The sequence below is a fragment of the Ursus americanus genome, chromosome 26 (genome assembly GCF_024610735.1).
Source record: "Ursus americanus isolate L20-20 chromosome 26, mUrsAme1.1.p, whole genome shotgun sequence".
Lineage (NCBI taxonomy): Eukaryota > Metazoa > Chordata > Mammalia > Carnivora > Ursidae > Ursus > Ursus americanus.
In genome coordinates, this window is record NC_142152.1 from 19,123,255 (window position 1) to 19,369,064 (window position 245,810).

General features: G+C 41.3%; 4 protein-coding genes and 1 pseudogene across 16 annotated transcripts; 2 read left to right on the plus strand and 3 right to left on the minus strand.

The window, feature by feature from the left end:
* Window positions 1–2,809: 2,809 nt before the first annotated feature.
* On the minus strand, window positions 2,810–41,330 carry ENTPD5 (ectonucleoside triphosphate diphosphohydrolase 5). 6 transcript variants are annotated; one of them, XM_087856131.1, is made up of 17 exons: window positions 41,123–41,301; window positions 37,133–37,212; window positions 35,635–35,700; window positions 26,920–26,992; window positions 24,710–24,995; window positions 23,985–24,064; window positions 21,348–21,491; window positions 17,033–17,108; window positions 16,731–16,766; window positions 16,321–16,409; window positions 15,930–16,009; window positions 15,003–15,064; window positions 13,658–13,759; window positions 12,785–12,925; window positions 12,033–12,089; window positions 8,860–8,975; window positions 2,810–6,322 (listed from the first exon to the last, which is right to left on the minus strand). In XM_087856131.1, exons 5-17 carry the CDS (start codon window positions 24,924–24,926, stop codon window positions 6,236–6,238), a joined length of 1,287 nt encoding a protein of 428 aa, XP_087712257.1. In that variant the 5' UTR covers window positions 24,927–24,995; window positions 26,920–26,992; window positions 35,635–35,700; window positions 37,133–37,212; window positions 41,123–41,301; the 3' UTR covers window positions 2,810–6,235. The 6 variants fall into 6 exon arrangements, with proteins under 6 accessions (XP_087712257.1, XP_045663798.1, XP_045663796.1 ...); XM_045807842.2 differs by lacking the exon at window positions 37,133–37,212 and having other exon boundaries at window positions 24,710–24,986; window positions 41,123–41,330; XM_045807840.2 differs by lacking the exon at window positions 37,133–37,212.
* Window positions 41,331–50,765: 9,435 nt separating this feature from the next.
* On the plus strand, window positions 50,766–102,500 carry BBOF1 (basal body orientation factor 1). Of its 6 annotated transcripts, none has more exons than XM_045807831.2 (12): window positions 50,768–50,993; window positions 54,287–54,515; window positions 59,208–59,273; window positions 62,284–62,427; window positions 71,752–71,832; window positions 74,494–74,564; window positions 75,564–75,708; window positions 76,793–77,286; window positions 79,336–79,437; window positions 83,098–83,172; window positions 83,342–83,492; window positions 88,448–88,583. In XM_045807831.2, the coding sequence occupies exons 1-11, from the start codon at window positions 50,914–50,916 to the stop codon at window positions 83,469–83,471; spliced, it is 1,617 nt and encodes a 538-aa protein (XP_045663787.2). In that variant the 5' UTR covers window positions 50,768–50,913; the 3' UTR covers window positions 83,472–83,492; window positions 88,448–88,583. The 6 variants fall into 6 exon arrangements, with proteins under 6 accessions (XP_087712251.1, XP_045663787.2, XP_087712253.1 ...); XM_087856127.1 differs by lacking the exon at window positions 88,448–88,583 and adding an exon at window positions 102,414–102,500 and having other exon boundaries at window positions 50,774–50,993; window positions 83,342–83,456; XM_045807832.2 differs by having other exon boundaries at window positions 50,774–50,993; window positions 83,342–83,456.
* Window positions 59,685–61,398, minus strand: LOC123798999 (protein SGT1 homolog; annotated as a pseudogene).
* On the minus strand, window positions 83,872–104,534 carry ALDH6A1 (aldehyde dehydrogenase 6 family member A1). The gene is made up of 12 exons (XM_045807834.2): window positions 104,380–104,534; window positions 97,155–97,211; window positions 95,856–95,930; window positions 95,518–95,679; window positions 95,212–95,290; window positions 94,495–94,797; window positions 92,843–92,964; window positions 90,928–91,117; window positions 90,535–90,716; window positions 88,948–89,127; window positions 88,583–88,681; window positions 83,872–85,898 (listed from the first exon to the last, which is right to left on the minus strand). Exons 1-12 carry the CDS (start codon window positions 104,428–104,430, stop codon window positions 85,794–85,796), a joined length of 1,605 nt encoding a protein of 534 aa, XP_045663790.1. The 5' UTR covers window positions 104,431–104,534; the 3' UTR covers window positions 83,872–85,793.
* Window positions 104,535–104,726: 192 nt separating this feature from the next.
* LIN52 (lin-52 DREAM MuvB core complex component) lies at window positions 104,727–213,312 on the plus strand. 3 transcript variants are annotated; one of them, XM_087856132.1, is made up of 6 exons: window positions 104,727–105,040; window positions 110,519–110,593; window positions 112,018–112,055; window positions 117,183–117,249; window positions 118,550–118,633; window positions 120,771–122,259. In XM_087856132.1, exons 1-6 carry the CDS (start codon window positions 105,010–105,012, stop codon window positions 120,875–120,877), a joined length of 402 nt encoding a protein of 133 aa, XP_087712258.1. In that variant the 5' UTR covers window positions 104,727–105,009; the 3' UTR covers window positions 120,878–122,259. The 3 variants fall into 3 exon arrangements, with proteins under 3 accessions (XP_087712258.1, XP_045663803.1, XP_045663804.1); XM_045807847.2 differs by lacking the exon at window positions 120,771–122,259 and adding an exon at window positions 211,269–213,312 and having other exon boundaries at window positions 104,735–105,040; XM_045807848.2 differs by lacking the exon at window positions 120,771–122,259 and adding an exon at window positions 122,266–123,953 and having other exon boundaries at window positions 104,736–105,040.
* Window positions 213,313–245,810: the final 32,498 nt, after the last annotated feature.

Consider the following 245,810-nt stretch of genomic DNA (forward strand, 5'->3'; position numbering starts at 1 on the left):
ACGGCCAGAAAACAATGAACAAAATGTCAATAAGTATATACCTATTAATAAGTAAATGGACTAAGTTTGCCAATCAGAAGACACAGAGTGGTTGCGTGGGTAAAAAAAACAACACACATCTACGTACTGCCCACAAGAGACACTTAAGGACACACCCAGACTGAAAGTGGAAGGGACAGAAAAAGATACTCCATGGAAATCCATGGACAGATTAGCCACACTCCAATCAGACTTTAAAATAAACACTGTAATAAGAAACAAGGACATTAATAAAGGGGTCAAGCTAGTAAGAAGGTGTAAGATTTATAAATACACATGCACCCAACGTAGGAACACCAAAATATATAGAGCAGATACTCAGAGACCTGAAGGGAGATACTGAAAGCAATATGGTAACTGTAGGAGACTTTAATATCCCCCGCTCATCAGTGGATAATTCAGACGAATCAATACAGAAACACTGGCCTTAACACATTAGACCACATGGACTTAACAGACATACTCAGAACATTCTATCTAAAAGCAGCAGAATACAAATTCTTCTCAAGTGTACAGAACATTCTCCAGATAAATCATGTTAGGCCAAAAACCAAGTCTCAATAAATTAAAGAAAATGGAAATCCTATCAAGCATCGCTGGTATGAAACTAGACCACGATGGTATGAAATTAGAAATTAATTACAAGAAAATGAGAAACAGCACAAATGAGATTAAATAATATGCTACTGAACCAATGTGTCATCAAAGAAATCAAAGGAGAAATAAAAAATACCCAGAGACAAAACCGAAATATGACATCAAAATACATGGGATGTAGCAAAAGCAGTTCTAAGAGGGAAGGTCACAGCAATACGTGCCTACCTCAAGAAACAAGGAAAATCTCGGAGTGACAACATAACTTTACACCTAAAGAAACTTTCTAGAAAAAGAACAAAGCCCCAGATTAGTAGAAAGTAGCTAAGAGCAGAAACAGAGACAAAAGACAATAAAAGAGATCAATGAAACTAAGAGCTGGTTTTTTGAGAAGATAAAATCTACAAACCTTTAGCAGACTAACCAACAAGAAGTAAGAGCAGACTCAAACTCAGACATGAAAGAGAAGTAGTGATAACTGATACCACAGAAATCTAAGAGACCATCGTGAACAATTACATGCCAGTGAGTTGGACAACCTAGAAGGAGTGAATAAATTCCTAGACACACACACTCTTCCAAAACAATCATGAAGAAACTAAATATTATGATTACTAATGAGATTTGAAGCAGCAAATTAAAAACCTCCCAATAAGCCCTAGTCCAGAACCAGACAGCTTCACTGGAAAATTCTATCAAACTTTCCAGGAAGATTAATACCTATCAAACTCTTCCAAAAGAGGAGGAATAGCTTCCAAATGCATTTTACGAGGCCAGCATTACTCTAATAACCAAAACCGGGCAAAGACACCACAAAAAAAATTATAGGCCAATATCCTGATGAACAGATGCGAAAGTCCTCCACAAAATATTAGCAAATCCAATTAATGATACATTAAAAAGGATCATACACCATAATCAAGTTATTCCAGGGATGCAAAGATAGTTCAACATATGGAAATCTGTCAATAAGATACGTTAACAGAAGGAAAGAGAAGTCATTTTATCATCTCAATAGATGTAGAAAAAGCATCTGACAAAATAATATCCATTTGTGCTGAAAATTCTCAACAAAGTGGGTACATTAGGGAATGGGGAACGTACCTTAACACAATAAAGGCCATACGTGACAATCCTATAGCTGACATACTCAACGGTGCAAAACTGAAAGCCTTTCGTTTAAGAACAGGAACAAAACAAGAATGCTCATTCTTGCCTCTTTCATTCAGTAGTACTGGAAATCCCAGTTACAGAAATTTGGCAAGAAAGAGAAATAAAAAGCAGCCAAATCAGGAAGAAGTAAAACTCACTATTTGCAGATAACATACTATATATAGAAAACCTTAAAGACCGCATTAAAAAGTGTTAGAACTAAAAAATTCAGTAAAGTTATAGGATATAAAATTAATACACAGAAATTGGTGGTGTTTCTAAACACTAAGAACAAAGCCTCAGAAGTTAAGAAAACAAACCCATTAAAAAAAAAAACAGTTCCAATTGCATCAAAAAGAATAAAATACCTATGAATAAATTTAATCAAGGAGGTGAGAGAGCTGGACATTTAAATTAAACTACAAGACACTGATGAAAGGGACCGAAGACACAAATCAATGGAAAGCTATTCTGTGCTTACGGACTGGAAGAATTAATATTATTAAAAACTCCACACTACCCAAAGCAATCTCCAGATTCAGTGCAGTAGTTCTTAAAATTCCAACAGCATCTTCACAGAACTAGAACACGTAATTCTAAAATTTGTATGGCTCCACAAAAGATCCCAAACCGCCGAAGCAGTCTTGAGAAAGAGCAAAGCGGGAGCTACCATGCCCCCTAATTTCAAACTAGACTACAAAGCTGTAGTCATCCAAACAGTGTGGTACGGGTACCAAAACCAACACAGATCAAACGGAACAGAACCGAGAGTCCAGGAATCAACCCACACATACCTGGGCAAGTCATCTACCACGAAGAAGCCGAAGAACACATGGAATGGAGAAAATCAGTTTCACTTATGTGGGGAACCTTAACAAAAGGACAAACAAAAGTAAAGAAACCTCACAGAAGACACACGAGCGGTTACCGGCGGCGGAGGTCAACCGTACGGCGACGAGATCCGTGGTGCACGATCCCTTTGTAGCGTAGACGCGTGTTGATTATAAAGCTGGACACCAGAAACTTAGATAATAAAAAAATTTATGTAATTCTTTTTAATGCTGGTCATAAATTTACACAATTGCTTTCTAATGAAGATAAAAATTAAAAATACCCAATTCATGCATTTTTGTTAGAACTGCTGTTTTAAAATTCCTAACAATGCGAGTGAAACATAAATTAACCCTTGTTAAAGGTGCACATGGACTTTCCGAAAAAAAAAAAAAAATCTCATTAATGTTATTTCCTTATCACAGCACCAGGTTTCAATTTTATTTATGGTTTCTCTCTGGGACACCATTGTCTGTTCAGTCATAAAACAATAAATAACTTAATTGCACAGGTCTGACAAAAGGAACCAGGGCAAAAAGGAAATTCAACTAGCAGCAGAATCTGTTCATGTTTGGTTGCAGACTGGTGGCTGACTTGTGGGGAAGGGGTGTCTTGCTTTGGGTTTTTGGAAAACCTCACTTCATAGTACCAGAGAATCCTTTTAAAGGGACCCATGCATCCACTGGATTTGTACACTGTGAAAAATATCTTGCCCAGAAGTCTGATTTGAAGATGAAATGAGAAGAAACAGTCTGCTGTAGAACCAAACTAAGCTATTCTTAGAATAATTTTTGAAGGAACGAGAAATTTGTTACCACAGGGGAAGCTTTACAGGCAATGCAGAAAATTTTTAAGATACTAAAAAAGTGACAGTCACGAACCTTCCTGGAATCTCAGGAAAAATGTGCCCAGAACAGAAAATGACAGTTACCATGACAAGCTGTGTGAATACTGGCAGAGTCCAGAAAGGGCACCGTAGGGAAAAAAGGTCATCTTTAACAAAAAATGGAAAGGTAGCCCACCCAGGTAAGGAGAACATGGACTCCAAAGGTATGCAAACCAAATCAGGCAAGACAGGAAGAATTTTAAGGCACACCTTGCAAGGACCTCCATGACCCACAGAGGGTGTTCTTCATACGATGGTGATGGTAACAGACACAGAACGTCCCTCTGTGCCAGGCCATGTCCTCAGTGTTAGAAACACATTTACAGAAAGGAAACAACCAGCAATATTAGATTCTGTAGGACCCCTTAATAAGAGGCCCAAAAGGTACCCTAAGGGGCAGTAAGGACAATTATAGAAAAATTGTTTTTTCTAAGAAATAAAACTTCCCACTCCAAATTGCTCCTAAAATGGATAAAATAATTCTCTAGATGTTCTCATCAAGATAATCAGACTATATGTGGATACGCTTCTGGAATTATACTGCATCTACCTAAGATTTCTGAAGGTAACCAGGATGATCAAAGGAATTGGCTGAACAATACCTGGCCCCTGTTTAGAAGCTTCAGAGACAAGCTGTGCTGGTAAAGACCATGGACTCTTAGCTCTCTGGGCCCATCAAGCTGGACGAGCCTAGTGAACACAGCTTACCTCTTGGGAAAACAACTTGGTTTCTACTAGAGGAAATGGTCTCTCTCCCTAATCATAGGGAACAACATTTAGTGTATGATGACTGGTTCTAATATCCTACTTTTCTGGACAAAGATGGGTCTCGAAGCCATATAGTATGTTAAGGAAGAGATCATAAAGGACTTCGGAGTTTTCTCAAAAGACTGAAAGGCTGTGGAAGGAGGGATTAGAGCAGAACCAAGACCACTGAGAAGATAGGTAATTTCAGCTCAAGATAAAGGGGATTTTTTTTTTTTTTTTAACATCAGTGCAGTCCCAAAATGGAGTGAGCTGTCTGAACACAGGCCTAAACAGAAGCTGAATGATAACCAGTTAGACATGTTAAGGGGATTCTGCAATGGGCAGAAGATTGGGTTTGATCTTTGGCTGTTTCTAATCTTAAAGATTCTATTATTTCATTAGGTAGCATTTTTTGAGAAAGACAACAGGTGTAAAGGTGACCTCAGTATAATAAGAGTCGGAATAATCTGAAGAAAGTCCACATTGTATTAAAAAACAACTAAAATTTGGGGGATGAGGATACAGAAATGAGCCTAGTTACTTGCACATCCCAGATGTCAAATACTGACTCAATGGAATGACTAAAAAATAAGGTTCCCCGGGAGACAGCGTGAGGGCCAGGTGTAGTAACATCTTTTTTGAAGGATCTGCAAGAGTCTATTGTGAAGGGTACAAGTTTGAGGAGATCTAAACTGTGCTGGAAAGAAGCTGGAGGCAAGGAGCCAAGGCAAAAGAGCCAGACTGTAGAAAGATCTTTCAAGTCCAAGAGCACTCGAGTGGGTAGACAAGCAGCAGAGAATGGTCATGTAAAAAAAAAATACAAGATAATGAATTTTAGGGGAAATAATTCACAAAATCAAGAGCTCTGAGCACTCAAACTCAGAGAATCCACTGTACTGATGTGGGCACAAATGCCCAACCAAATCGAATGTTAGGTACCGCCAAGAAGGATCTCCGAAATTGTGGAACTAGGCAAATAATTTATAGGAAATCAGCCAAAATGATCAGGGCCAGGGCAGGAAGAGACACTGCTATAAGAGAGTAAAAGAGCAAACCGAAAGGAGCTGTGACCAAAATCTAGAGGCCAGGGTAGATGTATTTCTTAGAAATACAAAGAAAACATGTTTAGGGTGAGAAATTAAACACATTAGCCTGCGAGGAGGTACGGGCACTGAATACACACATTCCCGTAACGTTGGATATGTTAATCCCAGGGTTGTCTGATTAGAAGTTGATTAAAGAAGGTGGTCCCTTCAAGGGAGCCGCACCCTCCCAAACCTCGTCCCTCCAGACTGGCTGGCCTCCAATTGTAAGCTGGGGTTGCTCTCCATCTCGCCAAGATGTCGGATGGCTCTCGGCTGGCTGACTGGAACTGGCACAAAGCAGGATCATATAATTTCAGACACGTTACCTCCCCCCCCCTGAGTTACACATGAAAAGCAAAACCAGGTATTTTTTCTTTCTCTTTTTTAGGGGAGGTGGGCGGAAATAAGGGTGGGACATATGTGTAGGGAGGAGAAAAATAATGGTGTTGACAGCTCATGGGATTGCAATCAGTGGGCTTAGTTTAACGTGTAAGAGGAGAATGAGTATGTTCCAAGGAATGAGGCACTCAAAGGGCTGAAATGAGATTTTTTCTTTGGTTCCCAGGGACCTGTCCCCAGGCTCTCCAAGGTTAAGTTCCAAAGCTATTCCTTTTGGCTCTGTGACACACGAAGAATCTCGAAGATGTAGATTCTGGTGCCAGCTATGCAAGCAGAGTGGTTAGGCCAACAGTTCACATTTGATGTATAAAATTAATTAGACCCAAACCTCTAGACTCAAGGGCAAGACCTGTGTCCAAAAGCCCCTTCTACCTGATGAATCCAGCTGCTGGGCTTCAGTCCAGGCTCTCCTTAGACTAGCTCAGAACATGACTGAGTCCTTTCTCCTTCTACTTTTAAAAAGGGTGTTGGAGAATGCGATCCTCTGGAGAAGGGCTTGGCCTCAGTGGGAGATGCCCAGAGACTGCAGCAGGTGAAAGGTGGCCCCCAAGGCCCAGCCTGTCTCTATGTTATTCACTTTCTTTGAGAGCTGTTGAGGAGAAAAAAAAAAAAGCTCACATTTTCATCAGTTTTCAACTCTAGCAAGCATGACACAGGCAGAGAGTATCTACAAAGATCCCCCACATAGCCAAACCTAGGTAAAATTTGGAGTAGCCAGTTTTGGGAGGCTTCCCACTACCCGCTCTGTGACAGTTTCCCTCCTGCCACGGCTTACACCTGCCAATCTGATCTCTCAACCTCCTGGCCCAGGCGGTGGTCTCACCGAGGCCTTCTAGACAGAGAGGCTTCTGAATTCTTTCCCTAATCCTGGAACTAAATACACGAGGAATTGGGAATAGATGCAGGGGTAGGAAGGGACATACTGAACTTCTCAATTCATACTTTGTAAACAACTGAAACTTCTTAAGCACTAATTAGTAACCAGTCAAGGCATTTAAGGCCTTCCAGCCAGGCTGTGCCTCAATTAGTTCAGAGACCGCGGGCAGGTGTTCAGACCTGATTTCCTCCACTACATAACAAGAGGATCAGATTAGTATGTATCAAATTATTTTCTTTAGAATCTTAGGAGTTCTTGGAAGTGCTTCAAAGGAGAAAGGGAGGCCAAATGCTAAAGGAGTTCCAGGCTCCCTTCCTCCGCTTCCACCAGACAGCTCCACTTCGATCAGCTTTACCGGCGTTCTGTGTAAGCTTCTGAGGAACACTGACAACACCACACACAGATGAGTTTGGAAACCAATGGGACTGGACTGTCTTTCTTTCTAGGACTAATTTCTTATGATACAATACTTCTGTGTTGAGCTGATGAAATCTACACTAGGCACTGTGCCCAAAACTGGGAAGAATGGCATGTGAACCCTCACTTTGAGATTCAGTCTGCGACACGTGAGTCAAATTGGGAGTGGCCTCCCCCAAAGGCTCCTCTGCCCTCAGGACCGGGCTGACAGCCCAAGGGCAAAGAAGCTGAAGTGAAGCGACCTCTGGGCCAGGGAACTGCCTGTCACTGAAGTTAATTCTGCTACCATTAAAATAATAAAGACTCAAAGGATGCCAGCACTGGAAAGGGCAGAAAACGGTTTTTAATGACGTGGTTATTGTCGATCCTTAAGTAGAGGAAGTTACCTTTGTATGTATTAAGGACTGAGGATGACCTTTCTCATCCACAATCTATCGCCAACTGGTGTGAAATGCCCACACTAATACCACCAATATTAACGACTGACTTTGTGCCAGGCATTGTCTCAATTTTCCTAACAGCCCTATGAAATAGGTACTCGAAAGATCCCTAAGTTTGGACCAGAAACTAAAAGCTAGAGAGGGGAAGTAAATCGTCTAAGGTTACGGAGCTGGTGAGCTTGCAGACTCAGGGTGCGAACCCAGGTTTGATGGACAGGGGAGCCGTTCTGTAAATACTGTGTGATACTGACTCTACGGGCAAGTAATTCTTTGTGAAGCACCTTAAATGCCGATGTTCTTGTCAGACACGAAGCGTTAAATCCAAATACCTTAGTGCAAAGTTTATAAGTTTATAAAATCTGTGCAACACAAGAAATGGGGCCATGTAATCTCATCTGGAACTGAGGAAACAGGAAGGGCAGTGGCACAAGCAAGAACACTTCGAAAGCAAAGTACAGTCTACCTACCTGGCCCCAGAGTTCAAAGCCGCCTGTGCCTGCCTGTATTTCTGTCACATCTCCTCTAATAGACTAACTGCTATCTGAGGACAAGATTTTATCTTACTCATCTTTGTAACCATAATGTACGGTTCTGGGATGGATGAAACATAAAAGCTGGGTTTAGGACAGATAAATAACTTCCTACAGATAAACTGGAGCCTGCACGTGCTGAAACAGATGGATGAACTGGAAGAAGAGGGACCCGAGATTCAGGAGACACTGATACGAGGCACATAGAAAATACGTAAGACGTACTACATATACGCAAGGCATTCAACACTAATGAGAACTTGAATAAGCCACTCGCTGGTGATGCCCTTTTGTCCTCTGCCAAATAAAACCATCTAATGGGCTGATGAGTGAGTGAGTGCCACCAGCCAGTGTACCTGCCCCGTGCCTCTCCAAACGGAGCAAATTTGTGTGATGGCCGCAGGCACCTTCTGTCCCTGCGCCCCCTTGATCAGCTCTAGTACTTACAACCATACTATCAGCGGCACAGGGAGAGAGAAGCAGGACATATGAACACAGGATTTAAGAACTATGGAGCTTCCCACCTGCCTGCACCCTATCCTGTGGGTTCACCTAGCCCATTTCTTGCCCTTTGCTTCTTGCCCTGAGTTTTGAACTTGCTTTAATAAACCATGTGACTTGGGCACCTTAATTTGGGATGCAAGCCTTTCTGCTCTGTGACCCCTGGGATAGCCTGCCTGGGAATTACTTAGAAGCTACCATTGCACCGAGCTCATTTCCCACATTCGTGGTGTCTTGCACAGTGCCTTGCCCACAGCCCTAATGAAAACCCCTCACAATTCCACCTGCAGCCACTCTGATTACCACACAAGTGCTTTTCCTAACTGCCAAAAAAGCGGACTGTTCTGTGATTCTCTCTTACCTGTAAGACAGTACTGTCTGCAAAGCCGAAGCCATCCTTCAACAGGGCTGTGATGTAACTGAGATCCATGCACAGGAAAGGGCTGCCTGAGGTGAACTTTTCCAAGTTATCGCACACTGAAAGGGAGAGTGAAGAGTGCAATTCAAGTTTGCAGCCAACTGGCAGGTGTACAATTTTTCTAAATATAGACTTAGGATAAGCAAAGCAGAATTCTCCATGTGGTTGATGCCTGAGAGTTGTGAAGACTAGAACTGTGTGCGCTGACAGCCCCCGCAAGACCACAGCCTCTTGCACATTTCGGATGTCCCATGTCACCCTCTCAAATGGACCTGGGATCCTAGTTTATTTGCTAAATTTCTATAACCTATTGTTGGGGCTTAATTCAACTAAGTCCCTATGTATTATTAATGCTGAGACCCGGAAGACAGGGAAATACCAGTTAGCCCCACTTTGGGGCCAATGGATAAGGTCATTTATCTGTATTTCCATGGACTCTCTCCAGCAAGCCTCTGTGGCTACTTCCCATATATTGTGGTGCTCAGTGTTTCATTAACACTGATAACACTATCTCAATCTTTTTTTTTTAAAAAGGAAGGACACCATACATAAAAATAAGCTCAAAACAGATTAAATACCTAAATGTGAGACCTGAAACTATAAAACTCCTAAAAGAAAACAGGCAGTAATCTCTTGGACATCGGCCTTAGCAACATATTTATGGACAGATCTCCCCAGGCAAGGGAAACAAAAGCAAAAATAAACTACTGGGACTACATCAAGATTAAAAGCTTTTGTACAACAAAGGAAACCACCAACAAAAACAAAAGGGCAACCTACTGAATGGGAAGAGATGTTTGCAAATGGTATGTCCGGTAAGGGGTTGATATCCAAAATACAGAAAGAACTTCTACAACTCAACACCAAAGAAAAAACAATTCTATTCAAAAAATGGGCGAAGGCACTACATTTATGGTAACTTATCACAGCAACAGAAAACTGACACAACTTATTTTTCTTTAGTGACGATCTAATATTTAGACATTAATTTTTTATATAAAATGTTAATCACTTTTAGGACCATTTTATATGCTAGTGTTAGCTTCACCTATTTTATATGCTGCAAATAATGTCTCCAAGTTTATTATTCCACCCGCAAACTTCACAGACAATGTCGTTTCCCATATACAAGTTTTATTTTTGTCAACCATCAACCTCTACCATCATTTTTAATGCATTCTCAATCTTGAAACTTGTCTAAAGAATAATCTAATTTTAGGGACGACTGGGTGGCTCAGTCAGTTAAGCATCTGCTTTCGGCTCAGGTCATGATCCCGGGGTCCTGGGATCGAGCCCCGCATCAGGCTCCTTGCTCAGTGGAGAGAGTCTGCTTCTGCCTCTGCCTGCAGCTTCCCCTGCTTGTGCTCTCCCCCCACCCCCCAAGTCTCTCTCTCAAATAAATCTTTTTTTTTGAAGTGAAGTGGAAGTTTATTAAGTGAAGGTGAGAACATAAAGGAAAGAAAAAAACTCTCTAGAGTGAAAGGAGTCCCGAAAGGGTTGCCCCAAATAAAACCTTAAAAAAAAAATCTAATTTTATACACATGTATTCATACTTCCATATATTAATTTTCAAATGCTGAAAATTTGTTTTAGAGGCACCTGGGTGGCTCAGTCAGTGAGGCATCCAACTCTTGATTTCGGCTCAGGTCATGATCTCAGGGTTGTGAGACAGGGCCCTACATTGGGCTCTGCACTGGGCATGGAGCCTCCTTAAGATCCTCTCTCTCCCTCTTCCTGTGCCCCTCCCTCCACTCTCCCTCCCTCCCTCCCTAAAAAATAATAAAAAAAATAAGATTTATGTTTTAATATTTCATGCAATATGTGAATTGTACAAAAAAGTATAATTTGCTTATATTATCCACTGCAGGAAATAAATCTTTACTAAAGTATTTGGGGAAAAAATGGGCAAAGGACCTTAAGAGACATTTTTCCAAGGAAAACATACAGTGGCCAACAGACACATGAAAAGATACTCAACATCATTCATCATCAGGGGAATGCGAATCAAAACCACAATAAGGTATCACCTCCCACCAGAGTGTCTAATATCAAAAAGAAAAGAAATAACAAGTGTTGGTAAGGATGTGGAGTAAAGGGAACCCCATGCAAATTGGTGCAGAAACTGTAGATAACAGTATAAAGATTCCTCAAAAAATTAAAAATAGAAATACGATATGATCCCATAATTCTACTACTGCCTATTTACCCCAAGAAAATGAAAACACTAATTGAAAAACATAGAAGCACCCCTGTGTTTATTTATAATAGCCAAATTATGGAAGCAGCCCAAGTGTCCACTGATAGATGAATGGATAAAGAAGACGTGATGTGCGTGGGTATATACCATGTATGCATACACACCCCCCACATCTTCTTCTATATATATGTGTATACATAATACACACACACACAGGAATACTACTTAGCCATAAAAAAGAATGGTATCTTGTCACTTGTTATGATGTGGATGGATCTAGAAGGTGTGAAGTTCAGTATATCAGAGAGGCAACTACCATGTGATTTCACGTATACGTGGAACCCCCCCCCCAAAAAAAACCAAAACAAATGAACAAAGAAAAAACCAGACTCTTAAATAGAACAACTGATGGTTGCCAGAGAGGAGACGGGTAGGGGGATGGGAAAAATAGGTGAAGGAGATTAAGATGTACGAACTCCCAGCTCTAAAATGAGTAAGTCACAGAGATGAAAAGTACACCATAGGGACTAGTCAGTGATACTGTAATAATGTTTATGGAGACAGACAGTGGCCATAGTATCTTGGTGAACACTGGGTATGTATAGAATAGTCGAATCTCTACGTTGTGCACCTGAAACTGATAGAACACTGTATGTCAATTATACTTCAATAATAGGAAAAAAAAAAAGGAAGAAAGAAAGAAATGTAGAAAGAAGAAAGGTTTTCACCATCTCCCCAAAGCCTTCTGTATCCCATGGATTTCTGTGTCACTTAATGCTTTTAATTCTGGGCAAACACAGAAAACCAGCCTTCTGAGCGGCTTTCCGCTGACTGCGGTGGTTTGCGCCACTTTCAGGTCACCGACGTCGGCAGGCACAGCCGCACGGACTCACCTTCACGGGCCTCCACTGGCACTTACCTTCCCTTGCTTTTCTTTCAAAATCTTCGACTTTTAAAACACCCCCCGTTTCATAATCTACAACGAAACAGTAGCTAATGTCAAAAAGCCTTCAAGGAAACAAGGAAATTCAACCTACTGATGGTTATTATAATGAAAAACCAGAAGTAAAACTTCTAACATTACAGAATGGGCTAAACAAACGTGATACAGCCATCAGATATAATCTAGGTAGTCTATTTTACTAATAATTATTCTATGTATATTTAACCACAATAAAAAAACTGACCAGTAAAAAAACAGAATATTAACTCATATCTCAGGCCATCACAGATCACATACATACATTCGCAGAGCTAACAAAAAGCATTACTACTGTGATAAGGAAGTAAAAGTTATCAATGGGGAGGAAGAAATTTCTTGGGGTAATGGACATATTATTTTGAATTCGGTGATGGCTTAATGGGTATACACCTATGTCAAAACTAAGTAAATTGTACACTTTATTCATATTTTATTTTATATTATACTTCAATAAAAATGTAAAAAATATAGACTTCATATGTATCTGTTTATGCCACTTTCTAGCAAAAGATTCTAAATCATGTTCACCCTTCCACTGCAGCAACTAATGTCATTCAGCAGCCAGCACAGGAGAAGAGTAGTGCGACCACTTATGACAAAGCATTTCAAATGCTCCTTTTCTCCCTTGCCCATCCCCAGGACAGCTCTGCCCAGTTTCCTCCCCGGGCTGATACCTGAAATAAACCTACCAATCATGTCCGTGTCAGCAGCACGATCATAATAGTAAGAGAAAGCATAGAAGGAACTCTTCCGGACCTCGTCGGGCTGGTGAAGTTTCCCTTGGACCACGCGCAGCACCTCAGCGTAGCAGGGCTCGAAGCCCACCTCCCCTGCCAGGGCACGGGTGAGAAAAATGTGAGCTCGCTGAGGTAAGCTGCCGATGCCAACAAAGAAACAGCAGGAGGGTCAAGGCAAGCAGAAAGCTGAGGCTCAGGCCAAAGGGCTGACGCAGATGAACAAACTTCCACAGCCCTGTCGCTCTGGAGGAAAGGCACCGGCTTCCCCATGGCAGCCTCCCTCCCTAACCTGTGTTCACCAAAAACAGTCATATCCAACCTCAAGCTGCTGCCTAGCCTATGTCCCATGGTATTTAAAAGAAGCACCCAGAAGTCTCACCACTTCCTTCACTGGAAACATTGAGATTTTTCCTTGATTTTAAGGTCTTTGCTTTTTATAATGCCTAAGATGAATTATTCTTTCTAATGTCTCAGTTTTAAATGTTACTATAATCTAAAAAGCTAAACATTAACTGAACCTAGAGTTTTTAGATAGAGTTGCTTCCTTGCGGAGGGCAGACACCCTTAAAGCATTAGACCCAGGTTAAGAACAGGTTTCTAATGGACCCATACACACCACACAACACTTAGGCAGGGAAAGAGCAGGACAGAGGAATAGTTGCCTTGTTCACTGTCATTTCACATTATTCCTTTACGCATACCAAGATCTACTTAGAATGAGTCCCTGCAAAAGACAAGCTTCTCTTGAGTTGGTGCTTTTCCCAGGGAACTTTTCCAGACTTCTATTGTAAAGGTAATTTCAACCCGTGAAAAAACATCACTTGCCTTCTTTGTTGCCACCATACTGGTACTTCACACCCCCAAAGATCCACTCCGCTTCCAACCATCTCGGTAGACAGGCACTTCGGAAAGTGTGTCCATCAATCCCTGAAAGAAGCCAAACCACAGAGTAAGAGGCAAGGATGTGAGAGAGGGCGTGCGAGAGAGTGAGAGACACACGCATGCATACACACACGCACGCACACACGCACGCAAGCAAGAAGCCAGTCAAGTTGAAAGGAATTACCAAAAAGTAGGTAGTTCCATGACTTCATCCTACAACAGGAATTCATTTTTTTTTTTTTTAGATCATTTATTTATTTATTTATTTGACAGAAAGAGAGAGAGACAGCCAGTGAGAGAGGGAACACAGCAGGGGGAGTGGGAGAGGAAGAAGCAGGCTCCCAGCGGAGGAGCCTGATGTGGGGGTCGATCCCAGAACCCCGGGATCACGCCCTGAGCCGAAGGCAGACGCCCAACGACTGAGCCACCCAGGCGCCCCATACAACAGGAATTCTTATCTCAGGGTTCACAGATGGGCTCTGTGGGGTTGGAGAACCTCTGAAACTACAGATAAATTTTTGTGCATCTGTGCATTTGGCAGAGGGGTCCGTGGCTTTCATCACATCTCAAAGAAACCCAAAACCTACAACGGAATAAGTTCTCTCCTGCCTAAAAAAAAGGGAAAAAATACTGTTCTACTTTTCTCACTGGCTGTTGCGAGGCTTAAATGAAATACATTACAGAACATTTAAAGATGTTCTGTAAACTCTTAAATGCTATACAATCATCATCACAAGAAGAGTTTACTGTGAGCCAGACACAAAGTGTATTAAATGCAAAATCTCATATAAGGTAAGGAAAGGGGTACAGAAAGGCTACCTAACTTGCCCCGAATCACAAAGCGGGACTGAACCCAGGCCTGACCCCAAAAGCTGAGCTCTGAACTGCTCTACCGCCTTTGAAGAGATGAATGAAGTTGCTCAGTCACTGCACCTTGCAAGCGGACTGATGCTGCTTCCTGCACCTCCCACGGACAACTAAGGGCTTCAGCAAACTTCTGCCCAATTCACTCTTGGAGCTTTGAATTTCTGCACAATGCAGCCTCCTGGTCACAGGTGTTCCCCCTATATATAGACTTCTTTCTAGAAATGGCTAATAATGTATACCGAAACAATGGAACCGACAGAGGAGAAAAAGAATTTGCTGTTATCGTATCCATTATACAACACATGCTTCCTAAATCAGCATAACCCTTTCTTCCACAGAATCACTGTCAAGGAAGGGAAAAGCAGCTGAGTATTGGTGTCACTCTCACCGTACCCCACCCAGCACAGGTACCCAGACGAACCTTCTGTTTCCAGGGCTCCCAGGGTTGCTAGTCTTGCAGCTTTCAATCCAAATCCCAAGTAACTGTAAAATACAGGATTGACTAATTTCATGCTGGTCCTGAAGTTCTCCAGCCTAAAACTATCTCTTTCAAATGCAGTAGGGTTTCTCTGTCTCCCTCTGGAGGGAGGAAAACCTTGTTCTCTGTGACCTCTTCATCTTGTGTGGACAAGTGGTAATTTCTGCACCGTTCAGATCAAGGCCATCCAGAACTTTCCATGCCTATGATTTAAAGGCCAGAGACAGTGACACTTCCTAGGGTCCCACCTTGGGAACCATACCCAGAAAAGCTCTCATTACTTTAGCTTCCAGCCCCACTGTGATCTAATCCAAGGACGGATTCTGAATATCTGAAAGCAAACTCAAAAGAGTTGGCAGAGATCTCTGGCTGAAGACTCTCCAAGTGTCCTCTCTCTAGAGAAAACTTTTTAAGTTTGTTTGTTTATTTATTTATTTATTTGGGGAAGAAAGAGAGATGGGGGGAGAGAGAGGGGGTGAGAGAGAGAGAGAGAACGAGTGGGCAGGAGCAATAGAGGGAGAGGAAGAACCAGACTTCCTGCTGAGCAGGGAGCCTGTTTGGGACTCGATCCCAGGACCCTGAGATCATGCGCTGAGCAAAGGCAGATGCTTAACCGACTGAGCCACCCAGGCACCCCACTCTAGAGAAAACTTTTGACTCTTTAAGTTCTATACTTTTGAGGCCAAGAATGGAAAAACTCTTGGGTCCTTAGGCTTCGGTAAATGGCTCTGGTTTCAGTTACCAGACCTCTGGGGGTTGGCAGAGACTTTTGTAAGGCTAGTAAGATACAATAACAGATGTGAAAATGCTTTGAAAAGTTAGGAGAATCATATAACATGAAATATTATTCCTCCCTGTCCCCCTCCTCACCTGTGCGTATAGAGCTTATAAGTGCTGTTAAACATCTCAAATGAAGTGAGGTAGCCCCTAGGGGTTTGTTCCAGGGTTTTCTGCAAATCAGAAAAAGCAAAAAGACTATTCAGGATCTGCAATGGTCTGAAGGTGTTACCACCACCATCCCTGTCCCTCCCCCAGAAATCAGAGATGAAAGAGACAGACTAAGCTGCTGATCTCACAAGGCTGGAGGGACCAAAGGGACTCTGCACAGTGAGGGGGCAAGGGGAGGCATACCCAGTCATTAATGACTCCACTCAACCTATCTGTGGTGGAGCTGCCGTCCGCAAATGGAGCACCACGTTCGTAGCACCATGATACGCCTGCCAAGTGGGCTGCTAACCAGGCCTTCGTGTAAATAACTCACCTCAAACTGGGGTAGGAACGTGATTTGGGTGGAGGCCCCCCCCAGGTCCAGGGTCCCCACAGTCTTCTGGCTGTGGCCATGCAGCTGACCTGTGAATGAGAGCCAGCTCTGAATATCTTCTGCTTCTGGGACAGCCCAACACTGCTGTCTGCAATCTCTCTCCTGCTCTGTTGTACACTGCAGGTGTTCCGGAAGCACTCCACAGCTCCCTGGCCCCGAAGCCTGTACGCCAGTGCTGACCTATAAGGACTCTTGTGGCAGCCGAGGCCTTGAAGACAGCTTATAAGCATTAACTTACCTTTTCCTTTTTTTTTTTTTTTTAAACACAATACAAGCAAAAAGGGATATTTACTCTTCGACCCCGTGTGAAACCCAGTTAACGCCTCAGAATAAACTTGAGGATATATTACCTGTCAGAAAATTCACAGTAACCCAAGCTAAGATGCCTGAAAGAGAGAAGAAGAGCGATCACATCTCAGAGCATTTCCCCCATCTTCCTTAACCTCATTTCTGTTCTCTAAATTTTGTGTCTAAAACACACATTTTCCTTCTCCTTGTCCTTCCATTTCCTCTTAGCGCATTTCTCTTTGCTTGTTTCTCCTTATTTAGTTCCTTCTACTTCAGCACCCCATCCCTGTTTCCAGTTCTTTGAATCAAATCTTTTATTAATCCTGGCCCTCTCCCCCAGAACATGTATTAACACTTCTCCCACCTTCATAGGATCCGTCCATGATGCCAACACTGTCATCTGGTACCAGGAAAGGTGACTTCTTGAAGATTTCTCTTACCTAGAGAAAAAGGGAAAAAGCCTGGATTCCTTAAGGCAATAAAGAAGATTTCCGTATTTCGGCTCTATTTTATTAAGGCTTAGAAAACTACACTCTCCATTTCCCTGATGAACTTCTGGCAAAACATTCCTTTTCTGTAAAAACTAGAGAAGGAACTACACAAGCCATTACTGGTTTCTTGTAAAAACAAAAAACACAGGGATTCCTCTGACTTTAAAATAAATCTCAACCTATCGAAATTTATAGGTGAACTGAACCTAGGAAAGGGCATACAACTGACCCCTTCCAGCTCAAATCAGGATCCTGTAAATTTTTTTTAAACACCTTATTAATCCTGCCTGGGCACGAAGCAAGCTTAGGAGGACCCTTTCCCACTTCATTTCTTAGATAACAAGATAAACGGATGGTAGAGAAGAGTTGGGTCTGGGCAGCTCCTGAGGCGACAGAAGCATTTCTTCTACTCTCGCACCAAATTCTTCAGGTCTTTGCCCCTGCTCATAAAGGGGGCTCATGTCCACAGGCTGGGGTACTCTGCTGTCAGCCCCTGTCAGATTCTGGCACATGGCTAAGTCCTCAAGAGTCCACAGAGACCCCAGATCTAGATTTATTTATCCTATTTCAGGAGATGGGAATGAACATCTCACACACACTTGACTCTCCATAAATATAGGTCAATGACATGGGTGTTATGTCTTATTTTTTTATATGATTATCACGAGGCAGGGGGAAGAACAAACAGGAATAGAAGGAACTCTGGTCTGCTGGCTGTTCTCATTCTTGATAGGATGAAATACTTCATGTGATGACCTCTGGACCCTGTTCATCTAGGAAAAGCTAGTTTAGTGATCTATAAATAAGCTTTTAAAGAGATAGATAAGAGAACAGGGAAGAACACAGAGAGTTTCTGCTCTTGCCCTCTCCACTCTTCTCCCCTGTCCACAGTTTATTCTTATTACAGTGGCCATAGTGGTGCTTCTTCTTTTTTTTTTTTTAAGATTTTTATTTATTTTAGAGAGAGAGTGTGACCATGTGTTGGAGGGGAGGGGGAGAGAGAGACAATCTCAAGCTGACTCCCCACCGAGCACAGAGCCCAAAGCCAGCTCAACCCCACGACCCTGAGATCATGACCTGAGCCGTGAGGTTGGATGCCTAACCGACTGAGCCATCCAGGCGCCTGCCCCTTTTCTTACTTAGTTAAGTAGGCTCCACACCCAGCGAGGAGCCCAACGCAGGTCTTGAACTCACAACCCTGAGATCAAGACCTAAGAGTTGGACACCTAACCAACTGAGCCACCCAGGCACCCCCAGAGTGGTGCTTTTATTATTTTTATTTTTTATTTTTTTAAAAAAGATTTTATTTATTTATGTGACAGAGAGACAACCAGAGAGAGAGGGAACACAGCAGGGGAGTTGGAGAGGAAGAAGCAGGCTCCCAGCGGAGGAGCCCGATGTGGGACTCGATCCCGGAACGCCGGGATCATGCCCTGAGCCGGAGGCAGACGCTTAACGTCTGCGCTACCCAGGCGCCCCGGGAGTGGTGCTTTGAAAACAGATGTCAGATCCTGCCTCTCAGCCCAAGCCCCTCCAGTGATTTCCTTCTTAGAGAAAAAGCCAAAGTCTTTACACTTGCCTTTAAGGCCCTACATGATAAACCCCTCTCCTCTCTCTGACCTCATCTACTCCTCTTCCATCACTCATCCAGCCCCACCGACCTCCTGGATGCTATTCTTTGAACATACCAAGCACACTCCATGCTTTAGGCCTTTGTACCTGCTATTTCTTTAGCGTGGAATATTCTTCCTAGAAATGTCTTATATAGCTTGCTTCTTCATTCCTCTCAGGTCTCTGATCAAATCCATCTCATCAATGAGGTCTTCCCTAGCCAACCTATTTAAAGCAGAACCCCACACACCACCACCTGCATTCCCCAGCTGACTTCCCCTGCTTTTCTTTCTCCATGTCATCTACAGGACCTGACATACTCTGTAGTGAGTTGTTTCCTTTCTGTTCACTTGCAGCCAGAATGCGAGCTCTACCAGGACACAGACTGACTGTCACTTTTTGCTCTGTGTAGCACGGCGCCGGGGAACGTCACCAGTGCCCAGTACACAGTAAACACTCATATGCTGAATAAATTAATGAATGAATGAGGAACCAGGATTCAGATTCTCATGCACACACGCGAGGCAGCTTGTCCTTGGACAGCCCTCTGTGCTGACAGTCCAAGGAAAATGGATTTTGAGCTCTGAATTAGCACACTTATATACAGAATCATTTTTTGCTGTGATTTTTTAAAAAGATTTTATTGATTTACTTGAGAAAGAACATGCACATGTGGGAAGGGGTTAAGGGGAGGGCAAAGGAGAGGCAAAGAATCTCAAGCAGCTGAGCACAGAGCCCACTCAGGGCTCGATCCTATGACCCCGAGATCATGACCTGAGCCAAAACCAAGAGTTGGACTCTCAACCCACTGAGCCACCCAGGCACTCCAACTGTGATTTTTGTTATAATGGGATCCCACCTATGAATATTCTTCACAATATGGAATTTAAATCTTACTAGTTTACATGTTTTTTGCAAAATAAGTGCTCAGTAATGTTAAAAATTTTGAGTTTAAAAAAGCTTTCTACTTAAATTTTTTTTTGAAGATTTTATTTATTCATTTGACAGAGACAGAGAGAGAGAGCACACAAGCAGAGGGAGAGGCAGAGGGAGAGGGAGAAGCAGGCTCCCTGGTGAGCAGGGAGCCCGATGTGGGGCCCAATCCCAGGACCCTGAGATCATGACCTGGGCCGAAAGCAGCCATTGAATTGACTGAGCCACCCAGGCACCCCGCTACTTAAATTTTTTATCTGAACAGGAAGTTGAAATGGACATACAAATGGCCAACAGACACATGACAAGATGCTCAACAACGCTTGTCATCGAGGAAATGCAAATCAAAACTACAATGAGACAGCATCTTGTACCTGTCAAAATAGCTAAAATCAAAAACACAAGAAACAGTAAGTGTTGGGGAGGATGTTAAAAAAAGGGGGGGAACCCTCATGCACTGTTGGTAGGAATGCAAACTGGTGCAGCCACTGTGGAGACAGTAGGGGGTTCCCCATAAAGTTAAAAATAGAACTACCCTACAATCCAGTAATTGCACTATTGGGTATTTACCCCCCAAATACAAAAAACACTGATTCAAAGGGATACATACACCCCTATGTTTATTGCAGCATTGTCTACAATAGCCAAACTATGGAAGTAGCCCAAGTGTCCTTCGACAGATGAATGGATAAGAAGATGTGGTACACATAAACGGGAACAAATGATGGAATATTACTCAGCCATAAAGAATGAAATCTTGCCATTTGCAACGTGGATGGAGTTGGAGAGTATAATGCTAAGCATAATAAGTCAGAGAAAGACATACCAAACGATCTCACTCCTATGTGGAATTTAAGAAATAAAACAAACCAACCAAGAGACAAACAAAAAAACAGACTCTTAACTACAGAGAACAAACTGATGGTTACCAGAGGGGAGGGGAGGGGGCATGGATGAAACAGGTGACGGGGATTAAGAGTGCACTTATCATGGATGAGCACTGAGTAATGTTCAGAATTGCTGAATCACTATCTTGTACACCTGAAACTAGTATAACTCTGTATGTTAACTATACTGGGATTAAAATAAAAAATTTAATTAAAAAAACTTTAGGCTGAGAGAAAAAAAGTCCGACATAAAGAAAAAGACCATAAACTGTGTAATTACATTTATATGAAACGTAAGAACAAGTAAAATTAATCTACAATGGTAGAGAGCAGATCAGTGGTTGCCTGACTTCAGGGGAGGGGGAAACTGGCTGCAAAGGGGTACCAGGAACCTTCTGTATTTGTCAAAATTCATTTAACCGTACACTTAAAATGTACACATTTTAACTTCTACCTCAGTAAAGTGAGCTCAACGGAATTTCTTTGCTTCTGCTTTAACAAGTTAGGAGAACCAAGAATATCACGGACAGAAAGTGCTTTAAACTTCTTCCGGAAAAGCCATATAAATTCAAGAGTAACGTTTACAAATGTAAATAAGTAGCTACAATAAGAGCCCAGTTACCCAGGGCTTTAGCAACGGTGGGGTGGAACGGAACGCTAAAGGGAGCAGTCACACACCAGAGAGCTAAAAACCCACAAAGAAAGTATTCACATAGGGGAAAGAATCACCCAAGATGCAAAGGACTTCAAAAATTACCTCGAAGAGCAGAGCCTCAGCTTTCTGTTCTGGCAGTAAGCGCAGTCCCGCTGTCGCCTTCAGGACCACTGGGGTTCTTTTCCAGTGACTTCGGGGGATTGAGTCTTTCGCCACCTCTAAGAGTTCTTGAACAGTCTCGGCACCCTTCAAAAGAGATGACCTACTCATCCAGGGAACAGTCATTCAGGGGCACTTGTCTCTTCTCTCAACATGCTCTGGGGGTTATTAAGAGTGAGGCAGCAGAGGGCTCCAACCACTCTCTGCTCTGTAGAAGAAACCCAGAGAAGTAGGCTTCTTTGAAGGAAAATCCATTTAATTTTGATTAATAACAAAAATGATTGTTACAGCATGGCCATTTTAATTGACTGTTATTTTGTGTCTCATAAATAAGGTTTTAGGCCAGGAAGTTGGGTATAGTGAAGAAAACACTGGATGTGGAATTAGAAGACTCGCTTGCTAGCCCTGTGGCTTAACATAGGGCTTGGTTTCCTCCCTACACATTTATGAGGGAGCTACGCCTCGTACCACTACAGAACTGCGGACTGCGTTAGAGGAGGCACGGCGTGTGGACTCACTGCACAAATGCTGGGGTAGCTGCTGTGCTATGGTTTTATGATCTCTGTAGGGACCGAACACGCCAGGTTCCTATTTGCATCCCCAGCACCTACATGCACCGTACACAGTACATACTCAATTTATGAAATTAAAAACCGTTATTTTAGATCCACTGTTTCCCTGAGTGAGCATCTAATCTGATAACACGCTGCCTCTAGATTATAATTACTAGCAACCGCAACACAATCTCCTCTAAATGTCCAATCAGTTTCTGATAATGTAGTTGCTTTCAGCAGCTCCTAAGTTTCTGATGCATTTACCATTTCGTAACAGTGAGCTGAGAAAATAAACATCTTCTCAGTTCTTCAAGGTCAAGCCATTTTTTCCTCAGATTATACTTTAATTATTAATTAAATTTAATTAATAATTAAATTTATTTATTAAATAAAATGAATTTATTTATTAAATAAAATGAATTTATTTATTATTTATTTATAATTAATTAAAATTAAATTAAATAATTTGTTAATTAAATTAAAGTTATTTATTAATTAAATTTATTTATTTAATTTATTGATTAAATTAATTATTAATATTTATTAATTAAATGACTTTTAATTATTTAATTAAATTAAAAATTATTTATTAATTAAAATTATCTTATTAATTAAAGATTTTATTTGACAGAGAGACAGCAAGAGAGGGGACACAAGCAGGGAGAGTGGGAGAGGGAGAAGCAGGCTTCCCGCCGAGCAGGGAGCCCAATGCGGGGCTCGATCCCAGGACCCTGGGATCATGACCTGAGCCGAAGACAGACGCTTAACGACTGAGCCACCCAGGCGCCCCTCAGATTATACTTTTTTTTTTTTTTAAAGATTTTATTTATTTATTTAACAGAGATAGAGACAGCCAGCGAGAGAGGGAACACAAGCAGGGGGAGTGGGAGAGGAAGAAGCAGGCTCATAGTGGAGGAGCCTGATGTGGGGCTCGATCCCATAACGCCGGGATCACGCCCTGAGCCGAAGGCAGACGCTTAACCGCTGTGCCACCCAGGCGCCCCCTCAGATTATACTTTTAGGTAATCTTTACACACAACGTGGGGCTTGAACCCACAACCCTGAGATCAAGAGTTGCATGTTCTACCGGCTGAGCCAGCCAGGCGCCCCAAGACATTTTTTCCCCCAAGCTATTTTTATTTTTTATTTATTTATTTTTTTTTTAAAAGATTTTATTTATTTATTCGACAGAGATAGAGACAGCCAGCGAGAGAGGGAACACAAGCAGGGGGAGTGGGAGAGGAAGAAGCAGGCTCATAGCAGAGGAGCCTGACGTGGGGCTCGATCCCAGGACGCCGGGATCACGCCCTGAGCTGAAGGCAGGCGCTTAACCGCTGTGCCACCCAGGCACCCCCCAAGCTATTTTTAATATAAGGTTTTCCTTTGGTTAATGATTATGCTTGTAACACGGAACAATACCTTTACATTTGCTACCAAAGTTCAATATTCTGCCTTATTCTATTTCAGTGTGGCCTCTGACACACTGGGTGTAGCACATTATGGGTGCTCAATTGTGAAATACAGTCACGACAAAATTCTCCATTTATCCTCTAATACCAAAGACTTTTGTTTTCATGAGTTCTCGCCTAATTTCTAGAGTATAAGCATGCACTGTCTGTCCTAGATCAGGGTACTTCGAAACGAAGTTCACTGGGTCGACGTTGACTCAACTGCCATGTTTATATCTCACACTCTATAGAACTCCATGTCTATTTTCTGCATCTACATCAATGCAGTTAATGGCTTCCACTCAAAATCTTAAACATTAAACACAAAGGGAGCAATCTCTTAAAAGATGGTGTCATCCCTGCATGTCCACAATCTATTCTAGCCTCCTTCTGCCCAAGCCCTAGAGAGCTTGGGGTGTATAATTCCTGCTATCCAGTATAGCCGAGGGCAGAAAACTGATCTTACACATGGCCGCAATGTCAGCGGTGAACAGCAGGAGACATTTAACAGCAGTGGTGTGGTCAAGTTCTCAAAACATTAAGAATCTAAATATCTAATTGTAAAAAAAAAACCTCACCTGCTTAGGTTCATCTACAAAAGCAGAAAGTCCTGGCTTCACAGATTCAAAAATTTCCCCTTCCAGAATTGGAAGCTGTCCTATTTTGTCCATGGAACAAAACAGAAGAGAGATGGTTGGTTACCAAAAATGGGGCTGCTTTTGATAGTGGGCCCTGTATCAAGGGCTCAATTAAGCTGCTGTTCCTCCAAGCCATCCCAAGTAATCCCACCTGTGAGGAGTAGCTTGCAGGAGTATTGGGTAGGGGGATAGAAGGTGACAGGCAATTCTTGAGAGCCCCTCTGGCATTTCTCAGCATGGACACCTAGCTCCTACTGCTGTCCCTAGTCTCTACAAGTAACTTGAGAACACCGGAAATGCAGAAAAAGTTCATCTTCTAGGTCCCCTTATCTCCTTCTCCAAAGATGGCAGTGATCCTCTCTCATGACCACTTCCAATATTCTCAATATTCTGGACCCTGGGGCATCAACCACCTTTAGAGAAAAGGACAAATTACAGCTGTACTTCTTGGACATATGGGTTTCAGGCTACAGGCAACCCAGATCTAATTTCACACTGAATTAAACCATATGTTCAATTATAGCCCCAAATCTTCTCTGAAGAAAGACACTCAGTAGCTGTAAGTTACCATAATTCATATCGCATACTCTCAGCACATTTGTTTCTGGAAGAAGAGGCTGAAGTGTGGATTAATAGGCACTGGTGAGGGTATCAGTTACACTTACCTGGTATTTTCTGCACAAAGGTGTAAACGTGAATTCGTGTTCCAGTGCTCCCTGCATCAAACATAATTCCATACAATGTGCTGGCACTGACGTTGATGGGGCACATGGAAGACAGGAAGACACCCTCAAACCAAGTCTGCTGGTCTCTGTGGAAGACAGTGCTGCAAACACAGGATGCCACCAGCATGAAAAAGGCTGCCCCCCAGGTAGTGGCCATTCTCTTCCCAAGATGTGGTGAGTCTAGGCTTTTGATGCAGCAGCAGCGCTGTTCATACACCTACAGCGGCTTATAGGACAAAGAAATGCGTGGTTAGACCAACTGGTCTTTTGTTTATACTTGTAAAGGAAGAAACACCCACTATAGAAATCCCACCCCTTCCCCCAAGGTGCTCCTTCTCTATTTTTCAAACCAGCATAACAAGCTAGACGAGGGTAACATAGGCTCCTTAGCACCTGTTTCTGAAGAGTATCTTGTTGCAAAAGGAAAATGGGATTTAAACTCTATTTCCCCATTCTCTGCTTTCAGGTGTAGGGTGGATCTCTCACACGCAAGGCTTTCTCTGCCACCCTGCTCTATTGTTGAGTCTAATTGTCTTCCTTTCCATTTTGGCAGTTTTGTCTTTAGATCATTCACTAACCGTCTCTCCCTCCTTCTTTCCCTCTCTTTTGTCTTTTTTGATTGATTTAAGATGTTTCAATCTCTGAATTAAAGTCATAAAGTTACAAAGTTATCAAGTCACTAGCATCGGGGTGTCTACAGCCTTCAAAACTCAGGCTACTGGACCACTACCTTAACGGGTGACCAAAGATACTGCCAGTGGCTTGTACATACAATCACGTTTTAGGGAAATCAGCTTAATTTAAAAACACTTAAATAGACCATTGTGGGCTGTTTTTTTGTTTGTTTATTTAAGTAATCTCTACACCCAACGTGGGGCTTGAACTCACAACCCACAGATCAAGAGTTGCATGCTCCTCCAACTGAGCCAGCTAGGCTCCCGGACCATTATGGTTTTAAAAAACATCCTTCACAGGTTTCAGGCCATGTTATCTTAGTAAGAACTTAAAGCAGACGGGGGCGTCTGGCTGGCTCAGTCGGTTAAGTGTCTGACTCTTGATTCAGGGTCAGGTCGTGATCTCAGGGTTGTGAGATTGGGCCTGGCATCAGGCCCCCCATCTGGCGTGGAGTCTGCTTGGAATTCTCTCTCCCTCTGTGCAATCCCTCTCTAAAAAAAAAAAAAAAAAAAAAACAAACATAACAAAACAACAATAACAACAAAAACCCCAAAAAACTCTTAAGGCAGATGGGCAAATTAAGCCAGAGAGGTTCAATGACTTGCTGGAAGTCATAAAGCAGGTCAATGATGAAATCTTGATTAGAAACCAGTCTTCACTCTTGCCAACCATTCTTTTTCTGATTCCAAAAGCCTCCCTTATGGCAAGTTACTGCCTATATTATTTAATATGCTCTTAGCAAAGACAAAAATCTTAGCATTAGTGCTCAGCTTTATTCTAGATCTGTGTATTATTATAGCAGGTTGGATACAAACGATGCTGAAAACCTAGAGTACGGTTACATGAAAAAATGTCTCCTGGATGAGCTATATTGTCTGTGTTCCAGGCTTCATTTTCTCCTGGTATTCATAAAGAATGCCATAACAGTCCCCTAACATTAAGGCTTCCTTAATTTCCCTTTATGTACTTTGATCAAAACAGGTTTGAGTGTCCTGTTCCAGCTTTCACCTCTGGACTTCTTATGTAAGCAGATGATTAAACACGATCTAATTCCAAAGTCCCACTGTCCAGTCCCTTTATTTCTAACAGAATAACTGAGTTTATCTGGAGTATAGACTGAGGATTCTCAGTCATTCTCAAGTCTCTTGACCTCCTAGGGTTCATTTTATCAAAATGTCTCTCTTCCCAAAGGTGACATACTATATAAAATAATGTAAATTGAAGTAAATTGCATTTGGAGTTTAAACTATTTAAAATAACTACAGTAGTTCTGAGGTACCAAAGGGCAGAGTTAGAATTATCAGTTTGAACACAATTCAGGGCTGGACTTCTTTACGATAGTTAAGATTACAGGTTTGGGCTAGGGGGAAAAAAAAAAAAAACAAACCCAAAAATCTTTTAGGGTCTCAAAGGAAACTTTATCCCAGGAAACCAACACTGGAATAGGGCAGCTGATTGGCCAGCTTCATACTCACATCTTAAATCACTCCCTTTCGCTGATTCTTCTTCTACAGCAAACAGGCTGGTCGTGTAGATCAATCTAAATAACTGAAAACAAAAACAACCCTTTCAGATTCTCTGAGTATTAATGGACCCTTGCCTAGTCCAGAACTCAAGCCATATCCAGTCCTTGGTCCCTTCTCTCCCTCGGGAAGAGCAGGTAGGGGCTTTCCGATCACCAGCCTCCTCTACCTCTGTGACTTAATTCCATAGAAGCTTCTCTATTATTGTGGTTTCTGAAAAACCTCTCCAGCTTTCATTTCCATTAAGCACACAGTTTGTTTTTCTTCCAAAAGAGATTTTAAGGGGGAAAAAATGCACGCTAGGTATCTGTTTTCAAGGAGTGAAAAAGTGCAGAGTCATACCAGGTGTTCAGGGTAAATAAACATTTCAGAGAAAGCGAAGGATGAAAACATCCAATACCCCTGCTGCTTTCAATCCCTACCTTCTAACACCATTTGCAAGCTCATTTTTCTTTAAGATTCGCTAAGAATGGTATTAGAAAGGGTTACAATCTAGAGTATGTAGAATGGCGTCCTTTTCCACGCGACCCCAGCCTGCAAAGCTTGCTCACTGTTAGTCTTTGCTCAAATGTCACCTTCTTGAGACTTTCCCTGTCTACCCGATCTAAAATTGCAACCCACCTGGCCACGTACACATCTTCCACCTCCCTTCCCTGTTTATTTTTTTCCATAGCACCTTCCATCTTCTGTATAATTTACTACTTCAGTGTTTTTGTGTTTTTGGTTCCCTGCTCCCCGCCATCCTCTTGTGAGCTACCTATGGGTGGGAATTTTTGCCTAATACACTGATGTGTTCCTGGCACTGGAACAGTGCTAGCACACAGTAGGTGTTGAATGAATACTCTGAAAGGATGAACAGTGATCCAAGAACTCAGGCACTGGATCCTATCCATTTAACAAGAATATAATAGCTGTCTTCTTTCCAACAGATTAATTACCTACCTATTGGAAGATTACGATTCCAAACTTCCAAGGCAGGACTGTTTCTCCAAATGCGTCAATTATGTTTTATATGCTACTCGAAATAATGCAGCTAGTCAAGTGTACTTTCTACGGCCTGGGGAGTATACACATCAGTGTACTGAAATTCACTCCTTTCAGAACTGGTCTTCTCAACATCTCTTGCCCACTTTCGCCTATTCACCCCAACAAAGCCCCCTCTTCAATTCTTTTGAGACCTTGGTGCCAGCTAGTGTTGGTCACTGTTCTCATTTCCTTCCAGGGTCTTTTCAGTATATCTTTGTCCTCAGAGTAAACAGGAATAGCTCCTAGGCAGCCTCCCTAGAGCTTCACACTCCGGATTCCCTTCTTCCATGTCACCCACCGACAGACCACAATCCCACAGAAGCTGGGCCCCATTTGGGTGCTCACCTGCTCATGTCTGCCTGTTCCCCACGAATCCTTGCTTCCACTGTCGATTGCCTCTTACTCTTTGCTCCTATTTCAGCCCTTCTGAATCCAACGAGCTTCATGAACCACATTCACCTTTGTGCCAGTTTGCAACTAACTAGGTGGCGTTTTGTTAACTCACTCCCTTCTTGATCCTTTGCCCCTCCCTTAGCCACTTTTTTTCCTGGGTACACATGATTGTCTGGTTCAGCTACTTTTATGATAGTTAAGTGCCAACGAGTAGCATTATTGCTTGTAGGGCTGAAGTTGCTCAGGAACTGAATTCTGTGTTTTTATACAGGACACTGATTACCCAGTAATGTTTTTATATTATTAAATAATGTTATATTTACAATTACAAAACATGTAGCTATGTAATAATGTTATGAATTCCCTACTATTTCACATTTTTACAACCTAAGCTCAAGAGTAGGAAAGTTAATATCCTTGTGATGAATTTAGAAAGCTGGGTATTGAATTGTCTAATTAACAAGCATTTACTGAATGTCTAATATACACCAGACACTGCGCTAGCTTCTCAATACAGAAGAGGAATCAGATATAGACCCATCTCCTGGGGCTTCAGCTTCCTAGAAGAAATAAACAAGTAAACCAACAGCTATCATGTACATACTTTGGTAAGTTCTCTTATGGGAACATGCAGAATATTGTAGGAATGGACTAAGACACAAGTAACTCATTTCAGAAGGGGAAGGATAGAAGTGGAAAGGGAGAGGCCTAAGCTGGGTCCCAAATCAGAGAGAGGAATTAACCTGGTAAAGTGACACAGGGAGAACCCTGAGAACTTTAAGTATTGAATGGATGGAATACAGAGGACCAGAATAGAGCATGAGTGTGAGAAAGGGCCTGGAGGCATTAAATCAGATTTCAAAAAGAATGGACTTGTTTTCGTCAAACAGTACCATGGTGACACCTGACTACTATTTAAATTTTTCTATGCCCTCCCAAAACAAATATTAGTATTGTCTGACCTGAATAAAATGACACAGTATTTCTCAACAGTTTAAAATAATGGAATGGGACAGGTGACTAGAAAGTTCCACCAGAAAGTCTTAGGGAAGCTCCCACTGCCAATTCTCTTGAGCTCCACAGAGAAGCTAGCTGTAACGAAGTTAAAAATTAAACATAATGCAAGTTTAAAATTTAACCAGAGTGAAAATTTTAAACAATAAGCTGAACTACGGAAATGGATTAGCTAAACCACCCAGAGCATAGGTTAGTCAAGCAAAGCAAAACCAAGACTGGTCTAGTTAGTTAAGTCTGAAACAGATTCAGCACAGTGAGCAATGCCTCATTCAGGAATGTAAGTTGGGACCTACATACCCAATACAGGGGCCAGAATCCTGGAACACTCTGCTATCTGAAGGGTGTCTAAGGTGAGGGTACATAGTATCTTCTGTATTCCCAAACTCACGTACTGAGCCTGGAACAGGCTGATGTTAGACATCAGCAACTTTCTCATGAATAGACTTGGTACAATTGAGCTAATAATATCTGGAGACAAAAGCATCAGGGAAGGGGGTACCACCTTTCCCAGAGTCTTACTATGGTGACGTATCACATACCCAGCTCCCCATCCCCCTCCAGACCAGCTCATGGATAGGAGTGCTACTCCAGGAATCCTATTATTCACATATGCATTCACTTAGCCATTCCAGAAATTATCAGTTGCCCAGTGCTACTTACAAAGTATGGCATGCAAAGATGAATCATCTTAGACCTGCCCTTTAAGAGACTACAGTAAATAGGAAAAAAAAACCACAAACATGTCCATTAACTACCTCTGTGAAGTTAAATGTGACAAGTAGCTCAGTTACCATGCTCTGAGACTTCAAAGCAGGAAGAGATTACGTCCAGCTGGAATAACTGAGAAGGCTTTGTGGGACAAGTGGCATTTGAAGAGGGTCCTGAGAAGGGGCATTGAGACAGGAGAGGAGTGCTTTTCAGGAAACAATGATTCGAGACCTGGAGGTAGAAAAGGGATGGAGGCGTCTGGGGAACAGTGAACACATTAGTTTGAGTAACTGTGATAGGAAAGCAAGTTGGAAAGGCAAAGTCAGGTCAGACAGTACAGCACACCAAATACTTAGCTGAGTTTAGACTAAATTCTGCAGGAAGGGAAAGCTACTGAAGATTTTGAGCAAGGGAGTGTCACAAATACGAATCTGGCCGTTAGATGTAAGAAAGGCTGAAGTGGGAGCCTTAGCAGGCTCCATTCCAGCGTCCAAGTCTACAAATGTTCACCGATGCCCACTCAGTGCTAGGCGCTCGAGAATTAGATGTGAATAAACAGAGGTTTTTATTAAAGATGCTCAGTCTGGCAGAGGTGACAGACACGGGCACAAATAACCACACCTTCTTAAGTTAATCATAAAAACATTAGAGGAGCCCAAAACCTTAAAGGACTAACTACCTACAGGATTAGGAAAGACATCATGAGATGACATTTGAACTGATCATGAAAAATGAACAGAACTACACAAATAATACAGACATGTGGATAAAGACCAGAGCAACTATTAAAAGATGAAAAGAGATAGGTATATTATGGATAGTTTGATTTCATTTTTTGATTTCCTCCAAAATTTTTATCAGACAGATTTCAGAAACAAAACAAAAAGTAGACATAGTGGAAGAGTATAGAAAAGAGGGTTAGCATTTAATGCAGAGAAAAGACTGTGGCCAAAGGAACAAAATTTGAGGTAACAGTAATAGCAGCTAAGACCTTAATACTTGCCAAGCACTTCGTTAAGTGTTTTACATGCATTATCTCATTTAATCTTACAAAACCACTCTGTGAGATAGGTTCTGTTTATTAACATCCCCGTTCTAGAAATGAGAAAACTGTGGCATAAGAAGCTAGGTAAGACCACACAGTAGTAAGCGAAAAGAGCCAGAAATCAAACCCAGGTGGTCCAATTCTAGAGCCCACAGTTTTGTCCAGTAGATCACCTAGGAAGGGTCATCTAGAACGACTCTAGAGAAAAATGGATATGGGGGTGGGAGGAGAAGGTAGAGCAGAGAAGAATGATCAGAGATGAAGCTGGAAAGTTAGACTGGCATCGACATGCAAAAGTCTTCCTATATACGACCAAGAACTTTTGATCTGTTTCTTGCTGGCTCTACCTTCATTACATTCCCAGAATCTGACCATTTCTGATCACTCAGAGCTACCACATTGGCCCAAGCCACCATCATCCCTGACGTGATTTACTCTAATATTGTCTTAACACATCTCTGCTTTTACTCTTACTCCCCCCAGAGTCTATTTTTAATGAGCAAACAAAGTCATCCTTTTAAAATACGTTACAGCATGTCTCTCCTCTGCAAAATCCAGCAATGGCTTCCTATTTCCCCCAGAGCAGCAAGATTCCAACAAAAGCTTTCCTGGATCCACTTGCTTGGCCTTCCTCCCCATTACCTCTGACCTTATCTAAGTTTTCACCTTACTCACTCCCCTAACACCAACGTCTGCGTGCATGTCAAACATGTTCCTGCCTTAGGGCCTTGCTCTAGCTGTCCCTGCTGCCTGAAACATACATCCACTTGACAAATTCCTGCAACTCCTTCAAATCATTATTCAAATGCTACTTTCTTATCAAGACCTATCTTTAATACTAACCTCCCTCCCTCATGTGTCCCTTACCTCTGCCTGCTCTCTCAATACTCCTTACTCTGATCTTTTCCTTTTTCTATTGCACCTTATCACATTCTAACATATTAGGTAGTTTATGTATTGTTTATTATTTGTGTTCCTCCGATAGAATTAAGTTCTTAGCAGGAATCTTTGTTTACTGATGTAGCCCATCAGCACCTAGAAGAGTGTCCAAAAAGATTCTCAATGGAAACTGACAATAGGAATAAACCGCAAAGTGACATAAAAAGGGAAAAATAGGGGCACCTGGGTGGTTCAATTGGTTGAACGTTTGCCTTCGGCTCAGGTCATGATCTCGGGGTCCTGGAATCAAGCCCCACATCAGGCTCCCTGCTCAGAGGGAGTGTGCTTCTCCCTCTCCCTCTGCTCCTCCCCCAACTCATACTCTCTCTCTCAAATAAATAAAATCTTTAAAAAGGGGGGGGATCATATATACTTGTATAAATAGATTTTAAGAGAATATAATTAATGAATACCTAATCTAGTCACATTGTTTTAGGAGAAACTATAATTTTATTTTTCTGAATCTATTAGTTCTGTAGCTATATTGAATTTCTTTAATCAAACACATTGTTAAAATTGTGATAAACTGAAGTAACTTCCCCCAATCTAAAGGATACTAAACATTAATTACATTGTCCAAGTTCTCTTCTATTTATCAAACCAATACATATTTGGGATGCTGCGCAGCAGTCTCCTATTGCTGCACAACAAATGATCCCAAAACGTAGTTGCTTAAAACAATAATATGCATTTATTCTCTCACAGTTTCTGTAAATCAGGCATTTGAGAGTGGCTTAATTGGCTAGTTCTGGCTCAAGGTCTCTCATGATACTGGAGTCAAGATGCAGGCTGGAGCTGCAGTCAACTGCGGGCTTGACCGAGGCTGAAAGCCCACCTCCAAGATGGCTCACTCGATGGCTGGCGAGCTGATGCTGGTTGTCGGAAGGAAGCCTCAGCTGCCTTCCACGTGGATTCTCCCAAGAACCTTGAATATCTTTACAACATCGTGGCTGACTCCTCCAGAGTGGGAAACCCAGGAGAGAACAATGTAGGAGTCGTGATTTTTTTTATGACTTAGCCCTGTAAGTCATACATTATTACTTCCCCTATATTCCACTGGTCCTACAGACCTCCCCTAACGAAATGTGTGACAATGGGCATGAACACCAGGTGAGGATCACGGGGGCCGTCTCAGAGACTACTACAAGTTATAACCAGTATTTGCATAATATTTTGTGTTTAGCTTTTTTTTTTAGTTTATACATATTTCTATTAACGGAGCTAACAAAAACACTTCTTGTTTTAGGAACTGCATGTTATTCCAATGATATTAACTCTTAAAAATTAAAAACAGTATAGACTTTTAATTTCTTTGAAAATATCATATCCCACCACTTGATGCTTTCCATTTTTCTGTTATAGTCCTGATTTTTTTTAAAAGATTTTATTTATTTATTTATTTATTTATTTATTTATTTATTTATTTATTTGACAGAGCGAGCAAACACGAGCATGGGGGGGGGAGGGGGAGAGAATCTCACGCCAACTCCGCTCTGAGTGTGAAGCCTGATAAGGGGCTCGATCTCATGACCCTGAAATCATGACCTGAGCCTAAACCAAGAGTCAGACATATAACCAACTGAGCCACCCAGGCACCCCTAGTCCCAATATTTTACTTAAGGAAAAGCATTAAAGTCAGAAAAACTACAGCTCATATAACACCCTGCTTGTTCCTAAGGGTGAAAGGAATGTAAATACTTCAAAAAAGTCAGATATATTTAGGAAAGAGTAGGGAGAAAATAAACGAGTCACTATATTTGTTAAGATTATAGGCATCCATTACTAACTGAATAATAAACCTAACAGTGGAATGAAATTCTAAATCAAATCAAAAAAATCAAATCTAAATCAAAATCAAAAAAAGGTATAGAGTGAAAATATTTATATTAGCAGAATAGCAACTTTCTTCATGCTATATATAGAAAGAAAATTTCCAATCAGACAATGATAGCATTAATACTTAGGTACTGAAGAGATATTTGGTAGAAAGGGATAAGACTGACAACTGGCACAGATATGAAAACCACTGAAAAACTTTGTAACAAATTTTTTCAAGCATCAAAAAAATAAAAAAGGGTTATTAAATAATCAACTTGTTTTAGAATGCTGCCAAAGAGCTGTAATAAGACTTCTAAGCATGGAAACTACAAGGGGAGAGACTGAATGGGAAAAACTTCCTAAAAGTAGGAGCCGTTGTCCTGGTGGTGAGGAGAGGATTCTTGCCCCAAGGGCCCAGCTCAAGTCTGACCACATTGTCCCGGGTAGATTCACACATCAGAAGGCTGGTTGAATGAGATCTCTTTTAAGGTCTTGCCAACCCTAAGATCAAACACTCCCAATAAAGGAATTAGAATTGATACACTGGTAGTTACCAACAAATATAAAATTCTTTCCCATAAACAGATCACTTCTTTCTGTATTTTATTCCATTTTAATTAAAACATCATTAGACAAGTGTCAAAAAGGCGGATTCTATACAATGAAACCATTTGGGTGTTATACCAAAGTGAGATCAGGCAGTGCCTGACATCATTCTTCATTGTTTCGGGCTTGACTTAGCTACAATAATCACTGCATGGGGAAAGCCCTTGCTCTTGCTGCCTCTCTCTCTTCACAAGTCACAAGGCCTTTTCTTACCCATTCATTAAGAGTGAAAAACTTTTAGACAGGAAGATACTACCAGTCAGGAGAGGGTTAATATTGCCCCAGTGAGCAAATATAATAAAAACCTAAGGTGATAAGCTATTTCTGCCTTCAAACCCATGCATTTATGTGCGGAAGAGTAATTACAAGGATCAGTGCCTTTTGTCACTGTTTACACTGGAATTTGTGGGAAGAGAAGTGAAAACCTATTTTCCCTTTCTTGTTATCAAATGAAAAATACCTACCGCTTCAAATATGTTGAATCAAAATGACAAAATGAGAAAGAATGAAATATTACGATGATACCTGATACATAAAGCAAGGAATAGGGCAACCACATAAGTACATTTCTTCAAATGTGTCTAGGATGCTTTCCCTTTAAGTAACATACCATTTTTATTTTACCAATGTTGGCTACAAATATTTCTAAAGTGACTTACGATGCAGGGTCATGATTATGATCATCAGTTATATTTTTCTGCAAACCCGGGATGCCTCCAGGCGCCACAGTTCTAAAGGACCATTTGCCCATCTGCCATCAAATGGCCCGAGATTGCTATGCTTTTCGAGCTAGTTTTCCCTGACATCATGCTATGTTATCACTGATGAGTGTTGTCATATGCATGATTCCTTCAATAAACTGCCATCACATATTTTTTTTAAATCTTTAAAATCAATGGGATGTAATTCAGAAAGCCATAATTATTAGACTTTTATGTCAACTTATGCAAATGAGAGCCTCTCCAAAAGAATAAGGGTTGTAGACCTTGTGACAGGTCTTGTAGTGGCTCCGAGATCCCTTTCCACTGACTAAGAGCTCTCAGGAATAAGAAAGCAGAATGTGCAGAAATCTGACCTATCGAAAAGTGGGGTATTACTTTGTATTGGCTACTTACCAATATTTTCTTTTTCTTCTGGGCATTCCCCTTTGTTTCCTTCAACTAATGTGCCATTTTTTCAACCTATAGAAGATGGACATGGATAATCATAAGAGCAAAGTTCTCTCTTTTCCCTCTTATCAGTACACTTATTTTTGAGGTAGTAATCTCTTTTCACGTTCATTTCTAATCTGTTCAGTCTTTGGGAACCAGATCACCACACTCATCCCCTGACTTGTAGTCCAGTACTCTTGGGCTCTTCCTCCTCTTCCCTACTTTCTTCTCATTCAAACTACGACCACAGCCACTCTTATAAAATCGCTTGTTTATAAAATCAGCAACAGCAAAGGGAGGCAAGTCATACTCCTTCTAAAAGCTAGAGTGTATTTTTGTATAAATGTATGTGTATAAATGTATGGGGACAGTGACCAAGGAGCTAATCCATAAACAAAGTGGATAAAATCTAGTTTATGCACGTAGTGGGAACTCACGTAACAAGTTGTGTGTTCCACAGTGTGATCAAGAGGGGCCACTTACTATTACATGTGTGAGTTCATGGTTAAAAGGCACCAAGCCAATCCTAGTCCTAGGTACATATCCACAATAACTGAAGATAAGGACTCAACTCTTTCTACACTGATGTTCATTACAGCATTATTCACAACAACCAGAGGTGGAAACAACTGAAGTGTCCATCAGTAGATATGTAAACAAAATATGATACATATATTCAATAAATATTACTTAGCTATAAAAAGGAATGAAGTTCTGGGGCGCCTGGCTGGCTCAGTTAGAAGAGCACGACTCCTGATCTCAGGGTCGTGAGTTCAAGCCCCACAGCGGGTGTGGAGATTACTTAAATAAAGCACACAGACAAACAAATGAAGAAAGGAATGAGGTTCTAACACATGCCACAATATGGATGAACCTTGAAAACATTATGCTAAGTGAAAGAAGCTGGATACAAAAAGATATATATGATTCCACTTATATGAAATGTCAGGAATAGGTAAATTCATAGAGACAGAAAGTAGATTAGAGGTTACCAGGGGTTGACGGGGATGTAGAATGGGAGTTATTGCTTAACAGGTCCAGAGTTTCTGTTTGGGGTGATGACAGAGTTTTGGAAACAGATAGTAGTGATGGTTATAAAACACTGTGAATATAATTAAAACTACTGAACTGTACACTTAGAATAGTTAAAATGGCAATTTTCATGTTATATATTTTACCACAGTAAAAACTTTTTTTAAAAAAAAGGAAGATGCAGGGGGGTACTTGGGTGGCTCGGTTGGTTGAGCATAGGCCTCTTGATTTCAGCTCAGGTCATGATCTCAGGGTTGTGAGACTGAGCCCTGCATCAGGCTCTGTGCTCAGCAGGGAGTCTGCTTGAGATTCTCTTTCTCCCTCTTCCTCTGTGCCCTCCACCCTACTTGTGCATGAGTGCTCTCTTTCTCTCTCTCTCTCAAATAAATAAATCTTTAAAAAAAAAAAAAAGGCAAGCAGATGGGGGCACCTGGCTGGCTTTGTCAGTTGAGCATGCGACTCTTGATCTCGCGGTTGTGAGTTCAAATCCCACAATGGGCATAGAGCTTACTTTAAAAAAAAAAAAAGTGCAGATGGAACCAAACGTAAGATCATAAGAGGAAAATTGCTACCTGCAATTTCAATGAAACAACAGTTATGACAACACTTCATCCTTTGGATATCTCATAGGTACACAGCCAATTATGATTTAAATTCTGAAGGGTAGTACTGATACTCAGAAAATATCTTTAAGCATTTGAATTCATACAGTATCTTCCATTCTCCGAGAAAGTTAAACTTATGCAACATAAATCTGAAAATTATACATTCAAGAGAGGATTCGAACAAGGTTATAAATTCTAACTATACAGACCCCAAAGCAAACATTTTGTAAACTACACTTAAACACTTCTCCCAGTATGCCCCTGGAATCCAAGGATGGAATGGTGATATCTACCTCTAATCATGTAATCTTGACATTTCTATTTTCTTTTTAAAAAAATTTTTTTCTATTTTTTTATTATGTTCAATTAGCCGACATATAATACATCATTAGTTTTTGATGTAGAGTTCAATTAAGTTTTCCTTTTAAAAACACTTAATATGTGCATATGTCAATACACTGAACTCAAAACAAAAGACACTTCAAACTGGCATCTCCAAACTCCAAAGCTCCCTTTCCTTGGCACGCCCCCCCCCCTCCCCGGCACACACACACAGAGGCTAAATGGATTCTTTCTTATTTCCTGTTTCTGTTAGTGGCATCACAGATTTCCTAATTCACAGCTCAAAATCCTCATCATCTTTGAATTCTCCACTCTCATACCTTCTATATTCCAATCTGTTATCAAGAACTGGTGATTTTTCCTTTGTAATATCTTTCCCATCTCTTTTCTCTTTTTTTCCTCCCAAGTACCCCTGTTAATATCTAAATTCTGGCCTTTATTACTTCAGACTTGGACTTTACAGCTTCTTAACTGGTCTTCCGATTACCAATGTTTCCATTCTCAAATCTATACACCACAGTTTTCAACATTTTCCCACTAGATTTTAACCCACAGCACGTCAGGAATTCATTTATCTTTGAACACTGTACAACCCGGCATATATGTTTAATTAATCAATGTCTGCTGAATGAATAAATGAATGAATACATAATCACCTCACTCTCTTTAAAACTTTCATCAACTTGGGGCGCCTGGGTGGCTCAGTTGGTTAAGCATCTGACTCTTGATTTTGGTTTAGGTCATGATCTCAGGGTTGTGGGATCAAGCCTCATGTCCCGCTCCCCACTCAGCGGGGAGTCTGCTTGAGATTCTCTCCCTCTACCCCTTCCCCCTGCTCTTTCTCTCTCTCTCTCTAAAATAAATAAATAAATCTTTAAAAAATAAAATAAAGAGGTGCCTGGGTGGCTCAGTTGGTTGGGCATCTGCCTTCAGCTCGGGTCATGATCCCAGGGTCCTGGGATCGAGTAACGCATTGGGCTCCCTGCTCAGCAAGGAGTCTGCTTCTCCCTCTCACTGTGCCCCTACCCCCACTTGTGCGCTGTCTCTCTCATACGCTCTCTCAAATGAATAAATAAAATCTTTAAAAAATAATAAAATAAAATAAAACTTTCCTTAATTTCCCACTGTTCATAACAGAATATACAAACTCAAAGGCCTAAAAACTTACTGGGGCCAAGCAGGAAATATGAGTGAATAAAGGTGTAAACCAACAGGAAGTGGTGGGGACTGTGGTAAGCTAGAGAGGACATATCCCATCTAAAAGGGCAGTCGCCTGCAGCTGCCACAAACTGCTCCCATGATGAACTACAGGCCCAGTATTGCCAGGTCTTCTGATTTTTTCAAGATAAGCTGAAAGCACAGATTTCTGTGTGGAATCTGGTTTTTAAATAGTGACAATTAATTCCTAATTAATTCTTAAAAATTAAATTAAAAAAAAAACCCAAAAGCCACTGTGCAGGCCTGACAAAACACATCTATGGGTCAAATCCAGCCTTCAAGTTACAAGTTGGTGTCTCTGCTCTGTAGGATAAAAGACAAACTCCCTGCCTAACATCTGAAGTCCTTCACTGTGAATTCCCAGGCTACCTTAGTGAAGTTTTTTGCCCACTACTTTCATACAAGAACCCTGGCTCTAGTCTAACAACTCTCAAACTTTAGGATGGATCAGAACGACCTGGAGGACTTGTTAAAACATAGGTTGGTGATGGGGCGCCTGGGTGGCGCAGTCGTTAAGCGTCTGCCTTCGGCTCAGGGTGTGATCCCAGCGTTCTGGGATCGAGCCCCACATCAGGCTTCTCCGCTAGGAGCCTGCTTCTTCCTCTCCCACTCCCCCTGATTGTATTCCCTCTCTTACTGGCTGTCTCTCTCTGTCAAATAAATAAATAAAATCTTAAAAAAAAAAAAAAAAAGGTTGGTGGGCCTCACTGCCAGCATCCTGATTCAGCAGGTCTCCAGGGGGGCCTGAGAACTTCCATTTCTAATCCTTAACAAGTTCCCAGGTGATGCTGATGCTACTGGTCCATGGACCACACTTTGGGAACGACTGCTCTAAACTTCTCCTTGTCTCAAACACACGCTGAATTTTGCTCACATGATTCTACCTTTCCAGAAAGTCTTCCCTCTTCCTTTCAGCCCACCTTCTGTAAACTTTCTCTGTAAGAGCCTTTCATGTCCCCAAATTCCTGCAGCACTTATGCACTTATCCATCACTGCTTGGTATTTTTTATTGTTAACTGTTTGTATATCGGTGCCAATGAAGTTGTGTACCCTCACAGATCAATGCTCAGGTCAGCACCTTATACGCCTGCCTGGTACTCCTCAAGCTGTCAGGTAACATGGTATATGGTTGGTACTCACTAAACTTTTTTTAAGATGTATTTATTTATTTGAGAGAGAGAGAGAGAGTGAGCAAATGAGCAAGAGAAGGGGCAGAGGGAGAGGAAGAAAAGCAGACAGTGGGGAGCCAGATCTTATGACCCTGAGATCATAAGAGACCCATGAGACCCAGTCCTAATCTTATGACCCTAAGATCATAGCCTGAACCAAAATCAAGAGTCAGATGCTTGACTGACTGAGCCAGCCAGGCGCCCCCTCACTAAACATTTCGTAAATGAATATCTGATAGATACATGAAATCAAAATGCAGATAATTGGGACTGAAATATGTGTGTGTAATTTTTCTTAGGGAACTTTTAGTCCTGTGTAATGCCTTGTGTCAGAATGGACAACTAATAAAAATTGGATACTTTGCAAATAAATTGCCAGTGGTAATAATTATCTTATTTTGTATAAAAATAAAAGTCAATGTTAAAACAACAACAACAACAACACTAGTTTTAAAATTGATAACAGTAAATCCTTGATCTCCAGGATTCCTTATCCCTTGCAGAGATGTGAACTAGTCAATATCACAATATAATACCTATTTAATAGAATTCTGTATTTGAACCACCAGGAAAAAATAAAATAAAATGAAAGTAACTGACTCCCCATGATATTTGGAAACACCGATCAGTCCCTTCAGTTTGGATAACATATGTATGCATGATTCTAAACGTCGTATGAGAACAAAATCAAAAGCTGTCCACCTACTCTCTTCCACCTACAGAACTGCATCTGCTATCAGGTGATTTCAAGGATGATTTAGGAGTAGAAACTTGAGTCTCCAGGCGAAACAAGAATAAAGTCACAGATGAGTTTACAGAGTAAACCCAATTTGGGAATTACTAGAAGAGAAAATTAGAAAATACTATATATTTTGATATGTAGTCACAAGTTATTTGGCTTTTTGAACAACTCCACACTTGATATTACAATCAATAGGACAAGAGAAAAGTCTTCATTTGGTAAGGACAGAGAATCTAATTCAGAAAGAAAGCACCAATAAAACCCACCCAGAATCATATGAAGTACATTTAGAGCTTTAAGCTAGCACAGATGTTACCTTATATCAGGTTACTTGTCCTACCTACCAGGACCATAATGACCTTGTCTACATGAGGATTCAACGAAGACGAAGACGCTCCACATTTCTCTGTTGACCGGGAACTATGCAAACTGGGGAAAAAACAATTGTAAAGCCAAGTCAACAAAACACTAAGTGGCTTATTCCAAGTTTTAAAAGCATTAGCATTCTAAAAAATAAAACAAAGCGTATTTATTCAGCAAGATAATCCTGAAACTTCACAGTAAACCTACCCACCAGAAATTATGGAAGGAAATGTTACCAGATGAATTGCTAAATAGCAACTTCCTATTCTACTACCTGTATCATCAGATGTTTCTTACTAACAGATGACTAAACAATAATATCCACTTGTTTGGCAGAGAATGTGGAGGTTCAAAAGACTGCGAATTCTAGAACCACCTCTACTACAGTATAAATATGGGCATTTCTCTTAGCCATAGTTAGATCACAATAGTTTTAACAACAAACCAAACACATGTTCAATAAAAATGTATGATTAAAAAAAACTATCAAGTACATGCAATTTAAAGTATTATTTGTATATTAAGAAATAATATTGTTACAATCAAATTTTTATGTTTATAAATGAGTCTATGGGCCTGTGTTCAAACAAGGAAAGTCGTGGGTGACTTTCATATTATACAACCACCAATTTTTAGAATTCCAAATATACAGCCTGTAAAGAAGATGCCCTAACCTCTCTTTTCTGCAAGTTATCAATAGGATGCATTTTCAGAACCTCAGACAAAAACTAATTGTAACTTTATGGATTCCATATCAGAGGAAATTCCTTCAGTGTATGGCGATTCCACCATGAACCCACCAGACTGTGACATACAAATAGAAGGAAAATGCGCCAGAAATACAGTAAGCCACCAGAGGGGAGGAGGTGGAGGGCTGGGCAAAAGAGGTGAAGGGGAGTAGGAGATACAGGCTTCTAGCTGTGTAATTGATGTGGGAAACAAAGGCAAAAGAAAAAATTTAAATTTCCTTACTACTTACAGTCCATTGACAAGTCCTTGAAACACGCAGAGTGACATTCCTCTAGGCACACAACTGCCTCCGTGCCAGTACTTTGCTAAGCGCAAAAGGCAATCTTAGTCCACCCCCACCCCCCATCCTGTGAGTCTCTTGAATATATAAAAATTCCTTTGGAAACTTCCCTTATCTCTACTCCCCCACCAAGATAGTATTGGCAATTATCCCCTAAGGATATGGCCCACTGATCTACATCTGAAGGGTCTCATGACTAAAGGTTTACTAGACAGTAATAAATGGCCTTTTCCTAACAATAGCAAGCCCCCTCAAGCTCCTGGAAACCTTGCTTCCAAAATTCCTTAGAGACTTAAGCTATCCCTACCCCTCTCCCAACTTGAAAGTCTGTAACTAGCCACTACTCACAACCCCAGGGCAGCTTTTTCTGGCCACAGGTCCTGTCCCCGTGCTTTAAAATAAAACCACCTTTCTGCACCGAAGCTGTCTCAAGAACTATTTCTTGACCATCAGCACCGAACCCCAACATTTTCCTAGATCATTTTGTGTCCAACGTGAGGCTCAGTCTTCTCATCTGGACTCCGAGCCTCAGGGCAAACTTGCTGAGTACTTTCACTTCTCTTCCTCTACTTTCATTCCAGGGGCTTTTCAAGGACTACGGTCTTAGTGGAACACTTTTCATGTTGATTGCTCAGGCTGCCATCTTCTAGCCCATGGCTACTCTACGGGGAGGAGAAAGACTGCCTTTTGGCTGGAAGTTAGTACCCTGCCAGAATGGTAATAAGGCCCAGAAACTTGATGCCCTCTCTTTATTCCTGTTCTTATACAAAGTTGTCTGTCTTGGGCAAGGGACAGTCACCTAAGTGACCAGGACAGCTGCTGATCTTAAGACACCCCCATGAGGTTTCCTCCTCATTGGTCTGTGATCCCCTTCACATCTCTGGTCTAGCTGCTTCTGGCCAACAGACCTCCACTTGGAACTGGCCAAAACCAGACCCATTGAATTAAAACCCTACCAGGGATGTTTCCTAGAGAAGTTAGCAATAAAGACTATACATGTTGGAATGTTGTTTAGACCATGATAGATTTCTATCTTTACTGTTTTCTGTCAATGTTTTCTACTAACTACTTAAGCTACAATATTTGGTAACTTCGCCTTATAAAACTTCTCTAATGTTTCCCATGGTTGTTAAAAACAGCAGTTTCTTCAAGGCAAGATAAAATAAAGCATGGCCTTCCTGGCATGACCTTCAAGGCAAAGTAAAAGAAGGTATGGTCTTCATGGCATGACCTTCAAGGCATGGTATCTCAGTCCATACACTGTCACCCATTTTGCAGTCTACAATGTGATGGGGAAATGGGGGGGGGGGCACTCTACCATCCCTCCTCCCGGGCCTTTAACAGCAGGGCAGTGATCATATCGCCTTTGTTCAAGGGACATCTCAGGCCACTTTGACACCAGGAACCTCTGACGTGTCCTGAGTGGGATGCCACCCAGGAATTGGGGGGGAGGGGAAGATTTTCTTGGTACAGATCTTCTCTCTTCAGTTCCCAAGGTCTCTCCCTTAGGATTCCTCTTAACCCACTGGAAACAATTCAGACTGCAAAATTTAGCAAAGGACTGATCATGTATAAGGCTGCACAGCCTCCGTAGGATCTCAGTTAGATCTGTTCTATAGGCAACAGGGCAAATGCGCAGAGATACCCTGGGTCCAGGCCATCAAGGTTCTAAATCAGGACCCAGACCTAAGGGCCTCTTGCAGAACATGTTTGGTCAGTAACCAGGCTAGTGAACTCCCTCCTGATATGATAATGATAATGATATGATAATGATAATTATTTAAACAGACCTCCTCCTGATAGAACCCAGGTTGCTAGAGCAAACACAGGCCATTCCTAATGAATGGGACTGACTCTCACTGTTCCTCCTCCTAATAGATATGGGGGCTTCTCCCTCATTCCCCAGGTCAATGACTATAATTACAGCCAACTGTAGTCAGTCTACTTCAGGACGGGGACTTTAAGGAATATTCCCAAGCAGCTACCACTCCCTTTGTTTCGGGGAAATTCACTGTCTCTCTGGCCTGATGTGAACTGCATGTTTCCACTTTGGCGGGAAAAAACCATGGTGTCAGTTCATCTGTCCGAGCTGACGAGGTTTAGAACCACCTTCCCCTCCTCCTGTTTCTACACCATCTTGGGTGCTGCCTGCATAACTGGTTTCTATACCATCCTCAGGGCCTCCAGCACCACTGGCTCCTTTTCCACCCCTCACTGCCAAGGACAGAAGAGCACTCCCCTGGAGTTAACACTGCCCACTTCAGATTTCCCCACCAGTGCCCCAGGTAAAAACTGACAGTGGGGAACAAATGGACTTTTACAGTGGACCCAGGTGGAACATAATTCGGTATTTAATGAATTTAAGTTTGTTGGTTTAATTAAAAGACACGTCTTTAGTCATCAACATTAAATATGCAACTTTCATTCTACCAGGAATTACTGAAGGTCAAATAAGCTCATGTTATCTCTGCTGCAATTTGTTAGCAAAGAGAGGACTTAAAATGGTTAATTTTGTCATCTCAAAATTTTCAAGGGTAATTGTTTTTTTTTGTTTGTTTGTTTTTTTAAAGATTTTATTTATTCATTCGACAGAGAGAGAGACAGCCAGCGAGAGAGGGAACACAAGCAGGGGGAGTGGGAGAGGAAGAAGCAGGCTCATAGCGGAGGAGCCTGATGTGGGGCTCGATCCCACAACGCTGGGATCACGCCCTGAGCTGAAGGCAGACGCTTAACCGCTGTGCCACCCAGGCGCCCCATCAAGGGTAATTGTTAAGATTGCTTTCAAAGTCCTTCCGTAACCTGAAACTTTAAAGTTTTGCTTGGGTGATAAAGTGGGATCGAATTCATTGAACATCTAGGTCTTCTCCAAATAGGATAAAGTGTGAAAGCACTGATTACTGAACATAGGTTTGTGCTTTTGACTTCTTATGGCAGAGAAACTAAGGATATTTGGGTCTGTTGGAAAACATGCTTTATGCTTAACTGATTCATAAATTTACTATCTAAAGAATTTTGATGTAACAGTTCACAACTGGTTACTAAGTTTTCACTGGAGACTAAGTTTCTAAGAGTCAAAATTCTGCAAAATGTAATTAAGACTGATAGAAATAAGGCAAGCAACTCTGTATGTGTAAGAAAGATATAAGGAATAAAAATACACTTTTGTTGAAGGTAAAAGATGGTAATTTTTTCCTAAAATGACACTGGTTGTTTGGAGAGACATGGCTTGGGACAAAATCTGAATGCAAAGGAAAGCTGTAAAAGGTTTTGCAGGGAAATCTTTGAAAAGGAATTTTATGTGTGGTCAGGACAGACTAAAGTTGAAATGAATGGATTTTAAAAATACACTGGTATTAAGACTGAAATTCTGCTTTCTCTGTTCAAAAGACAAGTTTTCTTGGATTGTTGGTCTGCTCTTGATAAGAAAATATAAACAGGGGCATCTGGGTGGCACAGTCATTAAGCGTCTGCCTTTGGCTCAGGGCGTGATCCAGGCGTTCTCAGATCGAGCCCCACATCAGGCTTCTCCACTAGGAGCCTGCTTCTTCCTCTCCCACTCCCCCTGATTGTGTTCCCTCTCTCGCTGGCTGTCTCTGTCAAATAAATAAATAAAATATTAAAAAAAAGAAAAAATATATAAACAAAGTTGTTTTCTCTTTTGTCTGTCCAGACAAACCAGTTTCTATGTTTTGTCTTTATCAGGTCTTTAACGAACTGTAATCCTATTTAGGCCTGTACTTTAAAACTTTCTAAGGTTTTAACAAGTTTCCCCAAGATTTAAATCATAAACCGAAGTCTCTTTGACTAATTAGACTTCTTTATATGGTATGTTAGTTCTGGTAAAAGGTCATCACTCCATATTCTGATTATTCAAGTGTTCTGTGTCACAGAAATAACTGAATTTCCTTGCCAACTGCACCATAATGAACTCTCATCAGATCATTAACAATGTCCATTTCTGAATTTTTGTCATTTCTAATTTTTCTCATTCTCTTGCAAAATGAGTTTTGTCTTCAAGGAGATTCATATAAAGGACTTTTTTTTTTTGACAAATACAGGTATTCAATATCTTTACAATCATAAAACTGAAATGGATTAAGAATTTCCAAAGCTAACTGAAAGGCTGCATTCAAACTAAACAAGAATTAGTAACATGGGACAAAATGAACTGAAAAGGATGATTATAGTTTTGTGACTCTTGTTTGAAACCTTGCTGATTCTCTAATGTTTACTATTCCAGATTAAGGAAACTTTTTCTTAAGATATGTATGACTTATAGAAATATGATAAAGTATTCATTTGTGAACAAATTGAAGCATTTAACTTTTCTACCAGAACCCCCTGAAATTCAAAAGATCTCAGTAAGTATTCTTTCTTCCATGGCAATCATAGTCATTTGCATAAGTTCAGTAAGAATCTATTCTCCTTGTAACAGAACACCACTGGAAACACTGGTTATTTTACCAAGGCTTTGATTAGAATGTCATATTTGATAGAGACACGCATAGATTCAGATATGACCAAAGAGCTTTCAGGAATTGAGACTGACTATGAAACATGGAGTCATCAAGCCCCTTAAGAAATGCTGGCCTGATACCTTGCTTACAGAGTTCCCAGAAGTCTTACCAGATGAGAAAACAATGTCAATTCCTGGCAGGTGCAGGGACCTCAGGATACTTTGGGGACCTCATGAGGAGAAATTCACCCAAATACCCTACAGGTATTACAGGCACGTCTGATGGCAAGAACTTGGCTTGGCTTCTGGCCTAGAGGGTACTAAAAGTTCAATCTAGATTCCTTATGAAAAGTTCCAGCAGCAGATTTTAAAAGATCTACATGGCCAATCGCTAGTCTTGCTGAGCTTATAAAAATAGACCAAATTTGTTAAAATTGAACTTGTTTTACAAACAAATTAGCCATAATTTATCCATCTCTGGAAATAATGGTGATTTTAGAGAGAAAAAGTATGTTTCAATAACACACCTTTGCGGATGTTAAATTCTAGTTCTGATTGCCTTTGAATGTTTGTTGTTTGCCTAAGCTAGACAACTTGAGGTAACTTCAGAGAAATTGCCACAATAGATCATGTATAGACAATCTTCATGCTGGTTATTCTGTGGGAATAATAACAGGACCCCATGGGCATATGATTATTTGAACAGCTGGAAAATGGGATTGATTCGCAACAACTGTGTAACTCAACTATCACCTTGACCAATTCTGTGTGGCTGGGATGACAAAATCACTCCTTAAAAGCAGAGCACACCCCACCTTATGGGGTTAACTAGGGACTTGTGGAGATAAGGGATGACCCCACCTTTCCTATGATTGGATTAGGTGATGCACTTATCTCTCCTGAGACAAGTCTTCTCCCACTTGCCAGTGATTCCTCATAATTAGTATACGATTAAGGCTAGACCTCAAAGAGGGCTTCTTGATGGTTTTATTCCCCAGGAATTACCTCTATTGATATAAAATTGCAAATAGAGGCTTTAGCTGAGCATACAACAGCCACCTTGAACCAGACCCAACCTGTAGTCACCCACAAATTCAAAAGGTGGCCTTCCAAAACCAAATGGCCCTTGATATCCTGATTGCAGCTCAAGGAGGCCCAGAATTAGATGGCTAGCTCTTAACGGGACCCACAGGCATGAGGCTCTACCTCATGTCCATAGCTTCCCCCCCAGCTGGATAGACCACAGTACCTTGGGTTTTGCCTGGATGCATGGACACATTATTAAAACCATTACCAACCCAGTCAGCCTCCCAAATTTTAAACAACGGTGACTACATTCTGCGTTTCATTGGTATGACAACCTAGCCTCCATATCTGTTCCCTCTTTGGAACTGGAGAATGTTGTTTGGCACATGGAAACTCTTAGTAAATATACAAATCCCTAAATGACACTCAAAATGACATTTCTCTATTAAATACTTAAGTTATACAAATGCACAAAGCAGTTTTACAAAACAGAATGGCATTAGATGTTTTGGCTGCTGCACAAGGTGAAATTTGTTCTATTGTAAAAACAGAATGCCGTGTATACATTCCAGATTATCACAAAAATATTTCTGGGTTTCTAACTGATATGAATTCTCAAATTGGCGCTTTAAACGATCCCTCTTTCCTTTACTGACTGGTTAAACTCCTGGAATGGAGAAGGATTTTGTCAACTGTCAAAGGACTCTCACTTGGGCTTCTTTTTTTGTTATTCTAATCACATTTTGCTGTTTCCTCCCATGTCTCTCCACCTGGTACCGAGACTCCATCATGCCATAACTTCAAACCAACAGATGATCCTTTCTGTCATCAGAAAGAGACCCATACAATCCACCTCCCTTGGATTCAGCTGCCTCTGCCTTTTGTAACTTCCATATATGTGTAAGTCCCCAACTGACCCATGTTGACCCATAGGTAGGGACATCCCTACCCCTCTATTCAGCTGGAAGAAGTCATAGAAGATGAGACCTGCCACCCTCAGCAACCTTAAAGATTTAAGGATCAAAATTTTTCAGGGGGGAATGATGTGGGAAACAAAAGTGAAAGTTAAAAATTTATATTTCCCTACTACTTACAGCCCATTGACAAGTCCTTGAAACAGGCAGAGTGACATTCCTCTAGGCACACAACTGACTCCATGTTAGTACTTTGCTAAGGGCAAAAGGCAATCTTAGCCCAACCCCTGGGGGGTTCCTGTGAGTCTACTTGAATATATAAAAATTCCTTTGGAAACTTCCTTTATCTCTACTCCCCCACCAAGATACATGTTGGCAATCATCCCCTAAGGATATGGCCCACTGATACACATCTCAAAGGTCTCATGACTAAAGGTTTACCAGACAGTAATAAATGACCTTTTCCTAACAATAGCTAGCCCCCTCAAGCTCCTGGAAACATTGCTTCCAAAATTCCTTAGAGACTTAAGCTATCCCTACCCCTCTCCCAACTTGAAAGTATATAATTGGCCATTCCTCACAACCTCAGTGCAGCTTTTTCTGGCCACAGGTCTTGTCTCCGTGCTTTAATAAAACCACCTTTTTGCACCGAAGATGTCTCAAGAATTCTTTCTTGGCCATCAGCTCCGAACCCCAACATTTCCCTACATCAGAATGAATAATAAAAGGGACTTAGGGAATAAGTTACTGCATAGAAAATACAATGATACTGTAATAACATTTTACATTGATATATAGTAGCTACGCGTGTGGTGAGCATAGCAGAACCTACAGCGGTGAATCATTACGTTGTACACCTGAAACGAATATAACACTGTGCATCAACTACACTTGAAAAAAGCGGGGGATAAGCTAAGATCATACTAACACACGCTGTGTCTAAAAAGACTTTCAGCGCTCGTTAACAAATCAGCATGTTCCCTCTATCTGCAGAATTCAAAAACAGAAGCTACACAACTGGAGGGGAAAAAAAAAAGGAAGGGGACATCGGGACAAAGACCTCGAGAAATGGAGAGGGAAGATGTACAAAGAAGTTTTTAAAGAAACCTTAAATTCAATTTGAAATGTAGGATAACGCATAGCAGAGCTTCAGTCCCAAGTTTCCTAAGCATTGTCCTGGCACCCCGAATTCCCGATGGTCCTCAATGACTCATTAACTCTCACAGCATGAAGGCATAATCACAGACCTCCTCCTCTGAAAAAGAACAATACTTTTGAGTACGCCTTTTCACAGATGTGCTCAGGAAAAAAAAAAACAAAACAAAAAACCAACCAAACACCAAAAGGCCGAAGTTCCAACTGTATGCAACTTGCAGAAAAGGGGGCTGCAGACGAGTCAGGTATCAGCAAATGGGAATCTGGGGCCGTTCTGGGCGGGCAGCGTCGGACACACGGGACAGGAGGAGCCGAGGGCCTGAGCCCAGAGCTCTTCTCGTGGCCCCGCCGCCTTTCCCACCCCAGGTGACAACACTTTTCTCCTCGTCTGAGCCTCTCCGACCCCAGCTGACAGCACTTTCCTCGGACGCCGGCACGCGCTGCCCGGAGGAGGCTGCCAGCCTCACTCCCAACCACCGCCCTCGGAAAAGTCCTCCACGGCCTCCCCAAAAAAGGTTTGGCGTGGCAAGTCCGCTGAATGCGCCATCCCTTACAGAATTAGCCAGAGTTAGGAGCTAGGAGAGAGAGAAGGAAACCAAAAGAGTCAGGGCAGCTTCGGGAGAGGACGAGGCGGAGCAGGGCGGCCTCGGCCACGCTGGCTGCCGCGTGAGGCAAGGGGTGGCCCCCCCGGCAACGGGGGAAACGCTGCAAAGCCGGAGCGGGGTGGCGCTCAGACGCCCGCGGCGGGGCGGACGGACCCCCAGGGAAGCAAGCCTCCTGAGGCTAGGGTGCACCGACTGTCGCGCCGCCGGAAACGCCCGGCCTGCCGGACGCTGCCGCCCCTGGCGGGCCTGTTTCGAACCCCCGCCCGCCAGCCTGCCCAGCCGCGTCCCCGCTGCCCGCACACTCACCGCGCGCGCGCGCCTCCCCGGCGCGGCCGCCCGCCGCCCTCAGCCCTGCGCCCTGGGCGCGATCTCCGCCCCGCCCCCGTGCCAGGCCCGGGGACCGGGCCCCTTGCAGCGGCGGCGGCGTCGGGGCTACGTCACGGGCGCGTGCGCTCTCCGCGCGCGCCCGGGCAACGGCCGGGACAGAACGTTATCCGCTGGGCGTGCTGGTTTCCTTAGAAACGGAGCCGGGCCCGGGCGGCGGTGGAGAAACGTCGACTACAGTGGGGCCCCTGGTGAAGCCAGGATGCCTTCTAAGGGAAAGGACAAAAAGAAAGGCAAGAGTAAAGGCAAAGGCAAAGACAAAGGCAAAGACAAAGACAAGAAGTAAGGAGAAACCACTCTGGGGTCCCCTCTCTCTGGGCCTACCCTCCGGGGACTCGGGGCTGAGAACCCGCGGGACGCTGGGGCTGGCCTGCTGGCTAGCTGCCCTCCTTTTGCTCTCCTGGCTTCTGAAAAGGACAGCCTCATTGTTCAAAAATTTCCAAAATGCATGCGAAACCGTACTGCTCCGACCTAACCAATGGAGTGTGAGATTTGGGACCCTGAATAGTTTAGACACAGCCCCTGCCTATGTGTAATGCATTAACGATGGAGGCAGGTAAGTTCCCAAAGAATAAGATACAGGACTAAATGAAATAGGGGCTAGTGAAAAAACCACAGAATTGGTAATGAGGAGGAAGAGTTCTGACACTAGGAGTGAAGATCAGAAGGTCAGGATAACATTTCTTGGTATATTGAAGGTCCTCTAGACCAGCGCTGTCCAATACGGCAGTGACCAGCCATGTGTGGCTATTACATTAAAATTTGAAAATCGGATCTTCTGTTGTATTAGCCACATTTCATATGCTCAATAGGCATATGTGGCTACCGGTTACTGTATTGGACAGCCTAGATACTATAGTAACTTTCCATCACCACACAAAAAAAGTTCTGTTGGACAGTGCTGCTCTAGACCGATGGTTCTCAACTGGGGGCGATTTTGGCTCCCAGGGACATTTGGTACTATCTAGAGACATTTTTGTTTCTTATCAGGGGATGTGTACTACTGGCATGTAGTGGGTAGAGACCAAGGATACTGTTAAACATCTGCAATGCACAGGACCCCCCCCCCCCCAAACTCCAAACAATCATTTGGCTCAGGGTGTCAGTAGTGCCAGGGTTGGAAACCCCTGCTCAAGACTATAAGCTTCTCTAGAATAAGCACTAACATTATTCACCATATCTTCAGCATCTGGCAGAGCCTGGATGCTTATTATTTGTTAAATAAATTAAGGTGTCTGTGTCTGCTTCAAGTTGAATCTTCTCTTTTTTCCCTCAGGAAATATGCTCTGGGTTCTTTCCTTTTTTCCCCCTAGCCTGAGAGTTCTCTGTGTTGTAGTTGAGAATATCTTGAACATCTAGACAATCTCTGGGTGATTGAAGAAGTAGTTCCTTGGGCCTTTTGAAGGATTCCTTTTGGTTCAAAGGAAAACCTAAAAGATTTGAACAAATTGGGTAATTGTTTCCCCAAGCTGGTCAGAACCCCTAAAGTAGGGGCGCCTCAGTGGCTCAGTCGTTAAGCGTCTGCCTTCGGCTCAGGTCGTGATCCCAGGGTTCTGGGATCGAGCCCCGCATTGGGCTCCCTGCTCAGGGGGAAGCCTGCTTCTCCCTCTCCCACTCCCCCTGCTTGTGTTCCCTCTCTTGCTGTCTCTCTCTCTGACAAATAAATAAAATCTTAAAAAAAAAAAAACCAAAAACCAAAAGCCCTGAAGTAGGCGTTGCTCTAGCACTAACTGTTTGCAGGCTTGGAGTTGCTGTTAAATTACCACTAATCTGTTGGGTGACTCTAGTAGTTTGTTGGAATCATACATGGTGTCCAGCATCAATCACTATATATAAGACCAGAAGGGAATCCCCCAAACTTGTAGTTCATAAAGTAAACTTGTTTAAGAGAGTAATACATGCTCAGTACAGAAAGTTTAGGACACGTGGAAAGTCAAAGCAGAAAACAAAAATACCTGTAATCCCAACATCCAAAGGTAACCACTACTATCATTTGGGGATATTGTTTTTCTTCTTTATAAAATGATAGCCCAGTGTACATATTTATTTGTAGCTCTCCCCCATGTATTAATATAAGTATTCTTCAGCAGTGTAATTTTTCTTCCTTTTTTACATAATTGCATAGTTTAGCACTTTTTAAAAAATATTTATTTGAGAAGGAGAGAGCATGAGCAGGGTGAGGGGCAGAGGGAGAGAGAGAATCCTTGAGCAGACCCAAATGAGCACGGAGCCCGAGATCATGACCTCAGCCAAAGTGAGATCATGACCTGAGCTGAGGTTAGACGCTTACCCAACTGCCCCAGTCTTGCACTTTTTTAAAGTGCCAAGGGCTTATCACATTCTTGGAACTCACTAGCATATGTTTTCTATTTTTGACTGTGCGTCTACAGTACATTATCAACAATGAGGACCACTAAGGGTAACAGACCTTGTATTCCTTGGATTTTCCATGACTCATAGTTTGAGAAACCTTGCTTTGTTTTTACAGTGGTATTAGTGGTTATTTTATGAGAAATCCTAGCTGCATCAGCTGTTCTGAGCAGCTTAGACCTGATACCTTCAGGGAGTAATTGGATGATTATAGCAAGGCAGCCTATCACTACTGCCTAAATCGTGCTGGAAAGGAAGGTTAAAGCTGTAACAAGCTAGAGGGTTGGAGGTGAGGTTGGCCTTAATTTGAAGAGAACAGAGGGAAAGGGATGGAGAACCAGGAGTTGTTGGGGATGGAGGGTGATAATTTAGAAAGATCCATACATATCTATGTGTGAAAATATTTAGAGTTCAAATACAGATAAAGTCTTACTTATTATCTAAATATTTATGCATTCAGTGCCTACCATATTTAAAGGGCATTGTTTTGTTAATCCTCATACAATAAACCTTAATTTTGAAAAACTCTCTTCTTATCCCTTTAATCTTTGAAGCCATGCTTTATCATTATTATTTTTAAATTTTCTTTTTACCTCTGTATAAATGATTATGGTCAGCCATCCTTGAAGCCTGGTCCATTGTGGCACCAGCTGATAAACCATTTAACTTAACTTGTCCTAGTGACTTGATCTTTTGTCCAGGGTCTAGCCAGAAAATCCCCGCCAAAAACAACCTAAAACAAAACCAAAACTGGGGTTGGAATACATGGAAGATTACAGAACGATGGACTTACAGTTACACTATGAATGTGTTATCATGCAGAAGGGGAACCAAGGTAATGGATTTGCAAGAGTGAGAACCAAGGTCTAAAACTGAGTGAGTAGGAATAGAAATGACAGTTCAAATATGAGAAAAAGAAATAAATGAAAAGATGTGAAAGATTTATGAAATGAATTTGACTTACGCCTTTCCTCTTGTTTTTCCAGTCCTTTGGAGTTATGCTCCAAAGTTCCCCTCTTCCAAGAAGAGTCTCCCACTTAACTCCCTTATTATAAATACGTATTTCTTATTAACTCATTCATTCAACAATATTTGCTTATATGTGCCAAGCATGCCAACCAAAACAAATAGTAATAAAAAGAAAGGTATTATTCTAATATAGTAGAGAAATAGTTATATGCTGTCAATGTCCTCTTTCCATGCAGGAAGATAATAAAAGCTGATGAATCTGCAGTGGACAAAGCCAAGGCCAATGCCTCCCTTTGGGAGGCCAGGCTGGAAGTCACAGAACTCTCTAGGATTGAGTATCGGGATTCTTCCCGGAGACTGGCAAAAAGTAATGAGGACTTAAAGAAACAGCAGTATAAAATGGAGAAAGACACAATGTCTGTATTAAGTTACCTGAAGAAGCAGGATCAGGAGAAAGATAATATGGTAGGTAGGTAGAAACCTCCCGAGCCTCAATAACTGTCATACTTGAAGCAGGATGTTATTTCTGAATGGCTTTACTGTTAGAATTGGCTCTTTTGTTTTCAGCCCTTGTCCCATTGTTTTCTTGTCTGAAACAATGATTGATGGTCATAAGGGAACATTATGATCCGTTTTATTTTAAGAAGAGCATGGTATATGAACTATATATTTTTTTAAAGATTTATTTATTTGAGAGAGAGAGAGAGAAGGAGTACTCACACAGGCAGTGGGGAAGGGCAGATTGCGAAGGAGAGAGAATCTCAAGCAGACTCCCCGCTGAGTGCAGAGCCCAGACACAGGGCTCCATCTCACAACCCCAAGATCATGACCTGAGCTGAAATCAAGAGTCCTGACACTCCACCCAGGTGCTCCTGACCTGTTTTTTGATATTGATAAATACTTTTAATGATTTATAAAGCAATTACTGATAATCCATGATCACATGATCGTGAACCCAGCAAGTTGAATCTCCTTTTTTTGGCTAGTTGAGTCTTGAATTTATCTTTCTGTACCCTTTATTTAAGTGTGGAGAGTGAAACTATTATTTTAGATCTAGAAGAAAAAGGGAAGGGAACTAATATTTTGGAGACCATATTTTGTACCAAGCACTATGCTAGATACTTTATACCTCTCTTATCTCATTAAGGACTTTTAATAACCCCATGTAGTTACAGTATTGTCATTCCCATTTTATAGATAATTGACTTCCAGAAAGGACAGATATCAATTTATAGCTGTGTGACCCAAAGTCACACAGCTAGTGGGTGTTAAAGTGGAATTTAGGTACAACTCCAAATTCTTCTCTTTCCCATCTGCCTCTCTGAGCTGCATAAATATTACTTATATATTTGTTTGTTGTCGCTTTTCCTGATTCGAATGAAACCTCACAGAAGTAAAGAATTTTGGGGCTTTTTTTATTGTTGTTCAGTGCTACATTTCCAGCACCTAGCACAGGCATGGCACATAGTAGCCACTGATTAAAATATTTTTGCATGCATGAATGAATGGGTTGTGGAGTGTACTGATCCTTTGAAAGAGTTAATACCAATCAAAACTAAGTTCAAGATGATAACATAAAAATCAGACAACTGAACATTTGTCTTGATTTTGTGAATTTTATTAATTTTTTTGCATTACTGTTATTTTTTTTTTACCTTTTTTCCTAGGCAACTTCCATTTTAAAAAATTACTCTTTCAATAGTAGGCATTATTAAAATTGTCTTCTATAAAGTATTATTCTAAAGTAAGCTTTTAGGTCAACTAATTTTCCAAGTTCATCACATAGAAGCTTTGTGGCCCGCATTAGCTGATTGTGTTGACTTATCAGTGTCACTTGTATTTCCTGATTTTCATCTGCCTTTGGGTATCAGAGGTCAGCATCTGGCTATAGCAAATAACATAATTTTCTCACAATCGCAGATGCCTATTAAAAACAAAGACTATATTGGAAGGAAGAAGTAAAGTAGATTCAATATATCCTGTTTAACTAGCTTTCCTATAGTTTTGTCACTTATTCTGCTATATCCTAGAAATGTATCATTAAGCTCTATCTGAACTGTTTATAGTCTTATTTCATGTTAATTATAGAAATATTAGAAATGGAATATGTTTTGAAAACATATCTTGAACAAAATTAGATTTTCCTTAAGAGTGTATTTTTGTATTTAAGGCTTTGTTCAATCACAAAATCTCATATTTCACACCTGTCCTATATATTTCACACCTGTCCTATATGACTTAGAACTGTCACAATTTATATCTTAGAATTTTTAGGTTTTCCTTAAACTAGTCTAATTTTAACAATATTTCACTTATGTATGTTCTGATCCTATAACCATGTCAAAGAGTTGTTAGTTTAAAAAGCTACTCAGGTTTCCTACTAAAACATACTAGCATCCTCGGACAAATGATTGATTCCAAGACCAGATCAGGGAAAGTAAAAGATAAGCCTGGAATATCTGTGCAAGAAATTAAGTAAGAGGGGTGCCTGGATGGCTCAGCCGTTAAGCGTCTGCCTTTGGCTCAGGTCATGATCCCAGGGTCCTGGGATCGAGCCCTGCATCAGGCTCCCTGCTTGGCAGGAAGCCTGCTTCTCCCTCTCCCACTCCCCTTGCTTGTGTTCCCTCTCTTGCTGTCTCTCTCTGTCAAATAAATAAATAAAATCTTTAAAAAAAAAAAAAAAGGAAGAAAATAAGTAAGAGGGGTACCTGGGTGGCTCAGTGAGTTAAGTGTCTGCCTTTGGGTCAGGTCATGATCCCAGGGTCCTCGGATTGAGCCCCACATGGGGGGGGGGGCGTCCCTGCTCAGCAAGGAGCCTGCTTCTCCCTCTCCCTCTGCCTGCCACACCCCCCACTTGTGTTCTCTCCCCCTTTCTCTGTCAAATAAATAAAATCATTAAAAAAAAGTTAGAAAATTAAAAGTCAGGGTAACTGGCTGGCTTGACTCTTGATCTCAGGGTTGTGAGTTTGATCCCCCATGTTGGGTGTAGAGATTACTTAAAAATAAAATCTTTAAATATTTTATTTATTTATTTGTCAGAGAGAGAGGGAGAGAGAGAGAGCACAAGCAGTGAGAGCGGCAGGCAGAGGGAGAAGCAGACTCTCTCCGCTGAGCAAGGAGCCCAGTGTAGGGCTCAATCCCAGGACCCTGGGATCATGACCTGAGCCAAAGGCAGGCGCTTAACCAACTGAGCCACCCAGGTTTCCCCCCCAAAAAAAATAAAAAAAATCTAAAAAAAAGGGGGGGTGCACAGGTACTACTAGCTTGAAGGGGCTCCCACTGGCCAAATCTGAAACAATCAAAATAAATGATGACAGTAAAACATTATAATCCATTGAATAAAATAAGTCCATGAGTGCATATTGCTAATAAAACATACATTAATAAATAAGGGAGAAGGAAGAGCCTTTCCTTACAGTAGAATTTAGTAAATTATTAAATTTTCAAAGACTGGGGGAGTTAGATACTGGCACAAAAACAGACACATGGATTAATGGAACAGAATAGAGAACCCAGAAATGGACCCTCAACTCTATGGTCAACTAACTAGTCTTCAACAAAGCAGGAAAGAATATCCAATGGAAAAAAGACAGTCTCTTCAACAAATGGTGTTGGAAAAATTGGACAGCCATATGCAGAAGAATGAAACTGGACCATTTCCTTAAACCATACACAAAAATAGACTCAAAATGGATGAAAGACCTAAATGTGAGACAGGAATCCATCAAAATCCTAGAGGAGAACACAGGCAGCAACCTCTTCAACGTTGGCCACAGCAACTTCTTGCTAGACATGTCTCCAAAGGGAAGGGAAGCAAAGGCAAAAATGAACTATTGGGACTTAATCAAGATAAAAAGTTTTTGCACAGCAAAGGAAACAGTCGACAAAACCAAAAGACAACCAACATAATGGGAGAAGGTATTTGCAAATGGCATATCAGATAAAGGGCTAGTATCCAAAATCTATAAAGAACTTATGAAACTCAACACCCGAAGAACAAATAATCCAATCAAGAAATGGGCAGAAGACATGAACAGATATTTCTGCAAAGAAAACACCCAAATGGCCAACAGACACATGAAAAAGTGCTCCACATCACTCGCCGTCAGGGAAATACAAATCAAAGCCACAATGAGATACCACCTAACACTAGTCAGGATGGCTAAAATTAACAAGTCAGGAAACGACAGATGTTGGCAAGGATGCGGAGAAAGGGCAACCCTCCCACACTGTTGGTAAGAATGCAAGCTGGTGTAGCCGCTCTGGAAAACAGTATGGAGGTTCCTCAAAAAGTTGAAAATAGAGCTACCCTGCAACCCAGCAATTGCACTGTTGGGTGTTTAGCCCAAAGATACAAATGTAGTAATCCAAAGGGGCACCTGCACCCCAATGTTTATAGCAGCAATGTCCACAATAGCCAAACTATGGAAAGAGCTCAGATGTCCCATCGACATGAATGGATAAAGAATGGATGAATGGATAAAGAAGATGTGGTATGTGTATGTGTGTGTGTGTGTATACATATATATATATATATATACATATGTGTGTGTATATATATATACATATATATATACACACACATACATATATATGTATATATATAACGTGGATGGAACTAGAGGGTATTATGTTAAGTGAAATAAGTCAATCAGAGAAAGACAATTATATGATCTCACAGATATGTGGAATTTAAGAAACAAGGCAGAGGATCATAGGGGAAGGGAGGAAAAATGAAACAAGATGAACCCAGAGAGGGAGACAAACCATAGGGACTCTTAATCTCAGGAAACAAACTGAGGGTTGCTGGAGGAGAGGGGGGTGGGGGGATGGGGTAACTGGGTGAAAGACTTTGGAAAGGGCATGTGTTGAAATGAGCTGTATACTTAAAAAGTGGTTCAGATGGTAAATATAATGTGTTTTTTACCACAAAAAAAAAAAAAATAGTTACCCAGGAACTCTGATGATAGCCAGGTTTTAGAACTAGCAATAGCAGGTTAAGGGCATAGAATATGTCCCCTTTTCTCTTCTTTCCACCTTACTCTACCTCTCCAACTCTATAGGTTTCAATATCATGCAAAAACTAGGCTACTTAATAAAGGTAAGATACCGAGCAATTTCTTTACCTTCCTGACTCTGTTTTTCCAACTTCTACAGATTGAACAACTGAAACAACAATTGAATGAAACAAAGGAAAAAGCCCAAGAGGAGAAGGAAATGTTGGTGAGTATCTAGGTATACTAATACTTTTACTTGCTGGGTGGTCAGGTTTTTAAGTTCAGATATTTAAGACACAGTAAGAGTAAGTGAGTATGTCCTCTGAGTAGCTCAGCGACCTTAAAGCTCACACACTGGATTGTACAGCAGCTCAAAAATAACGTAAAATTATGTTTTTGTAGAAAATGGTCTGGTAGTAGTGGTGCTACTGAGTTTGTCATTCTTTCTATGGCCTTTCAGTGGACAGAGGCAGGAAATATATATTTTTAAAAGATTATGTAATGAGCCCATACCAATATTTTAAATTCAGATGCAGGAGTACAGGGTTTATTACTTGATCTGAGTCTCCTTTCTCCCTCACCAAAGGTCCCGTTTTTGGGGGGTTTTTTGCAATATAGTGATAGCAAATTAATTTATTTAGTACTTTTTCTATTCCATATCATCAGGAGGATGGATTTCAACTTTCCTTTTACCTACATCAGACCAGTTGGTATTCAAAACTGTACCACCAGACTCTGTAAATGATTTGATCATGGCACGTTTCATATCATCAGAACCATCTGAATAGATCTGCTGAAATAATTTATTTAAAGCTGCATCTCCCTCCAACTTCTCATTTTTTCTTCTTTGATCTCACTGACCAATTTATCCCAATTTCTTGCATAATGAGATGATGATGGATATAAATTCCTTATGTCTGCTGTGAACTGTTTTGGTTTAGGCACATCTCCTTGCCCCTTTACCTTTTCCCGTCTTACAGCCTCTGTCTTGATTTCATTTTAATTTCAATTTTTGTTGAAAGTACTCTAAATGTGCTCTGTTCTGGTATTATAGGATGAAGAAGTCTCAGTTTGAAATTGTAATCCTCTCCAGAGGGAAGTTTCACCAAAGCAGACAACTCTTTTTCTGAAAATTCCACATTTCCATTATTCTTCTGAACATTCTTGATTTGAACATTCTTTTTTTTTTTTAAAAGATTTTATTTATTTATTCGACAGAGATAGAGACAGCCAGCGAGAGAGGGAACACAAGCAGGGGGAGTGGGAGAGGAAGAAGCAGGCTCATAGTGGAGAGCCCGATGTGGGGCTCGATCCCATAACGCCGGGATCACGCCCTGAGCCGAAGGCAGACACTCAACCGCTGTGCCACCCAGGCGCCCCTGATTTGAACATTCTTGATCACAAGTTTAATGATTACTTGAGATTCTGTTTGATACAAGTCATACTTGATTTTTGACTGATGAGTCCTCTGGGATGCAGACACCTCGGTTTGTGATCCAGTCTGAGCTTCTTTTTTTTTTTTTTTTTTTAAAGATTTTTTATTTATTTATTCGACAGAGATAGAGACAGCCAGCGAGAGAGGGAACACAAGCAGGGGGAGTGGGAGAGGAAGAAGCAGGCTCATAGCGGAGGAGCCTGATGTGGGGCTCGATCCCATAACGCCGGGATCACGCCCTGAGCCGAAGGCAGACGCTTAACCGCTGTGCCACCCAGGCGCCCCCCAGTCTGAGCTTCTTGACATGTTTTAGTCCAGACGGTGAAAGCAGGATCTACACTATCTAATTCCTGTCCTCCTAGAAAAGTTCCTAGAACCGCAGCATAGTGTTTTTCATGGTATTCACATATCCCTTTCCTCAGCATAGCAGGGAAATTATTTGGATTAAGTTCAAGAGATTTCTTTGCATCAGCAACAGCGTCACAGTAATTCCCAAGAAGAACATGACAATAAGTTCTGTAACAATAATAATCTGGTTTCTGTTCCAAAATCTTAGTCAGCTTCTCTAATGCTGCCTGGGGGTTCTCATCGATCAGAAGGTCTGAGAAGCTCCGGAAAAACCTCTGGGCTGTTGCAGGTCCTGCTGCAGCTGCTGCCATCCCTAATAATCAATGTTGCTGTTAGAGCTGCTACCCCCAAGGTTATGAGCTACCCTGCCCCCCAAAGGGGGAAACTTCTCCAAAAATACTCTTCTTAATGATATTGGCATAATTGAGTAGTTGCTTCAAACCTCAATACATCAACAGTCACCAAATACTAATACCGATATTACCACTAACCTAGATTAGTGGAAACGGTTTTAAGATTTTAGGGGGTGCTTTTCCCCCTTGGGATATATCCCAATAGGGATCTGTGATCAAATTACATTACCATTTGAAATAATTCCTGTGAGGTTATGCCACCAACTCAAGAACACATTTTGGTTTTGATTTTTAGAATTTGCTTTTAAAAAAACTAAATAGTGCATCTAAAATTATGTAATTATATAATTATGTAAAATATTTATGTGGCTCCAAAGTTAAGTCTGTCAAATATGTTGTATTCTGAGAAATCTAACTCCTATCCATGTCTTCACAATATGCCAGAGTACATTTGTCAAAATTGATTTTTGTCAACATGATAGGTGAGAAAGTGTATTCCAGTGTATTTTAATTTGCATTACCCTTATTATGAGCTAGGTTGAGCATTTTTTCATGTTGGAGGGTCATTTGCATTTCTTTTTGATATTTCATTCATTTAAAAAATTGTGTCATTGGCCCTTTCTTCCTCCACGTCCTCCCTTCTTTTTTTCTCTTCTCTTCTTTTCTTCCTTTTCTACTCTTCCTCCTCATCCTCAGCCTTCTCTTCCTCCCTCTTCCCTTCCTTCCTCTTTTTTCCCAACTTCTCCTTCTTTCTTGATTTATTAACAATATTGGCCCTTCCTTTATTTCTTAGCTCACAAACTTTAATTTAGGGTTAGGGATTTTTTTTTCTCTCTTACAAATTAAAGATTTGTTTAGTCTTCTCATACCTCTTTTTAATAATTATCTGCATTTTCTTTATAAGATCAGCTCATTTTAGAATTTTTTTTCCCTATTCAAGGCACTTGGTATCTTCTAACAAAAAGTAAAACTTTATGCAAAAATAAAAAGGGAACAGTTCTTCAAAGAAGATAGACAAATGGCCTAAAGCTTCAAAGGGAACACAACTCTGTGGGGCTTCTGTTCTTTTCCTAACTCATTTACCTGCTTTTTGCATACAGGAACAGAAGTATACTGTGCAAATAAATGAGCTGGAGGGACAGTTCCATCAAAAAGCCAGAGAAATTGGCATGATGCAGACAGAGCTGAAAACAATAAAACAATTCCAGAAGAGAAAAATCCAAGTGGAGAAAGAATTAGATGATGTAAGTTTCTTTATTTCTTTAAATAAAGGTGATTAGAATTAACTACAAGCATACGTTGGAAATACTGCACGTTCAGTTCCAGTGCCAAAATAAAGTGAATATCACGGTACTGTACTTACGTGTGCAAAAGCTTTCATAGACATTTACTCCTGTGAGATGGTAAAGGACTGCCTTTGACATTTTAGAGATTATTTGAGAGAAAGTGGAAGACAAAATGAGTGTAGCACTGGGTGAAAGTCTTATTTCTAAGACTTTTCTAAGCATTGATTTTTTTTGTGACTTCACCAAATCTTAGCCAACACACCCTTCCACACTTATCAGCAATTAAACCTTTGGGGTGACTTCAATAAGAAACAAATTACAGGGGTGCCTGGGTGGCTCAGTCAGTTAAGCCTTTGCCTTCGGCTCAAGTCATGATCCCAGGATCTGGGATCAAACCCCAAGGCGGACTCTCTTCTCATTGGGGAGTCTGCTTCTCCTTCTCCCTGCTGCTCATGCTCTCTCTCTCTCTCAAGTAAATAAACAAAATATTGAAAGAAAGAAAGAAAGAAAGGGAAAGAGAAAGAAAAAAAAAGAAAGAAATTACAGTTCTTAGGAAACATTAGGGGCAAAGCGGCAAAGTCCTAAAGGAAAATAGGTTTAGACTGATGAAGGATGATTTTAGAACATTTTAGAAGGCTCTCTGGGTAAGGGTGGGCAGGGCGAGGAAAACTGAGTACTTTTTGAAAGTTTCTCTGACCTCGCTATGCTTTTTCTCTTACTTTCCATGTCCTCAGCTCAGAATATAGTTTTATTGCATTAATACTAATGTAATAAATGGCACATTTATGCTGGGGATAGTAGCTGAAATCAGCTTTGTGCCTTTGGGCAGTCTTGTGACTTGGTTGCCTAATCTGTAAAATGAGATAATAAGGGTTACTCGTGGGCTCATAGGGTTGTTGTAAGGACTGAACGAGTTCATATATTTAAAGTGCTTAAAATAGTGTATGTCATTATAAGTGGAAATTATATTTATAGTGGCATGTAGCTCTTTGTGGAGAAAAGTCCTGATTTGTAGCATTTGCTGATTTCCTTAGTATGAATACTTTTATTATGGCCAATTTCAGGCTACTAACACTAACAACATGCTAGCAAAATTCCTGGTATGAGCCTGCTCCAGTGTGCAGCTGAACATTGCTGCTATTACTAGTAATAGTAGTAGTACTACCGCCTAAGATAACCATATTTCATGTAGTGCAGGGGCTAAAAGTTGGTGCTCTGAAGTCAGACTGCTAGAGTATACTGTTTTTACTACTAGGGTATCTTGTTAAATTTCCTCATCTAACACATGGAGGTGCAAATAATGGTATCAACTTCAAAGGGTCATTGTGAAGACTAAATGAAATAATCTGTTTTAAATGCACAGCACTGTGTGGTAAATATTACCTGTTGCTGATCCTGCTGCTATTATTACTACTGCTAAAATTATAATTATAGCCATTAATATTATTTAAGGCCCTTCCACCATCCCCTTTAGTGCCTCTCAGTCTTGGGCATGGTGTTCTCCAAGCATGCAATGCCTCTCAAGCCCTCCTTGGGCTGCCCAGAGCCCTGTTTAACAAGAACAAGCTTTGATGGGAAACCAGAGTTCCTGCATTTTATTTCTGTTTATCTTTTAGCTATTCACCAAGTCAAAAGGGTATATGAGAAGTGAACAAGTCAGATAAGATAGTGCAGTGTTTGAAATTATGGACTTCATGTCCTGGTTCTGCAGCTGATAGCTGTATGGCTTTGGAGAGTCCATTTTCTTTCAAGTCTCAGATTCTTCACTTGTAAAATGTGGCTGTAATATCACCTGCCTCCTCTTAGAGAGGTTATGTGGATTAAATAATGTAATGTGTATAAAATACTTAGCACATTCATTCCTACTAATCCCAGGTGAGAGTAGTAGCATAGTAGTTATTGGCGTTTACTTTTTGTTTTAATTATATAGCTTTAAAAATCTTAGTAGAGGGATGCCTGGGTGGCTCAGTCGGTTAAGTGTCTGCCTTCTGCTCAGGTCATGATCCCAGGGTCCCACGCTCCTTGCTCAGCGGGGAGCCTGCTTCTCCCTCTGCCTGTTGCTCCCCCTGCTTTTGTGCTCTCTCTCTCTCTGACAAATAAATAAATAAAATCTTATAAAAATATAAATAAAAATCTTAGTAGAATACTCTTAAAAGCTCTAATTAAAGGGATGAGTTGGCACATTTTAGGCAAGGTAGGAAATGGGAAGACACTTTCTTAGACTGGAGGAATGTGTTTCAACTCAATCTTAATTGCAAAGTTATTCCGAAACCTTCCCGTTAGGCTTTGTTTATGAACTTGATAACTTGTTCCTTTACAACTGCTCTTATAACTGTTGCTTTAAAATTGTTCTTAATTTCTTTTTTTAGAGATTTTTTAAATTTATTTGAGAGAGAGAGAGATGAGTGGGGGGGGGAGTGGAGGGGCAGAGGTAGAGAGAGAGAGAAGCAGACTCCCTGCTTGCTGAGCAGGAAGCCTGACTCGAGCCTCAATCCCAGGACCTGCAAGATCATGACCTGAGCCAAAGGCAAGATACTTAACTGACTGAGGCACCCAGGTGCCCCTAACATTGTTCTTAATTTCTGTACCTCACCATTATACAAGCTCCTTTGAAGTATTTTCAGAGGAACTCTCTCCTCCTATGAGTTTCCAGACCCTTTTTTTTTTTTTTTTAAGATTTTATTTATTTATTTGACAGAGAGAGAGTACAAGCAGGGGGAGCAGCAGTGGGAGAGGGAGAAGCAGGCTCCCTCCTGAGCAGGGAGCTTGATTCGGAACTCAATCCCAGGATCCTGGGATCATGACCTGAGCCAAAGGCAGACATTTAACCGACTGAGCCACCCAGGCACCCCGAGTTTCCAGAACTTTAAAGTCCTTAAAATAGCAGTTGTATAACTGTCTTCTCTAGTTATTTTATATTTATGTTGTTCTTTAATTTTATAAACAGAGGAGAATAAAAGGAGCCAAATCATCTATTTGTGTATGTCCTTGTCACTCCTCACTAGTTTCTAGATTAGTACTTAATAATAAAACTTGCAGGGGGCGCCTGGATGGCACAGTCGTTAAGTGTCTGCCTTTGGCTCAGGGCGTGGTCCCAGCATTCTGGGATCGAGCCCCGCATCGGTCTTCTCTGCTGGGAGCCTACTTCTTCCTCTCCCACTCCCCCTGCTTGTGTTCCCTCTCTCGCTGGCTGTCTCTCTGTCAAATCAATAAATAAAATCTTTAAAAAAATAATAATAATAAAACTTGCAGAGTGCCTGGATGGCTCAGTAGTTAAGCATCTCATTCTTGATCTCTGCCAGGTCTTGATCTCAGGATTGTGAGTTCAAGCGCTTGGGCTCCAGGCTGGACAGGGGGCCTCTTAAATAACAACAACAACAACAACTTGCTAAATGAGTGATATAAGGCAACCATCTAAAACTAAATCCTTTCATGGAATTCATAGAATCATAGAACTGGAAGAAAATTTAGGGCCTATTTAAGCCATTCTACAGATAAGAAAATAGACAAAAAGATGTTAAGTGACTTTCATGGTAAGTTGTAGAGCTGGCAGCAGAAGCCTGGTGAACTGAATCCCAGTCCAGTACCACTAGTCCTGCTCCCTCTATTTCTACGCCTGCTTTAGTAACCTGTTACTGCAGAAAGAATGACTGCCAAATCTAGAGCTTAAAACCATAATAAACATTTGTTAAAAGCACAATTTCCATGGGTCAGAAATTTGGGAGCAGTTTAATCGGGAAGTTCTGGTTCAGGGCCCTTCATGAAGTTGCAATCAAGATATTAGCCAGGGCTTCAGTCATCTGGAGGCTTGATTAGAGCTTGAAGATGGGTTCCCAGGCGCCAACTCACATGCTGTCAGGTTGGGGCCAGTAATTACTAGGTGGCCTCAACATCTTCCCATGGGGGCCTACAAAGGGGCCCTGAGCATCCTCACAATTTGGTCAGTGAGTTTACCTAAAGCAAGTAATCCCAAAGAAAGCCAGACAGAAGCTATCCCTCTCTTGACCTAGCCTTGGAAATCATAGAAGTTGTGGATTTTTTTTTCTTTCAAGATTTTATTTATTCATTCGACAGAGATAGAGACAGCCAGCGAGAGAGAGAACACAAGCAGGGGGAGTGGGAGAGGAAGAAGCAGACTCATAGCGGAAGAGCCTGATGTGGGGCTCGATCCCATAACGCCGGGATCACGCCCTGAGCCAAAGGCAGATGCTTAACCGCTGTGCCACCCAGGCGCCCCTGTGGCTGTATTTTAAAACCACCACACCACCACAGTCCAAAGTATGTATTGATGCAGGAATGTTCTGATCACCTCCCTGAAGAATCTTCTTTAGTATTTCTCTATTGTAAAACCCAGTATTGTCCAGATGCGTTGTGTGAAAGTCACAACCTTACACCTCCTTTGCAACACCTATTTTCAACTTTTACTACACCTTCCCATGTGCACCCCCTTTAACCCACCTAAACTGGATATTTACTCATCTCTGAAGTCCTTTCTGCCATTTTTACTTAGTTCACACCGTTTCTTTTATCTGGAATATACTTCCAATAGATCTTTATCCATTAAAATCTTAACCTACCCTTCAAAGGCACAGCTCAAATGCATGTTCTCTATAAGGTGGTCCCCGAGAGTCATGTTTAAAAGTATTAACTTTCTTTAAAAAAAAAAAAGTAATAATTTTCTTCCTTCCATTTATGATCTCTTGGATGAAACTTGAGGGTGTTAAGTGAAATTAATCAGAAAGATAAATACTTTATGATATCACTTATATGTATAGCTGAACTCAGAGAAACAGAGTAGATTAGAGTTACCCGGCTGGTAGGGAGAGGGTTATAAGGAGATACTGGTCAAAGGATACAAACTTCCAATTCTAAGATTGACAAATTCTGGGGAATCTAATGTACAGCATGGTGATTATAGCTACTAATCCTGTATTATACACTTGGAAGTCGCTAAGAAAGTAGTTCTTTTTTTTTTTTTTAAGATTTTATTTATTTATTTGACAGAGATAGAGACAGCCAGTGAGAGAGGGAACACAAGCAGGGGGAGTGGGAGAGGAAGAAGCAGGCTCATAGCGAAAGAGCCTGATGTGGGGCTCGATCCCAGGACTCTGGGATCACGCCCTGAGCCAAAGGCAGACGCTTAACCGCTGTGCCACCCAGGCGCCCCAAGAAAGTAGTTCTTAAATGTTCCTACCACAAAAAAGAAATGGCAGTTAGGTGACAGTATGAAGGTGTTAGCTAATTCTATAGTGGTAATCATTTTGCAATATAGAAGTGTGTCAGATCAACACACTGGACATCTTAGATTTATACAATGTTATGTATCAATTTACCTCATAAAGCTGGAAAAAAGGGAAAACATAAAAAGATTATTAGCAAAAAAAGTAATTTTCTTTGTGGGTTTTCATAGCATTTTGTATCTCTTTTATACTCCGTAGCCCATTCTACCTTGACATATTTCTCATTTGTCTTATCTCTCCGAGATTACAGTCTTTGAGGCATGAACAGTATCGTTCCTTTGTATTCATTGAAATACAAGACACGCAGTAATGCTTAATAAATCTTTGTTAAATGCTGAGTAGGTCTTTTCATTAAAAATGTAATTGAAGGACTATCAAGTCTTCTACTAACTAGATGGGAGAAATCCTTTCATAATGCATATGTGTATCAAATCATCATAATATACTCTGGAACTACTTCACTGTCAATAATTCCTCAGAAAAGCTTAAAACTTTTCTAAAAGGAATATCAAAAAGAATTTTTTATGTGAAAATGCTGAAGACTGACTCAAGAACCGTAACTTTTTAGGAACTCTCAAAATAGCTCTTGGAAGTATAGGTATACATTCTGAATCGAAGTGCATTAACTAGCGCGTAGTCTAGTGGGCCGCGGTGTGATTTCTTTTTTAAGAACAATATTGCCACCTAATGGAGAAATCGATTGCAGACTTTTCAAAACGGACCATGGGCCGGGAAGATTAAAAATTCAAAGGCAAAAGATACTGGGCCACGGGGAAAAAATAAGGTGGTTCTCTGGAATCCCAAATATGGAAGAATTAAGGCAGATGTAGGGGCCCATGAACTAAAAATGGGAAGGGGGTGTATACATAAAAGAAGAAAATTAATTATACTGTATATATAGGATTCACTGTACAAATTAAAAGAGGCTAATTAAATTTAGATTATCACAAGGTATCCAAAGCATAACTTTTAAAGAAAAAATGATTTCTATCTATGTGATTAACAGAAGGAGTATACATTGGTAGGTTGCAGTTATTACTTTTAATAATTTGTTTTAGTTTTTCTTCTTTTGACAAAGTGATAATACCCATTTCAGCAAATCTACTTATAAAAAAGAAGAAAATTAAAAGCCCTCCCCTGACGATTATACTACCTAGAGATAACTGGTTAATAATTTGGTGTATTTTCTTTCCGTTTTTCTTCCTCTATGTAGAAACATTTAAAAATATATGGTATTTTTTTTTTAAATGAGGTCATTATGGGGCGCCTGGGTGGCTCAGTCAGTTAAGCAGCTGCCTTTGGCTCAGGTCATGATCCTGGAGTCCCACGATCAAGTCCCACATCAGCTCCCTGCTCAGTGGGGAGTCTGCTTCTCCATCTGTCCCACAACCTGCTCTCATGCTCTCTCTCACTCTGTTTCTCTCAAATAAATAAAAAAATAAAATCTTTAAAAAAAATAAATGAGGTCATTATGTACAAACTATTAGCCTGACTGTTTTTCTTTTGTTGTGAACATTTTTCAATGCCATTACATATTTTTCTACAAAATCTTTTGACTAGATGCATGGAATTCCACCGGGTAGATGGATCATGATTTATTTTTTTATTTTTATTTATTTTAAGATTTTATTTATTCATTTGACAGAGATAGAGACAGCCAGCGAGAGAGGGAACACAAGCAGGGGGAGTGGGAGAGGAAGAAGCAGGCTCCTAGCAGAGGAGCCTGATGTGGGGCTCGATCCCATAACGCCGGGATCACGCCCTGAGCTGAAGGCAGACGCTTAACCGTTGTGCCACCCAGGTGCCCCTATTTTTTTATTTTTAAAAAGATTTTATTTATTTATTGAACGAGAGAGGGAGATAGAGAGGTGGGGGAGGGGCTGAGGGAAACAGAAAAGAGAGAATCTCAAGTGAACTCCACGCTCAGCACAGAGCCCAACACAGGGCTCAATCCCATGACCCTGAGATCATGACCTGAGCCAAAATCAAGAGTCCAAAGCTCAACCAACTGAGCCACCCAGGGGCCCCAACATATCATGATTAATTGGTCCCTTGTTGGACATCTGGACTGTTTTCTTTTTGAAGAATATGTAAAAATCTTTTTTTAAAGATTATTTATTTGAGAGAGAATATGAGCAGTAGTGGGGTGGGGCAGAGGGAGAGGGAGAAGCAGACTCCCCGCTGAGCATGGAGCCCGATGTGGGACTCCGTCCCAGGACCCTGAGATCATGACCTGAGATGAAGGCAGACGCTTAACTGACTGAGCTGCCCAGGTGCCCCTGGACTTCTTTCTAATTTTCCATTATTATACACGGTGATGAACATCCAAGTAACAATGTTTTTCTACATCTGTAATTAGCATTTAGGATAACTTCTTAGAGGTGGAATTTTTTTTTTTTAAAGATTTTATTTATTTATTGTCAGAGAGAGAGTGAGAGAGAGAGGCAGGCAGAGGGAGATGCAGTTTCCCTGCTGAGCAAGGAGCTCACTGTGGGACTCGATCCGAGGACCCTGGATCATGACCTGAGTCAAAGGCAGATGCTTAACTGAGTGAGCCACCCAGGCATTCCAATCAGAGGTGGAATTTATAGGTTAAAGAACATAAACTTCTAAAGGTTTTTGATAGGCATTACCTAACTATCTTTTGAAAGATTTGTTAATTTATGGATTTTTGAGAGTCCAATGGCATATGAAAGGTCCATCCCTGCACACACGAAGATGATAGACTGTTTCCATAAACTTGTATATTGACGTTAATTTTCGGTCTTTAATGATGTAAGAGGCCATTTAAAAAAATTGTACAAGAAATACAGGGAGAAAGAACATCTGAAAGAGATCATATAAAACGGAGATTTAATACAATTAGGACAGAGATCACAGGAAAATTGTTAAGTATAAGGAAGGATGATAGTAGATATAATAATAACTAGCTTTCATATTAAACGGTTACTATTCTAGGTACTTTACACGTATTGTTTGTTATTTAATCCTTGCCACACCCTATGAGCTAGTTACTATTATTATTCTTTTTATTCCTGGAAACCTGAGAAGTTAAGTGATTTGCCCAGAGTAAAACAGCTGGCAAGTGAGAAAGATTTGTGTCTTGGGGAAACCCTTCTCTACTGCCTTTTCTATGGCATAAAGATTGGATTGAGTATGCCTATTTCAGCCTGATTGATTGCCAGGAAATGTAGACTATAGGATCGTTGCTTTAAATTAGTTTACCTTTCTTTGCCTAGAGAGTTTTATGTCCTTTTTTTCCCATGTATACATGTTTTGAGGACAGAAGGATCTGTCTGTGGGAATCATAGGGAGATGTGTTTTAGATTAATACTAGGAAGAATTTTCTAAAAATGGAAACTATGAAATGCTAGTCTAATGAATTAATGAGATTTGAATTAGTGCTACTTCTGTCTCTAGATATTTTTCTCATAGAAGGAATCCTGTACTAAGTGGGAAATTACATGTAGTGTGACTCTTAAGATCCCTTTCTATTTTAAAATAGTATTTTTTTAAAAGCTTATTTATTTAAATAATCTTTACACCCAACATGGGGCTTGAACTCATGCTCTCTCTCACTCTGTCTCTCTCAAATAAATAAATAAAATCTTAAAAAAAAAGCAAATGAGGTCATTATGTACAAACTGTTAACCTGACTTTTTTACTTTTATTGTGAACATTTTTCTAGAGTTGCACAGTCAAGAGTTGCATGAACACCCCGACTGAGGTGGCATATCAGGTGCCCCAATTCTAAAATATTATGATTCTGTGAGTCCACATGATATTTGAAAAATATGATTATGAGAACAACTTGTCCTGGGAACTATTGTTCATGAACAGCGTTTTAAAAACTCAATACTGATTTTGCAAGTCTGTAGAAGATTGGTCAGAAAGATGGTACTCACGGGCAGGGACATGGAATTTTCTGTGTTCAGGATTAAGAAATAATGTGTAACAGAAAATGTTTGTTTATTGAGAATTTTCCAGGAATGTGCCTCAATCACCACCATTTCCTATTGCTCTTTTATTGTTTTAATTACAGCTGAAGGAGAATTTGAGAAATACAGAACGGAAACATCAGGAGACTCTTAGAAGACTGGAAGGCAGGTTTTTTGAAGAAAAGGTATGACATTTTCGAGTTAGTTAAGAAATATTTTGTTAACAAAAAAGAAATATTTTGTTTACTAAAAGCATAAAAGTATCTATATGCATTCTGAGACATGTCAACTTTCCTTTGGATCTTATTAGAGAATTGTTTATGAGATCACAGCAGATTAAAAAAAGAAAAACAGGGAAAATGAAACCTGTTCAAGATATCTCAATGTTTAGTCTTTTTCCCCCTCCTAGTTAGAGATTCTTTTTTTTAAAAGATTTTATTTATTTATTTTTGAGAGAGAGAGGATGAGCATGAGTAGGGGGAGGGGGAGGGGAGGAAGAGGGGGGAAGGGGAAAGAGGGAGAGAGGGAGAGGGGGGACATGGGGAGAGGGGGAGAGAGAGAAGCACACTCCCTGCTGAGCAGGGAGCCTGATGCAGGACTTAATCTCAGGACTCTGGGATCATGACCAGAGCTGAAGGCAGATGCTTAACCAACTGAGCCACCCAGGTACCCCTAGTTAGAGATTCTTGAAATCCTCAAGAGGGATTATCATCTTACCAAGGTTTCAGGACACGCCCCCCTCAGCTTGGTGTTCCCCTGGTGGAAGGAGAGCCCCACGTACCACATTATGTAGGGGGGATACGATGGGAGAGGTCACTCTGGTACACATGAAGGTGTTTCCCTAGTCAAGCCAAGCTAAACTAAACTAAGGATGTTAATAAAAGGGGGCTCAAAAATGTTCCTTAGCTTATCACAAACTTCTGTGTCTCTCTGTGCCTCTGACGTTAATTCTCCAAATTGTGGGAAGTGCATTGGAACACTTCTCTTCTACAAAATCATTTCAGAGGAGCCATGGTTTTTCTTTAATTGTTGTAATTTTTCCTTTTTGGGAAGAACTGACAGATTTTCCTCAGAAATTGGTAGGGATGTAGCAAGGTGAGGGTGGGGCAAATAAGTACTCATATGAGGTTTAGATAAAGGATTTGCTTCAAAAAGTGGCTCTAGATTGCCAGTTTATGTAACCTAGGAGTGGGCCAGGAGCAGCATCTTGGTGCTTTCCCCCTGGGCACTTCCTGGCACTGTTAGGAATGCAAGTCCTCAGGAATGGGCTGCTCTCAACTGCCTTTTCCCTCTGTCCCACCCTAAGCTTGATCTCTTCTCTGCTAACTATAGCACTCTACAAACAAAGGTTAGGTGTGCTTGGTCAGTTTATAGAATACCTGACTGACAGTGCTTATGTAAATAGGATTTTTATGTCTGGAAGTAGGTGGCTGCTGGCCTTTTCCTTCATAGTTGCAAGATAGTTAATGCAGCTCTGAGATTTGTCTGTGTTTAAGGCAGGAAAAAGAGAGGCTCCAGCTGTGTCTGTCCTTTTTGATCTGCAAACCATGAAAGCTTTCCCAGAAACTCTTGGCAGATTTCTTCTTACATCTATCTCGTTGGCCAGAACCATGTTATATTGAATGCTGGGAAAGTGAGTGTGTTGTTTTTCTAGGCCCTAGTGGAAGCTGGGAAGGAAAAGGGAGGATGGGAATGAGTGTTGGGATGGCCAGCCGCAGCTGGAGCCGTCTCACCATGTCAGGTGTAAACCTCCTGGTTAGGTACGAACTCCTGCGCTGGTGTGAACCCCAGTGCTGCTGGTTGATGGCAGTGGGCTTTCCAGTCAGCCTGTTTATTCATCCATACTGTAGCACTCTCCACCCGACCACATGAAGGACTCCCCTCAGGTTATTGGTGTTTTGCCTCTCCATTTAATCCTTTCTGTTCCTTGAACAGCCAAGCTCTTTCCCAATGGTATACTTTTGTACTTTGCCGTTCCTTTCTGGAATGTTCTTCCTCCAGCTCTGGCTCTTCTCATTCTTCAGAACTTAAATGTCATTTCCTCAGAGACGGATTCCCTAAACCCCAACCTAAAAGAATCTCCCTCAATTACTGTCTGTGTCATTACCTCGCTTTCTACATTGACAGCATTTATCACAGTCTATTAATTCTCTTATGTGTTTACTTGTTAGGGAGGCGGTATAGCGTCACATTGCCTGCTCTAAATCTTTGCTCTGCCATTTACTACTTATCTGACTCTGGGCGGGTCACTAACCTCTCCTTCCCTCTCATTTCCTCAGTCCTTGTTTTTGGGGCTAATAGTAGTGTCTAATTCTTAGGGTTGTTGTGAGAAGTAATTAATAAAGTAAAGCTCTTAGAACCATGCCTGGCACATGGTAAATACTCAGTGCATTTTAATTATTATCGTTGCTTGGATCTCACCTAGAATATACGGTAAGATTTTATCTGGGATTTTATCTGTTTTTTCACCACAGAATTTCCAGCATCTAAAAAATCTGGTACAATATTAGTGCTCAATACGAGTGTTTTGCATAAGTAAATAGATGACTCTCACCACATTGTATTTAGCAGAAATTTTTCCCGGCTCTGCTTTTCAACACTGATGTAGAATTTTTTTGGTATTTTCATGTCATGTCGCTTCTTTAACGGGGAGACCCGGAGGTACCCTGAGGTTCCCGTGTTCACACTCTCCTCTTTGCTATCTCCTCCACAAGTATTTGGAGTTTTCACACCAGCTCATGTGACAGGAGTATTTTATTTGACATTATGAAATCAATATTTCATTTTTTGATGTGTAAATTTTTTAGAAATATAACTGTATTAAAATAGCCTATTTTCTTTTTTAGCACCGACTAGAACAAGAGGCTGAAAAGAAGATAATAATGCTGGCCGAGAGAGCTCACCATGAAGCTGTTGTGTAAGAGACTGCTGTCTCTTTTTCCTTTCTCATAGCCTCTCTGACCTCTTTGCTGGTCTGTTTTGTTATTATTATGTTGTCTTCCCCCTTCTCTGCTGGTTTGCTTTCTTCAAAAAAATTTTTTTTAAAGATTTTATTTATTTATTCGACAGAGTTAGAGACAGCCAGCGAGAGAGGGAACACAAGCAGGGGGAGTGGGAGAGGAAGAAGCAGGCTCATAGTGGAGGAGCCTGATGTGGGGCTCGATCCCATAACGCTAGGATCACGCCCTGAGCCGAAGGCAGACGCTTAACCGCTGTGCCACCCAGGCGCCCCTTCTTTCTTCAAATTTTGTTGTTTACTTTCCCTCACTGTTTCTTTCTCTTTGTGTCCCGGCCCCTTTCCCACCCACCCTTTCTGTACCAGGGTGGTGTGGAGGAAAGAACCCCGGCTTTGAAGTTAGACTTTGGTTCCCAACATGTATACTGACTGACTCACTCACTGTCAGAAGATTTCCTTAGTTTTTTGAAATTAAAAGTTCTTCATCTAAAAATGCGGATAATCATAGCAACTGTACAGAGTTGTCACGAGGTATGTTAGTGAAAGTAACACTTAATTGTGTTGTGTTAATAAATAAACTCCCAAGTCTCAATGGTTTAGTTCTTGCTCACTTAACAATCCAATGTGAGTCTGATCGCTTTCCTTGAGCGGTGATTCAGGTACTGGGGCTGCTTCCATCTTGGACTTCTTCACATGCAGTCATATGGACAGGAGAGAGCATGGGAAATTCCTGTCTGCTGCTCTTAACTGCCTTGGACTGGAAGTGACACGTAACTTTTCACTTTCCCGTTGGTGAGAACTTAGTCATAAGATCCCCACCTGACTGTCGAGTACCCACCATTAACTAAATAAGTGGTGGTCATTATTTTTAATATTGGGGGATAAGGCAATCACTGTTCTAGTTTGGTAATATCTAATACTTAGGCCTGTGTTTTGGGATCTTATATCTATCTATTTCAGGCAATTGAACAATGCTGGAAGAGCTGTTTTTAAAGAGAATGTTTATCTCCAGAAAGCTCTCGCATACCATCTGAAGGAAGCTGATGCTCTACAAAAAAACTCCCAGAAGTTGCAAGAGACTCAGACTTTCCTTCTGCATCAAAAGGTTCCCACTCCATTTAGACTTCATTTCCTATCTTTCTGCTTTTTGTTTGTTTAAGGATTGGGTTGGTAAGTATGAAAAATTGAGTATAATAAGGACAATGGGACCATTTTTCTTCTGTCTGAATGATGTACCTTTCTTATCTGAAGGGATTAATTACAAGAATGACATAAGAAGCATTTGACTTGGCTTTTTAAGGAATGTATCAGAAACATAACTCCTATCCTCTACTGCTGTAGAATACTCATTTTACTTTACTTAGCTTAGAGTTGGTCTCTGAATCACTTAGGAATAGGTTCGGCTGTAGCAGCCCTGACAACAAGGGCCTTACCATGTAAGGGTTTATTCTCTCCCCTAAAGGAAGTCTGGAGGTTAGCAATCCGGAGCTGGAATGGTAGTGACACAAAGTGGACAGAACTCAGTTTCCTTAACTGTGCTGTGCAGTGTGTGGCTGACATCCCCAAAGTCACTTCACGGCCCAAAGCAGCTGCTAGAACTCTAACCATTACTCAAACAGCAGGAAGAAAAAAGGACAAGGAGGAAAAAAGTATGCCCCTCCCTTTAGAGGTGTTCCTGGCAGTCCTGCACACACTTCTACATTTCATTGACCAGAACTTAGCTACATGGCTTTGCTGAACTGCAACGGAGACTGAGAATTTTCGGTTGGGCTTCCTGCCTTTCTGAATAAAATTAGAGTTTTATCACTAAGAAGGAAAGGGAAAATGAAAAAGAAATAGGCAACTAGCCTATGGCTGAGGATAGGAAACAATTTCCAGTATATAGTTGTTAATGTGTTACTGTATAGTCTTACTAATTTTGAAATTACCCTTTTCGATAATACAAAATATTTAAACTTTCAGAATTTTAGAGGAAGGACAGTTTCTTACTTAGCAAAAGTAGTGGCCTTCACAAGCTCAGAGAAGAACCCTTGGATGTTTTTTACTCTCCATACACAGAACACCAAATATCACCATCTCAACCTGGCGGCAGATTTAAATCTCATGAAGTAATGAAAATTAGTGAGGAACTTTTAAGTTCTGAAATTGACTAAAAAAAAATCTCTCGCCTCTCTCATCTTTGTTTTTAGGAGATCAATGATCTGTTGGTTAAGGAAAAGATTATGCAACTTACCCAACAAAGATTGCAAATCCAGACTCTTCAGAAGAAGGTGGTAAGCTTGGAGACTGCCCTGAGCTGTATGACCAGAGAGTTTGAGACTGAAGTTTGTAAAATGCAGCAACAGGCAACGATAGAGAACGAAGCAGGGCAGGTTGAAATTGACAAGCTGCAGCAGCTTCTCCAGATGAAGGACAGAGAAATGAACCGCGTAAAGAAGCTGGCCAAGAACATACTGGATGAGAGAACAGAAGTGGAAAGGTTCTTTTTAGATGCTCTACACCAAGTGAAGCAACAGATCCTATTTAACAGGAAGCATTATAAACAGGTAGCACAAGCTGCTTTCAATTCTAAAATGAGAGAGGCATGTGCAGGAAGAACAGAATATCCCAAAATCCGAACGTTTGATGGCAAAGAGCACAGCACCAATAGTGTGAATCAAGATCTTATGGAGGCTGAGAAGTGGTACTAATCATGCCTTTAATATTTTATCTTTTGTGCTATTTTTGTGCCCTTTAGAGAAATAGGAACCCTCAGAAGTACAGTTTGCTAATATCTAAATATTGAATACATTACTCCTTAAGTTATTTGAGGACAGGAACTATCTTACTCATCTTTATAATCCCTATGGTTAGGACAGTGTGTGGGGCTTAGTAGGTATTCTTAGTAGATTCCCTTTTTTTCATCACAGAGACGTCTTAAAGAGACTAGATCATTTGTTCCATAGAATGTCATTGTAATATCTTTTAACGTGTTCTTTTTTTTTACTTTCTGTAAATTCATTATAAAGGTTTGATCAGATTCCGTTTCAACATTTTTGATAAGCATACTGTCATGAATATTTTATAATGTTCCCTTTACTATTCTGAGATGAAATTCATAGGTAATAATATCTAACTAAACATATAATTTAAAAAACCAATATAACAGTTCTTTGTAATAATCCTTTATTGTACAGAACTGTCCCATGGATTGGAGGACATCCAGTAGTGTGCCCCCACCATTGTATTAACCAAAAGTCCCCACAAGTTTCCAAAATAAGCTTCAGAGATCTACTGCCACTCTGATAAAGGTAGCAGAATGCTTGACACAGTTGTAGACTGTGTACAATGTTTCCTGTTAGCATTTTTGTCTGTCAGTGCATTCTTAAACCATAAAGTATAGTGCATTTTAAAGATTATTCTGAAAAAAAAGTCTTGTATCCCAGTGCAACTAGGTTCTTCAAAGAACCTTAACCTTAATTCAAGAAACTTAAAAGGGCTCCCTACTACTCTGTACTAAATATCTTATTAACAGTGCTTCCAAATGAGTTTTCTGTTTTGTTTTATAATGGGCTGATTTGTAGGGTCTTTTAAATCATATAGATGTTGGGAAGGTTGGACATGGTCTGTGGCTTCTGAAAGATGAGACTCTTAAAAAATGTCTATACTATCATTTTAAAAACTTTTTGCCATATTCAGAAGTTTGTTACTTCTGTTACCAAGAGGTTCACTGTGATTTCCTTTTTTTTATTTAATATGTCAAGCAAGTTGAGTCTCTACCATACATAAGGCAGTTTCTTTTCTATTTTTGTCTCCACAGTGGTAAGTAAGTTTTCAGAGGGAGGTATATAAAATGATTCTCCACATTGTTATTGCAGCAACTGGACTCTTCCCCTTCTGCCCTCTGTGTGACATTTTTGCTACTGAACAACTTCTCATCTTAACCTCAGTGTTCTATTGCTTGTACCAGCAGGGCAGATATGGTGATTAAAATATTACATCATCTGCTTAAGAGGCAGATTGGGGAAGGAAAGTTGAAGTATACGGTGATCATAAGGCAAAACCTAAACTTTTAAAGAAAACTACCCCAATTGACCTATATGCGAAAACATTTCTTACATTGTCCAACATCAGTATTCTCTACAGTGTCAGCCAGCTTTCATAAATAGCAAATAGATTACAGATCATCTGGGAAAGTGGTAGTATAGATAAAGACCTGCCTGGAAAGCTTAGCTGCAGATTTATTTGGAGGTAAAAAAATAGGCTAGATAAGTTATGTGTTATTTTCTAAATGTACCTCTTGTCACTCTGTTTTCATAGCAAAATATCTGATACAAAAAGAAATGTTAAAAGGAATTTAGCCATAATCTCACCTTGTAAATAACTGTTTTTTGTTGTTGTGTGGTTCCTTTGGTCTTTGTATCTCAATGCACGTTATATTACAACTTTCTATTTTGCTTATTTGCTTAATGTTTGAGCACAAACCTTTTTCTTATTATAGCTTTTCTTATTTTTATCTTAATGATTACATAACAATTCAGAATGGCTAGCATATTGATATCCTTTTCAACTTTTCAACTATGATTTTGTAACAGACACAGTTTGCTTTGTAGTCATTACATTTGGAAGCCTCTTAATATTCAGTTATGGTTTGGAAATTTTCTCATGTTTACATATTTCATATTTTTTAAAAAGATGAGATGCTTACTTTGACTATATTTTTGTTTCATTTTTTTTCCTTGAAATTCTTCAGGACCAATATTCAAGGAAATGTGGATATTGGAGATTTGACCTGGGAGCAGAAGGAGAAAGTCTTGAGATTGCTTTTTGCGAAAATGAATGGTTTTGTTCCTAGGTAACACCCTATTTCTGTAGCGAAATACCAAATTGTCATCAAACCTAGATATCATATAAGAACAATGAACTTACTCTCACTTAGAATTAAAGGAATGGGAAAGGACCAGAAAATATAAAGCGGTCATACTGCTTAGCACCTGCCACTCCCAGAGATGAATGGGAGACGAATGAAAGAACACGAAAATGAAAGATGAGTTAGAATTAAAAGGGAGGGAGAAAAGAGCTTGGATGTTGAAGGTAATGCTTGCTGGGAAGGTACGATGTTGTTCAGCTGAGTTGAGTGGTCACTGAAGAGAAGCACAGTAATTGGTAAGATTTTATTGGTTTGCGAAGATAAGTAAATGATTTTTAAGCTGATTATGAATCAAGAGAACCTCTAATACCAAGAAAAAGACCTAGAAAAGAAAACAGAAGTCCACAGATATTCCAAGTAATTATTTTTGATGATTCATTTCACTCTCTTTCTCCGCTATGTTTTATTGGTGACTATAACCCTGGTAATGAACTACAAAGTGACGATAATAAATCAACACTTATTAATTGCTTACATGCTTGGTACTATGTTAGGTATTATGGGCATTCAAAGGAATTAAGAGACATTGCCCTTGATCTCAAAGAGTTTATAATCCAGTTGCCCAAACAAAACCAAAAGGCAAAGAAAAAAGTTAGGTGGCACAATAAACATCATTGGAGTTCAGACAATGTGCCAGTGGCCTACAGTAGTCAGGGAAGACTTCAGTCAGGAAGACTTAAAGAGTATGACTCTGCAGGGTGCTTTGTAGGAGAAAGTAGTAGAGTGGGAAGGGTACATCAGTCAAGGGGCTTAATACACAACTTAAGCAGAAGCCCAGAGGTAGCAATGCAGGTGGGGTGTTTGGGGGTCATCAAGGAAACACTTCCCAGCTTGAAGAAATTTGATGGTACTAAAGAGTAATTAATACTTAGAAATAAGGTTGGATCTATAGATTAAATTATGATGAGCCTTAAAAACCATGCCAGAAACCCAAATCTTACACCACTGTATATTCTGGAATAGTGTAACACACTTTCCTTTTCTGCCTTGAAGGAATAAAAGAGCAATAAGCCCTACTCTCATACTGTCTCACTGGAAGGGTTCACAGGCCACTGTTCTCAGAGCTGACCTGAACCTGATGCAGTGACACTTAGGGCGGACCACAGGACAGAAGTAGAGTTGGGAACCTGCAGAAGCCACCATGCTCCTCTGGAAGTGTGGCGGTGCTGGGGTAGGCGGGAATGGAAGCCATCAGAGAAAAGGGACAAACTGAGACACTAAGGAAGGAGAAATAGGACTTGGTGATAGAAGACAAAAGGAAGGGTGGGGGAATGGGATAGGCCGGTGATGGGTAGTAAGGAGGGCACATATTGCATGGCGCACTGGGTGTTATACACAACTAATGAATCATCGAGCCTTACATCGAAAACTGGGGATGTACTGTATGGTGACTAACATAATATAATAAAAAATCATTATAAAAAAAAAAAGACAAAAGGAAGAAAGAAAGCAAAGTGTAAAAGTTTAAGGTGTTTAGCTTAGAAATGCAAGAATGGTGGTAAGAAAGGCAAATGAAAAATCTGGAAAGCCAGCATGAGGGAAATGTTTATTTAGTCTGTCCATTAAGTCATTAGCAAATAAATACATATTGGGTACCTACTACTTATTGAGAATATACTGTTGAGCAAATAAAGACATCATTCCTAATCTCAGGGAGTTCATAGTCTACGTGGAAGAAAACATTATTCAAATCATCACACAAATATAAAAGTAGAACTATGACATTGGCTCAAAGGAGTGGTTTATAGTGGTAAGAGCCTAGATTAGGGGAATCTGACCTAACTAAAGAGTTCAGGTTAAGTTTCTAAGGAAGTAAAAGCTTGAGCTGACCTCTAAAAGGTAAATAGGAGCAGAGGGTGAAGGAAAAAACACTCTGGGCAGAAGAAATAGGAGTATTTTCAGTGTTGAATTGGAGATGATGGCAATATATTGAAGTGAAAAATACTCAAGGCATTTGTAAATAGGGACTGGAGTACATGTGAGTTTAGGGAGGGAGATTTGAGGATTTTTAGTGAAAACTGGTAGTTGAGTATAGGAGAGTGGCCGAAGGATGAAGAGTAAAGGGCTGAGGCTAGGAATAACCACTAAAATAAACAGGAGAACAAGGAAGAGGACAAGGAAGAGAGCAGAGTGTAAAGAATTATAGGTTAAATGGAAAATGGAGGACTTTGAAATGGACTTTGTGTCCCTGGTAGCCTTCCAAAGTTTTGTTTTTCATTTTTTATTAAGAGGTGGAGGCAGAATCCATCCAGACTACAGGTACAGAATGTCTGTCTCATTGTGAGTTGACTTTTCTGCACCCCAAGAAACAACCAGAGTTCTAGTTCCACACTGTGGTTTTCAACACTGGAAAAACAAAGGAATTTGAGTAGAAATATTTTACACCAAAGCAGTGAACTTAAATCTGACCACAACGGAACAAGTCTAAGCCTGTTGGAATCTCATGCCGGAGTTGGATGAAGGGCAAAGATGGGAATAGAGTAGTGAAATGTGAGGTGAAGAAGAGTTTAATGAGAAGGCTCAAGCCAGAGGGGGGAGGAATTAGATGATGAATGATCAAGGCAAGGACAGTAACTAGAAAGTTTACGAGTTCAGTTGACTGTATGATTGTGACCCTAACAGTAGGATATTTTTCTTTGTGCTTAAACAAAGTCAAGGAGTATAACCAATAAATTGTACTCTTTAGTGCATCGGCAATCACTGTGGCTATAACTCAGGTACTAGTAGTATCCAAAGGACATTTTTTAAATGCGTCATTATTAGACGATGTAATATGGCCATATTTTGAATGAGTTTATCCTGCTTTCATATACCTAATTGAAGACCAGTTTTAGGAGTAGAGTATGTGTCTTTATCTGCTGGCAAATCAACCTATTATACTTTGTATAATCCTGTTAAGCTCATTTTCCATTAAAATATTGAATCGGTGATATGATTATTTCCTGTTCTTAAACCGGACTTTCCAACGTAAAAGGAGAAATTTCATGCTGGGTCTATCTCCACTGGGTAATTTTTCTATGTTCTGAGGTTCTTTTTGTGGGAAGGGAATTTTTCTGGTCCTGTTTCTTTCTTTTTTTTTTTTTTTTTAAAGATTTTATTTATTTATTCGACAGAGATAGAGACAGCCAGCGAGTTAGGGAACACAAGCAGGGGGAGTGGGAGAGGAAGAAGCAGGCTCATAGCGGAGGAGCCTGATGTGGGGCTCGATCCCATAAAGCCGGGATCACGCCCTGAGCCGAAGGCAGACGCTTAACCGCTGTGCCACCCAGGCGCCCCTCTGGTCCTGTTTCTAAGCAGTACTCTGGTTTAGTCTTAGCCATCACCGTTAATAGCTGTTGTATGTGTATCATCATCATGATCATCTCCATAAATATTCCCATTTAAGTTCAACATGTCTCAACTTTAAGAGAAAACAAGTTTATATTAACTTGCCTAACATTATACTGCCTCTATGTATGTGTAAAGCTCAATTTTGAAAATAAAAAGTTCATCCAACTGAAGCATTTCATTTAGCACTTTAAAAGCGTAGTTGAAATATGGGGCATGAGGAGACACTAACTCATTGCTAACTTTTACCTACCACAGGAAATACAGTCGGCGTTCTAGGCCTCCAGTTCCAGACTATGTTGTTCCTGATGATGGAGAGACAAAGGAATTTGGGTAAGATCTCTCTTGACAAAGCAATGACTGTGGGCCTGAACACAACCGTCGTGGGAACATTTTAAATGTGCTAGAACTGAGTGGGAGTTACATGTCAAGTCAGTTGCTCTGAACCAAGTTCCATGTGTATGTGGTTGCTGACAGGTCTGTCATTTTGTTATTACTACAGGGATGACAGTAAGCTTCAAGATCAAACCTTCATCACTCAGCAAGTACCAGTCTCAGACTCTTCTGGTGAAGTGGTGATACCCAATATTCAGAAAGGATCACGAGAGTCTGACATAGTAAGCAGTCTATAGTCTAACCAAACAATACACATAGTAAGTGCTACTTTTCCCCGTGCAACTTCTTGCTAAGCCATAGTGCTTTTCTCTACTAGCCAAGAGCTCTCAGGGGTCAGTGAAATGAGTAATAACACTAGTATAAGATCGTGGACATTTTTATAACATCTACTCTATGGCAGGCATTTTATACTTAATGCAAACACACATTTGTGCCTCTTTTAGTAAATGTGGAAAACCTATAAATTGCCTTGTGAAATATACAGCCTAGCCAAAGTATGTACTATCTTTTATGTAAGAATAAACATAATGACCACGTAACTCTGGGCTTTGAACAGAGTTGGGAAGTCTGAGTCCCTACAAGCTAGGGACAAAGGCATTATTAGGAAAGGCATTATTAAAAAATAAAAAAGCCAGGTTTTCTTTTTAGGAGCTTTTTATTTATAATTTCTTATTTATAATCAATTAGTACAACATAGGATCTCAGAAATTTCAAATGAGGCCACATCAAGGCAAAAAGAAAATAAAATACTAAATTTTTAAGCTGCTACTAGCGTGAATATAACTGCAGATTTTTTTCCATCTAAGAAACAAGAAACTTCTAAGTAGCAAATAGCTAGCCAGATGAGTTGATTCCAATTAAAGCAACACAATTCTGATGAGTCAGTGTTTTTAAAAAAGTGATTTCCCTTAAATATAAGGAAAACTTAGGAATCTCTGGGATTATATTTAATTCCACTTGGAATTTAGACAATATGACCTTTCATTCAACCCAGCCTGTAGTTGTTGGATTGGATTAAATATCACTATCATTTGCCAGCTGTGATAAGTAGAGATAAAACAAGGGGTATTCTATTACCAAATTAAAAATTTCTATTGCCTCATGTTTAGGAAGGCAAATCCAAAAAAAAAAAAAAAAAAAAAGACCCAGTAGGGGTCATACATAAATGTATTTTATTAAAGTTCCAATCACCTTAAATGATTGAAGATTCTGATATTCTATCCAGTGCTGGTAGTAATAAGCTTAAAATCCACAGAATGCACAAATGTTTTCAAAGTTTTCACTATCCTGAATTCACCGAATCACTGCCACGGGGCAGATTAACATTATCCAAGTGACTAATGAGGAAGCAGAAAAATAAATGACCTGTGTCATCTGGCTGAGGACTGAGATGATTCTCTCAGAGCCAGCAGCCTTCTTGTAGTTCACTGGGTAAAAACTGTATCAGAAAAGATTGATTCAAACGGGATTCTATTTTTTTTTTTTAGCTCATCAATTTCTGTTCTGACTTAAAGTTTAGCTATATCCAAAGAAAAAAAAGCATTAAGATGCTTGAATTAATGGAAGCAAAAAAAATCTGTCAAAGCATTTCTTTTTTAATATGTCATGAAAAGCCTTGAAATTTCTTAGGCCCCAGTCAATTACTCTACATTAAGAGTTCTTTCATTAAAAATGATCACTAATGAGAAATGCAAGAAGGAAGAACAACATAAAAAATTCAGCAAGTAATATCTGGCTATACTTACTTAAGGCAAGAGTCTTCCACACTTTCATGGCTAGAATACCCCTTGATTTCTGGGCCTAAAAAACTTTTGAAACAGTTTTCTGAAAAAACCTGCATTTGCATCTGAATTAATGACTGAAACATTAATGACCGTTGAAGCCAAATCTGAAAGTTAACACTTGGTACACACAACAAAAAGTTGCTTTATCCAGTGCGTCCTGAGGGATCCTTGAGAAGTGATTTTAAGAAGCAGGAACGGTGACAATGATAGAATTAGTGGTCATGTATCACTAGGACAAAGTGGCATTCAGCAGAAAGGAAAGCAGTTGTCACAACTGTGGGATAAGTAGAAATGGATTATGTCCTGTCTAGTGTGGGATAAGTGAGAGGCTCAAGGCTTGGCAGCGGAGTCTCCCCCACTGCCATTTATGTAGGGCTGTGTCTGAGGATCAACCAAAGGGTGAATTGTTTCTGTCCTATTTCCCCATCCAAGAGGTCCTCTTCTAGTTATTGGAAGATCTTCTTTACATACACTAATCTTCCCTTCAAGTCATCAGAAAAGGGGAGAACTTCTAGAAAACAGGTCTCAGTTCTCATTCCATGTAAGCATATCACAGTTAAAACAGTCACCTCAAAAACTGAAGAAAGAAGAGCAAGTGAAAATCTGGTTTCAGAGTTACACTAGGAATCTCCCTAGAGCAACTCTGCAGGGGCTAATGGTCTTGAGAAAGATTTTAGTTACCAGGTATTCCAGTCCTAGGGGTCTGATTTGAGCAAAGTTGGCAAATGAGGTTGGTCAAGAATACAGGGAGATTACTCAGGAACAAACTTGTTTCTAACGGCCCATGGTAGGCATGACTACAGCAGGTGAGGAAAGAGTAGCATCTTCTTCTTTCCACTGAGAAGTGATGGTCTTTAGCTGTGTGTAGAATTGGATGCCCTAAAGAGAACAAAGGGGAAAAAAATAGAGTTAGCATATATTCCTGGGGGTTGCATGTTTCTCTTTCAATCGACTTTTGAAGGAGGTGGTATGAAGTGCCGCCGCTCACGTTCCCACTTGAGGAACTGGTGCAACCAAAATCCAACCTATTGCTCATAAGATAATCTATTTAAAACAATTAGCATAATATCTCCCACATAGTAAATAGTCAAACCTTAGCTATCATTATGTTGAAACTACTCAAGAGGATCTATCTAAATGGAAAAACTGAACAGTGTAATCTGTTAAATTTGCAGTTCATTCTGTTCCTAGGGCTGAATTTCATGTGCTTTGAGGTCTTGGGACATGGCTCAAATCCTGCCTCTCCTCCTTACTGACTGCCATGTAACTTTGGGCCTTATCTGTGACCTGTTGCCCAGCACGGCATTGCTGTGAGGGGAAAATGAAATGACCTACAAACATCGTAGCAAAGTAATTGCTATTCAATAATTGTTAGTTTTTCTCTCCTTCCTGAGAAGAAGAAAAAGGCATGAAGGGATGAGATACATATCAGGCCATTTCTGACAACTGTCAGTGATAAACAGCTCTATACTGATATAGTAAAATCCATAATATCGTACAAATCTAAAATAAAATGTCTGATATTATACACAATCACTTCTAAATCACCTATAATGTGAACCAAAAAAATTCAGCATATTTCAGACTTTATATATACAGTTTATTTTGTAAGAATAGGCTTGAGCAAAAGAGAATAGACTGTTAAGATCTAACACAAAAAATACTAGCAAGCTAGGGACGCCTGGGTAACTCAGTCAGTTAAGCGTCTGACTCTTTGTTTTGGCTCAGGTTGTGACATGCAGGGATCGAGCCCTGCGTGGGGCTCTGCACTTGGCACGGAGTCTGCTTGTCCCTCTCCCTAACCCTCTGCTCCTCCCCCACTCCTTTCAAAAAAAAAAAAAAGAATACTAGCAAGCTAGAAACATACCGTTAGAAAAAATACACTAGCTTGATTAAAATACTCTTTTAGAATTATTTGACAAAATCTGGGCCATGTTAACATACTGAAAAAACTTGAGAGATTATCTACTTTCAAGTCTTCTTTCCAGGATGCAAAATAGCAATTTGATTATCTAAGAATTTAAGACTTCAAACTGTGTATGGGGTCAGTCTTTTCCTTCAAGAAACCTCACTTACCAGGATGACTTACAGTAATTACAGCAAGACAGGGGAGAAAAAAAGAGTTTTACTCTGCTTCCCTCGAAAGAAATTTTTGTTAATAGTATCAAACTAGTCAGTTCTACAAAACCTATGACTAATGCACAAACTGAATAAGCTGCCTCTAAATAACCAAAATGTCTTCTCAACCAGTTGGTCATTCTTTTTTTTTTTTTTTTTTAAAGATTTTATTTATTTATGTGACAGAGAGACAGCCAGCGAGAGAGGGAACACAGCAGGGGGAGTGGGAGAGGAAGAAGCAGGCTCATAGCGGAAGAGCCTGATGTGGGACTCGATCCCGGATCGCCAGGATCACGCCCTGAGCCGAAGGCAGACGCCTTAACGACTGCGCCACCCAGGCGCCCCCCAGTTGGTCATTCTGTTATATTCTGCTACGCTATGTGCACTGTTAATTTTTTTTTATTGAAAAAGCGACCTGTATAGGAAACATGTAATTTAATTACTGAAGGTTCCAAAATGGCTGTTTATCACTATGGGGCTACAAAGAAGTTCCGCTAGCCAGTCTGTTCGACACATACTTGGGCACCTGCTCTGTGCCAGGTACTGTAGTTAAGAAGTAAGTAATACTGACGGTGTGATAAGGACTTCTTATTATGGCTTACACAGCCCGACAGGACTTCCCCTGCTTACCTCTTGAACCTCATCTCTTACCACTCTCCTCTCATTCACTCTCTCTGTGCCCCAGCCCATTTCTGCTACTATGTGAACCTGCTATGCCTCTTTCTGCCTTAGGAAATATGTATCTGCTGAAAGATGTGGTAATAGTGATGATTTAATCTTCCTAACCTTATGAAATATAGGTACTATTGTTAGTCTCATTTTATAGATAAGAAACTTGAGACATAGGGTATTGCCCAAAGTCACACAGTTAATAACTGGCTGAGCTGGAATTTGAAACCAGGCTATTCAGTTCCAGATCTGCTTTATTTTTCTTGTTCAGTGATGGATTTATAGTGCCTAGAATAGGGTTTGGTACAAAGAAGGTGCTCAGTAAAATTTTTGTAAATGAATAACTTACAGGAGTGTAGTGTTCAATGGGAACGCACGAGGGCATACCCAACCCAGCACTGAGGAAGGGGGGGGTCAAAGGTGATTTTCTGGAGGAGTCCATGCTTTAAACTTAGACAAGACAGATGATTTAAGAGTTAGATGAAAGAGGGGAGGCAGGAGGAGAGGATCTCAGGCACAGGAAAGGATATACATAAAGGCTTGGACCTTCTCATGCTCTTTCCCCCAAAACTTTGCTGCCTTGAGTTATTCAGGAAGGAGCGGCTTTGGCAAAATTTTGTTACCTTTTAAATCTTTTCTAGGGGACCTCCTGACAAGCGCTGCTGAACAACGTGTGACCCCACAAAAGCTACTGGCAGGCCCCTCCTTGCAGAATCCTTGCTCCTGAATATGTTCAAGAAACTTTCTTAGAGGAAAAGACGTTTTCTTACAATTACCTGTTTGCCATAGAAATTGGTGTCTCCCCTGAAGGAAGATCGAGAGCCAGTGAATGAGAACATTGGCAGAGGCACTGGAATAGGGACATTCACCCCCACCTAAAACAGAACAAATCCACATCAAATAAAAGGACTCCAACAAAGGAACTCTCCATCTAGAAGCACAAATGCCTGACATCACAGAGACCAATTTTAAATACCCCAACATCTACCCCATCCTGCATCCCATGCACAAACTTTGATTCCTGAGGAAGAAATGGAGCACTATGGGAAATCAGAGGGCAGCGACTGATCCCTTTACCATCTCCCTTAGATAGGAAACAGTACATGGCTACAAGAATCTCCTAAAAATTCTGTTCACCAACCTGTCCAACGTCCACCAGGTGGGAATATTTCCGAGCAGTGGCTCCATTGGTGGTGAAGATGGCAGTCCCGTTTCCATATGGATTGTCATTTACGATCTTGATGGCTTCATCCAAAGTGTCTGTCTCCAGAACCACAAGAACTGGACCAAAAATCTCCTCTTTGTAACAGGTCATAGTTGGCTGCCAGGAGTGATGCATCCAGAAAAGAAGTCAGTACTTGATGCTTATCTGGTACTTAGTTACCCACTGTTTACATGGACAGCTTTCATGTTAGGAACCTCTCTTCATTTTAAACCACTTAAAAAAAAAAAAAAAAAAGTCCTTTCTTGCTGTGTTCCATCTTCCAAGCTGCCAATCATATAAACAACCTGGAACTCCTATTAACTACAATTACACTCCTGTCCTTTAAGCACTGTAGTTTTAGGTCTCATGGCCCATCACTGGTTTCCTCTTTTACACCTGTATAACCTGTTTACACAGTTGTTATGTTACTGAAAAGTTACACGCACATTCATTTTTTATAAATCAAATATATATTGCAAACACCTCAGGAGTGTGTTTCTGTTTAAAGAAACCCTGTGCTAAGTTTTCCATAACACAAACAGTTCATTCTCCTTCACTCCTTTGCCTCCCAAGTGAGTCTGTACAATTATATTTTGATATCAGGTCACATTAAACATTCAAAACATCCTTCACCACTGCAGCTCGTCAGCGGTGTTTGTTCCTAATAAGTGGATTTGTCCCCTATGGTTCTGTGACAAGAGACTTCATAATTTCTACTACACTTACATTCAACTCTTAATTATTCAGGATTATGTAGGATTAGTGGGGACATATGAATTTCAAAAAAAGCCTCCTAACCTCAATTTAGTCATTAATTTTAGCTGAGAGACTTGCAGAGATTCGATAAATAAAAATTGAGAGAGCAATTTTTCTTTGGTATTTTTCTGGTGAAGACGCAGCACAGAGTAGGCACTCCATAAATACCGAGTGGTTCATATATTGATGGGGAGACCCTGCGATACCGATAAGCTAGACAACAGGAGTGGGAAGAGAAAACTAACATTAAGCAAGTAAGTAACGAATATAAGATAGGGCTGGCAAAATTTGGCTGACTGTGGCTTGCTGTTTGTTTTTGTACAGCTCACAAGCTAAGAATGGTCTCTGTATTTTTTAAATGGCGGCAAAAGAAATCAATCATGACGTGAAAAATTATTTGAAATTAAAATTCCATTGTCCATAAATAAAGGTTTATTGGAACACAGCCACACAATGTTAATGTGCTTTCACACTAAAACGTCAAGACTGAGTAGTTGTGACAGAGACTGTATATCCTTGCAAAGCCAAAAATATTTACTATCCAGACTTTTATGGAAAGTTTGCCAACCTCTGGTATAGTGGAAGGAGGTTGGGAATCAGGATAGGAGGCTCATTCAAACTCTAGATAAAATAACTGAGGAATCCTGGCAAGAGCCGAGGTCTCAGTTATTAAATGTCTTCATTTATAAATTGGAAGGATGAGATTCCACCGCCTCTAAGATGTTTTAGTGCTCGTATTTGTGAAATAAATAATCCAAAGTTGTTCACCTTGACATTTGAGATGATGGTTGGTCCAACAAAGTTGCCATTTTCATAGCCTTTGACTTTGATTTTTCGACCATCAAGAAGGATAGAAGCTCCCTCCTTTGTTCCACTATCAATCAGATTACAGACTCGCTCTTTGGCTTGGGGGGTGATCAGAGGGCCAAGATCAGCTCCAGGTTGGTCTCCTGTAAAACAACACAAAAGTATTTAAGGTCTTCATTATCCTAACTTATGACTGTTCACTAAAGATGAATCCAAATGGCAAATGCAGTATAAAGAGACGGTAGTGGTTAAAGAGCAGATGTGATTACTCCCATTGGTCAAGGCCAATGCTAAAACCAAGAGCTTAGTGCCACAGATGTAAAGTCTAAAGGAGCTAGGCAGATAACTGATTACCCGCATTGACTCTCAGGTTTTTGGCACGCTCCACCAGCTCTGGCAGCCACTTCTTAGCTTCTCCCACAAGGATTGCTGTGGAGAGAGCCATGCAGCGCTGACCAGCAGCTCCAAATGCTGCCCCAACCAGCTGGTTCAGGGTATTTTCCTTATTGGCATCTGGCATGACTACCCCATGGTTCTTGGCTCCCTAAGGAAATACAGAAAGTACATGAATCTTCCTTGGCAAAATATAATTAGGCTAAGAAATTAAGCAAAGAATCTGAGATTTCAAATGAGAATTTAAGAATAGGGAGAATTTACCCTTTGTTGCTTTGAGGCTAGATTTATTGTCATTTTGATACTGCTGAAGTCGTGGTAGCACAGAGCGAGTCTCCAGGTGACTTTTTCTCCTACTTTCTTAGCTGATAAGCTGATATATGTTTATTTAGATCAAGACCATTACCAAAAAACAAAACAAAACAAAGCCTCTAGCCACATAATCACATTCAGTCAAACTGACAGGCTAAATACTACATCTGGGAACCAAGAACTTCTTTCTCTTTCCTAAGTTAGACAGGAAACAATCTACTGTCTGCTGGGATTTCCAGTTATATGAATAGTCAACAAAGAGCTGCCAGTAATAATGCCAGTGGCTAGCTGAAAGGCAAACCAGGTGGACCTCTTAATACACCATTTCTGGAAAGACGTTCCCCAGATTAGCTTGCTTCTAGATACATAGCCTCATGATACACAGCTATGTAGGATAACATGGTCATTTCCATACGTGTTTCCAGATACAGTAGTCCCCCCTTATCCATGGTTTCACGTTCCACAGTTTCAGTCACTTGAGGTCACCTGAGGTCCAGAAGCAGATGATCCTCCTAAAGCTATGTCACAACGCCCACGTCATTCACCTCACTTCATCTCATAATGTAGGCATTTTATCATCTCACATCATCAGAAGGGTAAGTATAATTAGATATTTTGAAAGAGGCCATATTATTACAGTGTATTGTTAAAATTGTTCTATTTTATTATTATTCTCTGTGCCTAATTTATACATTAAAATTTATCATATGTATGTGTAAGAAAAAATATCGTATACATGGAGTTTAGTACTATCCACAGTTTCAAGGATCCACTGGGGGTCTTGAAAGGCATCCCCCACAGATGAAGAGGGACTACTGTACAACTATAATGGAGTACATGGATAGATACCATGTCTGCTAGTTAATTCTATCCCATTACACATAGTATATTGTTAGACACAGAATACACTCAATAAATATGGAGTGAAGTGGGCAAGTCAAATTGGCCAAAAGACAAGGAAGAAGGCATATCACAAAGAGTTTCCAAGCCTGTGCATAGGTAGCTATCCTTTCTGCAACATTTACCAAAGGGAGAGAAAGTGGCAACTGGACTAATAAAGAATTACTCTGTATTAGGAAAAGAGGTAGTGAGAGAACAGCAAAACTATGCAACCAAGTAAACCGCACTCACATTCAGAGATATTTGGCTCTTTCCAGTACTTCAAATAGCTTGGACTCTCAGGAAAAGCCTATCCTTGACGTTCTAGTAGTTAGGATATGCCTTGAAAGGATGGAAGGGTAAAGGGCTACAAAGCATGGTATGAAGAAAGATACATGGCCAGAACCAGAATCCAGCTGTTACTGTCAAAGCCCAAAGAATCTGAATAACATTGTTAGGGAGAAAGATACCCTTTGTTGCCAAGATTAGGGTATAAGATAAAAAGGTAATTAAAAATGTGACTTAGGATAAAACTCATCACAAGGTTCATGGCTAAAGGGAAGACATTCAGGATGAAATAGGAATAAAGACACACTGTGGGATAGTAGCCCCTCTGTTGAAGGGCTGTTTGTAAGTAATTTTAATACATATAACAGATTTAGGGGGAAAAGGAATAGGAAATCACCATATTGGCTTGAACTCTCTTGCCATGTCTTGACCCTCTCTCGAAGATGTACTCTCCTGCCTGGTTGGATCCCACAAAGCTGATTGCTTTGATATCCGGATGATCACAAATAAAGTTTACAGCTTTAAGAAGAAAAGAAATGATTACCACAAAGGAACAAATGGCTATGGGCTTCTCAACATGGCAAATTTCCCCTTTCCCATTGTTGTGAATGAGAAGTTTCCATAATGTATTTTTCTATCCTGGATTCCCATTTTGAAGTTCTTTCCATCTCTTATATTCTTTTTTTTAAGGTTTATTATTTATTTTATTAGAGAGAGAGAGAGAGTCTGTGCACATGTGCGTGCGTGCGCATGAGTGGGTGGGGGAGGGTAAAAGAAGGGGTGGGGGAAGAATCCCTAGCAGACTCCCTGCTGAGCACAGAGCCCAATACAGGACTCTATCTCTCCACCCTGAGATCACGACCTGAGCCAAAAAAATAGTCGGGGGGTCGGGGGCGGGGGCGCCTCGGTGGCACGATCAGTTAAGCCTCCAACTCTTGGTTTTGGCTCAGGTTGTGATCTCAGGGTTGTGAGATCAAGTCTGGCATCAGGCTCTGTGCCAGTGTGGAGTCTGCTTGAAATTCTCTCTCTCTCCCTCTGTCCCTCCTGCTCGTGCTTGCTCTCTCTCTCTCTCCTTCTCTCAAATAAATACATCTTTAAAAATAAAAACCCAACCGGGGATGTACTGTATGGTGACTAACATAATATAATAAAAAATCATTCTTAATAAAAAAAAAATAAATAAATAAAATAAAATAAAATAAAAACCCAACAGTCGGACGCTTAACTGACTGAGCCTCCCAGGCGCCTCCGTCTCTTGAATTCTTTAAACTACTAATTCTGTTTAGCCTCTTCCCTTTCATTATTTTTCCAATTTGCCATTTCTACCTCTAATTCCAAAGGCTACAACTCCTGTTTTCCTCCAAAATAGTAGCCTTTTAATACTCAACTCTTCCTTTTATCAAGAATGTTATATTTCCTTAACTGTCACTGTAGACTTTCATATACCATTGTTGCCCTCATGTGAGCAGCAATATAGCATAGGATTTAAAAGTAAAAACCAGAGTCAGCCTTCCTGGGTACTGACATTCTGGCTTTGATAGTTTCTAGCAGTGTGACTTTGGGCAAATTACTCAATTTCATTTCGCCTCAATTTTCTTATCTGTAAAATGGAAAAACAATAGTTCTTACCTCGAAGGATTGTTATAAAGATTAAATGAGATAATATTTGAGAGGCACTAGAAACAGTGTCTGAAACACAGAAGTGCTTTTTAAGTGTCAGCTATTACTATGTGAATTAGAATGTCTTCAGTCTCTCTGAGATCTATAAATTCTCTCAGTACCGAAGAGCAAACTTTCTCATTTATCTGTCTTACCCTAATCCACACTTCTTTGTCTCAGTGTATTCCGTAGGCAAGAAGCATCACTGCTCCCCAGGGAGTTACCTTAGCACACAGAGATGTATCAACATTACCTTCAAAGTGGAGGTTACTGTTAGTCAATCCCTCCCGCCCTAGGTTCCTCATCCGAAAACCACTCAACCTTCACCACTCAACACACCCTGATTTTTTTGGTAGCCAGACTAAGTGCCATGTACAGAAGGGCAGTTACCTTCATGCTGTCCATGGAGAATATTCAGTGTTCCATCCGGGGCACCAGAGTCCTGGAGCAACTTAGCCAGAAGCATGCTTGCTCCAGGAACTCGCTCTGATGGTTTCAGTAGGAAGGTATTTCCACACACCATGGCCATGGGAAACATCCAAAGGGGGATCATGGCAGGAAAGTTGAAGGGAGCAATGCCTGCACATACCCCCAGAGGCAGACGGTAGGAGTAAAGGTCCATATCTTTGGTGATGGATGGCATGGTCTCTCCCAGCATGAGGGACGTCACACTGCACGCATGCTCGACCACCTCTGGAACAGGAAAGTAGTCAGACCACCAGGCCTCCACTGTGAACTACTTAGCTGTGTCATGCTCTAGTCATTCCTGAGGACAGAGAATGGCTCAGGCCAATGACACAGGGAAGAAACAGTGACTTGCCCTTCCACGTGAAGGGGATGTGCAAAATGAGATTCTCCAAATGGGGGGGAAGAAAAGACAGTGACAAGCATATACCTCCTGGAAGATCAAGTAAAATAAATGAAGTGAACTGATCTCCTACGCACCTGGCAAGTATTCCCATTTTCCACAAGTATTAAAAAAGATCTCATGGGATAGCAAAATCTACACAGAAGAAGTAACCTCCCATACTGAGATCTTTGCCTGCCATCTTTCTTTGCTCTTTCCCAAAGCGCTCCTGAACTCCCCAAGAGGGACTCCCAGCTTACGAAGGCCTCGGAACACGTCTCCCTCAGCATCAGCAAGAGTCTTCCCTTGTTCCAGCGTGATTAACTTGGCAATTTCTTTCTAGAGAAAAAGCACACAAATAGAAACCAATGCAAAGGATATGCCTCCTTGTAGTTCTTAGGAAGCCAAGGAAGAACAAAACTCGGGGAGAGGTAGTACAAGGGAGAAAGCCATGATCTGTGTCTTTCTGGATTGTAGAGTTATGGAGGGCAGCTAAAAGGGCTTCTGTGGGCATGACAAGTAACCTAGGCAACAGTTTGGAAAATGATACCATTCTGATTTCTTACCAAGTTTTCTTTAATGAGTTGTTGATAGCGGAGCAGGACCTGTTGGCGGCTTAACACTGAAGTGTCTGCCCATGCAGGAAAAGCACGTTTGCAGGAAGCAACAGCTGCGTCCATTTCAGCCTTGGTGGCCTGAGGGACCCGACCAATGACCTCATTGGTCGCCTGATGGGAAAAAGCAACACATCATCTTTTGCCCCTGCTCCACCTTCTCCATTTTTCATCTAGTCACAGACGCAGTACTATGTACTTCACCTGACAGACATTCAGGTCCCCATTTCCCACCACACTCCCAGAATTCTAGGCTAGCCAGGTTTAAATCCCAAAGCAGCTTTGCTTACTGGGTTGTGGATGTCAATCCATTTGTCACTTTTGGATTCAACAAATTTCCCATCAATGAAGAGCTTTACAGTTGGCTGGAAAAGAAAAACACCACAAAACTTAGTTTATTGCTTCTCTCCCTTTCACAAACAGGAAGGAATTCAGGGTTGATAAAGTGATCTTCGGTTCTCTAGAAACGTTACCACTAGGAAAGAGATACACAGTGTACTTGTCTCTAGTGTTCAGTAAGATGTGGCGGAGCCTCTCAATACTGCGATCTCTCTGAGAAAGGAAAATTCCCTGCTAATCACAGTGTGGAACTTTATGTCACCGTGAAGCTTATACTAAAAAAGTTAGCAGTTTCTGTGTTAACAAAGATTAGCTAGTATGACTTGTTGGCCCAGCTGACTTTCTGTCATGTCACCATGAGCATGTATTACCTTTATGATCAAAAGATTTTTAAACATTTTTGTCTGTGTGTAGTTCTTCTGAGAAGTAGCTTGCTTACATTAAATCTTCAGAGGGGGCTGTGGACCAAGAAAGGTGAAGGACTACTGTGTTACACTGTGTGCTTCTAAATAGAAAGGATTTTGAGCACCTATCCTTATTTATTAGATTTTAGGTACTGCAAATGATTGCCAGTTCTATAAAAACAATTTCTAAAGACTGCAAAGAGGGCAACTATCTGGCAGGATCAATAAAACCTCTAGAAGCCATGAAAATGTCTGTATTTTTTGACATAGTAATCTTTCCTCAGAAGGGAGATACTCTAAAAGAAGGAAAAAACTATATAAGTAAATGTTTGTTTTATAATAGTGAAAAACTGAATCAATCTAGGTGTTATATGGGAAAATTTTTAATTCTGACCATATATATTTGGTAGAATATTATGCAGCTGTTAAAAATCATAACTATAAAGAGCATTTTGCAATACTGAAAATGTTTATGACATACAAAAAACCATAATATTAGGTAAGAAAACCAATATGGAAAACTTGACATATATTCTGATCACAATTATGTTAAGAAAGTAAATGGGGGGGGGCGCCTGGGTGGCACAGCGGTTAAGCGTCTGCCTTCGGCTCAGGGCGTGATCCCGGCGTTATGGGATCGAGCCCCATATCAGGCTCTTCCGCTATGAGCCTGCTTCTTCCTCTCCCACTCCCCCTGCTTGTGTTCCCTCTCTCGCTGGCTGTCTCTATCCCTGTCGAATAAATAAATAAAATCTTTAAAAAAAAAAAAAAAAAGTAAATGGGAATACTCCAAAATTGTACTGTATTCCTTCTCAGAAGTCCAAGTTTAGGGCCAAATAAACTTACCACTGAAGAAGAGAAAGATGATGCTGGATACCAAGTGGAGTTCACCTTAGAAGAGACCTGTGAGGTAGAAGAATTATTATTTTGATAAACGAGAGCAGAAAATTATTAAAAACTTAGAAAATGGCTACCATATACTTAATATTACACTAGTTACTGTGCGTATATGGAAAAGACTTGATGTTTGCTCTTAAGGGTCATATAGTCTTTAAAGAGAAAAGATATCAGACTATGAGGTACAGCAAACTAAGAGAAAATAAGAAACCATAATGATCACGTCCTCAATTTCCAGAACAGTCCTGATTTTAAACTATTTTTTTATTAGACCATATTTTCCTAATTTTTGGCCTGGAAAATGGTAGTCACCACAAATCTTAATGATATGAAAACTCTTCAAGGGTATCTAACATAATAGGAGTCAAATGTCACATAGTATATAACCAAGTGTCAAATGTAAGTATAATATGCCCATATAAATACTTGAACACAAATGCTCATAGCAGCCTTGTAATAGCCCCAAACTTAGCAACAACCCAAATGTCCACCATTGGATGGGTGAATAGGGAAACTAATGAGGTATAGCCATATGTTGGAATAGTACTCAGCAATGAAAAGGAACTCTTATACCAGCAATAACATGGATAACTACCAACAATTATACTGGGTGAAAGAAGTCAGACATAAAAACAGTACACAGTGTCTGAGTCCATTTATATAAAACTAGAAAATGCAAACAAATCCATAGTGTTAGAAAGCAGATCAGTGGTTACCTGGGGATGATGGTGGATGTGCAGAAGATGGGGTAAGAGGGAATATTTTGGGGTGATGGGTATGTCCCCTATCTTGATTGTGATGATATTTTCACAGGTGTATACAAATATAAAACTTATCAAATGGTACACTTTAAATACGTACAGTTTATGTCAATTTTATTTCAAGAAAGCTGTTTAAAAAATGCCACATGTAGGAAAAGAATGTGTTGTATAGGTAACATTTAATAGGATATAATCAGCACGTTGGAGAGGGGAGGGGTCAGTTACAATAAAATAATACTTTGTATATATGCTATGGAAGTTGATTTAAGAAATATTCATGTCAAAGTGAGAAAATGGAAACACTTGGAATGGGATATAAAGAAAAACTGCAATCTAATATTCTTTTATCTTGTCTGAAGACAGACATGTTAACCAAATGGTTTAGGGCTACCTGAATTGCAAGAATTTGTGTTCCTGTAGCACTGTCCAGGGGAAAGGATGCAGGTCCTTTGGGCCAGCAGACAGTGCTTCCAAATGCCTCGTCTACTTCCTCTCCCATTCCCCACAAAAACAATTTCAAACGGAACACTCTTCTGGAGTCCAACATTAAGTCTCATATATAGCCATATTCCCAACACCAACCTGCTACCTGGTACATAATATCTACAGGCCAAATGAAAGGTCCACTGGGTAGCTGACTGCCCCGACCCCATATTAGGTTAGCAGCCAGTACTTCCCCTATCAGGTTTATCTGTCTCTGCTGTAATTGCCTGGGTACTTGTCTGTTGCCCAAAAGATAGAAGTTCCATGAAGGTAGGCACTACATCTGTCTTGTTCACCTACTTTACGGTTATTGTGATCAAGATTGTCCAGATGTGGAAAACAGTAAAGTTGTGGGTGCTCACTCAGTGTTACTCTTATATTTTATGCTTTTTGCTCTCACTCCTTGCTAGTTCAAAACTTATCTCCTTGCTATGATTTCATATCTCCTTGCTATCTCTATCTCCCTGCTACTTATTTGCTCTTACTCCTTGCTATTTCAAAGCTTATCTCACTCCTTGCTATTTCAAAACTTACTCTCTTAAAACTTCCAACCCTGCTGCTTCTCCTCTCACTCTCCAGGAGCGTTGACCTTTGTTTTTCCTTCCTCAGAGGCAACAGCAACCATCAGATGAGAACTTCAACTTCTTGCTAGCAAATCTACAAGACTGACCTATACCCGTCATTTTTCCCTCCCTTCCTCTTATAAGGGAGCAGTTGGCTAAGCAAGCTCTGTGGGGACTAAGTGACCGGGAGACAGAAGTGCACAATGAGTATCTGTGGACTGACTGATGAGTTTCCTGTCCTCCAGCTGCAGGTTATCTCTGCACCTGTGCTCTAAAGCCCACCTTTCCTGCTACCCCAGACACTGCCAATTATCCTTTCGTTCCTGAAACTTAAACCTCTCTCCATCCAATAGCAAGGATTCTCTTTGCTAATTACCTTATTTCCTCATTTCCCACTAACCCTTCCATCTACTCCAACCTCCATGTCTAAACACCAGTGACTTCCTACATTCCATGGGTTCTTCCCAGTCCCCCTGTACTTGACTTTTTCACGCCCTTTTCACTTGGCTTTGGGGATGTCCTGATATCTCTTCCGCTACCTACCTGCCTTCTTTGCTGACTCATCCTGTGCTACCTTGCCGCTAACTAATTAAATTCCTCAAGGCTTGGTCCTAGGCCTTCTTCTCGATCTGCACATTCTCCTTGGATGACTTCATCAACTCCTCTGGCTTGATGATCTAGATTCTGTGATGCTCAAATCTGTAGTTCTTAACCAGCTCCTCCTCTTCAGATAATACCTGCCTAACTGTCTTCACCACACCTTTAGTGGATGTTATTTGGGTGCATACTGAAAACGCTGAACTCCTCATCTTTCTCTCACCAAGCTGCCCCGCTTTCTATATCCCACCTTTCAGTGAAGGGGGCCACTATTCACCTAGTTACCCAAGAAGAAACCTGAATGTCACCCCAACTCCTCCCTCTCTCTCCACAGTGAATCAAACCAACCCTAACGATCTGTCCTCCTGGAAGTCCCTAGAACACAGCCTGTTTTCTCTACTCCTCCTGCCATCAACACAGTCTCTATCATCGTTGTCTCTCACTTGGACTTCAATAACTGTTTCCTAACAGATCTCCCAGCCTCCAATCTTAAGCTTTCTGAATCAGGTTTCCTACGCCATAGCCAGAGGGGTTTTCTAAAACACAAATCTGGGCCGATTACTCCCTTGTTTAAAAAGCTCCAGTGGCTTTCCTCTGTTCTTTGATAAAGACTAATCTTGATGTTGCTTAGAAGACTTCACATAGCATCTTTACTTCTCTAGTTTCACAGCTGATCACTTTCCTCCTTGCTGTCTACGCTCTACGCACTTGGAACACGTTTTGTACTTTCTCGGCCTGTGCACGTGCTGCCCCTTCCTGCCTGGAATTGTTTCATCCCATTTTTTTGGCTCACTCCTATTCCTTAGCTCCCTATGTAGCCACCATTTTGGGTGTCAGTGAAGGTCAGTTTTGTATGTTTGCTAGCAGGAAGTTGAGGAAGTTCTCAACTGATGGTTTCTGTTGCCTCTGATGTAGGAAAAACAAGGTTAACTTCTGCGAGTGAGAGGGGAAGTAGCGGAGTCAGAAGCTTTTAAGTCACAATCTCAAGTCTAGGCCAAGCACCTGATGATAGCGCTCATACAACACCTAAATTCCTCTATTTCTTATACCACATTGTGGAATAATTGTTTAATTATTAAGTCTCTGTCCCCTTAGTTCACTAGATGGCTGTGTCCTCAGCCCCTGGCACCATTTCTGGAATACAGTAAGCATTCAGTAATATTTTTGCAGAATGAAAGAATGAGTACTCACCAAGCAATCATTTGGTATTAATTATGTTTCATGTATACTCTCTTACAGGGCAGAAAATGTACAGATCAGCGAACTTAAGCATTCTAGGCCACTTAGTTTTATTTTTTCACTTGCACACAGTCTCCCTGCCATCAAGAGGGCATAAAAGGCACTGCATCTGGCGTAATAAAACATTAGCATATACTTTTTGACAGGTTGGATCTCCTGTATTCATTTCCCAAGAAACACTCATTAGCACTGCTGCTGAAGAAGCTATCCTCCATCCAGTCACACCAAAATTCTTCCTCTCTAGATGTTTATTTCATACTTGCTACTTCCTTTATCAGGCACTTCCTTTTCCCTTTGGCTGTCGGTCTGCTAGTCTTGCAAAACTCAAGCCTGGTGCGACCTCCTTTTGGAATCTTTTCCCGAACTTTATAAGCTGAGTTTGGGATAGTTTCCCTACGGCCCTGCAGGACTCTCTGCACTCCTACTGTTAGCACTTACCCTTGCATTATAATAGAGGAGCTTTCAGTGAGTGTTGTACTTACCTCTCTCATCCTAAAGCCTGGGGACAGTACTTCACACAAAATGAGATACCAAGACTTAAGTCCCAAAGTCACTAGTTGGGAGACCTTGGATCACCTTAATTGTCAGGTCATTTACTTTATTATATTTGTGAATTCCAATCTTCACAAATATTCTTAAAACTAGAAAGTGGTGGAGCTGAGGGCGCCTAGGTGGCGCAGTTGGTTGAGCGACCTACTCTTGGTTTTGACTCAGGTCATGATCTCACAGTCATGAGATTGAGCCCTGTGTCAGGCTCCAAGCTCAGTGTGGAGTCTGCTTGAGATTCTCTCTCCCTCTCTGCCCCTTCCCCTGACTGTGCCCTCTCTCTCTCTGAAATAAATAAATCTTAAAAAAAAAAAGTCATGGAGCTGGGAAAGAATGCAAGTATGAGTGTAAACCCTGTACTCTTTAAACCACATCACTGAGGCAAGTCACCAAGTCTCTTTAAGACTGGTTTTCTTATCTCTGAATGTGAGTGATAAACCCATTGTTAGTTGAAAATGCATTTAATGTTCCTAACCTACCAAACATCATCGCTTAGCCTAGCCTACTTTAAATGTGTTCAGAACACTTACATTAGCCTAGAGTTGCGCAAAATCATTTAACACAAAGATTATTTTATAATGAAGTGTTGAATATCTAATGTAATTAACTGAATACTGTTCTGAAAGTGAAAAACAGAATGGTTGTAAGCGTATTGGTTGTTTAACCTCGTGATCGGCTGAGGGAGAGCTGTGACTCCCTGCTGCGTCCCGGCGTCCCTCAAGAGTATCATACTGCATTTCACTGGGAGACGGGGGGGGGGGCATAAAAACTCAAAATTCCAAATACAAATGCATATTGCTTTCACACCACTGTAAAGTCAAAAAGTTTTAAGATGAGTCATCAAACACCAAGGACTGAATGTACTTAAAATTACTGAAAACATGAACTCTTTCCTTTACAGATCCTTTTGATGATTCTCTGAAATTCATGACTGCCAGAATCTAGACTACTCTTCATCAAAGTTACATGTTACAATTACTCCTCCTTGGCTAAGGATTACTATTTCTGTTCTTTTCTAGGTCAACTCAGAAGTGTCTTCAAATGAATCAGAAAATAGTGTCTGTTTCCACAATAAAGTACATAGGAAGGAAGATTCCTCTCCCTGATTCGAAGCACAAAATACTTTCTTCCTTTTTTTCCCCTAAAAGATAGGGAGAAGTTGAGGGAGGGGTGGGGGAGTGGCAGAGAATGTTACACAGGCTCCACCCCCCCAGCACAGAGCCTCCATCCCACAACCCTTCGCCAAAATGATCTGGATGCTTAACAGACTGAGCCACTCAGGCATCCCAGGGCAAAATACCTTCTTAAGGCTATCAGGGACTCACTGTGATGGTGGCGAGGCAAAGAAAAAAAGTCAATTTTAGTAAAAGATTTCAAGGATAAGTTGGTAATGGAAATTATAGGGTAGAAACTTTGTATCCCTATTACTAAAAAAACAAGATACTAGAAAAATAGAACTAGGATCAGAGCAAGAAATAGATGAATGAAGCCAGATTATCTGACAAATTCTTCCAGCCCATTCTCAACGCTGTCCCATTAAATTGCATTTAATCATGAACCTTTGCTGACTTTGCTAAGAATCTTAAAAATGTGTAAGTTTCTGCAGTAGAACTCACTGCAACCTGGTATGTACTAATATCATCTAAAAGTCTAGCAATATAGAGGAAGAAGTTCCCAGGATGGATGTAACAACTAAGAAGGGCAGTGTTGTTACTTGTAGGTTGGAGAATGTTTCCGGCAGTAAACCTCGCCTCCTAAGTCCTTGCTAGGTTGTTAAAACTGGGGCAAGGCTATGACCAGAGTTAGAAACCACAGGCCTCGGGCATGCAGCTCCTGTACTCTACCACCTCTCCTTAGGCTGGCTTCAGAAAGGACCCAATCCCGACCATGGGCCAGTGTTGAGGGTGTGTTGATACACTAGGAGCTGACTTTGGGTTAGGAACTTGGAATTAACACTTCCTGTTTATTTTCTATCACCTGTTTTAGAGATGTTAATCACCTTTCTTTTTTTTTTTTTTTAAAGAATTATTTCTATGTATGAGGCAGCTTCTTTTTTTTTTTTTAAGATTTTATTTATTTGTCAGAGAGAGAGAGACTGAGCACAAGCAGGGGGAGCAGCATTTAGAGGGAGAAGCAGGCTCCCTGCTGAGCAAGGAGCCGGATGCAGACTCGATTCCCGGACCCTGGGATCAAGACTTGGGCCGAACGCAGATGCTTAACCGACTGAGCCACCCAGGTGTCCCTCACCTCATTTTCTATCATTTTTTAAAAAGATATGTTTAGTCCCTGGCATGTGTTTGGGACATACTGGTAGCATAACTATGTGTCCTTATCTACCACGAACGTGAATACTGTAACTTTGCTAAAAGTCCAACTGAAAGTCTTGGCAAGAAAAGGGACAGTCTATGGCCTTTGAAAAATACAAAGAGCCACAGCTAGGGAAAACAGCTCAGCAAATAGCTGCTTTGGGGGAAAACCTGGTGTAAGCTTTCTAGAAGGAGATTCAAAGTTCATTCACTGACCCTCCTCCTGGTGTGCTTCCCTCCTTTACCATGGATTATGGACAGTGAAGTAGGGTGGGGGGAAGGGAACAATCTGGTAGCTCTGGGCAGGAGAAAACTCTAACAAAGGTGACCAGAAAAGGGAATTTCTGGTGAGAGAGGTGACTGGCACAGAGGTGAAAGGGAATCACGGTGAGGAGACCATGAGGGGTTAGGGCAAGGGTGACTGATTGCAGGGACTGGCAGGGCTGGGGGAGGAGAGTGGGCCAGAGCCAGATAAGGAGAACCTCCAAGAGTAAAAGGGCAGCAGGCCAGGGTGACAGTCCAGCATCCAACGAGGGCGGATAGTAAGTGAGGGTTGGGACCGGGCCGCACAGGTCCGGTGGGACAGGAAGGTCGGCTACGAAGGGGTTTTTTTGGGCTCAGAGTGACAGAAAGGACGCAATTCCTAGCTTCGTGATCCCTCGGTACCACCCTCACTCGCCTGCAGGATCCGGGCCCGCACTGCCGCCGCTGCCACCACCGCCGCCGCCATGGTCCTCAGTCGCTTCTCGTCCTCCTCTACGCACCCCTACTGCGGGTGACTCCCCAGAAGTCTACCGCCTCCAGGCCTAACCCCCCTCGTCTTACCGCACCGCCTCATTGGTGGAGAAGACTATTTCCTCTAGCCAATCACTCGGCCTAACATCTGACTCCACCCCCTCAGTGCCAGTCTTGGAGATATGCGATTGGTCAGAAGTGGAAGAGCCCTAACCCCCTCCCACCTCAGCAAATTCTGTTGGCGGAGGTAGGGCAGTCGCCCCTGACTAAGATACTCGGTATTGAGCACTCGGAGGAGACGCCCCCTAAACGGGAACCCCGATTGGCTACAGGGACGACCGCGGCCCCACCCCCTCAACGAGGAAAGTAGATAAGACCCTTCAAGAATTTTGCAGTCGCTCCACCTCATCTACTGCGCGAGGGAGTGTGGCCAGGACTGGAGGCGGGGCTAGGCAAAGATTGCCCTATAGGGCGGGGGAATGAGACCGGGCTGCTAGGTGGGGATAGGGTTTCTTTGGGGGGCGTGGCTTATGGATCCTTGCTTTCCCGCCGACGGTTGGCCACGTCACGTGACATGGGTTGGAAGATGGCGTCTCCCACAGACGGTAAGGACCGGCTTAGGGATCTTTCAGCTGTAACTTCCTTATTTGCAGTCCTGGGGACTTCCACTGTCTGTCTCCCCTTAGACTTACGCTTTTTTCCTTGGGTTCCAACCCTTTCCTTTCCGCTTTTCCTTAGGATGCGAGTGCGTCCTCAAGCTCACCGGTTCTTCACTGCAGCTCCGGAGGTGCTCGGTTTCCCCTCTGTACCAAGAGGGTGGAGGAGGGCACCGTCGTGGGGCGCATTCTAGGCGAAAGGACGGGGGTCGCCCTGGCCATGCCTTAGCCCCATTTGGGTGAGGCAGGGCCGAGGAGGAGATACTGCTGTGGTAAATGCGGTACCTTAGTGTAGCTTTCTAGTTCTCAGGGTGCCCCATTGAAGGGTCGATTTTCTTCTTTTTGAGCATCAGGAACGATTCTCTCAAACCCTAGGTAGGGTGGGTGGCTGACCTCATCCTGGGATTAAGCCGCAAGCAAAACCTGATACTCTACTGTCTGGGTACAGTTGCCCTATCTTGACCCCTCCCAATGAGAGTCCGGAGGAAGATGAGAATTGAGCATTTCAGTGTAGTCATGCACTTATCTCATACTCTCTTGCTTCTAGTGTATGTGTTGTTTACTAAGGCTGAGTGAATGATTTTTGTTTATATGTTGTCTAAGATGCAAGGCATTTCAGATAGCAGTTAAGTGGTTTTGGTATAACCTCAAGTTTTTGCGCGCGATTCTGCCTTAGTTAGGGTTTTGCAGTCATTTCTGAACTCACTTAATTTTTGCTTCTACCCCACCATCTCCATGTCCATTTCATTGGTATGTAGTTTTTTCTCCTCAAACACATTTTGTGTTTGGAAGAAATTTTGGAAGTTTATTTCAGTAATAAGGAAATTGAGACCAGGAGACCTATTACTGAGTTCCCACTATATGAAAGGCATAATGCTAGGTGCTTTGGGAGAGGAAAAGATTAATCACTCATGTAAACGCTTTTGCACTTTCAGGTCTCATTTATTTATTATTTTTTACTTTATTTGTTTATTTTTTTTTAGAGCGCAAGTGGGGGAGGATGGGGAGGAGAAGAGGGGGAGGGAGAGGGAAAGAATCTCAAGCGGACTCTGCTCTGAGCTTGAGACCTACGCAGGGCTCGATCTCACGACCCTGAGATCATGTCAGGTCTCTGAGAAGATTTACCAGAAAGCAGTATCTGGAGTTGCCACTCTTCATTATTATTCACTATCTCATTACCTTCGTCGTCAGCATAGCTATTCTGTTAACTTTGCCCCTTCCATGCTGGTTTATAAATTCCAAGTCTGTCTTGTTCATAGTTGGATCCCAGAGTTTAGCACAGTGCCTGGCAAACAGCAGACCTTTTAGAATATCTACATAAATAATATATTAGTCTCAGGTTTCAAGTTTAACTTAGTCTTAAGTTTGTTTTTTTTTAAAGATTTTATGTATTTATTTGACAGAGATAGAGACAGCCAGCGAGAGAGGGAACACAAGCAGGGGGAGTGGGAGAGGAAGAAGCAGGCTCATAGCGGAGGAGCCTGATGTGGGGCTGGATCCCATAACGCCGGGATCATGCCCTGAGCCGAAGGCAGACGCTTAATGACTGCGCCACCCAGTCGCCCCAGTCTTAAGTTTTTTAAGCACAGGTGCATACCATATAAGAAATTATGGGTGTTGAGAGTCAAAAGAGATTCCCTGGGGTGCCTGTTGGCTCAGTCAATTAGGCAGCCAACTCTTGATTTCTGCTTAGGTCATGATCTCAGGTTCCTGGGATTGAGCCACACATGGGGTCCCATGCTCAGTGGGGAGTCGGCTTGAGAATTCTCTCTGTGCCCCTGCTCTCTCTCTCTCTCAAATAAATAAGTCTTTTTTAAAAGAGAGAGATCGATTCCTTCTCCTGCCTGGGTGCTCTCTTAAAATGTGTTTTTTTCTTGCCAGAAAAAAAAAAAGGACATTTAAAAAGTTGGCTAAGGGAATGGGGAGTTACTGTTTGATGAGTAGAGAATTTCAGTTTGGGATGGTGAAAATATTCAGGAGATGGATGGTAATGATGGTTACACAGCAGTGTGAATGCTTTTAATACCACTGAACCATACCCTTAAAAATGGTTGAAGTGGTAAATTTTGTTATGTATGTCTTACCAGAATTTTTTAAAAATCAGCCAAGTGATAGAAGTAATTGCTATTAAAATTTTTAGTTTATTACTAAGTTGTTTTTATATTTATAAGTTTTGCAGATTTTAGAGGTATGTTCCTTGTATTTGATTTTTTCCTGTCTTCTCTATTTCTTTTCCTTTTTGGGCTAGGAAAAATATTGGAAACATTTTTTTTTCCATTGGTCTTCTAGTCACCTCCGTACTCACTATATTGCACACTTGATTTTTTAAAAAGGTTTTATTCATTTATTTGAGAGAAAGAGTGAGAGAGAGCATGCACGAGCAGAGGAGGAGGGCAGAGAGAGAGGGAGAAGCAGACTCCCCGCTGAGCAGGGAGCCCAGCACCAGCTTGGGTCTTCATGCCAGGACCCTGGGATCATGACCTGAGCCAAAGACAGACGCTTAATCGACTGAGACACTCAAGCGCCCCTGCTTGGGATTTCTTTAAAAAGGAGAACATTGAAATTACTTAATGTATGAGAGTAATGCTCATAGCAGAGTCCTGAGTTATGCCCCCTACTGTGGTATCATAAGGCAACCGTTGTTTGTTATCAGATCCTATTCTTGATAAGTTCACTTTTGTTATGGTTGAACTTCCCATCAGTAACATTCCTTAGGAGTTTGAAAGTTGGCATTTTGTGTATTACACACAGCTTTTCTTTGTTATCATTTTTGGATGCTTTAGTTAAGGCAATTAATTGGGGTTGAGTTCTTTACCAATTAGAATGCTCCCTGCTCCCAGAAATTCCCTTCGAATATTTGGGGAAAAAATTGAGGTTAGAGAAAAACACATGTTGAAAAATTTTATGCATACATATATTTTCCAGGGAATGAGGTGATAGCTTTTTTTTTTTTTTTAGATTTCCGGAGATGTGATTCACCCAGAAAGTGTTAAGAACCGCTGTTTAGATCATTAATTTATGCAGCTAGTTAGGATACTGAGCATACAATATGTACTCAACAAATGTTAATTGTTACTAATTTTGAGCACCTACTGTGTGCGGAGGCAAGAGTGGCAAAGAAATGGTGTCAAAGAATTAAGCAAGGGCTGGATTATGCATGATTTTTTTAGGGCATGGCCGATATACATTCATGAAATTCGCTGGGAAGAAGTCCCTTACTCTGAAGAGTGACACAAACGGATTGACATTAAAAAAAAAAAAATCAGTTCTGGCGACTTTGTGAAGAATAGATTTGGGTAGAGAGGGGAAGAAATAAGGATAGAAGGAGGGTGAACTGTTCAGAGGCTTCTGAAGTAGCCTGGAAGAGAAGTGATGGTTCCTTGGTTAATTAATGTGGTTTCGTAGTGTATTTTAGAGATGGAAACTACTGGATTTACTAATGGATTGTAATGGAAGGTTGAAGGAAAGGGAGGCATGATGGATAGATGACCTCTGGGTTTTGATTTGAGAACTGGGGTTCATGGTGGTGCTATTTCCTGATATGGAGGTGGTTTTGAACGTAATTATTAGACTCAGAAAGGTTTTCACACATGTAAATGAAGAGAGATGTCAAGAGTTATCAGAGCTCTGGCAGAGAAGTTTGTTAAGTAGCCTCTTAATTATACCTCTGAAGTTCTGGGAAAGATTGAGACTGGAAATATAAATGTGAAATTATTGACATAAAAATGATGGTAAAGGCTGTGGGGCTAGATGAGATCTTAGGAGGCTTTAGGTAGACCTGGGGTGGGACCTGAGTGGGGGAAAGTAAGGAAGGAGTCGGGGAAGTAGGAGAAAAACCAGCATAGTGGTTTTACAGACGCTGGAAGTGGAGTTTTTCTTTTTTCTCTCTCTCTTTTTTTAAAGACTTATGTATATATTATGGGGCGCCTGGGTGGCACAGCAGTTAAGCGTCTGCCTTTGGCTCAGGGCGTGATCCTGGCGTTATGGGATCGAGCCCCACATCAGGCTCCTCCGCTATGAGCCTGCTTCTTCCTCTCCCACTCCCCCTGCTTGTGTTCCCTCTCTCACTGGCTGTCTCTATCTCTGTCGAATAAATAAATAAAATCTTAAAAAAAAAAAGATTTATGTATGTATTAGAGAGAGGGGGAGAGCATGTGCGAGTTGGGGGTGGGCAGAGGGAGAGGAAAGTGAGAAAATCTCAAGCAGACTCCCCGTTGAGCATGGAAACTGATGTAGGGCTTGATCTCACAACCCAAGATCATGACCTGAGCCGAAACCAAGAGTCAGACGCTTAACTGACTGAGCCACCCAGGTGCCCTGGAAGTGGAGTTTTTCAAGGAGATTGGTCAGTGTGTAAATGCTGCAAAGAAGTCACAGACAACAGAGAAGTGGCCACTGGATTTAGCAACATAGGTCATAGATGACCTTGATCACAGCACTTTCCATGTATGCGGGAACAGAAGCCTGATTGTCTTGGGTTAAGGAGAGAATGTAAGGTGAGGAAGTGAAGACATCAGGATAGACAACTCAAGAATTTTGTAATGAAGGAGGAATATGGAGGTAATGGGGTCATGGAAGAGTTTTTTTTTTTTTTCAAAGAAGGGGAATTCTAGAGCAGACTTATTTGCTGTTGAGTATGAGGCAGTGGAGAAGGTAGAAATTGATTGTGCAAGAGGGATTATTCAAGATAATGTCTTTGACAAAGCAAGAGAATGACCTCCAGAGCTCTGCAGAGGAGTTCGTCTTAATTGGGGAAAAGTCTAAGAGTATGAGTGAAGATGCGGGTGGGTTTGTTGATATTTATTTTTCCTAACATCCCACTAAAACATTGCTCCCATTTTAGAGATCAGAGAAGTGAAGTTTGATGAAGGAGAATGATTTATTTGTATAATATCATGCCCCAGCAGTATCAGTGGTATAGAACTCAGATTTCTGGAGCACCTGGGTGGCTTAGTCAGTTAAGCGTCTGCCTTCAGCTCAGGTCATGATCCCAGAATATGCTTCTCCCCCTGCCCCTCACCCAGCTCATGCTCTCTGTTTCTCTTTCAGATAAATAAAATCTTAAAAAAAAAAAAAATCTTAAAAAAAAACCCAAACAACTCATGGGGCACCTGGGTGGCTCAGTTGTTGGGCATCTGCCTTCAGCTCAGGTCATGGATCCCAGCGTCCTGGGATCGAGCCCCACATCGGGCTCCCTGCTTGGCGGGAAGCCTGCTTCTTCTCCCTCTGCTCCTGCTTGTGTTCCCTCTCTTGCTGTCTCTATCTCTGTCAAATAAATAAATAAAATCTTTAAAAAAAAAACAACAACAGATATCTAGACTTCCAAGTGAATGTTCCAGTTTGTTGTGTTCTTTGAGACTGAAATGTTGTAAAATATAAATTAATGTGTTTTGTGTCTTCTTGACTCATCTGGGTGTTTTGTTCTAGGGACAGATCTGGAAGCATCTTTGCTAAGTTTTGAAAAACTTGACCGTGCCTCACCAGACCTTTGGCCAGAACAATGTAAGTTTTTGGTTTCTTGATATCAGAATCAATACAGGAGAACCCAGTGCTACTTTAAGAGAGACACTTTAGAAGTTCTCATTTAACTGTAATGGTTAAAATTTTGATTTTGCTCCACAGGGAAGAGACTGAATTCTGTGGTCTGATGTTAAGAATAGCTGTTTGATAGTTTAACTTTTTCAGGACATAGTGTGAGTCAGGAAATGATAGAGAGCCTTAAAAAAAATGAATCTGCAATAAATTCAGACAGTACAGAGATACATAAAGTAGTAGTTCCTCAACCTCCTTTGGTCACTCTTGTAAACTCACAATTAATAGTTTGGTACAAATCCTTTTGGCCTTTTTTATGATTACATAGGTAAACAAATAAATATGTATTTTTAAAGTATACAGCAGGGTTTTTTGGGTTTGTTTGGGTTTTTGTTTTATTTTTGGTTTTGTTTTTTTTTTTTTTTTGGTATAATGATGGGGTCATGTGTACATGGTTAAGCTAACGTAGCTTAGTTTATTCTACCTAGTAATTTATTAATGGATCTTTCTATGTTAGTAGGTGTAGATCTACTTCATTCTCCTAAAGTATTTCGTTATAATAGATAAACTGTAGTTTGTATATTCCTACCCTATATGGAAACCTTAGATCCACTGTTTGATACTACAAACAACTTAACATGTATCTTTGTGCACAAGGGAGAGGATGGCTGAGTGTGAGAGTGCCCATTTACCCACATACTAGCCAATATGGGGGAGAGGGGCAGGGGGAGAGGGGGAGAGAGAATCCCAGGAAGACTGCACACTGAGCACAGAGCCGGATGGGGTGTGGCGGGGAGGGGTGCTCAGTCTCAAGACTCTGAGATCATGATCTGAGCCAAAACCGAAAGTCAGACACTCAACTGACTGAGCCACCAGGTGCCCCTGGATGGTACTGATTTTTATTATTTTTAGTTCATATTTCTTTATTAGTGAGATTGAACAGTATTTTATTTTTAAATATCTGCTTTTTATCTTTCTGTTTTCTAATGTGATTCTTCCCATGAGGCATTTAAATAAACAGTTATCCAATTGTCAGTCCATGACAGGACAGCATACCTAAAAAAGAAATTTGAACTTCCTGGTAAGAGATAGTGTATCTCTCCATTCTCCCAACCAGCTAACTCCTGTCCTTGCAAGTTTGGTTGAGGCATTTTCTCTGAGAAGCTTTTCCTGCCCCCTCAGTCTGACCTAGATTTCCCTTTTTTTTTCTTCCCATAGCACCTAGTATCTTTCTTGGAGCACTTAACCAGTTTTATAGTTACTGAGTTATTCTTTCTCCTCTTCCAGACTATAAGCTCCTTGAAGACAAGGCTGTTTTCTTCTTATCCTTTGGATCCTCTATGTCTGGGGAACTAAAATGTTTATTGAATAAATAATGTGTTTTTTCTTTTCAGTACCAGGTGTTGCTGAATTTGCAGCTTCCTTTAAAAGTGTAAGTAATGTTTCACTTACCTAATGAAGTTTATCCAGTGTTTTGCTCCTTAATAAAAGCTCAAATAATCTCCTATTACTTTATTTTCAAGGAAAATGTCATAGGCTTCCAATCAGTTTGTAACTACAGCCCTGGAAATCTGTGTATATTATCATCATGTTGATGATAATGTCTTCCTCTGTCAGATGTTCTGTTTTGGCATTTTGACCTTTGTCTTTTAGCCTCTTTTCTCAGCTTGAAAGCTTTTAAGGTAAAGCAGTTGAAATCTTTAATGTAACACCAGTATTCTTTTTTGCCCAAACCATGATTTTGAAGCTTTTCTCTTTTGTTTATGGGATGCATTATGACCTTATCTTACACCTCCCTATGGGATTTTGAAATTTCTCAGTGGTTCATCAAAAAGCAAAGGAAGACATCCATTAGAGCCACAACCTTTGTACTTTCAGGGCAGCAGGCACTGTGCTTGATGCTCTCCATATATTCTCTTTTGTTCCCACAACCCAGAGAATGTGATTATAGTATCACCTAGCACTTTTTTTTTTTTATAATGATTTTTTATTTTATTATGTTAGTCACCATACAGTACATTCCCGGTTTCCGATGTAAGGCTCGATGATTCATTAGTTGTGTATAACACCCAGTGCACCATGCAATACGTGCCCTCCTTACTACCCATCACCGGCCTATCCCATTCCCCCACCCCCCTCCCCTCTGAGGCCCTCAGTTTGTTTCTCATAGTCCATAGTCTCTCATGTTTCATTTCCCCTTCTGATTACCCCCCCCTTTCTTTATCCCTTTCTTCCCCTACTGATCATCCTAGTTCTTATGTTCCATAGATGAGAGAAATCATATGATAGTTGTCTTTCTCTGCTTGACTTATTTCACTTAGCATTATCTCCTCCAGTGCCGTCCATGTTGTAGCAAATGTTGAGAACTCGTTCTTTCTGATAGCTGAGTAATATTCCATTGTATATATGGACCACAACTTCTTTTTTTTTTTTTTTAAAGATTTTATTTATTTATTCGACAGAGATAGAGACAGCCAGTGAGAGAGGGAACACAAGCAGGGGAGTGGGAGAGGAAGAAGCAGGCCCACAGCGGAAGAGCCTGATGTGGGGCTCGATCCCATAACGCCGGGATCACGCCCCGAGCCGAAGGCAGACGCCCAACCACTGTGCCACCCAGGCGCCCCATGGACCACAACTTCTTAATCCAGTCATCTGTTGAAGGGCATCTCGGCTCCTTCCACGATTTAGCTATTGTGGACATTGCTGCTATGAACATTGGGGTGCATATGGCCCTTCTCTTACTAAGTATCACCTAGCACTTACTTAGTGCTTACCATATGCCTGGCACCATTCTGGGTACTTTATGTATATTATTTAATCTTCACAAAACCATGTGGGGTATACGTACTATTACTATCCCAATTTTATAGACGAGGAAATGGGCACAGAGAGAGAGGTTAAGTAGGTTACCCAAGGTTATAAGCTATAAGTGGCAGAACCAGGCTTTGAATCCACTGATCTGATTACTAGCATCCATACTCTTAACACCATATGCAGAAGAATTTAAGTCCAGTGTTAAAAGCACTAACTGAAAGAGAACCTTGGAAATTACTTGCCCAAGTTCTAGTGAGTGACAGACCAGTATTTGAATGCAGATTTTATCTATTACAGAGCTCATGCTCTATCTAGTAAACCATGTCATTGGGGATTTGTAATATAACTCTCACTTTTTAAGTGAAGCGTGGTAGTTTTAAATGTTTTTAAGGTAGTTTTAAATTTTTTAAACTTTGTTTTTAAGCAAACTGTAGAGGGGCGCCTGGGTGGCTTAGTCGGTTAAGTGTCTGCCTTTGCCTCAGGTCATGATTCCGGGGTCCTGGGATTGAGCCCTGCATCGGGCTCCTTGCTCAGCAGAGAGCCTGCTTCTCCATCTCCTGCTTGTACCCGCTTTCTCTGTGTCAAATAAATACATAAAGTCTTAAAAAAATAAAATAAAATAAATTGTAGAACTCCTCGTTGTCTGTATAGGGAAGAGCCACTGCAACAATGAAAGTTCAAGAACCTTCTGTACCTTGCTATGTGCTTAGTATTTTCTACTTATTATTAGAGTTATAAGTGCTGAATTAAATATTAATGCCCCCCCTAGGGGCGCCTGGGCGGCTCAGTTGGTTGAGTGTCTGACTCTTGATTTTGTCTCAGGTCATGATCTTGGGGTCGTGGGATTGAGCCCTTCATTGGACTACTCACTGTACTTGTCCCTCTCGCTCTGCTTCTCCCCCCACTCGTTCTCTCTCTCAAACAAATAAATAAAATCGTTAAAAAATAAACAAATAAAATTTAAAAAAATATATTAAGGCCCTGTGGCTTTCTGGTTCCTTGAGAGTATCTGTTCAGAGGTAGTTTAGACTTAATAGCCTCCCATTTAATCAAAAACTAGGGTTGTATGAAAGCTGGCCTGAGCTCATTTAGCATTCAGTGAGGCCTAAGCATGAAGAGTTCAGAACGGTATGGGGCTTTGGAGTCAGATTCACTTAGATTTGTGTCCTGAATCTGCTACTTCACTGTCTGTGACCTGAACAAGTTTCCTAACAATTTTGAGCTTTAGTGTTCTCATCTCAAACTATCTCATAGGATTCTTAGTGTAAAATGCCATCATGCATGTAAAATACTTTGCATAGTACCTAGGACATAATAAACAGTACCAGTAGCTAGTAGTATTAGATCAGCTTTTGTCTAATAGATTGAGTACAAAGTACCTAACTTAATTTTCTTACATTCTCATTCATACTTACTTTTCAGTTTAGTTAATTATATTTGGTAACAACTAAATATTTTGAGTTGTAAATAGAAATAAGAGGTTTTAAAAAAAAACTTTTATTAAAATATGTTGTTTTTTGAAAATATGATTGTCTATCTGCCCTTTTTCCCTAGAAGTATGCACATTCATATTAAGTTTTGTTTCTAGGGGTTAGGGTCATCCCGACCCCAGGTTTAAATCTGGTATTGTCTGTTTCCCTACTGGTGGGTAAAAATGGCAAATTTGACCAATGGCCTTCCAGGAAAGGTAGTATAGAGTAGTCGTTTCTGAACTCAGACTTCCTGGGTTTGAATCTTGGCTCCAATAGCTATGTGTCCAGAGGCAAGTGATTTATAATCTTCCTGTACATCAGTTTTTTTCACTTGTAAAATGAGGATAATAATACCTGCTTCATAGGGTTGATTTGGAAATTAACACGATGCATCAGTCACATAGTACCAAGCAAATGTTAATTAAAAAGAAAAAGAAAAAAGACTCAAAGCTGAAATAATATTTCTCAACCATACCCCTGCCTGCACAACAGAATCATCAGTGTGCAGTTTTGGAGCTTTTAAAAAATACCTATGTAATGGTTGTAGCTTGGCAGGTGAGGCTGGACCTGTGAACCCTGCAGTGGGTGTTCATTTAGCTTCACGTTGTCTTGTTCATGTGGATAGTGACATAGCATTCTGCTGCCATTCTTACCTGTGGAAAAGGAGGGGGGTCCACTAGCATGAGAAGTGTTTGGATCTTTTTTAGTTAAGTTTGGTAGTTTTCAACTTTGTTTTTAAACGAACTGTAGAACTCTTCATTGTCTGTAAAGAAAAGAGCCACTGCAACAATGAAAATTCAAGAACATTCTGTGCTAAACACAGTTTGCGGTGTTCTGTTACCTTTTTTGTATATTTAGGATGCTAAAATGTTTTTGAACTTAAATTGGCGGTATTACATTAAAAAAATACATATGTAATGTCCCTTGCTCTGTTCTCTCCACTGGGCCCTCCTTCCACCTCCAGTAATCTGAATCAGTGCATCTGGAGTGTGGCCAGGTCATCTGTATTTTTTTGTTCCATAGAAGATTCTCATGTGCAACTAGAATTGAAAACTGTTGCCCAAAGTTATTCCAAGAATGGGCTCTCTTTCATATTTTGTAAGTTCACTTTTCAGAAATGAGAGGATAACTTAAAATTCTGAAGTTTTCTAAAATGCCTACAATAAAATGAAATTTGAAGTGATGATCACCACAGTCTTCTCACAAATTGAGGACTTCCTCTTTTTAAAAATTTGAAGTATAGTCGATGTATGTTAGTTTCAGGTGTACGACATAGTGAATCAACAATTATATATATTACATTATTATTGACTATATTCCCCATGCTGTACTTTTCATTTCTGTGACTTATTTCCTTTATAACTGAAAGTTTGTACCTCTTAATCCCTCTTCACCTATTTTGCCCATCCCCCCCAACACAACCACTAGTTTGTTCTCTGTATTCATGAGTCTGTTTCTGTTTTTTATTTGTTCATTTGTTTTGTTTTCAGATTCCACATATAAGTAAAATCATATGCCATTTATCTTTCTTTGTCTGACTTATTTCCACTTAGCATAATACCCTTTAGGTCCATTCATGTTGTCATGGATGGCAAGATTTCATTTTTTTTTTTTTTAAGATTTTATTGATCTTAGAGATAGTGAAAGCGAGTGGGGTGGGCAGAGGGAGAGAATCTTCAAGCAGATTCCCTGCCGAGCACGGAGCCTGACATGGGGCTCAGTCCCAAGATAAAGACCTGAGCCAAAACTAAGAGCCAGCTGCTCAACTGACTGAGCCACCCAGGTGCCCCAAGATTTCATTCTTTTTAATGGCTGACTAATATTCCTGTGTGTGGTGTGTGTGTGTGTGTGTGTGTGCGCGCGCACAGAGGGAGAGAAACATCTTTCTATGAATCTTTCCCTCTGCCAGAGAATGTTACTTCCTGATTGTCTCAAACAGTTCAGTTGGAGGCTTTTACCAGAACTGAATTTCAAGTGATTTCTTTCATTGCTTTACTAACCTCTTATCCATGAAATAGTAATAGTAGTCAGATCTTTCTTCTAAGATCATTTCTCTGAGACCAGCTGTAAAAATGAGCAGAATTACTTTGCAAGGTGACTATCTGTAGGTCATATCTGAACCTAGAGAAATCTGGGTTTTTGAAACTATAATTTACCAGTATTTTCAAACAACCTGAAGACTGTGTGACAAGCTACTTTTCTGTAAGAAGGGAGATTATGGTTTCTTTACATTTTGTATGTATCTGAGTGGATATATTCTTGTATTCTGACAGCCTATTACTAGTTCTCCACCCAAGTGGATGGCTGAAATAGAACGTGATGACATTGACATGTTGAAAGGTAAGCAATGCTGGCGACCTCTGACTTTTAACCTGACATTTATGTTCCTCTACAAACCACCTTTCCAGTTTTCTCTCGCTGTTCCCTTACAAGTATTTGCTGCAGTCAGACCACCTACTTAACCAAGCTGATTCATGGTTCTTCATGTCTGAATGCTTGTCTCTACTTTTCCATATGTATAAATCCCTTCAATTCAGGACCCACTCATAATGATTTCTTCTCCTGCTAAATTCCTTTAATATTAACTTTATTTGGTATAATGCTGTAGTCGACAAAAGCTCTCACATAGATTTTTCCCATTTAATTCTCGTAAAGGTCATGTGAGTTAGGTATGATGATACCCAAGGTTCAGAGGTTAACTTAACCAAGGTTTATTAGAAAGAGTTAAAATTTAAACTGATCTTTTAAGTCTAGTCTCTTACCAGTCTAACACAAGTGCCTTATTTAGGATTTAGTGCTATATATTGTTGTCAGTACTATTAATTGATAACCCCTTAGTGGGTTAGGACCTGTCTTTTAGTTCTTTCTATCCCATCAGTTTCTCCTGTAAAGAATACTATAAGTAGTAAACACTGTTGTTTGATAAATGACTTGGAACTCAACCACAAAGTAGAAATTTAAATTAAAAAACATTAATTTTCCTTGATTTTGCTCTACTTTATTTAATTTTTATCATCTTTCCGGTGATAAGATTCATGATGGTTGTAAAGTAATAGACTGAAATTAAGGTAAAAATCTGGTATTCTTGAGCTATTTAAGCCGCTGAACAGATCACGAAAGTCTGCTTACACCAGATATGGATAATGAGTGTGGCATGATAAGTGGGAGAAAATAACACCTTTATTTGATTTCAGAAGTAATTCATTGTTCTGCATGAAATGCTTAAATGCAGATCCCCTCCTCCATCCATGGAAAAATTAAGTCTCAAGGGCATCTCAGCTTCATTGTTGTAATGTTCCAAACGGACATTTATATAACATCCCATCAGTGTGTATTTTCTAAGGAAACTTAAAATTTTTGGTATGGGATCATAGCCTTATGTTCCATACAAATTAACCTGGGCCTTAAACATAAGTTCATCTGAAGCATTTTGCAACAGTAGGAAAAATTCACTAGTGTGTGTGTGTGTGTGTGTGTGTTTAAGGGGCATGATTGGATTAGAAGAGATATGGGTCCATTTTCTACTTATTAGATAAGAATTAAGCTAAAAACTTTTATAACAAGGATTTCCAACCTGAATGAGTGGTTAACTAGAGAACAGTAGAAATATATGGTATTGAAATAAATGATTCTGTTTCAGAACTGGGGAGCCTCACCACAGCTAATTTGATGGAGAAGGTACGAGGCCTACAGAACTTGGCCTATCAGCTGGGGCTGGATGAGTGTGAGTACCCAGATCACATTTATTCAGGGTTGCATGTTGTGTATTTCATGATGAGTGCTAGCTGTAATTCAGCAAGTATCTTTATTAGGCGTTGTGAAGGTAAGAAGTCACTGTAATCTAGAGTACCTTTTATGGTGTAGTATGCTGCAATAGTTACTGTTATTTTTCTCTGTATAGTGAAAGTATATTGGAAACCCTTTCAGTTAAAGTGATAGAGTGTCAAATCAAAGTATTTGATCTTAATCAAATACTTAATATACAGTCTTAAGAATACAGTCTTAATCAAAAGAGGGACCTTATTAGTTCACATAAATCAAAATTTCAGGAGTAGAAATAGCTTTGATATCTAGATGTTTGATTTTTAATGATGTCATTGGGATGTGCTCTTACTTTTGCTTTTGATTTGCATCTCAAGGCTCTTGCATTAGTCTTATTCTTTGAACTGGCACTGGGGAAGGTGGCCAAAGGAGCTTCAGTTTATGTGTCTTTAAATCTCATAATCCCAAAATAAAGAATGTCTTTTCTGAACATTCCAAAAGAAAGATCCTGGGGAGTACTCAGACTGTACCATCTTGACTCAAATACCTATCTTAGAACCGGTCCTTTAGCCAGTTAGCATGGTGGGCCAAGCCTGGGTCCAGGATGCAGACACAGATTAGAGGAGTTAGTCTGATTCAGATCCCAAGGAATGGGAGGAAGGATTGGTTCCCCAAAGGAAGGGCCATATAGCAGGCCAAGAACATAGTCTGCTGTCATGACTAATGTTTTAAAACTTCTCATTTATTCCTGTCTGCTCTCCGTTCTTTTAGTGTACATTTATTTCTTTATAGATTGTATTTCTTCCCATACTATATTCATTATAAAACTGGGAAAGGAGGGGCGCCTGGGTGGCACAGCGGTTAAGCGTCTGCCTTTGGCTCAGGGCGTGATCCTGGCGTTACAGGATCAAGCCCCGCATCGGGCTCCTCCGCTATGAGCCTGCTTCTTCCTCTCCCACTCCCCCTGCTTGTGTTCCCTCTCTCGCTGGCTGTCTCTATCTCTGTCGAATAAATAAATAAAATCTTTAAAAAAAAAAACTGGGAAAGGAATTATAGAAATTCTCACTTTGTAACTGAAAGAGAAACTCAACAAAAATACAGTCGGTAGAACTTGGTTCTCAATGGGTACTTCCTGACACCTTCATGAATCCACAATTGGGAGAAGCTACAGTAGCTTATAGTTTTCTTCAAACATGCAAATTTTGCACTGATTAAAACAATCCCCAAAACAGTTTCATAATGTTTCATAATGTAGAGCATATAGAGGATTTACTTGTTCACATTGTTGATTTAAATTCCTGCCAAATTCAATATTTCACTTTAAAATTTCATTTAAAACTTCTAATTTTTGACTAATAGTCATCACTTCCTTAGGCCTCCTTATCTTTTCTGTATTTCCATCACTGTCATTAACAGTTGGCTTTCTTTTACCAAGAAAATATTTTTTAATCACTTTATGAATCAAGGAGCAGGAAACAACAGACTATGGTTGCTAGGTGGTCTGCTAGGTTCACTCATTGTTACCTAACTCTCCTCTGTGTTACTGGTAAATTATTTCTCATGATTAAAATTTGTGTGTTGGCAAAATCAATATTTACCATGTGTGTCACAGACCCCAAAGGTTTATAATGAAAAGGCAAACCTGTGATTATTAAATTCATGAATGCTAGGTTGGTATAATATAGAAGTTGATTCTGTTACTAGCTCTGGATAGTAAATGCTGTAATAATGATAATAACCCTTTATCTCTCTGTGTCAGTTTTTTTTAATAAAATAAATTTTTTGCTCATTATATCAAGAAGATGCTGTATTGCCAAATGTATTTATCAACAGTATTATCTCTAGTTAGTTGTAGTTGAAATTGCTATATTCCTTCTGATTAGTCTTTCTTTTTCTGCTTTCCTACTGAGAAAGATAAAATTTTCCCCCCATTTTTTATTTTGGAGAATTTTAAACATATACCAAAGTAGAGAGAATAGAATAATGACCTCATGTAGCCATGACCCAGCTTCAGTAGTCAACATATGGCCAATCTGTTTCACTTACACAACCTCCCATAATTTTTATTTTGTTAAAGATTTTATTTATTTATTTGACAGCACAAGAAGGGAGAGTCGCAGGCAGAGGGAAAGGGAGAAGCAGACTCCCCGCTGAGCAGGGAGCCGGATGCGGGACTCGATTCCAGGACCCCAGGATCATGACCTGAGCCGAAGGCTGTTGTTTAACCAACTGAGCCACCCAGGCGCCCACCTCCCATAGTTATTTTAAAGCAAATCTTAGGTATTATATTACCTCATTGCCCAATAACTCCATATATATTTCCAAAAGATAAGATCTGTCTCCTTCTTACCTTACCTTTTAAAATATATTCACAATTCCATTATTATGCCAAAAATTTTTCAACAAACTTGCTTAATATCGTCAAATAGCTAATCGGGATTCGGATTTCCCTTGTTGACTTATAATTGTCTTTATACAGTTGGTTTATTAGAATCGGGTCCTAAATAAGGTTCATATACTGTATTTGATATGTCTCTTAAGTCTCTCTTCATCTGTCATAGTTCCACCTCCCTTTTATTTTCCCTTGCCACTTATTAAACCTAGTTATTTGTTCTGTAGAACTTTCCACATTCTGGATTTTGTTGTTTACATTCCTATGGTAGTGGTTAATATGTTCATTTATCCCTTTTTATTTCCTGGTAGTTAGATCTAGAAGCTTGCACAGATGACAGCTTGACCTTTTTATTTTTATTTTGGCCATTTCCTAAATGGTATTGTATACATCGATCAGAAGGTACATCATGTCTGCCTATCTGTCTTTGTGATGTTATAATTAATTAGTTGATGAAGGCGTTGTTAGCCTGATTATTCATTGTAAAATTCTCCATCAGCCTTACACAAGAGTTTTAGCAGCCTTTGGTAACTGCCTAGATCCCCTGTTTTATTATAGGTTGCCAGATGGTAATACTCTAGTTCTGTCATTTTTTGTTATTAACTAGAATTTTTTATAAAGGACTTTATCTTATCAACTATTTATTATTACCTTGAAAGCTGTTTCTACAGGATAAATGAATCTTTCTCTTTATCAGTTTTTAGAATAAAGAGTTCCCCTAAACATCAGTAAAGTTTATTTTAATGGCTTTCCACAGAATCAGGGACTTGGTGTGGTTGATTTAGTTTTTAATCCACACAGTTAAAAACATTATTACTGTTAAGTGTTTGTATCTCTAAAACTTAAGACATTGTAGGTGGGGATTTGTAGTCACCTAACTCAGCCACTTTTAAGTACTGAACCAAAATGCCGCAACAAAAATGCTCATTTCTGCCATATGAGTCCCTTGAGCACAGCTGAGATTTTTAAAAATAATTTTCTGGTTCAAAATTCACCCTTATTTCAATTTCCGTAGCAATGCTTTGCAACTTATTGTCATTTTTCCCTGATTACAACAAGTTAACTGACATATAGAAAATAGTTTTCGCTAATAGAATTGGAAAGGTTTAAATTGATATGTATTGGACTTCTTGGGTACAGTCTCTGTTTTATTGTATATAGTGTATTTGCATAAAAACAAGATCTTTTTTTTGTCCTTACAGATTATTCATCTGCTCTAGGGGTTGACATTTACTTGACACCCTAATCTGGTGTTTCGATGTCTCAGTCCTCTTTCCTGCATTAATTGAGAGGATGACATGGATGAAAAATAAGCAATAGGAACTGATGAATCCCCAAGGACCAGTGATCCTGTTTTCATGCAAATATCTGCACTGATAAAGATGATGGAAAGAAAAAAAATGCAAAAAATATTTGTCCTCAGAACATGATTGTTTGTCACTTCTCTAGAGCATTGTTATATGTTGTGTATAGAAATAATGTGTACCTTCTAGGGCTGATAGTAACTAGATTGTGTCTTTTGGAAGATGAACCATGCCCTTTGATTTGGTACGTGATTATGTCTCAGATAACCCTTTTGGGATTTTGGAGTGCAGTAATTTGTATAGGTGTTTATAGCTTGGCTTGATTTGAGCAGTTAATTAATATGAAATTCCCATAAATACATAGAAACATGAAAAATTGTAAACTGCCTTACCATATAAAGAATTTCGTTTTCATAACTTCTTTCTGAGTTCAGCGTCCTTCCTGTTTTGCTGGAACTGTTGCAGTCTCTAACCAGTATCCCTGCCTCTCAACCACCCCATTCCAGGCTATCTTGTTTATCCTTCTCCGATTAATTTTTCTAAAGTATCATTTGCTTCTTTTGTCCTTTGCTCATAAGTCATTATTAGTACTTTACTGACCATGCGATCAAATTCATTTTCTAGCATGGCATTCAAAATCCTGTTCATTCTGGCCCTAGCTTAATGACTAGTTTTCTTACTTACTTCTCCCCTACCAAAATACCATGTGCTGTTCCCATTTGAAATAGTCTTCCTGTTACACTTGGTCATCTTCTTAATTCTATCCATGCTATTCCTTTTTCTCAGAAAGCTCTCCCTGACCTATTTCTAATATTAGAACTTCTAGTCATCCTTCACTGTTTAGTCCCAGATTTACCTCTTTCAACAGCCTTTCCTTTTCATTCCTTATCTGGAAAGTGAACGCTTTCCTGGCCTCCCAAATTGCTCCTAGAGCAGTTCATTTGTTTCATTTGTATGGCACTTTTACCATTCTGGGAGATTTTGGTACATGTCTTATCCCTTGATTGATTGTAACTCTTTCAGGTAAGAATCATACTTTGGGCTATCTTTCTGATCCATAGAGTACCTGGCATGTAGTAAATGCACAAGTGTGTATTTGCTGATGTAATGAATGATCAACTGCTGATGACTTTGGGTGAAATGATAGAAGTTTCCTAATGAAATCTATTGACTTCACACTGAAAAGGTGAAAGTTTCTGGAAATTGTTCTTTTTCTGGATAGTTGGTGTTTTAGTGATGAGAAGTAACATTTGAAGGTCTTGTAGTGTCTGGAATTTTCTTCTAGTGGCTGGATGATCAACCACACATAGTAAAAATAGGGTGAAGCTCATTGAAGGTGGTTTGATTTTATCTTCTACTTGAACCTTATTCCATCACTGTTATGACCTGGACATGATCCTGATCTAATCTTTTCAACAGTCCGTTGGTTGCTTTATTCCTAAGAGCAATGAAACTAGGGGTGCCTGGCTGGCTCAGTTGATAGAGCATGTGACTCCCCCTTGATCTCGGAGTTGTAAATTTGAGCCCCATGTTGGGTGTAGAGATTACTTAAAGATAAAATCTTAAAAAAAAAAAAAAAAGACAAATGGACTATCATTGTGAATCTTATTGAACACTGATTCTCAACATTTTTTACCCTTTAAAATTTTTTTCCCTCTTGTCTCTGAAGGCTAGAAATGATGCAGATGAGCTAATTAATGGCTATATTCAAGATATTTTTAAACAGAATGTGAAAATTGGGAAAGCAGAGGATCATGCCATTTGAAACTAAGGCTAAAGGTTGGGATTCTGATGCACTTGTTCTTTTTTCTTTTACTTTTTTTTTTTTTTTTAAAGATTTATTTATTTATTTATTTATTTGACAGAGATAGAGACAGCCAGCGAGAGAGGGAACACAAGCAAGGGGAGTGGGAGAGGAAGAAGCAGGCTCCCAGGGGAGGAGCCTGACGTGGGGCTTGATTCTAGAACGCCAGGATCACACCCTGAGCCGAAGGCAGACGCTTAACGACTGAGCCACCCAGGAGGCCCTTCTTTTACTTTTTTTAAATAGCAGTTTGTTGAGATATAATTCACATACCCTACAATTCACCTACTTACAATGTGCAATTCAGTGGCTTTTAATATATTTAGAGTTGTACAGCTATCACCACAATTGTAGAACATTTTTATCTTCCCAAAAAGAAATACTGTACCCATTAGCATTCATTTCTTATTTGCTTCCTAGGCCTACAGGTCTAGGCCACCGCTAATCCGCTTTCTGTCTTTATGAATTTACCTATTCTCGACATTTCATATGAACGGAATCATACAGTATGTGGTCTTCGTGACTGGTTTCTTTCACATAACGTAATGTTTTCAATGTTTGTGTTGTAGCATGTATCAGTACTTAACTTCTTTTTATGGCCAAATAATATTCCATTGTATAGATATATTTATCCACCAGTTCTCCGCATTATACTTATCCCCCAGTTATTGGACATTTAGATTTTTTTCTATTTGGCTAGTATGAATAATGCTGCTGTAAACATTTATTTACAAGTTTTTGTGCAGATTTACCTTTCTGTTCTCTTGGGCTTACAACTAGAAGTGGAATTCTTGGATCATATGATAACTCTACGTCTGACTTTTTTGAGGAACGTCAGACTGTCTTCCATACTGGCTGTACCATTTTACACTCCCACAACAGTGTATGAGAACTCCAGTTTCTCCATATTCTTGCCAGTACTTGTTTTTGTTTTCAAACGTTATTTATCCTAGTGAATGTGAATGTGAATGTGAATCTCATTGCTTAGATTTGTATTTGACTAATAACTAATGATATTGAGCATGTTTTCATGTACTTATTGGCCAGTTGTATATCTTCTTTGGAGAACTGTTTGTTTAGATCCTTTACCCATTTTTAAATTGGATTATTTGTATTTATTAGTTGTAAGAGTTCTTTATATAGTCTAGAAACAGGTCATTTATCATATGTATGCTTTGCAGAAGTTTTCTCCCATTTTGTGGGTTGTCTTTTTACTTTCTTGATGATGTCCTTTGAAGCACAAAATTTTAAGATTTTGTTTAAGTTCAGCTTATCTATTTTTGTTGTTGTTGCTTGTATTTTGGTTTCATACCTAAGAAACCATTGCCTAATCCAGTGTCCCGAAGATTTATGTATGCCTGTGTTTTCTTCTAAGAGTTTTATAGTTTTAACTCTTACATTTAGCTCTTTGATCCATTTTAAGTTAATTTTTGTATATGGGGTAAGGTAAGGATCCAAATTCATTGTTTTGCATGTGGAGAGCCAGTTGTTTCAAACATTATTTGTTGAAAAGACTATTCTTTTCCTATTGATTGTCTTGGCATTTTTGTTAAAAATCAGTTAACCATAAATGCAAGGGTATATTTCTAGACTCCCAAATCTGCTTCAATGAACTTTACGTCTATCCTTATGCCACTACCCCCACCGTTTTGATTACTGTAGTTCTATACTAAGTTTTGAAATTGGGATGTGTGAGTTTTCCAACTTTGTTCTTCTTTTTCAAGATTGTTTTGGCTACTCTGGGTCTCTTGAATTTCCGTAAGAATTTTAACTTGTCAGTTGTTACAAAGAAGTCAGTTGGGATTTTGATAGAGATTGCATTGCATCCGTAGATCAGTTTGGGGAGTGTTCCCATCTTAATAATATTAAAATGATTAATGAGTGTAGTATGTCTTCTATTTACTTAGGTCTTTAATTTCTTTCAGTACTGTTTTGTAGTTTTCAAAGTATAAGTTTTACATTTTGTTAAATTAGTTCTTAAGTATTTTATTTTTTGATGTTATTAATGTTATTGTCTTCTTAATTTCATTTTCAGTTTGTTCATTGGTGCTTTATTTTTTTTCCAAGTTTTTATTTAAATTCCAGTTAACGTACAGTGTAGTATTAGTTTCATGTGTAGAATTTAGTGGTTCATCACTTAAGTACAAGACCTGGTGCTCATCACAATTTGCCCTCCTTAATCCCCATCGCCTATCTAACCCATCCCCCCTGCCCATCTCCCCTCCAGTAACCATCAGTTAGTCCTCTATAGTTAGCAGTCTGTTTCTTGGTTTGCCTCTCTTTTTTCCCCCCTATGTTCATTTATTTCTTAAGCTCATTGGTACTTTAGAGAAATGCAGTTGACCTTTGAATAATGGGGCTTGAGGTGCCAAACCTCTGTGCAGTCGAAAATCTGTATATAACTTTTGACTCCCTCAAAGCTTAACTAGCCTACTTAATAGCTTACTGTTGACCTGAAACCTTACTTATAAACAGTTGATTAACTCATATTTTTATGCTACATGTATCATATAGTGTATTCTACAATAAAGTAACCTGGAGAAAAGAAAATGTTAAGAAAATCATAAGGAAGGGAAAATATATTTATATTACTGTATTTATCAAAAACAAATCTATGTGTAAGTGGACCTGCACGGTTTAAACCATGTTGTTCAAGGGTCGGCTGTATAATTTTGTATGTTGATCTTCTATCCTGCAACCTTACTGAACCCATTTATTAGTTCTAAAAGAGTTTCAGTAGATTACTTAAGGTTTTCTATATACAGGGGCGCCTGGATGGCTGAGTCAGTTAAGCATCTGATACCAGCTCAGGTCTTGATCTCAGGGTCGTGGGTTCAAGCCCATGTTGGGCTCCACACTGGGCATGGAACTTGCTTAAAAAAAAGAAAAAAAGATTTTCTATATACAAAATCATGTCATCTGCAAATATAGTTGTACTTCTTCATTTCCAGTCTGAATGCCTTTTATTTCATTGTCTTGCTTAATTTCCCTGGCTAGAAATTCCAGTACAGTGTTGAATAGAAGTGGCAAAACTGGACATCCTTGTCTTCTTCCTGACTTTAGGGAAAAAGCATTAAGTATGGTGTTAGTTGTGGGTTTTTTGTGGATGTCCTTTGTCAGGATGAGGAAATTACGTTTTCTTTTTTGTTGAGTGTTTTTATCATGAAGAGGTGTTGAATTTGATGCATTTGTTTTTTATTACGCTTTACCTTATACTACAAAATAAATTAAAGTCTCAGTTTAATTTATATTCATTTACTTGGTCTGGGTTGGAATTTACTTGGTATAAAGAAAAGATAGACTAAACAATTATTAATGTAAATAATTTCACGATGAGCATATTACCCTCTAAGAATAGCTTTACGAAATTTAGCTTATTTTGATACAAGTTGTTGTTTCCGCTAATTTATAGTCTAATCCTGTATGTTCATTTAGAAATTTCAGTGTGACTATTATTTGGCTAAATTTAATCACTTACCATAGTTTTTAAAAAGCAGCATTTTATTGTAAAAAGACTGAGACGTCCCCATTCCTACTTCATCCCATCAGTCTATATTGATGAAGTTGGCTATACCAGAAACTCTTTGGTACAACTTCCTTAGGAGGTGGTACTGAAGGAAAACTTCCAAGTAGTAGATTTCTCTGCACTCTAGGCATATAATTTTTTGGAAAAAAATGACCATTTACATCTAGAAATTGTTTCACATCTAGATAAAATTCTAAAGAACAGTTAACTCTGGTCTTTAGGTTTTTTATTTTCATCTATGAAGGAAGAGAAGGAGAGAAAAACTGGGACTCTTACAGCTGGATATTCTTCTTTGTGGCCTGACAGCAGAGATATTTGTCTGGCTTACTTTATAAGGCCTGTTGAGTCTCCCTCTGTAATAGAAGTTAAATTAACTGCAGTTGATTGATTGAGGAGGAAAATCTTATAGCCTTTAACCTCTAGATGGCAGCATGAGTCTTACTGTACTACCAGCTTTTCCTCAACCGTCTCTCTGGAACTGGGTTTCTGATTTAGGTAAGACATTCTTGTGACTTCACGAGACTTTTTGCCTAACTTTGTTGATGCCTTGCTTGATCTTTTAGATTTTTGTTTTTCCTTTTCATCTCCCCAGTTTTTAAATCCCTTTTCAAAGCAATATATATTTCTGATGCTCAGAGTGCTTTCGTTTCTCTATTGTCAAGAGATTTATGGAAAAAATTCTAAAAATGCAGTAGTTTAATTCAATAGATTCCGTACCTGGATATAAGCCCCTCAGAACGGGCTCAGTTCTCTCGTCTCAGCTTATCTTGTTCTATCCTTCGACTCTGCAGGCTACTGTGTGAGAACAGACACCGCTTTATTAAGTTAAGGCAGAAACGTTGGCTAAAATTGAGGAAATAAATTTGAACTCATTAGTCGCTCTTCAAGAAGAATCTACTCATTTTAAAATAAAACTTGCAAATATTTAGCCATTTTGAGTAATGAGATAATAGGAAAAGAATGAGGTATTCAATTCAGCAACTGTTTGAGTGGTGACCTCCTGCAGGGCTCTGCAGGGGCTATGAAGAGGAATAAGACATAATTACTGCCCTTGTGCAGATTAAAATCTAATAGGAAAGGGAGATAAGACAATTAAGTAAATGATTCTTAATAAAAGGTAGAGGAGATAAGCTCCATAAGAGTACAAAGATCTATGGGGTTGGGGAGAAGAGGATAATTACATTAGATTGCTATAGGAATGGCAGGTATGTTTCACTCTGTATATCAGCATGGATTGATTAGTAAGGATTGTCTAGGGCCATTGAATTGAGGATTTTGAGAAGGAGCCTAGATTCAGAGAAGTCAGTTAGCATTGTCTGCTATGGACAAGAGGGAAGGGTTTGGTAGTATTTGCTATTTCTGGATCATTGAAAATAGACCTTACAGAACACATAGGAGCTTGTTAGGTGGGAGTGGGAAGGGACCATATTCCAGGTGGAGTGAATATTCAGAGCAAAACAGAGTTTGAAGGAATAGCTGTGCTCAAGGAATGGTGGGAGTGATCTAATCTGGTTCTTAAGGAGCCTAGGTTACATCAAGGTTCATAAGAACTAAGGCAAGGAAGGAGACAGGGACTGGATTGAGGAGACCCTTAAATTCTAGGGGGTGAGGAGTTAGATTTAAAGGTAATGGAAGTATGTGAAATCTTTTTTAAGAGGTATTTTAGAGGCACCTGGGTGGCTCAGTCGGTCATGATCTCAGGGTCCTGGGATCAAGTCCCATGGTGGGGCTCCCTGCTCAGTGGGGAGTCTGCTTCTCCCTCTCCCATTGCCCCTCCCCCCCTCCCCCCCCCCGCTCATGTCTCTCTCTCTCTCTCTCTCTCTTTCTTTCTCTCTCAAATAAATAAAATCTTTAAAAAAATAAAAGATATTTTAATGGCTGTAACATTAATTAATGTGTTTATTATAGATGGTTTATAGAGACACTTACTAAAAGAGACTTTACCATAAATCTGTTATTGTAAAGTTAAAGAAAAAAGTAGAAACTGTATAGCCTTACCACTAAGAAATAACACTGAATGTGTTTTTTGCCCCACTCTTTTCCCTTTGTGTATGGATGTTGTGTTTACGTTTCTGCTTGTGTCCATACATATACATAGACATGCTTTTTAACATAACCAAGACTATAGTATATGTATATAGTTTTAGCCTGTGCATTTTTTCATTCTATCTTAAGCATTTTTCTGTGTCACTAAAAATTCTACCATTGAAGATTTCTGAGTAGGGAAGTCACATCGTTAGGAGGCATTGGTGCATGGGATGGATGGAACGGTAGAGCCAGGAGGCTGGAAGCTATTATGGGAGTCCAGCAAGAAGAGATGAGGGCTTGAATAAATGGTGGCAGTGAGAATGGAAAGAAGTGCACTGACAGTAAATGCTTCAGCTGTATCATTTCTGGAACTGGGTAACTGGATGGATCTTAGAGGGTAAGCTGAAATTAGAGTCTACCATGATGTTTTAAGCCTGACTAATTACAGGGACTTCAGAAGAAGGAGAAAGATCCAGTTAAAGAAAAACATCACCAAACTCTTCTATATGTTTCTTTGGAGGCAGGGACCTAATTTTTTTTTTTTTTTTTTTTTTTTAGAAATAAGTAAAAGCCATTTTTATAGGTGGATGTTATTAAAAGAGTGACAGCAAATACTCTTGTCTAGTTTGGGCAACAGGTAATGTTTTGGATAGATATTCTCCTTACAGGGAAATAAACATGTGAAACAAGATATCCATCACTTCAGAAATGGATTTGTGTGGTCCCTTTACAGTACTCTGGCAGATCATCAGCCTTCTCAGTTGAATAAATTACTTTTGATAGTTTTCTTCCATAGTAGTGATATTTTATTCACTTAGCTTATGGGTAGCTATTCAGGAAATTGGTGTGGCCTTTATATATAGTTGATGTCCAAATTTTTGTTAACTGGAAAAAAATTTCAGAAGTATAAATTTGAGATGGTGTGGTGACTACATTTACATGGTGAGCTTTGTATAATGTGTAGAATTGTCAAATCACTGTGATGTACACCTGCAGCTAATATAACATTGTATGTCAACTATACTTCAGAAATAAATATGTTTAAAATAACAGTATTTGTCCCCAAATATTTGATGTTGATACATCTGTTCATCAACAGCTATATTTGGATCATATCTGCAATAGGGTCAGTTCCTCCCAGAAGTGAAGACAGCATTTTACATGCAGCTGGAGATTTGTGAGATCTCTGACAGAGGGGAAGTCCACTGCCACTTTGTCTTCTAGAAAGGCACTTCCTACCCCTGCGTCCTTGTGAACAACAAGTATTATAATTTTTAAAGTCATTGCTAACTTGGTAGGCAAAATATTAATATCTTGTTTTAGTGTTTGTTCCTTGTGAAGATGAACTTTTTAAAAAAATATTTCTTGATTATATCTGTTGACAGGGAAATTCAAGAAGGTATAAATTTAAATTATTTTAACCTGAAAAATAAAGCCAGGGAACTTGATGCAAAAGCACCTTAAAGACAGTGTTATAATCTGCGCTTCTCAAAGACCAAATGAAATTTATCTTTTATTTTTTGTTTCAGGCGTTGCCATTACCATTTCACCATAGTCATTAACATGGCATCCTATTTAGGTAGTAATACAGTATAAAATCTAGAAATCCCACTTTGAAGGGATCAAGGTTATTCCTCATAATTAGAAATTGTTAGTTTAGCCGTATTTTGTTTTTAAAAACCTATTATGATAATGGGAAATAAAACACGCCATTATTTCTCATTTGTCCCTTGGTTAACAAATTAGGATACACAAAGCCTCAAATTACCTTTAAGGCTTATAAGCATTCATATATTTTATCCATTAGTCAAGTTGTTTCATAAACCCAACGTTGCCTCTGAAATGGCTTCACACGCAAAGAGAATTTTACCATAAAATGCTTGTGGTATTCTATTCTCTTCTGATTTGGGGTGGGGGTTGGGGCAGGCAAGGATAGAGGAAAGTAAGCAGGGCATACATTAATTTGGGTGGGGTTGGTTTCAAAGTAGCATTCTGTTTAATTGTACAAAATATATGGTAGGGAAATGTACATAGTGGAACAATTTTAAAGTTCAACATTAGGGGAATAACCAAGTGAATTATAGTACCATCCACACAGGAGAAGATAATGTAGCCATTAAAAATGTTAAAGCATTAAAGAGAATTTAATTATAGAAAACTGCTCATTATATGTAAGGATAATTGCAAGTGAAAAAATCATAATGCAGAACACAAAATCAAGTTGTTTTTTGTCTTCCTTTTTGTTTCTGGTTTTGTTTGGAGATCGTGGGCATAGACAAGTGATGGGAAGGAAATACACCAATATGTTTTTTGTTTGTTTTTCTGCCCTAGAGGAAGAGACATTTATTCTGCCCTATAAGCATCAGAAATGCGCAAATATGCTTTAATGCCTGTCTCAAGTGATTTTTTTTGTTGTTGTTTAAATTTTTCTGCATTTTCCTTATTGCCCACAATGAGCACATTCTATTCTGTTGAGTTGAAAAAGTAAAGAAATAGAGAAGAATTGTATGCCATTGTAGAAACAAAATTATAGTTACTTGAAAGGTCTCTCTCCTAATTTCCTGTGTAGTTAAAATTTTAAACTCTTTTATGGACCGTTTCTAAATAAAAATGACTAGATCCATTAACAACAATTGATCACTTTAAGCAAGTGATGAATAGCAAGGGGAAAGTTGTGACACTTCATTTTCCATCCTTAGCATGTTCTTCCAGAAGTAGAAATTTGGGAATAAAAGTGGTAACCTGTTGGGTCAAGGGCAAGAGACGGCTTAGTTGGTGAAAGAGGTATCTTTTCATAGGCAAACATTGGCCAAGATTTTGTCCAGCTTTATGCTTTCAGCTTTTCTCTCCTGTAGTTGGAGAACAATATTCTTAGTATTAACTGCTCAGTAGGAGCAAAGAACTGTTTAAATGTATGTCAGTCTTACGTAAAATTGCAGCTCTTTAGTTGAGAAGTAAAATGAGACCTCAGATTTAGGATATGAAAATATTTCACTGTGATGACATTTTTTGTTCTTTAATAAACTTTTTAAATGGAAGTATAATATACATAAAAGTACACAAATTACACCTTAATGAATTTTCAGAAAATTAGTACTTCTCTGTGACCATGACCCAGACCAGATGAAGATATAGAACCTTTCCAATATACAAAGCCACCTTCATTCTTCCAGTGACCTTCCCCTTCCCCAAAGGCAAGCAGTGTTGTGACATGATATCATGAAAGAATTTTGTTTTTGAACTTTATGTTAATGGAATCACAAGTTAACATATTCTTTTGTATCTGGCCTTTTTTTTTTTTTTTAAGATTTTATTTATTTATTTGACAGAGATAGAGACAGCCAGTGAGAGAGGGAACACAAGCAGGGGGAGCGGGAGAGGGAGAAACAGGCTCTCAGCAGAGGAGCCTGATGCGGGCTCGATCCCATAACGCCAGGATCACGCCCTGAGCCAAAGGCAGACGCTTAACGACTGCGCCATCCAGGCGCCCCTTGTATCTGGCCTTTTTTGTTCAACATTTTGAACATCCATAGTGTTCCATTATGTTTAGCAGTCATTTGTTTATTTTCATCACTGTGTGGTATACCATTGCAAGCAAGAACACAACACAGTGTTTTCATTCTGCCAGTCATAAACATTGGGATTGTTTCCAGCTTTTGGTAATTACAAATATTCTGAGCATTCGTGGTATATGTCCTTTTTTTGGTATATGCATTTTTGTTGTATGTATAACTAGGAGTAGAATTGCTGGGTTTTGGGTATATATATGTTTAGTTTTAATAGATACTACTTCCAAACAGTTTTCCAAAGTGATTATACCAATTTACAAGCCCTTCCACAATTTCAGTTGCACCAAGTCCTTACTAGCAGACATATTCTCAGTCTTTTAAATTCTAACCATTGTAAAATAAATAAATAAATAAATAAATAAATAAATAAATAAATAAATAAATAAATTCTAACCATTGTAATAGTTAGAATGGTATTGCAATGTAGTTTTAATTTCCATTTTCCCAATGACTAATGAGGTTGAGCCCCTTTTCATATATTCATTGGCCATTTGTATAACATCTTTTGTCAAGTGTTTATCATATCCTCTTGCCCATCTTTAAAAATTTGTCAATTTTTAAAAACTTGATTTGCAACTATTGTTAACAATCCAGATAGGCATTCTTTGTTAGTTACATAAATTGCAAATATCTTATCCCTCTCCATGGCTTGCCTTTTGATTTTCTAAATGGTATATTTTAATGAGCCAAAGTTTGCTTTTTTTCTCCCAACTTTATATTTTGTCAAGTTTCAAATGTCTTTAAAATGTTTCAAGAATAGGGGTGCCTGGGTGGCTCAGTCCGTTAAGCGTCTGTCTTTGGCTCAGGTCATGATCCCAGGGTCCTGGGATCGAGCCTCATGTTGGGCTCCCTGCTCAGCAGAGAGCCTCCTTCTCCCTCTCCCTCTGCCTGCCGCTCTGCCTACTTGAGCTCTCTCTCTAGCTCTCTGTCAAATAAATAAAATCTTAAAAAAAAAGTTTCAAGAATAATACTTCCATACAATACTTCCATAACCTTTACGTGTTCACCAGTTGTTAACATTTGTCACATTTGCTTTCTTTCCACATGTAATTTTAAGTTTATTGTTTTATTCTTGAACTATTTGAGAGCTAGCTACAGAAATCATGACACTTCAAAAATACTAGCATTTTTAAAGAATGAGGATATTCTCCTACATATGTACAATATAATTTTAACACACTCAAGAAATTTAACATGATACAATACAATCGTTTGTCATACAATCCATATTCAGATTTCTGCAATTTAAACAGAAGTTTTGAATTTTAGTGTAGTTCATTTTAGCAGTATTTTCCCTTTTTGTTGATGCCACACCTGTTATTTTAGTTTGGGTTATAATAATGTCAAAGCTGTAGTATCTTAGAAATAAATATTAAATTACTAGATATGTGACTTGGGCTGGCTGAATTCTTTTCTTCTCCCACTTCCTCTCCCTCTTGGGGATATCAAAATATCATTATTGGTTATGTAATAGAAAGAAAAAATACAAATGGACAAAGTGAGAGTATGTTTTCCGCAACTTAGCGGTTTCCTGATTTGATGGGTAAGTTTTCTGACAACCTTATTGAGTGATGCATTTTTAAATGTGTTATCATTTATCATGTGAAAATCCTTGGAAAACCACTTTCCTTGAAAAACCAAAACATCTTTAACTGTTTGTTGACTAACTTGGGCACCGTATGACAAAAAAACTTGCATAATGAACTAATAGCCAAGTTGATGCATATAATTGTTTTAGAATTGGAAAGGAAAGAATAAGGAAGATTTTAGTCTCACGTTAGTAATTAAAACTTGCATCACTTAATTATAAAAGCAGAAGACATCTTTTCAAGTGTGTATGGAAACCATTATGGCTAGTAGTGTAAGAAATATAGAGTAAATTTGTAATATAAAATGAAAATAGCAGTTCTAAGCTATGGAGAATTATAAGAATAGAGAAAAGTTGTTTGGGTGGGATGTGGAAACCACAGGGAATGATACGGGAGCCATTGATTTCAGTTGGATTATTAATGTCTTATCTAAGTGCTATGCTTATAGACCTTATAGTTTGACCCTGAGTGGGAAATCTACCCTGTACAGTGGATTATTTTTTGAAACTGTTGAGCCTACTAGATAGGTTTCTTTTGAGAAATAGTTTTAAACATTAAAAAAAAAAAGTAACTTCGTGGGGATTGGAACTACATCTTGTGAAAATGAATCTGTGTCAAATCCCCCAGTCAACTAGAAAGAAAAGCCAGCATGAAAAAGGAAATGCATTGCTGTGAAGACGCCTGAGGAAAAAGCTTGTTTGGGCATCTTTGTTGTGAAGGTTTAGGAAATCACTGAAGCTTTAGTGGCTTCCTGTCCAGCATGTTTTTTATTTTTTCAGTTCATAGACCTTTTGTAGAAACGAATACATTGTAACTAATGTAAAACATGTGAGCAGTGACTTTAAGTCCCTGTTTCATGGTTCCAAACATGTCCCCTGGGAGAGTAGTATGATCATTGGCATCACTGTGGACATTTTGTGAGGTTTGAGGTTGTGTGTGTGTGTGTGTGTGTGTGTGTGTGTGTGTGTGTTTAAAGATTTTGTTTATTTGAGAGTGAGCTTGTGCATGAGTTGGGGGGAGAGGGAGAAGCAGACTCCCTGCTGAGCAGGGAGCCCAATGCAGGACTCATATCCCAGAGTCCTGAGATCAAGACCTGAGCTGAAGGCAGATGCTTAACTGACTGACCCACCCAGGTGCCCTGTGAGGTTTGTTTTTGAAAAGAAATCCTTAAGAGGTCAGATCCAAGGAATTATATCTATATTTGATAGGTTGAAAAGCTTAAGGTTGTCTGGCTTAAAGAAAGCTTTGGAAGGGTATACTATCCTATTGTAGTGAACAGCTTGTAGGAATTGCTTTTTCAAAATATAGCTTAAGAAGTACCTCTGTTTGGGGCACCTGGTGGCTCAGTCGGCTATGTGTCCTACTCTTGATTTCAGCTCTGGTCATGATCTCAGGGGCTTGGGATCGAGCCCTGTGTTGAGCTCCCTGCTCAGTGGAGAGTCTGCTTCTCCCTTTCTCTCTCCCTCTGCCTCTCCCCTGGCTTATGCTTGCGTGTGCTGTCTCTCAAATAAATAAATAAAATCTTTAAAAAAAAAATTGGAGAACGCAGTTGTAAGTCTATGTGTAGGCAATTTATGAGGATCTACCCAGGAGATAGTTAAGTGTATGGATCTAGTGGCAAGAAATAGAGTTTTGAACATTATCAACTTACAAGTACTAATTAAAGCTATCAGTGAGAAAGAGATCACCCAGGAAGGATGTTGATGTTAAAACAGAACTCTGGTGTGGTAGGCAGATTCTGAGATGGTCTCTCTGATCCCTGCTACTGGTATTTATGCCCTTGCATGATCTTATTATTCCCTTGAGTGTGGGCTGGATCTAGTGACAGCAGAAGTGATGGAATGCTACTTCTGTGATTAAATTACAAAAAGACCACGACTTCTGTCTTGTTCTCCCTCATTACCCTTTCAGAAAAGCAAGCTGCCATGTTGTGAGTATGGAGAAAAAAACTGGCTTGGGAATTATAAGAGCCTGGTTGTTGGGAACAGACTTATTCCAATACTTACTAAACTTGACAACTTATCTCTCTCTGACCTCATTTTCCTTGTCTATAAAATGAAGGTAAAAATAATACCAACTTCCTGGGTTGTTGAGAGGATTAAATTGGATGATGATTATAAAATGCCTAGTATGAATCTTTGTGACCTTGGATCTGGCCACAGATTCTTACATATGACACCAAAAAATACAAGGAACAAAATCAAAAATAGATAAATTGGACTTCATTAAAGTTAAAAACATTTGTGCATCAAAAGCCATTATCAAGAAAGTGAAATGACAACCCACAGAATGGGAGAAAACTTTTGCAAATCATTCATCTGATAAGAGGCTAGTATCTACAATATATAAAGAACTCTTAAAACTCAACAACAAAAAGACAAACAATCCAATCAAAAAATGGGCAAAGAACTTGAATGGACATTTCTCCAAAGAAGATATACAAATGGCCAATAAGCACATAAAAAGATGCTGAACATCATTAGTCATTAGGGAAATGCAAATCATAGACACAATGGGATATCATTTCACACCCACTAAGATGGCTATAGTAGTAATAGTTTCTTAAAAACAAAAAATAACAAGTGTTGGCAAGGATATGGTGAAATTAGAACTCTCATATGTTGCTGGTGGACATGTAAAATGATGTGGCCACTGTGGGAAAGTTTGGTGGTTCCCTAAAGGTTAAACAGAATTACCACGTGACCCAGCAATTCCACTACTAGATATGTACCCAGAAGAACTGAAGACAAGAGCTCAAACAAATACTTGCACATGTATGTTCATATCAGTACTATTCATGTTAGCCAAAAGGTGGAAACAACCCAAATGTCCATTAATAGAGATGAGTGGATCAACAAAATATGGTATATACATACAGCGGAATATTATTCAGCCATAAAAATGAATGAAGTACTGATACATCGTACAACATGGATGAATGTCAAAAACATTACACTGACAAGGAAGCCAGATACAAAAATATTACATATTGTATGATTCCATTTATATGAGACACCCTGGGTGGATAAACCCATAGAGACAGAGAGCAGATTCGTGGTTGCCAATCAGGAGAAAGGACAGGAGAAGGGGTAGGAATAGGGAGTGACTGCTTTTAATGGGTACAGGAATTTCTTTTGGGGTGATGAAGAGGTTTTGGAATTCAATATAAGTGGTGGTTGCATAATATTGCCATTAAAATGTACACTTAAAAATTCCACCTCAGTAAGAAAAATGCACAGGGTGGCGTTTGACACCTAGTAAGATATTAATAAATTTTAGATTTTATTTTTGTCTAGTGTCACCTTTATCATTAATTTAGCTGAGTGACCTTGGGCATCAGTTTCCTCAGTTGAAAAACAAGTTGTTGGACTAGAAGACCCCTGAGATCCTTACAGCATTAAAATTCTATTATTTTAAGACATGATATTTAATTCATTGTGTAGGGAAAACCAACTCTTACTCCTCCTGGGTTTCTTCTTTACTCTCACGCTGCTGTCACACTCTACTGTCACAACACTTCTGACACCACCTATGGGGTTTTTGTCCCCACACCAAGCAATTCTGTGACACCAGCTGGGTGTCCTTCAATTTAACTCAATTCTGATTCACTGGAGGTACTGTCAGATCCCACAGGTTATGGGCTCAGTCCCACAGGACTCCCCTCCCTCCCACTTCAGATAGCAGTCACAGTTCCTGGTTGTCACTTATTCCTGTGACCAATTGACTATAAATCAGACAACTCCTTCTTGGGTTTGATTAATTTGCTAAAACACCTCACAGTACTCAGGACAAGTTTACTTACTGTTCACCAGTTTATTATAAAAGAATATGTTAAAGGATACCATGTACATCCAGCCGGAAGAGATGTGGAGGGCAGAACAGGTGCAGAGCTTCCATCCTTCTCTGGACCAACACCTCCTTGTGTTCACCTGCTCAGAAGCCCGCCAAACCCCGTGCTTTGTTCATTTTCATGGAGGCTTTAATCACATAGCCATGATCAATCATTAACTCCATTTCTAGCCCTTCTCCCCTCTCTGGAGCGGGGAGTGGTATGAATGAAAACCCCAAGCTTCTAATCATGGCTTGGTCTTCCTGGTGAGCAGCCCCCATCCAGGAGCCCACCAAGAGTTACCTCATTAGAACAAAAGACACTGCTGTCACCGAGGCGCTGCTAAGGGATTTAACAACTCTGTGTCAGGAACCGGGGTCAAAGATTAAATATTAGAACAAAAGATGCTCGTAGGGTTCTTACCACTTAGGAAATTGTAAGAGTTTTAGGAGCTCTGTGCCAGGAACCAGGGGCAGAGACCACTATATATATACTTTTTATTATCTCACATTCATGCAGTAGATATTTATTGTGTACTTTCAGGGTACTGTGCTAGGTTCCAAGGACTTAGCAGTAAATAAGAGAGATGGTTTCTGCTGTCACAGAGCTAACATTCTCGTAGAAAAGGCATTACACAAATAATTGTTTGCTGATAAATTGTTTTAAGTACAATGTGGGACAGAGGTCAAGTGGGCAGTGATCGTTCTCCTGAGAAAAAGATACTTAAGTATGAAGAACGAATTGGAGTTAATTGAGTGAAGGAAAGGGAAATGAGCTTTCTAGAAAGAATAGCAGTTCTGGTTGCGGGAAGGAATACTATAGTGTCCTTGCAGAACTGAAAGAAGGCTAATACGCCTGGAACAGACAGTGACTGGTGAGGTAGACAAAGGCTAGATCATGTGAAACTTCTTGGTTGTATTAAGGATTTTGGACAGTATCCTATGAACACTGGGAAATCATTGAAGGGCTGAAGCAAGCAATATTCAGCAACTGGCCTTTAGAGAATAGTTTGGAGGGCGGCAGGAGAGGAACTAGGAACACCGGGTAGGTGGTCATTGCAGGAGCCAAGGCTGTGATGCCTAGAACTGATGCCTAGTGGCCAGGGAGGGAAGTCACGGAATTTGAGTGATCTAGGACAAAGTCTTGATTGATTTGCTGTAAGACATGAGAAAGGAGAGGGAGTTGTCAACAATGAGTCCCAGATTTCCCCCCTGATCATGTAAAGCAGTGGCATGCAAAGGGACATTGGAAAGCCTTCTGATTTTGGCTGAGATGGAATAGCAGGGACTAGATTCACTTTCCCACCTGGAACAATTTTTTTAAGTGACAAAATATATGAAACAGTGGTTTTAGGACACTGACAGCGGGCAGCAAAAGATAGTGGTCTCTGAGAGATAGGTAGTAAATGAGATGAGCCCCGTGATCGTCCCAGGCTCAAGTTTTCAAGCTGTGGTACAGGGAGGGGAATCCCAGGCAGAAATTGGCAGACTCCCTGAGTTGAAGAAACAGGGCTAAGACTCTGGAGAGACCAAGGCACCTGGCATTCACAGGACAGAGTTCCAGAAAGGAGAAGGCTGCACACAGAGAGAATCCCGGAGATCTGCAGAGGGTCCTCTTGGAGGCTCCAGCTGAGTACTGATCAGCACGTTCGTGTAAGGAAGCTACTTGAGGCTGAAGAGAGTACTGTCTGAAGGGATTAGGGGGAACAGTGGCTGACACCACAGGCCAGTACTAGCGCTAGTCCCACCAGCCAGACTGGAAAAATCTCATGATTCATAGGACTCAGAAGGGTTTTGCCTCAGTATTGGTGAATACATTTTTCAAAACTTCCCACACTGTACATATCAGGTATGTGCAGTTCATATATGAATTATATCTCACCAAACTTTTTTTTTTTTAATAACGATGGAGGAGGAACAGATTCGTAAGAAAGATGATGAGTTTGGTTTTTGACATGGGGTTTGGCTTTGGATGTTAATTGGAGACATTGTGTAGGCAGTTGAATGTGTGGAGGAGTGAGGTAGTCTTGTCGGGTGGTAGAGGCAGTTTGAAATGGAGTGAGGAATGAGGGGAAGATAGGAAATGTAGATAATGCTTACAGAGTTCAGCTGTTAAGAGGGAGAGAGGGTGGTTGCTAGAGGGAGAAGTGGAGTCAAAGTGTACCGTTTGGTTTTAGACAGTAGACTTGTATATGTTTAAATTCCAGTGGCAAAGATGGGAGACATGTGAAAAGGGGTGAAATATAAGTAAGCTTCCTGAGAAGGAAGGGCCAGGGTTTAGAGCACAGGTGGGCTGGCCTTAAGTTGGAAAAACTGTGTTGGAACCAGAAGATGGGAAGAAGCAGGTCTGTGCAATGGTAGAAAGATGAGAGAGTGCCTGTGTGTTATATCACAGTGTTTCCTTTTCTCTGCCTCTCCAATTTAAATTGAATAAACATATCAGCAAATGAAAAAGTAATTAAATATGCTTTTAATGTAGAATGAAAACCAAAATTTCAACATGATTTAGGAATTAAGTTGTTTATTCTTGGAGTGCCTGGGTGGCTTAGTCGGTTAAGTGTCCAACTCTTGATTTCTGCTCAGGTTATGATGTCAGGGTTGTGAGTTCGAGCCCCATGTTGGACTCTCTGCTGAACGTCGAACCTGCTTAAGATTCTCTCTCTCTCTTCCTCTGCCCCTCCCCCTTCCCCTTAAAACAAAACAAAACAAAACGTTTTTATTGTTAAGTACACTGGTTTCTCTTTGCCTATCCAGGCCTCCTACAACAGATAATCAGTCAGCCCAGATCCTGTCCCCCATCATCCAGTGTGCTTGGTTAAATACCACACCTGTGCTCTTCCTGGGTTTTGGCAATCTTGGGTGCATTCCTAGTATCAGCTTGGAATTCCTAAATGCAGGAGTGTTTCTAATTGAGATTTGAAGGATAACTAAGAATTAAGATTTGTTTGTAGTTACAAAATGACTTATTTAAAAAGACAGTTTTCTGGTTTTAAGGATCTTAGTTTGCAGTCTTTTACTCTTTTCATTTTTTTTTTAAGATTTTATTTATTTATTCGACAGAGATAGAGATAGCCAGCGAGAGAGGGAACACAAGCAAGGGGAGTGGGAGAGGAAGAAGCAGGCTCATAGTGGAGGAGCCTGATGTGGGGCTCGATCCCAGAACGCCAGGATCACACCCTGAGCCGAAGGCAGACGCTTAACGACTGTGCCACCCAGGCGCCCCTCTTACTCTTTTCAAAAATAACATCTAGTGTGGGGAAAATGGGTTCTAAAATGTAAAAGCCCTGCTGGGTTTTCTTTAGGATAAAAACGGTCATAGCATTTCAGAGAGATTAGAAATGGTCTGTGTGTGCTTAGCACAGGTCTAAGTAAAGCAAGTACGCCGTAGTGTTAATGATGTAACTATATACATGGTTCGACGTCAGAGACTGTAAGAACAAAAGATATTGCTTATCTAACTGAAAATAATTGTTAAGGCCACAGAGGTTTTTTTGGTAGTATGTATTTTTTTTTTTTAAGATTTTATTTATTTGAGTGCGCAGGAGGGAGGGGCAGAGGGAGAGAGATAAGTGGACTCCCTGCTAAGCAGGGAGCCAAACCCCAGGATCCCAGAATCACAGCCTGAGGCAAAGGCAGACGCTTAACTGACTGAGCCACCCAGGCGCCCCTGTAGTGTGTATTTTTAAAAGTTAAATATGAGCTTTATTTTTTGCCATTATAAAACAATACATATTCATTATAGAAAATATAAAGAAAGCAAAAATCCAACAAAATCACAGCATCCCAAAATGGTAGTCACTTTTAACATTTTAGCGAACATTCTTCCAAGTCATCCAAACATCTCTAAGAGATATTATACACACATATATACACACATACACACATACGTATTCATATAATACAAATTATACATGTATGATGTCTTGCTAGTCTTGTTCTGTAACCTGCTTTTTCAACTTAGTTCATTGCGGACATCTTTCAATGTCCGTGAAAACGTAGTAAAATTAGTTTTATGACTGCAGAATACCATTATATGATTATCATATATTTTGTTAATTCTCTCTTAGTGGACATTCAGGTTGTTTCCAGTTTTCACTAAAGGAAATCACGCTGCGGTGAGCATCCGTTGTGAGACCCAAGTGAATGGCATATTTACCATTTTTATAGATATTGACAAAGTGACCTCCACGCTTGTCCAAATTATATTTCTGAGAGTGGTCAATGAAAGCCACTGTATTCCTCCAACTTAGCCAACCGTGGATATTGTTAAACTTTTTACTACTTGCCCATTTATAGAAAAACTATGTTTCAGTATTTTTGACATGCATTTCTTTGATTGCTAATAAAGTTGTGTTTATTGGCCACGTTTTCCTCTTTTCTGAATTTCCTGTTATCATCCTTGTCTACTTTTCTGTTGGTTCAGCTTCCCATTTTTAAAGGTCAGGAAACTGAGGTCTAAAGAAATGAAGTGACTTTCCCATGGTCAACCAGTAATTTAGGGACAGAATTGATAATCATGGCATGCTGGAGCTGGAGGGGGATCCAACCCTCTAATGTTACAGAAGCAGAAACAGAGGCCTAAAGATATTAGGCGACTTGACTAAGGATAGCTACACAGCTCAGTAATGACAGAACCGGGAATCTGAATCATGTGTCATGAAGAGGGAAAGGCAAGTAATATTTTTGAGCCTGCTGTGTTTCTTACATGTGTTTATTTTACTATAGTTGACCCTTAAATAATGCAGGGGTTGGGGCGCCGACCCCCATGCAGGCAAAATCCTCATAAAACTTTTGGCTTCCCCAAAACTTAATTACTAGTAGCATTTGACCTGAAACCTTACCAATAACATAAACAGCTGATTAGCACATATTTTGTACGTTATATGTATTAAATACTGTAGTCTTACCATAAAGTAAGCAGAGAAAAGAAAATGTTATTAAGGAAATCATAAGGAAGCAAAAATACATTTACAGTACTGTACTGTATTTGTCAAAACAATATCCACTGGTAAGTGGACCTGCACAGTTCAAACTCGTGTTGTTCAAGGGTCAGCTGTACTCCCATTTAAACAGATGAGGTGACAGAAGTTCATTTGTTCAGAGAGCTTCAGCAGTTTGCCCAGTCACATACCTAGTTATTTGCAAACCTGGTTTAGAATTCAAGTCTTCTGATGCTTAATCCAGGGGTATCATTGCTTCATAGAGTAGTAACAGTAGACATGTTTCTTGACTTCCCTTAAATATTCATTTGATAACATATGATTTGCCTCTTGAGAACTTGTAAATAAAACTCTGCCTCTGGGAGTGCCTGGGTGGCTCAGATGGTTAAGTGTCTACCTCCCGCTCAGGTCATGATCCAGGTCCTGGGATTGAGTCCCACATAGGGCTCCCAGCTCAGCAGGGAGTCTGCTTCTCCCTCTCCCTCTCCCTCTGCCTCTCCTCTTGCTTGTGCTCTCTCTCTCTCTCTCTCAAATAAATAAATAAATCTTTGAAAAACAAAAAACAAAACTAAAAACCCTCCGCCTCTGTTTATGGATCTTGTTTGATACAGGACACCAACCAACCACTTAGGAGCTTAAGGAACTTTTCATTATAAGCAAAAATAGATCAGGGGCCCCTGGATGGCTCAATTTGTTAATCATCTGGTTCTTTGTTTCTGCTCAGGTCATGATCTCAGGTTCTTGAGATCAAGCCTCGCCTTGGCTCTGAGCTCAAGGAGGAGTTGGCTAAAGTTTCTCTCTCCCTCACCCTGTGCCCCTCCCTGCCCACTCTCTCTCTCTCAAATAAATAAATATTAAAAAAAAAAAAAAGGCAAAAACAAATCAGGCACAATGTCTTATGGGTGCATAGATTTGAGATCCATGAGCTAGATATAACCTAAGTTTTTTATGGTAGAGATGTCTGGGTTGAAACTCTCAGTATTTCCTTAGAACCATGTTTATTCCATAGAGAGTAAAATCTTAACATATAAAATGAAAATGACATGTGGATTCTCTGAAGTGTAAAATGGACCTGAAATCATCAAGGGGTCAATAGGAACAAAATTGAAACCATGTCAATTACAACCTCCATATCTCAAAAAAGAAAAAAAGCGCCTGTTTCATTTCTTAACAGGTCTCAGAATTTCAAAATCATATTAGAGCTAATTTGGTTGAAGCTTCATCCTACAGAGATGTACAGAGATTAGTATTGTCTTGTGTATAACTTCGCTGACACTGTTGGTTTGCTTCAGTTATGCAGAAGTTAGTCGGTAAAAATATGTGTTCTGCATTTCTGCTTTCCAGAGAGATCTTATAAATGTTTGGGTTGATGTTTTTTAAACCTGCTAGTTTCATCTAAGTTGGGGAAAATGAAAGAGTGTAGCATGTGATAGAATCTTTTTCTCCTTTACAGAGGATTTTATAGGCTTATAGAATAGGGGGACCAACAATTAACTCACATTATTCTAGTCTTTAATCATGGGGCTCCGTTAAGTCTCATTATTTAAGAAATAGACATTATTTCTTTGGTATTTTTCTGATTTACTTTAATGGCACAAGAGTTACACGTTAATTAGCACTTATAGATTCTGGTAAAGTCTAGGGTTTTTGTTTCATTTTGCCTTTTTTGTTTTTTCCTTTTTGTTTTTTTTCCTCCCCTCCTGCAGCCTTTGTGACTGGAAGAATGTAAAAAATAAAAGATGAATGGAAGAATGTAAAAAATAAAAGATGAATGGTTTAGGGCATTTCTGCTGATGCCAAGATGGTTACTTAAGAGTAGGACCATTAGCTCAGTCCACTCCTGAAAAACAAGTATTACCAGAAGTAGTTCTTATTCTAGTATCAAACATAACAGTCCTTTAAAGTCTCCTTTGGAATGTTGAAAAGAGATCAAATGAAACCTTCAGAATGGTTATTTATTGGGGAAGAAGAAACCTCCAATTTCATTCACCCATTGTAGCTCCACTTTCTCATTTTAATGCTCAGTCCACAGTGGCGATGGTAAAAGATGTCCCGCACCTACAGAGATGGCAGTGGGAGAAGGGACATCACCTTTCCATTTATTGCTTGTTGCAATTTGGCCTGTTTACAGACAGAACTGCACTGTGGGTTCTTCTAGTAGAGCGCGAAGGAAATCAAGGTAGCAGCAAGAAATCAGCCTTTACACATGACCTGTGAATTGGCTAATTTTTAACATGTAGTTAGTTAAGAAATGATTGCAGCCTGAGGAGTCATGACCTCAACTTTTCATCAGCTCCATTGGATTGTGCCTCAGTTTGGAAATGAAGGAGGTATGCGGGAAGTTTTAATTGTACCTGTGTGATTTATCCCTAGTCAGCTCTTTAATTTCTTCTGGCTGTCTGAGGTTTCCGACATGCTGTAAATTTCCCCAACTTTTTCATTATCTGCAATTTCTTTATGACTCGTGAATCGGAGTGGAGAGAGAGTATGGATTTACAGCGGAGATAAACATGTCCATAAAGTCTGTATCTGTGTCAGTAATTGTACTGCTGTCAGTGACTGTCCTGTTTTACAGGCCTCTCTTGGGAAAGGAACAGGCTTCACTACCAGCGGGCGCTGAAGTGCTTGCTTTGATTTGCATTAACTTGCTGGGAGATTAGGTAGGAATGGTGGGATAGGAATTGATACTGGACCTTGGCCTCTCTTGTTTATTTGTTTGTTTAAAGTCAGATGACATTGTGTTGGATTACGGTGTATTGAAAATAGAACATGGACAACATTCGCTTCCTAAGTGAAATGCAACTTGATTGAGATGGTAGATGTGAAAAAAAGCTCTTCTAACTTCATGTTATATATCGCCTTTAAGATCACTTCCCATTTTCTATCACTGTTGATAGTTAAACTTTCATCTTTCTATTTTCCTTTCCTTAGAATTAACACACAGGATTTCTCTTTCAGAGCACTCATTCCTCAAGTGGGGCCAGCTAGAGTTTTGATGGTGATGCCAACTGCCATGTCTTAGTTCTCAGCTCTTAATAGCACTTTGCTGATTGCTTGAAGTGGGGTACCCTCAACCATTTGCCATGAGAAAGGAAGTCTTAAATCATAGAGAAATTCTTAGTATTCCATCTTTAAAGACCCTTCAGGATTTCTCTAGTATTTTCTTAGAGAAATTGTGAAAGAAACCAAATAGGAGTCCTTTAAAAATAGATGGAGAAGCAAACACACATATTTTTCTTCTAGTACATTTGGTATTGGAGCACATCCCTCAAGAATCAGAACCGTCCTTGCATACCCTGACCTTCTACGGGGCAGTTTGAAAGAGTAGTAGGTGGCAATACAGTTTAACAAAGAGAGGATAAGATGCAGCATGAATCTCAACCCTCAGTCAGCCCACACATCTAAGTAATACGGAGAGTTATCTAGTTGATTTTTCCATACCTTTAACCTCTCTTCCTTCTTCTGCTTGCATTCTTTTTGCCATCTTTCTACCAGTAGATGGGAGAGGAAAGATTAAAGGAGATGATATGATACAAAATTATTTGGCTTCTTTCCAGAAGCTGCGGTGAAAAGTATGGCTAGAGAAAATTGTGGCTAAAATGAAATGTGAAATTATCTGTGGTTTTAATTCTCTATCTCTCCTGTTGCCATAATAGAGTTTCTTCTTATTCAGCAAGGGATAAACTACTTTCTCTGGGTGAGAGGAATAAGCTGCCCAGGCCCGTTATTTGTCAGTCAGTCCTTGCCCTTCTTTAGAAGAGGAGCCCGATCTCATTTTCTTCTTTCCCATCACACCAAGCAGTGTTCCTCACAGAGTAAGTGACATTGTTAACCTAATTCTAGTTTGGGAAACTTCTAGGATGTGGCTTCCTAGGTCTGATTTAACAAACATACACAATAACCTAAAAACGACCAACCAATCAAAACCCCAAGTTGTCCTCTTAACTTGGTGCTGTAACTTCCGGTTTTGTTTTATGAACTTAAAAAGTTTTCTTTAATGAATGCCATATTGGAAGTGCTCAGCATCCATTTTGATGTAGACCTTCATTTTTTCTTTTGTCTTATATCCATTTTATACAATCTGGTTGTCTGCACAAGTTTGGACTAGGTTAAGGAGTTTCATCTATATACCTGCTCAGTTAGTCAAAAGAATGCGATGTCTCGGTCTGACTACAGAAGTAGGCCTTCTGATTGCTCAGGTTGAGAGGCTTGTTATTATTACTATGACTATCCCCTCCCAGAAAATAGTTTTAGAGGTGGGGAGAGTATAGTATTCTAGCTTTGCCAGGGAAGAACTTTTCTTCTGGTTGGAGGGAAAATAGTTTATGGTTGTCTGCTTCTGTTTCTGCTGCCGTCAGCTGTCAAATTCAGTAAAAACACGGGTCTAATTAGCCAACAGTCTCAGTGTTGGAGGATAATGGCATTAACAAAGAAAGGAGCAACACAATAAAAATTATTTGAATATGAATTTGTATACCTGCTATTCGCTGAAATGGCTCCACAGCAGGGATTGATAACTTTTTATTAAAGGGTTAATAAACCTAGGCACTGGGGAGTGATTCCGGGACATGTCTCTAGATTGAAAAACGACAGGCAGCTCTTCCTCACTCTCCTCAATCAGGCTGAGAATGGAATCCAAGAGTAACCAGGCTTGAAACTAAAGGGAGGGCTGGAGTATTGATCTGTTAACTGCTTGTAGAAGGGATCATTCTTGGGGGAAAATCCTCAAGTGGTGCTTTACTTTTTTAAGATCCCAGACTTCCTTGGCTCATGTAAGGTTAAAAATAGTTTATTTCGGATGTTCAAGTAAATACTATTAATGCCACAAATAGGTCAAAAAAGAAGCTTCTCTTCACTAACTGAAGAAGATACACCATTAAGTCTTTTTTTCCTTCCACAGTTCTTTTTATGAAAACACATTTTAAATACCCAGTGAGCCTCCCACCACCACACATATTTGTACATGTATATATGTGCATATATACATATACGTGTGTGTGTGTGTGTGTGTGTGTGTGTTTTAGAATTTATTTATTTCTCCTTGAACTGTTTGGAAGTAAGTTTCACGCATTAGGCACTTTGCCACTACATACTTCAGAACACATCTCCTAAGAATAAGGACAGTTTCCTACGTAATAATACTATAATTATTTTTTTAAAGATTTTCTATTTATTTATTTGAGAGAGAGCAGGAGCAAGGGGTCGGGGGAAGGGGCAGAGAGAAGAGGGAGAAGCAGACTCCCCACTGAGTGGGGAGTCCGACATGGGGCTCAATCCCAGGACCCCAAGATCATGACCTGAGCTGAAGGCAGACACTTAACCAACTGAGCCACCCAGGTTATAACACTATAACTATTATGTCCAAGAAACATTAACAATTGCAAAATATCTAATATCCTTTCACATTCAAAATTTCTCAACTGTCCCTAAAAATCTTGTGTAGCTTTTTTTTAAAAAGATTTTATTTATTTATTTATTTATTTATTTATTTATTTATTTATTTGAGAGAGAATATGAGTGAGCAGGGGGAGGAGCAAAGGGTGAGGGACAGGCAGACTCCAAACTCAGCACAGAACCTGTTGTGGGGTTCGATCCCGCAACCCTGAGATTATGACCTGAGCTGAAATCAAGAGTTGGTCACTTAACCAAGTGAGGCAACCCGCACTTTTTTTTTTAAACCATTTTTTATTTTTAAAAATTTTTTTAAAAGATTTTATTTATTTATTTATTTATTTATTTATTTATTTATTTATTTATTTGACAGAGATAGAGACAGCCAGCAAGAGAGGGCACACAAGCAGGGGGAGTGGGAGAGGAAGAAGCAGGCTCATAGCGGAGGAGCCTGATGTGGGGCTCGATCCCGTAACGCCGGGATCACGCCCTGAGCCGAAGGCAGACGCTTAACCGCTGTGCCACCCAGGCACCCCTAAACCATTTTTTAAACCAAGATTCAGTCAAGATTCAAGCATTGCAAATGTCAGTACATTATTTTTTTTTAATGACTTTTTATTTATTCATTTGAGAGCGAGAGTGAGAGCACAAGCAAGGAGCAGGGAGGTCAGAGGGAGAGGGAGAAGCAGACTCCCTGCTGAGCAGGAAGCCAGATGCAGGGCTCCACCCCAGGACCCTGGGATCATGACCTAAGCCAAAGGCAGGCGCTTAACTGTGTCAATACATTCTTGATAGGAGAACATTTAGTACTAAATTCTGCACACCAGCTCTTTTAATAAATATTTACCAGTTTTTTCCTGTGGTGAATGTATATTTACCCAAATGACTGTCATTTTCCATTAGAATATTGAGTTTCAAGTTCTCTACAACCAGCCTGCTTTATCAAGCTTCTTTAATCTGTTTCTGGTATTCTCCCCTTCTCCTAACCAAATTAGCTGTAGAATTGATCTCTCTCCAATAACTGCTCCACTCTGCAATCAGAGTAATATTTTTGAAACACATTTGACATGTGACTTCATTCCCTTCTTAAAACCCATCAATGGTTTTTCATTGCTCTTAGGAAAAAATAATTGTTACGTGTACTTGGCCTTATTGCTCTGCACAATCTGGCCTTTCTCACACCATGTTCATCTCACACCATGCTTCCCTCTCTGGCCATGGATTCTACAAATTCCTCAAGAGGCAAAAATGAAGTGAAGAATCTGGGGAATACCTTTTGGAAGAGATGAAACTTGAAGTAGGATTTGATGGCTAATATTTGCATAGGTGAGGAAGGAAGACACTTCAGACCGGAAACAGTTTTTGAGTATGGATTGCTTAGAGTACTAGAAAGTATGGTTTTAAAAGTGAGCAGGAGCTAAATTATGGAAGGCCTGAAAGACCAGGCTGAGGAATCGTTTTCAAAAGTCTGATAGCTACCTCTAGGGAGAATTGAAGGGTGTGGTGATGGGTCGGAGACAGTAGCTAGGAAGCTGCTGGCAGTCCACGAATCCAGTGCTGCTTGTGCTGGATAGGACAGTGTGAATGCAAAAGAGAGGACAGCTGATAGATCGTTGAGGGAAAAAATAGATATGAAGTTGTAACAGATTGGAAGGACACAAGAGTCAAAATGATTTTAAGATGTTAAGCCCCTGTGACCAGAAGAATACAATTTAGGGTGGAAGTGGGGTACAAAGTGTCAAGGCATCACTGAAATGAATTACTTAAACATCTATCATCTATCAGTATTATTGGCTAAAAGATTGTGGATACCAAGTCTGTCAGTTAGGATGAGGTTCAACTACATGTAACCAGAAATCCGAAATAATTATGGCTTACACAGAGTAGAACTCTTTTTTCCCACAAAAAGGAAGGCCGGAGGTAGACAGGTGGTGCACATCACAGTGTGGTCAAGGACTAAGGCTTCTTTCTTTCCACTCCACTTTCTTAGTGGCTTCCATCCTAAAGGATACCTCGTAGTGCAAGATGTACTCGAGCTCTAGTCGTCAGGCCGGAGGTATAGGCCAGGAGAAGATGGGAAGGAAGAAGGGCGAAGGGGGTTGGGGGTTGGGGGTCCCCACACAGCTGACTTATTTTCCTTTAAGCAGCTTCCTTGAAGTGCCATAGAATTTCGTCATCTGGACCAGCCTAGCTGCAAAAGAAAGTCATCTTTTATTCTGGGCTGTAATTTTGCTAGCTAAAAATTAGGGGTTTTGTTAGTATAAGGAGAGAGGGGTTAATAGGTATTGGGATAAGCAATCAGTATCTTCCGCCACAGGTAACAGGAGACCTGTGCAAGAGCAATGACTGGTCAGAAGTAGAAGAATGTGGAGTGCCTGGGTGGCTCAGATGGTTGAGTACCTTCAGCTCAGGTCATGATCTCTAGGTCCTGGGATCAAGCCCCACGTCGGGCTCCCAGCTCAGCCGGGAGTCTGCTCCTGCCTTTACCCCTCTTTGTACTCTCTCTCTCTCTCAAATGAATAATAAAATCTTTAAAAAAAATGACTTGAAGAATGTGAGGCGGTGGTTATGTTGAGAAGGCTCAGAATTAGTGATTTTAGAGGTGCATGAATAATCTGTGAATTAGACTTCACTCTTTTTTTTTTTAAGATCTTATTTATTAATTTGACAGAGAGAGACAGCCAGCGAGAGAGGGAACACAAGCAGGGGGAGTGGGAGAGGAAGAAGCAGGCTTCCAGCGGAGGAGCCTGATGTGGGGCTTGATCCCAGAATGCTGGGATCACGCCCTGAGCTGCGAAGGCAGACGCTTAACGACTGCGCCACCCAGGCGCCCCTAGACTTCATTCTTTATTACGTTGCGTGAATTATAAACAAAAGTTAGGGATTGATTTTCTTTACCATATGGTATGTTGGTAGTCCAAAAGTCAGTAAATGCATACCCAGTGAGTCCTTTTAAGAGACCTTGCAGACCTTTTTTTAGGGGGCGGGGGCTATTTTTCCGAGGAAGTAAAATCTTAGCTTTTTTTTTTTTTTTTAAAGATTTTTTATTTATTTATTCGACAGAGATAGAGACAGCCAGCAAGAGAGGGAACACAAGCAGGGGGAGTGGGAGAGGAAGAAGCAGGCTCATAGCGGAGGAGCCTGATGTGGGGCTCGATCCCATAACGCCGGGATCACGCCCTGAGCCGAAGGCAGACGCTTAACCGCTATGCCACCCAGGCGCCCCAAAATCTTAGCTTTTAAAAAAAATCTTTAGGAGGCAAACCACTCAAAAATGGTCAGCTTTTAATAATTGACCCTTCTTTATGGTCAGCTTATTAATATTTATATCTACCCAGCAGGTTCTGAGTAGATATTTCTAGTTATGAAGTAAAAACTGTTGTTTCTCTGATTTCTGTATATTTATCAAAGCAGATTCTAAGAGATTTTTTTAAAAGATTGTCTTAGTAAAATTTTCTTTTATTAATATAATAATTCCAGTATTTTTGCAAAGATTTTATTACTAGTTTTAACAAGAACTAGCCCCTAGGAATACTTTTCAGCAAAATTCATGATAGAAGCATTTTTTAGAAGCATTTTTTAGAAGCATTTAGAAGCATTTTTTGAAAACAGCCCAGAATGCCAGATAAATCTTTTAGGTTTATGCTGCTTAAAATGGTAAAAACAAACAACAACAACAAAACCCACAGCATTTTACTTAATATTTAAAGATGACGTCTTCCTTTCCTCATAGCACTTTGTCTACTGCAGAATGTGTATGTGTGATTTTGCCCTACTTCTGGTGATGGGGTTCTCATCCTTTCGGTAGGATCCATATTAAGCCAGCCTTCTTTACCTCCTCGATCCATAGTAAACCTGTCTTGGAAAGAGTCCGTTTATTGGATAATATAGCTACACCGGGGCTCTATGACAGTATCTTTTGCTGCCTCATTAACTCAGGAGCATTAGAACAAGATAAAAATGCCCTAAAGCCTCTTATCTGATGTCTGGTGTAACCTGCTGAAAGCAGGAGTGCCATTAGTTTATGTTAGAAATCAAATGGCTCTCTCCAGCGCAGGAAGTCCTGATTAAACCTGAAGTGTCCCTGGAGGACTCTACAGCTGTCACAGGGGTGGTGGCTGTCCCTCACCAAAAGAGAAATCTGGGCCAGAGGTCCCAGGGGGGTGGTGCTTTAAGAACTAGCACGTGGCTGCCCCAGCTGTTCTGCTTTGCCTAATGAATTGTTTTACAAGAAGAGGCTGGGTATTGTCATCCCAAGCTGCCTTCCTTAGAGACTGGAGCAGGCCAAATAATAAGTAATGTTAGTGATGGTAATTGAAATGTGATGGCTCTCCTGGGATCTTCACAGCCCTGGAGCTGGTTGGCACTTGTGGATTGTCTTTCCTACCAAGGCCCTATTTGAAGTGTGCCTTCCTTTTTTTTTTTTTTTTTTTCCAGTTACATAATAATGTGAATTTTTTTTCTCTCCTCCCCGCCGTCGAAATTCATTGACAGAAGCAGTCTTAGGAACATTGTAGTGGCTTTAAGTAAAAAAAGAACAGCTTTGACTTTTTTTCTTTTTGGGTGCAAAGTGGTGATTTTATTAAAGCATGGAAACAGGACCCATGGGCAGGAAGAGCTGCTGCCCGGGGTTGTGAGGAGCAACTGGTTATATACTTTGGGGTCGGGGGAAGTAAAGACAAAAGGAAGTTCCAAAAGGATTTTCATATACAACTTTGACTTTTTCATTTAAATTATCAACACTGAAACAGTAAAGAAGGGCTACCACATATCCTTAGTCTCTTAAAGACCCCTGCGGAGATCTCTCTAGGCTTTAAAGGAATGTTTTACTTATTTTTTTTATATTTCTTTAAGAATTTGATCATTATTTCAGAGAGAGAGTGTGCGGGGGCAGGGGGAGATTCTCGAGCAGATTCCCCACTGATCAGGGGCTCGATTTCACGACCCTGAGATCATGACCTGAGCTGAAACCAAGAGTCAGACGCTGAACTGACTGAGCCACCCAGGCGCCCCTAAAGGAACGTTTTAAACTTATACAAGTAATTCACACTCTAGATTTAAAATTCTTTAAAATAAGCATAGTAGGATATAAAGTGAAAAGTAAAAACCTTGCTTGCTGAACTTATCGGAAGTAACCATCAGACATTTTCTATGCATAATTGAGTTTATATGTTACCACATACAGATGAGATCATAATATATGTACTGTTTTGTGACTTGCTTTTTTACCCCACAGTGTATCTTGGATATCTTTCCACAGTGATACAGATAGACGTACCTCATTGTTTCCTAATTGCTGCATAGAGTTTTATTGTATTGATGTGCCAATTCTAGAGTCTTACTAGGTAGTTTGACCTGGACCTGTGAGTGAATACTTACTGTACCAACTGGTTGCACTTACTGATTTGTATTCTGTGGTTCACCCTTTTACCTCAGTGATTTTCCTTTCTTTAGGAATGTTCCAAGACCTTTAAAATAGGAAATAGTGGAGGTAAAACTTTCGGGGAGAGGTAGTGTGAGTCTTGTCATGGACCACCAGTTGGACATCTGTGTAGTGATATGCACCCTAGTGCATGTTTTAAATTCTTTGCTTAGTCCAGATAGGTGGGAAAAACAAACAGCCTTAATGGATGTTTTCTAAGGCATCAACTAGAGGCTTCCGCTCAAGTTGAATGAGCGTTCTCTCCCCTAATTTTCTACTTCAGAAGTTCCAAGTATCAAGTTATGAATGCATTAATGGGCTTGGGAGATGATTTGTCAGCACGTGAAAATGAGGACTTAGGTTTCTTGTGTTAACAGCTCGACTAACAAAGCAAGTTTGTACCTTGTGAACTTTAGGGGCCTTGCTGGGAGTGGCAGTGTGATGAATGAAGCAAAGCAATTTGCCAGGAGCATTTCAGGTCAGTGATGGGAGAAATCACTTGTCTTCTCAGGCAGACAGAAACCTAATTTTAGTTGCATCTGTCTTCAATAAGATCATGCAGATTGAGTGATAGAAATTGTCACTTCCATCAAAAATAGGAACATTATATGCCTTTTCACTTCACAGTCCTTTAGACTCATTCTCTTAACACTTCAAAGGTCTGATTTGCCCAGTCCTTATTGAAGAGATGTCATACTGATAAGTTGTGAGATGCAACTAGTTTTGTTTCCAGTTTCTTCTATGTTGTTTTCCTCTCCTTGATGCATTTGAATTGACACACAGTGCTTCACTTAATAATTGGAGGCTATGATTAATAACAATTCCTGTTTATACCTGTTTTACCTCTTGTCCAAGCATTCAGTAGATTTTTGGGACACATGGGTATATCAGAGATTTCAGTGGCTCTTGTGGGTTATTGGAGATTCTCGAGACCTATGCAATTCAAAATGTTAGCCACCAGCTGCATGTAGCTGTTTAAAGTTTAATTAATTAAAATAAAATAAAATAAATTTAATTCCTTAGTCACACTTCTAAATGCTTAGTAGCCACATGTGTCTAGTGGCTACCATATTGGACAGCATAAAGAACATTTCCATTAGATGGCACTACTCTAAAGGTTGGCAAACTTGGCCCACAGCCTGTTTTTGTATTACCTGTGAACTAGGGATGGCTTTTAAATTTTTAAAGGGTCATAAAAATAAAACAAACCAAGGAAGAAAACACAGAAAAATATGAGACAGAGACTGATTGTGGCCCGCAAAGCCCAAGGCATTTACTACCTGGCCCTTTATAGGAAAAGTTTGCTGACCCTTAGACCTGTGCCTACTTCTCTTAATAACATTTCAGCTTTCTGATCAAGTTAAGGTTAGGAGTTTCCCTAAGCCTTCAGAAGATTGTGAATCTATTAAGCAAATCAGGCGAATTGAGGAGTAAAGTTTTTTTTTTACTGTAGATAGACCATGGAATGAGTCGGAGCTTACACAAATCAGTTCCCTGGAGCTAGCACAAATGGGATGAGCTTTGAAATGGGTAAAATTCTTTATAGTATAAATGATCAACTTGCAACAGCTTCGTGAATAATACCTAGTGTAACAGGACATCATTCTGATTTTATACACTATTTTGTGACTTTTAAGTAGTCTGTCCTCCCATCTTACTCTGAAAGAAGTAGAATAATAAGTACATTTAAGCAGATGTGCTTGACCTTTCAACAAAGAATTTACCATGAAGATTTTTAACTGTTCAAATTATTTTTAACTGTCAAATTATTTCAGCCAGTCTCTCCTAGGAAGAATGAAGCAAAAAGATTGTTCTGCCAGTAGTTTCAACATCTGAGAGATAATCTTCCCTTGCCAAATGTAGCTAACAATTTCTCATTAAATATAAAGCTTATGAAATCTGCCTATAAAAGTGAGCATCTGGCACTTCTGTGGTAAATTAGAGTCAACTTGTTGCCATCAAGATACGACCTTGATATTCATGAGGGAACTTTGTGATTTCCCAAGTTTGTGCTAACCCATAGCATATTATTTTTCCTCTAAAATGCAGTAAGATACATTTGAAAAAAATTTAAGTTATCCTTTTGGGTTTTTGATGTAAATTATTTCATAATTAGAAGTAACTAAAGTAATTCCCCCACTAAAAGAAATGTTACACTATAATATATTGAATTATTAGTAGAAGCATTAATTTGAACTTGCCTGAATCTTCAGATTTAAGATAGTGATGTCACATTATTATGGACTATGTGGTGACATCATGAAATGCACTGAACCCCAGAAAAAGTCACATTTCAACATTAGCCTTGGAGAAAGAAAGAGGCAAGTGGTAGAAGAGATAAGGGAGAGAATTGTGAGACAGTATTTTGAGAGGAAACCTTCATGAAGTGATAACTTCTTTCTAAAGAACAGTAAGAATGGTAGCTGTGTTTTGCCTTTATTCGCTGGTACAAAATCAGTGAAAATTTTATTACTTAAAGTTTTATTCATTCATCATAACTGGTTATGGTTTCAAACAGCAATTTCCCATGGTAGAGCTTTCAATTTATGAGAACCCCCCCCAAATTTGTTCTAATCTTTCAGTTCCATCCCCATTGTCATTCTTTTTTTTTTTAAGTTCATTTATTTTTTAGTAATCTCTACACCCAACATGGGACTTGAGCTCACAACCCCAAGATTAAGAGTCCACCCCAAGATTAAGAGTCCATGTTCTTGTGACTGAGCCAGCCAGGTGCCCCCTCTTTGCCAGTCTTGCCAAATCATTTCTAAGTCTTCTTGCTCTTTCAGTTCTTCCATGTCACTTTTACGTGTGCCCTTGAAACCTTTGCCACCCTCTTGTCTCACTGGTATTAATAGTATTGCCTGTGAAAATAATTTTTGAAGTCGTACACTGCCCTCTTCTGTCATGCATGCCAGTAAGCATCCAAAGATCGCCCGGTCTCCAGTAGGAGATTCCATAATATTTCTTATATAACCAAGGATGTACCTCTACTAAAGCTGGCTGTAATCAAGTTTGAGATCTTTGTCCATGGCATTTTATGATGCCAGTCAAAGTATGGCAAAGTCATACACCTTGGGTTTGTATTTTACACTCCAGTTGAAAAGTCAGAAACATTAAGAGGAAGGAACATCAACTTGAGATTTAAAGTTGCAAACCATAGCCATTTAGGATGGTCCATGATGAGGAGAATCTGAAATTCAAGCTTTTGAGAAATTAGATATTTCTCCATTTCTGGCATAAAGTATTTCTAAGACCTATCCAAAAAAAGTTGCCCTGTATCTGAGGCTTTTTTATTGACCTATCCATATTTGGAAAAGAATTCTTTTTACGTCCTGAGATTCCCAGATGAGCAGGGCAAATTCTTAATTTTTGCATAAAGTCTGCACATTGCTACAAAGTAGATGAGGTAGCCTGATCTTGAACTCCAAAAACCTATAAGGATATCTGGACACCTGGGTTTTTCACCACTGAATTTCCAATGCTGCTTATAATTGATACACGATAAATATCTATTGTCTAATAGATCCTCTTTTGATTTATGTGCAAAGGCATTTTCTTTTCATATCCATGTTAAACAATTTCTTTTTTTTTTTTAAGATTTTATTTGTTTATTTGAGAGAGAGAGAGAGAGAGAACATGGACAGGGAGAGGGAGAGAATCTCAAGCCGACTCCATGCTGAGCACAGAGCCCAATGCAGAGCTCGATCTCATGACCTCAAGATCATGACACCAGCCACAATCAAGAGTCAGACGCTTAACTGACTGAGCCACCCAGGCGCACCAAACAATTTCTCGTTATGACTGATGACTCTTCCTTTTTATGAGCCCTTTAACTTCACATTTTCTCCCAAGTCACACTGTGGTCATGAGTCCCGTCTTTCCTGTACCATCTTTACTGCCTTTTCAACTCTCATTTTTCTCTTTTCCGATGAATATTCTTGGTAAAAGCTGATGCACTTGCTTAAACATTCCCACACACTGCTGGTTATGTGAAGGAACTATTTGTGTTATAGATCTGAGCCAGCCTCAAGAAATGTATACATCTTTTGGAGCACCTGGGTGGCTCAGTCAGTTAAGCGTCTGCCTTCAGCGCAGGTCATGATCCCAGCGTCCCAGGATCAAGCCCCGCATTGGGCTCCTTGCTCAGTGGGGTGTCTGCTTCTCCTTCTGTCCTTCCCCCCTGTTCGTGATCTCTCTCTCAAATAAATAAATAAAATCTTAAAAAAAAAAGTAAGAAATGTATCCATCTTTTATTCCAAATTTGTAGAAACTTCTAATCCTCTCCAGTTTCCATAGTGTTATCTTTACTATGTATAAGAGTACCACTAGGGAACATCACAGCCACAGTGGGATGCCGGTGGTGAACGGACTGCTAGGCTCACTAGCTAAATGACTTGCTCTTTAGTTTGTGTTGTTTGGATTAGTTCCTCAGCAAAATTGCAAATAAACTCCTGTGTTATATTGACTTTCATGCTTTTATAGGTGAAATCCCACATATATTTAAGACCTGGATTCATATACTGGTAGCAGTTACAAATTGTTTAGAATACTGTTTTCTTCCTTAAGTAGAAAGTGTAGTAAAATTCAGTTCTTGTGTAATGGAAGTATTCAGTATTGTGTATAGTGCTGCAGTCTGATTTTCTTTGGACTATTTTATAACACTGTTAGAAGAAAAATAAATGGTTTTTGCCATAAATGAGATCTAATAATTATTTAAATTAATAATTCTGTCCTTAGAGATTATATTTGATTCTGTTTTTATTGTTCACCACCAGTGTGTGAAATGAATATATGCAAAAATGGTCTGTTATCACCTACATTTGCTTTGGTGTTTGGAGGTGCAAGCAGTGAGGAGATCCCAGTTTGCATGATTAACCTTGTAAGGACTATGGATCCTTCCATATGTAGGAACTATCCCCATACTTTATTTAGGTCAGGAATGAAGCTGGTTTTGCCGAAATTAACAAGGAAATCCTAAAATTCACGTGAAAATGCAAGAGAACCAGAACAGCTAAAAAAAAAAAAAAAAATTAATAAAGAACAAAGTTGAAGGACTCACAGTCTCAAAATTTTCATACAAAACTACAATATTCAAGACAGTGTGGTATTAGCATATAGGTATCCTTATAGATGAATGGAATAGAATTGAAAATCCAGAAACCCTCATATTTATAGTCAATTAATTTTTGACAGGGGTGCCAGATCATTCAATAGGTGGAAAATAATCTCTTTAACAAATGGTGCTGGGAAAACACAATATCCATATACAGGAACCCCAAATTGAGCCCCCTAAATTACACTGTATACAATTATTAATTCAAAAATCTGTTGTAGACCTAAATGTAAGACCTGAAACTGTAAAAAATCATAGAAGAAAACATAAGCATAAATCTTTATGACCTTAGTAGGCAGTGGTTTCTTACATATCATTCCAAAAACACAAGCAGAAAGACAAAATTAAAAATTGGACTTCATCAAAATGTAAAGTTTTTGTGCTTCAAAGATACCATTAACAAAGTGAAAAAGCATGGGGCACCTGGCTGGCTCAGTTGGTAGAGCTTAAACTCCTGGTCTTGGGGTTGTGAATTCAGTCCCCATGTTGGGCATAGAGTTTACAAGAAAGAGAGATCTCGAGAGAAGTTAATTGAAAAGACAGTCCACAGAATGGGAAAGAACTTTTGTGAATAATTTCTGTATTGTTTGATAAGGGGCTTGTATCCAGAATATATAAAGAATTCATGTAATTCAACAATAAAAAGACAGCCCAATTTTTAAAGTGGGCAAAGGATTTAAATAGACATTTCTCCAAAGATATACAGATGGCCAACAGGCACATGTAAAGATGCTCAGCATTAATCATTAGAGAAATGCAAATCAAAATCATGAGATACTACTCCACACCCACTGGCATGACTATAATGAAAAAGATGGGCAGTACCAAGTGTTGGCAAGGATGTGGAGAAATTAGAGCCCTTGTGCACTATTGTTGAGAATGTGAAAATGGTACAGCCATTATGAAAAATAGTATGGTGCTTCCTCGAAATATTAAAAATAGAATTACCAGATGATCCAGCAATTCCACTTTTGGGTATATACCCAAAGGAGTTGAACGCAGGGACTTGAATAGATATTTGTACACCCATGTTCACAGCAGCATTACTTGAAATTGCCAAGACATAGAAACAACCCAAGTGTCCATTGATGGATGAGTGGATCAACAAAATGTGGTACATACATACAATGGACTAGTATTCAGCCTTAAAAGGAAGAAAAATCTGATACATGCTGCAACATGGATGAGCTTGAGGATATGCTAAGTAAGATAAGCCAGTCACAAAAAGACAAATACTGTATGATTCTACTTATATGTAGTACCTAGAGTAGTCAAATTCATAGAGGCAGAAAGTGGAATGGTGGTTGCCAAGGGTCGAGAAAGGGAGAATGGGGAGTTATTATTTCATGGACACAGTTTTGATTTTGCAAGAGAAAAGTCTGAACATAGGTTGTACAACAATATCAATATACTTAAATGCCACTGAAATGTACACTTAAAAATTGTTAAGGTGAAGCCCTCAGTTTGTTTCCCAGAGTCCATAGTCTCTCATGGTTCATTCCCCCTTCTGTTTACCCCCCCCCCTTTCTTCTGAGGGCTTCAGAGGGGAGGAGGGTGGAGGAATGGGATAGGCTGGTGATGGGTATTAAGGAGGGCACGTATTGCATGGTGCACTGGGTGTTATACGCAAGTAATGACTCATGGAACTTTACATCAAAAACTAGGGATGTACTGTATGGTGACTAATATAATATAATAAAAAATATTACTTAAAAAAATTGTTAAGGTCATATAATATGTGTTACATGTATTTTACCACAGTTTAAGGGGGGGCAGCAAATTTATGGCATATGAATTATATTTCAATTTTAAAACAAATATATGAGAAAAAGAAGAAAACAAAGATATGAAACCAGTCCAGGAAGCCCAAAAGGATTTGAAGAAGTCCATTATATACCTGCTCATAACTAACTGAAGGTCTTTTTTTGATGTATAATGATTTTTGTATTCTACTACCTTCAATTCCTGAATGACCCTTTTCTACCCCTCCTCTTCTTTTATTCTTTCCCAAAGTGATTTGAAATAATCTCTTGATCATCCTTGTTACTTATTGTATAACATCTGACTCTACTAAGGGTTCACATCTATTTCTTAGGATTTAGATATTATCATAATAAATAAACATTTATTAGTGGCCTGCTATGAAAAGCAATGTGCTAGACCCTGGATGTCAAAAATACATAAACTCTTCTATTTATAATTTGATTAGGGTGATAAGACATTATGTAAAAAGATGACAGTACAAGAGAGCATGCACTGTCACTTGAGTACCATAGAAGTTCAGAAATGAGAGATCATAGTGGGTTGAAGGTAGTTGGGTAGAATCTTTTAAAAAAAAAAGAAAAGAAAAGAAAGAAAGTGAAATTTAAACTGGAATGAAAGAAATAATTTTTATTTTATTTATTTTAATTTTTTAAAAGGTTTTATTTTTTTTATTTGAGAGAGAGAGTGAGAGAGAGCAGAGGGAGAAGCAGACTCCCCACTGAACAGGAAGCCCGCTGCGGGGCTCGATCCCAGGACCCTGGGATCATGAGCTGAGCTGAAGGCAGATGTCGCAGCGGCTCGATCCCAGGACCCTGGGATCATGAGCTGAGCTGAAAGCAGATGTTTAACTGACTGAGCCACCCAGGTGCCCCAAGAAATAAATTTTACATATCATCATTGACAAATTGGTTTCCTCCACACTGTAAGATTCCATGTAAAATGCAGCATTCCATGTAGCAGTTACTATTTGATTAACCTGCACAAATCCTTTTTCTCATATTCATTTCCCTCACTGGCAGCCCCGATTCGTTAGTACAGTCAAAGGCATTGCCTCTTTGTTTATTCGTTCACATATGGACGAGTGATTACATAGGGAGGCAAAGTGACCTTACATCATAAGTTGGCCACCGAGCCATGTAGTAGCCTCTGTGGGTTTACTCTGTTTAGTCTGTAAAGTGATAACAAAGAGAGAAGAAAGTAGCCACTGTCAAGCATCTCTGGCCTAGGGTGAGTTTGGCCTGCATTTTGACAATGATTTTTGTTATTTCTGCTTTCTATGTTGAATGGATTTACTGCCCATCAGAGTCTCAAAGACCCTTAATTTTAAAAATACATTGATTTTTTTTTAGTCTTCTTCATGCTGACTGTTAACCTCCTTATGACATGCGGTGATGATTTCTGAATTTTCATTAGGCACAACTCATTGTTGAAGCACTGAAGCAGTTGGTTACTTTTGCAGCTAATTCTTGGTCAAATAAGCAAGAGTCCTTTAAAAAGATTAGCCAGAACAGTTTTTAAAATCCACAGCAGCATTGATGTGTGTCAGTTCTGTCTTGGCATACTTTGACCCATGGCTGTGCAGTGTTTTATTACGCTCAGCTACATAAGGACACATACTTACAGCACCACTTTTGTAGCAGATATTTTTATAACTCTACAGAATGATTAGACTGACATAGAGCCATTCTCTAAATGCATAGGTATTAAAATATTCTGGCAGCTGTCTCCTTTTTGCCTTTAAGTTGAGACATCATGATGAGATAAGACTGTACCAGTCCCGATCGGTACAAGAGTGAAGTTAGGCATGGAATTCTCACATTACTGACAAGAGTCTTTGTCACTGTAAATAAGAGAAATCTTGGAGGAGGGGTTCCCATTATAGTAATTCCAACTCAATTCCGCTAATATTGTTTTTCAGAAACTTCTTTACATTAAAACACATTCCATGTAGTCAGTTAGGAAGGAAGTTATGGTATTAAAATGCCTCTGAATTCTAACTAAAACAACTTAGCTTGTGCTCAGAAACATACAATATCTTTATCTGGGAGTTTGAGGTATTGAGTAGGGTTTAGAGAGTGTTTAGGAGAACCTGAATGGGAGAAACCTTCTGGTAAATTGGTACTATGGTATAGTGACATGGGATACAGACTCAAAGTAGTCTTCTAGCATTCTGTGAACTATAGGTCATAGTCCTTAAGAGGGAACCGAGAGTCTGGGAAGGTCTCAAGTGATGATCTTAGCAACTGTCTGACCTCTCTTCCCCTAAGTACTCCCATCCTGCTTCCAAGTGTCTCAAATTTTTCTAACTGGGAACAATTTCCAATTGAAAGATTGGCCCTTTGCTGAGACATGTGAGACTTTAAATGGCAAATGATTATGGGTACAACCATTTTGGAAAACAGTCAGGTAGTATCTTCTAAGGGTGATCATACATATACCCTATGACCCGGTAATTCTGGTGCTAGATACATACTCTAGAAATAGAAATGCAAACATTTGTATACCAAAAGATGCATACAGAAATATTCAGAACAGTGCTATTCATAATAGATCAAGACTAGAAACAATCCAAAAGTTGATTGACAGTAAAATGAACAAATAAATTCAGATATATTCACATGCTGGAATACTATATAGCCCTGAAAATGAACAAACTGTTGCTACATGCAAATGAGTCTCTGGAACATAACATTGAGTAAATGAAGATAGACACAAAAGAGTACGTATTATACAATATCATTTATGTAAAGTTCAAAAACAAGCTAATCTATGTTGCTATAAATCAAAATAATGGTTGCATTGTGGGTAAGGTGGTGGCTGGGAGGGAGCATGAGAAGGGAAACTTCGGGGGGGCTGGTAATGGTTCTCTATAAAGATGAATGTGATTGTGTGTCCATTTTGTGAAATTCCTCACATATACTTATGATTTGTACATTTTTCTGTCTGCATGCTGTACTTTAAAAGTTAACTAAAATTTTTTTTAAAGACAAATAGTGGCTGAGATAAAAATTGAAAGTAATTCACTCTGAAGTTGAATAGCTAGGCTGTTGTTGAATTGAAATGCTAGCCTTTCTGGTTTGATATGGGAAGATCACAAAAGAAAGTTATCAAGCATTAATAGTATTCCAGCCAGATTTCAAAATATTGCTTTGAGCAGGGCTTCTATCATTGGATAAGAATAATAGGAATTATTTTCTAGGATATTTTTGTCATGGATAGCTGTGAATATATACAACTTTTTGTGCATTAAAAGTTTGCTTTTAACATAAACATCTTTAGTATTAAAAATTTTGTTCCAGAGAGTCATTAAATTAGGTATCACCATGAGAGTGACAGAATGGTGATAAATGTGATTCAGTAGATGGCAGTATTCCCTTTGAAGTTTTTAGTTAAACTATGGATATGTGGGGGTAACTCTTAGCAACTTTCTTCAGTAGGAATGATAAAGGGTCACCTGCTGGGACAAGTAGACCAGAAAGAACATTATAATGTTTTTGTTCATATTACATGTTATTTCATGTATCGCTAGGAACTATTTTGAATGAACCTATAAGATTTAGAGTCCACAAATCTAGAGGAAAAATCCCAGATTTTTCCACATAAAATCCTAGAATGATAGCTTGCAATAGGAAGTTTGTTTAATGTAGTATTATTTTAAGTGGGTGTTCATGCATAGAATATTCAGGAAGAATTTGAGCAGAATCTTTTTTTTTTTTTTCTGTCTTGTATGTAGGAATATGTATATGTCAAGACTGAGATAATGACTAACTGCCTTGGACAAGGACGTCAATGAAATTTATTGATGAGGAGATTAGGGTACACTTGAGCATAAATTAAAAGAAAAATTAAAACTGACCAGTCTGTTTTTGTTGGTTATTTTAATACAAGTCAAACGTTTTTTGAATAGTCTCTCTTTTTTTGTATTGAAATTTTCTTAAAATGGTAGTGCTTGATGAAAGCAGTGGGGTTTAAGAAATCCTGTGGCATTATAGGAGTTTTAGTTGTAAGGAATTTGACATGGATCAGAGTAATATGCCAGAGAAGTCAAGAGTTATCAGCCAAAGGACAGAACGTGCCTATAGTACAGAATGGGAGACAGATGAACAAACTAGACAGTTAAATCCAGAAGAACTACATTCAAGTTCTGACTTTGCTCATTATTAGCTGTTGACCTTGGACAAATCATTTAACTTGCCTGACTTTTCTTATCTTTGCTCATTATTAGCTGTTGACCTTGGACAAATCATTTAACTTGCCTGACTTTTCTTATCTATGAAATATAGGTGATAAATAACTGCTTTGCCTTCCATATAGCTTGTTAAGCTCATCAGGTAGGTGCATTGTCTGTAAGCGTGCTCTGTTAATGAACGCTACAGATGGACTCTGCGTTGTTTTTATACTGTGCAGTTAACTTTGTGTTTCCGCAGGATTTTCTGCCTGTAGTCAGCAGGTGCCAGCTGGGAAACGTTGATAAGCATAGCCTCAACAGCCATCATTATATGAGTATCTACTAACAGGTACTGGGCTAAGTGCATTAAGTGCATAGCTTCCAAAGCCTCACTATGAGCTATGAGTAAGTTGGGCCACTGACCCCATTTTTTTTTTTTAATGATTTTTTATTATATTATGTTAGTCGCCATACAGTACATCCCCGGTTTCCGATGTAAGGCTCGATGATTCATTAGTTGTGTATAACACCCAGTGCACCATGCAATACGTGCCCTCCTTATAACCCATCACCGGTCTATCCCATTCCCCCACCCCCCTCCCCTCTGAAGTCCTCAGTTTGTTTCTCATAGTCCATAGTCTCTCATGTTTCATTCCCCCTTCTGATTACCCCCCCCCCCTTTCTTTATCCCTTTCTTCCCCTACTGATCATCCTAGTTCTTATGTTCCATAGATGAGAGAAATCATATGATAGTTGTCTTTCTCTGCTTGACTTATTTCACTTAGCATTATCTCCTCCAGTGCTGTCCATGTTGTAGCAAATGTTGAGAACTCGTTCTTTCTGATAGCTGAGTAATATTCCATTGTATATATGGACCACAACTTCTTAATCCAGTCATCTGTTGAAGGGCATCTCGGCTCCTTCCACGATTTAGCTATTGTGGACATTGCTGCTATGAACATTGGGGTGCATATGGCCCTTCTCTTCACTACGTCTGTATCTTTGGGGTAAATACCCAGTAGTGCAATGGCTGGATCATAGGGTAGCTCAATTTTTAACTTTTTAAGGGACCTCCACACTGTTTTCCAGAGTGGCTGTACCAACTTGCATTCCCACCAACAATGTAGGAGGGATCCCCTTTCTCCACATCCTCTCCAACAATTGTTGTTTCTTGCCTTGTCTATTTTTGCCATTCTAACTGGCGTAAGGTGGTATCTCAGTGTGGTTTTGATTTGAATTTCCTTGATGGCTAATGATTTTGAACATTTTTTCATGTGTCTGTTAGCCATTTGTATGTCTTCATTGGAAAAGTGTCTGTTCATATCTTCTGCCCATTTTTTGATTTGTTTATTTGTTTCTCGTGTATTGAGTTTGAGAAGTTCTTTGTAGATCTTGGATACCAGTCCTTTATCTGTAGTGTCATTTGCAAATATATTCTCCCATTCCGTGGGCTGCCTCTTAGTTTTTCTGACTGTTTCCTTGGCTGTGCAGAAACTTTTAATCTTGATGAAGTCCCATAAATTCATTTTATCTTTTGTTTCTCTTGCCTTTGGGGATGTGTCATGAAAAAGGTTGCTTTGGCCGATGTCGTAGAGGTTGTTGCCTATGTTCTCCTCTAGAATTTTGATAGATTCCTGTCTCACATTGAGGTCTTTCATCCATTTGGAGTTTATTTTTGTGTATGGTGTGAGATAGTGGTCAAGTTTCATTCTTTTGCATGTAGCTGTCCAATTTTCCCAGCACCATTTATTGAAGAGACTGTCTTTTTCCCACCGGATGTTTTTTCCTGCTTTATCAAATACTAGTTGCCCAAAGAGCCGAGGGTCCATTTCTGGGCTCTCTATTCTGTTCCATTGGTCTATGTGTCTGTTTTTGTGCCAGTACCATGCTGTCTTTGTGATCACAGCTTTGTAGTACAGCTCGAAATCCGGCATTGTGATGCCCCCAGCTTTGTTTTTCCTGATTTTCAACAGTTCCTTGGAGATTCGGGGCCTTTTCTGTTTCCATACAAATTTAAGGACTGTTTGTTCCAGTTCTTTGAAAAATGCATTGACCCCATTTTATAGTTCACAAAGGTTTGGACTGACCCAAGAGCTATGAATTAAGTCCGCGTCATCTGACTCCACAGCCGTTGTTTGTAGTAGGCTACATACCTGCCATGCTGTGCTTCAGTTTTTACTTTTCCCTAGCTAGTAAATACCAAAATAGAAGCCAGGGCCATATGTAGCATTTTTATGTATTGGGCAATTCAAATAAAGACACTGGACCTTAAAATTTTATTACATTTCATTATGGAGTGATTAACAGAATCCTAATGTATGCATTTGTTAATTTGGGAATGGGGAGGGTTGGCGCTCCTGACTTGAGCCTGTTTCATCTTTAGCCAAAGCACATCCAGATCATTTCTTGATGATTCAGACTCAAGGAGAGGAACAGTAACATTAACACAACCTAAAGTAACAGTGACACAACCTGAAGAGTGTTAATATTTGGTTTGAGGATATATTGAATTTCTTTGCAAACACCCCTCCCAGTTACTTATTTTTCCATATTACAACTGCTTTGCTTTTTTCTTTTTTGTATATTTGTGTGTGTGTGTGTGTGTGTGTGTGTGTGTGTGTGTGTGTGTGTTTTAGGGGGTTTCGCGTTTATTGTAATTATAATACTCCTTGACATTTTGCATGGAGATAACATTTTCAGGGAGAATACATTTTATTTATGTATGTATGTATGTTTTAAGATTTTGTTTGTTTATTTGTCGGATAGAGAGTGAGAGAGAGCACAAGCAGGGGGAGCAGGAGGCAGAGAGAGAAGCAGGCTCCCTGCTGAGCAAGGAGCCCACTACGGAACTCCATCCCAAGACCCTGGGATCATAACCTGAGCCGAAGGCAAATGCTTAACCATCTGAGCCACCCAGGTGTCCCCCGGGAGAATACATTTAGAACTGATAAGTAAATATACTAATAACTAAATGTTTTTGCTGTTCCTAACAGGTAAAAACAAAAATATATGAAAATTTTCATTTATAAATGTGTTATTTTCACTATTCCAAAAATATTGTTTTTAATGAAAAATGACTTTTCCAAAGTATATCTTCAACCTTCTGTAGTAAAAATATAAAAATTACTTATTCATGTTTTGGCCACCTTGTAATTTAGTTCATATATTGTCATTTCTGTTTTTTAGTTTGATTTTTAAATTTTAGGATAGTTTTAGATATTTATGGGAAAATTGTAAAGGACAGTTTCCATATAACCCACACCCAGTTTCCCCTATTATTATGATGGTACATTTATTACAATTAATGAACTTTTTTTGTTTAACATTTTTCCTGTACTTTATTCAGTTTTCCTTAGTTTTTCCCTAATTCTGGAGTCCCGTCCAGGATATCATAATTACATTTAGTGATCATACCTCCCCATAGGCTCCACTTGGCTGTGATAATTTCTCAGGCTTTCCTTGCTTTTGATGACCTTGACAGTTCTTTTAAAGAAGGACTTACTGGTCAGGTACATTGTAGAATGTTCCCCAATTGGGATTTGATGTTTTTCTTAAGATTATGGTTTGCCTTTCACTGCATACACTAGGTTATATGGGGAAGTTGCTCTTAATCATAGTGAACTCTGAAGAAGGCAGATTGGAATTTGAAAATATTGGCTGTGGATAACCCATACAAAGATAAGCATTAACATTCTTTGTTGGCATTGAAGCTTTGGCTACATTCTTTATGTTTTTTATATTTTATCATTTTTTCAGAAGAAGCCAGTCCTAATTCTGGCTGAAAACAAGAGTGTAGGTTGTATGATCTGCTCGTGTCCCCAGAACAGTTTCTTTTCTAATTGCACCTGTTGGGGCAGTTAGCATGGGTTTTAATGTTACTCTTAAGAGCTTTATTTAATCTGAATTGGCCTTTCAATTAGTAATGGGCAATTTTGGGTGAATTGTTAATTGATTAGAATTGTGGAAATCATCTCAAAAGCTGTTTTGTCACTGTAGCCTAGACTAGTAGAAGATTAAAACGGAGTCTGGTTTAGTTACTATTCTAAGACGAATGCTTGCAAAGTATTATTTTCATGGTTTAGGTTTGTTGTTCCAGCCTGGTGTCTTAACTCTGTTGAGAATGATTGTCTTTTAACTCACCGAGGTCCTCAATTCCACTCCATTAAGGGCCACTTTTCTGCCAATCAAAAAGCAGCATCCCTGAGATTGATTTTTGTTACAGTGGATAGTAATGGCTGCCGAGTGACAACATTTCAAACTCTTTTATGTAAACAGAAAGCAATCAAATAAGTACTAATCCAAGGATTATGTGGACCCAAATCCCGTGGCCAGGAGAAGAATCTCTGCAGTGTATGTCCCTGGCTCTTTGCCTTCTGGTCGCCCCTCTTCATCCTGGAAAGCTTGCTTGCTGCTGGTGCTGCCTGTTAGATTGCAGAATGCGGCGACCAGAACACTCCTGCAGCTCCTGAATGGAATTCAGAAAGACACTTACATTTCCATAAATAAATTAGGAATTCAGTGGTTTCTTCGGGCTAATCAGGGCAGGCTGATAAACCTTGCTAGCTGTTTAATAAATGAATTGTGACTGATTACCTATTAATATGGACGCCTCAGGAATTCACCCAGGGGGAAGCAGAGCAGTGAAATAGAGAGGGGCATGGCCCCTTGGGAAATCAGGGCTTCATGTTTGCAGCTTAAATATCTCTGTGAAGTATCAATAAGGAGGTAATTGAATTTTGAACACAAACATGAGCGCCGGATGGATGAAAGGGGGAGGGGGTATCTGATCATCTCTTCTCTGCCCCTTCATTCTCCCCTCCCCTTTTCCTTAGAGACCACTCTAGTAAAGATAGATGCTAAATCCATTAAATAAAGATTAGACTCTGTCGTAGTAGAAAATGGCAGCTTAGCTAGATCCCCGGGCAAATTGGGGCCTTTTGCAATACAGAAAATTAAAATATACATTTTTAACAAGTGTGCTATCTTCCTACCAATAATGCCAGGCTGGCTTGTGGGGTTTGCTCCTCCTTTGGATTGGCTTTTGTTTGGACAGATCACTTTCTCTTGTACTAATGCCAATCTTTTCTGTATTCCTGGAGCAGAAGGGGCTGGGTTTATTTATTTATTTTTAAAGCTTCTGTTGAGGCCTTTCCTCTAGCATCCTGCTTGCTTGTAATCAGAGGAGTGGGAAGGAGATTAGTGTCCCATGAATTGACGGTAGATAAATGTTCCCTCCCCTTAACTGGTGGGTCCAGAAGAGCCCAATCACTTGTATTTCAGGGATGATTGGAGACTGTACAGCCAAGCAAGAAAAGAGCTTACAGACTGAAATAAAAATTGATATTTTAGATGCTATTTTATTTGGCATTATTTCCTCTAGATAAGGTTATTGATTTGCTTTGTTTTATTTTAAGCCAGATAAAGTCTTATTAATGTAGAAAAAGAATTGGCATCATTTGATGACAGATAATAATACCCCTTTTTGAGCAATATCAAAACGCAAGCATCAAGCCCTAAATACTTTTGTTTCTGTGTGTGAATACCCAGTAGTGGCTTTTTGGACTAACCTTTGTTTATATGTCTGTCTACATGTTCTGGTTATTCTTTCATAAGGCTTCAGTTAGTAAGTCTATCAACAAGTATTAATTGAGCATCTGTTAGGTGTGTGGCATTTTTAGTTGCAATAGTCAACAGCAAGAAAGTCTGTTCTCTGCTACCACGAATATTTCTTTAAGTAGAAGTAAAATGGAGTCGGTTATGTCATACTCCTGCTTATAAAAGTTCTTTGACTCCTTCGGTCTTACTTATAAAATAAAATTCAGATTCCTCAGGCTTTCACAAAGGACTTTCTTAACATCAACCTAGCTTTTCTCTCCAGTTTCATGGAAAACTTATACTTATCCTCCAAGGCTGTTTCTAATCCCGGTCTCTCCGTGTAGTGTCTCCCTGTTCCCCAGGCGGAGTTACATTTTTGTTATCATTTAGTGTGCGTTCTACACTTGGGGGCTCTGAGGATTTCCAGTGGGAGAAAAAATGTACTTCTTAGTAATTAAGGATTTTGTGCATTACTTGCCAGATTGCAAACATTCCCAATTCTTTGGTTCAGCTTACAGGGTAGCTTGATGGTCAAATTTTTAATGATTTTTCCTTGTGTATTTCACTTTATAATTTAGCTTTGATTTGTGGTGATCTTTAATGGTAAGAAAGAAAGTGTCTGTTTGCTGTCCCTGTCATTACTGCCCTTAAGTTATTTATCTCTAGAGAGCAGAAATCAAACTTACTTAATCTGATTGCCACAGTTCACAAATGACGCTTTATGATTCTGAATGCTAGTTCGCAGAATTAAACAGTGCAAAATTTCAGAATTTTCTAGTCCCTCACATGTTGCATGTTACATTGATGTTGTACTTAGATGGTTCTCTTTTTCCTTCCTGTTGCTCTAACTTTCGCTTCCTGCCATTTTTCTGGCCCTTATTGACAATGCAGGTTTGCTGGGGCCATGGAAGCCAGCATTTTAAAGGCTCTGTATTCCCAGTGGTTGGATCTCAATTAAGTTTTAAGCCTTATTTAACATTAACAGATTTATGCAAATAAAATGTGTTTTCTTTTTGTACTAATAATTTTAAGTGTAGCTTGCATGTTTTCATGTAATTATAACAGAAATTTAATGCTAGACATTCTGAGGTTAAAAAAAACTTACCCAAGTAATCCCTAAAAATTTTAAATAAAGGATATTGACTTTATCCCTTTAAGAGAAGACTCTTGGTAACTTCCTCTCCTAAAGCTTTCTGGTGATCTTAGCATAACCTTCATTCAATAAAATCTCTCTTTCCTGCCTTTGTATTTACATAACATAGTACCCTTAGAATTACCTACAATGTAATGTTGCTGCCTAGGTGATTCCTAATTTTAGTTTCTGTATGTGTGTAGTTAATGCTCAGGTGTGTGTCTTGTTCAGGAAGATAATGTCGCTATGGTTCTTTTTTTTTTTTTTTTAAGATTTTATTTATTTATTTGTCAGAGAGAGAGAGTGTGAGCACAAACAGGGGGAGCAGCAGGCAGAGGGAGAAGCAGGCTCCCCGCTGAGCAAGGATCCTGATGACCCTGGGATCACGACCTGAGCCAAAGGCAAATGTTCAGCCAACTGAGCCACCCAGGCATCCCTGTAGCTATGGTTCTTAAGCTAAGAGTCCATGAATCTCCTGAAATATAAATGAAATTGTATGTGTATGCTTATATATGTATATTTCTCTGCAGAGAGTATTAATGGCTTTCATTAGATTTTTTTAGAAGGTCTGTTAGGATTGAACTGTGTGCCCCTAAAAAAGATATGTCAGAATCCTAACCCCTAGTACCTCGGAATGTGACCTTATTTGGAGATAGGGTCTTTACACAGGTAGTCAAGTTAAAATGAGGTCAGTAGGGTGGGTCCTAGTCTTAAATGACTGGTAGCCTTATACAAGGGGGAAATTTAGACACGAAGACAGACACACATAGAGGGAAGATGATGTGAAGACATATTGCATGGTGCACTGGGTGTTATACACAACTAATGAATCATCGAGCCTTGCATCGAAAACCGGGGATGTACTGTATGGTGACTAACATAATATAATAAAAAATCATTATTAAAAAAAAAAAAAAAAAGATGATGTGAAGAAACACAGGAAGAAGACAGCCATCTTAAAAGCCAAGGAGACAGACCTGGAACAGATCCTTTCCTCATGGGCCTCAGAAGGAAGCAACCCTTTAATACCTTGATCTCAGACATCTAGCCTCAGAACTGTGGGACAGTAAGTTTTTGATGTTTAAGCCACTCACTTTGTGGTAGTTTGTTACAACAGTCCCAGAAAACCAATACACTCTCTATTGGTTAGGATGCTTTTGTCTGCACATTACAGAAAACCCAACTACAATGGCTTAAATGATAAAGATGTTCCATATAGATACTTTATTTTTAGGGGTGGTTAATTCAGTTACTTAACATTATCACCAGAGACCCCTGTTAGTTCCATCTTTCTGCTGTGTCACTTCAGTGTGTTGGATTCCCCCCACCTTAGGTTGGTTTCTATCATGTTTGCAAGATGGCTGCTATAGTTTTCGACATCATTGGCTGACAACACTATCCTAAGATAGAAAAGGGAATCGTTTTCCCCCATGCTTCTTATCAGTGAGAAAAACCCCAGAAGCTCTGAGGCAGATTTCCCCTTGCGTGCCACTGAACAGTGTTGGTCACATTCTTATGCCTAAACTAATCGTTGTCAAGAGAAATTAGACTACCTACCATCATTGGTTTAGATGGACTAATACTGGTTCATCCTTGGAACTAGAAAGGAGCCCAGTTTCCCCTGAGTACATGCTCGCCCTTTACCCAATAAAACCAGGGTTTTGTTAACAAAGATTAAGTGAGAAAATAGCTATGTATAGACAACTACCTATGTCTACCAGTCTGTGAGCCTGAAAAGGTTAGGAACCACTGTTTTTAAGACAGGCAGTGTTTCTAAAGTGAAATACCTAATCAAGGTTAAGCTCTGTTCAGATATCAAAATAGCAACCCATGTTTAAGAATTTCTAAGTTAATAGTAACTGAAAAGGTTGGGTTTGGGTGTTTGTTTTTTTTTTTTAACTTAATCACTCAATAAATAAGTGAGTACCTCCTATGTGGACATTCTCTCCTGAGCATGAGGTTATAGAGGAAAAGAACGTTCTTGTCCTTGAGATTACAGTTATTGGAAAGCACTAGGGAAGGGTACTTATCTTGGACAGGATCAGAGGAAGTAATCCTAAACAGTCTTTAAGAGTGGGCAATAAGCTGTGAGGGGGATATGGGGATGGTGTTTGCCACACAGAGAGTGAGTAAGGTAGTCTGGGCATAAGCAATGGCAAAAGCAAGGGCCTGAGGTATGCTATGTTTGGGGAACTGCCCAGTAGGCAGTTAGGAGACCAGGATGGAAAACCAGGAAGGAGCCTGATTGCGCATATGAGCCTGATTGCGAATAGGAGCGAAGGTTCTGTGTGGCCACTGAAGAATGGTAATTGACCTCTTGTTAGGAAGAGCACTCTGATAGTTGAGAGCAGAGGCTGTTGACTTGTTCTTTACTATATTTCTCTCCCTCTCTTTTTATTTTTTTAGATTTTATTTATTTATTTGAGAGGGAGCACAAGCAGGGGGAGCGGCAGAGGGAGAGGGAAAAGCAGGCTCCCCGCAGAGCAGGGAACCTGACTCAGGGCTCAGTCCCAGGACCCTGAGATCATGACCTGAGCCAAAGGCAGACACCTAACGGACTGAGTCACTCAGACACCGTTCTCCGTCTCTTTCTAGTGTCTGGCACATTATAGGTACTCATGACTCATGCACCACTAGAAACAGGAAGATCAGTTTTAAAAGATGCAGTGATGCAGGAGTTTCAGATAGCTCTGTTTCTAACTTGAGTAGTTTTTAATTGGTTTTATTAACCAGAATAGAGAATATAAGTAAAAGTACTGTTTGGGGCTGGGAGATACTTGCTTTCAACCTGTTGTGTCTTATTTACCCGTAGGACATTCTAAGACACCACTTTTATTTAGCTAAACAGTGGTTTAATAAACAATGTAGGCATATGCAAATAAATCTATATCTAGTCCTTTTGCTACTTACAGATACAATCCCTCACATACAGATATGGTCTTGTTTATTATTAACATCAACAACCTATATTTCCTGATAACATAACTGGTACTCTGCCCAGCTCCTTATCCATATCTTGGTACCACTTCTGTAGGGGGGTAGCTACTGTTACTGTCCTCATTGTACAGGTGAAGAAAAGTATTGAATGACAGCGCCAAGACTAGAACTCAGCCCTGTGTGATTGATTGCAAAGCCCCTGCTCCTTAACTTGCTTGCTGAACATGGCCTGAGTTTTCTGACCACAGTAACTAGGGAAAGCTTTTGGTCCTGGCCCTGGATGCTCTTCTTAGGACTGCTTAGCACTGCCATGAATGTCACTTCTTAAGGTCAGTACTTGTCTTCCCCCATCCAGCTAACTACTAGAACGAAGCATGAAGCATACTTTGTTTGTACAGGTTGGGTGGAGGAGGAGCTTAATCCAGCCCTTTCCTAGCTTGATTATGACTTGCTAGGATTTTTAGAGCCCTGAATTTCTCAAGAAAAACAGCTGCTGGGACCCCTTTTGACTAGATGAAGGCACTTTGAGAACAAGCCCCAGACCATCTTCTGTCCCATAGCAAGGTATTAGCATTGACAACTCATTCCCTGAAGGTGTCCACATAGTGATTAGAGCAAACTCCAGGCCTAGCTTGAATGGCAAGTCCTTTGGAAGGCTATGCCTGACTGCTGGAGTAGATTATTCCTTCTTTCACTCCCATGCTCATGATACACGTTCTACCAGCACTGTCTCCTTCTCCCTCCTAGAGTGTCTGCTTTGTTCTCCACTGGGTCCCCAGTGCCTGATGCACACATAGGTGCCAGGAAGGTACAGGAAGGGAGGGGAAAGGCCAGACAACTTCTGGGTTTAGGCAATCTCTTTATTAAGGCATCGGTGATATCTTTATCTCTAAAAAAATTCAGTTTGGCTGCTAGTGGTATTGCTGCTCTTACTTCTTCTGTTTTGTCTCTGCCTTCGTGTATTTGTAAATCTACAAATCCACACAGAAAGGAAATTCTGGCATTAACTCAAGCTGCTGTATGATGTAGCTATGCAAAGGATTATTTATAGACCCAAACCCTCTTCTCTCCATGAATTTATAATCTGTATAGAATGAAAAGAATTAGATCCCCCGAGGTGGATGCTGTTCTTAGTTAGCCCAGATACAAACCTCCGATTCTTTTCTGTCAACTAGATGTAGTCCCATGTGCATATGAGGTTTTGAGATCACGGGGTAAAAATTACTTTTTGTATTAATTATTTGTAGTAAAGGGAAAGAGTTTACCTTTTGTATAACTTTCTCACTTCTCTAAATCTTTTATACTTTTGACCATACTGGTTTTTACAAATCCCTTCTAGTGAATGCCTACTAAACATTAATTAACTTACTCTTTACTTTCCCAAGCACTAATGGAAATACCGGATTATAACCAATCTAATACTCTGTGGACATTCTACCAGACACTTTCCTCAATGTGATTTAAGGCAGTTTATAATCACTCCTTGCGGTCTTGAGGCCAGTTTTCAATTCATGAGACTCATATATCCTGGCTAGTTTTAATTAATTTTGCAAGGAAGATGCCAGGAGAAGCACTATTAAATGCTTTCTTATAATCAGGTTCTTTCATCTATTGGGTTCTTGTCAGCCACTAATCTTGTAATTTTATCACAACAGAATCTAAAAGTTTCTCTGATATAGTTGGTTCTTTACTCTTGGTCTTCAGTGCTTAGTACTCATGGTTTGGGTAACCTTATATTTATGGTTGCCTTATTCAGAATTGATGTCGGGGGGGTTCTCTAGATTTACAGCAGTGATTGCTAGAATTCATTTTTTAACTTTAGGATTTGGGGACTGTCTTTACTTGGTATCCTATGTGTTCCATTTATTTGGTCTTTTTGGGTGACTGTAGCAGCCAGAATCCAATGAGGAGTAATCTGAACAGGGAAAATTTTAAATAAAGAGGTGTTAAATTGTTGACTAGGTGAAAGGGGTAGAAGAAGACTCTAAGGAGTCCAGGGATAGGAGCTGCAGAAAGCCGCTTCCCCCAGAGCTGAAGGAGAGTGAGTTGCAGAGGAGGTCCCCACAAGGCTGAGATTCAGACCTCTGAAGAGAGGACGCAACTGCCAGTGGCACATGCTGCCCACTGCCAGGGGGTACTCTGCTGGCGAATTATGGGAGGAGCCGCCCGGCGATGGTAAATAATCTTAGCCAGAGGGAGCCCTGCCACCGAACAGAGGGCCGTTGTGGGCAAGGTGAAGAGTGCAGGGACCCCCAAATGCCAACCTGCTTGTCACTGTAGAGAAAAACCATACAACATAAAAAGGAAGAAAAGTTCTTTCTTTCTGCGTCAGCCTTGCAGTCTCCCTCCAGTACCCTCTCTGTTGGCGAGCTTACCATCAAGCCAGCTGACTGAGGAGAAATGTAGCCTGCTGCAGGCTCCAGCTGTAGTATCACAAAGCAGGGTAGAGGAAGGTGAGTTAGGAGCGGAGAGGCAATAAAGCCATAACTGGCACAGTGAGTAAAAGCTTTGTGTCAAGTTCAGTTTTGCAAATTAAATAGTTTCATTTTGCATCATGAATAGTTTGGTTTGGTTTGGTTTGGTTTTTTAACAGGTATTTATTTTTCTCAAAGCAGGTTACACCTGTAACTTTTGCAGTTGCCTGAGTAGTATTCACAGCCTTGACAGTGCCATCTGAACCAGTGATTGACTTAGCTATAAATGTCCCTCAAAACTCTGTTGGCTACTTTACACAGAGGGGTTTAATAAATGTTATTTAATCAATAAGTTTTAACAAATATTTAAAATTAAGGAAAAATCAGATTGTAATTAGAAGACAGAACGTGAATGTGGGTAGAAGATGGCTCCCCTAACCTCTGAATCCCATTGAATTCTCCTAATTTCCTTTATGACTAATTCTCTCGTCAGTTCTCTCTCTCGTTTTATTTTTCTTGAATTGTTTTTATTCTCTTTCTTTTTTAGCCACAGTAAGCATTAGTACTCACTTCTTATTTATGTTTGTCTTCCCAACTAAATTGCAAGACCCTTGCTGTTAGGAACCATGCTTTATATTACTTTTATACATTACAAAATAGTATTGTGCAGGGGCGCCTGGCTGCCTCAGTCGATAGAGCATGGGACTCTTGATCTCCTAGTCGTGAGTTCAAGATTGGGTTTAGAGACTGCCCTAGAGAGAGAGGGAGGGAGGGAAGATCAAAATCAAGACCAACTATATGCTGTCTAAAATAAATCCATTTAAAAAAAACCCCAAACTGTATTGTGCAAATGCCTGTTGAATAGATGGAATCTTTTTATATTTACAGAATAAGAAATGGAAACATAGTCTTCAAGGCAATCAGAGAACAGATAGGTACTTACCCATTCTTTTCTCCATTGCTACATTTTCAGAAGCTATCCACTGTCTCTTTCCCCTTAGAAAGACTGTAACTAATATTACAAGTGTAAAGACAAAACCAAAACCAAGGTGGGAGTGGGGAGGATGACAAAACAGTTAAAATCGTGGAGAAAGCTAGAAGGAATCTATGTACAGTGAACAATAAATTTGGGAAGAGAGTGCTTCCAGGTTAATGATGGTTTTATTTATTTATTTTTTAAGATTTATCTATTTATTAGAGAGAGAGAGAGAGCACAAGCACACATGGAGGGGAGGGGCAGAGGGAGAGGGAGAGAAGCAGACTCCACTGAGCCCAGAGCCAGAGAGAGAGGGCTTGATCCCACAACTCCGAGATCATGACCTGAGCTGAAATCAAGAATCCGGTGCTCAACAAACTGAGCCACCTAAGTGCCATTGTTAATGATGGTTTTAATGCATACATTTACTTTTCTTTTCTTCCCAAGCCCTGCTAAAACAATTTTTTTAAAGAAAGATATAAGCCCTCAAGGACAGTAAAGAAAGAGGACAATGGTTATAAAATTTTGGAAGCTGGTAGGTATATGAATCTAGCAGACCTAAGAAAAGCAATCCTAAAAAGAGGAAAGCCAAGAACCAAGCCACTTCACATCTCACAATACTCCAAAAGGCTGAAAATTGGTATCAGGTGGATGGGGGAAATGGTTTAAATAGGGACGATTCATTAAAGTCTGTTTAAGAAGGAGTCAGATTCCCAGATCTGCTTTATCCAACCCCACAAAAGACTGGAGCTTTATTTTCTAGAGAAGGTAAAATGAATTGATTCCTCAACTAGTGGATACAGACCACCTGAGGATGGGTTTCCGTACCAAAAATGTCGGGAATTATGTACACTCTGTGCTGAGACCACCCCACCCTCCACAACCAGGCCTTTACCCTTCAATCAGGAAGGTGGAAGAGAGGAATCTGACCAGCCCAAGAAGTATAAAGGCACTGATATTGGAAGTTCTACAATCAAACAGCTTGGTCATACTGCAGTGAAACTCAGTCACCATGCCAACTCCTATATTCTCAGACTTTTTTTTTTTTAAGATTTTATTTATTTGTCAGAGAGCAAGCGCAAAGCAGGGGGAGCGTCAGGCCGAGCAGGCAGAGGGAGAAGCAGGCCCCCTACTGAGCAGCAAGCCCAATGTGGGACTCGATCCCAGGACCCTGGGATCATGACCTGAGCCGAAGGCAGATGCTTAACCAACTGCTCCACCCAGGTGTCCCTACTCACAGACTTTTCAAGCAACTTTTTAGTCCCCTGTTCCTACAGATGGAAAAACAGTGAAAGATTATCAACATTTGAGAAACGCTCCTGACATTAAAAATTTAAAAAACAAAGGCAACAAATGGAAAAAAATCAGCTCAGAGTAAACAGACTATGCAAAACTGTCCTGTTAATACTCTCAGAGAGAAGATATTGCAGATCTAATAAGAACAGGATGCTATTTAAAAGGACTATACGGAGAATGGGAAAGAGCTCATGGAAATTAAAAATGTGATGGGAATGAAAAATTCAACAAAAATTGTCAGAGTTGAAGGAAATAGAATAGAGCAAAAAGACATGTACTAAGGGAAAAGCAAAGAGAACCAATCTGTGAGAGCCAAAAATCTGAATAATAGGAGTTCTAGAAAGTGAAAAAGGGAAACAGAAAGGAAATCATTAATGAAATACTTCAAGAAAACTTGCCAAAATTGAAAGACATATATTTCCAGTCTGAAATGCATTGATAGGTGCAACCAAAATAGATGAAAATAGACCTCCAAGGCACATCATTATGAATTTTCAGAACTCTGGGGAAGAAGATAAGATCTTGGAAGCTTCCAGAAAAGAGAGACAAAAAACAGATTTTAGACAAAGGATGGGAATCAGAATGTCTTCAACATTGCTCCAGACCATTGGAGCAATGCCTTCATAATTCGGAGGGAAAATTACTTTCAACCTAGAATGCCAACTCAAGTGAAAAGATGAATTAAAGACATTTTTGGATATGGAAGAGCCAAAAAACTTGACCTCCCATAAACTTATGAACTATTGGAAGTCATGAGGGAATAAGCCAAGAAAGAAGATGAAATAGGTATTAAAAAAAAAAAAAAAGAAATAGGTATAGAAAACAGGGGCTCCCCAAGGTGAGGAGGGTAAGAGTCCCAGGGTGATTTCTGCATACCAGGCAGAGAGGACAATTAGACCATATTGGAGACGTCTTCAGGAAGATGAAATTGATAAATTATGGGATACATCTCAATATCTTTAAGATTTAGACAATAGGCAAACATAGACTGTCGTTGAATTAGAGGTAAGTACATTGAAAACCAAGCAAATTTTAAAAGCCAAAGAAGGGGCGCCTGGCTGGCTTAGTTGGTAGAGCATGCGACTCTTCACCTTGGGGTTGTAAGTTCGAGCCCCACATTGGATTTAGAGATTATTTAAAAATAAAATCTTAATAAAATTAGAAACTCAAGGAAAACAACAGTATGCAAGAAAGGAAAGGTAATCATAGCTTATTACAATGGCTTAGCTATAAATAGCATTTATATAATAATAATGCAGGACGTGAATATCGATCTAAGTGAAGTGACAATACATGAGAGAATAGGAGATGGGATGCTTGCATGTGTATTGTGAAGAATTTAGGTGGGACTGAAGAAAGGAGCTAAATCATCACTTTCTATATTTGGGGGAAGTCAACAGATATGCCTCAAATTGAAAAATCAAGCAATAGTAATATAAGTGTGTTATTTAGTCATGTAGAGACATAGAGGTAATATGAATTAATCGACTAAACAGGGTCAAATGGTTACCACTGAGGAGTTAAAGGTGAACTATTGTTTTCTTAACCTCATAGAATTGATTTTTGAAACATGTACCTATATAACTTTAAATTTCAAAAATATAACTTCATTGTTAAAAATAGGTGAAATAGGTAACTGGAGGGACAGAGACTGGATCTTGTAACATTTAGAATGACAAAGCTAAATAATGTTAAACAGAAAAATAAATGGAAACCAAAACAGAAAATGCATATGAATAGGCCAAAAATAAAAGATGTCTACCTCTCTTTATGAAAAGGAAACTAATTACTTTGAATTAAACTGTGGTTGCTGGGATGCCTGGGTTTCTCAGTCAGATAAGCATCAGTCTTCAGCTCAGGTTGGGATCGAGTCCCAGACTGGGCTCGTTGCTCAGTGGGGAGCCTGCTTCTCCCTCTGCCTGCCTCTCCCCCTGCTTGTGCTCTCTCTCTCTCTCTCTGACAAATAAAATAAAATGTGATTGCTTATATATTTTCAGTTTTTGTGTTATAAAATCTGCTTTCCCAAACTTACTATTATACAAAATAAGTAATTCACAGTTTCCGGGTAGGAAGCAACTGTATTTCCACCCTGTGATGAGAAACAGAACTCCAGAGCAAGCCCTTAGCAATATGTTGGTGACTGGATTTGATTAAGGAATTTCAGTACCTCCCATCTTTCCTCCTTTGATATAAGTGGTACTTTTCTTAGTATTTAGTTCAATTGCAATTCAGTTGGGAAGAAAATTAAACTCTATGCTAAGTTGACCTCTGGTAACTGGTAGGTTTTGGTGGATGGAATTTTACTTTTTAACTTGGCACTCCACTGTACATTTACCACTAGGTCTGGGTGATCTCTCTGGGGAGAGTGGAATTGATGGATCCTTTTGCTGCTAGTCCCGGGTGGCCTGTCAGGAGAGCAGGTGTTGCTGGGATGGCTCATGCATTCAGGAGTCATAGTGCAAATCTGATCAAGGCATATATTCCCAAAACCACTCAGGCTAGTGTCTCTCATGGGGAAGAAGCCAACATTGGCCTCCTACGCTTTAAAAAAAAAAAAAGAAAAAGAAAGAAAAACTAATTATCAACCTACAGCAAATGTCATTCAACTGAAGTCCCTGAAGGATAAAGGCGTAGGTGACAAATGTTCCTGGAGAGAGGGTTGAGCTGTCACTTGTCTTTTTAATGGATCGCCCATGTTTGGCTATGGAATCACATGCTATTTCTCCGTATTGTGTGTTTCATCTGAAGAAATACTGAATATCTGGAAGCACAAAAGAATTGTACAATTTCTATAAACCCCTTGGGTTTGAACAGAATCCTAGTGTCAGCGAAGATACTACGGCGTTCATTTTATTGTTCTTAAAGTGTTCAGGAAACTGCTGTCTGTTGACTTAGTTGTCCCTGATACTTCACCTATTTTTCCTTACTTTTGAGTAGAGTCTTTACATTCCATTTTGTCTGCTTTGACTAACTGTGGGTATTTTTCTGTGTCCTGTACCAACGGACAGAGTTAGGAACAATGGGGTGAAGTTAGAAAGAGGTTTGTTGGGGTGCCTGGGTGGCACAGTGGTTAAGCGTCTGCCTTCGGCTCAGGGCGTGATCCCGACATTATGGGATCGAGCCCCACATCAGGCTCCTTCGCTATGAGCCTGCTTCTTCCTCTCCCACTCCCCCTGCTTGTGTTCCCTCTCTCGCTGGCTGTCTCTATCTCTGTCGAATAAATAAAATAAATAAATAAAATAAAAATAAAATCTTTTTTTAAAAAAAGAAAGAGGTTTGTTTGTTTGTTTTCTTTTTTGCCACAGTGTTAAGGAAGAACTTCCCAAATGTCCGGAAATTAAATGGATTCTCAAAAAGTACTAAGTTCCCTATCACTGGGAATGCTTAGGCAGAGCTCTTCATCCAGCTCTGGAATGTTACTAGATGCTGTTTGGGATTAGATGGGAGCTTAGATTAGGTGATTTCAAATATTCTTTTCAACCAAGAGAGTTAAAGAATCCATTCTTTTTGCTTTCAACAGCAAAATAAACAGCTGGTCTCCATGTTCAATTGCCGTAGTGTCAAGAATGGCTTTGTGAGAGAGTAAAGGTGCGACTGGGAGATCAGTTAGGTTATTAGTTTAAATCCAGAAGCAAGATGGAGAAGACCTCAAGTAAGGCAGTGGTAAGGCAGAAAGTGCGGCTGACGTGAGATGTTTGGGCTAGAGAATCAACAAGATTTAGTCATCAGTTGAAGATGAGAGTGAAGGAAAAGAACCCAGGGTGATCTTCCCAGGTTTCCAAGTGAGGTGGCTCAGTGGTTGTGCTCCCATTGCCTAGAACAGGAATACAGACGATGAAACAGGCTTGAAAGGGTAAAATAAAAGTAAATAAAACCAGCATTGTCTTTAACTTCCTGTTGTGGCAATAACCATTCTGGTTGCCTTTCTTTGGATATAGATTCTAATTTATCAACATTTTTCTTAAAATATGACAATGAAAATTGAATACAGCACTCTGGACTGATCCCTGAGCACTGCACTATTGTTTCCTTTGATCTGGAAACTGCTTCTATTCATGGAAACTAAAATTTGTGTTTGTTGGTTAGCAGTTACCTCTCCCAGAGTTGGCTCCTACTGAACTTAAAAATCAGCTAAAAATTCTAGGTTTTTCTGTTATCAAATCATGTACCTCCTCCCATCCTCCATAGCCTTTTTTTTTTTAATTAAATACCATATTTTACATTTATCCAATAACCTTTTCTAGCTTCATTACTCTTTACACACTTCTGGGAACCTGTACTTCCAGGCTGTATACTTTCCTGTAATATTTATCTGTGAGGATTTCTAAAGATTGTACCTCATTTTTCTCTCCCAGAGCACCCTATGTCTCGTCTCTTTCTGTGACTGCCATCAAGAAAGCCTTGGCCCTCCCTTTCCACTTGTCCATATCTTATTCACACTTTAGACCCAGTTCAGGCTTAATGCTATGAATTTTCTAGGCCTTAGTAGTGCTCTTTCCCTTTTGGGGCTCCTATAGCACTTACTCTTCACCTGTATTATGGTCCTTATCATACTTTGTCTTAATGGTGGTTTATTGTTATTTTGGTCTACTCGTTCTTAGAATATCTTCTGTATTATCAAAATAAAGTCTTTGAAGGAGAGATCAAATGTTTATGTTACTTGCCTTGATAACTTAATAATAACTCTTGTAAAGGTAAATGAACAAGTTACAGAACTTCCTGAAATCTTTATCACCTTTGTGTTCATAAGGTTTTTACAGATTGCCCCAATAATTATGTAATAGCTTGAAATTCCATCATACCTTTCAAATAGGACTTTTATTACACTGAAAAGCTTCTTGCTGCCCTCTTGTGAAAAGCTAGGTAATACTGCCAATTAACAACGTTCACAAAAGTTAAGTATGGTTGACTTTTGAACAACACAAGTTTGAACTGCCCGAGTCCACGTTATACATGGATTTTTTACAGTATAGTACTGTAAATGTATTTTCTCTTCCTTATAATTTTCTTAATATTTTTTCTAGCTTACTTTATTGTAAGACTACGTGTTTAATATATATAACATACAAAATATATGTTAATCGACTTGTTTATGGTATCTGTTATCTGTTAAGCCTTCTGGTTAACAGTAGGCTGTTAGTAATTAAATTTTGGGGGAGTCAAAAGTTATATGTGGATTTTTGCCTGCACAGCAGGTGGGCACTCCAACCCCCACATTGTTCAAGGGTCAACTAGTAATTTTCATCTAAATTTTACTAAGATTAGCCTTTTTTACATTTTTAGGATTTTTATATCTTCTTCAGATCCTCAAGCCAATTCACAATTACTAATGAGCATTTCTTCTCTTTTTGTGTGTATCTAAGGTGAATATGAAATATTAATTTATTTGATTACCTGCCAGAATTTATAGTGCCACATTTTTTAAAAAAGATTTTATTCATTTATTTGAAAGAGAGGTTGAGACTGAGAGAGAGAGAGAGAGAGAGTGCACGAGCAGGGCAGAGGGAGAGGGATAAGTGGACTCCCCTCTGAGCAGAGACCCCCGATGCGTGACTTGATCCCAGGACCCTGGGATCATGACCCAGGCGGAAGGCAGATGCTTAACTGACTGAGCCACCCAGGCGTCCTATAGTGCTACATTTTGCCAAATTACATCTGGCAAAAGAAAATAAAAATAATTCTTGGTGAGGTGAACTCCACAGCATCTTACTTAATATTTTAGAAGTGGTTTTGGAGTTTGAATGTTCCATTTTCTTTCTGACTAAAAACAAGAGATTAAAAAGATATAGAGAAGGTGGTTTTTTTTTTTTTTTTTTTTTTTTTAGTTTGATAAGACTTGATAGTAAAGGGGCGCCTGGGTGGCTCAGTCGTTAAGCGTCTGCCTTCTGCTCAGGGCGTGATCCCGGGTCCCTGGGATCAAGCCCCGCTTCAGGCTCCATGTTCCGCTGGAGGCCTGCTTCTTCCTCTCCCACTTCCCCTGTTTGTGTTCCCTCTCTCACTGGCTGTCTCTCTCTCTGTGTCAAATAAATAAAATCTTAAAAAAAAAAAAAAGACTTGATAGTAAAAATAAAATGAGTAGCCCATAAGCTCTGCTTCTCTTCCTTCCTCTCCTAAAATTGAGCACTCTTCAGTCCCTTTCCTTTTCTGAAACCCCATTCTTTCTGCTACAAATCATAGGGAAGATAGTAAGCATTCTGGACTCATGCCTATTGTTAAAATCTATGATATACAAAAAACATCTGTCATCATACTTAATCATGAAAGACTGGATGCTTTCTCCCTGAGACTGGGGACAAGGCAAGGATGTCTGCTTTTAGCATTTTTATTTGATGTTTTACAGAAGATCATAACTGGTGAAATAAGGAAAGACAAAAAAATTAAAGGTCTACAGATTGGAAAAGAAGTAAAACTGTCTTTATTCAAAGATGATATGATTGTTTACATAGAATCTAAGGAATCTACAGGGCACCTGCGTGACTCAGTTGGTTAAGTGTCTGCCTTGGGCTCAGGTCATGATCCCAGGGTCCTGGGATCAAGCCCCACATTGGGCTCCCTGCCCAGCAGGGAGCCTGCTTCCCCCTCACCCTTTGCCCCTCCCCCTTGCTCATGCTGTCTCTCTCTCTCTCTCTCAAAACAAATAAATAAAATCTTTAAAAAAAAATTAACCTTGACCTTTATCTCACAACATAAAAAAATGAACACAAAATAGGTAACAGATGTAAATGTAAAACCCAAAATGGTAGAAACTTCTAGTAGAAAGCATAAGAGAAAATCTTCACATCCTTGGGATGTGATTTCTTAGATAACAGAAGCAGCATGAACCATAAAGCAGAAACTTGATAAGTTGTACTTCTTCAAAATTAGAAACTTCTGGTCTTCGGAAAGTACTGTTAAGAAAATGAAAAGATGGGGAACCTGGGTGGCTCAGTCCGTTAAGCATCTGCCTTCAGCTCAGGTCATGATCTCAGGGTCCTGGGATTGAGCCCCGAGCCCCTTTCCCTGTACCCCTCCCCCTGCTCCAGTCGTGCCTCATGCACGCGTGCGCTCTTTCTCTCTCAAAAAAATAACATCTTAAAAAAAAAAAAAAGAAAGTGAAAAGACAAATCACAAAAAGACTGACAAATCAGCAGAAATGGGGATGATATATTTGCAGTACTACGCACTCGATCCTCATTCATGGATTCTGTGTTTGCAAATTCACCTATTTGCTAAAATTAAAACCCTGAAGTCCATATTTGTGGTGCTTTCATGATCATTTGTGGACATTCCCAGAGTGGCAAAAATTGTAGTTGCCCCACATGCATGCTCCCAGCTAGTGTCAAACATGGTGGTGCTCTGCCTTCTTGTTTTAGTTTTCATCCTATAAACAAGTGTCATTTTTGTGACCTATTTATTTAGTGCCATGTGTTTTGCATTTTTATTCTTTTTGTTGATGATTTTACAATTTAGAACAGCCCACAAAGCACAGTGCTGAAGTGCCATCCAGTGTTCCTAAGTACAAGGTTGTAATGATGCCTAGAGGAAAAAATACATGTGTGACATCAGCTGCATCCAGGCATGAGTTATAGTGTTGTTGGCTGGGAGTTTAATGTTAATGAATTCACAATATGTATTAAATAAGTTGTCTTTAAACAGAAACAAATGAGGCTTTGTGTTGACTGGTTAACTAAAATGTTGTGACCAGAGGCTCTCAGGAACCTAGCCCAGTTATTTCCTGTAGGAGCAGTGGTTCAGTATTTGCTAATTCATTGTTCATGGTGACATTATAGAACATAACTACCTAGAATAATGAGAATCAACTGTACTTGATGAGGGACTTTACCCAAAATATATTTTTCTAATTTATTTGATAATAGTTGAATAATCTAAAAATGGAAGATTAATAATGGCCAAGAAGCCTGTGAAAATGTGCTTAACATCGTTAGTCATCAGGGAAATTGTGCAAATTAAAAACCACAATGAGATATCACTACATGCCCATTAGGATAGCTAAAATTAAAGATGAATGATAGCAAGTGCTGGGGAAGATGTGGAACAACTGGAAACTTATGCTGATAGAAATATAAAATGGTATAGCCACTTTGGAAAAGTTTGGCAATTTATTATGCTGTTAGACATACACTTACCATCCAGCCTTACAATTCCACTCCTAATTTTGTACTCAAGATAAATGAAAACATATGTCTGTACGAAGACCGTACAAAATATTCACAACAGTTTTTTTTTTCATAACCATAAGTTGGAAACATCCCAAAGGCCTATCAACAGGTGAGTGAGTAAACATTTTATGGTATATCCATACAATTGAACACTACTCAGCACTAAAAAGCAACAAACCATTGATACATATGACAATATGGATGAATATTAAAAATGTTATGGTGAAGAGTACCTACTGTATAATTTTATTCATATGAAATTCTAGAAAAGGCAAATCTCATCTGTAGTGACAAAGTAGATCAGTGGTTGCCTAGGACTGTGGTGATATTGGGGTTGATTGCAAAAGGATGTAAAGGAATGATTTGGATTGATATAAATATTCTGTGTCTTGATTAGATGACAGTTATGCAATTTTAAACATCATTAAACTGTATGATTAAAATGGGTACAATTTATTGTATGTAGGTTATAGCTCAAGAAGGTTAACTTTCAAAGAATGAGTTAGCTGAAATTTATTTTGGATTTTGAGGGGAGGATTTGGGGTCTTAAAGGGAGGAACTACACATTTCCTGATGGTACACATTTCATAGAACCAGTAGTACTTGAATAAATATATCTAGCTCTCTGTTATCTTGAATGTGCTTCTGAAAAATTACAAAACTATTTTTAGTAGGAAAAACTATGGTGCATTCCATCCCAACCTAAGATATCCAAACAAATTTCATGGGTAGAAAAATATATAAACTGAACAATGACAATAGGTTCAAGTAATAAATTAGAATTTGAGTGGCACCTCAAATGGGTGGCTCAGTCGGTTTAGCGCCTGCCTTTGGCTCGGTCATGATCTCAGAGTCCTGGGATTGAGCCCTGCGTTGGGCTCCCTGCTCAGCAGGGTGTTGCTTCTCCCTTTCTCTGCCCCTCCCCCTGCTCCTGCTCTCTCTCTCAAATAAGTGAATAAAATCTTTTAAAAAAATAATTTGAAAGTATGTAAATACGGATTGTATAACAAACGTAATGTAATGAAACTTGATTGTGTTTACCAAGGGAAGAAGAGAAGATTTGATAGGGGATGGTAGTGGAGATGGAGTGTGAGAGCATCATCTTTTGAAAGATGCATTTTTCTTGCTGCACAGTGTTCCTCACTCATTTTTCAACCTTTTGGGGGCTCACGTTATCTTGCACTCAGACTGCACTTAAAATCATAGCAGAAACATGAGAATGGTTTAAATCCCATGGAAATAGTGCAAGTGCAAAGTAATTAAAGAATTACAGATGATGTTATCCCATCATCCCTCTTGTTTGGCATACATCAACAAAGCATATGTTGGGTTTATTCAAATATGGGCACACAACACAAACGTGGTCCATGTGATGTTCTCTGACTGGAGAACTGGTAGTATTGAATAGAACGCACCAATTTGAAATCACACTTTTTATAAGACTGTTATATAAAAACAAAAGTCTATTGTATTTTATACACCAGAAACAAGTAGAATATAACATAGTTTTAAAAGATAACTTCCCAATTTAAGAATTTAAGATACTTAAGGGTTTGATCTACCAAAAATTTTGTAAAACCTTTATGGGGAAAATTGTACATTTTATTGAGAAACATTAAAGAAAACCTAAATAAATGTCATGAACTGGAAGGAAAACAAAAGCCACTATACTAAAAACGTTTTTAAGTTATCTAAAAGGCATTATGTGGGTAAAGAGTGCATTTATGTAGATCGGGAAATTGGAAAGTGAATTTAGATCCAGTATTCTCATATGTCTTTCACTATAACTCTCTTTTTTAATTTTTAAAAAACTTTTTATTTAAACTATTTCCAGTTAGTTAACATACAGTGTAATATTAGTTTGGGGTGTATAGTTTAGTGATTCAGCACTTCCACACAACACCCTGTGCTCATCTCAGCAAGTGCACTCCTTAATCCCCATCACCTATTTAGCCTCCCCACCACCCACCTCCCCTCTGGTAACCATCAGTTTGTTCTCTATAGTTAAGAGTCTGTTTCTTGGTTTGCCTCTCTTTCTTCCCTGCTATGATCCTTTCTTTTGTTTCTTATATTCTACCTATGAGTGAAATCATACAGTACTTGTCTTTCTTTGATTTGCTTCACTTAGCATAATACTCTCTAGCTCCATCCACATCCTTGCAAATGGCAAGATTTTGTTCTTTTTTATGGCTGAGTAATAGTCCGTTGTGTATATATACCACATCTTCTTTATCCATTCATCAGTCTAAGTTTCCATAATTTGGCTATTGTAGATAATGCTGCTATAATCATCGCTGTGCATGTATCCCTTTGAATTAGCGTTTCTGTATTCTTTGGGTAAATACCCCATAGTGTGATTACTGGATCATAGGGTAGTTCTATTTTTAACTTTTTGAGGAACCTCCATACTGTTTTCCAGAGTGGCCGTACCAGTTCGCATTCCCACCAGCAGTGCCAGAGGGTTCCCCTTTCTCCGCATCCTTGCCAACACATGTTGTTTCTTGTGTTGATTTTAGTTGTTCTGACAGTTGTGAAGTGATATCTCATTGAGGTTTTGATTTGTATTTTCCTGATGATAAGTACTGTTGAGCATCTTTTCATGTGTCTGTTGGCCATCTCTATGTCATTTTTGGAAAAATGTCTATTCATGTGTTCTGCCCATTTTTAATTGGATTAGTTGGGTTTTGGGTGTCAAGTTTTATATCACTATAATTCTTTTTTTTTTTTCAAAGATTGATTTATTTATTGGGTGGTGGGCAGAGTGAGAGAGAAACCCAAGCTGACTCCACACTCAGTGCAGATCCCAGTGTGGGACTCAGTCTCACAACCCTGAGATCATGACCCAAGCTGAAACCAGGAGGCGGACGCTTAATCAACTGCACCACCCAGGTGCCCCTATATCACTGTAGTTCTTAAGACAAATCTAATTCCCATCTCTTGGGAAATTTATACCTGGAATGTTTGAAATACTCAGTGCTGTTTCTTATCCCTGGAATGCTTTGTTCATTTTCCTAGCCCTTTTTCTGTACTTCTGTACATTGTTCTGTTACAGCCAGTATCAAACTATATAATAAATGATGTCCGTATCTCTAGTCTGTGAACTCCTTTAGGTCAAGAACCATGGGGAAGGGGGCGCCTGGGTGGCACAGCGGTTAAGCGTCTGCCTTCGGCTCAGGGCGTGATCCCGGTGTTATGGGATCGAGCCCCACATCAGGCTCCTCCACTATGAGCCTGCTTCTTCCTCTCCCACTCCCCCTGCTTGTGTTCCCTCTCTCGCTGGCTGTCTCTATCTCTGTCGAATAAATAATAAAATCTTAAAAAAAAAAAAAAAAGAACCATGGGGAGGTAACTGTAGCAAAGTAGCTAAGAATGTAGGCTCTGGAGGTAAGGCACCTGGGTTCTAATCCTGCCTCTACCACTTAGTAGCTGCATAAACTTGAGCAAGTTAAGTAACCTCTCTGTGCCTCATTTGTAAAACGGGAATCATAAGTGGTACCTATTTGTGAGGTACCTATTTGTTGTGAGAATTTTAAATGATGTAACAAATGCTTTGAATAGTACCCAGCATATAGTCACCACTCGAAAATGTTAGCGACTGTAGTTCTTAGCCATTCAGTAGCACAAACTCTTCACTGGGTGTGCTATAAATTTTGAACAATATGTGATAAGCACATTAACATTACAGTGACGCCAGTCAGATGAAACCTAGGACTGAGCAGGTTATGTGGTATGTGGGGCAGGATACAACTTGTTCTAGTAAGGGGTCAGAAGCATGATGTCACATTAACACCAAGGAAAGATGGCACTTACTAGAACAAGTGAGAACTTCGCCTCACAAATATATTAAAAATGTAAGAATGTATTCAGATCAGAAAATGATTCTGCTCAAACAGCCACACGGGACTGAAGGACAACCAAGTACAAGTGTGACAATTATGGAGGTTCTTAGGGACCCAGTGAGAAATTATACCATAAGAATGATTGTGTTAACTTCTGTAGTGATTACCTGAATCCTTTAATCTCTTCAAAATGTGAATGTAAACAGGTGAGCGTTACTAATCCTGTATGAAGCTATGTCCAGTAAACACAAGTAGAATGAACTAGTTTTTAAAAAGAAACTATCAGCATTATTATTCTTAGTATCTTCAGAGCATAACACTAATGAGCACACAGAAAGTCTACAATTAAATGCTTTTGTGCAAATGAAGTTAACCTGCATTGCTCATGATCTGAGTGAGGACTGCTAATTCAGTTATTACATTTAACCAATTATTTACATGTACTGAGGATTACTTAGTTTTCATAGCAACCTTAATCTTTCATTTCATGGATTTTGATATGTTTAAATATATAGCTTTGTTAAATGTTTTTGCATTTAATGCATTTGCATTAATCTAATCTACTTATATTAAATCTAATTGCATTCTGACTTCCTGGGATAAATATTTAATCATTAAACAAAAGGAACATTTTTCAAATAATTATTCATAGTGTCTAAGTAATCTAAGTACTGTAGTTATTTTAATTCAGAATATAGTTTCTTTGCTTTCTAAAAGTACATCGTAAATACAAATTCTGATGTTATCTGAATTCACACAATTGAATTTATGAAGTATATTTTCTCTTGAAGTATATGGCAATAATGTTCCAACACCCAGATCTCTTATCAAAAACATTGATTGGTTAGATTTTCAGTCACTTCTTTGGTAAGAATAAAGCCAGAAGAAAGGGGCTATTTTCCTTTGTGCTGTAGGACAGAGGTAAGAACTGGATGCCTGTGTCTTTAGTAGAGAAACTCAGGTTCCATTGCCTTGGATATTCACTGTGTGAGATCTTTTTATGAAGGATTTTACTTGAGCCCAAGGAGCTTTTTACATTTGTGTGTTTAATTTTGGCACAGACGTACGCATCACCCATTTTTATAAAAGCAGATTTATTGAGATATGTTCCACATACCATAAAATTTATCTGTTTAAAATATACACGTCAGTGAGTTTTTAATATATTCACAGGAATGTGGAGCCATCATGACAATCTAATTTTGGAATATGTCCATCACCCCGAAAAGAAACCCCATACTGCATATTAATTAGCAGTCTCTCCCATCCCCCCAACTCCACTCTTCCCCAACTAGCCCTAATCACTAGCCTACTTTTTGTCTAAGGGTTTCATTCCTTTTAATTGCCAAATAGTATTGCATTATATGGATATACCACATTATTCATCAGTTGATGAACATTTGGTTTTTTTCAATTCTTGGCTATTATGGTAATGCTGCTATGAATATTCATGTACAAGGTTTTGTGTCATCACCATTTTAAACTTTATTTTGATGTAGGGATGTATGTGTATATTATATCTTAAGATTTGCATTAGAATTGCCTGGATATAGTTTTAACTTAGTATAACGTATATCATCCAATGATCTAAGTGCATTTTGCTAAACTAGTAGGTAACTCAACCATTTAGCAGTCTCTCCTTTGTCTTTTGGAGTCACTTAAAAACTGACTGAGCGAAATTCCCTGTATGCTTTCATCACTCTTTGTGTTGGACCCCATTCGAAAGGACTCTGGAGTTTGATATTTCATATCCTGAGCTAGATTAGAGAAGAATGGCTTATTGTGAATTCATTTACAGTTGGTTGACTCTTTGGGGGCATGAAAAGCTGAATGACAACATTAGGTCATATCCTCTGTTTTGTTATTTTTAATCTTATATATTCTCATTTTGTTTTTGCTTAGAGTGAAACTCTGAAAGAATTTATAGACTTGGAATGCTGAATAGCTTCTGGCATATAGAATTTAATTTCTGTGTTGACATTAACCTCGAAGACACATCATTGATTGTACAAATGAAGTGAATGTATCCAGTAACTTAAGCTGAACTTGGGCAGTCATTAAGAAAGTAGTTCAGAGAATGTGATTAATAGTAAGAATATTTAAGTGTGTTATTCACATTGTCTTCTGACCTTAGACTCAGTTCTGGATCTGGGGGTTTATTTATTAGAAATAGGACCCCAGAATCAAATCAGAGCTAGATTATTGGCAACTTACTAAGTAGTCTTTATTAAAATAAACTTTTTAGCAAATTATAAGAGCTAGCTTTTAAGTCTTTCTACATTCTGAAAACATGAGGTTCAGTCAGATACGTTTGGTTACAGTCAGATACGTTTGCTAGTTTATTGAAATCAACATGAGTATAGAGGAAAAAACTGATTTAAGATTTGGCTGTTTCACGGAATTAGATCAGGTTGATTTTACAAAAAGCCCAAGGATTTTTAGTTCATTAAGATAGCATTATCCAGCCTGGACTTTATAAAACATCTATTTCTTTCTAATAAAAATCAAAGTATTTAAGTAAAGCTTTTTCTATAAAAGCATGGTAAATGTCTCCATTTTTTGTAAATCATGTGAGAACTTCAGTCTTGAGAGAGGAAACTGGACTTAGGAACAGATCACTTGACGTAAGTGTGTTTTGGTTGTTTACTGTCACAGTTTTTTGCTCAACAGAATATGATGAAGAATAGTTACAGTTGCCTTAGCTTCTGCCAAATTTTGGATAGGCCAAATTCATTATTTGTGGTTTAATTTCTTTAAAGTAGGGCCATGTTTTATACTACTTTGGTAGCTATAAGAAATCCCAAACAGTGCTGGGAATTAAGCAGGTACTTAGGGCTTCTAAGATCTATTTCATAACATTCAGTTGCATTTTACAACAGTGGCCTAGTGGAAAGCTTTTAAAAAGGAGCTGTCCTTAGCTTGTCTCGGTGTTCCTAGGCAGTACATTTCTCAAGGTTCAGTTCAAACATCACCCCTTTTTCTAAAGCTTCTTGCCCATCCAAACCAAACCTTGTGCAGAGTTAATTAAGTATGCCCATGTCTGTCTCCTTAATGTGTTATCTACTGCTCTTACAGCTTTCATGACATTGTTTGATAATTGTTTATTTTCCAGTCTGTCTTCTGTCAAGTTTCTCAAGGTTAAGGATTGTATGGTAACCTTAACACTAAGCACAATTGTAACAACAGAGATAGAGCTAAAGTTTTAGTAACAATTCTAATCCCATGGGGGCGCCTGGCTAGCTCGGTAGAGCATGCAATTTGTGATGTTGTGGTCATGAGTTCAAGCCCCAAGTTGGATGTGGAGCCTACTTAAAAACAAAATTCTAATCCTTTGGCTGAATGTTTTAATTTCTCCCATTGTTGCTCATATTTTCTAAAAGATAGTCTCTTCAGTTTTTTACCTTTTTTTTAATCTTTTTAACTTTCAGATCATAATTTTAATATAATAAAACCACGCTTCTCTTTTGGTAATGAATTAGAACTGCAGAGAACTGGAAACAAAATCAGAAAGCCTGAGTAATGTAGATTTGTGGTAGTCATACTTTAGCATCCGTCAGAATCACCTGACAGGTTTGTTAAATGTGGATTCTTGGACCCAACCTCTAGAATTCCTGATTCAGTAGATTTGGGATGAGGACATAAGAATTTGTATGTCTGACAAGTTCCCAAGGTGCTAGTGTGTTTGGTCCAGGGACCACACTTTGAGAAGCACTGATACAGGATATGGATTCTAACTAAGCTATCTGAAAGACCTCCAGTATATTGAAAGGGATCTTCCCACCTAGCCCTCTTTTTAAGATCTTGGCGGGGAAAGTACTCCATGATTGAAAAGCTCTCTGCAAGTATCTACACAGAGCACAGTTAAGCTGTTAATGAGCAAAACTTTGGTGCCCACAGGAGCCGGGAGGGGTTTTCTGAGGAAGATTGGTTGATCTCTTTTGGTGTCTCATCATCTGCAGTTGTAAGAATATACGTGAGCACACAAGAGCTTGTTGACTGCTTGATGAAACTAGTTTAGAACTCTAACCTTCTGGTTTTGAAGCCAGTGGTCTAGCATCTGTAAGATGCTTCTTTTTCGGGGCACCTGGGTGGCTCAGTCAGTTAAATGGCTGCCTTCGGCTCAGGTCATGATCCCGGGATCCTGGGATTGAGCCCTGCATTGGGCTCCCTGCTCGGCGGGGAGCCTGCTTCTCCCTCTCCCTCTGCTTGCTGCTCCCCCTGCTTGTGCTCTCTTCTCTCTCTCTCTCTGTCAAATAGATAAATAAAATCTTAAAAAAAAAAATGGCTCTTTTCACTTTACTTCTGTATTGGTTTGAATGCAAATAAAATTAATGAGAAAGATATTTTAAATGTAATTATTAATCATTATAATATCTAATTAACCAGATTTCCCCGTCGTATTTTTAAAAATTAATTTATTTTTAAATTAAATTCAATTAATTAACATAATGTAGTATTTGTTTCAGGGGTACAGGTCTGTGATTCATCAGTCTTACATCAGCGCTCACCACAATGCATACCCTCCCCAGTGTTCATCACCTAGCCACACCATCTTCTACCCTCCTCCCCTCCAGCAACCCTTCATTTGTTTCCTAAGATTAAGAGTCTCTTACGGTTTGTCTCCCTCTCTGGTTTCATCTTGTTTCATTTCTTCCTCTCTTTCCCTATGATCCTCTGCCTTGTTTCTTAAATTCCACATATCAGTGAGATCATATGATAATTATCTTTCTCTGATTGACTTATTTCGCCTAGCATAATACCCTCTAATTCTATGTTGTGGCAAATGGCAAGATTTCAGGTTTTTAATGGCTGCATAATATTCCATTGTATATATATACCACATCTTCTTTATCCATTCATCTGTCGATGGACATCTGGGTCCCCCCCCCTGTCGTATTTAACTATACTGATTACCCATAAGTTGTTTTTCTTTTTTAAGATTTATTTATTTCAGTAATCTCTACACCCCAGGTGGGGCTTGAATTCATGACCCTGAGATCAAGAGTCCTATGCTCTTCCAACTGAGCCAGCCAGGTGCCCCTACTCATAAATCGTTTTTAAGATCCTAAATTATGGTTTGTAGTGTTAAAGTTCTTTTCATTTAATACATGTTTATTGTACGTTAACTATGTATTGATTAAGCTCTGGAGTTTCAGTAATGCACACTATTATATACAATAGACTATAATTTTCTGGTTGAGGATATTTTTGTGTTCTAATTATTTAAATTAATAATTCATGAATGTTGTAAATAAGATTATTTGGAAACATCAGAGCCAGATATTCTGGGGAAAAAAAAACCAGAAGGTTAATGAGCTGTTATTTCTAATTGGAAGGAAAATAACCCCTACTATATTACTTCCCAAGTAGACATGTCATACAGTCAAGTTCTTACCTGATTGTGATGTAGATTTAAAAAAAAATCCATGGTCAAATGAAGGCAATAATTGTTGTGCCTTTGTATTACTACATGATTTTAAAGGAAAAAGATTTTTTAAATTAAGGCTTACTGGATAGCTCCTGTATATTGTACGTTTTTTTCTAAGTCCATCAGGGATATCATCTTGAAAGGTCTTTTCCATTGATGAATTTATTGTCTGGTCAGGTTGAGAACATGAACCATATATACGTGAAACCACAGTGCAAACAATTAAAAATCAAATTATCAGCTAGAACAAGTAATTTGTTTTACATTGTATAAATCATCTATGAAGTAAAAGGGTGTTCAAAGTGAAGTAGGATCGGTGAGGTCATCATTTATATACACAGTTGTTGACAGTATGAAGGCAAACTAGTTGAAATTTCGCTGGACTAGTGAAAGTTGAGATTAAGCTATTCCTTTTCGCAACTTGTTAACTGTTGGACTGACAATTGAAGTTAGTCTTGCTCCCGAACTCTAAAGGTTTTTTGAGAAGATTCAATAAATGAGTAACCAAGGACTCGTTCTCTCCACCTCCTAGAGAATTTTGTAGAAGCAGAATATCGAGCCAGAGAGCTTCTTTCATGGCTATTTTATTAATACATTGAACACCGTGCTCTTAGATTTGTCAGTTTGATTTCTTAAATAATTAAGAGAGAGAAAGGTTGGAGGGCAGCTGCTCCTTAATATTAGGCTTAACCTGAGTTAGATTTGGTAGACTTTAAAAAATATATAATCTGCTTTTGATTGCTTGGTCATGTGTAATTTGTTCCTCATCCAAAGAATTTAACGATGGAGATAAACATTCATGACATGAAAAGTCACCCCTTTCTAAAGCATTCCCTGTCCATCCATTTCCAAGCCCTCTGCAGAATGAATTATCCCGGCCTCTGTTCCCTGGCTTACTCCTCATTGTATTATGATATGTGGTAATAACGAGAAAAGGCTGTATATCCAGAGAAGCGTTTGGTGAGGTTTTCTTTTTATTGCAGAAGTTTTCCAAGCCTATACTAACTAAAGTAGAGAGAATGCTGTGATGGACCCACATCCCCATCTTCAGTAATTGTCCACTTTCTGCCATTCTTGTGTTATCTCTACTCCCTTGTATCACGCTGTTTGTTATATTCCTGTTGTTGGCTGAAGTATTTTAAAGCAAATCCTAACTGAGAAGGCCTTTTTCTTTTCCTTTTCTTTCTTTCTTTCTTTCTTTCTTTCTTTCTTTCTTTCTTTCTTTCTTTCTTTCTTTCTTTAGAGAGAGCTTTTTTCTTAAAAACAAAACCAAACCAAAAAAAAAAAAAAAACCCACCACCATTGGGGTGCCTGAGTGGCTCAGTCGGTTAAACAGTTAAGCAGCTGCCTTTGGCTCAGGTCATGATCCCAGGGTCCTGGGGTCAAGCCCTGGGCCCGGCTCACTGCTCAGTGGGGAGTCTGCTTCTCCCACTCCCTCTTGACTGCCCACCCCTGCTCTGGGCTCTCTCTCTCTTTCTCAAATAAATAAATAAAATCTTTAAAAAAAAAACCCACCATTATTACACTGAACAAAATAAAATAATAATTCCTTAATAACATCTAATAGTCCATGTCCAGTTTGGCTCAAAATTTTTTCTTTTAAAGATTTTATTTATTTGTTTTAGAGAGAGCACAGGGAGAGGGGCAGAGAATCTTCCTCTGTCTCAACCCCCCAGGCGTATGCACGTGCGCTCTCTTGCTCTCTCTGTAAAATAAATAACTTTTAAAAAATAAAATTAGGGGCACCTGGGTGGCGAGGTCATTAAGCGTCTGCCTTCGGCTCAGGGCGTGATCCTGGAGTCCTGGGATCTAGCCCCACATGGGTCTCCTCGGCTGCAAGCCTGCTTCTTCCTCTCCCACTCCCCCTGCTTGTGTTCCCTCTCTCGCTGGCTGTCTCTCTGTCAAATAAATAATAAAATCTTTTTTAAAAAAAATGTATGAGGGGCTCCTGGGAGTCCAACTCTTGATTTTGGCTCAGGTCATGATCTTAGGATCATGAGGTTGAGCCCCATGATGTGTTTCATGCTGGGCGTGGAGCCTGCTTAAGATTGTCTCTCCGCCCCTCCCCACCTCTAAAAAAGAAAAGAAAAGAAAAACGTGTAAAATAAGGTACATTCAAAATGTCTACCTTCCATCTCTATTTCTTCCCCCTCTCATTTCCATCCCTGAGGTAACCATCTTTATTAGTAAAAACTAATAACAAACCTCATCCTCCCATAGTTTCTTTTGAAGATATAAGTAAATATGCATATGTATTTCACTCTTTCCTAATTTTCCCCATAAGGTAACATGCTATATACAGTCTTCCGCACCTTACTTTTTTTTCACTTAACAATATGTCCTGAAGATCTCTCCATAACAATATATAGGTATCTTTATTCCTTTTTATAGCTGAACAGTACTCTATCAAAAGGAGTCCCCTCCATAAAGATAGATATTTGGATTGTTTCCAATCTCCAGTTATTACAAATAGTGCTAAAATGAATGGAAATATGAATACTCTATTTAATACTCTGCTGGTGTATCTTTAGGATTGCTTCCTAGAAGTGGAATTGCTGGGTCACGGGGTAAAATGCATATGTAGTTTTACTAGAACAAAAATTTCTTGTATGCAGTGTTAAGAATTGAAAAGGAGGGGCGCCTGGGTGGCACAGCGGTTAAGCGTCTCAGGGCGTGATCTTGGCATTATGGGATCGAGCCCCACATCAGGCTCCTCTGCTATGAGCCTGCTTCTTCCTCTCCCACTCCCCCTACTTGTGTTCCCTCTCTCGCTGGCTTTCTCTATCTCTGTCAAATAAATAAATAAAATCTTCAAAAAAAAAAAAAAAAGAATTGAAAAGGAAAGTGTGCCTGGGTGGCTCAGTCGGTTAAATGTCTGCCTTCAGCTCGGGTCATGATCTCAGGGTCCTGGGATGGAGCCCCACATTGGGCTCCGTGCTCAGTGGAAAGTCTGCTTGTCCTACTCCTACTCTGCCCCTCACCCCTGCTTGTGCTCTCTCTCTCTTTTGCTCTACTCTCTCTCTCAAATAAATAAATAAAATCTTGTTTAAAAAAAAGAATTGAAAAGGAAGCAGAGTTCTTTTTCCTCATATATGAATATGAGGAAAGTAGATATATAGTAGATACATAGTTTCAGTAGATATATAGTTGGCCACCTACTGTGTGCCTGGCATTGTTCTAATGAGGATACAGCAGGAAGTTCTAAAGAACTTCATGGAGCATGAAGTTAAATAAAGTTAATTGCAGATTTGGTAAGCACTATGAAGGAAGTAAATGGGTTGATATGAAAGAATAAACTAAGAGGACTCACTTTGGATAGGGTAGTCAAGGAAGACCTCTCTGAAAAGGTGACATTTGAGCTGAGACATGAAGGATAAAAATGATCAATGCCGCCATTTATTGACTTCCCTACTATATACCAGGCAGTAAAAAGGGTTTTCATACATTATTTTGTTCCATAGACTCTGCAGAGTCTACTTTATAATTCCTTTTTACAGATAAGAAAACTGATGCTCAGAAAAATAAATTACTTGCTCAAGACCTTGAAACTTAGGGGCGCCTGGGTGGCTCAGTCGTTAAGCGTCTGCCTTCGCCTCAGGGCGTGATCCTGGCGTTCTGGGATCGAGCCCCACATCAGGCTTCTCCACTGGGAGCCTGCTTCTTCCTCTCCCACTCCCCCTGCTTGTGTTCCCTCTCTCGCTGGCTCTCTCTCTCTCTCCGTCAAATAAATAAATAAAATCTTTAAAAAAAAAAAAAAAGACCTTGAAACTTAGAAATAGGGGCTGGGATTTGGACCAAATCTAGGCCTGTTTAATTCCAAAGCCAGATAAGACAAACCCTTTTTCCTGTATTGCACTGCCTCTTAGAAAGAAAGCAGTGAATACTAGTTAATGTAGTAAATGGTTTAATTTATTTATTACTGAATGATTATAATTTCAGAATACATATGCTCATTTTATTTGGGAATATTTGTTATATAAGAAAATGGACCTTCTTGTCCAAGCTAAATGAAATTATTTCAATATCTGTTTTTATTGTTTTCGATTTAATAATGGTTCTTTCTATGTTTAAAATACCGTAGCAAAAATGTCGCCCAGATATTTCTAACCTATTAAAATGATGTACCTTCTGAGTATCCTTTTTATTTATTTCAGAGATATTTGTTAAAATTTATATAAAAGGTACTTTAAAGTGTCTGTTTAAATTAACTTCATGGGGCACCTCGGTGGCGCAGTCGTTAAGCGTCTGCCTTCGGCCCAGGGCGTGATCCTGGCGTTCTGGGTTCGGGCCCCACATCAGGCTCCTCCGCTGGGAGCCTGCTTCTTCCTCTCCCACTCCCCCTGCTTGTGTTCCCTCTCTTGCTGGCTGTCTCTCCCTGTCAAATAAATAAAATCTTAAAAAAAATAAAATAAATTAACTTTAGTAAATGAAGTAACCAAATTGTTCAAGGTTCTATAAATAACCATAAAATTAGTCTTAGGGGGAAATTTTTTTTCTTGTATCAGCACTTACTGAGCACTTAAATGTATCTCTTAAGTATTAACAACAACTCAGGTCAGTAGTAATCCCCATTTTATAGATGAAGGAACTGAGGCACAGAGAGGCTACATAATATACTTGCAGTTACCTTCTAATAAGTGATAGTTTTTAGACCTAAAGTTCAAATCCTACGCAGTCATTGGTTTTATATCCCAAGTATTAAAAAGGTCATCTCAAACAGTAAGAAAGTAGGAAATTATTATATTCTTCCTTGCCAGTGAGTGAAGTCTATACCGTTGTCCAATGAACCACGCATGAAGATTCATAGACATTTTCTTTGGTGTCTTAAACTAGAACTAGTTTAGCAGTTAAAACCCAGATGCTAATTTTACAAACAAGGCCACCTCTAACAATATTAAAATAAAGTGATATTATTTCCTGGCTTAAAGAAAAATTCTCCAGTAACTATAGGAATGCTATGGCATGAAGACAGCATCTTAAATCTCTATGCAAGTCATACACAAAGTGTTATTGCAATGAAAAAATAGTGGCGTGAATAATACCTGCTCACAGCCCGAGACCTTTGATGTATCTTGGGCCTCAGTGTTCGTTGGGTTTTGTAATTTCATGAGCAAGATTTGTATTTGTGTGTGTTCTACTTGATGTCAGATCTGTACTCTTAGATTGTAGGGTTCCATTAAAAAAAATAATCTCAGCCCCTCCTCCCTCCACTCCCCCTCCCCCCCACACTCATTTTGTATGATATGATAATGATATCACCGTTGCAGTAATTACGGGTCATCTTCATTTCTTTCATCTCTGCCTGTTCTGATGGCTTCATTCCTTTGACGGAAAAGATTTGGCTCTGGGTGCTATGATTATTTTGTTAAGCGTTATTCGAATAGACAGGAGTGAGAGAAATTAATCAATCCAAATGCAATTAGCATCATGTTTAACCCAGTGACGGACGTCTCAAGGTGAAACAGCGAGGGGAGTTTCAGACATTATTATTCAATCCAGTGGTTCTTATCTAAATTATAATCAAGAGAGGTTTTTATTGGCTTCTCAGTGTGAAGATGTAACTCTTTCCCTGCCCTGGGGGTCAAGAAGACTGGGCCTTCATCCTCTGTGGACTTTCAGTTACTGCCAGCACCTTGCAGTGGGGATGTTCCAAGCGGGAAAGTTGTCTTAATGTCCAGCTCGCTTGAAATTTATCTGTATGGTGATCTTGGTCTGATTTTTCCTGAAAGTGGAATATAGCCTATGGATAAATTACTCTAACTTGAGGCAAAATATTTTGTGTACTGATCAAGTCAGTTTGACTAGTTATTGTTTTATCTTAACCTTACACGATAGATTTATTGCTTTACTCACTTTATGGATGAAGAAATTAATACTGTGTGAAGCTACTAGCCCTCGGTCATAATAAATGTTTCACCACGATGTATTACTATTCATGCCCTGAAGCATGAATGCTCTGCGCACATCTCTAAGTGTTTAGTAAAAGTTCTCACCCAAGAGTATTAATCCATTGCTTTGATCTCATTGCCTTCTTGAAAGGGGAACGAAGCAAAACTATGAAGTGGGCCTCTGAAGCCCTCTGAAAAGGATACAAAATGCAAATAAGAAGTTGATAGCTCTCATTTCTGAACACAAATCTTTGGGGGTTTTTTGTTGTTGTTTTGGTTTGTTTTGTTTTTTAGTGGGGAGAAGGATGATAAAGACTGAATATTTGAAAACTAGTCTTGGTTTGCTCTTAAAAGAAGGCAGGGCAAGGAGAGTTGTTGGAGAAACACAGGCTTCCACCTGAATACAACATTTTTCAAATGCCTGACAATTAAGATTCTTCTACTTCTGCTTTCAATCTTCAGGCATCATGGCTGACACTTGCCATATTTTATGTTCTTGCTTGATGTTTTATATTCGGAGAATAAATCTGTTGGCTGGGTATTTCTGTCCTTTTTTTTTTCTTTTTTGTCATGAAAAGCCATTAAAATTATTTTCCATATTGGAACTGTCCAAATTTGTTTACCTGTACATTGAGTCTTGGCTTTTCTTTTTTATATTACATCTTAGATAAAACATTCTCTAGAAATGGGCCTTACTGTGAATGGGGGAGGGGAATGTGTGATATAAAATTATCTCTCTCTGAATTCCCTGGAGAGAACACTGTTCTTAGCCACCCTTTTGGAAGAAAAAGTCCTGTTAGAAAGTCAAGACACCCCATAGAAAGAGAATCTGGAAAGCGTGCGCCAAGAAAAGGCTTTCTGAAGAATTCTCAGGATGAAGATTTTCATAGTGATAGTTCGGTCACAGATGTAGCGTCCAGACTGTTCTTTTCTCAGATATATATTTCAGTCTCCTTTTTGAAATGCTTATGCCCTAAGAACTTTAGGCAAAAGCCTCAAAGCTGTTCTGCTTACCTTCAAATGCTTCTTCTACATATTTTCGAGAAACGTGAGATTTCTACTACAGACTTTTACTCGTGAACTGTCCCATGAGTTCTTTGAGAATGGTCAGGAGACCTTATTACAATTACACCACCTTCTGAGGGCCACCGAGTGTCTAAATGAGGCTCCAGGAGACCCCTTCTCATCCATGACACCATACTCAGCTTCAGAGCAGCTTCTGTTCTTGACTGTGACACCAGCACCAGCTGCTCTTGTATGAGAGGCATGAAAAAGCGCTTAGTCCTTGACGTGAATTATTGATCACTTACTGGTACGTTCTGTGCGGAGGTCTGAACTGGAGCCCAGGGAGGAATCTCAGTCTGGCAGGCTGCCCTGGAGCTGCTCTGCTGTACCCCGGCTCTCTGCCAGAGCCACCAAAAAACTTTCCACGTTCCTCTGAGAGAGAACTCGGAATTATAAATCACACTGGTTTCCTTTTGTTCTCCTCTTGCACCAAAGTAACCTGTGACCAACTAGCTCCATCCCAAAGGCCACCTCTCATGAATGTGAATCTTCCCTAATACCTAGTCCATGGTAGTCACTGCGTGTGACTAACATAACTATTCTTCCAATCCCTTCCTGCTTCTCTCCTCTCAGCACACCGTGATGACAAGGAGATCCCTCTTGTCAGAGTTATTAGAATGCTTTCAAGGTTTCAAGGACCAAAAAAGTCCATTTTAAAAGAGTCAAAACCATAATTATAACAAATGGCATCATTTCTACGAAACTCTCTTTCTATGAAGCTAACTCAATAAACAGCTTCTTAGCATGCTGATTTAAACTAAACTCGGATTTTATGTGTTCCTCTGCCAGAAGAAGCTGCGGGTATAGTTAAGGAAGGGGTTGCCTCTAACTAATACCCAGCATTCCTCCAGCAGGCATGGTTCTCCAGATTAGACGCGGTACACAGATGCAGGTCATTCCTGTTTCTTTTGGTTTTGCATTTGAGATCTTTTAGAAAATAAATAGTTTGATCTCCTTTTGCCACTCCCCGGACTGCCTGTATGTGGTTTCTGTGCGGACCTGGTACCTCTTTCATGAAGTGACAGCTGAGGAGCTCCAGGGCTCGCTTGGGCCAGCGAAAAACACAAGGAAGGAAGAAGTCAAGACTAAGAACAATAGTCACATTAACTTGAAGGTGGCAGGACAGGATAGGTCTGTGGTGCTATTTAAGAGGCATACGCCACTTAGTCCGCTAATGAATGTCTCTTGTACACGACAGCACTTACCAGTGAGCAGTTCAGATCCCAGTTTGATAGGCGGCCAAGTCACAAAAGAGATAACCCTGCACAGTTGGAAGTAGTTTGAAGACGCAGTTAATGTGTTCCAGCAGCAGACAGGAAGTGTCCACCACAAAGGGGTCCTGCTGTTTACGCCAAAACTCAGTTCCCACAGAGCACACGGACCCATTCTCAGAAAGCTGCGGTTTGGTTCCACCACGTCCTGACCTCTGCAGTATGGATTTCTCTCTTCTTTCATTTTCCCTTTCCTCATTCCTTCATTGTGCATAAAGTACCTGGTGTATATATACAAGCATATGGCCTTTTTAAAAAATGAAATGACCAATGCTGTGTTCTGATTGACACTGAATGGATATAGAATGGGATAAAACATAATTCAGTGAAAGTATCCCCTTTCCTCATTAGTGGCATGCTCATTCAGCTCTTACCTCATATTCCAGTAAGTAATTTTGCTCTCACTGTTTAACAAAACAAAAAATCCTTGCATGCTTTGTTCATTTGGAGAATTTTAATGTTTTTCATCTATCATTGTAAAACCAAGGACAAGTGTATAACTTTTTTGTACATAGCTGTTACACATAGGGCATTTTGTCTTTAAGTAGAAATAAATTGCTCTAAAAGAAATGAATCCTTGGGGCTCCTGGGTGGCTCAGTCGTTAAGCGTCTGCCTTGGGCTCAGGGTGTGATCCCAGGGTCCTGGGATTGAGCCCCACATCAGGCTCCCTGCTCTGCTGGGAAGCGTGCTTCTTCCTCTCCCACTCCCCTTGCTTGTGTTCCCTCTCTTGCTGGCTGTCTCTCTCTCTGTCAAATAAATAAATAAAATCTTTAAAAAGAAAAAAAAATGAATCCTAGGTAGTGTCTCTTTGCTTAAATAAACTTCTTGTTTGAAATGAAAGAAAAAGATAGTTATACAGTAGCTAGCGTTTACTAAATGCCTAGGTGACCTTTATATTAATTCCACCATGAACAAATGAGGGACCCAGGGGCGCCTGGCTGGCTCAGTCATTAGAGCATGCAGCCTCTGATCTCAGGGTCCTGAGTTTGAGCCCCACGCTGGACATAGACCTTACTTTTAAAAAATAATAAAATAAAAGTGAGTTTTATTTTTGAAAAAGGGGAGGGAACCAAAACTCGGAAAGATGTCTTGGGTAACTTGCCTGCAGTGGTCCAGGGTCCATGTAGGAGCTGGGGTTCAGCTCCAAGCCTGTCTGATGCTTAAAAGCCCTGCTTTTCTCACAGGGTTAAGCTGTTTCCTTTGTTTCCTGCCAGTCGTATTAGAGTCTCCTAAAGACAGCCTGTTGTAACTTTTCTCCATCTTGCTAATGTTTTTAATTATGTTTAGGCACAGAAATATTTAAAGTAGTTTGCATTGGAATTGAAAACCAAACATTATGAGTTTCTCCCATTTCATTAAAAAGTTACTTAATCTTTACATTGTTCTCTACATTAAAGCCGAGCAGAATTTTATCAGGCAATTGCCTCAAAGTTATAATCTGGAAAATCTTTCTGTAATGAAACCCATATGTCATGGGCGAAAGGTGCAAAGCCCTGGCAGAGAGGGTTGGTCTCGTGAGAGATTCTGCACCCAATCTCGTTAACCAGGGTGCCTCTGGTAATCCCTCATCCCCTCACTGGTAAGAAATCAATCTGTACCACTGAATCTTTTTCAACCAGCCACCAAGAAAATTTACTGCAGAGAAGGCAGTTTGGGGATACTCATTGTGGAAAGAGAGCCAGAGGCAAGGCTAACTGTAGATGGAGGAATTGGAGAATCTAAAGAAGGGATTGTATTAAACCAAACACCACCTTCAGAGCAAGCAGGACGGAGTCCTCCCTTCAGCCCTGACCTCTCTAAGTATACCCAGGCATTTACGGCTGCCGTGAACCTGACAGCCCTAGTGAAGCAAAGAGGGGGTAATAGAAGCTGCATTAACCTGGAAGTTGATTGTAGTTTATCCATTTGCTGTCTCTAAATGGGTACAAGTGGTCTCCTGTCCCACATTCTCTGCAGCAATTCACACGTTCACCCTATGGTGACGGTCTGTATTGTGACTCACTCCGCCCATGGCCTGTACTCTGCATAGGAGGGCCCGTACATCATGACTTGACACGGAGGTCCTGCTTCTCTTCTGCACGCAGGTACTGTGGTGGCTGGTGACCAGTGGTTCCCTCTTGGCATAATTATTAGAACGTGGTGGCAGCGTTGCCTTCGTGTTGAACCTCATCATCCTAGAGAATTAATCCAGAATTAGAAAATAGTTAAGAAATTTTATTGACTCTAGGTAAAACTCTAGCAATCTTATCGTCTCTAGGATTGTCTTCTAACACACGGTGGGGGGAAAAAAGCAGGAGAAAAGAGAGGAACTGGAAGTGTCAAGCTGGGGAGCATGTAATCCTACCAGGGCCACCAATGCAAGAATTGTGCCCAGCTGTAACTAATGGGAAGAAGAAGGAATGGAACGAGGCAGGGGAGTAGAAATGTCTTCCTCGCCTCTGTAAGCAAGCCAGAGACATCTCTAAAGGCTCTTCCCTGGAGAGATTTGAAATCCTTGGTGGGAGTTTTTTCTTAAAATACATTTACATATAAAACCCTGCTGGAAGGGGTGTGTATGTGCATGCGTGCGAGCGCGCGCACTCGTGTGTGTGTGTGTGTGTGTGTGTGTGTGTAAGAGGAATACAGAATAGTAGCAGAAGGCTGTCTCCTTACTCCTAATGGGATTTTGTAGCAGCATGTGCGAGTTTGTTTCAGAAGTCAAAAATGAACAGATGTTGGTATAAATTACCTCTGTGTCTGATGTCTTGCAAATTAAAAGCGCGGTTGGCATCACTAAACAATTTCACTAGGTTTAGGGGGGTGCGGCTCGCAGGCAGCGATGACTGTAGCGGGTCGGTAAGAATCTTCACACTGCAGCAAAGCAGGAAGGCAAGGATAAAGAAATGAAGAATAAAATAAGGGGTATGTGAATTAATCAGAGATGTTAAGATCTCCGATAACAAGTGAACAGGAGGGCTCGAGGTCCGAAGCTGCCCCTGACCCACAGCAATTTTCTGCGCTCAAAGAGGGGTTAGTGCTTAGGATGTGATTTATAGGGCACAGCCCTCTTTTAGGGAGCAGCTATGTCACAAATTCGTATATCTCCTATATGGGACTGGCGAGTAGGAAAACTTTCTCCCCTCCCATGTAGAAGATGAGGTCTTTGAATTACTTCTACTTTTATGGTGGTTTTCTGCAGCTCTGTGTGCTCAGATTAGGTTGTAGGGTGAGGAATGATTGAGTGGGGAAAGGGTTGTTAAAAAGGATTGGTTAAATTCAAGGAGAGCTTGCCCCTGAGAGACTTTGGGAGATCCGTTTATTTTGCCTTTTAAATCCTTTTGATCCCTCAACTAGATTGGGTCTTTTTAAATTTTACGCCTTAAAATATTGGTCATTCTCCCATTTCGGGAAAAAAAACAGTAAAGAATCGGGGGATGTGAAGGGCAGCAGGCAGAAATAATTAGTAAGATCGATACAGTGCTCCAGGCCCAGGATTTTTGGAGCAAGGTTCTGTTCTACCAAGCAGAATTTTGGATTACCCACGTCTGGTTTCCAAAGTACCTGCTCCTAGCCGTGCTGCAGGATCATTTGATACTCTGTAAAACTCCTTAATAAGCACCGGAGAATAGGCAGGAGACCCAGCCAGTAGAAATAAATGAGGAGACCCACCCTGGCCAAAAGTATAAGTCAGTTCCGGTAGGATCAGGCGGAGGGAAAAGCTTCCAAGGAATGGGATTTTTGAGGTTGCTAGCCTCCCTTCTCATCACGGTTCTTTCATTTACTCAGGAAACACTGAGTGCAGGAGAAGCAGCAGACTGCTTACCGTCCTTTGGAAGGTGGTGTGTTAATGGTACCACTCTACCAAGCATGTTCACTGCTGAATAGCGGAGAGAAAAGCAGGGCAGGTGGCATTCATATGCTACTCATTTTGCAGATAAAGAAACAGGCTCGGAGATCTTGCCCAGCCCGAGGTCACCCCGCTGCTAAGTGCTAGAGCTGGAACCCTGTGTTATCTAAAAGTCCATGCCGCCTCCCGTGGGCGAGAAAATACCTGCTTGGATTTCTTCTAGGGTAGTTAGTCCTACCTCTGTCTCTCCATTAATCTGGCATTACTTTCATCAAAGGAAGTTCTTTTTCTTGCCAAATAAGCAAGGTAAATTTAGAAACACCATCAACCCACAATGTAGAGAGTGCAGCACTGAGGGCCATTAGCAGGTCTTATTTGTCTCTGGAAAGGAAGGCCAGAAGCATTATTGCGTTCCTGCTTGGAATACTTCTTTTGTATATTATCACTCATCTGGCCAACATTTATTTAGCAGATAACTACATCTAGTGCTGGTGATATAAGGAATAGTGAAACGGTCTCTACCCTCAGTTCTTACCCTTTAGGGCAGGAAGACACGTATATAAACAAATAATTGCAAGTCTTACTGGAACTTTGTCTGCATAGGGTTTGGTGCAAATCCGCCGAGGAAAGGAATGGTCGGTTGGATTTGCGCCCGGGTGGGGTTGTGGGCACATGAGGCAGCACTTTGCACTGGCGCTTCCGTTCCTAGTTAGGGGGATTTCCTTTCCCCTTGTTGGAGCTCCAGAGATGAGGAATATATGGACTGCGGATACCAGAAGCTTCCCTGTGGCTACAGAGTTTGTATTGTTGTATTTCTCTGTTGTACGAATAAACCAGGAACTTCTATGGAGGGGGAGTGAAGCCCACCCATCTAGCACCATCTCTGGACTTGAGTCAGGCCGCAAGGAGGCTAGAGCAAAGGTCCTTCTCGTCCTACAGGTGCCTCTCCAGCCATCTTACTCATTGGCCAGGATGGGGACATAGTCTTGGGAGGCCACAGGCACAGCCTGCTGTGTGCCCACCACATGGGGCCAGGAGACTTCTGGCCTTCAGGACCAACCATTGGAAACTTTGAGCACTGTTAAATCTATTCAAGAGATCTGGAAAGATGATTTTGGAGGGATGAGGAAGAAGGGGGTGTTATAATACATCTACTTTCTGAGGATTTGCTTGACAGAGCTGAAACAGTGGGCTCCTGGAGTGGCCCTCGTAATTGAGAAATGTTTTACTTTCATTTTGGAGCCTCATATGTAGGAAAGTAGCTGTATAAACCCTCTTGTAACTACAGCATTCAAAGATTGATGGTGCCGAAAGTCAGAGAAAGACACATAAACCTTGCCTGGCTATATTAAATATCTAAGGACTGACAATGCCAAGAGAGAGAAGACCAAAGCTCTGTAAACCCTACTTTATTACACCATCCACGGATGGACTGCACTGAGGGAGGATAAACCCTGTTATATTACAGCCTCCAGGGACTTCCACTGCTGAGAGATGGGGTAAATGATCTCTAATTTTGATTTGCGATTATAAATGTCCAGAGACCAACAACCCAGAGAAGACTGTAATCGTGGTTGGATTGTAGTCTCCAAGAGCAACCCCCCCACACATAGCGAACATGAGTATCAGGTTACATTCTTGGGTGGGGGGAAATGGGGGAATTCCCTGGGGATTTTTTTAAGGGGGATGATAGTCTTCCCCAGTTGGCCTATGCCTTATAGCAATTGCCAGCTTCCGAACAGCTTTGTGCAGTTTTCATTGTCAGTGGTGGTTTGTTTTTCCCTCTTTTTGGTGGTCAGTGGTGATTAAATCTGTTATGGTAGCAACTTGTTTTTACAATTTAAATCAACTTACAGTATTCAGTTATATTTTCCTGAGATCTCTTTTGCAGATTGTGGGTTTTCACTGATCTTCCATTTGCTGTGATTCCAGCCAGAGAGATGACACGGGGGAAATTTCTCAACATTCTGGAGAAACCCAAGAAGTAGCAGCTGCTTGTGGACAGGATGTCCTGGGGACTGGAACCCTGCTCCCCTCCCAGTGCAGCTCTGACAATATGCAACTCTCTGCTTCCTCGTGAGAGGCCGGAGGGTGCACCTCCAGGACTGACCCTCTCCCCTGCTCCTGGCACTCTGCACCTCTGAGGACATTCGGCGGCAAGAGAGGAATCTGCTCTATAGATTCTCTACAGAAGGATCAGTGCAGTTATTCAGTCAGCTTCCAGATGGACCATCTCAGCCTTGGATGTGGGTAACACCAGAGGGCACATCATTCTTAAAGGTCAAAGTCCTGCTCTCTTGTTTCAGAAAGTGATTCAGGAGTCCCAGGATCTTACAGCTGATTTGATTTGGTGATGGCAAAGTCAGTTGTGGCACGTTGATTGGACGGGTTCTTTTGACTTGTACTTGATATCTTAGGAAGTGTTTATGGTGCGAGGAGACCAGAGACCAATTAGATTCTGAAACCGACCAGGCAGCCTGACCTGTGAACTCTCCAATATATATTGGGTTCCAAGAATCCCCAGCTGGAGAAGCCAGAATCTTCATGAAATGTATACCTGCTTTAAAAGTTCTGTACCTCTCATAGCAGTCCCATTGCCCAGTGCCTTTCGTCCCCCCCCCCCCACATCAGTTCTGATTCCAGGAAAGGAGATCCCTGTGTATTGAGTCCCTCCTGGGATTAGCTAGTGAAAGGCCCATGCAAGGTTGCATTGGGTTCTAGACCTCAAGACCAAGTTAAAGATGAAAGAAAGGACTTTCGAGTTCCAGTAACCTGTTACAGATTCACACAAGAAAGTCAGTATGGCCTAAAAGGTAGGAGAAGGGGATTGCTTACAGGAGTTCCATTTGATTAAAAACTAGAAACTCTAATTGACCTGAGAGGAATGTGCTGTGGAATGGTGGCAATGTTTTGCCCCCCTTGTCCCTTCTCATAGCACATAGCAGATATTTCACCAGTGTAACAGAAATACACATGCGTGTGCATGCACACACACAGAAAAAAAGAATTTCCTGAACTAAATACAATTCTTATGGAGCTCTTTGCCGGTCATCTGTCCCTGTGTTAAAACCTGAAAACCGAACCCATGCGTAAAATTGATTACCCATGTTCTCTGTATTTTGTCTCGTAAGCCAGCCCCCAGCCTCTAATGTTTCGAGAAGTACATGAGGCTTCCTAACCTTCGTGCAAAGAACATCCACATGGCCGTTGTCTGATGGTGTTTGGATACAAGAAAAGTTTGGTTAAACTATTGGTCTTGAGTGTCCATGCTAGGGTGCAGCACTATTCAGTTTAATAGCTGGTCTATTAACCATTTCTGACATTTGTGCCTTGTTTCCCATGCTAGAATTAATGTTGGGTTTTTCTCTCATTTTTGCCATCCATGCAATTTTATGTATTGATAAGAGGGAAAGTTGAACACAAGTCACAAAGGATGGGTAAGTGAGAAAGAAAAGATTCGGCCTAGCTGCGATATAGAAATTTAGGCTGGAGAGGCATAGATTTTAAGTTAAGCTTACTATTGACATTCCTTTTTCTCTAAATACGGTTGGAGTGGGAGGGGAGGAGAGGGCAAAAAATAGTGCTGTAACGTCAGATTTTCCCTTTGCTCTGTTTTTGAGAGTTGATGACATCAGGCACTTTTAAGCATTTGGGGAAATTGAGAAGAACATGGAGAATATGAGGATACCTCCCCAAAACCAACTCAGGTCTGTAACGCAAGGCTATGGAGTTGGTTTTCTGGTTTGCTTTGGCCTTTCTTTTCTTGTCATCTTATTCACCAGCACTTAATGTAAGTAGATGTTTTAGAACTGTGATATTTATTGGTTTTGTATTTGTCATCCTTAGAAATGTTAATGATGTATTTTTATATTGATAATATAAATGGATGTGTAATGTGTGTGTACTTCAGGGTGTTAGAGGACTGTGCTTTGTATATGATGGTATCTGTGTCGTCATAATAAATATGTCCCTTTTATAGGAGAGTGAGTTTTTCTTTTCCTCAAAGGGCCAAGTTGCATATTTAAGTCATTCATTAGAAAGTACAACTATCATGATAAATGCTATTTTCCCCTTACTATCATAGTGGGTGGCGTGGGGCTTTATGACCATCTACTACTTGGTCTCCCAGCTTCCAGTCTGTTCTGCCATCCAAGCTCATTAGTGCTCAACTCCCTGAAGTATTACTTAAAAACCTTTAATACCTCCTTGTATCTAATAATAAAGTCTGGGTCTCATCCTGGCATTTAGAACTCTCTGCATGTAAGCCTAATCACCCCTCCTCTCTAATATACGAAGTCTCTGTTCCAGTTAATCTGAACAATTCCCTTTTCCTCACTTGAGTGCCTTTGCTCATGCCACTGAGTTCCTAGAAAGTCTCTTTTGCACATACCAAACCTACCCTTCCTATAAGCCCCTGATGAACTAGCTGGAAACAGTCTTTCTTCCTGCACTCCTACAACATTTACGTGTCCCATCCTTACCACTCTTACCAACTCCGCCTTATATTTAAGTGATCCGAGTGCGTCTCTTCTTGTCCCACTGAGTTGTAAGCTCCTCGAGGTTACAGTTGTCTCCTACACATTGAGTTACTCTTCTGTGTCTTCTTTGAGCTGGAAGGGTCCATACCTGCTTGCAGACTTCCAGTAAGTATGATGGATCGAAAACAAATGTTTCTCTACCACCTACTAAAATCCTTAGTGTGACTTCCTTTTCAACTGTGCCCAAGAACTGGAGAAGAGCAAGTATTAGTACTATCGCCGTCCCCCCATCGATAGTTTACCTGCCCTAGAGCAGAGCGTGATGCCCTTTCAGAGAAACATTCCATGTGAGGAAAGCAAATTGCTTGGCACCATTGGCTCATCATTGATTTCCAAGAAAACAACTGGGTGGGCAGTGGATTGCCGTGACCTGGAAAAGCATGGCTGGCCGGCTGCCTCGACAGGGACAGCGTCATGACTGCGCTGCTCTAAATCTTGAGAGATGATTGTTCCAATAGATAATTCTGTATTATCTGCCCACAGGTTTCTTTTGCCTTTCCCTTTGCCATTCTGAATGCCTTCCTTGCAGAAGCATCTGTTGACTGAGAGGAAGAGCCCTGGGGCTTGGAGACACGTTTTCAAATTCTTATTCAAGTCTTTTCTCAGGAGCAGTCTTGTTGCTTCTTGCTTACTTCAGTCTGTCAGATTCTTGCTTTGGCCTCTGCTGATTTGCTTGGCCTTCCTTCCATTGTCAGAGCACTGAAAGTTCACAGGCTATTAACTGTATTAATAGCAAGATGCCATTATTAATTTTTCTGTATCTTTTGGTGACCCACTTACCATATTTTTTTAAATGGACTCTAGGGAACTGCTGCCTGTTTGTGGTCGTCTGGCTGCAGCTTACTGTAGCTTCTGTCTTCTGGGCCATGAAAATGGAGATGGTAAGTCAACCCATTGCCTCTTTGGTTTCTGAAGGGTGTTTGGACTTCCGTAGGAGCTTTGTGATGAAACCAAGACATTTCCTTTCCAGTGGGATGCTCTGGTCCCTTCTGTTTCCTCCAGGATGAGGCCCCTTCTGTTTTCTCACAGAAAAGAGAAACAGGCAGAACAGGAAGGGAAGAAATAGGCTGGTGGGCCAAGGTGCATGGTCCCCGGGGTCAGCCGACATGATTCCTTACCAGCTTTCAACTTCTACATAAAATCCGTCTCCAGCCATTTGGTTATGTTCTCCAGTTTCTGTTTTCTCCATCTCGTGCCAGCCAGATGGCCCCTATATGGGCTTCTCTGTCCCCAGAGAGCCTGACAGCCCCACCCCAAACCGTAGCCTCTCCAAGTTCCTAAGTTCTGACTGGCCTCTAACTGGCTGTTCCTATCTATTTACACTCCTTGGCACTTTGGGGCTGTGTCCCCGACTATGCCTAAAGAGGCCACCAGACTTCCCACTCTCTGTCCCGCACTTTTTCTTCATGAGCAGGGACATTTGGGGGCTTCAGGTGGCACCAGGTGCAGCCGTGAGCCAGAGCTTGTTAATTAGCACATGAACACCCCAATGCTCCATTAGCCAGGCCAGGCATTCGGAACCTTCCCCTCCTGTGGGCCCCTTCCTCCTAATGAGAGCTGGAAGAAGGGCCCTCACAAAACACTGCCTCAGAATAATATTCCGCTTTGTCCCCACCAGTAACCAGGGCTGACAGGATCACTCTGTCCATTTCTCTTCTAATTAGCACAATTCCAGCATGGCCTGAACCAGCAAATGGAGAAAAGCGATCAAAAGCGATCGGACAACCGTACCGAATCACAAACACAAAGAGGGCCATTCCCTGTAATTAGGTGAGACAATTCCTCAGTCTTTTCTCGGCTGGAGTTTGCCGCTAAGACTCTTGCTGTTTGGGTCCCAGCAACACAAGTTACATGTCTCCCTGGGACACTAATAAGCCCCAAATTGTCTTCCGCTTCACACAACTCTAACCAGAGGACAGATGCCCGGGGGGGAGGGGGGACACAGTGAGGGGACAGGGTGTCTAAACAGCAAAGCAGCTGCGGCAATGTCTCCCCAACTCTAAAAGGCAGACACTGGGGCTGCGGGCAGAGAAGGAAGAGGCCATTGGTTTGGGAGAACAGCTCTGGGTGCAGCCTGGTCCCATTGCCTGGGCTGCCGTGTGAAGCCCTGAGAATTCCGGCACCTAGGGACAGACCCAGTCTCTGCTATCTGCCTCGCCCCGTTCATTTGCCACCTCCTGCCAGTTGTCCCCTTTGGGTTTCCTTATCCCTTCTTCCCCATGTCCACGCTGGTGGCATCGTGGGCAGCTACAGCTGTGGCACCATCCTTGGACCTGCACTGAAGCCCTATACAACCGTAGTCAATGATCTCAAGGCTAGCTAATGGGCAGCACACACATGTGAATTCTGTGCTCAAAGAGCTCATGACCTGGAAGGGGCTCTCACTTCCAGCACCCATCACCTCTGGGTCTCTGGCTCTCCCACAAGCCGTGCTTTCTATTCCCATTCTCTCCTAGAAGATCCCTGGTTTTTTTAAACGGAAAAGTGGCCCATCAATGGCCAGGCCGAGAAGTCACAACTTGCCACACTCCATGTGGCTCAGAGGTTGGCCGCTTAATAAACAGAAACTGCTCCCCCAGGATTGCAGCCCATTACAGGGATTACTAGGGGCGATACAGCCATGAACTTGGTCATGGTCAGGGACAGAGGAATGCAGGGGAGAATGGCATTTGGAATCTCAATTAAACTCAAGCTCTGAGCTGAGTTGGACTCACACACATTTTCATCTTATCCTGTTCTCTGCTTTCTGTTTTGATCTAAACTTGATGCTTCTGAAAGTGACCTCCGATGCCAGAAAACAATTATCTGGAATCCAAGGAGCCAGAAAGCTCAAGTAGTAAGAGTTGCTTTGTGGTTTTTCCATCTTCCCTGAGCCACACAGAGGTAACAACAGGATTTGACTTTTTAAATAACTATTGGGAGATGTCAAAGAATCTGATACAAATTTGTTCAGTCTCTTATAGTTTCTTTGGTTATAAACAGAGCTTAGAATAGTACCTGGCACATAATAAGTGCTTAATGAGAATTTGTTGAAAGAACTGCACCATAACACTCAGTGTTCATAGCTTTCTTGCTGGTCTAAGGTAAGAGCATGGGTCTTGAGAGAGAGGCATGGTGTGGTCCTGCAAGTCACTTCTCTTCGAACCACAGCACCCTTGGGACCTTTTCTGCTTTAAAGAGGCAGGCAAGGAGTGCCTGCGTGGCTCAGTCAGTTAAGCATCCGACTCTTGATTTCAACTCAGGTCATGATCTCAGGGTTGTGAGATCAAGACCCACATCGGCCTCTGCACTGGGCCTGGAGCCTGCTTAAGATTCTCTCTCCCTCTCCTCTGGGAGAGGAGGATTCTCTCTCCTCTCTTCCTCCTCTCCCTCTCTGCCCCTCCCCCCCTCAAAAAAAAAAAAAGCAAAAAAGAGAGGCAGGCAGGCAAGCATCATGGATAAGGGCACAGACCCAGATGTCAGACTCCCTGGGTCCAAATCCTATTTTTGCCATCTACTACCCATGTGACTGTAAATTGCTTCATCTCTCTGTGCCTTAGTTTACCCATTTATGGAGTGGGTCCAATAGTAGCATCTAACTCCTAGGGTCATTGTAGAGATTAAATTAGTACTTGCAAGTATTTGGAACAGTACATGGCCTATCTTACCCATTATATGAGTGCTTGATGGAAATATCTTTAAAAATGGTTTCCATGCATTATTTATTATACTCACATCTGTTAGAATGTGGTAATTCTTACAGGGAAAATACAGTAACTTGTGGTTACCTAGAATAGTCGAAACGGGTGAAGCAGGGAACCCATTTCTCTCACTCTTCCGGAGAGCTGACAGTTTACTGGGTACTCCTGCCCCCCTCCTGCCATGCTCTGGGGCAGCGTGTACTCGCATGGATGTTCAGCAAATACCACGGCTCACTCTGCAGACGGTGGCATCGACGATTTGTTACTCACGAACAAGGGGAGGAGACGGTGGCAGGTTTCTGAGCTGATCCTGAGCCTCACCCGAGCCTCAGCTCCTTGTGCTTCACTAGTCTCGATGCTCCCTACATTTGCCGAGCATCCATACCATTCCAGTCACTGCACGGGAATGCTCTTCCCTGTTTTGCTGCGTCCTCTGCCCCTCCCCACCCCACCCCTACCCCAATCCCTCCGTCCTTCTTCCAGATGCTCCCTTTCCAGGCCTGAGCAGGATTCCCTTGGGCTTGGGCTCCCCCGTAGCAGCCTCCTCCCGGCTTCGCCCTCTCCAAGAGCCCATGGAGAACAGCCTGGCCTGCCTCTGCAGCCGGGGGCCTCAGGGTCAAGCAGGGCTGAAGGTCACATCCCAGGGCTTTCCCGGATGCGGCCAAGCCCCAGGAGCCGAGCAGGCCCGAGCCAGCGGCTTCACACAAAGGAGCAGCTGAGAAGAGTCAGGTTGGAAAAGTCAGTGACTTTAGGCTCAGTGGAAATGAGAAGCATTGGCTGCAGCCACCAGCAAAGCCCTGGGAAGGGCCACGAGGAATGGGGAAGGCAAGCTCCTGAGAATTTCTTCCTTGGCCTCCTCCCCTCCATTTGTGTCTGCTATCACAGTCTCCACCCTTTTTTTTTTTTTTCTTTGAGAGAGAGAGAGAGTGGGGAGAAGGAGGGGCAGAGGGAGAGGCAGAGAGAATCCCAAGCAGGCTCCACACCCATGCAGAGCCCCACGCAGGGCCCGATCTCACCACTCTGAGATCCCACCACCCATGACCGGAGCTGAAATCAAGAGTCAGACGCTTAACCGACTGTGCCACCCAGGCGCCCCTGCCTCCACCTTCTTATTGGCGGACCCTGATCCCTTGCTTTTCTCACAGTGCTCCTTACCTCAAGCCAACCTACCCGAAGGTCCTTTGTACCTGAAACTATTGATTAAATTATGGTACCTTCACATAGTAAAATACTATGCAGCCAGTTAGTATGTTTGCGAAAGGTTATACTATCATGGAAGAAATGGTTTGTCATAACGATAGGCAAAAATAAAATAGCAAGATGTAAAATTATAAATGCAACGTGATGTCCAATATGGGGGGGGGGATTGTAAGGAAATAGACCAAGGTATTAACAGTACTTGCTGCCTAGTTGGAAGATTGTGGGTAATTTTTGTTTTTTTCCTACATTTTCCAAACTCCGTACAGAAGCACCTGTTGCGTTCATAATATGGGGGGAGGCCTCTGGAGCTGAGTATACAGGTATATGGGGCTTAAAATGCCCTATCAGCCCAACCTAGTACAATGCCCGTGGGCATGCGCACACGCAGAGTTCACTGGTGACATTTGTTTATGGTAATGAGATTTGTTCTTGTATATGAACACGTCTATCAATCTGTAAACCTCTAAGTATTTCCCGAGCGCCTCCTGAGCCTCCAGCCCTACCCTAGACCCTACTCCATCCCGTGTAGTGTGGATGCAATGACTTGTGCCCTAAGCACACTCCACCCAGGGCCCGGCCCTCCTCACACGCCACAGAGCCTTTGCTCAGGAGCAGAAGAATGTTCTCTCGGTACATGTGCGGTCAGTGTTGCAAAACAGCTCTTTTTCCTCAGTCCGTCCCCACACAGAAAAATACATCTCACCTAATTTTGCTGTCGACTCTTAAGGCTGAATTTCCCCGGCTCTGGGGCATGCCAAACATTACTTCAGACATTGTGCTGGTGAGAGTTTCCTTCGCTGCTTTCTTCCCGGTCATTTTCCCTTCCCAAATGGGGGGGGGGGGGGCGGGGAGGAACTCGGAGTCAGGGGTAGGCATGGGTCATGGGTCAGGGCAGCCTGCAATGATACTCCGCTATTCTCATCCCAGAGCTCCAGACAGAGGCGCTGCACCCTCAGAAGAGAACGTGAGGTGTCTTCTGTGTAAGTTGGGATCTGAGGGACATGAGGGGTGTGTGGGAGGCGGTTGTCACCTTTACTGGCAACGTGTGTATACAGTCAGTGTCCCTGCGAGATGGGAAGCAGAGCCACGGAACTGCGAAAGAAGGGATGAGAGCCTTGGGGGCTGGGTCACATGGAAATCGTGCAGAAGAATGAACTTCATCATAAAAAATGGCTCGTCCACCCCAGGCGCCGGCTTCTGGAATATACAGGCCCAGGCATCTGACTAGGCCTTGGAGGGCCTTAAGGAGCCTTGCTCCTCATTTCCTTTCAAGAAATAGATGTCATGATGAGTAAGAAAAATGCTGTGTCCGAGACACCTGCTCCCTCCTCCAGGTCACCAGTCTGTGTCCTTGTCCATCCTGCCTCCCAGAGAAGGGCTACTTTCTGCCCAGCTCAGGATAGCGAAACAAAGGGCAAAGATCAGCCACGCGCAACCCTGAATCCTGCCTGACCGTTAGGGGCTTTCAGCCTGAAGAGCTGGGACGGCCAGATTGGGGTCAGCCCTCCCGGAGGAGCAAGGAACACACCAGAACGGAGAGCCGAAGCGGTTGTTACAACATGAGGATTGCAGGGCGGGTGACACCTCACAACACCACCAAAGATTGATGCAAATTGGTTTGGTTCTGACCCTGTCACGCCAGGAAGGATAATGATTCCAGCCGCGCGGGGCCGGGAGGGGGCACGTGGCGGGGGCTGTGAGGATGGGTGTCTCACCACGCATCTTCATTAATGATCTGAAAGACAGGGGTAAACAGCATGCTAATGAAACCTGCAGATGATTGGTGTCCCAAACCCCAGAGAGGACAGAGAAATAGCACCGCGAGACCCAGAGAGCTTAGAAATATGGGCAGGAGATTGTCAAATGAGGTTCGTCTTAGGAAAATGAAAGTCGACGTGTCAGGCAGGAATGATGAAGGTGCCTCTGGGTGGAGGACCGTGAACCTGGAAAGCAGAGATGGGTGGTGGGGCAGGGGGTTGAGTGAAGGGATAAGGTCTGGGGTGTGGTGGGGGAGACAGAGGAGCTGGCTTTGAGGACCCAGGGGACAGATCCCCTTGTCCATTCCTGGCAGGCCTGGCTGCCGCCAGAAGACTGGAGCAGGCCTATGGCGCTTTTGTCAGCACCCACCCCCCACCCCCGTCCCCGGGGCCCCTGGGCAAGGCTGGACTCTGACTTCACAGCCCCAAGCTGTGCCTATTTGCATTCAAGCCATTGAGGCTAAAAATGTTGCCCCAAATTACTGGGAATAGGTTCTTCAAGAGCAGGGGAGAGGCGCCCGGCTGGCTCAGTCAGTAAGAGCACGCAACTCTTGATCTTGGGGTTGTGAGTTTGAGCCCACGCTGGGTGTAGAGATTATTTTTTTAAAGGGGGGGAGAAAAAATTTTCCCCATCTTCAGGGGTTTCCCATTCAGTAAACATTGCTTGGAGGTATGATTCATTTGCATTTAGCATACAAATATTAAGTGAACAGCTCAGCGATTTTTTTAAGCAAATCTTTTAACCTCACCAAGCCCTGATTTCTTTGTCTAAAATGGATACACAGCACTACGCATCTCATAGCTGTATTGTGAGGATTAAGTGAGATAGAATATGCAAGCCCCCCAGGACATAGTGTGCCCTATGCGGGTGATTATTATTACTGTTTATTACCTTCTAATTTTAGTCCCTAAGCTTTACTCCTAACTCTCCAACTAAATGATAAACTTCTTGAAGTCGGGGACTATCTTAAAATTCTTTTTCAGTGTATAGATGCTGAGTAAATCCTTGTTTGATATGTTGGTAGTGCCAGAATTCCCTTTTCATATGAATAATTTTGTTCTTACCCTACTCTGATCTACTTTCAATGAAATCTTTCTTTAAAATGAAACAAAGCCAAGAAAGAAAGAAACAAGGGGCACCTGCATGGCTCAGTCAGTTAAGCATCCAACTCTTTGGTTTCAGCCCAGATCTTGATATCAGGGTTGTGAGTTCAAGTCCCGTGTTGGTCTCCATGCTGGGCATGGACAAACAGACAGACAAACCCAAATAAAATGCTGATATCACAGAGGTTTTCTTCAGACAGAACGTTCCCCATGAGATTGTGCTAACGACACAGCCATCGTTAGATGAAATCTTAAGCCAAAGGAAAGAAATCTGGCTTTTGAGTCCGATCCAGGCTGAATTAGGGTGACTAACCATCCAGTTTGCTTGGGACTCGGGGGTAACCCAGGGCAAGGGACGGTCCTGCTAATGGGAGAGTGGGTCACTCTAGTTTGGATCCAAGCTCTGCTACTTCATAGTTTTCTGGCCTCGGATAGTGTTCCTGGCCTCGTTGAAATTGGTTTTCTCTTCAGTCAAGGGGATTGTTGGAAGGCTCAAATGAGATGCTGTTTGATAGTTTAGCAATGTGTTTGACACATAATAAATGCTCAGTGAATATTGACATAAACTGTCAGATTGCATGTAAGTAAAGTTTGAAAACAGTCACAACCTGGTTTCTGATGACAGAAGTCAGAATAGTGGTTACGCTTGTCAGACGCCAACTAGGAAGGACCTTGACGGGGACTTCTACAGGGCTAGAAACGTTCTAGGCGCAAATACTAGCTCTGTCATCTCTGAAGCCAGCATGATATTTGGGTGACCAAAAACATTTTTCTCTACACTGTTGGTTATGTAAATAAAGGCAGAAAGAGAGAGAACTTAAAAGAAACTCAATTTCCATGGGGTGAATTAAATAAACAATCCGCAGAGAACGTTAGTTGTTCTTGCTTCTTCCTTATACACACTTCACCCTACAAAACAAAAGCTTCCGTTTTGCTATGCTCAGCTGTCCTCCCGGCCTCCCTTCATGCCTCGTGCCTCTGACATCGGGGTCACATGGCCTCGATTTGGGAACCGTGTTGCGCTCTCTGCTTGGCTCTCTCCCTGACTCTTTTTGAATAGCAGCTACTCTCCCCTTCACGGCCAGTGGGGGCATATAGTTCCCCAAGAGGATTCTCAAAGCTGACTCCCCACCCCTACCTTAAAGCCTCACTGCCAGGACTGTGGAGTCACCCAGTCAGTGTGACCTTGAGGATCACATAGTCTGTTCATTCCACTTCTAGGTACATCTCCAACAGAAATGGGTGCCAGCGTCCACCAAAAGACCTGTGCAAGAATGTTAACAGCGACTTTATTCATGTGAGTCAAAGAGTGATAAAAACCCAAATGTCCATCGAGAGAATGAATACATTGTCCTGTATTTACACAATGGAATGTTAGTCAGCAATCAAAAAATTCACTACTGTGCTCACACAGTAACATGAATGAATCTCACAAACGAGGAGAGGATTCAGGCAGGCACGCAAGGGCACACTGGCATGATTCTAGAATGGGCAAAACTCATGTAGGGCGGTAGAGGTCAGAATAGGGGTTACCTTGGGGTATTGACTGGGGAGGGGTACGAGGAGCCTTCTGGGGTGTAGGAAATATTCTCTGTCTTGATTGGAGCAGTGGTGACACAGGACTATATGCATGTGAGTGTGTGTATAACCATCCATCAAGGGAAACCTGGCTGGCTTAGTTGGTAGAGCATGCGACTCTTGATCTCAGGGTCCCGAGTTCAAGCCCCACGTTGGTGTAGACATTACCTAAAAATAAAATCTGGGGCCCCCGGGTGGCACAGTACGTTGAGCATCTGACTCCTGGTTTCCATTCGGGTCGTGATCTCAGGGTCCTGGGGTCCAGCCCCGCATGCAGCCAAGTGCTCAGCAGGGAGTCTGCTTAAGATTCCCTGTCTCCCTCTGCCCCCTCTGCCCCGTGCTCTCTCTCTAAAATAAACAAGTAAATCTTTAAAAAATATAAAAGCTTTATTTTTTTTTAAGATTTTATTTATTTATTTGGTGGAGAGAGAGACAGCCAGCGAGAAAGGGAACACAGGCAGGGGGAGTGGGAGAGGAAGAAGCAGGCTCATAGCGGAGGAGCCTGATGTGGGGCTCGATCCCATAACGCTGGGATCACACCCTGAGCCGAAGGCAGATGCTTAACAACTGAGCCACCCAGGTGCCCCTAAAAAATATAAAAGCTTTAAAAAATGAAAAACAACAACAAAAACATCCATCGAGCTGTACATTTAGTAGTCGTATGCTTTACGTCTGTCATCTATGCCTCCATTAAAACAAGTGAATTTAGGGTCCTCAGAGCCTCTAAAGGGAAACTTAGGGAAACCTACCACAACCCCATGGAGTTGACTGGGGCAATAATATGGGAGAATCTAGAAGATCTCAGACTCATCCTGATGTCTAAGCTATGGAGTCAGAGGAAAGGATAGAGAAGGTTCAACATGCTCCTTTGGCAGCTACCTTCCGTGCTCTGCCAGCAACACCCTAAGGGCTGGGGGTCCCTGTTCTGTGCTTTTCCTCTGTGACCTTGGCATGGGGAAGGGCTGTGAGCCAAACTCCAAGGGGGCTAGAAACCCTGATGCTTGGGCTCTCTTGTGAGGGAGTATCATTCTCCATCTACCCCTCCCCTGTGAACTCAGTCCCAAGACTGGGGGCTGCTCAAAGGCCAGGACCTGGTCTGTGCTTCCCTGTTGCTACAGAGCTGACACTTCGTAGGTGCTCGGTGCACAGGTGCCAAACGGATGCCTGAATCCATGGCGTCCAATCACCTAGGGCAGTATTAAATTCTTCCCAGCTGGAGCGGACGACTGATCTCAAAGCTAGAGATGTGCTCATTTAGGTAATTAGGTCATTTAGGTGAGCCTTCCTCAAAGAACTGGCATTCTAGGTGAGCTCCTGGCATCCCTGACTTGCTTCTGTCCAATGCAGTTCTGAATCTGCTAGAAAAGGCCTCCAGTTCTCTCTATAACCAATTTTCCCAGGACCATTCGAAGGTTCCATTCCCACCCACTGCTGGCAAAGAGCTGTGTGGACAGAGGCTAGGATAGCTGGGTTGTTCAGTCCCTTGAGGAGATTTCTGTGCTATCCAAATAGGTAGCTATTAGCCACATGTAGCTATTACATTTAAATTAAAAGTAAATAAAATTTAAAATTTAGTTCATTACACTAGCCACATTTCAAGGGCTCCGTAGCTGCATATATCTGGTGACTACCATACTGGACAGGGCAGGACTCCATACATTTCCATCATCATAGAAAGTCTGCTGGACAATACTGATTTCTAGAGTATCTTCAAACCCTCTTGAACCACCTTTGGAGGAGAGGAGGAAGGAAGTGAGGAGGATCGAACCTCTCTCCCAAGTTCCATAGAGCCAACCTACCTTATGAATTCAGATTTCAAGTTAAGTTTCATTTAGGAAAAAAAGCTCTACTGCTTTTTAATTTTACAGAGCTTTTTGAAAAGACAATAAATACAAACCACATTTAAAATAAGCACATTGTGGGGGAAAAAAACCACATCTCCCCATCCGCTGACCCTCAGGCCATGATTCACCAGCTTGTGGGAGCTACACCCTGTCCTACCTCTTGCTTTTTCTCCCACTTAATTTATCTTCGGTCTTGTTCATATTGGTAGATACAGATCTCACAGCTGCATACTATCCCAATGTATGGATATACCATAATTTATTTAGCCAGTCCCTCTGACGGACATTTAGTTTGTTTCTGGTCTTCTGTTGTTACGAACTACATTGTAATGAACAAATATCCTTGTATGCAACTCATTGTGCATATGCGAATATATCTGTAGAATAAATTGCTAAGGAGGAAATTGCTGGGTCAAAGGTCACATGCTGAATTGTCCCCCTAAAGCCATTGCAACAATGAGATCTTTTGCCCACACTCTCGGCAGTGCTGTTAGCAGGCATGCTGGCTTCCTGCAGAGTAACAGTGGCTCCTCTCGGGAGAGGGCTTCCATCGCCTCCTACAACCCATCCCACCGGCCTACCTTCTTTTCCTGTCACTCCCTCCCGCGGCCAAGAGTGCTTAACTTACTTGAGTATTCACCAGGCTCCCAGATACTAGTCTAAATCCCTTACTTCCACATCTCACGTACTCTTCACCACAGTCTCAGGTGTAGAAACGATTGTTGTTCCCATTTTACAGAGGAGAAGCCCGAGGCTTAGAGATTCCCTAATTCATGGTCACCTAGCCAGTTAGTACTGGAGCTGGGATTCAACCCCAGGTCTGTCTCACTTCAAAGCCTAAGCTTATTACCAATTGGCTTCCCTGCACACCCCTCTGCCCTTGCCCCTTCTCCCGGCTGTTCCCCACGTTCATAGCCTCCTACCTCTCTTCAGTGCCTTCCTTTGCCCCCATGCCATGAGCCCTCCGTTGCCACTCACTCCCTCCTTCCTACAGTCTGGGCGCACGCCTCCTCCCTCGCTGCCTTGGTTTCCTCTCTTCTCGGCCTTGGGACTGCCCCACCTGAACGCGGCCGGCCCAGCCTCCCCCAGGTGCTCACCTCTGCCCACAGGGCTGGGGGGGGAGAAAGCAACGGCTTCCGTCACCTGACCCTACTCAGCCAATTCACGAAGACAAGATGTCAAGTTAATGAGCCTGTGGGCCTCTAATTAGCTGTCAATTACCTCAAATTAATCAACTCCTCGCCTAATTAAGCATTATCGGCAGGTGGGCACAAAGCAGACCATTGTGTGGGAGCCATGAGAAAAGCCAGGCTGGCAAACTTGGTTACGATCAGCGCTGTGCACCGCGCCCGCCTCCCCACCGCTCTCAGCGACCCGCCCGGCGCAGGGGCAAGGGGGCCCCCTGCCCACCGTGCTCCCCACACCCCGGGGACCTCCTGGACCTCCTGGGCAGCTGGGTGGACGGTGCCTCACGAGAGGGAGGTGCAGAGCCTGGGGGCGGGTGGGACCGCCGTTGGTGGGACCGCCGTTGGTGGAAACTGTGTGGCCAGGCCGAGGAAGGCCTTGGCGAAGGGAGGGCTTCAGGTCGGAGCTACCAGCCCCGGCACTTGTGAGAGCGAAGGCCGAAGCTGGGCTCCGAGCTGGATGGGGGGGGGGGGGGCTAGAAGTTCAGGCCTGTGCGGGCAGGCAGACTGGCTTCCAATCTGGCCCTGCCACTCGTGAGTTCTGTGACCCCAGGAAGGGACTTCGCTTCTTTGATTCAGTTTCCATGAAAAAAAAATTTTTTTTAAGAGATCTTATTGGATCTTTGGGAGGATTAAATGAGATTACGCCTGTGAAGCACCGGCCCGGTGGTTAAGTGTTCGATGGACTTCAGCAGGGACTGAAGGAGGTAGGTGGTTCTTATCAGAGAACCATTCAAACGGTGCAATGTGTCCCCACGTTCTGCAGTACGCCCCTGAACAATGTCGGTGGGCTGCCGAGTACATGTTGGGCGCTGGAAGCTGGGGTGTCCTGACTACCACCTGCTCTCCACCCCTCATGACCCAGCACCTTCGAGCATGCATACAGAGAGCCCTGGGTGGCATACGGAGCTTCCCAGATGAGGTAACCACAGGTCTCTAACCAGTGACCAGGAAGAAGAGAGCAAAAGAGGGCCCCTGCCTCCTAGGGTCTTGGACTGCAGAATGCAGAGAAAAGGGCACATCCAGGCTCCAAGTACATGCCCCCAACCATGGTCCTAGAGGCTGAATAGGGTGCCCCCTCTGCTTAGCACAGGACAGGATGAGGCTGGGGGCCAGCTGGATAGATGAGTGCCCCCACTGATGGTCAAATGCCACCACACCCATCCGATTCTGTCTCCTTATTCCACTCCAATCACCCCTTGAAAGCAACCCACCAAATTTCTCTGTACCTCCTATCTTGACCGTGGCACAGGACTCCCTCTCCCTGCTTCTTGGGGTAGCAGAGGTCCTCAGCCTTGCTACTGAGCTTGGAAATATCTTCCCCTTCCCTGGTTAAATCACTCAGTCATTTAGCAAACATTCGTTGTGCCTACTAATTAAAGCTTGTGGTGTAAAGGGAAGGTGGGCAAACACTTACAAATCACGAATGCACGCTCTGGAGAGGTGAGGAACAGACGGGAGATGGGATTTGTTAAGTACCTGCCGGATGCTGGAAGGAGTGGCAAAGCCAGACGTGGGTGCCGATCCTTCTGAATCCTGTCCACCTCGAGCAATCAGGTCTGACCCCAGTGGTGGGGATGGGAAGGGGGGCAGGCAGGTAGCCCGGTGGATGCTACTTCCACCTGGGCCTGGGCAGGTGAGGTCTCCCATGGAAAGGGAAGCTTGAGCTGAGCCTTGAAAAAGGCAGTATTCTAGACAGAGGGACCATCAAACGTGAAGGCCCAGAGGCATACAAAGGATGGGAAGAGTTCGGGAAATAGAGAATATTGCCTGAGTAGCTGAAGGAACCTCAGTAAATGCTCACTGCCCAGGGGGGCAAAAGCAGGATCTCAGAGGGCCTTCAAAAGGGACTTTCTAGTAGGGACTGGGGGAACCTTTGGAAGATTGCCTGAACTCTCACCTGTCTTAGGGGGGCTGAATTCCCCAGGGATCGATCCATAATTTAACTAAATGAAGCTGCCTGAGTGGATCTCCAGAAGGAGAGGGAGGGATCTGGAGCAGTGGGACCTTCCTAAAACCCCTGAAATCACATCATTCTGTAGCCTGCCTCCCGGGAGAGAGGCCTGCTTCCTCTTTTGTACCCCTAACCTGGTGCTGAGCACACGGCAAAGCCTGTGAACTATCTGGGGATGTAATTTGTTTCTCCCTGTCACCTACTGATGTGTACGAGGATGCAGGAGCTTGCCTGAAGCCCAGACATATTTATCCCTCTGGAAATTTTGGAGTTGAGACTCTGAGTTCCACTGGGGCTCGAACGGAGGAGACACACTCCTGGAAGCTAAGGCAGGGCCGAGGGAAGGAGTAGCTCAGGCAGCCAGGCTGCGGGGGCAGGAGGCAGCCCCACCTGAGAGAAGCTGCAGTCCTGTCTTTCTGGGACCACCTCTTCCAGAGCCCACAAGGCCCCCACCTCCTTGTGGTCCTTTCTTACTTCAGTAAGTCTAGGCATCTGTACCTGGGCCCCACCCAGAATCCTCCACCGCAAAGCACCTGGCACATGAGTATTGTGTATTCCGAGGAGGCCCAGCCCACGGGTGGGAAGGCATTTTACAGACCAGCCAGGCCAGTTCTGATGCAGCCACAGGAGCACCGAACTGGAGGGACGCCCTCACAGAGTTGGGGCCTGGATTTTATCATACAAACAGCCCAGAGCCCAGTGAGAGGTTCAATGATTAGACTATACCTGTATATACTGTTACGTTTAATGTTTACGTTTATCAAGTTAGGTAATGCATACACACAGTTTTTATTTTTTATATTTGTAAAGATTTTATTTTTAAGTCATCTCCACACCCAATGTGGCATTCGAACTCACAACCCCAAAGACCAAGAGTTGTGAGTTCCACCAACGGAACCAGCCAGGTGCCCAGCATACGCAGTTCTTACAACCAAATTAATACAAAACAGGGTAGAGTTAAATGTGGGCTTCCCTCACACTCTTGTTCTCCAGTCATCTGATTCTCTTCCCCACAATCAACCAGTAACTGGTTTTTCAGATACCCTTCCAAAGGTTTAAAAATAGTTATATATACATGGGGCGCCTGGGTGGCTCAGTTGGTTGGGCGTCGGACTCTTGATTTCAGCTCAGGTCATGATCTCAGGGTCAGAAGATGGAGCCTGCTTAAGATTCTTTCTCTCCCGGGGCACCTGAGTGGCGCAGCGGTTAAGCGTCTGCCTTCAGCTCAGGGCGTGATCCCGGCGTTGCGGGATCAAGTCCCACATCAGGCTCCTCCGCTATGAGCCTGCTTCTTCCTCTCCCACTCCCCCTGCTTGTGTTCCCTCTCTCGCTGGCTGTCTCTATCTCTGTCGAATAAATAAATAAAATCTTAAAAAAACAAAAAAAAGATTCTTTCTCTCCCTCTCTCTCCCTCTGCCCCTCCCCATCCCCCACTCTCTCTCGCTCTCGAAAAAAGTGGAAGTAAAATATGCCATCCTGTATGTTCCTTATCATACTAATATGACTAATATCATACTGATCGTTCCAGATCAGAATGTGTAATAACGACCCCACAATATTCCATTGCATGAACGTGTACTTTCCCCCCCTTTTTAAAGTTACATAAAATCATCACAGCCCAAAGGAGCCTAAGGAGACAGGACTACCACCTGGCATGTGGTATCCTGTGTGAGATCCTGGAACAGAAATAGGCCTTTAAGTAAAAACGAAGGAAAACTGAATAAAGCACAAACTTCAGTTAGCAATGTATCAATCTTAGATCATTAACAAACATGCTAATGTCAGATGTCGATCACAGGGGGATTTGGGTGTGGGGTATATTGAGAACTCTACAATCTCACAATTTTTCTACACGGTTAAAGCTGCTCCTAAAAATAGTGCTGATTTAAAGATAATTTCAGGGGCGCCCGGGTGGCTCAGGTGGTTAAGCGTCTGTCTGTCTTCCGCTCAGGTCATGACCCCAGGGTCCTGGAATCGAGCCCCACATCGGGCTCCCTGCTCAGCGGGGAGCCTGCCTCTGCCTCTGCTGCTCTCCCTGCTTGTGTGCACTCCTCTCTCTGTCAAATAAATAAAACCATTTTAAAAAATGAAGATAATTTTAAAACCTCTATAGTTGTTGAGATTAAGAAAGTATGGCTTCATGTAAAAGCGTTACTGAATGCCTAATAGTGTTGGGTCACCATGTGGGTTCCCTAGTCCAACGGGAGAAGGAAATGTACTGCCCTGTGGGCCTCTGAACTGTTTTACATTAAAAAGGTGGTTCGAGTGGAACAGGTGGAACCACTGACCCAGTCCCACCGTCCGTTTACCGCAAGGCAAGTGAGGCTACAAGAGGGAATTACTCGTGCCTGGTCACAGACTGTCCCTGCGGGTTCCTGGGCACCCCGACGCCCCGCGCAGCCAGCCTGGGCAAACGCTCCCGCGTTCCTGGGCTTCGGGCTGCGGAAGCCGGAGGTAAGACCTTTTTGTCTTCACGGACCCGCACGCAAGCTGAAGGAAGGCCGCTCTCACGGCGGGAGTCAGGCAGCGGTTAGGAGGCGGTTCGGACCCTCCGCTGATGCCCGGGAGGAACGCGGCCCGGCCCCGCCGCCCGCCCGGCCCGGAGGGGCTTCCGCGCCTTCGCCGCTAGAGGGAGCCGGGAGCCGCCCGCCCTCCAGCGCCTCGGGCTCCGCGAGGCTCCGGCCTCCCTGGGCCCCGGCCTCCCTGGGCCCCTTCCAGTCGGTAGGCCTCAGGCCCCCTGAACTCCGCCGAGGGACCCGCGCTGCGCGCCCTGGCCCAGCCCTCCCCGGTGCAAACCGTGCCGCGCTACCGGCCGCCTTCTATGCATTAGGACACAGGGAGGCTAGCAGACGCGTCCGGGGAGGCACCGCCAAGGCAGGGCAGAACCAGAAACCCAGGGCGTCTGCTCCAGACCTCCATGCATCACGGGTTCTTCCTCGGGTCTCGAGCATCCTCACTGTAGTTCCCTATCCAGACGGGGAAACCGAGGCACAGGGCAGTGCTAGGGTGTACTGCGTGTGGGTGGCCCAGCCTGTCAGGGGTAGGCAGGAGGCTAAGGCTAGGAGGCCAACCCCTTGACAGATGATCGCAGCAGGAAAGCCTGCGGGGGGCAGAGGGTGCCAGCCTGCCTCAAGGTGGGGGTGGGGCCCCGCTAGTGACTCTCTCCTGGGGATGGGTGACAGCTGCAGCCTCGGGTGGGAGGCCAGAGGCCCCACACGCTAATAACTTTCACTCACTGCCTGAAGGCTAATCCCATTACTCTGCCAGACCCTCTGGGACCACCCTCCCTCACCCTCCTTAATCCCCCGCCTCCCTCTGGGAACGGTCCAAGGCCCTACCCACTGGCCCCTGCCAGCCCCAGATACATGCTGTCCTCCCCCGCCAGGCCCCATCAGACACCTGTGACACCCCGCCCCTGATTCCTGGGGCACCAAAGGAACAGCCAGGAGGGCTGGAGGTCCAACCTGCTTGAGCCGCCTCCCCTGTTGGCCCTGCCCCTGGCGCCAGTCCCCAGGGCACCTTCCCAGAATGGCTCCAGCTGGGCTCCAGGTTTTAGGAGCCTCCTGTCCCCTGCTAAGCAGGCTTCTGTTGAGTTTCTGTTGCAGGAAGGGTCAGGAGAGAGCTGAGGTCCCAGGTAATTTCACCTGTAAAGTGGACACGGTAGCGTGCGCCTCCCGCAGTCTTCTGCTGACGCGGGGAGATGCTGTGTGACAACTGCCCAGAGGGGGCACACTGAGGTGTCTGGGCTGCTGTAATTAGTATCAGCCAGGCGGATCGGTCAGATATGCAAAGGAAGTGGGTGTAGTCTGTGTTTCCAGAAGGAAGCCTCGTAGCCTGGGGCACGTGTTAGCGAGAGGCGCCTTGGCCGCACAGAGCCTGCGGGCTGGTGATCGGAGCCACCCGATCGGCCCTTCGCCTGCTACTCCCGGTGCTGCACCGGCAGCCGAGCGTAGGAGCACAGAGGTGCCGAGGCCACAATATGCCCTCTGGAGGCGGACTGGACCCTCCGGTGTAGAGACAGCTGCGTGGGGGCGCCCCGGGGGGCGCGGTTGGTTGAGCTGACTCAGATTGTGAGCTCAGGGCTCTGCGCTCCCTGCTCAGTCTGCTTCAGACTCTCTCCCTCTCTGTCTCCAATAAATAAACAAAAATTTTTAAAAAGATAGAGAGAGAGAGAGAGAGAGCTACACAATGGTGGAGCTGTAATCAAATCTCTGACTCGAATTCTCAAGGACATTTTATTGCTTCTCAGGAACCACTTCTAATGAGGAGGGCTGATGGATCTGAGAACTGTCCCCCAAAAAGTGAGGGGCTCCCCACTAGCCAAAAGCATTCAAAGTGATGCTGACAGACAATCTAATCAGTCAGGAGCCCTGAGGTCCCATGACAGGCCCCAATCCCCTCAGCATCCCCAGTCACCCATTTCCAGCCAGGGCCCAGCTCACTGCCCCCTCCCCAGCCTGGGCACAGGAGGGGCCCCCTTTGGCCCTCAGCCTCCCTCTCCCCTACCTTCTGCTGTTCCTCATTTACATAAATTATCTCTCCCCAATTATCCATCCAGCTGTCCCAACGGTGATCTGTGAATGAATTAAAAACGGAATATAATTTAATAATGGCTGATTAGAAGGAGATTAGTTGTTATATAAAAAGGAAAAGCCAAGAGCCAGCTAGTTGCCCTTAATCTGAGCCAATACCATCGTTATTCAGGGAAGACTGCCGTGGCCACCATCGGGCTAGGCAGGCACGGAGGGCCAAGGGTTAGAGGAGAGCCCAGGTGGGCCCAGACCACCCCGGAGAGCAGATCAGGGCGCTGGGGGCCTGAGTTTGAGTACCATCTCAGCTGTGGGGCCTGGGCAGCTGCTGTTACTTCCCTGGGCCTCACTCTTTCCTTCTTAGTGGGCTTGCATGGTTCCCGGGCTCCCTTCTTGCTCTAGGTTCCAGGGGCCCTCAAATCAAACCACTGGGCTTTCCCAAGGCCACAGTGACAGATCTGGTCTGACCCCTGCTAGGCATAGTACCTGGGCGGTCAGGAGTCTGGTGTTCAGGCCCTGCCTCCCGGGAACACACAAGATGTAGACCTCCCCAGGATGGGGTCTGCCTGCCTGGGATAGGCGGTCAGAGAAGAGACGGGTTCATTGCATCAGGAAGGCTCCCATGGAGGAGAGTCTGGCCAAGAGAAAGAGAGATGAGTGCCCAGCAGAGCCTTTGGGCCCCCTTAACCTCAGCTGATGACTGGACCTAGTGGAGGGGACATGTCTCTGAGATTCCCATTCATCCTTTCACCCTCAGCTCACATGCATCTCCTCCAGGAAGCCTTCCCTGATCTCTCCAGCTTTGGGGTCTCCCAGGGCTCCCATAATGCCCTGTGCTTTCTCAGCGCACTTAGCACATCCGCTTACAGGCATTCATCTCCCAGGTTGTGAGCTCCGGAGGACAGGAACCATGGCTTTTTCATCTCTGCATCATCAGTGCTGGGGACACAATAATTGCTCAACAACACATTGAATTAATAAGGATGCCTCCTCCAGAAAGCCTTCTGTGATTGCCTTCATGTAGGTTTAGTGCTCCTTCCTATGCTCCCAAAACACTCTATGATTACACCTTTAAAAACAAGGCAAGTCACTTATGGAGACATAAAATACACAGACAGATAGTTCCAGATAAAGATGGATGGACCGAGAGCAAAGTGGTCTAGAGGACAGGCTCAGAGTCAGACTGCCTGTGTATGAATCCCGGGTCCACCACTTACACCTGTGTGACCTTGAGCATGTTATTAATCTCTCTGTGCCTCAGTTCCCTCATCTGTGAAGTGGATGTGTTTAATGATATTTCCTACCTCATAGGGTTTTCCTGAGGATAAAGTGAGTGGATAGAGAAGCACTTGGAACTGTGCTTAGCACATAGTGACTACTTGAGAAACCCCTGCGGGTATTCATAGAGCTTGTCACACCAGGTTGCTTCCCCCCAGCTGTGGGCTTCCTGAGGACACGGGCAGGACTTTTCAGTGTCTGTCGACGGTGTCAGATGGACAGACGGGCCCACGTAGAGCTTGCTCAGCAGTCCCAGCTGCTGCTTTCACACCGAAGGTCCCAAAGGGGTGCGCGCTGCGTAGGGAGCCCGGTATGTCTCCCCTAATATTGACGGAGGCTTGGGGCCAGACCCAGAGTCCCCACCCTTCCTGAAGAAGCTCACAGCTTCCGGGGCTCAGGTCTGGGCACTGTGTCCTGGGGCCGACATCAGAGGATGTCTGCCAGGAAGGAAGGAGACAGGCCCGCTGACCTGGGAGGGAGGGCTGAGGAACCCTCGAGAAGCAGCATCTGGGGCCGCCGCCGAGCAGCGGGTAGAGGGATCGTGGTCTGCGGTGCCGCAGGCGGGGGATGGAGGGAGTGGACGCCAGAGGAGACTGATTTCCTCAAAACGTGAGGAGGTGCCCAGTGTGTGCCCACTAAAGTATTTGCCAATTGGCTAACGGAGAAGCTCCAGAATTTTTCAAGCTTTCCTCATCATAAAAACCTTGATTCCTTATGGTTGGGGAGGGGCCTGGAATCTATTTTGACTTACCCACCGCCCCAGGTAAGTCTCATGAATAGGAGGTTTCCACCTTCCTGCCATCTCCCAGGCCTGGGGGCTGCAGTGCTCCTGCCTTCCTCAGTACCCCCTGACGCCCCCTGGTGCCCCCATTCCACACACACCCAGCCCAGCCCAGCCTCACTCACTTCGCAGAACAATTTCACCAGAGGAGCCTAGAGCATGCCTGTCCATATTGTGGCAGGAGGCCTTCCAGGCCAGCCTGGGCTGTGGGGATAATTTGATATTCAAATCCTGGCAAAGACCTGCTTCAAGTCGCTGCAAATTAAGCTGATTTCGTCCCTCCGAATGAGGGATTTGCTTCTGTGGATCAGCCCTTCCCAGGACTTGATGAGGTCGGGATTAGAGCCGGAGGGACAGGGAGAAAAGCCCGAGGCGGGAGGCCTGAGGTCTGGAGAGGTGGTGGGAGGGGGGGCCCAGGTCCCTCGGGCCTCTCACCGACCCTGGAGTTAAGGAAGCCTCCCAGGGTCTCAAAAATCAGCTCTTCCCAATGATGTCAGGGCCTCTGGGCTCCAGATGGGCTGGCCTCACCCCTCATGTCCCCAGGAGAGCCCTCCCCCATACCATTCCCAAGGCCATTTGTGGACCTCATCTAATCTTTCCAAGCACCTGTGAGGCAGGGTAGCACTGATCACCTCATTTCACTGATAAGGAAATGGAGGCTACAAGAGGTGAGAAGAGGCTCCACCAGCCAAAGATAACCTGGCCTCAACCACTGCCACCAATGTGCTGTGTGACCTTGAGCATGAGGCCTCTCTGAGCCTCCTTGTAAGGATTATTGACAATGCATGCACAGAGCCAGGCCCGGGGCGGAGGGGGGGGGAGTGCTTTGCCAAACATCAGCCAAGCTTCCTACCCCACACAGTAAGCACTCCATAAACATCGGCCAAGGTTGCTGCTCGGAACAGGGTTCTAAGGGTGCCTGGGTGGCTCAGTCGGTTAAGCGTCTGCCTTTGGCTCAGGTCACGATCCCAGGGTCCTGGGACGGAGTCAGGCATCAGGCTCCTTGCTCAGTGGGGAGCCTGCTTCTCCCTCTCTCTCTACCCCTCCCCCTGCGTGTGTTCTCCTGCGCACTCTCTCTCTCTCAAATAAATAAATAAAATCTTAAAAAAAAGAACAGGGTTTGGAACCAGGTCTTCTCTGGGCCTTGCAGAGAGTCATTCATTCCCTGCCTTCTCCGGGAGGTCTGTGCCTGCTCCTGCCTCTGCCCCTCCTGACAGGACCCCCTCCCCGGCAGAACCTCATTTCCATCTGTTTTATCAAGGCCTGTACTGTAGACTGCAGCCATTTCAAATTGCACCATTAAAGATTTTATGCTGGAGACGTTAAAATTAAAAAGATCTATGTGCAAAGAGTCACAACGAATTTAATCAACTTGATTTAATACAAAACAGCAAATGGAATTTATGATGCTCCAAAAGACAAGGGAATTTTTTTTCAACCAAAAATAATAAAAAGCACTTTGTGGAAAACAGAAAGTAGAGTGGGGGGGGGGGCTCCCCATCTGAGAGTTTATCAGAACCTAATCCTCAGTGAACAACCCCAGTTGGGGCTGTTTGCCCACTAATCCCAGCTGCCATTAAAATATTAAAGATAAATCTAATCGTCTCTTTATCCAAAATAAGCGACTTTTGTGTGGGGAGAAAACATCTAACCCTTTGGGAGGAGAATTAGTCCTAATGCATCAAATGGAATTCGGTCCAGGCTGGGGCGAAATAGGGTTTAGAGGCAAATGAGATGGTAATAGAAATAAAACCCAGAATAACAAATTAAAAACCCTCATTTACACGAATTAAAAGGGCTCACAAAAGCACTGGAAGCCAAGCCCTTTACCCTTCTCAGCCCCCCCACCCCCACCCCCGGTCTCATAGTCCTCGCGTGCCATCCGCCTGCAGGCCCAGGAAGAGGACCCAGGGCCTGACCTCATCCTCTCAACTTGTGCCTCACGCCTTTCTGCAGCCTCCCCAGCTTCCCCTCCAAGCCCTAGCTGGGCTCCTGAAGGCCGTGACTGAGTCACTGGGAAGTCACACCTCCCGCGTGGGCGCCTGTCCCACGGCTCTCTCTCACTACATGAGGTCTTGGTTTCGTTTCTTAAACTCTCTGTTTACTCCCTAAGAAAATGGGGAGAATACTAGCCCCCCACCCTCCTGCAGTCTCTCTCCCCGCCCTAACGCCCTTGCTGCTCCCTAGATTCAACAAGACGACATCAGGACAATCCCCAGCTCTGTGCCTGATCCACGGTGACCACTCAGTAGTGAGGTCTGGTCAAGCTCCCCTTCAAGGCTCCCTGGGCAGCTCAGCCACGTCAGGACCCTGGGGAAATCAGGCCTGTGCCCCCCGCAACACCACCCGCCCCCCGAAAAAGGAAAGCTTAGCAGTGGGTCAGCCAGGGAGGCAGAGATGGGTAGCAGACAACAGCCATTCTGAATAACTAGGTGAGGTCACCCCCAAGTTGTCATTCAAGAGGGCCGAGGCCACCCCAGACCTTCAGGCTTCTCGGTAAGCAGCCCTCTGTCCCCTAAAGTTGCCCTAGTGTTGGCCTGTGGCTCCCCCTTCATGGTGGGATTCCAGGGGCTCTGAAACACACCCTCCTCAACCAGGGCACACTACCCCACCTTCTGGCCCAACTCTGAGTCCCCTACATTAAGATCACACTCTCTACCTCATGGGCTGGATGCTTATCAGAGGAGACAGAGCCTCCCTCCAGGGGGTGAGGGGCCCCTCTGTGAGTCATCGTGGGTTGACGGAGACAGACAAGTGTGACAAACTCCTTCCTGAGAGCCTGTCTGGACTGCGGCGGGGACGGGTGAGAAGGGGGCCCTCAAGCCTGAGGCACCCCCCTACTCCACTGGTCTCTCCTCCAACCCCAGGAGAGCCAGAATACACCTCTGACCTCCCCCAGCCTTCTTAACAAATCCACTTGAACAGGAAACTCATGTTGACAGCATTTTATTATGGGATATTAAGTGGAATTGGATTGCAGGCTAAACCTTCCCTGGCTGGCTTTCCGTGCTCTGTTGGCCTCCTCCCCACTGTGCCCACCACAGTCCCTCCTCCCTCTGGGGAGTGCTGGAAAGGGGTCTCTCCTCCCACCTCCTTCAACATCTCCCCCCACCTTGACCGTTGGTTGTGCCAAGTGGTGATTCCAAGCAAGAGGAAATTGGGATGGGCTGGAGGATATCCCTGGCCGCGTGGGAAAGAACAAACTTCTCCACAGGACGACTAAAGAGAAACATAAGGAGGTGCTGGATGCGACGGGATTTTTCCAGAGAGGTGTCCTGAACCTGAGTGTTGATGGGCATGCATTGAGAACAGATGGTCACAGGTGAAGGAGTTGGGAGGTCCATTGCTGCAAGCTGTCTTAGGACATGGGGAGGGAGGTGGGTTACTAGACTGACACACAGTTCTGGGGGAGCAAACAGTAAGACACCATCACACAGGGCTGTTGTAAGGATTAGAAGTAAATGCAACACTTGTGAGGGCCCACCATGGACCCGGCATCACAGAAAGTACAGGGATTCTTTAATATCCCTATTTACAAAACAGGAAATTGAGGCTCCTGCAGGTCAAGTAAACCTGAGATGGCATAGCTTGTCATGTCGGAGCCAGGGTCTGACCCTAGCCATCTGACTCCAGAACTATGCTTTTAGCCACTCCGCCATAATACTCCCTTTTGGGTGCTGTACTTGCCACTTATGACAAATCGGCCAAGATGTGGTCTTCGGTGCCCGATGGCTAGCTGGATAGTGTATGCATTTGTTCACAATTCTTCCTTCCCTCTCCACTCTCGGCATAACTTCCCCTGGGGGGGTGGGTGTTTATTGCCCCACTCCATTGCCTTTGGTCTTGGTCATGTGATTAGCTTCAGCCAATGGGGTGTAAACAGATAGGACCCAAGCAAAGACTTGAAATGGGCCGTGTGGTCTGGCTGTCACTATTCACCTGACCTCAGCAAGGAAAAGAGCATGTGTTGGTAGCCACCGGTCCCAGAATGAACTGTATGAAGCAGACCTGAGACCAACCCAAGCCTCGATGTGCTAGGGACCCCAGGACCCTGAGCAAGAGATAGACCCCTGAGATGCAGATGTTGTCTGCATATTTGCAGACACCATATTGCAGAATGTGTGGAGTTGCACTGCGTGGATGTTCTCTCAAGAAAGACTTACTATTCAGGTGCAAGAGTGAGGTTAGTGGACTCCAGCTGCAGCCTCTTGGAGATGCACACAGTAGTTTCTCCCCTCCCCCCCCAGCTTTATTGATGTATAAGTGACACATAACATTGTATACGTCTAAGGTACACAGCATGTTGATTTGATACATTCATAAATTGCAAAATGATTACCACCATGGCATTAGCTACCATCTCTACCCCATCACTTAGCTCCCATTTCTTTTTTGTGGTGAATACGTTTAACATCTCTCTTAGTAACATTCAAGTACACGGTGCAGTATCGTTAGTTATAATCACCCACGGCAGTGTTTGAGTGAGTCTGCTTGGCAGGGTGGCGAGCCCGGGGCCTGGCTGTTTCTGCCCAACTCAAACTGGGCAATCTCCTCCAAAGCTCCCTCTTAGACTGGCTGAGACTTTGTGAGATCTGCATTGTGGTCTGAGGCTCTTCCCGTCCAGTCTTCCCCCTTTACCTCCTTCCTCCCCCTTTACCTTTCCCAGGTGTTACCCATCACCCCAAGAAGTCACCTGTACTCCTAACTGTCTCGGCATCTGCTTCCTTACTCGAACTGACCAGTCTTGTTGCCACAAAGCCTAATTTGGGTTCAAATACTGACTACACATTCCACTAGCTGCTTGACCATAACCACACTGTGACTCAGTTTCCTCATCTGTAGAAAGAAGGTAACAGAACACCCATCTCATAGGTTTTTTATGAGTATTGAATAAGATAATTCATGTACAGAGCTCAGCAAAATGCCTGGCATATAGTAAGCACTCGATAAATGTTAAAGGGGATTGCCAGAAGTAGTTGTAAATCTCAACAAATAAATGCTATCTATATATGAATTATATATAGTAAAATACCAAGTCAACAGATATAAATCTAGGGTGGGTCTTAAAAGACTGAAGAGGGAGAAAGGTGGGCAGATGAGTTGCAATTGCGGATAAGTATAAAGTAGAAAAAATGAAAGCTTGCAAACGAGATGGTTGATATATTCTGAGCCATCGTTTGTAACCAGGAAAAAGATGACCAGATTTCTATATGGTCCTTCACCATCTTCTAGACACTTTCAAGCCTATTTTTCTTCGAGAGCTAAGAAAACCAGGATAGGCATCACCATTCCCATTTTACAGGTAAAGGAACTGAGACACAGAGAAGCTAAAGACCCCACAGCACATGCGTTAGCACCAGAGGCAGGAGTAGAACCATGTCCACAGCTCTCCCTGGGCAGAAGATGCTGGGCACCATGGAAAAGCACCAAAACAAAAAAGCAAGGGACCTCTCTGTGACGAAATCAGGGTTAGACCACTGCAAAAGCTATTCTAGGGGCCACCACTCGAAATATTAGAGACAGCCATCTAGATGGCGGGGGAAAGAATAGAATCAGTGAGCATCAATGTCTGTAAGATTGGAGACAAGAGACAGATTCAAGAGAGTCCCAGCTGTCAAAACTTGGGGGAAAGCAGATCTTAGCTGTCATGACAAGCCCTTCAACATTCCCCCAGGTGAAAAAAATTGATTTCAAATGCTTCTGCTTTGTATTGGTGAGGGATTGCTTGTGGCCTCTAGTGACAGACCAGAAACCAGTGGTTTAAAAAAAAAAGAAAAAGAAAAAGAAAAGAAACCAGTGGTTTAAACATTGGTAGAAGATGGAAATTTACTTCTCCCTATGAAAAACAAAAACAAAAACAAAAACACCTCACTAAAGCAATTCAGGGCTAAGGGCTGATATGGTGACTCTGAGTCTCCAGGCACCCAGACTCTATTGTTCACTCACTCTCCTAATCTTGGCTTCCATCCTCAAGGTCACATCATAGTCTAAAACAACTGTTGAGACACTAGCCCTCATGTCTGTGTTCTAGACAGAAACTAAAGGAAGGGTGGAAAGAGCAAAGGGGTCTTCGAAATGGCTTAAGGTTTCTGCTCACATCTCATTGGCTAGAACTTTATCAAAGGGTCCCTCCTAGCTGCAAAGGAGGCTGGGAAATGTAGTCTTTTACCTACAGACATCACCACTCTGAATAAAATGAGGGCTCTGATACTAAGGAAAAAGGAGAGACTAGAAACTGAGGGGGCAACCATCAGTCTCATCCATACCATAGACCCAGAATTTATGAAGAGATCTCTCTCCAAAGCCCTTCTCTTTGTAACCCCATACTAATCACAGCTCAAATTTGGCCCAAGTAAAATCATTAAGGGAAGCTAGTTGCCAGGTGGGATGGCCCTGGGGAGTAGAGTTAGGAACCATACTCACATCTTATAATAGCTCGGGGTCTGGGTTATAAACAACTGTCTGATTTGACTCAAAGGGGATTTACTGCCCCTCTCTCCTTTTCCCCGCCCCTGTGGTGTGTGCACTGGACTGCTCTTTGCCTTGGCTTCTCACAAGACTCGCAGGATCAAGTTGTTCCTGGCTAAGAAGCAAAAGCAGAATTGTCCCATTCCCCAGCGGATTCAGATGAAAACTGGTAATAAAGTCAGGTACAGTTCCAAGAGGGGATATTGGAGAGAATCAAGCTGGGTATCTGAAGAATCACACCTGAGATGGTACACATATTTATGCTGCATGGAGCTCACCTGTTCATCCGTATCACTCCGTAAACGTCACTACTGCCTGAACAGTTAGACGTGTTTTATTGAGAACATGCTATTTTTTTTCTGTTTCTATGCTTCTGCACTAGTAGGTTGGTTCAGTAATAAATATGTACGATATATATTTTAAATATTTTATTTATTTATTTTGACAGAGAGAAAGAGCACAAGCAGGGGGAGCAGCAAATGGGAGAGGGGGAAGCAGGCTCCCTGCTGAGCAGGGAACCCAACCCGGGGTTCGGTCTCAGAACTCTGAGATCATGACCTGAGCCAAACCCAGAGTCAGACGCTTAACCGATTGAGCCACCCAGGCACCCCTGTATGATATATTTTTTAAAGATTTTATTTTTAAGTAATCTCCACACCCGATGTGGGGTTCAAACTTACAACCCTGAGATCTAGAGTCACATGCTCTACCGACTGAATCAGCCAGGTAGCCCAAACATGTAAGATTTTTTGTTTGGAAAAAAAAAAAAAAAGAAGGACTTTACTAGAAAGATACTGGGTAGTGCAGAGATTCTCCAGGTTTGCAGGCTAGAGTCAATGCCTAAAAGCTCATGACAGTATGGTCTCATGAAGAAGCCACTGCAGTTACGGTCATCTCCACTGGACCCTAGGTGCTGGAACTCCCACTGATGCCACCACTGACCCTGGGCAAGGAATTCTGCTGCCAGCCTGTTACCCTGGAACCTGATCTTACAGCAGCCACTGCTGCCACTGCAGGAGACTCTCCTGGGTTCTCTTGCTTCTTTGTGTCACTGGCTCCCAATAAAAAGTCAGGGGCGGCTGCTTCTGACTGATGGATCTCAGGTCCCATGACCCTGTTCCAGCTGCAAGGAACGCTGGGAAAGCAAATGTCTGGCATTTCCAGTGTCGTTGCAGAATCCAGGGCTCTGTCTTCCACTAGGACTCATAAGTTGGGGAGTTCTCCCAAATAGGAATCAGGTTCAGATGTTGGACAGCTCACAAAATAATGAGTGTCTGTTATAGGACTTTAGATATTTCATGTAATCTTCACAACAATTCATTTTTCTAAAGATTGTATTTATTTATTTGAGAGAGAGAGCACAGGAGGAGGGGCAGACGGGGAGGGAGAGGGACAAGCCGACTCCGCACTGAGCGTGGAGCCCGATGCAGGGCTCAATCTCAGGACCCCAAGATCATGACCTAAGCCAAAGCCAACAGTGGGTCACCCAACCAGGAGCCCCAACAATTCATTTTACACACAACAAAACTGAAGCTCAGAGAAGAGAAGGGACCTGCCCAAAGTCACGCAATAGTGACGGTCAAGCTGCCCACCTCAGAGGCCCAGTAAGTGAGGAATCTGGACATTTCTTCCTGGGATCAGCCCCTGGTGCTGTCTCTGCTCCCCCACCCCTTGCCCTTCTTAAAGTGGTTGCAGCATCTCCATGGTTCCCTCACTCCCACCTGCCTCCTGGGTCTCTGGTCAAGCTGCCCATCAGGTGACATGTCCATTGCCTCCGTCTCGTGCTCCTCTTCCAGACCCACCTGCCTTTCCACCCATTTACAACAGCTTTACAGTAACGGCTATGGCAGGCTGCTCCACTGATCATTGGGACCTGCTTGGATCTGAAACTTGCCCCTGAATTTGATAAACAGATGGAGGCTGAACTTCTGGGCACAGGGAAGGAGAAAGGCCACAGGGGTCCTTGAGCTTCCTGCAGATCCCTTCGGGGGAGCCCAGGGCCTGCTGTGTGCACTGTTGGGACTCTGTGAGAACATAGAAACGGCTGTCAGAGAGACCTGGGCTCCAAGGTCTCTGAGCTTTAACAACTGCACTCAGCCGTGGGAGAGCCTCTGCTGCTTTCCACTTTCTTCTGTATTAATCCCAAATCTATCCTCTACCCTCTACCTCGACGGCTGCCTTTGACCCCTAAACCAACCTGTGCTGTCTCTGGCCTGGACCACAGAGCCGCCTCCTGACGGCCTCCTTGTTTCACAACTCCTTCCCTTCACACTGAGGATAACATCCACTGTTCTTCCCCTGGCCCATGAGGCCCTGCAGGGCCTGACTCCTACTGACCCTTGGAGCTCCTCCCAAAGGCTCACCTGACCTTCAGCTGTCCCCTCCAGCTTCCCTGGCCTCCTTGCTGTTCCTCAGAAATGCCTACCTGGGGGGCGCCTGGGGGGCTCAGTTGTTAAGCATCTGCCTTCGGCTCAGGGCGTGATCCTAGAGTTCTGGGATTGAGCCCCACGTCAGGCTCCTCCGCTGGGAGCCTGCTTCTTCCTCTCCCACTCCCCCTGCTTGTGTTCCCTCTCTCCCTGGCTGTCTGTCTCTGTCAAATGAGTAAATAAAATCTTAAAAAAAAAAAAATTAAAAAAAAATGCCTACCTGGTTCCTCCCCAGGGCAGGAACACCACCTGTCCCCCTAACCTTGCCACCTGCCCCAGCACCCCCCCCACATGGCTGGCTTCTCACAACTCAGGTCTCCACCCAGACGCTGACTCCCCAGAAAGTCCTTCCTGTTTGTCAAAAAAAGACCCCTCCCACAATCTCTCTGTAACCCCTAACCCTGCTCTATTTTCTCTTTAGTACTTTTGCCTTCTTAAATTATCTTGCTGGCGTATTTACTTGCCTGTTGGTTAACTGTGTCCCACAACCAGAATCTGAGTTCATGAGAACAGGGGCTTTGCTCTCTCTGACCCCACAGTATTCCCACAGCGTCTGGTGCAGAGCAGGTGTACAATAACTACTTTCTGAAGATACCCGGTTAAGTTCTCATGCAACAGTCCTATGGCATAAGACAGAACACCCTCTTGGGGCATCAGGGCTGCAGTCATTCCTACCTGAGACCGAAGGGAAACTGAGGCACAGCAAGGGACGTGCAGCAGGCTGATCACGGAGCAGGTGCTCTAAGGCTTGCTTTTCCCCATTGCTCCACACTCCCCATAGATGAACACCGGGGAAGAGACAGGGCGACATGAGTGGAATGTTTTTCTTTCCCCTTGGGGACTAAGGAAGGAAGGGTTCATACTTAGGGAGGGAGGGCACAGGTGTTGTGGGCACCTGAAGCCTGATGGGTGGTGTTCTGCTGGGATAAGATCCCGGGGGGGGGGGCTCCAGGGGGCACCTGGGAGGGGACTGACAGAAACAGGGCTTTCTACAAGGCTGGCTTGAAAGCATTGCCAAAAGTGTGTTCCTTCCTTCCCACTCTCTGAGGCCCTCCAAGAAAAGTCCAAAGAGGATTGTTCCTTGGAGAACTAGAAGAAAGAACCGGGCCCAGGTGTGTGAGGAAAGATGCTCTTAGCAGCCCTGGGCTCCAGGGATTCATCAGCCTTCCCCTCAGTGGCCCTTCTCAACCCCTTCTGGTGCCCCTTCCTTTCCCCTCCCCCATTCTCGGTGGGGCAAGATGGTGGCTCAAGCATTCCTGGGGCATCCTTTCCCTCCCTCTATCCAAGGTCCCTTCTTCTGCTTGAGGCTCTGATTCTATCTTCAAGAAAACAAGAGGGGTGCCCACCTGGCTCAGCTGGTAGGAGATGCAATGCTTGATCTCAGGGTCATGAGTTCAAGCCCCATGTTGGGCCTAGAGCTTACTCAGAGAGAGAGAGAAAGAAAAGAAGAAAGCAGGGCATTTAGACTCTGCTTCGCCCTTGGTGGCCGCATGCTCCTTGGAAGGTCAACTAGCCTCACTGAGGTGGCTTCCTCACGTGGAAAGCACGATGATACACATCTTTCAGGGTAGTTGGACGGATGCATTGAATCATTGTCAAAAAGTCCAGAACTTAGTACACGTTCATTGTATGTAAGTTAAATGTGAACCAGAATCTCTCTTGTTTTTCTCCCAGCAGTAGCCCCTTGACTAAACGAAGAAAGTGGAATGCCTGGCCCAATGTCTGACGACTGGAGGATGATAGAGGAGGGCCTCTGGGGCTCTCTGAGGAGACCCTCAGGAGAACTGGCCAGCACAACAAAGGAGAAGGCTTACTCTCAAGGGGGAAGCCCCAAATACACAAGAGCATTTAAAAAAGTGAAACACGTTCATGGGTGACAGATTCATAATGGGATTATTGATTCAAACACACATCCTTTCTCTCCCTTGCATTTTCCCCCTCCTCCTCCCTCCAAAAATTGTTGCTGACGGCTGGGTAGTGACTCAGGGAGGAGGCTAGCAGGGGAGAATGACTTAGCTGCAGCTGGTGCTAAAAATGACCAGTGCTATGGCAAAGGAAGGAGGTGGCCTCCTCCCTCGCCCCGGATCCCCCTCCCTGAGTCTCGACATCTTATTTGTGTTGTGAGGACAGAACACCCGACCTGTCAGAGACGT

Bases quoted from the DNA above. Each gene is read 5' to 3' on its own strand.
- BBOF1 (XM_087856127.1), top strand. From the start codon at position 50,914: ATGCCTTCTAAGGGAAAGGACAAAAAGAAAGGCAAGAGTAAAGGCAAA. The intron at 71,833-74,493 runs GTATGACATTTT...TTTCTTTTTTAG, and splicing joins GCAGGTTTTTTGAAGAAAAG to CACCGACTAGAACAAGAGGC. The intron at 75,709-76,792 runs GTTCCCACTCCA...CTTTGTTTTTAG, and splicing joins CTTTCCTTCTGCATCAAAAG to GAGATCAATGATCTGTTGGT.
- ALDH6A1 (XM_045807834.2), bottom strand. From the start codon at position 104,430: ATGGCGGCGGCGGTGGTGGCAGCGGCGGCAGTGCGGGCCCGGATCCTG. The intron at 89,128-90,534 runs GTGAACAACTTT...CACTCCTGGCAG, and splicing joins CCATCATCTCAAATGTCAAG to CCAACTATGACCTGTTACAA. The intron at 88,682-88,947 runs GTTGGTGAACAG...GTTCTGTTTTAG, and splicing joins ACCTGGTGGACGTTGGACAG to GTGGGGGTGAATGTCCCTAT.
- ENTPD5 (XM_045807842.2), bottom strand. From the start codon at position 24,926: ATGGCCACTACCTGGGGGGCAGCCTTTTTCATGCTGGTGGCATCCTGT. The intron at 8,976-12,032 runs GTAAGTGCCAGT...TCTCCCTTTCAG, and splicing joins TGAAAGAAAAGCAAGGGAAG to TGTGCGATAACTTGGAAAAG. The intron at 6,323-8,859 runs GTAAGAGAGAAT...TCTCCTCAACAG, and splicing joins CAGACAGTACTGTCTTACAG to CTCTCAAAGAAAGTGAATAA.
- LIN52 (XM_087856132.1), top strand. From the start codon at position 105,010: ATGGGTTGGAAGATGGCGTCTCCCACAGACG. The intron at 110,594-112,017 runs GTAAGTTTTTGG...TTTTCTTTTCAG, and splicing joins AGACCTTTGGCCAGAACAAT to TACCAGGTGTTGCTGAATTT. The intron at 118,634-120,770 runs GTGAGTACCCAG...TTTATTTGACAG, and splicing joins TCAGCTGGGGCTGGATGAGT to CACAAGAAGGGAGAGTCGCA.